The 242940-nt window shown below is 35.5% G+C and overlaps 8 protein-coding genes and 1 non-coding gene across 17 annotated transcripts; 3 read left to right on the forward strand and 6 right to left on the reverse strand.

Annotated features, from left to right (window-relative positions):
• Positions 1 to 23980: 23980 nt before the first annotated feature.
• On the reverse strand, positions 23981 to 35706 carry LOC111051732 (regucalcin-like). Of its 5 annotated transcripts, none has more exons than XM_039432879.1 (7): positions 34969 to 35706; positions 32782 to 32833; positions 28489 to 28665; positions 27656 to 27862; positions 26849 to 27073; positions 25971 to 26095; positions 23981 to 24777 (listed from the first exon to the last, which is right to left on the reverse strand). In XM_039432879.1, exons 1-7 carry the CDS (start codon positions 34972 to 34974, stop codon positions 24532 to 24534), a joined length of 1038 nt encoding a protein of 345 aa, XP_039288813.1. In that variant the 5' UTR covers positions 34975 to 35706; the 3' UTR covers positions 23981 to 24531. The 5 variants fall into 5 exon arrangements, with proteins under 5 accessions (XP_039288813.1, XP_022194005.2, XP_039288814.1 ...); XM_022338313.2 differs by lacking the exon at positions 34969 to 35706 and adding an exon at positions 33231 to 34663 and having other exon boundaries at positions 27656 to 27859; XM_039432880.1 differs by lacking the exon at positions 34969 to 35706 and adding an exon at positions 33231 to 34663.
• On the reverse strand, positions 34669 to 44038 carry LOC111051633 (kynurenine formamidase). Of its 3 annotated transcripts, XM_039432885.1 has the most exons (10): positions 43883 to 44038; positions 42423 to 42519; positions 41549 to 41653; positions 40556 to 40690; positions 39875 to 39953; positions 39027 to 39212; positions 38586 to 38727; positions 36441 to 37475; positions 35725 to 35776; positions 34669 to 34875 (listed from the first exon to the last, which is right to left on the reverse strand). In XM_039432885.1, exons 1-8 carry the CDS (start codon positions 43991 to 43993, stop codon positions 37344 to 37346), a joined length of 987 nt encoding a protein of 328 aa, XP_039288819.1. In that variant the 5' UTR covers positions 43994 to 44038; the 3' UTR covers positions 34669 to 34875; positions 35725 to 35776; positions 36441 to 37343. The 3 variants fall into 3 exon arrangements, with proteins under 3 accessions (XP_039288819.1, XP_022193902.2, XP_039288817.1); XM_022338210.2 differs by lacking the exon at positions 35725 to 35776 and having other exon boundaries at positions 34675 to 34875; XM_039432883.1 differs by having other exon boundaries at positions 34675 to 34875; positions 35725 to 37475.
• Positions 44039 to 47999: 3961 nt separating this feature from the next.
• LOC111048180 (protein purity of essence) lies at positions 48000 to 127619 on the reverse strand. The gene is made up of 44 exons (XM_039431953.1): positions 127545 to 127619; positions 119358 to 126991; positions 118296 to 118506; positions 115916 to 116084; positions 114946 to 115050; positions 113978 to 114214; positions 112890 to 113009; positions 111566 to 111759; positions 110331 to 110471; positions 108199 to 108366; positions 105022 to 105183; positions 103829 to 104003; positions 102515 to 102671; positions 101271 to 101490; positions 99441 to 99590; positions 97732 to 97986; positions 95682 to 95920; positions 95047 to 95191; positions 93665 to 93862; positions 92856 to 93030; positions 90822 to 91056; positions 88781 to 89000; positions 87403 to 87600; positions 84786 to 85058; positions 83610 to 83821; positions 82598 to 82733; positions 81338 to 81511; positions 80253 to 80459; positions 76434 to 76653; positions 74600 to 74797; positions 73472 to 73662; positions 72297 to 72473; positions 71683 to 71874; positions 65726 to 65941; positions 63523 to 63795; positions 62396 to 62509; positions 61771 to 61905; positions 60666 to 60908; positions 59025 to 59266; positions 58002 to 58163; positions 56816 to 56974; positions 56221 to 56545; positions 49409 to 49568; positions 48000 to 48259 (listed from the first exon to the last, which is right to left on the reverse strand). The coding sequence occupies exons 1-44, from the start codon at positions 127617 to 127619 to the stop codon at positions 48195 to 48197; spliced, it is 15657 nt and encodes a 5218-aa protein (XP_039287887.1). The 3' UTR covers positions 48000 to 48194.
• Positions 127620 to 131154: 3535 nt separating this feature from the next.
• LOC120352433 (protein purity of essence-like) lies at positions 131155 to 141968 on the reverse strand. The gene is made up of 3 exons (XM_039432886.1): positions 141829 to 141968; positions 134096 to 134193; positions 131155 to 132008 (listed from the first exon to the last, which is right to left on the reverse strand). The coding sequence occupies exons 1-3, from the start codon at positions 141945 to 141947 to the stop codon at positions 131953 to 131955; spliced, it is 273 nt and encodes a 90-aa protein (XP_039288820.1). The 5' UTR covers positions 141948 to 141968; the 3' UTR covers positions 131155 to 131952.
• An 8280-nt stretch (positions 141969 to 150248) lies between these two features.
• LOC111048026 (protein will die slowly) lies at positions 150249 to 163122 on the forward strand. Its single transcript, XM_039431954.1, has 8 exons — positions 150249 to 150425; positions 151384 to 151535; positions 152141 to 152237; positions 157641 to 157804; positions 159746 to 159835; positions 160635 to 160778; positions 161556 to 161643; positions 162832 to 163122. The coding sequence occupies exons 2-8, from the start codon at positions 151443 to 151445 to the stop codon at positions 162930 to 162932; spliced, it is 777 nt and encodes a 258-aa protein (XP_039287888.1). The 5' UTR covers positions 150249 to 150425; positions 151384 to 151442; the 3' UTR covers positions 162933 to 163122.
• A 906-nt stretch (positions 163123 to 164028) lies between these two features.
• On the reverse strand, positions 164029 to 184447 carry LOC111047832 (protein SON). 2 transcript variants are annotated; one of them, XR_005571838.1, is made up of 16 exons: positions 184203 to 184447; positions 181566 to 182291; positions 180611 to 180811; positions 180014 to 180095; positions 178891 to 179325; positions 176240 to 176397; positions 175147 to 175298; positions 174251 to 174359; positions 173700 to 173884; positions 172384 to 172515; positions 171310 to 171423; positions 169264 to 169357; positions 167412 to 167559; positions 166964 to 167050; positions 165248 to 165363; positions 164029 to 164586 (listed from the first exon to the last, which is right to left on the reverse strand). XR_005571838.1 is itself a non-coding variant. In XM_039432887.1 (15 exons), exons 2-15 carry the CDS (start codon positions 182233 to 182235, stop codon positions 164473 to 164475), a joined length of 2703 nt encoding a protein of 900 aa, XP_039288821.1. In that variant the 5' UTR covers positions 182236 to 182291; positions 184203 to 184447; the 3' UTR covers positions 164029 to 164472. The 2 variants fall into 2 exon arrangements, 1 of the variants encoding a protein (XP_039288821.1); XM_039432887.1 differs by lacking the exon at positions 169264 to 169357.
• An 18258-nt stretch (positions 184448 to 202705) lies between these two features.
• Positions 202706 to 209963, forward strand: LOC111059569. The gene is made up of 2 exons (XR_005571839.1): positions 202706 to 203483; positions 208789 to 209963. It is a non-coding gene; the product is annotated as an uncharacterized LOC111059569 (transcript).
• On the reverse strand, positions 209048 to 230556 carry LOC111059570 (kinesin-like protein KIF3A). The gene is made up of 12 exons (XM_039432888.1): positions 230408 to 230556; positions 226573 to 226797; positions 224924 to 225129; positions 222387 to 222577; positions 221733 to 221872; positions 220788 to 220985; positions 219930 to 220113; positions 218006 to 218123; positions 217012 to 217192; positions 212512 to 212748; positions 211476 to 211601; positions 209048 to 210360 (listed from the first exon to the last, which is right to left on the reverse strand). Exons 1-12 carry the CDS (start codon positions 230411 to 230413, stop codon positions 210235 to 210237), a joined length of 1938 nt encoding a protein of 645 aa, XP_039288822.1. The 5' UTR covers positions 230414 to 230556; the 3' UTR covers positions 209048 to 210234.
• A 910-nt stretch (positions 230557 to 231466) lies between these two features.
• On the forward strand, positions 231467 to 236695 carry LOC111051207 (RNA exonuclease 4). Of its 2 annotated transcripts, none has more exons than XM_022337663.2 (2): positions 231467 to 231751; positions 234452 to 236695. In XM_022337663.2, exon 2 carries the CDS (start codon positions 234460 to 234462, stop codon positions 235528 to 235530), a length of 1071 nt encoding a protein of 356 aa, XP_022193355.2. In that variant the 5' UTR covers positions 231467 to 231751; positions 234452 to 234459; the 3' UTR covers positions 235531 to 236695. The 2 variants fall into 2 exon arrangements, with proteins under 2 accessions (XP_022193355.2, XP_022193354.2); XM_022337662.2 differs by having other exon boundaries at positions 231517 to 231818.
• Positions 236696 to 242940: the final 6245 nt, after the last annotated feature.

The raw sequence follows: 242940 nt of genomic DNA on the forward strand, positions 1-242940 counted from the left end.
CAAGAGTGCCCGAAAATAAGAAATTTAATAAAATCCAATTCAAGATGACGGAAAAAATGGCGGATAATTACTAAAAAACCATGTTTTTCACGATTTTCTCAAAAACGGCTCTAACGATTTTCTTTAAATTTATACCATGGATAGGGCTATTCATAAGCCCTATCAACTGACATGAGTCTCATTTCTGGGAAAATAGCAGGAGCTGCGTAATATTCTCGAGAAAAATGGCGGATAATTACTAAAAAACCATGTTTTTCACGGTTTTCTCGAAAACGGCTTTAACGATTTTCTGTTTCCTGGAAATGGCACTGAATGTTGCATTTAATATAATCAGGAGTTTTCCTAAAAAACAATCTAAGTTCTTATTGACTGTGTGAGACCCATCCCAATTAACAATTTACATTTTCCAAATTACAGTTCGTTCACTTTCTCCTTGAGAAATATTTTTCCGATTGTAGAGTTTCGATAATTTTATTTTGTTCCTTAACCATCGCCTCCTGTCTCCAAAATGTTCTAATGATCATCCATCTTTTCGTGCAGGGGTGCCCACAAGGGGGGGGCATGGCGCAAATTGCGCCATCAACATTTTTGGGGGGGGCATGATTTTTTTATATTTTATGTCAACATTTTGAATCATGGCTAAAAAATCAAGGTATTTGATAGAGATATCCTAATGTAGTTAATTTTAATACTTTTTCCCACCTTTACAATGTTATATTCTGCAAAGTGTAACTCAATATAAAGCATAAAAAATACAATTGATAATAATATGTTGTATGCAGGAATTTTAGTAATTTTAAGCCTATGAGTTTGAAGGTAAGTCTTTGAAAAAAATAAATTATAACTTCATCATCCACTATTATTCTGATTTCCTTTGCTTAATTTTAATTTTTAATGGTCCTGTGTTTGAGTTTCCTTGCTATTGCAACCTAATTTTCTTAAAAGCACAATGATAAGTTAAATTGTAATGTACATTTTAATCTAATAATTATTTTAATTTCGAAGGCGTTTTATGATGATATTAATGTCTCTGAAATGGGAATGCAATTATTATAAACAACATCGCAAACTAAAAGAATCTCCTCTTTTATGTGAGATGAATGATTTTTGTAAAAATATAATCGTGAAGTAAGATACGTTTAATTCAAAAAATCAAGAAACTTTCGATATTTTTCTCATTTCTACAGTCTCGACAGTTCTTCGATATAAACAGTGATGCAAGATCAATTTATGGCAACTCAGCTTATAGAGCATGAAATTTTCTCTCATTTAAGACCAATCGCAACCTATCATGTATTGTACTCATTTCAGAGACTCTTTAATAACAGTAAAATCGCAAGAAAAATGAGAAAATAGAGATCATCATTCAATTGGTAACTTTTTAACGGCATTGAAAACAGAAGTAAAAGAGTGAAACATGGGAGTGAAAAGAGGAGAAAATTCATCACAACCTCGACTACTTTCTGGATTTTTTATCTGAAGTGTTCCACAAGATACGCAACGTTGCATATGCGAGACTGTGAAAATGGGGGAAATATCACAAATTTCTCGCACATTCAAAGTTGTGTATCTTGTGGAACATTTCAGATAAAAAATCCAAAAAGTAGTCCTGCGCGACCAGTCAATTCATTGGAAATAAAATTTTATTATCTTTAATATTATATAGAGAATGCTTTATCTCGATAAATTCAAGGTTCTCGAGATTAAATGGAAAACTTAAAAAAAGTCCAAAATTTTGGGGGTGAAGTCGCCCTCTGGCGTGTGAGCAAATTTCAGATTAGAATTTAGCGCCCCAAAATACAGATAGAACCATCGAAAAAAATTCTTTCGGGGCTGTTTCCTGAAAAACGACCATTTGACTGGACTATAAGTTGTTATCCAACTTAAGCGATATATTAAGCGTTGTTATATTAAGCGAGCAATTTCTGTATATCTGTTTGTATTTTTCTATTTTTATATCTGGCTATCTGGTTATATGGTAATTTATGTTCAACGGATATCGGAAACGGCTCCAACGATTTTCACAAAATTTGGAATATAGTAGGTTTATGATATCAAAATTCGATTGCACTAGGTCTCATCCCTGAGAAAACTCCCTGAAGGTCATGAAAAGGATAATTCATCCTTGGAAAAACAGATGATGATTTCGTCGTCTGTCGATAACAGAAGATGCGTGTGCCTGTGTGGGAGATCAGCTGTGTAATCAATTAGCTCATCGTATCTCGCGAGAAATCTAGAAATTTTAATTGACTCGATCAAAATACAGTAATCTGATTTGTTGACATGAGATGGTATATATCATAATATTGAAAGTTAATCATTATTTTACAGTGATTAGTGAGTGTTATTTTGTTATTCAATTATTTGGTATGTAAACAATCTAAATTAGAACTTTTATGTTTTCAAATATTTGGACTGAATATTTCACTTGGATTCAAGTCTATGAAACATAACCTACTTTTTGGAATATTAAATATTCCAACTATAAATTTTATAGTGAATAAATCAAAATTCGAGGAAGAAACAGTTTTGGGCTGTGCCTGTTAGTCCTTCCCCAATCATTTCAAAGAATTGAGTTCTGTTTATCAATGAATAAATAACGAGCAAAGCTTGGTGACCCGATATTTGGTATTAATAGATAGAATTTACAAAATGTACTTGTTCAGATGATATCTTTATTCCAAAAACCAAACCATTTGAAGATACATTTTGTTCGACTCGTGTTATTATTTACCTCCTGTAATGTTAAAAAGTAAATACTACCAACAACACAACATCAGTGACAACCTGTTCCAATTTATGATAAATATCGGGGCACCGAGCTCCGCTCTGGGGTACCTACCTAGAGCATATAAAAATGATTAAGAAAGAAGAAATTATAATAAATATTCATAGTTCATATAGAAAGGTTCTATCTAACCACAGTGGATTGAGATTAATTCGCAGAGGAATGCAAAAATTTCTCTCACAAAAGCATGTTAAATTAATCCTGATTAATTTCACGAGAACCAAATCACAGAAGACCATCTCAAAAAGATAGCTTATCTGATTGGTTCTACTGGAATTAATCAGGATTAAAATTTAACCGGCTTTTGTACAACGGCCACTAAGTACCTGATTGAATTAGGTACAAAATTTCAACAGCTGAGTCATAATTTTGTCTGAGTCTCACACACATGCACTCGCTCACTCACTTCCATCATCAACAGACGACGAAATTATCAGCTGTTTTTCCAAGGATGAATAAATTCTTTTAATGTCCTTCAGCGAGTTTCCCCAGGGATGAGAACTAGTGCAATCGAATTTTTATATTATAAACATACTATATGTTGTGAATTTCGTGAGAATCGTTAGAGCCGTTTTCGAGATCCGGTGAAATACAAATATATAAACATCTAAACATCAAAACATCTAAACAGAAATTTCTCGTTTAATAGTATAGGATTTAGAATACCTAAATTTGCCGACATTATATATTGTATGAATAAAATCGTTCCAAAATTGTATGAATGTTCACCAAAATTGCTATGCAATATTCTTTTGCAATAAAAGAATATCGATGATATTATTATTCAACTTTTTATAAGTAACCTTTACATTTAAAAAGCAAAGCCTCCCTTACTTATCTTTTAATATCCTATTAAAATTTTTGTCATGTAGTTTTTCCTGATGTAATGTAGTACTTTTTATTCCTCCCGAACAAGAACGGGTGCACTGCTAGTCTCAAAAATAATATCAAAAAGATTCTTTATTTCTATTTTAAAAGAGATGAGAAACGATGGTATATATTCTCACAATATTATGAAAACAGAAAGAATTCCTCACAAGAACAAAGGTAAATAATGCCCTTTGGAAGATTAAAATGTAAGATGTGAATTTTATTGTCATACACTGACTAATGCAAAAAACTAAAGGTTTGGGAATTGGGATACTTTGGGGGGGGGCATTACACTCGGATTGGGGGGGGCTTGCGCCATTGCCCTTGGGGGGGCTGGGCACCCCTGTTTTCGTGACACAATTTTCAATAAGTTACTCACGTTACTCAGTAACGATACTCGATTAGTATCTTTTTGCACTATGGCAATAATTTTGTTTACTGTTTATTGAATGAAATATAGTATTATACGTTTGCTTTATTTGCTTCTCATTGTCAAAATGTTGGAGAATATCCCTTGTTTCTGTGACAAAAGTGTTTTTAGAAGTTTAAAAGCTATTTTTATAAATGCATTCGTATTCGACTTGAAATATTCAAGAACAATTATTTTTTTTGCAGAATCTTAGAAGAACAAGCATTCCAATAAGATCCAACAACCATAATGGAAGCAATTGGAGAAAACTCGACTAATGGTTTGTCATCTTATTATTATTCTTCTGATGAATTTGAAGGATTTGAGGAAATAACTGAGCTAGATAGAATTTTTTAAAGTAAGGAATACTAATAATAATCCATTTTCCTTCGACTTGGTTCCCCCAGAAGAAGGGAGTTTATTACACAAAAATAGGACCTGAACAATGATAAGAATAATCCTACAAATATTTTGCCTCGTTGTAAAAGGATTCAGTTTCTGATAGATAACAACATTCAATCTTCTATTTCACTGATAAAGATAAACACTAGACGAATTAGCTTCTCCAAAACCTTCTATTACGGTCAAGCTTTACATCATATTGTTTTCGAAAAAATAGATATGAAATTATATATTTTTTTATTTAAATGGTAATAAAAACAATAAAATATGACATAACATGCCATATATCATATATCATCGATATGTAGTAATTGCATATACAGAATGTTCTGAAAATATGTCAGGGCGTGATTCCTCTCATCATCAAAAGAAGAAAGAGGTCTAATTAACATAGGTCCGAAAATGCTTGGTTACCAAGTTATACAGGGTGGAAGATTTCGGTTCCCCTGCCGAAACGAAGCCCTACGGGTATTTGTTAGTTGTTAATTAAGATATACAATTTAGCGTACTTTATGTATAATGAATTGAAAAAATGGATAAAACCGTTTAGCTACAGTAATTTTTAAGATGTGTGACAAAATACGCGAAACTTGGTCCCGAAAAACAAGTTCCTTTAAGGTTTGAAGCAGATTTACTATGTTAAATGTACAATAAACTCAATATATTTTTCTACAGAACTTGTAGAAATTTAATTTCGAAGAGAAAGATGTAGAATAAGTCTATAATAGACAAACGCAACCTTGAAAAAATAATCCTCATTTACATACAAAACGCGTTTTGTGTGTAATTAAGGATTATTTTTTCAAGGTTGCGTTTGTCTATTATAGACTTATTCTACATCTTCCTCTTCGAAATTAAATTTTCTACAAGTTCTGTAGAAAAATATTTCGTGTTTATTGTAAATTTAACATAGTAAATCTGCTTCAAACCTTAAAGGAACTTGTTTTTCGGGACCAAGTTTCGCGTATTCCATCAAATATCTTTAAAATTACTGTAGCTACAGGTCTGGAAACGGTTTTATTCAATTTTACAGTTCATATTACATAAAGTAAAATACCCTGTATAAAATTTGGTAACCAAGCATTTTTGGATCTTTGTTAATGAGAACTTTTTTCTTCTTTCGATGTGAGGAATCACGCCCCGACTTATGGGCACCTTTTTTCAGAACACTCTGTTTATAAGAGTATCAACAAGTGAAAGTTTCTCTTGAAAGAATCAAACTTGAAAGAAAAATGGAATCTAAAAGAAAACCAATTAATTTCATTTATTTCACAAACGATCATAATACAAAATTACAAAGAAAAAATATGAAAATTCTTCTCATTATTTTTCAGCTCATTTTTGCGAGGTCTTTCTCCCCAAAACCCCAATGACATCCTTGCGAAATAGAATTTTTCCATTTCTGTACCATGCATGTTACATATATTATTCAGGGTTGGTTTAAAATTTTGAATCAGCTGAATATTTCTTTTTAAACGGAAATTTTACAATAGATCTGATTGGGTATCATATTTGAATAGAAAAACTACTTTTCTGTCGCTTCAAAATTATTTTGGTCCAGACTTTGAATTCATCTCAATTTTTTTCATGGGAAGGTCATATGATACATGATTTCAAAACAGAGTTTCAAGAGATAATGGATGACGAAAACCGCACATCAATATCTCAAACCTATCTTTGAATGTGAATAACTCTCAAGCAGTTTGAGATATCAATGTATGGTTCTTGCCATTCATTTTCTCTTGAAATTCTCTTTCGAAACTATGTATCATATATATGATCAACTTCCCATTTAAAAAAATGAAGTTGAATTCAAAATGTTGGTTCCAAGATGGCGGACCAAAATTTTAATGTGACACTTACTATTTTACTTTTTCGTGTCCAGACATTCTCAAAGTTTTCCAGCCCAGAAGTGGGCTAGGTCTTCTGCAGGTACATTCCCCCTCCAGAGGTCGTCAGCTGTGCAGTGAACAGGGCACAGTGGGCGCTAGGTGAGGTGGCCGATATCCTGTGCCTCTCCACAGTCGAGTAAATGTCATCCTCTGCTATGTAGCCCCACCTCGCTAGGTTGGTCTCTACAGGGGCCACTCCAGTTTCTATCCGATTCAGCGCCCTCCAGGATCTCCATGGCAGACTGGTTCCAGTGGTCTCAGGTTCCCGGAGTGGGTACCAGTCTGGAGGTTCTGGCTGTGTGAACCTCATGAAACTTCTCCTGGACTTGTCGGCTGTGCGATGGCTCGAGCTGACCGTGCATCATGTGTCTCTCATCGAAAGTCTGTTTCAACCTCTCCAAGTATTCGTGGTTGGCTCTTCTGATCTTGGGAGTGTTCATTCATGCAGCCCTGTAGAGTTTGTCGATGGGAGTTGGTTTCATGCAACCAGTTGCAATGCGACATGTCTCATTAAGGGATGTATCAACCTTCTTTGCGTGGACTGATCGACACCAGACAGGACAGGTGTATTCCCTAATAGGGAAGCAGAGAGCCTCTCCTGATGTCAGGAGCACGCTGGGGTTTGCTCCCCATTGACTGCTGCATAGCATCCTGATGATGTTGTTCCTGGAGTTGACTTTTGATGATATATTCTGACAGTGCTGTTTGTATGTCAGAGTTCGGTCCAGAGTCATGCTTAAGATATTTTGGTGAGCCGGTGTGTTCCAGGTAACGTTCAGTCTTCTCCTAGTCTCCCTGGATCTTAGATGGAAGGCGCATACCTGTGTTTTCCCTGGGTTTGGTTTAAGGTGGCTCTCCTTGTAGTAGGCTTAAATTTCGTCCAATGCACGATTCAGTCTTAGTTCCGCTCCTTCAAAAGAACGATCTTTGACCAATATAGCCAGATCATCGGCATAAAGGAAGTGGTGAGCATTGGGTGTGATAAGCTGGTCATTTGTGTACACATTGAATAGCAGCGGTGCCAGAACGCTTCCTTAAGGGAGACCGTTCTTTTGAATTCTCCACCTGGACTCGATCTTTCACTACTGGATTCCATCTTGCCCTATCTCCACTTGGACTTGATCTTCCACTACCTAGATCTGTTCTTCCACAATTTTCATCTTATTTACCATTCGGATTATCCACCACTGGAACTCAACAGATCACAACATTCACATCTTATTGTGTTTAGTGATTTTACAACTAGTGTTTTTAAATAGTGAAGGGAGCCGAACTGTCAAGGCATACAGAATGCACTCGAACCAAGAGACTTTTTCATTCAGGTTTTATTAGTTTTATCACATTTTCCCCATCATGTGTCGTTCTGAGGTCGGACCAGGGTTGGTCTGCCACTTCCATGATGCCTCTCACTGACACGTCAGCTCGCTCGCCCTCAAGTAGGTATGATTATTTTAATAATAGTAATAATGACGCAGGTATGTTTCTATCAAATAAGCTCCACTCTTTCAAAAAACTTTTCAAGGCTGCTCACCTTAACGTCCAATCCCTCAGCTGTCACATTGATGAACTCAGAGCAATCTTCCATTTTCAGGACATCAATATAATTGGAATTTCCGAATCATTTTTAAAGCCTAGTATTCCATCAAATCTTGTTGCATTACCTGGATATAATCTCTTCCGAAATGATAGATTAAATAAAGACATTCGACTTGGACAGTTTGATAGAGTATAGGAGCCTTAGAAATATAGTTAAACAGGAATTACGGAACTCAAAGATTAGGTACTTGAATTCGTTCATGACAAACAATAGACAAGACTCTAAATCACTTTGGCAGGGAATATCCGATTCAGCGCCCTCCAGGATCTCCATGGCAGACTGGTTCCAGTGGTCTCAGGTTCCCGGAGTGGATACCAGTCTGGAGGTTCTGGCTGTGTGAACCTCATGAAACTTCTCCTGGACTTGTCGGCTGTGCGATGGCTCCAGCTGACCGTACATCATGTGTCTCTCATCGAAAGTTTGTTTGAACCTCTCCAAGTATTCGTGGTTGGCTCTTCTGATCTTGGGAGTGTTCATTCCTGCAGCCCTGCAGAGTTTGTCGATGGGAGTTGGTTTCATGCAACCAGTTGCAATGCGACATGTCTCATTAAGGGATGTATCAACCTTCTTTGCGTGGACTGATCGACACCAGACAGGACAGGCGTATTCCCTAAAAGGGAAGCAGAGAGCCTCTCCTGATGTCAGGAGCACGCTGGGGTTTGCTCCCCATTGACTGCTGCATAGCATCCTGATGATGTTGTTCCTGGAGTTGACTTTTGATGATGTATTCTGACAGTGCTGTTTGTATGTCAGAGTTCGGTCCAGAGTCATGCTTAAGATATTTTGGTGAGCCGGTGTGTTCCAGGTAACGTTCAGTCTTCTCCTAGTCTCCCTGGATCTTAGATGGAAGGCGCATACCTGTGTTTTCCCTGGGTTTGGTTTAAGGTGGCTCTCCTTGTAGTAGGCTTAAATTTCGTCCAATGCACGATTCAGTCTTAGTTCCACTCCTTCAAAAGAACGATCTTTGACCAATATAGCCAGATCATCGGCATAAAGGAAGTGGTGAGCATTGGGCGTGATAAGCTGGTCATTTGTGTACACATTGAATAGCAGCGGTGCCAGAACGCTCCCTTGGGAGAGACCGTTCTTTTGAATTTCCATCGGCCCTATCTCCACCTGGACTCGATGTTTCACTAGTGGATTCCATCTCGCCCTATCTCCACTTGGACTTGATCTTCCACTACCTAGATCTGTTCTTTCACAATTTTCATCTTATTTACCATTCGGATTATCCACCACTGGATCTCAACCGATCACAACATTTACATCTTATTGTGTTTAGTGATTTTACAACTAGTGTTTTTAAATAGTAAAGGGAGCCGAACTGTCAAGGCATACAGAATGCACTCGAACCAAGAGACTTTTTCATTTAGGTTTTATTAGTTTTATCACATTTTCCCCATCATGTGTCGTTCTGAGGTCGGACCAGGGTTGGTCTGCCACTCCCATGATGCCTCTCACTGACACGTCAGCTCGCTCGCCCTCAAGTAGGTATGATTATTTTAATAATAGTAATAATGACGCAGGTATGTTTCTATCAAATAAGCTCCACTCTTTCAAAAAACTTTTCAAGGCTGCTCACCTTAACGTCCAATCCCTCAGCTGTCACATTGATGAACTCAGAGCAATCTTCCATTTTCAGGACATCAATATAATTGGAATTTCCGAATCATTTTTAAAGCCTAGTATTCCATCAAATCTTGTTCCATTACCTGGATATAATCTCTTCCGAAATGATAGATTAAATAAAGACATTCGACTTGGACAGTTTGATAGAGTATAGGAGCCTTAGAAATATAGTTAAACAGGAATTACGGAACTCAAAGATTAGGTACTTGAATTCGTTCATGACAAACAATAGACAAGACTCTAAATCACTTTGGCAGGGAATAAAAGAATTCGGGCTTGGCAAACAGAAATCGAATCCCCAAATTGACTCACCATTGGACAATATAAATGACCATTTCGTTTCACACTCTAACCAACGTGACGAAGTTGTCATTGCTAATCATATCAATGATCTTGAAGAACAGGTTACAAACTTAGATATACCAATTAGGTACTGATAAGTTTCATTTCCATCCAATCTCAGAAGAAGACACTTTCAAAGCAATTCAACGTATTCATAGTAATGCTATGGGTGTAGACAAAATTCCCATTAAATTTATCAAGAAGATGTTATTTGCTGTTTCACCAACCATTACATACATTTTCAATAAGTCACTTGAAGAAGGCAATTTCCCTGAAAACTGGAAGTTATCAGTATTCTACCTGCATTGTCCAAAGTGCTAGAAAGACTTATTCATGCTCAAGTTGTACAAATTTTAGACAACAATAGAAAGCTTCATAACTTTCAATCAGGTTTTAGAAAATTCCATTCAACTGAGACAACTCTGCTTCGTGTCACTGATGATATAAGGTTAGCTATGGACCAAAGAAAATGCACCATCCTCACCCTATTTGATTTTTCTAAAGCATTCGATACTGTTGATCATACAGTCCTTTTGAATAAGTTAGCTATTCTTGGTTTCAGTCACAACTTGTTAGTTTGGTTCAAATCCTATCTGTAAGGTGGGAAACAATGTGTATCTGTCGGTGACAACAAGTTAACTTGGAAAAACGTTATGCATGGAGTACCACAAGGTTCAATCTTAGGCCCTCTCCTCTTCACTTTGTAGGTATGCTAATGACCTTTCTTCCATCATCGAATTCTCCAGTTTCCATACTTATGCAGACGACCTTCAAATTTATTTAAGCTGTCCCATAACAAAAATTAATGAAAAGTTGGAATAATGAATCAGGATATCAATTTGATATTTGAATGGACAAAGAAGAATGGCCTTAAGCTTAATCCCATCAAAACACAACCTGCATTAATCTGATATTCTCGTCTTATAAATAATATTGACCTTGAATCGATTCACAAAATTAGTGTAGATGGTAATGACATTCCTTACTGTAGCTCAGTTGAAAATTTAGGCATTATTATGAATAATACTAGTCCAGTCACTATATACATTGGTGCATGCAATTTTATATTATTGTAGTTCTAATTTTTTATATATATTCTTTGGGTACATAAGAGAAGTCAAGAACCAATTTCTTCATGAAAAATTTCCTTGTGCTAGATACAGAGTGGCCCAAAAACCTCGTATTTTCGGCTCATTTTCCAGTTTTCAGCTATTTCTGCCAAATCTCGTAATCGGACTGAAAAATTTGCTCCTGCCTTTTTTCTAGAATATAAAATTCTGAATAAAATGAGATCATTCGGAACTCTCTATCTCCAATGAGTACTGAGTTATGATTTTTCAAAAATGAGTGAAATTTGAAGAAAAAATCAATTTTGATGAATTTTAGTTTTTGATCAACAATATCTCCGGATTGTTACCATTTAGATGTATAATTCTGGGCGTATTTTTGTGCTCTACAATCTGAGATCAGGTAGAGCGCTCTATCTCATACAGATTTCCAGGTACACCTGACAACAATGCTCCTTGTATTGTGAAAATTACCTAATTTTCAGCTTCAACCATCATCACCAACTACATAGTCTTCACATTGATACTTCACACAGTGACATAAGTTCATAAGATTATGTTCTATGAGAATCACCCGTTAGATGCACTTCATTTCAGTATTTCCTAGTGGAGAGGCACGCTTAAGGACACCTCAAGGATCAAAATTTCAAACACTGACAAAATATTCAGATTTCATCGTACTACACTTCATTCTTCTTGGCCTGTCAAGGCGGTCCACAATCATGCATCATAGGTCAAATTCGGTCGATAAATGGAAAATTTAATGTTGATTGTACTTAAGCTCATATTCCAATACATAAAAAATGGCCAATTTCTATATTCAAAGCTATGTATCTCGGTAACCCCTTATTTTAAAAATCATTACTTGATCTTGAAATGTACAGTATAATTTCCTCTTTCACCTGCTGTAAACGATTTATGGAAAAATATTTTCGTAGAGTGAGATTTAATTGTTGAAAAAAATCCGGAAATTGTAGATATTTTTATCGTAATTATTAATGGTTTTGGCAGTACTATGATGAGGAAAAGTGACTCAAGGTGGATTTTAGACATCTGAGCTCGTAGAGGATGAATTTATGTATAATTTGGAATCAATCGTGAGTTTCTGTGATGTATCAGACTCGTTTTAAAAACTCTTAATCAACTCTTAATCACGGAAAAATGTAAAAACTGAAATCGCCATTTTTGAAATCTGTATCTTTCGAATGGCATTGGAATTGAAAGTATTATTTATTGGTGAGGGTAGAGGGGGACAATTTTCACATCCTCACTAGATTTGGAAATTTTATCAGAAGTATTTCAAAAGACATGCAGCTTTGAATATAGAAATTGGCCATTTTTTTTGTATTGGAATATGGGCTTAAGTACACTCAACAATAAATCTTCCTCTTTTCGACCAAATTTGACTTATGATGCATGATTTTGGACCGCCTTGACAGGCTAAGAAGAATGAAGTGTAGTACGATGAAATCTGAGCATTGTGTCAGAAGTTATAAGTGTTTGAAATTTTGATCCTTGAGGTGTCCTTAAGCGTGCCTCTCCACTAGGAAATACTGAAATGAAGTGCATCTAACAGGTGATTCTCATAGAACATAATCTTATGAACTTATGTCACTGTGTGAAGTATCAATGTGAAGACTATGTAGTTGGTGATGATGGTTGAAGCTGAAAATTAGGTAATTTTCACAATACAAGGAGCATTGTTGTCAGGTGTACCTGGAAATCTGTATGATATGGAGCGCTCTACCTGATCTCAGATGGTAGAGCACAAAAATACGCCCAGAATTATAGTCGAGGGTAATGTTGCCACATCCTCCTTACAGCCCGGATATGGCACCACCGGACTTCTTTTTGTTCCCCAAGATCAAGAGACAACTTAAGGGGACGCGTTTCGGGACTCTGGAAAACGTTCAACGTGCTACGACGAGGGCTCTAGACAGCATTGAGGTTGCGGACTTCCAGGGAGCGTTCAGGGATTTGAAAATATGTTAACAGCGTGTTATCAACTCCAATAGGGACTACTTTGAAGGTATCTAATGAAAAATTGTACCTATTTTGCCAATAAAAAATTCCTGAGGTCAGTCCGGTTACTTATTATACAGACCCTGTATATTGTAATCTACATAAATAAAGTACTCAATCAATCGGTTCTTTTTTCCATTCAAGCAGACATAGAATCGTCGGTTCTGAAGGAGGGTACAGATGGTACTTGTGAGGTGCATGTCTGCAGTCATCTTGTAAGCCCTGGAGAGCAAGAGATTATGGTTGACCGTGTCGTATGCTGCTGTTAGGTCTTTTAAAGCCATGCCTGTGACGACACTCCATGCGATCTTGTTACTATGTGTCATGTCCATGCCCTCAAGGGTCTCAATTCACTTGGCTTGTCTGGCTTCACTTGTCATCAACATGATTTGTTCTCCAAGTGCAATGGTGTCATCGTTGAATGGGTCCTCCTCATAGCGTTGCTGGTATTCTGCAAGTGCATCCTTAATTTCAGTTGCTATGCCCGGGATGTATCGTTGTCTGCATCCTCGTGGGATGTGCTTGCATGACACCTCTCTCAAGCACTGCTCAAACCTATCATAGTTTTGCGGGGTTGGTGAGATTTCAGCCACAGTCTGGTCCAGGTCTTCGGAGAAAGCATTCCAGCAAGCCTTTCTGAAATTGAAGCGCCTTCTATAAGGTATAACATGTGTCTTCACAGCCGAGTAAACCTTGATACCAATGGGTTGATGCTGGCTCCTTGGGATGGGATCATATACAACTCTTTCGCACTCAGCTGAGACTCTACTCGTGGCAAAACACTGGTTTGGATTGTAGCCACGCCTCCAGGCACGACTGTTGAAGGAGTGTGGAAGTTTATGGTCATGCAATAGAGATAGGTTGTTCGTCTCAGCCCACTCTTCTAATTTGTGTCCATTTGGGTCTGTGTTGTCGTAGCCCAAAGAGGTGGAGTGGCAGTTGAAATTTCCAACCACAAAGTGGATCTTTTGAGCATGAAAGTTGTTTGTTGGTGCAAAAAGGAGGTCCCGGTTGGGTGGTTAGTAGATGGATGACCCAGTGCAGTTGCTGAGCTCTGCTGTGGTGAATTCTATGTCGTCTGGTTGTTTTGTGTCAGTGGATGTGATGGTGATCACATGTCCACTATGTTCACTTCTGGTGAACATAGCGCTGCCGTAGGTTTTGTGTGGAATCTCAGCAACTAGAGTGATTCCCTGAATTCGAGGTCGGACACTGTCTTCGACCCTGTGTGTTTCTTGTAGGCACAGTACATCTGTTTTCTGTTCACTGCATGTTAATGCTAAACTATCCTCTTAGATCTAGATAAGCCTTCAACATCAAAAGCTTACTATTGTCAAAAATGGGCCTGATGTTCCGTTGTGCATTTGAAAAGTCCGGTGGTAGAAGGATTAGCCGTCACTATATAAGTGACGTTTTCAGGGGACGCCGGCAAAAAACTTTGGTATATAGCTTGGTAAGTCCTTTTTGCTCGCATGGAGACTCCTTCTATGTCCCCCAATCAGGGGGATGCGACAGTCAGACCTATCGTCAAATTTCCCTTTTCAAATAAATATTAAGCTGTTTCCAAACTTTCCACCAACTCTGTATATATTATACAGTACATATAATTGTATTTTTTCATAAGGACTACTCTAACATGAAAGTGAACAATTTTAAAAAAGGTTACTTGGATTTTTATTTTCTATTTCTATTATACATATATTAAGTGTATTGATTCTTAACGGCTAGCTGTTTATAAAAGCCTATTCAGTATTTGAAGTGGGCAGAAAGATTTTCAAAAATATGCAGTACTTGATCCTTCTTAGTGCAGGAGAAAATTATTTGAGATGCAAACGTTCAGAGTCCTTTAGAGCTACATTCACAATTTTTTTCTTCAAATTTCTACTCTTCAGAACATCAGTGATTATCATCTGATGATAATAATAATGATTTCTCAGGTTGAGGGTACAACACAAGCTGAGGAGTTTATTCAGAATAAATACAATCATGTTGATTACATAAAATATATATAAGCTACTATTATTTACGAAGTAGTGATACATTTTATTGATCATTATTTGCTTATTTGAAAAAGTATATGAATAAACTTCTATGTACATTTTTAGTAATACTACATCTTGCTAGTTAGAAAAAAGAGATAAAATTGCTTACTTATGTTAATATTTCAGATATTAAATTGAAAAACAAGATTTTTAGAAATATTTATACTATATACGTTTCAGAAACGTTGGTGTCATCTGTTATTGCTGGAAATGATGGAGTTTCCTATCATGAAACCAACAAAAATTAGATTGTGAAGACCCTAAAAAATGTATTGAAGTTTTTATGAATAATAATTGTTTGAATATTTCAGGGAGTGATTCGGGTGATGATTTTGAAGGATTTGATGGCTTATGTGATGCTCAAAAAACGGTGAGAAAATTCGAATGTATTCAAGAGGCAATAAGGGAGTGGAAGTGTGCCTTTACTAGAAATGACAAAGATTCATGCTTCAAAAAAGACTGTTACGTGGAAAATGAAAAATATACATGTAAGTATTGTGTAGATGGAAGTCGAGAAATGTTCCGTGAAGAAAATAACAATTACAAGAAAAATGCTTCATCTTTTGTCTTCGATAAAAAACCACCGAAGAAGAAATTTCTACAGAAGTGTCATATCGAGTCTGATACTACTAACGAAATTGGCAATTTGGAAAAAGAAAATCCTGATATAGAATCCCACTCAGATAGCCAAATATCCAATAGAATAGGGCTGCAACCAACCCTTACATTAGATAACAAAATAGCTCATCGAATAGGACTGCAACCAACTCTTTCATTGGAATACAAAAATCACTGTCCATTTTGCTCTGTTCTAATAAGTGGATATCATAAGTATTCAAAACATGTTTTAGATCATAGAACAAGAGCAGATAGTTGTAATGCGGTTAATCAACTTCCTAATGAACAAACAATACCAAACAGAGGCTGTTCAACCAATGAAAATTCGGAAAAGGACGAGGAAACTGGCCAAATGTCCAATTGGAAAAAATATATGTTGAAAAATTATTCGGAAATTCCACCTTCAGATTGTAACTCATTATCTCTAAAATGTCTAGTTCCTAAAGTACCGTCCAACGCTCCAAGTGAAGTTGTCAAGCGACTGAGATACGGCAATTACACTCGAACTAAACTAGTCAAATTAAGCTCGATTCTAGAACCCAAGTCCCAAGTAAATGATAGTCAAACCCAAGTGCATGTGATGAATTCAATCGAAAATTTTACTTCTATTGATAAGTTCTTGTCTGATGAAACTCAAAGCAAAAATACTGATTGCGGAATTTGTAATGAAAAATTCGATTCCACTAGAAAATTAATGAACCACTTACACAAATCACACCTAGCTACTTTAGGCTAGATTCTCGAACCCAAGGCTCATATAAATGATAGTCAACACCAAGTGCCTGTGATGAATTGATAATTCAACTTCTATTGATAAGTTTTTGTCTGATGAAAGCAAAAATAACTATTGCGGAGTTTTCAATGAAAAAATTGATTTCACTAGAAAATCGACGAATCACACAAATCTTACCTAGCTACGAAAGGAAAGAAACTGACGTTCCATATTCAATAGAGCTCGGCTTCACCATCTCATCGATTAAGAAATCAATCGAGTAATGTCGAAGATGTGTAGCATTTTGTATAGGTTTCAGAATACAGTACATTGATAACCAGAATGTACATACGAAGTTATAATTTTGTACTAATACTGCCATTAGATTAAATTTGCTTGAAAGATATCATACATGTATTATTCTTTTTTATATAACGGAGTTGTAGAAGTATTTTAGTCAATGACAATAATCATTACATTAGCCGATTTCCAATGAATAAGCGTTACCATTACTTTTAATTGTAGCTTATGCAAATAAAACACTCGATATTTAATTGTAATGAGAAGAGATCACTTTTGTTGATCCACGGTCTCTATATTATACAAATTCTCGTTGTTCTTGATTTAGAGTTAGAATATTACATTTTGTTAATTGTGTTCCTCAATTTTACTTGCAAATCAACTACTTATATAAGTGTATTATTGCTTTATGTTAATGTATATTTTATTACTTACAATTTACTTTCATTTTATAATGTTTAATGTTGTATTTCTTTATTCTTTTCATTGCTACCATTATTAAGCCATTATTGCTCTTATATTAAGATTGTTTTTATTATTTTGTTATATTCTCTGAGTTTATTTTCACTTTATTTTCTCATGTGATTCGTGTAGGCTACTCAATTAATTGCGGTCCCCGTATTACTTGCGGTATCAAATTAGTTTTAAGTTGTAAAGTATTGATTTTGGAAGTTGAAATGTTCAATTATTAGACTTTTTTGCTTTTATAGTGTTTTGCATATATCTCCAATGCCATTTATAAGTTTTAAGTGCAATTCATTTGTGATCTATTCAGTTATTGCAATTTATTAAAGTTGTTATCATTATTGTTACGGTACTCAATAACAGAGCGTCTGCATGTAGTGACGTGTCCTCAAATTATTATTATCTATGTCTCAGACATAGATAATAATTAATTGATGTTTCAGACTAGTGTATCTTATCGTTAGCCAAAGTTTCTCATATAATTTTGTAGTTGTTCGCTCCTCAGTTGATATATTTTCGATTTTTCAAACATTTTGTTAAGAAAGCTCCAGTTTTGTAATACCGATATCGATAAATCGTCTACTGGTTAATATTTATTTATTCATTGGACAAATAATTACAATATCGGAATTGAACAAACAGGCGCTAGCCCAAAACTTCTTTTGCTCATTATTTATTTAATAATATTGTTTTCTCTTTTCTGTATAGGGCTACTTGTATTATAAATAGAAATAAAAATCTCTGTACCCTTTTTTAAATTATTTTATCACTAAAATCACTTTCTTAATTTATCTTTTCTTATTTCTATTAAATATTGTTTTTATTCAAAATGTATCTGATTTTAGAATGTCTTCAACATTCAAATCAATTTTCATTAATATTTTTAATTTTAGTTCCTTGTCAAAATTTGGCTACAATAATGCTTATTCTATAATATACAATTAGAATACACCTTTGGTGAGAATCCAGTTTTATACAGCTTGAAATCTGAACATTAATTCGAGCTGGATTATTATGAGATATGGAATTGAACTTATTACTGTACGTTCTATAAATTTACTAGATGAGCAACTGCATAGTAGTGTCTTAGAAGAGTGAAAGAGACAAAGGTGTTTTCCTTAGCACAGTATAGTAGTCTGGAATTCTGATTATTATTCTATTTCCAAATTCTTTATATAATTCTAAATAACCTAAGTAATTTTGGTTTGAGGGAAGTCATAAGTTGTTAACAACATAGAAATAGAAATATTGAGAGTTTTTGAGACTGTATTGTTTTAGTTGTTCACCGTGAATAGTACTGTTTAATATAAAAATTAGATTTGTACAATACAGCTACTTAATTCACATTTATATTATTGAAGGTGCCTTACATTTTTTTAGTGTTTTGTGTTTTTTTGTATTACAATAAAATAATTATAATAAGTTCGTCATATTGTTATACTGAGGTTAAACTTAAATTTAACAATTATTGAGAATTGGGAAAATCTGTTTGAAATTGTCATAATTTAGGCTGTTTACACAGTAAAAACTAAATTGAATCAGCTGGTAGCTTGAACTCTTAATAAACTACAAGCAAAACTATAATAATAGATTTAATTGAATTTAAAATGAAATTTTGTTTTGTCGAACTGTGCAAACGGTTCGACACTAAAGCTGTGTTTACACCAAAATGTTAATAACTTAATCCTTAAAGATTCTATTAGATTGAACGGAACTTGAAAACCCCATTATGTTCATCATGTGTATGATAAGTTATGTTTAATCTAATAGAATCTATAAGGATCAAGTTATTAATATTTTGTTGATAAATTTGGTGTAAACGCAGCTTTAGCACTGTTTTCAAAGTGCAAACGAAATGACATTTTAAACTGAATTAAATCTATATGAAGTCTCATTTGTTATAATGTGTTTCACTTTGTGTTGAAGCCACCAGCAGAATTAATCGAGGTTAAGCTTTTACTGTGCCAACGGCCCAAAGTGTAACTTGAACTTACCCACCGTTAAATTAATCTTAATTTAATAGTATTAAGTAAACCAATAAATAAGTATGAATATTTTGAAATTTTCTTAATTTTGTTTAAGAATAAAGCCATTTTTGTAATTTTGCAATTTTTTCTCAATTGAATATCTTTTGGATAAACATTTCCCATTACTTATTAAAAGTCATTTTTGTACTTTTGGAAATGTCAGTTTATTCTTCTTAAAATGGTGGTACCTTTTCACCATTTTCTCCATAGCACACTGGGATATGGAAAAAAGATTATTCACTTGCATAAATGTAAAAATTGTTGGCTACCTTCTTTTGCAGTACCTATCTCCTTTTGACTACAAATCAAAGATTTTTTACTGGCAACATAATTTGCATTTCAAAAAAAAACCATTCTATAATTTATTTATGATACCGTATAGGTATTTTTCTAATAGGCATAGGTATTTATTTTGCATCTGAAATTGATTGTAGTTCAATGACATTATTGCATACAACGGTAGATACGTTTCTATTTGAAAACATCAAATTAAAAGCACACTCCTTGGTGTAGCCAATTTATTTATTCATTCATTGTCACATTACATCAATTTTTTGAGTTTCACTCATATGACTGGTGACATGTCAGTATTACTAAATCTAAAATATTATATAATTACTATACAGTATATTGTCAAGTGAAAATAATAATAAAAAAACTCAAATTCAATAGATGAATGCAAAAGTTGATTTAAACCTTAAAAAATTGAGAAAAAATATATGTCATTTGTACAGGCATCTCAACACATGAGATTTTAAGGCAAGGCCACACGAGTTGTCTTTTCAATCGGCATGACAGACTGGAAGCTCACGGCTGATTGGGTTGGCATATTGGATGAGGTTTCTGTCCAGCCAATCAGAGAGCTTCTTGTCTGTCGTGCTTACTGAAAAGACTGCTATTGTGGCTTGGCTCTCAGCCTTCAGCTGGGCTGAAGTGGACTAGACCATGAGACCAGCAAATACCTATATACTATAGTCTAATAGCATGCAGCACACACATTGGTAGTGGTTACTAGCTGCTACAGGAATTCAGAGTTTGAAGTTTATGAGCATGGCATTTCCAATTTCATATTCCTGCAACAAATAGTTAATACTAGTATTATCCCTGTATGCAGGCTGCTATAATATCAAATCTCATTTCACAATAGACCTACTTGAAGATTGACCTTCAGTCTGATAGCTGAAGATCACCCTCAATATCTCATGTGCTGAGGTGCCTCAAGCACAGCAAATATATTGAGTGACTTGTGGCTGGGTAGCCTCAAGAAGCTTCAAGAAATCACTGTCGCTTCTGCTACCTACTCAAAGTGAAGACATCCCATAGAGGGAATGTGTTCAGAAGCATACATAGGCCTATACATCGAGAGCTGTTAGATAGTATGTGTATGTACTACAGTAATTATATAAACATGGTTATGGCAAGTATGTCAAAACAAACTTGAAATCCTGAAATTTCTACCTTTGAAAGATCTATTGTAATTGAAATAATCAACTGGATATAGGCATAGCATATGCCTGTTCATACCATAAGCATAGATAAAAAGATAAGCTATGATATTTTTTCTTTGGCTATTGTCAGAATTAAAAAAGTTTAGTCTGACAAATAACTAGACATAACCCAACCTACTCTTAATCTATCTTTATTTGATCTTTGATACTGATAGAATCTTATTTGGGGGATCGTTTCCAGAAGGTTGTTTTTGAGGAAACTGAGTCACAGTACCTACCTGTCTCTCATGGCGTGCCTCAGGGGTCTATTTTGGGACCCATTTTGTTCATCGTGTATATAAATGATCTACCAACAATTGTAAACCCTCCAGCCAAAAGCTATTTGTTTGAGAGTCTTTTGTAAGAGAGTCTTCTTAATTAGAAAATGAGGTCATAATATGTCAGTTTGGATGTTTTAGAGGTGATTTATTATGCTCACATCCAGTCCCATTTCTCATAAGTTTGCTCACATCCAGTCCCATATTATGGCACCATACTTAGGGGTTCCAGAGCTTACAGCAGTAGACTTTTTAGAATACAGAGAAAGACTATCAGACTGATTTGTGGCTTTTCTAAGTGAGCACAGTGTGAAGAGCATTTTAAACTCCTATTCTGGGAATATTGACTCTACCTTCAATATTTGTTCAACAGAGCCTAATTCATTTTAAGGGAGAATTTGGAGAAGTTTGTGGAACAGGGGGTAGTTCATATCAATTACTCTAGAAATAGGGATAATTTGACTACTTATCGGTAGAGCCTACCTATTCTAGTACACAAAAAAAACATTTCTATTTTTTCCATAAAATTGTTTAATTCACTTTCTGAACATCTAAGAACTATTAACTTTTAAGAATCATATCAAAAATGTTTCTTAGCAGCTAACCCATTAAACAAGATTGAAGATTTTTATACATTAGCTAGGAATATTGGATTATATTGAAAATCAGGTGACATATTATAATAGGGTACATTTAGGGCCGGTTTCCGAGATCGGGATTTGGCTAAGTCCTAGACTAATAGCTGAAGTCAGAAAATTAGCTTTCCAAAACGGGGCGTAGTCGCAGTTTTTATTTTCTCATTTCTATAATTTGAAACGTTTTTCCTTGACGAAATTAAACATTTCTAAATAAATTAAAATAGCTAAAACTTTACACTATTTTCTCTTTATTTTATTTTGTGTTTAATTTTCTAGTTTTTACTTTCCTTGCCCTATTACTATAGGTAAGGAAAGTATTGCTTTCCGAAAAAAATTAAAATACCCCAATTTCTATACGTTTCAAGGTCCCCTGAGTCCAAAAAAGTGGTTTTTGGATATTGGTCTGTATATGTGTGTGTGTGTGTGTGTATGAGTGTATGTGCGTCTCTGTACACGATATCTCATCTCCCAATTAACGGAATGACTTGAAATTTGGAACTTAACGTCCTTACAATATAAGGATCCGACACGAACAATTTCGATCTAATACAATTCAAGATGGCGGCTAAAATGGTGAAAATGTTGTCAAAAACAGGTGTTTTCGCAATTTTCTCGAAAACGGCTCCAACGATTTTGATCGAATTTATACTTAAAATAGTCATTGATAAGCTCTATCAACTGTCACAAGTCACATATCTGTAAAAATTCCAGGAGCTCCGCCCCATCTATGCAAAGTTTGATTTTAGATTCCCAATTATCTGGCTTCAGATACAATTTGAACAAAAAATTCCAAATGGAAGAGATTAAGCATGAAAATCTCTACAATTTATGTTCAATAACATTATCACCTAAAATTTAAAATAAGCTCGAAATTCGAGAATATGTAATTATTTCAATTGCAAACTGTTGGCAACTGTTGATTCTATTAAATCATTCACTATGAAGAGATAGCAGACTTCGTGTGTCTCCAGCGTTATTTTCCTGTCACCAGCTGGCTTGGATCTTTGAACAGTAGACTTGAGATGCGCGGCAACACTAGCGTCAGGTGATAAATGTTCATAACGGCAAGGAAAGTTGTGTGAGTGCGCCACACCAGATTTTTTGAAATTAAATTCAAACGTGACTATGACAATGACTGCGACTACGCCCCGTTTCGGAAAGCCAATTTTCTGACTCCAGCTGTTTAAAGTTTCTAGGACTTGGCCAAATCCCGAGCTCGGAAACCGGCCCTTAGTGTAACTTATTGATGTAATAATATTTTTACTTTTTGTATCATGTTGTATACAGAGAGGTGTTTACGAACTCCCTATACTAATACTCTAGGGCATTGTTCCAGGATTAGAAACATATCTAAATAATATCATACCCCTGTCGGGGAGACAGGTTGACGGCGACCCAACTGAAGACTTCCGAACAATTTAGATACGGTAGGCTATGTTCAAATATATTTCAGTTACTCACACAGTGGCCATTTTGCTTTTTTCACTTATTTTTTTTCAAATAATGGTTAAACATACAAAATTGAAACTATGCACAATCATTTATAACAACTAGACAAAGCTACAAAAAATATAATAATTTTTCAAATTCATAAAACAAAATGGTGGCCATTTAAAATTTTGTTTCTCAACCAACTCAGAAACCGTTGGTTTCACAAAAAATTACAAGAAAAACATTTTTTTAGTAAATTTAATTACCAATCGATTGGTACCTGATTTTTTCAAGATTTGGCCAATTTTAACTGAGATATGGCAGCTTTAGTGATAGGACACCACTGGGGGTAAGTTGCAGTTGCAGTGCATGCCAAGACATGCGGCTAAAGTCTCCCTCAACAATGCAACAGTCTCAGTCTGCTTTGCATTTCTAAGCTATTTTAGATTATTCCAAACAATAATTAAAGTAATCAGTCTCAAATATAATGATTTTGTAATTTCGAAGTAAATTAATTGTAATTAAATTGAATTTATTGATAATGAACTGGTATGGTTGAGCAATAGATGAATCAGGCTTCGCACTACTAACATGTTGAAAATAATTCCTTCGTTCGTGTGAGCCTTATTACACTTACTTTTTGAATACGCTTAGTACAGAAACATTTGAAAAGGAGAATGATAGGAGGAGGAGGAGGAGCAGAAGGACGAGGAGCTTTTCTGTTAACAACTTGAAGCTATATCTAAAACAAATTATTCCAATTAAGCTTAAATTAATCTCACAATTTCAAGCAAATGAATGTATCAAACACACTCATCAAATAAACCTCTCCCAGAAAACAATCAGCCCAACTTTGTTGAATAATCAATGAAACTCCTTCAGCAAAGTGAGGTGAACTGAGAAAGTGTTTTGCTACATATTCAGGGTGGACTAAAATGGAGATAGATGAAAATAAAGTCAATGGTATTCTAAAAATTGAATAGAAATGTTTATTGGCATAGCGGAGGTATTTAGGCTATTATTGTAATTCTTCACTTATATTTATAGGTACATAGTACAGTACATACAAGCAGCAGTTACAAAAACCCTATCAAGTTTCCATCTCACAAACTTTATTGAATTTAATCTTCACTCCAACGCTTTTATTTATTTATTTATTCTTGAGAAATCTGAGAAAGTGGTTTTTCAACTTTTGAGAGTAGGCTCCATTATTACAGCTTCAGCAGTAGTTTTGGCCATTAGATTAAATTGCTTATTCAATTGCTTGTCAATTACTTATTAGGAATGTTTACAAGAAGAATCTTTTCTTGTTTCTTATTACTTAAATTACTTATTTGTCAATTACGGTACTTAATAGGAATGTTTACAAGAAGAATCTTTTCTTGATTCTTATTACCTAAATTACTTATTTGTCAATTACTTATTAGGAATGTTTACAAGAAGAATCTTGTATTGTTTCTTATTCATCTTCTCGGAAATCTACTGTTAATACCACAGTACCGGTAGTGTATAAAATTAAATTGCGACTATTCTTTGTCCAGGGTATCCAGTAACTGGTTTTCCAGAGCTCATTAATCCGGTTACAGCGAAAGTTCGTCCAGCGTTCTCATTTAGATTATTTAAATATTTTTTGTTCAATTGTGAACTGGTAACATAGAGCACATTCAGATTTTCGCCACCAAATACCAGATTCGACAACTGCGGTGTTGGAAGAGTCAATGTACGAAGAACTTTCCCAGAATCGGGCTCAATTCGTATCACCTGTAAAAAGATGTGTAGCAGTAAATGTGTGTGTGAATGTGTATCATGATAAACAATATAAGATAATAGTATAATAGTAGTATTTATAATGTTGTTATTTAGAGTTGGAAATTTTCCAAGTCCTAGTTTTATATAACAAATTAATATGTATATCTTTTTTGACAAATTTTATGTCTTAAATTTGTTTGTCGACTAATTCTAAAGGTTCAAGAACAAAAGTTTTTTTTGAAAGTGAATTTTTGATGATGAAATTTCAGAATGAGGATCACGAATATGTTCCAACCTCAAAGTGTTTATTGTGCATTGGGTGAAGAGTGGATTTTCAATTTGAAGCTCAGATTTTGCAAGCCGGACACAGCAATGTCTCAAAAACTTATAGGCAAAAACTTATTGACTCTACTTTTAATGTTTATAATTTTTTTGTTGGCCTATGATTGCATATACACATAATAGTTATCAATTACAAAATTTGGATTATGTATAATTTCAACAGTCTTTTATTACTGACAATTCTGTAGAGTTAGAAGGGCGTAATTATTGGACTCACATTGTTTTAGTTTTAATGCTGATTGGACTCACACTCTTTCAGCTCAGACGTTTTTGAAAACTATCAACTATAGGGGACTCACGTTATCATGGACTTACGATACTTTAAAGGCCAAGCCACATGAACTCGATACGGCAGGAAGCTCTCCAACTGGCTGAATATCAGCTAATTGGGTTGGCGTTCGGGAATCAGCTGATAACTAGCCAATTGGGGAGCTATTGGGCTTTCTCGTACGCCACCAGTGCAGAAAACTTCATACATAGGATTTTAAGCTCATGACAAAGCATACCGTAATTTGATAATTTAAGGCGTATTGATAATTTGGTTGCATAGTATGAGAATAATTATTAAGGGGATGAGATACACAAGGTGATGATTTATAAGGAGATGATTTCTGATAATTTCCAGTCAGAACCCTTCAAGATGGAACGCATGACATCAGTTCTTTTATAGATTAATATAATGCAGCGTGGAATCATGAGTGTGAGTTAATTGATAATGCAATAACTGTATTCATACTTATTGTAGTTCAACTTTATTATTACGGTATATGGATGAAAAATATTGCCAAGAGTAGGCCAATAATAATAACAATGTTTTCAAATTGTAAGTTAATTATTGGAAGTGAAATGTTTGTAATCTTTACCGTTCCATAATTGGAATCAGTAGTGATCATAGAAACCCATATCTTCCCCTCAGTGTCCAATGCCAAACCAGCTGGAGACCTTCCTTTGCTCTCTTTTTGTGCATCGAAAATCACTCTCATGTTAGCTGCAAAACAGTAGAAAAATATAAATGTATGCACTGAACAAATGGAGTGAGTGGAAAAGGTTAAATTGTTATTTTACAAGCTGGATTCCCACAAATATATATCAGTCGAAGTGACCGTTACATTGAGAATATTATTCGAATAAGTTCCAATCTTCCAATGGAGCTATTCATACTTGCTCAGCCTTGCTGAGTGGAAATAGTTCAATCAGAACTCATGGTAATTCTATATTTTTACTTTGCCAGTCACTTCCACTGATTGATTCTGATATCCAGCTTCATACAGTAGAAGAAACAAAGTTTTCAATAACTTACCAAACTCTTTTTCTTATAAACAATGAGAGTTTGTCATAAATTATAAGTTGCATTGCCGTATTAAATTAGTATTTTGAAAATGTTTGGTGGAGCATGTCTCCACTCTTACACTCTACGATTGTATTGAGAGAAATTTTTAGGTTCCTTATTGGGGTATTGGTAGATGCCATTTTCCATGTGATCCTGACGCTATATGATACATTTTTCAGTTTTCTGGCCTTATTACTTGTACATAAATTGAAATATTTTAATTGAAAAAAAATATTGGATTGTTTGATTCTGTTCTATATACAGTATATAAAAAATATGATCTACCTTCTTTGAAGATTTTCAAACAATATTAAAAAAAAAAATAGTTTTTATTACACTTATGCTTACTTTTATCATTACTTGTCAGTAATAATTTTAAATTTTGTAAGAGGATGTATCAATGTGACTTACATATTTCTCCAGACTCGTTATCATAATCATAGACTTGAATTTTTCCTGCTAAACAATTAGCGAAGTAGAATAAGGTGTTGGTGCTCCAAACTTGTCCCTCTGGAGCAGTAATATTCGGAATCTTTTCAATCACTTTGCCAGTAGCAGATATCATATACTCTGCTCCCTGGTTTAATGGTATATCAAGACTACCAGAAGAATTCGTGAAGAGTTGAGGAAATGTACCTGAAAGATCGTGAAAAAAGTGTTCAGACCCAATGACGGTTTTAAAGCGAAAGAAATATAAACACAGAAAGTATAGTATAGGATACCTATGGCTATATCCTATTGATTTTCTCATTCATGCAATAAAAATAGCCTACTATCTATTTCATTTACACATGCACAATTCAAAACAATGATTGAGAGAGAAACAAAAGAATTACAGGTAATCTAAAACTATTTCTCTCCCGAATTTAGATTCGGTACGGTAGTTGATTAGCCAGTCTGATATAAAAATCTGATGGATGGTGTGATTTATTGTACCGTAATGCGTGCCTTTTCCAACTAATAAATTACATGAAAAAAGATCGATTGTTAGCCGTTTTTCACAGGAAATGATAAATTAAAATGAGGGAGCAAAGGCATAGAGCCTAGATGGATCCATCATAGAAATTTGTTTAAAATAGAATTATAATATTGTGAGTACCTACCGTACAATGATTTATTATTTTTTATTTATTATTCCGAGGTTTATTCCAGTTTCCTTAACTTTGATTTCTAACTTCAATATTTATTTGGTATTTTGATATGAAGAAATATTCTTACCAATCCATAGCCTGCCCTTCGGATCAGCTTTGCCAGTGTGAGAGTACATTGTTTTGTTGTCAGTGATCTCAACAATGACAGATGGTGTGCTGGCGGTATTGCTTCTACCATCCCATGTTATATTCGCCACACTACGATTCACACCGACAACAAATTTATCATCTATTCCCTCGTATGGTATTATCAAGCTAGCTGTCGCACGAGCTGTAAAACAAAAACCATATTAATGAACACACAAACATGTATAGTTCAATATAGCGAATTTATCTAGAGAAAAACACATAAATGCTTCGATACCTATGGTGTGATAAATAGTGTCACATACCGGACCATAATTATTAGGCTAGTTCCTCAAATGTTCATCAGTGTCACATACCAAATGTCCTTCCTCATGATATTGTAAGGAAATAAACGTTATTCTATGTTCAACATTTCCAAAAGGCTTTATTGACTCTGACTCATTGGAGATCAAATAAATTTACAAAAAAATCCTACATCAAATAAGAGTTACTTGTGAAACAAATTAATGTTTTGTAAATTCGTTTTTTCCACTCAATTCAATCGTTGAATAGAAACACTTTTGAAGTGGAAACTTTTAATTTTTAGTAGTGACAACGTTTCGACCTGTCGTTGGTCACCTTCAAACTGACGAAACTAACTCTCGCTATTAGCGTCTTGAAATCTGTTTTTTGGCATTTATTTTTGCGGTACCGTGTACTTCTAAGTGACTGCTCTTGATGAGTCTAATCAAATGCTGGACATTCGTCAAACATAATCATTATATTTATGAATTTAAGTCCTTTTGCAAAACTAATGTCATCCCATATACCTACGTCCATTCACAATTTTAGCTGTGAACCGTTCCCTGGTGGATGGCTTGTAGCTGATCACTGATCCTGCATAAATATCTACAAAGTACAATGTTTGACTCTTCACATCCCAGTAAGGCGAATGTCCCAAACTGTACTGTGTTTTACTTATTGATCTCACCTTATAATCTTCATCGCTATCTGGAATTAAAATTAAAAATGTATGTATTTTTGTTCGAGTATTCGTACATATTATGGGCTAGTTCAACTTACAAACTAGTTAACTTACATTCAGCAATAGTAATCACTACCGTATAATATAATACAATTAATATAATCACTTGACTCACTCTTATTTTTTTTAAATCAAGTTTGGTAACCCCAACACAATTTTCATTACAGGGGTACCACAAATTATTGTTTTTTGTACCATACAGTATGGTAGGCTAATTAAGTAGTAATATAATTGTTTAACATACAAGTATATTACATTATGTATTGTTTCGTTTTTTTAAAGAAATATGAATTTTTACTTTCCTTGCCCTATTACCATAGGTAATTCAAATTCATTTTATTGAGCCAAAAAAGAACATACAGGCCAAGTCAAAACATAAAAATAGACAGAATAACAATGTAAAATAAAAAATTTAAGCATATAACAATGGTAAGAATACATTTATAATACAACAGCAGAGTTCAAGTGTCATCATTCAGAAATTTATCTACACTATAGTAAGCCCTATTCACTAAGTATGCATAGAGTTCTCTTTTAAAATTTATTGATGGGGCATATAAACATTTTGGTAACTTTTTAAACAGTCTCAAACCAATTACACTAGGACTTTTGTCAGAGAATCTCAATCTGTGGTGATTAACAAATGGGTCCCCATTGCCACGAGTAGAATAACCATGAACATCACAATTCTTTTTCAATGATTTAATCTTATTAGCAATGTATAATACTACTCTGTAAATGTAAATACATGGAAAAGTGAGTAATTGTAGTTCTTTGAATGCATTCCTGCACGATTGATTGTAATCCAGGTTTGCCAAGTACCTCACTGCACGTTTTTGTAAAATGAATAATTTCTGACAGTTTAAACCAGACGTACTTCCCCAAAGTTCTACGCCATATACCAGGTGAGTGTAAATGAGAGAGAAGTACACACACCTAGCAATATCTCTATTCACAAATCTTACCATATACCGTAATACAAAGAGACCCCTGCTAATCTTACCAGCTACTTAATCGGCATGCTCATTCCATGACAATCTTTCGTTTACAGTCAAACCAAGTAAATTTACTGCATTAGCATTTTTAATAGCATTATCCCCTATCATGACTACAGGCTCGAAAGAAAATATTCTCCTTAAATTAAATTGTATAGCAAGGCTCTTGTCGGGATTAACGGAGAGAGCACATTCATTATAAAACTGCACAATCTCATTTGAACACAAATTGGCTTTCAGCTCCAGCTGGTCAATACTATTGCCATGGAGTAACAGAGTTGTGTCGTCAGCATACAATGTAATATCACAATCATTTGAAACAGACGACGGTAGATCATTTATATACAAAACAAACAGTAGAGGACCGAGTATAGAGCCTTGAGGAACACCTTTTGTTACATTCAATTTCTCAGAATCTACATCTCTACCTCCATTCTTAATACTAACATACTGCATTCTCTTTGACATATACGACTCTATCAAATTATTTATAATACCCCTCATACCAAGAGAGTGCAGTTTGTTCAGTAGAATTTCTTTATCAACACTATCAAAAGCTCGTGATAAGTCGAGCAGAACCCCCATAGCAGCTTTCCCATTGTCCATAGCCTCAATTAAACTCTCAATAAATCTAGTTGCTGCCGTGATAGTGGATTTACCTTTAATGAATCCATTCTGACAATCATTTAATAAATCAAACTTTTGTAGGTAGTCAATAATTCTGTCATAAATCACCCTTTCAAAAATCTTGGATAAGACTGGCAGCACAGAAATGGGCCTATAGTTTTTCATGTTTGCTCTGTTACCCTTCTTGAATAGAGGAATTATTTTTGCAATTTTCAATGCATCAGGAAACACACCACTCTGAAAGACTCCATTCAAAATGAAAACAAGAGGATCAGCAATCTCATCACTGCATGCCTTTAAAACCTTGATGGGAATATTATCGTAACCAACACTATTCTTATTTTTCAATTTATTAATTATTTTTAGAATTTCTGTTTTGTTTGTGGGACTCAGATAAAAACTTCTTGGAATATTTCTATGTGGAATTCTTCGTGTACCGGTTTTAGCAGACTGTGTTTGAGGAGCCATGGAAATAAAATACTCATTAAAAAACTCTACAATATCTTTAGAATTTTCAACTCTCCTGTCATTCACATCAAGACATATATTCCTTACACTTGCACCGCTCTTACCTCTAAACTGATTGATTATTTTCCAGCTCGTTTTAGACTTGTTAGTGGAATTTGAGATGAGACCTCCATAAAACTCCCTCTTTGCCTCAGTAACTCTATTTACATAATGCTGTTTAACCTTCCCCAATATATCTTCATCAATTACTAGTCCATGCTCAATTCTAAATTTTGAGATATCTAAAAGAGCTCGTAGCCGCTGAATATCAGGAGTGAGCCTCTCGAACCTCTCCCTTATTTTTCTTTTCACATTCATTCATAGCACCCTTTTTTCTCTTAATTTTTATTGGTGGACACTGAATACGGAGATGATACAGAAGAGAGCTGTGAAAGCATTCAAATTGTTTATTAACATCAATTGCATTATAAACAGAGTACCAGGATTCTCTACGGAGAGCAGCTTTCAAGTTTGCTAAATTTGAAATGGATAAATTGAAAACAGGAACACCTAACTGATCCTCCTTCCCATTAACTGCTCGTCTATTAAGAACGAAAGAGGTGGAGAAAACTTGTGCAGAATGATCGGATAAAAATGTATGTAAAACCGATGACTTACAACTATCATCCTCTATATTAGTCAATACATTATCTATTGCAGTCTTGGACTCAGGCCTGACTCTTGTTGGCTCAGATATTGTATAGGAAGGAAAGTATTGCTTTCCAAAAAAAATTAAGGTACCCTAATTTCATGTTTTCTATAAGTTTAATTACTTTCCTTGCCCTATTACCATAGGTAAGGGAAGTATTGCTTCCCAAAAAAAATTAAGGTACCCTAATTTAATGTTTTCTATACGTTTCAAGGTCCCCTGAGTCCAAAAACATGATTTTTGGGTATTGGTCTGTGTGTGTGTGTGTGTGTGTGTGTGTGTGTGTGTGTGTGTGTGTGTGTGTGTGTATATATGAGTGTATGTGCGTCTGTGTACACGATATCTGATCTCCCAATTAACGGAATGACTTGAAATTCGGAACTTAAGGTCCTTACACTATAAGGATCCGACACGAACAATTTCGATCGAATGCGATTCAAGATGGCGGCTAAAATGGCGAAAACGTTGTCAAAAACAGGGGTTTTCGCGATTTTCTCTAAAATGGCTCCAACAATTTTGATCAAATTCATACCCAAAATAGTCATCGATAAGCTCTATCAACTGCCACAAGTCCCATATCTGTAAAAATTTCGGGAGCTCCGCCCCATCAATGCAGATAGATTCCCAATTATCAGGCTTCAGATACAATTGAAACAAAAAAAATCAAGCGGAGTAGATTGAGCATGAAAATCTCTACAATTAATGTTCAGTAACATTTTCACCTAAAATTGAAAATAAGCTTCAAATTCGAGAAAATGTGATTATTCAATTGCGAATTATTGTTGATTCTATTAAATCATTCACTATGAAGAGATAGCAGACCTCATGTGTGTCACCAGCGTTATTGTCTTTTGAGTAGCCTAGGCTCTATAATTATGCTGATGCTGCCGAAGCAGATTTCACCCAAACCAATAGACCTACCTTCAAGGCAACTCGTGATCGTACCGTGCGATTTTGAGTCATTAAAAAAGCTCAAAAGGTGATAATAGTAATTGATGGATCAACTAGGCCAATACTGTACCTATTATTGTTAAAAACTCAAATTTACATGTTTTTCCCAAATCGGAGCTTTAAGGCACTACTTCTTAAATGCACTATGAAAGGGGTTGCAAAAAGGTTTACAAGTCACTAGATAGTTTTCGATTATTTTTAGCATAATTCATTTTGCTATCAATTTTTCCATGATTATGGAATGGTATTATTCTGCATTAAAACATTTTTTATGAGAAATATAAGTCTGTGTTAAATATAGCATGATTTCATAAGCTATAATAAATTATGCAACTCGCATAATAAAAACTCACAAACTGTAGATGCTATGATCACAATCAAACATAGACACTTCTCCACCTGAAACTGAGAGAAATATTGAAATCGGCATGTTTAATTTCATTATGAAATGTGAATAATGAATGAATGAACGATACATGAATGAATCGAATGAAAATATATATTAAAAAACAATGGCCTAATATTGACTGGAATAATCCAACTCTTAACTGTTAAAAGAAATAGACAGTTCATCTTTAGATACTTTTGTAATAATATAGAGCCTGCAATATAATCCATATTATGTTTTTCATCGGTGAGGAAGCCGAACTGCATAAATTTTGCATTCAAATCTTTTTCAAGCGCGTTAACTCTTAACATAGGCTACCGTATTCACATCACTGATTTACACACAATATTGTATCAATGTTCGCCCAATTTACCTCATCAATATGTTCCAGTATTTAAAATGTTAATCACTCACCATGATGAAAGAATTCCCTTGTACAAAACTTTATTATACAGACTAGTCCAAGATATCAACAAGAATGAAAAACAACAGTGGCCTTTTCAAATACGGTATTTATCCCTATCAGCTCCAGTTTTCTGCGTCATCTATAATATATTTTCTACATGAACTGCATCTCCTGTCAGAAATAATAAGCAGTTATAATCATTAATATTTATCAGCAAGAAAAAAACTCGTGTCTGTGATATGATTATGTAATTACATTCGAACTTGTATGTAGTGGGCATACCAAAAATGCTGATAAGTGTTGTTATGGGAAAGTTAGAAAAATTAGAAAGTTTCATTAATGATTAAGTACATAATTTAGGTAAGTATATTCATAATGTGTATAATGGGAACTTTATAATATACAAAAATTGAAATATGAAATCTCAAACTTGAAGAAATCTTACGTTTTGAAAACCACTCTGTTGAAAGTATCATGCTGGACATGTGACCTCCAATCAAAGTGATCTTCAAAACTCTAAACAAAAATGTCCCTGGAAAAAATCATGAAAAGATGCTAGAACATTTAAATAATTTTTTTCTCAAATAAGTTAACTAGTACAGTGTGTTACAATTATTAGAATAGGAATCTATGTTATTGTATTTCAAACTACAAATTGTAGGCTATAATTATTCTACAAATAATCGGCAATTACTGTTTAGGTAGCTAGGTGTTCAAAGTATGGGCTTCAAAGTTACCAGCAGTCAAGTTTGTTACCGTACTTGTTATAATTATGGTTACAAGATATAGTTACTTGCCGAGTCTGAGATTTCATGAGAGTAAACTGTACTACTCACCTCACTCTATAGTTACATATACATCGATTTTTGGAGGTATGATTTTTTTGTCCTTATAAATTCTATTTTAGATTGAGCATAACGTAGTCCTACCTATTGCTCCAAAAGGTTAACAGCTCCATTTGATTATCTACGACATGATGATGAAAGCTTCTGGACATTTTCAGAATTGTTCTTCAAGCTTATTAGTATTGGTGACGTACAACAATTTTGATGAGGCTATTTTCATAATAAAAACATTAATATTGATTTTGGGAAGAAAATTATGAAAAATCCTATATGGCTGCATTCCATGCTTCATATGATACACTCCAGCAATTAATACATTCCACACAATCCACAGCCACCAGCCCTCGAGCCATAGGGATAATAAAATCAATTTTGCTTATACAGAAAAATATTAAAAAGGTTGGTTCCATTCGTAGCTTCTTAGTATTTTGATCTGATTGTGATTAGTTGCTCAGTAGAATTTCTCCAGTGGTCTTTCAAAAGATATGGAATATGTTTCAATTTTAATTTATAGGAAACCCCAGTTTTCGATAATTATTTTCTCATTATTAATAGCATGCCAACAAGTAGTTGAAAATGAGTGAAATATATTGAGCCGTACAACTGGTTTGTCAGAGGTCATGAATCCAGTTATAGCAAAAGTTCGCCCAGCGTACTCACTTAGGTGAATAAATCCTTTGTCCAACTGTGAACTGGTAACATAGAGTACATCCAGATTTTCGCCGCCAAATACCAAACTTGTTAACTGCTCTGCTGGAAGTTTCAATGTGCGAAGAACTTTTCCTGAATCTGGGTCAAGTCTTATCACCTGTCAAAGAGAATTTATAATTTATTACATTACATATTATTTTTCTCACTAGGAAAAGTCAATTGAGATCAGAGTAGTTTAGTATAGACTTACATCCATCCACAATTTTAGCTGTGAACCGTTCCCTAGTAGATGGCTTGTAGCTGATCACTGATCCTGCAAAGACATCTACAAAGTACAATGTTTGACTCTTATCACATCCCAGTAAGGCGAAAATCCCCAAACTGTAGGCCTACTGTGTTTTACTTATTGATCTCACCTTATAGTCATCGTCACTATCTAAAAATTTGAAATCCAAACATATTTAAGTATACCTCTGTAAACAATAAGAAATTGTAAAAAGTGTGGTTGTAACTGAAAAAACAACTAATATAGAAATCAAAGAAAAAATAATATTACTGACATAAAATCCAAATAAGTCATGCCTGGAATGTATGAAGATTCTATATTGAAGAGGTGAAATTAAGTTAACATTAACTTGAGTTCAATTGAATGTGCTTGTAGAAATTATTTGAGAAGATAAAGTATTATATACTAGCCTACTATTTAATATTTGAGATATAGCCTACTGGTCATGAAAAAGTGCTTAATTGAAGGTATTCAGGTTGAGAGTCAAGTACGTAGATTAGATACGGTAGGTTTTTAGTTTGGTAACTTATTTTGTAAATTGAGGATTGTGTGATGAAAGCAAATTTTCATTTAACAATATTCAGTGGATAGGGTGGTAAAATTCTTGAAAGAATTCAAGAAATTGAATCACTGCATTCCATTATAATTATTTTTTAAAGGGAATAACTTATATAAGTCTGAATTCTATGCAACCAAAAGAAATAGTATTTGTAAACTCACAAACAGAGGATGCTATGATTAGGATCATAAATAGACACTTCACCACCTGAAACTGGAAAAATAGTTTTCTAAAAATGTCATATGATACAATAGCCTCAATACTAGAATACTTAACTACTACTATACTTGAATTATTAAACTATAATTTTGTGATAAACAATTGAAATATTCTGACAAACATGTACTAAAATAGCATGATACGTTGTAATTTATTTGAATTATCATTCAATATTCAAACTGGAGAAAAGATTCTACATCTCTAGAATGAAATTTATTCTTTCGCTAAGGAGTTGTGTAATAGTAATTGAAAAATTATAATCTTTAGTCTAAACTTGAAACAAGTGACCTAATGTATATGAAATATCTTACACCATAATGAAACAGATAATCCAAAAGGCAAAATGGAGAGAAGGAGCTTAAGTTCTTACAGATGAATACGTTACAGTATTTGAGAGATTCCACACTAAAATAAAATGAAGAATATTCATATGAACCGTAATTTGTACTTCTACATCCAATGTATGGAGCATCAAAGGTTGATTAAGCAACAATCATAGTGATTTTTAGCGGGAAAGTATCAGAACTCAGTGAGTGGTACTTGGTACACTAATATAATCTCTATAGTGCATTATGGAATACCCTATAGATACCATAGGGGTGGGAGTACTAGGGTGATAGTAGGTGAAATTTGAAAAAAATCATTGTAGGCTACTCACCATGATAAATACAAATAGTTACAGAGCTTTGAAATGAAAACTACTAGTCTAACATATCAACCAATGAGAAACCTAAGCTTTTCCAAAATTTATACACCTGTACTATCGATATACCGCTTCCCATTCAAAAAAAATCCAAGTTTCTTCATGAATTGTTTCTCCTGTCAAGAATAATACGCTATTATAATTATGTTTTATCAGTGGGGAAAAACAACCAACTCTAGTGATATGATTGCGTCAATGTTTTTTAATTGTTTCAGTATCATGAATGCTGGAATGATAAGATTTGTTATGGAAAGTTAGCACATAGAAATAATAATTTGATTGATAAGAAAAGTATATAGGCTACTGGTGGTCACTAGTAGAATCAACCTATACTATGTCTAATTTAATACCGTAGTTAATTTTGAAATATTTTTGACCATAAATCATTATGGAAAGGATTTACCTGATAAACATTCTATTGCCATTTGAAGTATTGGTCTTTTTTAATACCTTTCCACTAGTATTGGAATTGTTGTTTTAATAAATAATTAGACCATATTTTATTGTTGGTAAAATCTAAAACTGTTCTCAGAGTCAAGATAGAGTCTGGCTCCCAAAAATAGAAATTTTCAGTTGGAATTCAAATCGCACTCGAATCCTTGAAATAGGAAATAGCCTTTCTAATTATATGGATGTTATTATAAGTCCATGATATTCATGAATACCGATAATTGAAAAGTCTCAATAAAAACAACCAGTCTACTCTACAAACTCACATATTTGGGAAGGTTGAAATGAATTAATTTTTATTATTAAAAATCATGGTCTATTTCTAAAATAAAAAAATTGTAATACTTTTAGACAATAACAAAAATCTAAAAGTATTTAATTTTCAAGTAGATGTGTCTTTTTTAGTTATTATTTTGTTATTAGCTGAATCAGTTCCTTTGTTAGTTTGTAGTCGACTTTGCTTAAATTTTCCACTATTTCGAAATGATCAACTTCTTCTACAAAAATATATTTGGATGCGATTCCTCTCCTTGATAAAACCTGAAATGAATAAAACAAACTTTGATTAACATGTAACGGTAATAGATTCTGGTGTGGTTATAAATACTCGTTTTATAAAAAACATTCTCACCTTTTTTCTATTCAACCTTTTCATATTCTTTCTGACAGACATTCCAGAGTAGATATTTTTTATTTATTTTAAATAGATGTCAATGTTTCATTACTGCTAGATCTTATCTAGATTTCTTAGGCTCGTTTGCAGAAAAGCTGGTTGAATTTTAACCGTGATTGACTTCACGAAAACCAGTAAAAAAAAGACTCTCGAAAAGAAGGCTTCTCTGATTGGTTCTCGAGAAATTAGTCACGATTAAATTTAACCAGCCTTTGTGAAACCGGTAATTCTTCAAAAAATATTAGTACATTAGATACATCATCATTTTAAGACTTGGAACATGCGGTACCATAATATTTCGTACCTATTAATGCATGTTGAAACTAATTTGAATTCAACAAAAAATAACTGTAAACGTTGTTTTTAAGCGCGAAAAAATAGGCAATTCTATTTAAATTAGTCTTCAATCTCTTTTGCATTAATATGTATAGTTTTCAAATATGCTTATGGAATGATGACTAGGGTTAAAATTGGATATTTATATGGTTTCCACTGATAAACTGATCATTACTATGAGAAACAAATGGAGAGAAATTAAGAATATGCATCTTATGTCTCTTGATATCTTACAATAATATACTAGTCTAGTTAGAAACATCAATTTTTGGACGTACGATTTTTTTCCGTCCTTATAGGTTCTATTAGATTAAACATAACTTGGCAAACAGATGATGTGTTAATGTGCTGTCCAAGTTCCGTTCAATCTGTTAAGGACGGTAGAAAAATCATAGTCCAAAAATAGATTTGTGTGTAACTGTCTTAGTAGGCCTACATGAATCTATTGGTTTGATAAAAACATGTTGAAAATCACCTTCCGATTAAAGAAAACTTCTATAGATGAATCATATACGATGCACAGATAGCCAAACAGTAGTATCAGATACAAAATTGATTCGAATGTAAGATGAGATCTACAATAGATCGATGTTTGTTATAATGCTATTATTGTAAGACAACATTATCTTGGATCGACAAACCTCATGAAAGTCTCTCGACTGCTGCTGAAATGCTGGTGAATCATTCTCTCCAACCGCAACAACCAGGTTGAAACTTTTATTCAGGTGGTTTTTTACCTGATCATCGATTGAAGACATGGGGCTTAACTTACTCAGCTCTTTCCTACAAAAAAAAACAAATACAGTCAGTAAGCATTTTGAAAAGACAATATTGGGCATACGATACGATGTTATTATATTTGTTCATAGAAGCCAAATAATATTGAAACACAATAGTAATCTTCAAGTAGGTACCCTTTATTTTATCACAACTTCAACTCAACTAGTTTCAACTCTTCAAGATGATTTGAGTTAAGATGAGTCGAATTAAGGGTTCTGAATGATTTTTATAGTGTTCCAACAATTTATTTCAGTTGCCATAACAATAAAAGTGAAAACCAAAGATTTCTCAAGAATTCTTACTCAGTCAAGTTTAAAGCGTTGTTGACAGTAGTTCTCAGAAGAGGCTTCAAGTTATACACTCCACTGATGAGAAAAAGTCCTCTGAATATGGCTTTGGAGTCGTCATCAAGCTTTGAAAGCAACTCTGTTGATAAAAGCATACTGGATAAATGAGCTCCAGCTGAGTGACCTCCAAACCAAACGTCCCTGAAAAAAATGAATGAAGATGAAATGCTGGATCTCGTCTCCAGCAATGAAACTTATACATGGACAACACGCTTCACAGTTACATTACTTCAGTTTCCATTATCAAATAATTTTGAGTAAGACTAAATATTTCATAATAATATTTTATCTTTTGATAATAAACTACATTTCCATGATTATCTTATATTTAACAATTTGAGGATGGTAGGCCAGATACTGTTTCCTCCACTTGCAAAAAAAGTACAATTTATACATACCTAAAGGAGATTAAAAGAATGCATCCACTTTGTAGTGTACAGCCGATTCGTATTTCTGAATGGAAATGAAAGAATCGCAGGCTCTCTATTCTTTATACTTAACTGTTTTATGAACTGTTGATAACTGTATGAACTTGATAACTGTTTTATGAACAAACAGTTTATTCACTAAATTAATCTCAATTAACTTGTTATTGATGAGCTAATAGTTTCATCTGGAACTAAGTTATCAATTGAGTTTAAAATGTTTATTTTTATTCCATTGTATACTGTTGTGTGCAGGAATGAAACTTTATTCTATTCTATTTCTATTTATTCCATTGTTCATCGCGCAATTTCAAATAAGGTTGTCATTGAAGAAAAATAACTCTATTTCTGTCAATCATTTTACTATAGGTGAATTACCTTACTCCGTCCTCCTTAGCCATTTTCATAATGAAGGTGGCCAGTTCAAATACCTCTTGAACAATGATACTCAAGGAAACTGAAACAGTAGAGCACAATACACAAATGAATAAATTGTTGTGATTGCAATAAAGTTACTGTAGATGAACCGATTGATGGAACGCATTGGTAAATAATTAAAACATGATTGACTAAATAATATTTCTATAGAAAATTTGATGAATTGAAACCAGATTGAATATTCATATCATGGTATTTTATCGGCTGTTTAAGTAATAAGATATTTTCAAGGAATGGAAAAAAATACAGAAATGATGTTAATATAAGAATGTGATTATATTGTTGAATTTATTGAAGCCTTAGTTTCTTGAATTCTATTTTTCAAAGTTTCAAGGTCTCTTCACACCTTGCGTAGCTAGAAATACGTCTCTGAAAGACGTAGCCGTCCTATCTTCCAATGTTAAATCCATGCTACCCTGGTTTGAAATTGATTAACATTGGGAGATATATGAATACTAAGTCTTCGGAGACATATTTCTAGCTATGCTTCACCCTTTGAAGTACAAAGCTACAGTATTACTATTGGAGTATACCAACAGTGTGTTCCGATTATTTTCGTGTAATCAACATGGAGCACACTTTCCAAAAAGGGTTTGATGGATACTTCGAATTTGCACTCACCATTTGGAGCAAGGTCGTAGTCGGGAACAACAACTCTCACTCCAGCTTCATGTAGAGGAACAACGCAGTAAGCTGATAATTCTTTTGTGAGGTATTGCCAGTATCCTCCATGTATGTACACAAACATGGGAGAATCTGAAAATAAATGTAAGATTTGCTACCGTATCACAAATAATTGAATATGAAGAAGTCTAAATTCATCTAATTTATTTCAATTAACTCATATTTTTTCATCTATTGAATTTTTAATTCAATTTACAGTCAACATCTACTCTTCAAAATAATATTATGTTTGATTCGCATAGACGTCTATATGCATACAGCAACAGACAAACGTGTATGCAGACAAACTGAGGAAAAATCACTCCTCAGGTGTTCCAATTGTTAGAATGTTACAACACACACAGACTTCCGTCTGTCTGCATATGTCTGCTAACATCTACATGCCTACGTTTGATTTTTTCTCAGTTTGTCTATCTGCTGCTGTGTGCCTTGGCCTTCAATAAAATGAAAATTGATTTCAAAATGATTGAAAAACGAAAAAAACATAATATATATTTTTTTAAATTTGAAAATTGATTCCAAAATTATCGATATTGAATATTATTCAAGACTAATGTTTCACTATAGGCCTTATAATAGATGCTTTGAAGTAGGACTGAATTTTTCGAGATGACATACAACAAGTATGGTAAATATTTTAGAAGAAATAAACATTTGAAAACATATGGAATGGATTACTATTTACAAGATTTTCTATAGATTCTTCAACTGATAAGTTACATCGTTTCAGGACCTTTAGGCCTAATGGATACAAAAAATAGATACATGTTAAATGGTGTCTTAAAAGGCTCCAAAAAATCACATACACACCTCCCTTTGAATTGTTACAGTACCTAATAAAATATAAATAAGAATATACTTCTGCAGTAGAATACTATATATAGCATAAAAATTAATGATATCCTGATTTTGGATGGCATAAGTTATTACCTTTTTTTAATGTTCCATTTCCGTAAATATCGAATGTCTGTCCCTCTCTTGTTCCATACCTTAGATTGCTTTTGAATGGAACAGTCGTTCTCGCAACATTGCTTTCTGAGAATAAATTGAGAATGATATTGTATCCATCAATGTATGAATAAATGAATACATTCTAAATTATATGTTCAAATGTTCTATTCCAATATAAAATATACTTTATTCGAATTATAAAAAGCGTATGATACAACAATGTGAGCAGCATAAATTATACGTTCTTAGTTACATAGAAACGCTGCAATGAATTTTCTGATGAATACTGAATGATATCCACACCACTGTGAATGAAAAGTGGTAATTTACAGTAACAACTGTAGTACCGGTAACTGAGTAACTAGAAGTAAGTTCTGTGCTAGTGCATGATACCAAGAATGAAGTTCTAGTAGATTCATTAGATTGTTAAATATGAGAAGAAAGAAGGCGAAATTTTCACCTCCAACTGAACTTTTAATTATTAAAAGTTAATATTTTTATTATATTAATATTTATATTAATATAATATTTATTAATATTATACTGATATTTTTATTATTTTATATTTTTCATGAAAAATATTTTGGTTGAACTTTGTACGAAATGCTATGTGTAGAATGCCATCAACGATTTTAGAGATTAAAGAAAGGTTCGTGGATTACTCTGTGAAAATTATTATTATAATAATTATTAGTTGTAGTAAAATATCTGGGAATAAATTATCATAATGTACGTTCAACTAAAAATCCATAACATTCTCTCAATGGTGATTACAACAATACCTTTGAAACAAAATTGACAACAGAGATGTATTGATTTTTCAATGGAACTTGAAAGAAAAAATTCTACTCACCATTAGTTGCTATTTTTACATGTAAAGGTACAGCTTCATCAGGCGGGCATCTTTTGGACCACCTACTGGGCTGATATTGATTTTCTGTGTCATCTTCCTGGAGGAAAAAGTGCAATAAGATCCAAACAGAGAGCAGACGTTATGTAATTGAAATACTTTTAGTTTTAGGTGATGATCGATTTGTAAATGAATATTATGTTATGATAGTGAAAAAATTATAATAAAAATATTTTAATAGGTAGTACTTGAGATCCCTTTAGAGTTTTGTGACACCCTGATTCCTAAGTAAGTTCCTAAGTAACTTCAGGTACCCAACAGGAGTACGATCGAGTAAGAAAAATAAAATAGTATTCAAACTTATAGTTTGTGTGTTAACAAATAGTTTAAAAATTCAATGGATGCAGAGCTTTAATTCTGAAATAGTTATTCAATTAAAGATTAAATTAGTCACTGTAGATTAAATTTCAAAACAAAACAATGATTTTAATAGAAAATTAGTTGCTGTAGATTAAATTCCAAAACAAAACCATCAATTTTAATACAAAATTAAGTTAGTTTCTGTAGATCAAATACCAAACATTTAGCTGCTGCATGATAACAGAATAAAATACGATAGAATTGTGTATGCTTATTGATAATTGCTTCACTTGATAACTCAAGTCGATAAAAAATCTGAATTATTGTTTGATAAACATCATTAAGCCATAAACATGAAATTCTAGTTCATATTACGTCAACGTATTGACTATGACAAAAATGACAATTATTGACACAGATAATAATGATCTCACAAAAAGTTTCAATATCAGTATGACACTACTTGATGAGTTATTATTCAACTTAAAATTGAGAATTTGTTTAACACAAAACGTGGATTAATTGTACAAAATTATTTAACTCAAAAGAAAGTAACTTCATAGTGAGGTCCATGTTATAATGACAGTGCAGAAAGATAGGAGAGCAGCGTTGCCGATTCTCTGTCTTGCCACTGTATTTAGGCTAATAAAGGATAGTTGATACCGGTACATCGGATGTAATATTAAATGTTTATTCCTGTTAAAAATATTCAATATAATTTATATTTCATTCGATAGGAAAATATATTTAACAATGATTCAATAATAAGTTTTTATAATTGAGATAGAATATTTCAATTAATTATATTTTTATTATGTTAAAAACGATGACGCAACGTTGCGGAGCTCACTATCTGCTCTGTTAGATGATAGCATAGAGAAAAATTAGAGAGAAAAAACTCATATTCAATCTAGTCATATCTAATCTCTGATTATATAAACAAGGATAGCAACACCAATATTAATAAAATACTGCCACTCTATCGTGGACCTCACTATAGTAGAAAAAAATCATTATACAAGCAATAGAATTGTTGATGAGCGCTTTTAGTAATTAATAGAAATGTTGATTAGCACTAATGAAAAATCAATAAATATACTCACAAGATCCATTCCTTTGACTTTGCGATTTGACCAACGAACCAACAATAAAAAGTAGACTAAAATAAGTAGAGTAAAAAGTAGAACTGACTTGCATAAAGTTGTTGCCAACATTACATTGATAAGGTTTCAAACAACTGTCTCGAGTTACAAGCTGAGGAGCCTCACCCACCACTCACAATAGGTTACGTAAGCTGGTAATTATTTTTATATTCTCCCTCCCTCTTCAACGCTGAAAGCATTAGGGCATCAATTATTATTATTCAACATTCAATATGTCACGTCTTTGAAAGTTATTATTATCATCGTCATATTGACATCTTCCCGTGGGAGTTGCTGGTCTCCTAGCGGGCGCCTCCCCAGGTGGCGGATAGGGGGATGCCTCCTAGATATAGGGGGTACCGAGGAAATCAAATACCCGGGGCGGACCAAAACCAGCAACAAAACTGCTGCCTTGCAGATGGAGTTCAATGGAACTTCAAAGGCTAAGGGAAGAAAACCTTAACAGGAAATTGACTGCTGCCTTGTAGTTCGGCATAGGTTTGTCAAAGGCTAGGGAAGAAATCCCGAAAAAATTACCTGGTCCTCCAGGTTGGGGGTTTGGCGAGGGGCCAACAACCCCTCCCTGGAAAAAAATCACACGTTGAGAATAACACAACACAGCCTCGGATTGGATCGGATAAAAACGGAAACAAAAGAAAAGGAAAATGCACCAAAAGGAAAAAGGATATGGATTTGATTTTAGCAACATGGAACGTTAGAACACTTGAAAGACCAGGAGCACTACATGCATTGAAACGACAGTTGGAACTTTGCAGGGTTGAAATCGCTGCAATTCAGGAGATGAGATGGCCAGGGAACGGAATTTTGGAGAGTGGAGACTGGACCGTGTTCTTTAGTGGTAGTAATGATGGAAGAGGAATGGCTGGTACTGTACTGGATTTCTGGTCAATAGGAAAAGGAAAGAAGCAGTAATCGGTTTCAAACCAGTGAATGAGAGAATCAGCACTCTAAGATTAAGATCTCAATTCTTCAACATCGCATTAGTATGCGTATATGCTCCAACAGAAGATGCGGATGAAGAGGAGAAGGAGAGATTCTATGAGAAGTTGGAGGAAGTAGTTGACGAAATAGCGCATCATGATGTGAAAATCCTCCTGGGAGACCTGAACGCAAAAATAGGTAGAGAAGAGAGATTTCAGAGTGTGATAGGGAAAGAGAGCTTACACAGTGAAAGTAATGATAACGGAAGGCGAGTGATAGATCTTGCCGTAAGAAAGAATATGATTATAAGTAGCACCCAGAAACAGCGAAAAAACATCAAAAAAGCTACCTGGTGTTCACCGGACGGGGTCACATCAAATCAAATAGATAATATTTTGATCGATAAAAGACACTGTACTGATATAATAAATGTGGAAAGCTGTAGAGGGGCTGATATAAACTCAGACCACTATATGGTCAGGATTGGTTGTAGACAGCGTATTGCAGTGACAAACAACAAGAGAGCAAAAACGCAAGCTCGTTTTGATGTGGCAAAACTGAAAGAAGAGGCGGTGTCAGACAGATATGAGGAATGCTTGAAGAACTATCTGGAACAGAAAGAGGATGCATGGAACACTGAGGGAGTAGAGGGAAAATAGAGTATTCTGAAGGAAAGTGTGATTGGAGCTGCAAGGGAAGTTGTTGGCTCTAGAAAGAAGGAAATTCGGGCTCGCTGGTTTGATGAAGAATGCATAACTGCAATTGAAAGACGAAATAGGGCCAGAATGAAAATGATCCAGAGAAAAACACGGGGAACTGTGGAAGATTATAGATCAGAAAGGAGGATAGCGGATAAGTTATGTAGAAGAAAGAAAAGAGCATATGAGAAGCAGCAGTTGGAAAGTATAGAAGAGCATTATGGCATTGGAGAGATGAGAAAGTTTTACAAAAAAATGAGAGACGATAAAAAAGGGTTTCAACCCAGGGCAGTGTACTGCAAGGATAAATTAGGAAATATGATAGGAGATGAACAAGGAATAAAGAGGAGATGGAGAGAACACTTTGATGAAGTCTTGAACCATGGCCAACAAGAAGCTGAACCTGCTTATGATGATGTGAGAACGGTACAAGAGGAAGTGGGCAGACCAATGCTTAATGAGGTGAAAGAGGCTATCAAAGATCTTGCAAACAATAAGGCCCCTGGGTTAGATCTAATAATGGCAGAACTTGTTAAAAAAGGAGGGGACATGTTTGTACAGAGGATGCATGCTCTAATCAATGAAATATGGTTAGAAGAAAAAATGCCAGAAGAATGGAGCATTAGTATAATTTGTCCAGTTCATAAAAAGGGGGACAAAATGCAGTGCCGAAACTACAGAGGAATCACCCTACTGGGTATTCTGTACAAAGTCTTTGCCAAAATTCTAGCAAAAAGGATGACGCCATTGATAGAATGTAATATTGGAAAGTATCAATGTGGTTACCGGCCAGGAAGATCAACAGTCGACCATATCTTCACAATCAGGCAAATTCTGGAAAAATGTTATGAGTTTGATGTCAACGTGCAACAGATATATATTGATTTCCAACAGGCATATGACACTATCAGTAGGGTGAAAGTGTATGAGGCACTTAGGGAGTTAAATGTCCCCACAAAGCTGATCCGTCTCATAAGTATGACGATGAAAGGAAGCAGAGCTGTGGACAAGATTGATGGAAGTGTTACAGATGATTTTGAGATAAAAAGGGGACTGAGGCAAGGAGATGTGCTGTCAACCATGTTATTCAATGCAGTGCTGGAAAATATTATCAGAAAGGTGACCACCAACAACCCCGGGGACACACTCTTCAACCGGATGTGCCAAATAATGGCTTATGCAGATGACGTGACCATACTAGCAAGAAACAGGAGGGAACTGACAGAAATCTATGAAAAGCTGGAACATGAGGCAAGAGAAGTAGGCCTGGAAATTAATATGCAGAAAACTAAAGTGATGGTTATGTCCAGGAGGCCAGTGAATGATGGAACACAGATACAGTTATCAGGTAGAACATTTGAGAAAGTGAAGTCATTCAAGTATTTGGGCACCCTAATAACGGAAGAGAATAATGTAGCGGAAGAAGTGGATGCTAGGATAATGTCCGGAAATAGGGTGTATTTCGCCCTGCAGAATATCCTGAAGTCCAAGAATGTGTCAAAAAAGGCAAAATAAAAATTTACACAACAGTTCTAAGACCAATAGTGGTGACATATGGGGCCGAAGCTTGGACATTGACTATACGAGAAGAAGGTCTGCTTCAGAGATGGGAAAGAAAGATTTTAAGAAGAATTTTTGGAGCAATCAAGGAAAATGAAATATGGAGGATAAGAACAAACGAGGAACTAGGAAGATTGTTCGAAGAGACCAGTATTTTATCTGTTGTAAAAAGTATGAGGCTGAGATGGGCTGGTCATGAATGCCGGAAGGGAGGGTGCCAAGAATGGTGCTGGAAGGCAAACCCAGAGGTAGAAGACTACAAGGAAGACCAAGAAAGCGGTGGGTTGACGATGTGGAGGAGGATTTGCGAGGATTGGGTGTAAGAAGATGGAGAAGAACAGCAGAATGTCGAGAGGGATGAAGGATGTGGTTGTGAAGGCTAAGGCTCTACATGGGCTGTAGTGCCAATAATGATGATGATGATATTGACATCTTATTTTTCAATATTTTCTTACATGTTTCAATTATCAACTTTCTATGTTGACCAAAGAATAAAAATTTATTCTGATATTACATAAGAAATTATTAAAAGTAGAAAGGAATGGAGACTTGTCTTTGGATTGATTATATCAGCAGGGGCCTGTTGCAAGGAGACATCTCGGAAAACCATCAGTTCTAAAAGATCGTTGAAAATGATAGAAGTGAAGATTTTTTCCTAACTTGGAAAACTTACAGTACCTGGAAAAATGTTAAAATTTCTTGTGAAGGCAAGAGTAACGAGTTTTTCACCACACTCCAAGTCACAGTCACTCCTCAGTGTATTAATTCTCCAATAAATCAGAGATGACTTCTAATAAAACAATGACTTCTAATGAAAAATTATTGTTGTTTTTCCATGCAAAACGGTACAGTGTGGAATGTTGACGCAATAAAACCCATTTTAAGCAGTGACAATATTCTTTATTATATTTTTAAAACCAGAATACAACAAAACTTCTTGAAAGGCAATTAGATTGAATATTTTATCAAATCCATAAATCAAGTTAGGATACAAGAGCAAAACATAATTTCAGCATAAATTCTACACACATCGTGTTTTAATAATACATCTAGAGTGGGATTTAGAATTTAGTTCAAGCAATCAAATTCAAAACTTCCGATATGAAGGTGGAAGGACTAGGAATTTCATCGAACAGTTCTGAAACAGAAAACAATAGGAAATTTAGCAGCAATCTGCAATTTACATTAAAAAACGCCAGCAACTTCAAAGCTCCAACCCAGAACAATTACACTTGAAATGTATCAACTAATTGTATTAGTTTGCAACTATTAAGTAGCAAATTCAATCATTAATACAAACTGGTAAGTAATATTCCCTTACCTAAAACTTGCTAATACTGGTTATAAATGAATATTATGTTTATCTCTAATCAACCTTGAATCTTAAATGTCATCAGAACTGATTGTCTTTGAGCACTTGTCCGAACGCATCAACCACTCACGTTGTTTATATATTCAATACAGCATTACCTTATCGCTAACACCAACAATCGGGGATTATCAACTTATGCTATCTTTTCTATATGGTAATACATACATCTATAGTCCAGTCACTATATACATTGGTGCATGCAATTTATATTGTAGTTCTTTTTTTTTTTAATATATTATTTGGGTACATAAGAGAAGTGCAGAACCAATTCCTTCATGCGAAGTTTCCTTGTGCTAGATACAGAATGGACTAAAAACCTCGTATTTTCGGCTCATTTTTTTCTTCAAATTTCACTCATTTTTGAAAAATCATAACTCAGTACTCATTGGAGATATAGAGTTCCGAATGATCTAATTTTATTCAGAATTTTATAATCTAAAAAAAGGCGAGAGCAAATTTTTCTGTCCGATTACGAGATTTGGCAGAAATAGCTGAAAACTGAAAAATGAGCCGAAAATACGAGGCTTTTGGTCCATCCTGTATCTAACACAAGGAAATTTTGCATGAAGAAATAGGTTCTGGACTTCTTTTATGTACCCAAATAATATATTAAAAAATTAGAACTGCAATATAAATTGCAAACACACCCCCTTTTTTATGTCTATTTTGACTGGACTACTAAATCACAATGCAACTTTGCTTAGTACCATGAAAAGTAATCCATATACACCACAGAGTGTACGTAGTTGTCTATTATAATTTCAGTTTAACATAATACTAAATCATGTACAGTGCTATTTTGTTTTTGTACCACTATGAGTCTCATTAGACTCAGTGGGAATTATCATATTGCATAAATAGATAAAAAATAAAGTTGATTGAATTCAATAAATATCAGAATATAGCAGTACGTACCAACGACATCACAGAATTCTTCAAACGAAGTGCTCGGTAGGAGCTCGTTGGAGTAGAAAGACATGAGCTTTTCAGAAGCCTTCATCAGTGCTTCATCATTGTGTCTTATATAATCAGCCAGAGCAGTGGTCCATTGATCTTCTGACGCCACCGGCACTTTCTGCAATTTCAATTCAACAATCTCATTATTTATTCAATGTATTGCTTACTCGTGTAGTACATACATCATATTGAATTTGAATTTATTTATTCATTTGCCAAAAACAAAATACAAAAAAGCTTTACAAAAATATTCATAATATTAGAGATAATAATTATTAAATGAAGATTAATTATCATACTAACAGTAAATATACGAAATATCGTATCTATATTATTATGCTCCTATAAGTACAGTAGGTGAGACCGGCAAAAGGAAGATTCCTTGTGCGCCAGTTATATATTGCTAGATAATAATAAAGTGATCTTGTGAGACTCGATATGCAAAACTTCATGAGATACAATTAACTATTAGAGGCATACAGAGAAATATCGTAAACAGCTTGCAATTATTGGTAATACATAACGTCGATTGCGCCATTAAACTGCTTCCAAAGTCTATACTCTATAGGATACTGTAGAGTGCAGTGTATCAACAGCTCTACAGTAGGCTACTGTATCAACTCAAGGATACTGTGGAACAACCTTCTTTAGGGCATGGCTTCCTAAAATCTGGAGCGCCACTATAATAAGCGAAATGAATAAATGAGTACATGGAATCAGTTTTGTGAAACAGGTGACAAAAATGACAATAGGCCCATTAATCACAGTGACGTCCACTAAACCTGGCCATTGTTGTAGTAGCAACTCAGGACCCCGTTGGTTCACTCTTCCTCCGTCTCAAGGCCCAGGAAGCAGGCCACTTTGAAGGTTAGGGTTATTTTAGGTTTTGGCTTTTAAAAAGCAGTATGTCTATACAATATTTGAAATAATTTGTTCAGGATATAGTATCAATCCATAATATGATTAGGTAAATATGATTAGGTTCAGTTGCTATCAGACCTCGACGAAGGACGGTCGTGTTTTTAGACTCTCTTATCGCAGTTAGATAAGTGCGGAGTGAACTGTACAGAATATTGGTTATGTTTAAGATGGTATTCTGCTAGTTGTTTTTCGTGTGTCGAAACCCGTTAATTATTTTGAAACTAAATTCTCTCAATCAATAATTTTTTGTGTTCCTGTCTCAAGATGTCCATGTGTTCGAAGTGTGAAGTGCAATTTACAACAAACGAAGGTATTAAATGTAGTAAGTGTAAACTCTGTTTTCATGCTCATTGCACTAGACTTGGTAACATAGAAAAATTCAAAAAAATGAACTCTCAAGTCAAAGCAGCCTGGAAATGTGATGATTGCGTCGGTAGTGCTGAATACGTGAATGCGGGACTTGAAGCTAAACTAAGTCAAGTACTAGAGGAAATAACTGCGCTTCGAGCTGTATTCGAGCCAAAGATTGATGCATTGAGTGCAGATGTTGAACTATTAAAGCAATCCAAATATACGTTAGAAGAAACATCCGTTAAACATGAGGATAATCTCACTAATTTGAATAAAATTTCCAGCTATTTGAGTGAAAGGAATAGCAAACTGGAAGACGAAATCAATTTCCTTCATCAACGCTCCAGATTGGATAATATTGAAATCACCGGCATTCCACTGACGGATGAGGAAGATATCTACGAAGTTTTGGAGGCTGTAGCTCGAGTGATAAAGGTTCCTCACCGACTAGAAGACATCTCGATTGCGCATAGAGTTCCTAACGTCAAGGGCACAAGCAACATTGTAGTCAAATTTGTGGCGAGAAAATCCAAGATAGCGTGGCTGGATGCAGCTAAAAAGAAACAGGGTTTGAAGTCTACGGAAATAAAGAGCACCCTCCCGGATTCCCACGTTTTTATTAACGAACATTTGGCTCCTCACAATAAAAAACTTTTAGGTTTGGCTAGAAATCTCAAAAAGCAAGGTAAATTGGCCTTCGTGTGGGTAAAAGATTGTAAAGTACTCGTTAGAAAGGACCTTTCATCTCAGGTTGAGCGTATTACAGGAGTAAATGACCTGGAGAAATATTCAACTAATGATTAAAACTATTAATAATAACTCACTTTCGATAAGACATGTCTTCTTTTAATAAGTTTTAGTAGAGCATTTACGTTTTGATTTTGATATGAATTCAGTATTTCTATTTTACAATTATATTCCATTTTTCGATTTTTTCATTTTTTTTCTGTTCGAATTGTGTTAGGAAGGATATGTCTCTAATTGTGATTAAGATCATCAACGTTATTGTATTTACCGTCAATGAACAGTAAAATTCTAGTGATAAGATAAAACTATTCCGAATATTTTATCAGTTATACTTTCTCGGTTATAGTACTGCAACAGTTACTCATTTTTACTGATAAATCAGCTTCAATGAATGAAGCTTAATCGAGTATCGATATTTCGGTCTTACTACATAGATTTTATTTTAGCTTATCTTTAAGTGAATGAATTGATTGGAGATGGTAAATCGTCTCAATTTTCTTCTTCAGAATACGGAGTTTCGACATACTTTTTTTTTCTTTTTTTTACTTTTTCAGCTTTCTTAAAAATTGAGAAAACTAGTCTCTTAGTTGAATAATAATTATTATTTTCCTTATAACTTAGTATTGATCAAAATCATACATTTCTATATTTTTCTCATTTACAAACTTTAGCATATTAGAACGTTTCTTATCAATAAATTGTTTTATTCAGTACTCTTTTTTCAACCTTGTTAACTTGTCTTAATTCAATTATATTATTTCATGGCTATCATTAATAATTTTGAAGATGAACTAGCTAATGAATGCTATGACACTTTAATAGAGGATTTATTTACTTTTGATCCCTGCAATAGTGCAAACCGAGCATGCATTAATGATATTAATATTCTCCAAATGAACATACGTAGCATAAATAAGAACTTTGATGAATTTGCATTTATGATTCAGAATAGTAAAGTTAATTTTCATGTAATTATATTGACAGAGACATGGATTAATGAGCAACATTCTTTCGATTTCTCTCTAAATGGGTATTCATCTATTAATCAGCCAGGGAATTTGAATAAATGTAATGGAATCTGCATATTCCTGAAAGATTTCTTGAGGGTAAAAAAAATTGATTATGTACTTGATGAGTCGAATTCTATCATACTTGATGTTCAATTGCCTAATCAGGCTGTTCAGCTGACTATGTTTGCCATTTATAGGTCTCCGTCTACGAATATTGATCTCTTCATCGATGGCTTAGATAAATGTTTACATAATTTTCGTGATCATAGGAATATCGTGCTACTTGGTGATCTGAATATAGATTTGATTTCCAACAGTAGAACAACCAACGAATATTTTAACACTATGTCCACATATGGTTTTAAATCGTATATAAACAAGGCTACCAGAGTACAACTCAATTCAGTATCATGCTTGGATCATATATTCTTAAAAAATACTACATTCGATTCAAATGAAATCCGTGGTATTATATTTGAAACTAATGTAAGCGATCACTACTCTACATGTCTTCAACTAAGCACGCCCAGTGCCGTGGTAACCGAAGGAGTTCCAAATCACAGAGTTATGATTGATTTTGAATCTCTGGTGGAGAGATTGAATTCCGAAAAGTGGTTTGATGTCTACTGCGGTGCTGCTGAAGAGTCCACTATTGTTTTCATTAATAAAATAAATACATACATACAAAATGCCTCTACAAAAAAATCAATACCTCACAAACTCAGACCATTAAAAAATTGGATTACTAAAGGACTTATTAACTCAATTCGCACTAGAGATAAAATGCACAAGATGCTCACTAAACAACCATTCAATACCAGGCTCAAAATAGAATATACCAAATACAGAAACTTATTAAATAATTTGATAAAACAATGTAAACTGAATTATTATAAAAATAAAATCAAAGAATCTAAGGGTAATAGTAAAAAAACGTGGAACTGCATAAATGAGATGATAGGCAGTAAACAGAACACATCTAATCCTGTAATTGACCCAGAAGTCTTGAATAATCATTTTGCTAATGTAGGTAGAATCTTTGCAGAGAGATTGAAAGCATCCAACAGCAACAATCGCACACACTCTGCACACAGAAATACTAATTCACCGCATTCTTTTTTTCTATTTCCTACCAACGAGGGAGAAATTTTACAATTCATTGCCTCACTTAAAAACAGTTCAGCTTCTGGTATAGATGGAATATCAAACATGACTCTCAAAAGAATAGCTAATTCTGTAGCTAAACCGTTAGCAGCTATTATAAATAAGTGTTTTGTGGAGGGTGTCTTCCCTAAACATTTCAAAGTAGCCTCTATCGTCTCACTGTTCAAGTCTGGTGATTCTCAAAATCCATCAAATTACCGGCCGATTAGTCTCTTAAGTGTTTTTTCCAAAATAATAGAAAAAGTTATTAAAAGCCGTCTGCTAACCTATCTAAAGAAACACAATATTATTCACGAAAATCAGTTTGGTTTTCAAGAAGGTAAATGCACAGAAGATGCTATTGTCAAACTTGTGGAGATCTTATATAATAATTTTAATAATAGGAAAAAGACATTGGGAGTCTTCCTGGACCTGAGTAAGGCATTTGACACTATCCCACATTCTATGCTTCTGGAAAACTGCAATGCCTAGGCATAAGAGGTGTACCCCTGGAACTTTTCAAGAATTATTTACAAGGTCGTTCCCAATTTCTGGCTATGGATGGTGTTACAAGTAAAGCTAATTTATCAGACTATGGGCTCCCGCAAGGTACAGTTTTATCACCAATTTTGTTCCTCATCTATATTAATGACATGCTTAACCTGGAATAGAAAATTGTGAAATTTTATCATATGCTGATGACACTACTTTACTATTCACCACTAACTCCTGGAACGACATGAAAAGAGTTAGTGAAAATGGTCTCAGTAAAATTAAGGCATACTTGGATCACCACACTTTGACATTAAACACCACAAAAGTACTTATTTAACTTTCTCTCCAAATCAAACCGGCCAACCTAATCAATTCAACAATATTAAAATTCATTCACATACCTGTCTTAGTAACAGATTGGTGAACTGTGACTGCCCGATAATAGCGAGTGCTACAAAAACTAAATTCCTTGGCATAATTCTTGACCGCCATCTTAGATGGGATATACAGATAAATAGCTTATGTCGAAGATTGAGGTATCTAATTTTTAAATTTCACAATATTGGTATGCTAAAGAATAAAGATATTTCTCGTCTAGTTTATTTTGCTTATGCCCAATCAGTACTGCAATATGGTATAATAGCCTGGGGAGGAGCCAGAAACATCCATCTCAATAAATTATTCACCATACAAAAATTTTTAATCAAATCAATTACTTCCAAACCAAGACGTTACCCCAGCATGATCTTTTCAATGAGTTCGAAGTATTAACTGTCAGACAAATATATACAAAGAGTCTTCTCTTATATATAATAAAAAACAAAAATAATTTCAGACTTCGAGAGACTATGTATGATTTGAGACCATCTAGCATTACTTTTCAGAATGATCGTACAGTGTTGGACGTGTGCTGTAGGCAGTTTGTCTTTGTAGCTAAAAGACTACTGAATCATATACCTTTTGATTTTGTCAATTTCAGATTAAACAGTAGAACTAGACATGAATTGGATAAATGTATTGTAGCATTCAAGCTCAATGAAAAACTATTTTGATACAAGTAAAATTCATTTACTATGGATCCTATACTTTCTGTATTGATCAAAGATTTTCTCCTTCCAAAGTTATAATAACCTTTAGAAATAACAAATATCAAACTTTTTTGTAACTATTGAATAATGTATTATTTTGTAGTGAATACCTTTCCCTCTTATTTTCAATGTTTTTTGAACTGATTTATGAATTAACTACGTGATTTTCAATTTCTTTTATATTGTATATAAATTTCAAATTGCTAAGCATAGTGGATACTGTTTACATAAATTATATTCTATGATTATCATCATTTTATAATCATGAGTTGTGCTGCTGTTCAATATTTGTAATTATATTTTGAACATTTCTATTTTCACGAATTATTGCAATTAACTTTAACTGTCTGTATTTTAATATTAATTTCTTTCATTTTATAGAGTAGTTTTTCAACATCCTGTTTCCCTCGATATTGTTATTATGTTATTTATAGCGACTCATTCCTGCGCTCAGGTTAAACCTTTGCAGGGATTTTTCTTCTCAATGTGTCTTGTAAATTGTCATATAAGGATTAGGTTAGACAAGTTTTGTGAAAGTGTTGTATTTTATACTGTAAATTTGTTTTTTGAAGAATAAATGATTTTGATTTTGATTTGATTTTGTATCATATGGATATAATAATATGGTACTGCATCCACAAAGCAACGGGAACCAGACACATAGCACATCTGATATACTAATGATCAGCTCATTCTCGCACATTTGAGATTTGAGGTTGACAGAATAAAAGCCAGTTTCTCCTTCCATAGTTTATAGCATGGACAGAGTGAAGAGGAGTAAGCATGCTGCGCACAATTGGATACTGATACAGGTAGTGGGAGTGATTAGTGAATGGAAGAGTATAGGACCTCTCTGACTTTGAGTGAGAGCCGTGTTAAAAGTAATATCTCACGAATTATAATGACTAGATGCTAGTCACTAGATTCTAGTTTTTATTCAATCAACCCATCATAGCGTATATTTTGAATGACACACAATCTAATCAATGATTAATATGAATGATTGCATGCTGACCTTGAAATGGTACCGATAGATGGCGTCAATCATGGCGAAGAAGACGAGACTGCTCTTGTAGACGGCATAGTCCTTGACGGCGAGGTCGGTGACCTTGCCCTGCGCAGGCGCCGGTTGCAGGTGACGCGCATGCGCGAGCACAATGAGCCGGCGCAGATGAGAGATGCGCGTGCGCGCCCAGCGCGTGGGTGCATGCAGCAGCAACGACAGTGTGGCGAAGTAGAGTGGCCCCTCTGCGTCAAAGCACGATTCCACCCACTTTTCTGGCGCAGTCACCTCCAGGAAACTGCACAGGTTCTTCTCTTCGCGTGCACCGCATCTCGTCCTGTCACAACAACAAAACAAAAACTCAAATAAATGCTACTTTGAGTACTGTTGAGGAAAACCTCTTGCACTATGGAGGATGTCCAATTATTATCACAGGCTGTTCGTAGGTTAGATAAATCTGGAGTATACGTTAATGTAAGCGTGGAACACTTTTCCACGGTGAAGGATGTCAATTATTAGCACAGCTCCCTTAAATAGGGAGTTCTCTCTAGTCAGAATCGACTTCAAGCTCAGAATTAATCAAAATAGAGAAAGTAATGTTACTTACGAGTTGATAACATAGAGAGCCATGTGAAGCAGGTAGGGAATGATGTGCATGTTGGACTGTGGACCACCACCGCCTGTGTCGTCATGGAAGCTCTTCTCATGAGAAAATCTCAGCAGCAGTAATTTCAAATCATGAACAGTCGAAGCGTAGCTGATATCCCTGAAATATGACAAAATTTACATAATATACTAAATGATATAAAACATCTGTCATGGATGATGAATTACTTTGCTAACAATTATTCAAACATGTTCAAATTAATCTAGTTGGATCTTGGGATCTGTTTACTATTACAAAAGCTATTACTATCTATAATATTGTAGACTGGCTTATACATGTACGGGATATGAAATACACGATTGACGCATTATCACTTATAAGATAATGAACTAATTAAATTACTAAGAAAATTGCTAATTTTACATAAAGATTCAGAATTAACCAAGGATGGATATAGGCTTATTTGATTGCTATTAATCAATCAATCAACTTTTCTTTTATAGTTAAAACAAATATTTATTAAATTTGTGATTCAAAGTTTACGCAACAATAAAAGCTCAACCAAACAGAGCTTTGTCCAAGTGACTCCATAACGCACTACCAATTACACCATGGAGTCACTTGAACAAAGCTCTGTTTGATTGAATCGCGCAACTCATGAATGGAAGAAAGGTTCAGGGTTTTAAGAATTTTCAACTCTGATGAACGTAATTTCGACAAAATAATGGTTAATCATTCTATTTTTTTTCTTGGACATAAGAAGTTGCAAAGTACGTAAGGTGCAAAGCACGGATAATCCGTGTACTAGTACAATATAATAATATTATATTAATAATAATTATTATATTATTTATTTTTGATGAATGTTCTATGGCTACACAGTATTCATTTAATTGTGGATCAGATGGGCAATCATTGCGGATCAGATATTTATCGCGAATCAGATATTTATTCATAGTTTATTGATTTGATTAAAGCTCATCTTGAGCTTTCAACTTGTGCGTGGGTAATGGGATGTGCGTTAGTGAATTGATGAGATGATCAAACGTCCATGCCATTTGGCGGGATTCGAACCCCCGAACAGCAGTTCTAGTAGACAGCAGTTTCTTCACGCTCCTTACCACTAGGCCAATAATAAATGTTAAATGTGAATGAATCTATTGAAGAAGATAAAATTATAAGTTACCTGTGACCAGTGCATTCTTGAAGATAGGTGTTGTGTCGGGCAAGGCACGATGCGAAGGCAGACTCGGGCACTTGAGGCCCCCACAGTGGCAGCAATCCGTTGCATTTCGTGTTGGCATTCTGCAGGGCGGCCGATTCCCATTCATCCCTAGCCCTGGCAAGCCTAAACAACAAAACATTAGTAATTAATAACATAGCACTGTCTCATTCTGAATGTAGGCATTCTACAATCACATCAATATTTACCAAGTTTCTCATCTGAGCTGCTATATACATAGATATTTTCATTTTTTAATTAGAATATTAAACTCAACCATTGATACTCGTAAGTTCAATTCAGGTCTTTTTGCTAATAATTGTTATCTCAGTTGAATATTATACTGTAATCATGTTTTCAACATTTTGAGATTTATTTCCAACAAGCCAAGTGCCAGAAACAAACTCTAGCTTGCTCAAATTGGAAGGTGGCTCCTAATGTTTTATTTTGTACTTTATGAGGAATGAATAAATAAAATAAGAAATAAAGAGACTTAATTTACATAATTCATTAATTGAGAACCTTCTTATGTTATATTTATTTATTATTTATGTAACAAACGACACTGATGTGAAAACAATGGTAGATAGACTACTAAGACAATCCATGTATCATGTTTTATTTCAAATTCAGGTGATGACACATACCAAAAAGTAGGTTATGTGTCCTTCACTTACTTCAACACATACAAACATAGAATTTATAAAGATTAACAACCAAATTGAATAACGAAGTTGCACTTGATAAGCACTAAAAACTATATAATATTGAGCTACTTTGAAATTTTTTGATACAAAAATTGAAAAAGTTGATTATCCAACTTATATTGATTGAATTTCATGAACGTCACGCTTTTAACCATTCTGTGATACTTTTGCATTTTCAGTTATATATTGAAAACGCTTACATAATTATGGTTCTGGTTTATATATTGCGTATGGTCATGAATAAAACAATTGAATTATTCAAGTCGACTAAATGACATACCTGACAGCGGACATATGACAGTCAATGTGCACGACATTGAAATGCGTGACCGTGCTGTAGCCAATGGTCTTGCGCGGCTTGGGCTCGCAGTCGTCAACGTTGCAGCGCTTGGTGAACGTGTAGATGCCGAGCACCTTGGTCGGCTGGAACTTGTAGCCTTCGCGACAGATCACACACACCAGGCCCGTCTCTTCGCCCAGCTCCTCCATCTGCTGCTGCATCATTGTGCTCTCCGCTGTCACCTGTCAATCAAATTCAAACTTTATTCTTGTCACGATACAAAATAATGTGAAATACATATATTTCGCAAAGAAAAAAGTTCATCATTACCACGAAATCATATTATTACCCACACCATCATTACCCAAGAAATAAACAATGGTGCACAATATTTCACAAACAAAAAAAAACACGGAAACGAAACGAAATCACGGAAAACCCCATCCAGCACACAATATTCCCTTGTGGTCCACTGTCGCACTTAATCAGGTAAGTGAGCAAAAATAAAATAGGGGGTGTTTAGAAAATAGTAGGATTAAAATATTAACAAGCTTATTGAAAAATAACGTAATCAACAACAGTCACTCCCACCAACAATTCAAATTGTATTTCCACAAACAAAAATACAAGAACAAGATGCAATGGAAATACAAACCAATATTAATTGAATATTTCTCTGCAGAGTACTAGTTCAAGGAAATTAAAAGTAAAAGCAACATTACAGTAAATAAATGAAGTAAATAAACTCATGTAGACATTAACTCTTCAATCTGAATTATTTTGATATTGTACCGGTATTACCTGGCCCCAACTATTTATATAGAATATAATTTTATTCGTCATTCAATATTATGACTTCGTAGGAGTGATCCGTAGCCTAGTGGATAAAGTACTTGTGTAGCAGCCTAGAAATACCGGGCTGAAACCCACTTATCATCAAAAGTCTTTATCCAGATCATTACCGAGATATCGGATGGACATGTTAACATGACGGTCACGTCTGAAATACAAGACCCAAGTCGTAAGACCCATTGACAACTTCAATTATATATTCAGGCGAGGTGAGTCCTTCCCGCAGGGACTCTCCACCAACAAAACCAGGGAAAGTACAAATTTTATTGTACAGTACGCGTCCCGTAGCTTTGCCTCCGTGACTAAGGCTTATAGGCAAGGTATGGTTCGCGAGGTAATAATATTCACGGTTTTGCAAAAACATCAGGCTTCAGAGATCCTAGATTCCTAGATGGAGGAAGCTCCCTACACACAGAAATTCTCCATGAATGAGAGAGATGCAACATATTACCAAAAATGGAAAAAGCATGTTGAACTAATATCAGCTGACAGGCTGTGTTGTGCTAAAAGGACGTAATTCCAAAAAGCTTCTGGTGTATCTTTTGAGAAGATACATAAGAGCATCTGTTGCTTATGGAAAGATACATTTTCAAAAATGTTGGATGTTTTTGAACGGGTAGTATTGTAGTCTAGTGGCTCTCCGCCGATAGGCGAAGCTACAGGACCCGGACTATATGTATGTACTTTTTTATGTATGGTGCACACTGAGACGGTTCTTGACAATATTTCTGTTCAGAACAAACCAGAAAAATGAATAATTGAAAAAATATAAACTGGGAAAGTACAGACCTGTCCCTTGTCGTTAGTGCGCATACCGAGCGCGCCCAGCTGTTTGTGGCGCATAGCCATAGCGAGCCGCTTCTTTTCGGCGCGCGTCTCCTGACGCACTTGTTCGATGCGCGCAGCGACGCCCGGGTTGTCCACACACATCGCCTCCAGCAGGTTCTCGGCCAGCGAGCCCACGTGTGAGTCGGAAGACACCTGTTCCAGTCGGTGCAGGATCATTGCCACGCTGTCGGCGCCCACTGCTTTCTACAAACACAACGAACAAAAACGTTAAACATGAATTTCAGACAAAAACTTTCAGTTACAATGTAATAGAATAGAATTTTCCTTTACCTACCACCTATAATTGCAAGGAACCATTTAGAATGGTGTATAGAAAACATAGCAAAAACAACCGCTTGGGACGTGAATTCCTTCAAGTTCTAATGATATTATTAATACTCACTCAGCCGGACTGAGTGGCAATAGTCAATTAGAACTCCTGGGAAATACATATTTACAGTTCACTGTCACTGACGTGTGCGAATACAACTTTGATCGTCATTTCTATTCATGTTGTTTCTGTAATTGCTTTACTCCACTTCGTTCCTAATGTTTGAACTTAGAAATAAGTTATGTCAGGATACTCTTCTTGAAGCGAAACACAAGTAAAGTGTTATAATTTTTAAAATAATTATTGGTGAAGATTGAGGGTAAATATATGTATCATATGACTGGAGTAGTTTTTCCTCTAGAGAAATTGACACTCCCGTCTTTGCTTGGGCGAAATATTAGAGAGGAAAATCTCCTCTTTGATTATAGTACTAAAATGAGTACATTTAGTAATCATATTAGTTATGTTTGAACAACGGGCTATGCCTGATGTTCTTTCCTGATCATATTCATATGATTTGTAATTGTATTAACAAATAAATGAATGTAAAATTAATGTTACATTACATTACTGCATTGTTATGGTAATAAACAAACTACATCATAATGATCTACTTCACTGTTGTTATCATCATTGTATAATGTCAACACACATATAATGTTCGTAACATATAAAAACTAATCTATTTTGCAACAATATGGAAGTCATTCAGTGATTGAGCTAAAGAGAACTAACCTGAGTAGGCTCGTGTTGAGTGGCTAAGCCGGTCAAGAGGCGCAGAATGTATTTCAGAGACGGCTTTGCGATGAACTCTTTCCAGTCGTCACTGTCTGTTCGCAGCAGGCTCTGTTTCACAGGTGGTGCATGTTGCTGAAAGTTGCAATTCTATTGTGAGTATTCATAATAGATATCATATTTAATCTATAATCATAAGCCTGTATTGTTAATATTGAAAAGAATACTCTACACGTTGTAGAACGGGAATTTTTTTCTCTCCTGAAGGGAGAACCATTTGACTTGTACAAAGAAAAAGACTTGTACTTGTAGGCTACTCAGAAAACAAATGTAGAAATCTAATTCAACAATGCAACAAAATGATAATGGAAAAATGAATAAAATAAACATAAATATCATTACTATACTTCTATATTTGTGAATTATTCTATATTTTCATACATATCAAGCCTCCTTGAGATTTCAATAATTATATTGGCCACATGTTGTATGTCAACTACGAAATGTATCTTAATCAAAAATAAGAAATGAATAGAAATTTTCTATTTGAAAAATGTTGAAGTAGGCTACTCAAAAAACAAGTGTAGAAATCTAATTCAACAATAAATTATAGAAATCCACTTACTCGAATATATTCAAGAGCTTGATCAACTAGACCCAGGGTCATGATGTAGTCTTTCAGAGTATTTCCAAGTGCAGTCCTGTCTATTCCAATAGCCAGGTTACAGAATAATTCCAGCTGTAAAACAACAAAAAATCATGACTTTAAATTCCGCAAGGACCAAAATACGCTCTTTCGACTACATTTCATAAGTACAATTAAACAATTAATTTCAATTATTTCTGAGCAACTTTCACGCTTTCACCACCCACTCATCTTTTGAAACAAAAATGTTTCTAGCATGTTAAAAATTTTATGTTTTCTGCTCGAAATGTCTCGACATTCACGAACATAATCATTGATTACAAAATGACTATAGGTCGAAAAAAGGATCTAGACACCTATAGAAAGGAATAGTATATTTCGCACCTAGAGCAGAAATTGAGATTTTTCCGGCTCGAAATCGGGTTTCAAGTAGAAAAGATTGAGAGCCGGAAAAACATTTTTGCCCGTGGTGCGAACGATATTTTTCGCCACACTACAGGTATTGCTGACAAAATGAATAAAGAATACAAAATAAAGAATACTTGTTATCGTACCTATCTCTTGATTTTAGTGGTAGAAGATTTGCAGTCAGGATTTCAGATTCTTTTAAAATTTCACTTGGAATATCACAGGCATCGTCATCTTCAAGCATTTTTGAAAATTCGGAATGCGCTAATCAACAATAAATAATTGAATAAAAATGGTTGCGAAGCGAATGCTGAATTAGTTTGATTAGAGATTCGAACTGAAACATGGCAACTTCAGCTGATGAAGAAAGTGAACACTCGCCCGATCTAGCGGATAACTTATTAACTACTGACTTCCAAGCGGCTGGAAAAAGGACACTTTCTGGCCTAGACCGGAAAAGAAACCTGTTTCTTACCTCAGACGAGAGTCGTCTGCAAACAAGGTCTTTCAGATCTACGTAGGGACTGGAAAACAGCTGCTTTCTGTGCAGTGTGGCGAAAACATTCTTCCCATTATATTGATTTAAAATTCTTACTTATTACGACATCCTATAATTCTGAGAGAAGTGATATTCAAAAGAAAAAGTATCGATATAAGTATCTAGTATCGATATTTAAATATGTAAATATCGATATTACCTTGTGTTCGTGGTCGGGCGAGTGCTCGCGATCGAATGTGTGGAAGTCGAGCGGCTGAAAGTGGTCGACCAGCACGGCCATCTTGGGTGGACTGGCATAGGTGAGAGCAGCCAGCACCTTGGTGAGGTGGTGCAGCAGAGTGGGCGGATGCAGCTTGGCTGCGGTCAGCTCCAGCAGAGAGCGCACATGTTCGGCGCCGCCCAATGTCGCCGAGAAACTAGCAAACTCTTCCGGAGTCTGGCTGGCCGCTTTCGAGAGAACAGTTTCCATCACCTGCAAAACAACAGTCAACATGAAATATATATTTTATAATGCAAGGATAATGGTGTGATAAAATGGTTAATTGAGCCCTCTACGGTATAAAATTCTCTGAAGGGTATGCACGCTTAGTTATGCTTTAACAAGCGTGCAGATGAGGAACTAAATCTGGAAAGAGTAATAGGAGCAATCACACTGAAAGCGAGCACTTGCTAGTTGCGTTCAGTATAAGCAGCTACATGCAAGCCACAACGTGTTTCAATGGCACTTTTCAAATTTTGTTTTTGGCTCATGCATCATTCGACGTGCTCTTGCACATATACGCTTTCAATGTGATCAAACCCAAACTCTTCTCATAGAGCCGACAAACTGACGATACCTTGACTGTTGTTTCTTTCTTTCTTTGTTATATGTTTTCCAAATAATGATTATTGTGTAATGTGAACATTCAAACCGCGCGCCACTCAATAACTTTACAAGTTAAGTGCAATGAATTGAAATAATGTAATCAATGTTATTATAATTGAATATTTATTAAAACAAATTAAAATAGGACTAAATAATATTTATAATATAACATAACCAAAAACATTAAGTATAAACTGCAACTGCACAAATATTGAGTATATATGAAATGTAACTAAATTAATTCATTCTTTATTACAAACTCAAACCTAAAAACTAATATAAAAATATTTACAATGGATTATAATATACTTTATCTTAATCAAAATTATAAGAATTAATCATTTGTCATAATATATTTTATTCAATTTTGAGGTTAGAATGTCTTTTTGGAGGGTTTTTTATGGCTCATCCTTCTTTTTGTTTGAGAGCTGGTAAATAAAACATCAATTGTTTGGGGTATGAAATCTGGGTATGAAACCTATTTTATATTATATTCATTTAGTAGTTATAAGGGCCCAGTTAGTTTTTATGAGTCACTTCTCCTTTGTAAATGTAGTATTAAGACCTTTAATGATGGGATATATACAATTTCAATGCAAAATCATTCTTGCACTTTGGGCTAAAGACGCCAGTAGAATAAATACTATTATCGGAATCAATAGTAGTTGTTTGTCTTACCGAACCTCCAACATAATTTTTATTACATTATATAACTATAAGAATCATTTTCCCGAACTGAATGGAACGTTTCAGAAGTACCTAAATGGTAAGTGTTTGGGTCAATTGTACCCGGTATTGTGAAAGAACTAGGTTCGGAAGAGCGCATTTCTCTTCAACTCTTGAAGAAAGTAGGAGAGGTGTGCTGCAATTGTTCTTTATCTAAAATTTAATAGAGGAAAGAACTGGATTATATAAGGACGGGATAGGAAATTCATGCATCATCACGTCTGAACTACTGGCCTGAAAAACTTGAAATTTTGTATATATAAATTCAATTTACCTAGGATGGTTATAGGATTTTCAGTTCTTCAAAATTTCAGTACGTCAAGTTTTCAATTGGACCCTTTTGGATCACGGATTATCTGCTACTATAATATAAATGTGACGCATTCATGTACAAGGATAACATTGTGCCTTGAATAAAGAGAATGATTGATTGGTGGTATTCATTCCCACTCCAGAAGACCACAAAAGGATCCTGTGTGCTTGATTGAAATTTTTGACGTTATTTATTCATAAGTAATGCTGGTCAAAGTTTAAGAATAACTTACTATAATACAGAGTGTTTCTGAAATAGACAGACAAAACTTCGTGAATGGCTTCCTTAGATCGATTTATAGAAAAACGGTCCAGTAAACATGGGTTTCAAAATACATTGTTACATAGATTAGCGGGAGCCGGATTATCAAGGCTGTACTGTAATGTGGAAGCAATATACCACAGGAACAATAGTATTTATCTGTAGAAAAATATTCCAAATGTAAGATGACATAAATTTAAAAAAAATAAATGCAAAAAGAATGTAAGTTATACTGACATCCAGCAGTGGCTCAGTGAGATGAGAGCTGTTGTCGGCCTGCAGACAGAGCTGCAGTGTGTTGAGCAGGGTGGAGACAGTCTTCATCTCGGGTCGCACCAACACTTCCAGGTTGCGTTGCACCTTCACGCACAGGCACAGCAGCTTCAGGATGACCTGCAGCAGTGGTCGAGAGCGCACTATTTCGCGCATCCTCTGCAGACGATCCAGCATTATCTACAACCGGAAACACAAACAGTAAGCAACAAACAAACTACCATACTATTCATTTTAAACTGTCAGCATTGATATTAGGTTATGATCACATTGAATGCGTGTATGTGCAAGTGCACGTTAGATCATGCATGAGCCGAGAAACAAAATCTGGAAAGAGCAATTGAACAACGTTGTCACTTGTCTGTAACTGCTCACACTGAACGCAACCAGCAAGTGAGTGTTCCTATTGCTCTTTCCAGATGTTGTTCATCATCTGCGTGCTTGGTCATGCATGGACACGCGTGCACTTGCACATATACGCATCCAATGTGATCATATCCTTATTAATACGAAATGCCGAAAGGATCTAATTACAGCAATTGAGAAAAATCATAAAACATCGTATGAGGATTTGAATGAGATGTGTGTGAAAAGTCAATTTATAACAAATAGTCATATAATCTAGGGCCGGTTTCCGGGATTTAGCTGAGTTCTAGACTTTAACTGGGTTTAAACTCTGGAGTCAGAAAATTGGCTTTCCGGGTCAGAGCGTTAACGTAGTCGAGGATTTAAATAGACCCTGGAGTTTGGAGATCATGTTACACTCGGGAGTTTATAGAAATTGGCCATTTTTGTGTATTGGAATATCGGCTTAGGTACACTCAAAAATAAATTTTCTATTTTTCGACCGAATTTGACTTATGATGCATGATTTTGGACCGCCTTGACGAGCCGAGAAGAATGAAGTGTAGTACGATAAAATCTGAGCATTGTGTCCAAAGTGTTTGGAGCGCGCCTCTCCATTAGGAAATACTGAAATGAAGTGCATCTAACGAGTCATTCTCATAGAACATAATATCATGAGCTTATGTCAGTGTGCGGAATATCAATGTGAGGACAATGTAGTTGGTGATGATGGTTGAAGCTAAACATTAGGTGTTTTTCACAATACAAGGAGCATTGTTGTCAGGTGTACCTGGAAATCTAAATGAGACAGAGCGCTCTACGGATCGCCCTGATCGCCCAGACGGATTTTTAATTATACATCTAAATGGTAACAATCGGAAGATATTGTTGATCAAAAACTAAAATTCATTAAAATTGATTTTTTCTTCAAATTTCTTTCATTTTTGAAAAATCATAGCTCAGTAGTCATTGGAGATAGAGAGTTCCGAATGATCTAATTTTATTCAGAATTTTATAATCTAAAAAAAGGCGAGAGCATTTTTCTGTCCGATTACGAGATTTGGCAGAAATAGCTAAAAACTGGAAAATGAGCCGAAAGTACGAGGTTTTTGGGCCACTCTGTATCTAGCACAAGGAAATTCTGCATGAAGAAATTGGTTCTGGACTTCTCTTATGTACCTAAATAAAACATTAAAAAATTAGAACTACATTATAAATTGCATGCACATCCCCTTTTTTATGTCTATATTGACTGGACTATCATTCATGCTTCAAAAGGTTAGGTTTTGCTTTGAATAGGCCTATAAAGAAATCGAAACGTATTTTCACAAATTATTTGTACAAAATAGTTTGGAGAGCATGCTCATTTGAATTAGCCGCTTCAATCAGCTGGTGCTATAATGCCAACAATACAACATAGAATATTGAGAATTTCTCACATGATTATTTCTTAAAGTCCTGGACTCAAGAACTAAAGTCCAGAACTTATAGATCCCGAGCTCGGAAACCGGCCCCTAGTGTTTCAAACAATTCATCATACTTATACAGAGTGTCCCAAAAGTTAAGTGCTAAACTTCGGGAATATATTCTATGGGTCAAAATGAAGAGAAAATGTATAATAATATTTTTTCCTAAAACGCTTCATTTACGAGATATTCGCCATTTTGTATTTTTTTTTTTAATAATTTTTATCTTCAACGTTTTCCAACCGATCGCTACAAAAATAGGTAGGTATGTTCAAATAAGAGAGTTGATTTGTAGAAAAATATTCATCTTTGCCCAATTCAAAAATTCAAAATGGCGGTTTTAAAAGTTCAATCAAAAATTGCGGGAGAACGGTGATAGAGAAATTTACCAAGAACAATTTTTTAGGAAACTTTATTCACAATCAGTCAACACCAAAAAATGAGAATCGGACAAAGCATAACAGAGCTACAATAAAATATGTGTTACGTGGCAGCAAAACATGAGTACATCACAATAAGCTATTAGAAAAAAATAATTAAAAACAAAATTGAATTCTAACACTAGACAGTTTTTCGAAAGTTACAACGAATTTTCCACATGTCCTCCATCCATTTCTATGACACTATCCATCCTCTTTCTCATCGACTCCACACATTTAATGTATGTATTTCAATAATGTCACCATCATCTGTACCACAGTACCTGTCACATAGCTTTGTGGAGGTAGGGCTGTACTGTACTGTACTGTGGATCTGAGCAAAAAGCCAGTAATGGACCTTTCAAGTGACTAGATTTTTGGGGAAATGTCACCTTGTCAGCATTTTTTCTTTCATTAAAGCCTGATTCCATGGAAAATCTCTCTCGGCCAACATCTTTCCTATTTGTTCAAGGGGTTTGTTACGGCCTCGGATCAAACTTTTCATCTTCTGAAGATAATTTTCAAAACGAAATGCTGAAATGTCATTCAAGGAAAACTCTTCTATGATGTTCATGAAATGATCAGCGTCATCAACAATATGAGTCAATCCATGGAAATTATGATTCCCATAATTGCAGCTACAGATTGAACGAAATGTGTCAAGAGTTTCCCACAATATTCACGCATGTTTTCTTGCTTGCAAAGTTTTGAGTTTAATAAAATAGTGGTTGAGACGTGTAATTCAATATAGTTCAAATACTTCTCATCGTCCATACTATTTTTCAAAACAACAGGTCCTATGTACAACAAGAAGTATCTCAATTCAGTAGCATGTTTCCAACGCATAATATGATTTAATTCCCTTGGTTTACGCACAAATTCTGAAGGCATATGTTTTCGGAGCTAAGGATTTCTCCAGATATTAAAAGCCTGCTGGTTCTCGACAGCCTTGAAGCTTTTGCCTTTTTTATTCCATTGTTCCACACAAAAATTAATGTTCTATTGACTCCAAGGCAAATTAAATGCATATAATCTAATACAAAACATGTGACAAAATTAACACCTGGGATTAATCCTAGAGGAGTATTTTCACGCTGATAGCTCTTGTCAGATTGGAGGTTGAATTCTTCATGAGTTCTCTTACTGTAGTTGTATTCTAAAAATACACGTGTCTCTTCAACAGTTACACCTTTTGATTTTACACTTGGTGCAAGAGTAAAAGCCATTATGACCAACAACACCCATTATGAAGCTTTATGCTGGAGCATCAAAACAATAGCCTTCTAGGGACACTGCACTTCTATGTTGGGCATGCTCGGATCAGTTGACAGGCCATTTTCTACAATATTTTTCATTTCTTCTATAAATGGCATTAAAAACTTAATTACATCATATGGTTTTTCTTTACCACAGTAAAGTACAATGGGAACAACTGTCCCTTTCAGTTCAGGGATATTAATAAAATTGAGACGAAGTCCATCAATATTAGCAAGGAGTTTGAGACAAGTTATCAGTGACGGTTTGGTTAAATTAAAGATTAATTTACAAAGTTGTTTCTCAACTACAATATGAAAGTATTCTCCTGGTTCTACAACTACTTTTAATAACTGGGATGGTGTTTTAAGCAATATTCTATCACAACTTGAAAGAGATGAAAAACAAGCATGCTTTTTAAGGCCCTGTAAAAGTTTGTCCATTGCATTAAAATTGATGTTCGATTCAACTTCCCACTTTTGAAGAAACGTTGACATCTCAACAAAAGAAGTTGAATGTTCCAAAACATTAGGTACTGGTACCGGTATATTATAATTCAAATTCACCACCAATAGAATCATGAGAGCTTGTAGAATCATCTGATGAGCCCCAAATTTGAAAATTTAATGCTGGAAAAAGTTCAGTGGAACTAGACGATTCACTACTTGATTCATGGAAATCCGCATTATCACCACTGGTCGTTGCTACTGTTGCCTCAGAAACATCACTTTGGTCAGGGAGGCCGTATTGGTATTGATAGGCCTACCATGGACCGGTAATACAACTCCCTCTTAATTTTGAGTTACAGTAACACCATCATCACTAATAAGAGCTAAATCATCCTCTGTGTGGAGTCGATGAGAAAGAGGATGGATAGTGTCATATAAATGGATGGAGGACATGTGGAAAATTTGTTGTAATTGTTGTAACTTTCGAAAAGCTGTCTAGTGTTAGAATTCAATTTTGTATTATTTTTTTTCTAATAGCTTACTGTGATTTACTCATTTTTTGCTGCCTCGTAACACACATTTCATTGTATCTCTGTTATGCTTTGTCCGATTCTAATTTTTTTGTGATTTTTTGGTGTTGACTGATTGTAAATAAAATTTCCTAAAATATTTGTTGTTGGTAAATTTCTCTATCTATCACCGTTCTCCCGCAATTTTGGATTGGAAGTTTAAAATGGCCGCCATTTTGAATTTTCGAATTGGACAAAGTTGAATATTTTTTCTACAGTTCATCTCTCTTATTTGAACATACCTACCAATTCGGTTTTATAGCGATCGGTCGGAAAACTTTGAAGATAAACATTATTTTGTAAAAAATACAAAATGTCGAATATCTCGTAAACGAAGCGTTTTAGGGAAAAAAATCCACATTTTCTCTTTCTTTATTTTGACCCAAAAAACCTATTCCCGAAGATTGGCACTTTACTTTTGAGATACTCTGGCACTTGGCACTTTTGGGACACCTGTACAATAAATTAATGGAGTATACTTTACAAAAAGAGTATACTTTACAAAAAGAAAACCACATTTTGGTTGAAAGCATTTTATCATCAACTTAGGCCTGTATTCTAAATAGTCCTTCGAAGTTATTTCAACTTCCTGTTTGAAATTGAACTTCTTTTGTCACTAGCGTGACATTTTATAAGGAACAATATGAACGGAAAAAATAAGTAAATGAAACTGATACTCCACCCCCCACGTGCCTCAGGATGTTTTTCTTTTATTAATATTAATTTTATTTTGTAATAGTATTTTCCTATGTTGTCAAATTTGTTTTGTTTTTATTATGTCCTTCTAAGATGTTTTTTTTTATTTCTGCTAATAAAAAATTTCAATTTTTAAATTAATTGTATCAGCGACTATTCATTACGCTTAATATTTTGTTTTTGGTTTTTGATTTGTTGTTGATCCACTAAGTCACACACTTTATTTATGAAAATTTTTGTGTACGTAGAAAAAATTTGATTTGATAAATCGATCAATTCCGAAACTCGTTTAATTGAAAGGTTATCTCAGTTGAACCGTAGAGAAAAGACAGCCTAAGAAGATATAATTATATCTCATCTTCTGAACGGTGATCTCAGTTAAACCATTGAGAGAAGATATTTCATAGATAGTTTATGTTTCAAATTTCAAGCCAATTTTTCATCAACTCAAGCGATTGTCGACTACCTTCTATTATTACTGTTTTAGCCGGTTGAGTGTAAGAACGGCGCAGTATGTGAGACTATCAGCATCACATAGCTTTACAAAATAAAATCTATTAGACTATGACTATCGGCTTCAGTTAACAGTGTAAATTTTAACATTAACGCCCTATATCATGGGATATCTTCTTATGCTATCTCTATGGTTGAACTTTTCTCAAATTTGAAATTCATTTAAAGAGAGATTGTTTACAGCGTGATTTAGCCAAAATGGCTCCATACCTGTAAGCCACCGCATTCAGCCATAACGTTAGCCATTTTGTAAACCTCCTCGTTGTTCACTTTCTGTTCAGACTTGGCATGTAAAGTCTCGACAAATTCTTCAGTTGCATCACCCAGCAGACCTCGCATTCTGTAAACTACTCTCATGGCATCCCCTTCGCCCCCTTCCTGCACCCAAATCTTCTTGTACACCTGGAACATTAAAACAGTACTCCATCATAAACAGTACTCATACTAAAGAGCAAGAGATTAAATGAATAGCTTGATGGCATCCAAAAGACCGCGAATTAAGATATATGAAACGTTTAAAAATGCAAGCAATCAAGTTCAACAACATAATATTGATTCAAATTCGAAATCTTTGTAGAATAGTCGATATAACCAATAATCGATATCAAATTGTCAGTAAAATCGATAGTCGAGCAGAGTGCTTACATAACACATACCATGCAATGTTTAGAAGTCCTGTCTGTCCTTCGTCATCACTGAAAGAGCTCAATAAACCTTGCTTAAAATGTTGTTTATTTATTGAGTATTTAGCAAAGTTATCCGTACAAGCTCAAAATCTCATGTAACTTGATTATCGTTGAATAGAATGGCCTTAGGTTACTTACCTCTTTGACAGGCAGATCGAGAGATATAATTTTGTTGTTGACAAGGAGTTCCATGCCATTGTCGTCTTCCAGCAAAGCGACCAGTTCACAGTCCTGACAGATTTTGTTCTTCACATCGCGCATCTTCGGACCGAGACCAGGCTCATTGCAGCTGTACGGGTTGCCCAACATACGACCCTGCCAACAAAATAATAATGTGTATTTTTGTTTGCTGTTTGCTGAATTGACAGAATAAAAAATAACTGTAGATTTCATTCAAGTTTCAAGTAATATAAATGGGTCAATGGGTTTCAATTAAATCTTAGGGTGTGATCGCATTGAATGCATATATTAAGTGCACGTGCAACTCGAATCATGCACGAGCCAAAAAACAAAATTTGTAAGTCCCATTAAAAAACGTTGTGACTTGCATGTAGCTGCTCACACTGAACGCACCAGCAATTTTATACGAATTGTACACGTGAAATTCTAACCTTATCTTGGGCATTGTCACCTATAAATTTGGGAGAAAAATAGCACAAGGACTATTTATTATTTTATCTTCCAATGCTATTACATTAGTGTCATTTGCATTGTGAATAAATAAATAAAGTGCATGAGTTGTAATCATTCCTATTGCTCTTTCCAGATTTTGTTTCTCATCTGCGAGCTTGGTCACGCATCCAATGTGATCACACACTAGATTAAGTGATATGAGGAGGAAAACTGTAGATTTCGTTCAAGTTTCATAAATGAGTCAATAAGTTCCAAGTAAATCCAATTTAATGATAAGGGGTTAAAAACTGTAGATATCTATCAACTTTCAATTGATTCCAAATGAGTCAATCACAAAATCATAAGTCATTGGATGAAGTTTGATGAATGACAATAATTATTGACAAAGTTAAGTGTTATTATAATAAGCTCTTATCCAATTAAAAGCATTCGGCAACCAATTTGACCATTTGAATAAAAAAAAACAACCATATAAAGAGTTTATTCTATTAAAAGAGTAATATAAATTACAGGTTTCTTATTGGAATTCTAACCGTCGTCGACACTTTCGATTATTCAAACATTAGGGTCTCTCTCGGACTGTAAAAATTCATGGAAAATAATCGGCTATCATTACAGAATGGATAAATACATACTAGGAATTGTAGATGGATGAATGGTAATTGAAATAATTAACGTACTTGTAAGAAGTCTTCTTGTTGAGAATCTTTCTCCAGAGAAAGATAGAACTCTCCGACATCATTGTCCTCCGGATAGATAATGGAGCACAAACGTTCGAATACAAATACAGGAGTTCTAACATCATCAGGACTACATTTCTCCACAGTCTCAATGCAAATTGCCATGAATTCTTTGGTTTCAGCTTCAGTACCTGCAAAATATCAAAATATGATAAATATTTTATAACTCAATGTATTAAAAAATAGTATATGTAAAATAAAATGAATAAGGGATAGGGAAAAATCTCAATTTCTACGTGTAGGACGACGTTCATTTGTGATAAAAATAATTGTGTGATAATGATCAAGTTACTCGATCAAGTGAGATGTAGACCTGCATACAGAAAGTTCAATTTAAATAGAAGATAGTCACTTTTAAGTTTTGTAAATAGAGAGATTTGAATGTTATTTGCAGGTTTTGAAATGAAAATGGGATTGGTATCAATTGTTACATTGAATAGTCTACATTAAATTTGGCTCTCAAGTAAAGTTCCTTATGAAATTCTTCTATTTAAGCGTATTCCTGGTTAATTCTCAGTACAAATCTTAACACTAAAGAAAATAAATTTAGTAATTAGACACGTTTTTCACATCAAATCACAGTTCATATTTTTAGGAGTCAATTGATAATTTAACTAAAGTATCTTAATTGGCCAATATTTCCTTAAAATATATCAATGTTACTGTGTTATTCATATTCTGAATAAATAATTATAAATAGCATGAACCATGACTATCTTAGCTTATAGTAGAATATTGTGTAAACCATAAATTCAGTGGACTGTATTTTCAACTTGACGACCTTCAACTGTGTGCTTGTGTTGAATTATAGTAAGCTGTGTTGAATGAATCAAATATTTTTCTATCGTATCCCTTTTTCAATTGAATGAACCAAATTTAATTTCGGCGACTGCTGTAGCAATTACACTACATAAAAACACACCTGAAGTAATTTCAAACTACAGATCAAGTCATAATCCATAGGCTTAAGTCTGTTGTACTTTTCTGGAAGTTATATTAAATGATTGATTAATACGGTAATACACACTTGAAGTAATTTCAAACTACAGATGAAGTCATAAAACACACCTGAAGTCATTTCTTCGAGCAGCTCGAGCAGTTTCTCCTGCGTCTCATCGATGAGTCGGGTGCGCTGGACGACCAGACGTCGCAAGGACAGATATCCATTGAGCACTGCACCCACCAGTCTGCCCTTGTACTGTTGCTTGATGCTCTCCTGCTCCAGGAATGAAGCCATCAGCTCAGTCAGCATCTTCAATGCATAGCCTGCAATATCAAAATACACATTTACTTATTTAAACATTAAATAAACTATGTTGAAATAAAACGTATCATCATACTATAGAAATGGTCTTCTGAAAACAACTTTTCCATCCTCAACCGTCAATAATTCATCAAATGATATAGGAATTGAAATTTATTACATAAAATTGTAAAGAAGAGACATGAATATAGCAATAGAAGAAAACAATTGGGAAATACAGTACAAAGAATATACTGACATTGAAAAATTCAATAGAAACCAATCATCCATAGAACTGAACATGAGAGCTAAGATGAGAATTCAATCTAGATAGAAGGATTTTGTATACTCAATTCTTTCTAGAGTAGGCCTATGGTAACTGGAAATGTAAAAAAGGTTGAGCCATTTTATGAATTATTTTACAAAACATAAACTGTAAGAAGATTTGATAAAAAGAAACTTTCAGAAATATTTACAAAACATCAACGCTGTAAGATAGAATGAATTAGATTCACAACTGAAGTTTGAGAACAAGAATCTCCAAGCTTTAAAACCTTTCCAACAAACTATACTGCAATGGATGGTTGAAGTGACCTTTCCCACAAACTATACTGTATATACTTTTATTCTATATTTTGTAATGATTTATGTGATTTTGACGTCCTAAATTTTTCAAATATTTTCAATAATAAATTATTTTGAATTTTATCAACTGTAATGGATCATTGGCCCAACAGGATGGGCCAGAATACAGAATACATTAAATGAAGAATCCAAATTTGTCTAAGCCTAGAATGGAATGATCAGAATGTTTCATGATTAAGAGTACACTCCATGATGAGTGTTCTATTTTTCGTTTAGTATACATCAATCACTCAATTTGTTATATAGGGCTACCACTTTTATTAAAATAAAATATCACAGGTACATAAGAGCACCGCTCGTAACTTGGCTTCTGAGGTCTGAGGCGTAGGGGGGAAATGAGCGAGTGGCGCAATGTTGTTGATGACTCGGTAGTGTGACTACAAACCGTGCTCACTAATAAAGCTATTCACCATTCAGCTTTCAGTTTTGTTTCCGCAGCTGACCGGAGTAAACGTCGAAATGTTGTGTTATTTTTTCATTAAGTTAGTAGCCGTTTTAAAATAGTTATAGCGATTTATTAAATTAGTTTTAAAATAGTTATAGTGATATTGTTGAATAGCCTCCGTAGAACTAGCATTTTTACAAGGTCACAGACTGGGGAAACTTCTCGCAAAAAGAACAAAGTTGTACACAGTGAAGGTAGGGAAGTGATTCGAAGTGTGAATTCTGAGTTGAAAGTTGAATTTGAATCTTAAACTCTATTATTTTATGTAACGACTAAAAACGTTAGGATGTAATTTTACTTATAGATAGCTGGTTAAATTACAAATTTGGTGGGATGGAAATTGCTCAATTACATTTGGCGAAGGCAAATAGACCACAGCGTTTGTGTACTCGCTACCTGGCTCTCCAGTGCCATATGTCACGCCTAAAACTAGATCGACTGCATTCCTTCCAGAGGCCAAGTTACGAGCGGTGGACAGTACATATGCGACCTTTAATACTATTCTATAATTTATTACAATATGAAAAGCGTACTTTGATATTTCGTCTTTATCTCAATCAATCACTGACCTTGGACCAAATCAGAAGTTAGCGATGTCTCTTCCAACACATGCAATGCCTGTATCTCGCGAGTGAGCAGGTCGGCCAAGTGGGGGAGCACACCGCGCAATGCCAAGTACTGCTTCCAGGGCGACTGCTGCACCAGGTTCTGGTAGAGCGACAGAAACTCGGCCGCACTCTCGCCAGCTTTCCCCAGCTCGCCCAGGAATCCGGTCAGCAGATCCAGCATCTGCGCAAGTCACATCACTCAATAAACACTTTCAAAATAATAGTTTACAATTTCAAATAAACACAAATTTTGAATACTTCCATGATTATTTAGAATTGAGGAATATCAGGTCGAAGTATCATGCAAACGACAGAATAAACGCAACTATTGAATAATACCATGATTAATTGAAATTTAGGGATACCAGGTACAAGCATCATGCAAAAGACAAAATCTCCTCTATAGTGTGGTCCACTTTATAATTGCAGTATTTGATTAGAAATAGTGTTGCTATCCTTGTCTATCATTCAACAAAGCAGATATCCACTATCTTGTTCCGCAAAATTGTCAGACAGTTTTTCAACAATTTAGAAATATAAATAATTGGCAAAATATGTAATCTAAATTATAAAAATGCATTGATTAATCGATGGAAATATAATGTTAATGGCGAATAAAATATATTATTGATAATTTTAAACAAGAATGAACAGATATTATATCGGTATTAGTTATATTCCATAGAAGGCAGTGGCAAGGCAGAAATTCTGCGACGCTTGTCTCCTATCTTTCTCCATTTACATTATTATAAGGTGGACCTCACTCTACACATAATTAAAGGTTCATGCCCAAAACTGCCCCCCTTCATATCAAGTGTTTGTCCACTTAGGGTGGCCACTAACGACAGGTGAAGTGTGTTGAACGTGTGTGTATTCGATCGAAAAATGCATACACACGAAAGGCTTCGAACGAAAAACAACTGAAGAATCAGCTGAAAATATGAAGAATCTTTGTATGAATGAATTTTCATACGAATGATTTTTGTAATCATTTACAAAATGCTATTTACAAAAGGCTATTTGAAATTAGGAATATCAACAGACCAAAAAATAAAAAATCAAGAAAACTTAGCCGTAAGTTTGATGATTGCAATTTGAAAATTCTTATAAGAGATTTACAGGAACGTAATTGGATAGAGGTTTACCAATCGGTAGTGAATGAGAAATATGATACTTTTATTTCTATTTTTAAATACTTTTTTGATATTAATTTCCCAAAAGGCTTCAGAGATGTGAAATGTCATAAAGGAGTGTCATGTACTGATGTTGTAGACAGAAGAGATGAACTGGTCAAACTTGAGACAGAATATAGAATTACTAAGAGCGAGGATGTTAAACTTCAAATTATTAATAAGAAAAATGCTCTGAGACACATTAACGTAAATAAACAGAGATTTTTCGATAAAAAAATCACAGAAGCCAGTAATAAAAGTAAAGTAACTTGGAGTATGATTAATGCTGAGGTTGGCAAAAACACAACTAATTTTTCTAATATTAGTAGTATTCTGAATGAAGGAGATCTTGTAACCGACCCCTACAACATATGTAATGTTTTCAATAACTTTTTTTACAAGGGCAGTTGAAACCCTTGTAGTACCAAATATTCCAAACAGCTCTAGTCTGTTAAGTACACTCAATATACAAAATAATAATCATTTCTCCTCAAGATTCAGATTCATACAGATTTCATCACATGAATTAGCAAAAATTATAATGACTTTTGAAAGTAAATTCTCTTCTGGACCTGATGACATTCCAATGGCGATAATAAAAAAAGTTCTACCCACAATTATTAAGCCGTTGACTCATGTAATTAACTCTTCACTGATATCGGGCTATTTCCCAAAGTCTTTAAAAATAGCCAGAGTCATACCGATATTTAAGAAGGGGAATGCCAAAAGTCCTGAGTGCTTTAGACCAGTTTCTGTCTTATCAGTATTTTCAAAAATATTGGAAAGGGTGGTGTATGACCAGTTGGTAAAGTATCTAGAGTCCAACAACATACTGGACAGTGAGCAGCATGGGTTTCGATCTAACAGATCGACTATCTCAGCAGGAGTAGATTTTGTTGGGTCGATTATAGATGCGGTGGATAGGGGTGATAAGGTAATGGGTACTTTTCTGGATTTGACACGTGCATTTGACAGTGTCGATCATGATGCTTTATTAGAGTCACTCAAGGGCATGGGAGTGCTGTGGAAAGAGCTGTCCTGGTTCTCATCCTACTTGAAGGGAAGACAACAATATGTGGAATTGGAGAGGATTGATGTAACCTCTTCAATTAACTATAAAATGAAGTATCGCTCTGAGCTCAATAGTCTCCATTACGGCGTCCCGCAAGGTTCAATTTTAGGCCCTTTACTGTTTCTATGTTACATTAAGGGGTTGCCTGAGGTGATCCGAGGACAGGCATCTGTTTGTCTTTATGCGGACGATGCCAACATTATTTTTACGGGTAAGACAGTACAGGATGTGGAGAAATCATCAGCCCAGGGTCTAACAGCAATCAATAAATTTCTGAACAGCCGAAATCTCCTCCTAAATCCCAATAAGTCAGTTGTAGTCCCTTTCTCAACTAGGCAGTGCAGAAGTGTTTCAAGTCCAAACATTATATTAGATGATAACATTTTAGAGCATTCATCTAGCACAAAATTCCTAGGTTGGTTATTGATGAACATTTGTCTTGGAACAAGCATGTCAATCATGTGCTGAAGAAAATATCACCAGGCCTGTTTGCTCTTAGGCGTATGACCAATGTGTGTGGGCTGAATGCTCTGAAAGCAATTTACTACGCATTGGTTCATTCCAATATAGCTTACGGCCTGTGTATCTATGGCTGCACATCGAAAAAAACTTGGACAAAATATTAGTTCAGCAGAAAAGAGAGCTGAGAATTATCATGAACATAAAAAGGAGGGACTCGGTGAAACAAATATTTTTTCAGCTAGGCATATTGACAGTCTATGGGCAATATGTTTTTGATGTAATAATGTACTTTAAAAAATTCACTGATTTAGAAAAGAGAAGTAGTATTTCACATAGATATAATACTAGATCCGAAAGAATAGTACAGAGACATAATTTAGAATTTTTCAAAATGAAGACGGCTTTCATGGGAGAGAAATATTTTAACATGCTGCCCCGAAATTTAAAATCCATAGAGGAGTTGACAATCTTTAGAGCCAAGCTGAAGAAATATCTGATAGGATTGTCCTTATATTCATTTGAAGAATTTTTACATATTTGATTGTGATGAATTTGTTATTGACTGTTTTGTTATTTTATTATGTATGACGTTATTCAATGTATCTGTACATTTGTTGAATAAAATATGATTGATTGATTGATTGATTGAATCTCTACATTGATGAATCCGTGTGTTCCCAATCGACCGAATCCCAAACGACCGAAAGTGATAGGATTCCCATCCAGTCGAAAAATTAATTTTCTCATTTGACCGAACGCTTTCGATCATTTGCGACAAACTAGAGAAATTTTCGGTCGTTTGGGAATTCTATCACTTTCGGTCAGATGGGAAACCTATTACTTTTCGGTCAGTTAGGACTATCAACACTTTCGGCTCAATGCGACAAACAACGTTTTCTGTCGATTGGGAGAATTCTTAAAAGTTTTCAGTCATTTGGGATTCGGCTGAATGAGAAAGTTCCAGTTTCAATATTTTATTAATTCTGTCGAATGGGGAAAAAGTAGTTTTCGGTCAATTGGCATGCCACCGATGGATTTTTCATGAATGGATCTTTTTAAGAGCAAATGACTGACCTCGCGTTTGCGCGCAGGCACTTGGCAGAGACTCTCGAGCATGTTGCAGGCGACTTGTCGCGCGAGTCGTGAGCTCGGATTGAAGAGCACCTGTTTGAGCCAGGCCGAGTCGACTAGACGCAGTGGCACCAGGGTGTTCTGAAGTGTGCTGCGTTCGCGCCACCGCTGCCCGTACTTCTCCATCAGGTATTTCGCGCGCACTTCCTCCTGAAAACCAACCAACAAAATGCGAATTATTGCATGGATACATTAATAATTTGAATTCAATAATTATTGTTTATTATAAAATCCAGTGCACAGAAATACATACATAACAAATGTTTTCAGACTATAAAATCACTTACATAGAGATAAGAATCAGATTATAACTAAAGTAAGGTCCACGTAATAATGACGGTGGAGAAAGACAGGGAACAGTATTGCCGATTCCCTACCTTGCCACTGCCTTCTATAGAATATAGCTGATACCCGTATATCTGGAGAAAATCTGGACTGTTCTTTCTTGTTTAAAATAACCATTTGTATTTTATTCGTCAAGAAAATACATTTTTAATTATTAAATTATAAATTTACATGATTGAAATGCAATATTTTGTTCAATTACATTTCTACATTATTAGAAAACAATCCAGCAACGTTGCGGAGCTGGAAAAGGATAGCGCTATCTGCTTTGTTGAATGATAGTCAATGTTAAATCGAATTACTCCAATGTTAATCAAATACTGCCATTATAATGCAGACCTCACTATATTGTTTAGCTGAGAAAAACATTCAATTCTACGTTCATGGGTTCATCTGGATTCTGATAATACAAGATGAACCACGAAAGGATTAATAAACGAAGACCATATATTCCACACGAAATTTGAAACAAAAAATGACCAGTAAATTTTTCTTATATCGACCTTGGTTATCAAGATATATTGATTTTGGAAAGCTTCAATAACTAGAAAACTAACAGTCAAAATCTAATTCTGAGGATAAGGTTGAAAAGTGAAAGAAATTTCTAATAAGATTAATTAACTTCTTTTATTTGACGATTTTGATTTTAGTGAGATTTTATATAATGATCAATATAAGTTTACCTTGGTAGGCTTGTTCTCGGGCTGAGCCTTAGCCGGCTCGTCAGCTGGCTTGGCGGGCATTCTGTGGCGCCAGGCGGCATAAGAGTGCGCCAAGTCACCCGCCAACCACTTACGCACGTCCACGCTCACGCCTTCTGTCGGCCGAATCGTCGCCAGCGCGTCCAAAGTTTTATCCTAAAAAAATATTCTAATGAAGAGTTTGCAAATCGTCACGTCAACCTTTACTATTTGGTGGTAAGATTCAGAAAATCAATTTTGATCAAGAGTTTGCATATTTTATTATTTGGTGGTAGATCCAGCAAATCAATAATGCAATGGACAGTTTGCAAACCGTCACTTTAAATGAAACTCAGGATTGGATTATTGGCCTAGTAATAAAAAATGTGGCAGAACAGCCAAAACTGGAATTCATAGAAAAAATTTAATGAATAATGAATTTATAGCCAAATACAGGAAATATTTTTACAAATAAAATAATCATTAAATTACAATAGCTTTTGGCGTGACTGGAAAAAGAAGCCTTGAGCTCCAGCCACGAGTTCTAAAAATAAGAAATACGTTTTTTAATCCAATAACAGCAGTACAAATGATACAATTCTGTTGATGGATGATAATCTATGCAAAGTTTGATTTTAGATTCTTAATTATCAGTCTTCATATACAATTTAAACGAAAAATTTCAAGTGGAAAAGATTGAGCATGAAAATCTCTGCAATTAATGTCCAGTAACATTTCCACCTAAAATTGAAAATAAGCTTGAAATCCGAGAAAATGTGATTATAAAATTGCAAACTGTTGGTTCTATTAATCATTCACTACGAAGAGATAGCAGACCTCGTGTGTTTCCAGCGTTATTGACCTATCACCAGCTGTCTCATATCTTTGAGTAGTAGACTTGTGATGCGCGAGTACACTAGCGTCAGGTGATCAATTTTCATAACGGCAAGGAAAGTTGTATGAGTGCAGCACACAAGATTTTTAAAATGAGTGTGATACTCTGCTCTGCTCCCCATACTTATATTATATTATAATGGAAAAGTGAATGAGCATAAACGTAGTAAATCGTTCAATGAATCAATGTTGTAATACATTCACAAATGGTCTAGCAAGACAGGATTTAGAAACTACACAACTGGTATAAGCAGCAAACGAGAAACCAACGCATGTAGCTTCCTACAAATATCTAGTCTAGATTTATGGATCTGAATATTGTATGACTACATTCAACAACAATCTATAAAATATTGCGAAGTATGTCACCTTATTCTTCTTAGATCCTGGCTGATCAGGCTTGATCAAGCTTTGCAAAATTTTCAGGCAGGGTAAAGTGATGGAATCCATAACTACTGGCGATTTGAAGTCCTTGGATGCGATAAGGAATAAATTCATGACGCATCTGAAACATAAAAACAAAAAGTTGAGAAATTTGAGTGATTATGAAAGTTTTCAGTTGATGGGGGGACAGAGAAATCTCTTCTAATGCGTATACTCTTAATAAAATTAGGAAACAAGTATTTTGGTACACTGAAAATTCAAAAAATCAAAATCATTCATTTGCCAATCATAAAGATAATGAATAAAACAAATACTTCATACTTATACAGAATAAAAATAAAATTTAAACTTAAAATTTCAATTGGCGTTGCCAATTGGAGTATCAAAAGATGTCATTTAATTTAACATAAACATAAATGATGATTGAACATTTTATTTAAATAGTAGTAATAATAAATAAATAAATAAATAATAATTGTTGTAATAATATCTGAAAAATGTAACTTGGTGAAAATAATATCAAAGAAGAAAGTAGATTCTAACTGTAGATGAGGCGAAAAACATTGTTACTTCTGATCCATTTCTCTACATTTTTAATGGCTGATTTATTATATTAAATCCATCTGAAATTAGTTGGTCTGGCAAAATATTTATCAATTTATTACTCATGTATATGAACTGCCTGCGGCATACTGTTAAATTTGTTCTAAGAATGCGGTAATGAACGGAAATTATACGACGGAATGTTAGTTTCAACGAGATTTTTATGCTTATGAACGGCTATAATTAAATTTTTCAAGTATTAGTGAAAAGAAGTGAATTAGAAGTAAATTAAAAAACAACAATTTCATTTTGTAGGTTATTGGATTTTGCTCTCTTCGACTTTGAAACACCTGAGAGGTCAAAATACGTTCTTCAGACTATCAATTCTAGTAATAATTAACTTGTATTCCAACTACTGTTCTAAAAAGAACAAACTTGTAGCATGTGTACTAACTTCAACTTCTGCTCCCAACAGGAGTCCTCCTTCTGAACGAGCGCGGCAAGCAGAGCCATCTCGGGCCGCACGGCGAATGAGAGGTCGCAACTGGCCACGTGACCGCGCAGTGTCAGCGAAATGCGCTCCATCAGCAGCGCGCAAAGGGACTCGGTCGCCTTTGAGTTGTCACGTGTTAACAGGCACAGAAGTTGTCTCACTTCATCTTGTACCTGCGAACCACAAACATATGTTGAGATCATTCTACAATAAAATAATGTGTTTCACTTCATCTTGTACCTGCACAGCACAAACATGTTCAGGCCATTCCTGAGTCACATAACTGTAGAACATTTTAAATATATTCTTACAAAAATATCAATATATTATTATTCACACCATTCCAATAACATTTGCATAACGACCCGTATACAGATACTCGGGTTCAACGGAGAAATGTCAGCTGTTCGTTTAACCCCGTATGAAACACATTATGATAAATGCAACCATATCTACAAATAGCGTTTAGCGTTAAACGTAGGTGGTGCATACTAAGGCCCTTAGTGTAGGTATAGATGTCTAATAGTAGAAAGATATCTCAGCAGGCATTTTCTTATCACTTCTTTCTCAAATTCATTTGAGAATTTCTACTATTACAATAATAAATTACATTGAAAATATACTAAATAATTACCAATTGAACAATTGAATAGTAACAGTAACTTGAAATTCATCCTTCATCTAATTAATATAACAACTTGAACTTCAACTTCACTTAATAGAGAATTACATAGTTGAGTAAGTAGTGATCGGTTCGTAAGTTGGTGAGAATTGAGTTAGTAGAGAATTATATATTGAAGTAAGTAGAGGTCAGCATCTAAACATCTCAATGTTTAGGTTAAAAACATTTCAGACATCTTCTGAATACAATATAGTTATATTAACAACTTGTTTGAAAGTACAATAGTATGAATTTTCATCACAAATTTGTTCAGAGTTGTAATTTTTCTTCAATTTATGGATATTATTCAAACGAAGAGTGATTTTATTCTTTTGATTGTTCCCTAATGTGCAATATTTGTACTTGAGAGAAGGCATTTATGTACAAAACTCTACTTCTATGGTCTGAATGTAGGTTATGTTAAATCATATTTTCCAGAATTGTTTTTTTGCATAAATTGAATGAATGAGTCTGACCTGCACAGTTCCCCTTCGCAGATTGTTCTCGACCAGTTCCTGCACGATTCCCTGGCCGCAGAGCGAGACACGCGACGTGACCGAGTGCGCGAGTGCGCGCAACAGTGTGAGACAGTGCTCGGTGGCGGACGACGCGCACCCGTAGCAGTGGCCCCCTGCCACTGGGGGCGTGCTCCTGGCCCCACCGACGGCTCCCCCTGTCCAAGTGCCCCCGCCCGCCTCCACCTGCAGCCGGTCATAGGCGACCAGTTCGCGGCGACAGGCCAGCACTTTCTACAATCACAAACAAACACATACATTCAGCATGATTCATGATTCCACTACATGTAGGTACATCAATTACGTATTCAAAATATCATGTTATTTATATCTATTATATTAATGAAAAGGCTATCAGAAGCTCATGGAAAAAACTAGTGACCCCCTGGGTTGGAGAACTCGCTCAAGAACTGTTGTATGGTAAAAATTATGGAAACTTTCAATGATGATAAAAATTTTGGAAACAGCTAAATATTTATTTTACAGAATAATTTGACAGTAAGTTTCATTGGGGATCCTATTTGAAATGAAAAATTACTCTATCACTTCAACATTTTTGTCCCTCATATGAATCCAAATTAATTTTTTTAAATGAGAAGTTGGTCATGCGATACCATGATTTCGATAAAGAGTTCCAAGAGAAAATGAATGGCGAAAACCGCACATTGATATCTGTACCCGTATCAGTTTGTTGATGTAAAAGGTTGTAAATTATCAACCACCTGAAATCATGTGTCAGCGCATGAAGGACTGTCTGTGTGATAGCTTCCAAATAGCTTCAGCTGATGATATGAATGAATGGAAAAACTGTTGTAATTGCATACAATGAATTTTTCAGCTGACTTAGGCCAGTTTTACACTCATTCGGTTCGTTTCGTTTTCGGTTTGTTTTCGGCAAATTCCGATAAGTGAGAAACAGTAATTCGGTTTGAATTTGGTACCGAATAGAAACCGCATAGAACCGAACGCCCATTTGACTCTAATAAATTCCATTAGGTTTCAATTCGTTGCTAGCGAGAGGCTACTTTCATACACTTTCGGTTCGGTTCGTTTCGTTTTCGGCAAATTCCGATAAGTGTGAACGATGATTCGGTTTGAATTCGGTACCGAATAGCAACCGTATAGCACCGAACGCCCCCTCGACACGAATAGGTTTCATCATATTCGAATTCGTTGCTAGGGAAACAGGAAAAAACAAAGTCTTTTACACACGCTTGCCTTTTTTGTTTTTATTTTGACCTGATATTGTGATTATCTGTTTCAAAATTTTCCAAGTCAAAATCAAATGGTCAATTCATTTCTGTTAGTTCACAGGAACATTTTTTTCTCAATGAATAGTTTTCTAAAAAAATATGGAAGAATATGAACTCAGGAAGAATTTTTATTTTTCCACAAATATAACATGATTTCATTAATGGAGAGAAGAAATGAAGTTTATATACCATGTGTCAAAACAAGGAACAAATTTTCAATTTAAAAAAATAATCTCTCTGAACATCCAAAATTAACATAATCAAAAAGAAACTATTCAAATAATTCACAATTTTTAATTAAATTTAAAATTTTGTTGTTCAAGAAATAACATCTTACAATTTAACACCAGCTGTTATATTTAAATATACCAACATGAACTGTGAAAATGCAAACACAGCTGTGTTTGAGAAGAAAATACCTAATTAAAACCGTACGAATTAGAACCTGACATGTATGAAAGCCTCATTCGTTTTCGGTAACGAACCGAACCGAACCGAACCGAATGAAACCGAATGCGTGTGAAGCTAGCCTAAAGGCTTCAGATAATATAATGATAGGTTGTGTTCTGCTAAAATAACTCCAAAAAGCATTTTGTGTATCTTTTCGGATGCAACACGTTGCTTTTGAGAAAATACAAAAGAGCATCTGTTGCTTATGGAAAGATACATTTTAAAAAATATTCGATGTTTTTGAATGGGTAGTATTGTAGTCTAGTGGCCCTCCGATGATAGGCAAAGCTACAGGATCCGGACTGTACACAATCTTCATCATAATTATAGAAACTGAAAACCGCTGTGCTGTCCTAAGGTCTGCAGTAGGCGTTACAAACCTTTATGATACGACTGAGTTCCTCGAAGGAGGAGGGTTACTATAGTGAGGTCCATGTTATAATGACAGTGTTTGATTAGCAATGGTATTGCTATCCTTGTCCATCATTCGACAAAGCGGATTGCGCTATCTCTCTCTCTCTCTCTCTCTCGCTTTGCGCTGTTGCCAGATCGGCTTTTAACAATGTAGAATGAATAATTAATAAATAAAATATTTCATCTTAATTATGAAAATTCGTTATAAAATTGCTGAAAAATATAATTTCTAGCTTAATAAAATATAATTGATTATTTTAAACGAGAATGGACATTAATATTACATGAATAAATCTGCATCAGCTACAGTAAAGAAGGCATTGACAAAACAGTGAGGATCGGCAACGTTCTTCTCCTATCTTTCTCCACTGCCATATAACGTGTTAGGTACACCTTGTTATTGTACCTCACTATAACCTGTATGATACAACTGAGTTCCTCGAAGGAGGGGGTTTACTAACCTGTATGATACGACTGAGTTCCTCGAAGGAGCTGCGGCAATCGGCACAGTAGCGTTGGGCGAGCAGCTGAATGGCCTTGTTGACCTGAGTGACGGCTGCACCGGTTGCACCCGAGTTGTTGCCACTTGAGCCACCTCCTCCAGCCACCTCGTCGCTCGTCCTGTCCACACGGTGTTCACTGATCTTCACCAGAAGCACCTGTTAACAAGCAAAACAAATGCTAAAATAATGGGTCGGTTTAATAAAAGCATACAGAAAATATAGCGTAAGAAGATGGTATAGGGCGTTTATGATCCTGTTAACCCGGTGCTAGCTGATCTTCACCAAAAGCACCTGTACAACACATGCAACACAAATACTGAATCAAATAATGTTCGGAATGAGCGAGGTTCTTCACCAAAAGCACTTGTTTACTTTACATTCAACACAAATATTGAAATAATGTTTGGAATGAGGGTTGTGTTGTGGAACACCCATGGTATCCTGAATAAGAATACTGATCACTGAATACGAGATACTAGGCACTGCTGATCTTCACCAGAAGCAACTGTTCACATGAAAAACAAATACTGAATGTTACTGTTGAATATTGTTTGTGTCTCTTTGTACCATGATGACTGTGACTTTGTATGGGGCGTGGCCCCGATTGCAAATAACAATATTTATTATTATTATTATTATTACTGAATGAAATAATGTTCAGAATGAGATTCAACTCTTCAAGATTTGGCTGAATGGCTCAAGTGCTCTATGGCTCTTGAAGAGCTGAAACTAGTCGTGCTGCCAACAACGCCATTGAGCCAACTCTTGAGTTGAAACTAGTTGTGTTGTGATAAAAAATGAAGGGGTACTTGATATAGCATATAGGCCCGGCTGCACAAAAGCCGGTTAAATTTCAACAGTGATCAATTAATTTAAGACTTCTCTGATTAGTTCTTGTGAAATTAATCACGGTTAAAATTTAACCGGCTTTTGTGCAACCAGCACATTTTTTTCAATACTTTCATTACCCTTGAAAACAAGAATGATTCATTTTTAGGAGATTACGTCTCAAGTACTCCAGTTGTGGAGTATAAGACAGGTAGGTCAATAATTTTACATGATCAACACTAAGTTTACATAAATAAACACTGGGGCCCGGTTGCACAAAGGCGGTTTAAATTGTAATCATAGTTAGTTTCACGAGAACAAATCAGAAGAGGTTTTTTTCGAAAATAAGGCTTTTCTGATTGGTTCTCTTAAAATTAATCGCGATTAACCGGCTTTTGTGCAAACGACACTGAGTAAATAGAATCTAGTTTGAAAATAACTCTTGTACACAATAAAATTCAATACTTTGTCAATTAAATATTTGTTCAACTGTTGAATTGAACCGCACCTCTAGCAGCGGTTTGAAGCCGATGAGCTGTTTGTAGACCCGATCGGCCTTCTCGAGGTGCGCGTTGATGGCGGCAATTGTCTTCTTGCGGTCGTCGTCGTTCTCAATCGGGTCAACTGCGCAGCATGTGCGCGCAGTAAGTGTGTAGTCGAACTTGGCGTACTTGCAGAAGCCGCACGAGTGACACAGGAACGGGTCCTTCTCGTCGTAGTTTATAGCTCTGGGGCAAAACAGAAATGGTAATCGATACAGGAACACAGTTCAAAGAGGTACAGTATAATAAAATGTATAAGTAATGTAATGTAATATAATGCACATTATAGTAGTGTAATGTAGAGACACAGAAATGGGTCATTCTCATCGTAGTTTAAAGCTCTTGGAAAATGAGAAATGGAAATTAATTCAGGAACACAGTTACATCTAACAGAATATTGTAAAGTTTGAAGAGGTTACAGAAACAGTGTTTCTTATAAATTAATATTGAGTTAACAGAGGTAAAGTGCGATCTGGAAATAACGTGTGGTCAGGTGGCGGTTTAATCTCAAAATGGATCACATTATAACGAACGAGACTTTTGATTTGATTCAGATTAAACTGAGATTCCGTTCAGACAGGCACTGTGCGAACAGTCCTTATTGTATTAATTTGTATGGAGCTGAATCTAGCGATCTAGTGCCAGTGATAATCTCAGAGAATGCAGTATTTTCATTATTAGTTACTTTCATCTTAGGTTCAGCTTCCTAGACAAATTTACTGACACCAATAAAGTTAACTCTCTTCAACAGTACTGAGCTTCGAAATTTTTCAAAATCAATGAAAGGATTCTTAACCTTATGACTTGTTGCTTTCCTTGCCCTATTACCATAGGTAAGGAAAGTATTGCTTTCCAAAAAAATTCAAGGTACCCTAATTTCATGTTTTCTATACGTTTCAAGGTCCCCTGAGTCCAAAAACATGATTTTTGGGTGTTGGTGTGTGTGTGTCTGTGAACACGATAACTCCATTCCTAGTTAACCGATTGACTTGAAATTTTAAACTTAAGGTCCTTATACCATGAGGATACGACAATAAGAAATTCAATTCAAAATGGCGGATAATGGCTAAAAAATCATATTTTTCACGGTTTTCTCGAAAACGGCTCTAACGATTTTCTTCAAATTTATACCCTAGATAGCTTTTTATAAGCCCTATCAACTGACATGAGTCTCATTTCTGGAAAAATTGCAGGAGCTCCGTAATATTCCTGAGAAGAATGAATTTTGTTAAATTTCTATCACGATTTTCTCAAAAATGACTTGACCGATTTTTTTCTAATTCATACCCTGTAAAGTTATTTATCAGCTCTATTAACTGGCATGAGTCTCCTCCCTGGGAAACTAACAGGGGGTCCACCCCATCCCTGAGAAATTTACTTTGTAAACTCCTTCTCGTGCGTGAGGTAGGTAGGTAGAGCAGTTTATTCAAAAGGACACATGTCGATATTTTATTTGTAGAACAGCTGTTTTGACAACTTTTAAAAAATCCTCAAATTTCATAATTCAAACAAAGGAAAATTTACTCTGAAAACAATAACAATAGTATAATCATAGTTTTAATTATTTAGCCGCCAATCGGCATATTGTTATTCCCCGAAATTATCCTCTTTTAAGAATGAGGCTTATAGATCAATGAGCAAGGAAAGTTGTGTGAGTGTACCACACCAGATTTTTTTTTTGTTTCTTGGCAACAAAATTTTATTCATTTAATTGAAAATACATCACAAAACAATTGTTCATGTTGTATACAATTTGATGTTGGCTTTTCAAAATTGAAATGGAACCGTTCAAATTAATGTTAATTGAGATCTATTGAGAACTATACGAGAAAGAGTATTTCTCTGGACTCTACAAATCCAAGAATCAATTACATCCCAGTGTGCTAGAATTTGTTGGCACACCTGCCAAGGCCTGGGCTAGTCACCTCATAACATCATTATTTCTATAATAATAAAACAAGTAGCCCTATGAAAATACTCTATTCGAAAATAAAAGTTTTTATCTACCTGCACTTGTGACACTGGAATACGTTTTCGCCGCAGTTGTTGCAGACGCCGGGGTTGGCTGGCACAGAGGCGCTGCAACGCGGACACTGCAGGCTCTCGGTGGAGGCCTGCAAGTTCTCGTAGAAGTCGGCGTACTCGATCATCAGGTTGCAGGCGACGATCGGCAGCGGAAAGTCCATCTTCACCTCGCCCTGACATTGCACCAGGTTCACGCGTTTTGCCTTGTGCCACATCGCTGCAACACACACATCGACATTTCAATAAACATAAATATCCATGTGCATGTTTGTAGATATGGAGGGATTATACATTAACAAATTTTCTAGATAAAAACATTAACATTTTTTAATAAGTGTAAATTTTGAAATAAGAATTTTAAATAACTAGTAGTTCTGTGAACAGTAGACCTCACGCAGTGTTCTCATCCACAAGTACCTGATGCCACTTGTTTCAAATGTTAACAAACTCAGTTCACGTTTGAATTTGTATTCCATATGATATAATTCATCCAGTTCCGTGATAATCTTTCAATCTGATGAAAATTAATTTTTACAATAAAACATGTTATAATTTCTCCAGCATTATTTAGTTCATTTGTTTATTTTTAATCACCTATTAAATTAGGTTTTTGGAAGGTGAGAATATTGATACTAATGGGCACGCATAATAATACCATGACTGCAAAACAAAATATTGAAACCATAGACCTTAGAGCTGCGATTAGACCAAAGTTATTAACAAAATGTTAATAACTCAATACTTATAGATTATATTAGATTGAACATAACTTATCAAACACATGATTAAAATGTGTGTGTCAACTTCCGTTCAATCTAATAGAATCTATAAGGATTAAGTTATTAACATAATGTTAATAACTTTGGTGTAAACCCAGCTTAAATATGCATACCTCTTTAAGGTCTTTGATTGAAACTATAGACCTTATACAAATACAGTAATAGATTGGCTTCTCCAAACATATGTGTAATCTCTTGTCAGCTTATTTATGATGAATAATTCTATAGTCTGATTTTTACTCTAATATTGGCGTATGAAAGAGGAAAAGGAACATACCTTTAAAAAGGAACATACCTGTCAAATTTCATTAAAATCTATTACCGCGTTTCGCCGTAAATGCGCAACATATAAACATTTAAACATTAAGAGAAATGCCAAACCGTCGACTTGAATCTTAGACCTCACTTCGCTCGGTCAATTAGAGAGTAAATAGAGAAATATAGAAGCTGACACAATTTCATAATCTATCGGGAGTTATTCGAATACATACTAAAAAAATGTAATGCCAAATTATAAGAAACATTTAGGAACCATTCACAATCAAATTATTGCCATCTATATCTATACTATATCTGAAGCAAGGAATGTCTTATACATGTACGGGATACGAAATACATGTTTGACGCATCATCAAGACTGAACACCTGAACTGTTCAACTTTTGCATTCTTAATTTACCGAGGATGGTTTTAGATCGGGTTATTTCCATTTTATTAATCTATTGAATATAATTTCAATAATTGAAACAAATTTATTCAATTTGTTATACAAAGTTCACTTTAGATAAATGTTCAATCAAATAGTTTTTCTTTTGCAAATTGTTACAGTTGTTAATACTTTTCAAATCACATGAAACTATAAAACTGAATTCAATCTATTTGTGCTTTGAACAGACCCTTGCCACAGAATACATACAGAATGGAAAGTATCAATCCAAATAATGCATTTTACATGACGCAAAGACTTGAGTGCACCAAGGTCACGTGACTGCGCCATCTTGTTAGAAATTGAAATTACCGCTATCCGGGTCTTTTGATTGGCTCGCGGCATTGAACGAGATCAATATTGACAGAGATCAGTAAAGTGATCCGAACCTCCCATCTATACTATTACAATGCTGAACTTTCTTTCAAGATAGCAGATTTTTGCGACAGGATACTAGCCGACTTTCCATTGTGTATCATAGTCTGTGCCCTTGCACGGGTAACACCTGCTCGTGAGATTGGGATGACTGTACCTGGTTTGTTCTTGAGTTCGATGACAGCCTGCACAGTTCTGTTGTTGTAGTAGATGTTGATGGTGCGCACCATTTTGGCCCGCTTCAGGTCACCGATGCGCAGTGTGATGCGACTGATCATGTGACTGCCCACCAGCTTCACTATCTGAGTGGTCGTTGTGAACTTCGAATCGATCTACAATGCAATTGATGAAACCATATTAAAATACAATCTTCCTCCAATGAGTTTACTATGAGATTGATTGTAAATTAACACATTATAGATTTAATTATAGAAGTTTGTGTTTCTTCCATGATTCCAAATTTTCTTTAATAACTCAATATTATATCGTTACAAGTGGTGATTGAGTGGAATATTTCTAATTAATTTGTTAATTTGAGCCCTCTAAATTGAAAATTTATAGTTTCCTTGTTTATTTTGGACTAAAATCGTATGGAAATTGTACACGTGAAATTATAACCATATTTTGGACTGTGCCATCACCTATAAATTTTGAAGAAAAATAGCACAAGGGCTATTAACACCTTATTATTTTATCAACCAATGTTATATATAGCATCAGTTTTATTTGTATTGTAAATAATAGATACATAAATTTGCCCATTAGATTTAATAAGTGTCCTGGAATCCGGGAATAATATCATAAAATAATCGATGAATTGCATAGAATCTGCATTTAATTCGGTATGATAGTCACTCAAAGTATTTACTATTCACTGTAGAAACACAATACAATTATCAGTACCCTTTTTATTTTATCAAAACACAACTAGTTTGTTCAAGAGCCATTTACAAGTGTAAGATTTACCTTGATACTAGACAGTTTGACACTGGAGTAGGGTACTTCAGGGTTGTTGCAGACCAAGCAAGGCTCACTCTCCAGGTAGAAGCCATCCAGCTCGACGAATTGAGCAAGGTTTGCATAGAGGTTGGCATTCGGGTGATGCGCCAGCAGCTGGTTTTGGGTGTGCAGAACTCCCACTGCCTGTTCTATGTATTCTGCCATCTGCAAAATTTTAAATTCATTATTGCATTAATTCAAATTCAATCATGAGGAATGTTACATCACTACTTACTTCTACACAATAAACTACAGTCAATCCCCGATATATCACAACGAACCAAGGATAACGTTTTAATAATGGTGTTTCATGTACTAGTAACTAGTACGTTCAAATTTATTGAAATGCTTCGAAAAATTACTTTTATATTCGAAAAGGTTGAAATTCATTTATAATAAATACATTATGATGAAGAATATTCGTGTTACGTTCTACTTTATTGAAATGCTTCGAAAAATTACTTTTATATTCGAATAGGTTGAAATTCATTCATAATTGACTGAGCTAAGTGAGGTCCAAGATTCAAGTCGACGGTTTGGCATTTCTCTTAATGTTTAAATGTTTATATGTTGCGCATTTACGGCGAAACGCGGTAATAGATTTTCATGAAATTTGACAGGTATGTTCCTTTTTTAATTGCGCGTCGACGTATATACAAGGTTTTTGGAAATTTTGCATTTCAAGGATAATATAAAAGGAAAAAGGTGCCTCCTTCATACGCCAATATAAGAGTAAAAATCAGACTATGGATTTATTCATCATAAATCAGCTGACAAGTGACTACACAGATGTGTGGAGAAGCCAGTCTATTGCTGTATTTCCATAAGGTCTATAGTTTCAATCAGGTACTACTTGTGGATGAGAATACTGCGTGAGGTCTACTGTTCACAGAACTACTAGTAAATACGTTATGATGAAGAATATTTGTGCTACGTTCAAATTTATTGAAATGCTTCGAAAAATCACTTTTATATACGAGTAGGTTGAAATTCATCCATAATAAAAACGTTATGATGAAGAATATTCGTTTTATCATGGTTCAAATCTACACTATACAAGCAATATATAGATAACATTTATTAGAACTATTCAAACACGGAGAACATTCTGAACAAAAATCTACAAGATTCTTGAATCTTGAGCCACTCTTTGTTATTGAATGTATTACATGGATCAATCTGAATAAATGAATCGCCAATAAAATTGTTTGCAGAAGGTCATTTTGAAGGAGAACTGTTAGAATCTCGGATTTGATGTATCAAATTCTTGAATTCCTAGATTTACTCATATTTAATTTTGGTTTCATATTTAAATTCTCTATTATAGAAAAAGTTTAATAAAATCTTACCTTTGACGATGCATCAGTGTACTTGATAGAGAAATATCCGAGCAGGTCTACAAACTGAGCAGCCTTTCGCCCGTAGGTTGGTAGTCGTGACCAGAGGCTCCACAGCATATCCAACAGAGCTCCTTGTTGAGTTGTGTCTGAGTTCCTGAAATTTGTAAAAACACATGCAATCAGTACTTGGAGCAATAGAATTAAGAAAAATATATTCATGAGAAAGTTTAACTTTATGTTCTCTATGATAATAATCAATCGACACTTTTAAAAAGCTGTCCAAAAATTGGAGAGAAAAAATATCTGCAGAAAGATAAATTGGAATATATTTTATTGAACGAAAATGTTGACAGTAAATATTGATGTTATTTCCCCATCTTTCTTTCAGTAACCTGAGTCTCTCATTCTTAGATTCACAAATACAACTATTCATTTCATTAGTTAATTGGCACTACTTGAGAATGGCATGAATGCTGAAACCAGTTACTAGTTGTATTTATGTAAAAAAATGTTTAATAGGGTACTAGCTACTTCTATAATGATTAATCAATATTCATTTATTCAATGATTTAGCAACAGAAATATTTCAAGGCAGAAGGCTGCACTACAGAGCATCCCATGATACAAATGATCAAGTAACTTACTTGTATATAGCCAGGACGAGCCCATGCGCCTGCCAGCGAATGTTAGTAGCATTTGTGTCGAGCAGAAAGGTTCGCACGAAACGAGTGAGCAGTTCGCAGTTGACAGTTTCGTTCAGCTGGCGAACAAGCGCCTTGCAGTTCGCCTCTTCCAGTTCTTTCTCTCCTTTGCTGTCTTTGCTCTCTTTGCTCGCTGTGTTACCACTTGAGCTGCTGCTCTTACTATCAGATTTCTTCACTTCCTAATAGACACAAAAGTTTATAAATTTTAGAGATATCTAGATATTATATAAATCTATTATACAAATCTGTTGGTCCTTCCCCAATCATTTTAATGATTTGTTATTTGTATCTAAATAAATATTGTGTATTAAAAGAAGGAAACATTGAACTGATAAGTAGTAGAAAATAAAAAAAAACAAGAGCAGAAGCATGTGATAAATGTTTATCTCATTAAGCAGCAAAAAAAACACGTTTTGATTGCAATTCCACTGTATTTATCCATTTGTTTAAATATGTTTACTCATCTACAAATTAATTTAAAACTTATGCATCTTTCAATATCTTCATGCGATTGTTATAATCTTGAAATGTTCAAAAGCATCTTCAATGTCTTCAACTTATGCCAACGCTACAGCTCTTATATCTTGTGGGTATCTCTTTTCTGGGCAACACCAGTACAAGTTTTCGGTTCAAGATTCTGTTACTTTCAGGAAGTGGATACAGTAACAATATTTAATTTTTAAATCATCAAAAATTCTGAACAACTACAACATATTGCCATTTAAAAACAACAAAAACCTAACCCCAAACCTGACCTTCAACTAAATTCTCGCTAAACCATGCTCACCAATCCCTAACTAGTGTGCAACGGTTTAACTGACTGTGTATCACCCTGCAACGAAAACTTGATGACGTGAAGCTTGACGAACTCAATGGCTCAACTCTCAATTTGTTTCAGTAGCTCAAAATAGGTACTTGATAGACTGAAAACTTGAAGAAACCGGAAACTATTTTTGAACGGAACCATCCCTTCGACAGGTTCTGCCTCTTGGATTCATTCCTCCGCGGTCATCACACTCTCAGCTCAACTTCCTATTTGCTTCAGTATCTCAAAATAGATACTTGATTAACCGAAAAATTGACGAAAAGAAAAACCCACCCTATAGTTAGGTGCACGTGGAGTTCCAAAATGGAGTCAAATATAGGCTTGTATAGAGATTTGGCAATCTTGTTCTCCCATCTTTCTTCACTGCCATTATAAAGTGGACCTCACTATAGAAAACCTTAGAGCTCTCCATATCTATAACTACATCTATGTGATGTTGCCATTCAAACACCTCGCTCAATTACTTTAATCGTGAGAATAGTGGAGTCATCTCTCAGGCCACTAATTTGGACTTTTGAATTGGTAGAGCTGAAAGATTGATGACCACGGATAAACTCGAGGTGCACTACACTAGAGGACAGCTGTGTTGGAGAATTTATATAAGGAATGTGATTGAAGTGTTTATTACTACGGTATGCTAAGGAGAGAAAGTATATGTGATTTATCTATTTATTTAATCATTCAGAATTACACAACTTTCATAAGAGTACCATAGGCTTACACCCATAACGGTTCCAATTCTAATTTACACAACAGTCCAAAGGTAGCTAGGTTACTAGGCCTATGTGTCATTTCACATTTTTTCAATTACAAACTTCAATTTACAATTTAAAACATTCAAAAATCATTTTAAAATTGAAAAAATACTTCTAAAATGAAACAAATCAATTATAAATAATTAGAAAATACCAAACTTTGAAAAAACTATAAAATGTTTATAAATTTTAATCTAATCAATAGAGGGTTATCGAATTTGTCAAGTTCGAGTTTTTATTCCATAAATCATTTTATCTGAAGTAAGCATAACCCTAAAAACCTGTTGGTGGCAGCGCTACTGGAGAACACTGTAATGCTCGCCACACACTCTAAAGTGACAACAATAATATTATATTTTGTTATTATTCAATGGATTGAGAATGAATGCTTGAATGAGACTGCACTAACCTGAGCGGGACATATGGCCGACTGCAGCAGCTGCAGTATTGTCTGGGCAGCAACAACTTCCTCTAGCTGACAACTGACCGACATGAGGAAGGCAAGCACCGTTTGGTCGTGCTCCAGACAGAATGTCTGCCAGTTGGCGGTGCGACCGCCGCCTGTCGAGGTCACCTCCAGGCACGCCTTCAGGTGCTCCATCAGCTCGACCAGTGCGTCGTACGACAAGTTGGCCGCACCTCCGTTGCAGCATTCTCGCACCGCCTGCACAAAAGCATTGACATTCAACAAACACATTCAACATTGAAGTTGAATACTTTGTTCACTGTAAAGCTGCATTTACACCAAACTTGTCATCTAAACAACAAAATCCTGTTCACACACAGGATCCTACAAAGGACATTCAACATTCCAAGTTGAAAACTTTGTTCATTCTGTAGAGCTGCACTAGTCTACAAAATCTTGTTCAGAAATAGTTTTCTACAAAAAGTTGCTCCTCTAAAATCATAGCAACAAATTTACTATTTTTTTTAGAAAACAAGTGCCAAATGTAGAGCAACAAGAGGACGTTTTTTTGTAAAAAAGTTGCTGTTACCAAAAGTAGAGCAGAAAGGTGGAAAAATTGTTGCAGAAAAATTGGTGTAGTTGGGCAGTTGAATGAGGCAGTAGAGTTGAGAATGTTTTCAACATTTTGTTGACAATTTTTTTTTTTATTTCAACGCGTTTACACCAGTAGTGTAGTTGGGCAATTAGGCAGTAGTGTTGAGAGTTTTCAATATTTTGTTGGCAACTTTCTCAGTGTTTCCCACACGAAACGAAAATTTTGTTGAAAACAAGTTTATTTATTCATATACAAATACAATAAGGGTAAAAACAACAAGCATTCGCCCAAAACTGTTCTAAACCTTAATTTGGAATAATTATACAGTTTAAAGGTTATGTAAATGATAACTTAATTCACACATATTTTGAGTTGACGAAACAATGTGCTGTGCTTTCCAAATAAATTGGCAACAAATTGTTGAAAACTCAGTTGACAACTATGTTGTAAACGCGGCTTTAAGCTGCACCAAAGTTGTTGTTGTTCACAAGAAGTATCCTACAAAAAAGTTGTCAATTTTGCAAGTTGCTGTTCTGAAATGTAGAGCAACAAAAGTAGTCAATTTTTTTCGCCTAGAGAGAGCAGTCTCTGTAATCTCTGTGAACATTCTGTTGGCAACTTTCTCAGTGTTTTCCACACTGAGTACGAAACAAAAATTTTGCTGAAAACAAGAATTTCCAAAAGTTGACGAAACAAAGTTGCTGTGCTTTCAAAGATATTGGTAACAAATTGCCGCATTTGGTTGAAAACTGGTGTAAACGTGGCTTTAGTAGTTGTCAGTATGTTAAACATAGCTAAATACTAATAGATTTTAGTGCATTGCACATGCACACATCCCAAATAGGTTGGTAAAACATTTCAATTACCTCAGTACAACTACATGGATAAATTGTTCATATCTGATAACATTTAGAAATAGAAGCTGAAAAAAATTGGTAGAAATAAGATACTGATTGTGATTGTAACTATTGCCACAAGATTTTCAATTATTATAAAAACTTGGGTAACCACAAAATGTATTCATTCCACAATCACAATATAAATTGAACATCATAATAACATTTGATCAAAGAATCATCTGATTCCTGGAAGACTGTAGATCAGAGGAGCGTCTCACCTTCATATGAGATGTCAGTGAGTGCAGATCTCTCAATTGCCTGTATTTGTCCTTGTCTCCACAGATGAACAAAAGTAGTTTCCTCACTTGTCTGCGTACGAACGGAGTTTGTTGAGTCATCATGTATTCGCATAAAATGTAGAACCACGTCTGAAATAGAGTAATTGTAAAATATATATATTAAAAATACTCAATCAAAAATGAATTGCTTTTATTGAAAGTTGTCCTTCAAATTAGAATGTTTATTGGGCATTTAAAAAATGTATAATAATGATACTTTTGGAATAATTCCAATTCTGGTCCTTATCCAAATTCACAAAATCAGTTCTAGGTTGTCATAAATTCAAGCTAAACACAAATCATCACCGAAACACCAATTTTCACTCTCAACCCTACCATTAGAACAAATTTATGAGATGATATGAAATTTCTCAAAAGAATCTGACAGTTGAACAGTTCTCTAGAGCGTTGAGCCTAATTGAAATGATACCCATAAATTATTCTAGTCCTAATACTGACTAGAAACTTCAATTTGAAAAGAATAACGTCTGTTAAATCCCTCGTTTGGGTGTTTCATTTCAAGAAAATTGAATTTCAATAGAGCATTTTTTTCGTGAAAAAGCGTTGGACGAAAAGAATGAAAAACTGTTATACTAGCTCCACTTCCTTAATCATTAGGTTTTAAAGCAGCTCTATAAAGTACCTGTAACGCATCAATGTTGTCAAAGAAGATAGCAATATCAATGTTGCAAGAAACATTGAAAGAATAAGACGTTGATGATGTCATTACCACTCACTATATTTGCATCAATACCACTATATTTTCCATACAAACAGATTAGTAAAAACATTATCAACAGTTTTATAGTGTATATTCACAACATGATTGTTAGTGCCATTTGACATATCATCATTAATGTGAATCATTATTATTATTATTATTATTATTATTAATGTTTCGTCGCATTATACCGCATTTAATGAGCCTAGCTCCAACGGTATACGATATGTCAAACGGTTTTCCCTTCATGAGGGGAAAAATATTTTCGTTCTACAAAGTGTATATGGAATTAATAATTAATGTTTTGATATTTGGAGACGTAAATATAAGTCGAATACTCTAATATTACAGTTGTTTTGTGTGTGATGCGGTATTTCTCCATAATGAATAGCAGAGATAGAAGTTGTCTACCAATTTTATTAGTCGAATACTCAAATGAATAATGAATTTATTGCCAAATACAAGAAATATTTTCAAAATTAAATTAAAATAATCATTAAATTAGAATAGTTTTTGGCGTGACTGGAAAATTTTTTAATCTAATAACAGCAGTAGAAATGATACAATTCTGTTGATGGATGATAATCTATGGATGTTGAATTTTATCAATAATCAAGTACTTGATAAACAAAATATAGATGCTCGGAAAAATAATATAAAAATCGTCAAGTTTTAATCATCTTTACACAATAATTGTTAAATATTAATTATTAATATTGCCAAAATTTGTGATTCAGCCAACTCAATATTCAATTTTAAAATAATAGTTTTAATTTACCCACGATTCTATTAATCTCAATTTGGTTTTGTTATTTTATCCTTAATAAAGTCTTCCTGAATTTTATGTATTAGTTTATTACTCTGATATACAAATTGGTGTTTACTAGATAAATATTACAGTTGTTGTGTGTGATGTAGTGGTATTTCTCCACAATGAAAAACAAAGATTTCAATAGTGCTTGTCAACCACCTTCATCTACTAATAGAAGTGGTTGACAATTTCTATTTGTTTTTATTTACTCAGATATTGTTGACAAGTGATTCATTACCTGTTCAAAAGTGATGGGAATGGTAGCATGCTTCTGCACTTGGTAGGGCAGCCTGAGCGCCATCTCAGTGAGGAACTGCGGGTACACTTCGAATACATCGTTGGTGTGGCCTTTCACATACTGGCGCAGGAAGAACGGAGACATGTCTGGTGGCAGCGACGATGACTGAGGCTTCAATAGAGATCCACCAATGGCGTTGGCGTTCTCTTCAAGGCTGCAACTGAAAATTTAATGTAGAGTGTTTCAAACAATAGGAAGCCAGAATGACTTCGACACTCCTCACACACAGATTCGTTTCTAGGTGAGGAGTACTATTCTATAAATTTATTGTTTCAAGTACAATTGAAATTTTTGTAACTTGTAACTAATTGATAATAAATCAATAAATATTTTTCATTCATTAATATTAATTAATATAACAGTGAATCAGCGATTAAATAAATGATCATTCAAATATAAAATTCTGGAATCACTTCACTTATATGGGCTACTTTATTCAAATTAATAAAAACTTGTAGTACCCTTTATTAAAAACTTTAAAATATTTCAAGATGATATTTTCAAGTTAATGAAAATGACCAATGGTCGAAACTAGTCCTTAAAATATTTTAAAGTTTATAATAAAGAATACTACAAGTTTTTATATTGTTTTTATTAATAAAATTATGGATATCTTCATTTCCATCAGTCAAAATTAACAATTAAATATGATCATTCAAATATGTAATTCTGGATAGCATTCCCAAATTGTTCACATTCGTCACTATTTAAACACTAGCACTGCAGTCAATGAAAACCCAGTTTGTCCTGACATCCACAATAATTGTTAATCTTCAATCTACCATTTAAATGCAAGTGAAAACAATTCGAATTGATTTGAGATCATTTCAACAGACAGATACTATTTTAAATGGTTTTTCAGTTGCAATTTTAAAATATTTGACAAAGTTGTAATTTCTATGATTGGGGGGTCAAGTTTTAACTTATTTTATACAGTCTATAGTTTTCAATTTTAAAATCACAATGCACTAATTCAATTAGAAAACCCTATGAACAAGCATTATAATTCTGCAGTGAAAGAAATAAATGAGATAATGAATACTTATCACCAATGTACCTAGAATATAGTATTAATACAATGTATTATAGGTACCTTGCTTATCACTAACAATATTGGAGAAGGGCTGTCAACAGCTTCTATCAAGTGGTGCCAAAGTAAATAAATTTCATAAACAAACACTTACTTCTTCCAATATTCAAGCAGTTCTTTGAGCAGAATGAGACAGTAGTCGATCATCTTAGCTTGCATGAGCAAAGTGGCTGTCATTTGTGAAACAAAGCTCACATTATCCATTGGCGTCTGTCCTTTCGAACTGCTCTTGGCACGTGACATCAAAACACCTTTAAAATTCAAACAAAATTGGGTACAATTGAATTTAAGTCACCACAAAGACTCTCCAATTAATCAACAAAATCGAATTGGTAGGTTTGTCTAGATACACACAGATTTTGGCAAACAGCTCAGAACTGAAACTGTAGTGAGATTAATTTGATACTTTAAGCATTCCTTATAAATTAGTTCAATCAATTACTCCTAAGGGCCGGTTGCACTAAAGTCTGTTGGATTATAATCATGATTAATTGCTACGAGAACCAATCAGAGAAGGATTTTTAGATAAGGCTTCTCTGATTGGTTCTCGTGGCATTTAATCATGATTCAAATTTATCAGGCTTCTGTGCAACCGGGAATAACAGTTTTGATTGAATCTAACCACAGCCTACTTGATTATGAATAAAAAAGGTTTCATCAAATCTTGCAAAAAAGCCTACAAGCAATTCAAAATCAATCCTATATTTGAATTTAATGACCATTGAGAGATGATGTTACTTAATATTATCACCGTCAAAATTTAAAAATCTTAGTTTTCGTTGTTTTTAAGTGAAAATGGACTAAATTTTAGTAAAGTGAAATCATAACCCTATTTTGGACTTTTAAAATGTTATCTAAATTTGGGAGAGAAATAGTACAAGGAGTATCCTTAGTTTTTCTCTCCCAATCAGTGCTTCTTTGTAAAACATATAAATTAATAAAAAAAATATCAGTATTGCATAAACTGAAGTTTGTGTGAGGTTTCTGGAAAAGTTTGTTTTCAATTTTCGGATCGAAATTTTCAAATTATTCCATATTTACATTTTTAAGTGCTTAGTAAGAATTTTTTGCTCAAGAGTAATCAATTTGGTTTTCAATCTCTCAAAATTCAAAATTAGAGGGTATTGGAGAACATTTTATTATGTTTTGTCAGGTGAAGAAAACATAACCTACTTTCTGGACTAGAATATGAATCAATATCCCGGAGAGGAACAGTTTTGGGCTTTGCCTGTTGGTCATCCCCAACTATTTAAAAAATAATTGTGTATCATTGATTCAATAAAAAATGAATTGACCAGTTTGAAACGAATTCGGATTATTATTTTTGCGGTTTCCTGTTGAATCTACTCGCATTGTAATGAAAGAATTAATACCACCGTAAACAGCAAATTTGTGTAAGATTACTTACTTAGAAGTCTCATGATAACGAGATGCACTTCACGCTGCGGATTTCGCTGGCAAATGTTGGCCGTATCTGGCTGCTGCATGTTCAACTCCTTGATAACAGCTGCTAGCAACCTCTCAAGGCACACTCTGTCTCGCTCCTCTTCACCATCCAGATCCGAGCTCAGCATTAGAACTGCCTGAAAGCATCAAACATATTTTATTATACATCTGTTTGAAGGTCTGTTCTATGTCTATTTTATAGTATGTTCGATGAGTTTGATAAATTAAATATGGATGAAACATATCAGTTATCACGACTTGTCTCCCTAAAGCGGAGTTATTTCGCATTGTCTCATCTATCTCCATACTCGAGAGCTAGGATTGAGCTATATCACCATTTTGTATACTGTAATTGTGCTGAGGGTGATGCCCAGTAGGCTGAGCTCTAGGCTTTTGCCTGGCTAATGAGGCGGATGCTGATGAAACATGGCATTATTTATAATGAGATTACAATCCATTACCAATAGTAATTAGTTACTATTACTAGTATTAAATAAAAAGACTAAGAAATTGTCAAAAACCACAGATTTTATTGATTGTTAGAAAGACCTGTTTCGGTTGTTACACCATTGTCAATCTCTGATAAACAGCAAATAGTAATCCAATATAGTTACTATTACCTAAAATATTAAATTTTTACTATTTTACAAATCAATGCTTTTTTCCTTCCTTTAACCAAGTCTCCGCGAAGGCTTCTCTAGATTTTAATGAAATTCGGTGGACAAGAAACTGATTGGAGGATGATTACCCAAGATTAAAGACCCCTAATGTGCTATGGAAGCATATAAAGAACAGGTATTCAGAGCATAATTTCATCTATTTGCAACTTTTAGAGCCAATTTGGATACATAATAAAATCAAATTTTTCATATATTTTTTAATTAGTTTATTAACTAATAAGTTATAGTATTATGCACATGAAATCTTTAACCATTAAAAAACCATGAGATTTTCAACATTTTTGTCCAAGAAATAAATGAAACTTATTCACTCTATATACTGTTTTCAAGTATTGTAAAGTCACAAAGTTCATATCAAGAAACTTGTGACGTATTGACATATGAAGAACTTGCATAACCAAGCGTGCACTTGCATCCAATATGATCACACCCTTATTCTGATACACTTGTTTCTACAAGAAACTTTCTTGATTACCTGCATGAAAGGTATGGAACGAATGCCACCAACTTCACGGAGACACTTCATGTGTTCGACCAGTTTCTCGAGCATGACCAGGCGTAGCATATGCAGTCGGTTGCCGGCCTCACTTTCAACTTCAACTTCCGCTTCCGCCTCAACTCCATCCGCCTCTTGACTCTGAAACAGAGCACGACGCAACGATGCAACGTCAGCTGCAACTATTCACTATCACAGAATGTGAGACGTCAACTATTTCGCAACAAATATTTTTGCTAAACAGATATTGGCTTCCCGCCATTTTAAATAATAAACTCAGTGATTACAGACCAAAAATCATTCTAAATTGTTTTTATTGGACATTAAATTATATAAGCATTAATAATATTCTATAGAGGTGTTTACATTAGTCAAGTTGTATTCAGGTTTTCTTGACGTTTGTGTGAAATGAAAGTATTTTGCAGACTTGAAGACAAGTTTACAAAAACAGAAACTTGAATCCACTATCTATACCAATGTATACCACCACTTTTCAAGTTTTCTTGATCAAGTAGATGTTGAACAGGTTTGATTTTTAGATTCAACTTTAATTTCGAAGAAACAATCCAACCTACCAACGGGAAAATGATAAAAAACCGTTGTCAATCAATGTAGAATGATAGAAACAACTAAATAGAAAAGTATGATGCAAGAAAAGTATGAAATGTAAGAAGAAAACGTTCATATTAATTAGATTTATAACTTTCAATATCTCTATGTATTCATAGTCAAGATGTCGCATAGCGCATACTGAGAAAGAACTTTCAAAGTGTAAAGGTGCGTATAGACTTATGCGCCACGAACACGCGCATTTCACTTTTCATCTGCTGATACTAAGCTTATTATATCTGTATTTGTACAAAACCAGTGAAATACAGATATTGAGTGTAGCATCAGCTGATGAAAAGTGAAATACGCGTGTTCGTGGCGCATAAGTCTATACCCACCTAAATATAGTATTCACTCAAGATACACAGAATCAAAAAGAGCAAACTTGTTTTATTGCTTTTAAAAAGTACAATCCAAGGCTGAAATCTATAATTAAAATTGTGAATAGTAGTAAAGTTGAACTTGAAATTCATGCATGAAACTGGTCAAAAGCAAGTGCCATTAAATAAAGAAATTATATAAAATCAATGATTTTCATTTAAAATGACAAGAATTTCAGCCAATCTACATAATAATAAAGTTTGGAACAAAATAAATTAGTGCTAAGGTTCAAACGGACACACAATTCTAAGCAGTCGTGAAAATAAAATCCTAAAACACATGATTGGTATTAGGAAACTACAGAGAAAATTGATAAGCAAGAGAATTCTTCGCACAAAAAATTTATAAGGAGCCTTCCAAGAGATATAACTTGATAGAATAGATCAAAATATTTTCAAGATCCAAGTTATCCTGAATGAAATTTCATTTAAATATGATTTCAGTCAAGTCAAACATTAACATGAATTTTAATAGTTCCTGCATTAGATCAGACTATAATTTGGCAATGGTACTACAAATATTTGCCTCCATTGATTTATTGTCTAAAATGTCTAAAAGTTAGCAGTCAAGACATGGGTTCAAGCTGTTATTACCATAATGCATACATTTGTAAAAAGAATGTTAGCAAATTCAACCTTCAAGTTAATGTACATGCCCAAACTCAACATTCAATAAAATGTCATAACATTTACTAAATAATTGAAAATTTACTAAATTTACTATCTAGATCTACTAAATAATTAAAATTAAATTGAATCGAATCAAAATATTATATTTTCACCATAAAATGAGATTATTTATAAGCTCGGCATTCACCATTATACTGTATATTCGACTCCCTAAGTCCCAACATGTAAAACATAGTTATTATGGCTTGCCAAATACTAGAAAATTCAAATTGAAAAACAGCAGTATAATAACAGAGCTTTCCAAGATTTATCGTAGACAACACCAACAAAAAAAATTAACAATAACCATTTATTAGATGTGAACTATAATAATTAGACAACATAATTAATTCGTTTAAAACGTCTAAATTAACTCCTTTGTTATCAGTCTCAGAATATTTGCTGGAATGGCTTTATCAATGCTGCTGAATTTTTTTCATAAGATAAATATGATGTGGTAAATTCATACTAGAATACCTGATTTGATAAATATTACATGAAGTATTTATTAGGGCAATAGCCTACTATTCATTTTATAGAAGACAACGGGGAAGGTTCATGTAGCCAATATCTGTGTTGAGAACAGTCTTAACCAAGTATGTTCTGGTAGCCTAACAAACAATAAGATCTACATCTATTAGCTGGTTTCTAATTGGTTCCTAAAGTTTGCTTGACTTGCACGTCTTGAAAAATGGTTCACAATCATGAACCATAGTGGAGTTTGTTTGTCGTATAATACAATTTTTGAGTTGTATTGTAGCTCTCACTACCGGACGAAACCGGACGAAAATAGTCCGATGATAATAGAACACATGAGTGCAACGCTGGCAAAAAATAAGAGTTGATCAACGTTGTCCACAGCTGATCATAAATGATAATTAATATATATTTTTATGATATACCTGACGAATTAGCAACGTCTATTGGTGCGGGGAGGTGAGAGGTAGGTACTCAGCCTTACCAATTTCCATCAGACTAATTTTCGTGCTGTTGACTATAGAATAACAACTTAGTGCGGGTTACACAAAAGCCGATTGAATTTGAATCTTGATTAATTTCACGAAAACCAATCAGAGAAGCCTTCTTTTCGAAAAAACGTTTTCTGATTGGTTATTGAGAAATGAATTACGATTAATAATATAACCGGCTTTTGTGCAACTGGGCGTGACATTAATTATTAGCAAGCATATTCTTTTCTATAGACTAAATTTTCTATCATTTGATGAAAAATTACATATTTATATCTATGATTAAGATCATGTTCAAGCAACACCTTTTTGTCAAAACATTATTTTTCCAAGACTCATCGACCCTCTTCGCTATACCTCCACTGTTAGTACCATCTACTCTAGAGCAAAATTATGTGTGAAATGTGCTAAGTTAGATACATGATGATGAGAAACCAAGTTAGTAAATGTGGTTATTGAGTTGAAGCAATTAATAAAAGTTGTACAGTGCGTTGGCCCAGCGCTGGCCGCCTAGTCTAGACTGAACGTACTTGAAAGCCAACCGGCACAAGAGAGAGAGAGCAGGTGTCACTGCGCATGCCCGGTGTCGTCAGAGCCAGTGCCTCCTGAATATTGTCGCCGTAAGCCGAGCTTCGGCCTGACACGTTGTGATCCCCTGTGATGCTGTCCACACCACTACCCCCACTCTCTGACCCACCCTGTATAAACACCACCAAACACCCCCCCTACATTGCTTACACATTCAAAACGTTATCACTACTATTCTCAACTACAGTAGTTTGAAAACGTTCCAACATGAACAGAGCTGTACTTTTAATTATTTTTCAACTATTTTGTAAATTCTGTTCATTTTTTACTACCAAACAATACGTATCAACATAACAAATTCTATTATCGAGATTTTCTATATTCTCTTACACATGTTCATAAGTGGAATAGTTGGTAATTGATTAGAACAATCTATTAGAAGGTTGTTGAATAAAGTTGTTTATATGTTTAACAGGCGTTATCAAGTCCTATCAAACATTAAAATGTAAAGAGTGATTGTCATTTTTAAATATTTTTGAAAAGAGAAGAAATAGTTTATCAAATTTCAATAAGTGGAATTCATTTTATTTGAATCAAAATGAGTACTAGAAATTCATAGAATGTATGTTTATATCGTCTATCAGGAGTCAATATTTATTTTCGATTTCCTATCAACCATGGCTATTTTTTGAGTGATCTAAGGTTTTTTCATCTTGCTACATATTTTTGAACCTTATTTCATTGCGTGGTATAGACTTTATTTGAATAAAATTTTGGATCAAGAAGTTCTTGAATAATAAGTTTAAATCGGTCAATTGAGTTTTATTTTCGTATCAATCAATTTTATTAGAGATCGAATTTTTTATTTATTTTTTTAAGAAAAGAAAACATAAATAGTGATTTGATGTTGTGAAACACCACCACACCAAAGCGCCCACGGTAGTATTACACATTGAAACAAAAACCTAATTGAGTACACATGGATAACATGCATTACAGATTCTACATACAGCTCATATCAATGGAATTGATTGCCAGGAGGTGGATAACGTAAGAATATTCAAACATACTCACACACAGGGAAAGATAAGAAGTTAATATACAAAGAACAAATAATAGAATAGGAATGAGAAGATTTCGAACAGTTATTACCAATAACATTAAACACTGTCAATCAACAAGTTAACACACTCGAAAATAGAACGGGCCTAGTTCTAGTTATTAGAACGGGCCTAAGGTTTTCCTACTTATTGTAAACAAAACTCATGTATACGAGAATAATAACATTAAACCATCCTGAGACGAAATTGGTGTGTGGATCATTCAAATAAACAAAGAACATAATATTTCAGAGCTACCTATCGCTATCGTAATCAAATAATTTTTATTATGATTGTTACTAAAGTGTTACTCTAGAAAATATTGAGTTTTAATTGATAACACTTTGAAAGGAAGTGATGGCCTTTTCTTTAAAACCTCACACATTATTATTAAACATCAAACATTATTTTAATTTCACGTAAATAGTTCTGATAAAAAGTACCTTATTGGAAGACAATTTAGAATAGTTTAGATGTACTCAAATCTAATTTGTCTTACTGAATCATGAGTGAAGATAAACTTATTTTTTCATCAAACTAGCTGTTAATCTATATTCACTAGACTTACAATATGGTCAAAAGTTTCTATGTAATTCAATGTTATAATGACTACTAAATCATAAGTGATAGAGAAACTGAAAGTTCATTTTTTCATGAAACTTGCTCTTCAGTAAATGAATCTATATAATATACTATACTCTAATCTTATGATTCACGGTGGTTACTAAATCAGATGGTTAGTAGATCATAAACTATCATCACTAAGTGTATTTATGTACGTTTTCTATAAAACTTGTGTTTCATTCATTCATATTTACTGAACTTTCAACTGAATCAAGTCTGAAAGCTGATTGTTAGATCACATCCGATCAGTTGCAGCAGGGGATTTATCTAAAAGTGTCATGTCTTCAGGAACGATAGAAGTTTATTGATTGATAGGAGTTTAGATAATTTTTGTAGTAAGAATATTGGAAGATAGCTTAATATAAAATATTTCTTGATATATTTTTGTAGTTGGAATATTTGTTGCACACCTGTTCGGCGGGCGAAGTGCGAAGGGTGCTCCCATCTGTGGCGGCTGTGGAGCCCTCGTCGTCCGAGCCACCAGCCGAGGCGGTCGTATCCGAGAAGTGACCAGCCTCTTGGTTCTGCGATTGGGCAACCTGAGCCAATCCCTGACACAAACACACATCATAAATAAATAATAATTAATTAAATAAATAATGCCTACGCAACTTTGAAACGGCATATTATAGGCAAGGTATGGTTCGCGGGGTGATATTACTACTTTTACAAAAACATACGCTCCAGAGTAACTAGATTGCTAGATGGTAGAAGCTCCCTACAGAGCTTCCTTGAAATGGTGGATGCTTTTGAACGGGTAGTATTGTAGTCTAGTAACCCTTCGCCGATAGGCAAAGCTACAGGACCCGGACTCTAAATAAAAAAATGGATAAAAAGGCCTTTATTTTGAAAAATTCACGAATAATCAGTGCTTTAAATTGATTACAAAATTAACACGGTAATCAACTTCAAAAAATGTGATAAACAGAATATTTTGAAAATATTTTTCGTTTGTTTTAATTTAATAAATAAAGCCTTTATTTTTCCAAAACATACACAAATTATCAGTGCTTCATGAATGTAGTAATGTAAAAGTCCTCTTGTGCCATCACAGATTGCAAGTTTTCAAAAATATATACAGCATTTTCTATGACTGAAATGCATTTTCTATGTATGACAAAATCAAGTTGGCTTGGAGTTTAAATATTTCTATTCTCAACTACAGTAGTTTGAAAACGTTCCAACATGAACAGAACTGTACTTTTAATGATTTTTTAACTATTCCGTAAATTCTGTTCATTTTTTACTACCAAACAATACGTATCAACATAACAAATTCTTTTATACATTTTCTATGAATAACAAAATCGAGTTGACGTAGAGTTTAAATATTTATTTATCTAATCAATTATTTATAAAAGATTGTATTCACAAATAAATTGTTAGTTCAAACTATAATCTAAAATGTTATCTAATGGCGTATTTCATTAGGGCTACTTGATTTGTTAGTTGAAAAGTAATCACATAGTACCGTTTTTTAGAGAAACATTTTATATAAAATACAAAAAGTATAGAAAATATTTTCAAAAAAAGGTACTATGGGATAATTTTTCAAATGTAAAATGTTAGTTTAAACAACACTGCAACAAATTATATCTATGGGATACATATCGGTGGAAAAAACTTAGACGAAGAGTAGACCCACCTGCAATGCTGGACCGGCCAGATTGACCAGTCCTTGTAGGTTGGCGGCTCCCTCGTGGTCTTGCAGACTGAGCGCTATTGCCAGCTCCACCATTGTCTCGTCGTCCGCATCGGGAGGAATGTCCAACAGACCCCCGGCTCCCAGCAGGGCTCCAACGTCAACGAACACTGCACTTGCCAGACCACCTGCGTTCACTGCACACAAATATCAATTAGAACGATAAAGTGCAGCAACGGATATATGAAACAATCATCAACATTTTCATGTACTCCACCTGAATATGATTTCCAATAGATGAATAAAGTTTTAGGGTGTGATCATACTGAATGCACTGAATTAGTGAAAGTGCACGTCAGATCATGCATGAGCCGAAAAACAAAATTCGAAAAGTAGCATTGAAACAGGTGGAATGTAGCTGCTCACTCTGAGCGCAACCAGCAAGTGTTCCTATTGCTCTTTCCAAAATCCGTTATGTATAACCAAGCGTGTACTTGCACATATAATGTCATCACACCCTTATTCATCTATTCGAAACTACATTTCTACTTTAATTCGTCGCAGTCACTAATTTTCGAGAAACTAGTTTTAATTTTTACACCATTATAATTTTTTAGACTTATCCTCATCAAACAATACATCTATCAGAACGACAATGTCAAGTAGAATTCAGAAGGACAATGCTAATGAAAACAGAAACTGAAAGTTATATTATAACTGGTAATTAATAATAGTATCGAGTAACTGGCTGGATCAGGTCTAGTATCAGAATTTTCAGGTCACAGCTAATCAATTTCGGAGCCTCTTACATGACTTACGGGTTAAGTCACACGGGCGTTTTTTCAGTCGGCACGACAAAACAGGAAGCTCTCAGATTTGCTGATTTGAGAGAGCCTCTTCCAACCCAATCAGCCAATCGGAGAGCTTATCGTAAGCTTATTATGGAGTATCGAGATGAAGCTCTCTCGAATCAGCCAGTCGGAGAGCTTATCGTAAGCTTATTATGGAGTATCGAGATGAAGCTCTCTCGAATCAGCCAATCGGAGAGCTTATCGTAAGCTTATTATGGAGTATCGAGATGAAGCTCTCTCGAATCAGCCAGTCGGAGAGCTTGCTGTCCTGCCGTGTCGTGCCAACTCGTCTGAAAAACGCCTCGTGTGGCTTGGCCCTTGATGACTGTTTTCAAGCAGCTAGGACCGTCAACGAGGAAATTTGTTATTGCAACAGAAAAGTGAACAAAATGTCTTCAATAAAGAGTAAGATGAAACTATCAATTGATATAGTTGTATTTGTTTTCAAAGTAGATGAGGGTGCGTTGCATACATACCAGCATCGGGTGCTAGGATAGCCATTGGTTCGACAGCTTCCTCCATTTGGACTGCCTCCGCTTCCGATGAGTCTTGAGATGGCTGAGAAACTGGTCCTTCGCGTTCTCTTTCTATTTCTCCTAGAGTGAAGTCAAAATTAAACCAATTGATTAAACGAATAAAAATTAGACAAACAATTAATCCTTAAATAATTACTGACACTGTAGTTATTATATTGAAAAAGGTCACTTTACAAGTGACTTTTACAAAAGAAAAGGCTAGATGCCCTATATGTGTATAGGTATTTGTATTTTGAAAATAGGAAATTGAACTAATAATTATTGAGTAATGAAGAATTGAAAATAGTAGCCTATCTAGTGAAGAATTGGAAATGCTAGGTCAATCGTGTTAGGGACAGAAACTCAGCATCAAAATCTATTGATTCTATTTATTCATTAATTACATCATTTACAATAACTAAGCATCGAGAAAAGCACAATAGGCTTATATCATACTGCCACTCTTCCAATTTTTGCCGATCAGTGCCGATCTTCAAATTAACATTTAACATGAATTAGACCTATCAAAACTCAGAAATATAAACAAATTTTGAGTTCAAGCAGAGAAAAAGATTAGCTGGTATTTTTTTAAATCTTTTTCACCAATCATGTTTAGATTGTAGGTCTACACTGCGACGTTGCAATATCGTAGGCCAGGGCTTGTATTAGAGGTAGCTATTGTTAGTAGTCATTCATCTATATATTTATGAAGGTAAAATGGAAGATGTTTTCGGCTCCACATAATTTATGTGAGACTTACTGTAAGTAAGTCTAACCAAAAAAGACCACTGATGATGATGCCTCAAGTGCATTAAAACTTTAGTTTGGCGCAAATTAATTATGTGTAACTGACAACATCTCTTTCGTTTCACCTTAATATGGCCAGGGCCATGCTACTAATAATAATATCGTGTGACCTGGCTGGCTCAGGTCTGGTGTCAGAGTTTTCAGGTCGCAACTGATCAATTTCAGGGCCTCTGACATGACCTAACGACTGCTTTTAGGCAGCCGGGACCGACAATTTAACGTGTTCACTAAGGAATACTAACCAGGCGTGGTGCAATGGGGAGGACTGGGTATGAAGACGCGTCGCCTTCGAGATCGCGGCCTCAGCACCCTGACAAACGCCTGCTTGGCGCTGAAGCTAACAGCCGTGTCCTCACACAGCAACAGGTCCAGGTAGAGCTTCGACGCCATCGCTATGCACGTCTCCGATTGGTCCACCAGCGTGAATGCGTGCACTATCTCCACCATCGAGTGCACTATTGCTTCCACGTGTGTCAAGCCTAAGCACAAACCATGCCAATTCTTACCAGCTTCCACATGCATGTTAGCTGCGTTCACAAAATGCTATTTGAATTTAAATACAACGAATATGAACATATAATATAAACAAACAATGACAATTCTCAACAGTTTCCACATACAAGTTTGTGAAAATAAAAAAAGTAAATAAATATTTGAATTTGAATATAACAAAGTAAATAAGATTGTTTTCAACTCTGGGTCAACATTTATCAAAGTAGCTCAATATTTTACATTTTTAGTACTTTTTGAGTGTAATTTCGTTATTCAATTTGGGTTTTAAAACATATAAATTTGACATTCTAGGTTTGCACTGAAAATTGGGCAGGTGAAGAAACTTAGCCTAACCTACTTTCTGGACTGTAAAGGCCTAAATTTGGAAGAAATAAAATAATACAAGGATGGCCTTGGTATTTTACCTACCAATGTCAGCTTCATTTGTAACATAAATAAATAGATATTTTTCACTTTAAATAGAATTGAATTGTATGAAAGTATGTTATTTTATCTAGAGTCAGGATAATGAATATTTGTACTGTATAAATGTTCATACCATACAGATTTTTTATTCATGAATGTGTAAATATAATTAATTAATATTAACACTCTGAGCAGTATACACACCATTACTATAGGCTACCATAATATCGGTCAAATTTTGTTTGAAACACATCAATGAATAATGTAAATTGGAAAAGTAGAATGAATTTACCAGGAACACAGACGGAGGCTAGAGCGATGTTTGGTGGTCGGCATTGGTGAAGTCTCCATAAGATTTCGGTTAGTTGATGAACAAAATGTTGGTAGCTCTCAGCACCTGGAAAAAAGGAACTCATTTGAACGGTTCTATTTTTTACCGAGTAATATTTATTGATATTTCTTCATTAATGGTTAGAATGATGCAACGGTAATATGACTCAAATTAATTATATGGCGGATGAAAAGACAAGAAATTGTCCAGTTCTGTAGTCCGTGTGAACCTTAGTTTACAGCACGGGGCTTCAATGCTAATGTTATTTCTTACAAAGTGAATATAACAAAGTGAAAGTTATTATTTTTAAAGTTGTTATTTCTTACAAGAATAGGAGAACTCTGTTGTCGTTTTCATGCTGATTCTATCAGTATGACCTACGCTCTCTTTTTAGCTCTTTCTCTCACACAATTAGCTCACAGACTTTCTGACTTCTGTGAAATCTGGCAACACAGTACTCCTTAAGAGTGATGCTGCGATCTAAGGTTTGCTCAGACTACAATATCCAACTAGAACCAGATAAGGTATTGTTTTTATTGAAAGTTCTAAATGTCAGGAACAGTGTTGAATTAATTCTACAAACATGAACGAGTGTTCCACCTCTCTTTCACACTTTGAAATAAGCAACTTTGTATACACTGTTCCTTACATTACACTGTTCCTTTGTATACATTTTTACCTCCGTTAAAATGTTGATTGCACTATACATTCAAGTTTTTCAATTTTGAAGATTCTAAGACAAGTCTTATTGAGACAAACTCTTTCTTAAAACCAGGTATATCAATACTCTTTCTTCAACACAGTGTACATCATACATCATTATTCATAACCAGACAAAATTGATGTTGAATCAATGTTGTTTGTACATTTCAAAAGACCGAGATGTGATTCACAAATAATTTAGTTGTAAATCAATTAAATGTCAACTTACCTGTGTTCAAATCGGATGATATTTTAGCAAGACTGTAGGGTCTTGTGACGGCAATTTGTCGAGTCATTAGCACAAGTCGATAGAATGATTCAGCATCGATATCGCATGGATCTGCCACATTCCTCAATGTTCCCAATGTGCTCATCACGTAGCTCAAAATCGACAGATCCTGTCAAAAATCCAAATTGATTACTCAACAAAAAATATTTATAAAAGTTGACAATACATCTAAGCTTTAAGAACTAGGATTCTCAATTTCTAAACCACCAAAGAGTTTTTATATTGAGAGTCATTTTGTAATGGTGAATTATACGATGTAATACAGCTACAAATACAGCTACAATATTAATGCCATGAAAAAGAGCCCTATTCGAGCTTTCTGCTGCCAACCAGCATTACTCACGCAATTTTCAAACAATAGATGGAAGCCCTCATTCATGATGAGTTGATGAGTATGTCTTCTAGTGAGAGTGAAGTTTTACAGGTTACATTGCTATAAAATAAAAATACAGCAAAAATCTTGAAAACCATTTTCATTTATACAGAGTGACACAGAATAACAGGAACTTTTAAAAACGCCATAAAAGATTAGTGGGAAGGACAAAAATGATTTTATTCAAACTAATGTAAAGTTTATTTATTTCATTGACAATTACAAATCATAATTACAATACAATATGATTGGGAGAAGAAAACAGGCACAGCCCAAAACTTTCTTCTCCCAAATTTTTACAAATAAAAGTTTCAAAAAATAATGAGGTTATAATTTCACTTTTCACTTAAAAAGTCCAATTTCTACTTCAAAACTAATGAATAAACTAAAAATTTTAAATTTTGATTTTTGAAAACTAATTAAAAACAAAAATATTTTACTCAAATCTCTACAAATTGGACAAGTGTTCAAGACTTGCCATTTCAGAATTATTAATATCATCTATCACGTTTAGACAATTACTTTTTTAAGATGGCTTCCTCCTGAACGAATACACTCTTGAAATCTGTGTTGACGATTCCTCATTGATCGCTGCAACATCAGCGTTTCCTAGTCCCATGATCTATTCACCTGCGAATTTCTGTTTGTGGAGCTATCTCAAATCAAATGTTTTCACAACTTGACCAATAACTGTGGTTGAATCATAACAGACAATTCAAAATGAAATTAACAATATCCCAGCTGTTGCAGCAATTGTTCAGGAATCCCAACACAGATTTCAAGAGTGTATTCGTGCAGGAGGAAGCCATTGTCAAAAAGTGATAGATGTTATTAATAATTCTCTCAATGTTTGCCCTTCCCACTAACTTTTTATGGCGTTTTTAAAAGTTGCCGTTATTCTGTGTCACCTGTATTACGAGATCCCTATATTTTATAGCTTTACTTCTGTTGATTTTTTTCTGGTGGTGGTTCTACATATCATAATGTGCCATTCAAGTTGTGCTATTTTTTCAAACTGATCATCAACTTATTCGAGAAAGTGAAAATGCCAATATATTTTATATAAACTGGCTGATGACAAATAATAGAGAGATAACGATCTTATTATAATAAGGCCCGGTCGCACAAAAGCCAGTTGAATTTTAATCATGATTAAATACCACGAGAACCAATCGGAGAAGGCTTTTATGAGAAGGATGCTTTTCTGATTGATTCCCGTGACACAAGCACGATTTAAATCATTCTTACAAGACTTGTGTGAGATATCTTTGTAAGAATATATGTTTGTTATATATTGTTTTAATAACTGTTTCGATGTTTCTAGATTCATTCATCATCAACAATTAGGGGATCAAGATAATATCATTTCCAGACATTGCAACGTTTTACAGATAAGTAGTGATTACAATCTCTCTTGTAAAACACCTATGAAAGATGTGTCTATTATATTGAGAAACAACATTGGTGTTGTGATAGGCTGATTGTGTAGAATTGTATCACAACATGATACTCACAGCATATTTGGTGTAGAAATTGAAATGGACATAACCTACATAATATTTGGACGATTTGAGACAAAATCAATAATTACAAGAAGTTTTGGACAATATCTTGTTCTATCGTTTCTGAATATTGTATCGTTTGCTCTATCTAATAAATAAATATTGTGGCATCAACAGTGTGACTATTTCATTGCGTAATTACTTGAAGTTGAGATAGGAGTGTTGTGACAATTGCATAGTAAACTATTGTTATATTTCCATCACAGTGTACTATTGTATAGTAACAGCATGATAATAATATTACCTTGAAATCGTAGTAGATATGTTGTGACTATTGCACAGTACATTATCTCTTCACTTCTACAATAGTGTATTATTGTAAAGTCACAACATGGTAGGTATTTTTTAGCATCAATGTAGTGACTATCAAATAGTTGGTAATTACCTTAAAATTGTGATAGGCATGACTTGACGGATGTAGGAGAGCGGCGAGTAGTGACTTGGTGTGCATTTGCAGGGGAACCGGGGTGGGAAGTGTGAGCAGAGTGGTGGCCAGCGACATGGCCGACGAGTACTGTACTTCCGAGTTGAGAGAGGCTGAGACGTGAGATGCCGAGAAACAGTTGTCAAGCACTTCCAGAATGCCGCAAACCATCCTGATATCGCAAAATACAAGTCAAATGACTCATTCTAGACTACAGATATTATTTATGAATCTATTAGCAGCTACTCTATAAAATGCGAGGCTATTTTCTAGTTGGGTAGCATCCTGTCATGGCTGTAGATTGAGAGGAGAGTGTGAATAAGCAACTCATGACTTTATTCTAGTGTTTAATTTAAACGAGTGCAGAGAAGTTTATTGTGATGAACAATTAACACTACTTGCCTCTTTTGACTTATAAGGAAAGTTCTACAATACTAGTTCTTCTACACAAATTAACACAATGTATTATGTTGAAGAAGTATTTAATTGAAGAAGAATAATAACGGATGGAAACATAAAAATATTGTTTAATATCACGAATATTGAGTTTTCATTGTGGATAAGTATCACTATGTCTCGTCTAATACACTATCAGAAGAAAAACAAATAACTAAATTATTTTCGAATTATAACGAGATAACTCATCGCATTCCATTTGAGAGATTATGCCATGGAAAAAAGATAAAATAAGGATTCCCATGGTATAGGGCGTTTTATGTTCCATATTTCACTGTTAACTTAAGCCGATAGTCCTAGAAGTTCTTTTTAGTCAAGCTATGTGACGCTGATAGTCTCTCATAATGTGGTACCGTTCTTACACTCTCACCCGGCCAAAACAGTAGTTGACAGTAATCGGCTCGAGTTAACAAAAATAGGCTTGAAATTTGAAACATAAACAGGGCCCTATTCCAGGGGGGATGTCTTCTTATGCTATCTTTTCTCTGTGGTATTACTAAAAGGGCTTATTGCAATATAATACAACTGGTCCGTTTGAAATCGGTTAAATGAAAATGAGTAACTCACTTGTCAAGCGAGGTGATTCGAGGCAGGAGTGAGGACGAGCCGTCGTTCTCAGCCGCCAACGAGTTGGAATTGGATGAGGAGCCGACAGTTGCCTGAGTGGCCACCGAGGAACTGTTTCCAGCCTCCTCGCTCTCCTCAGGCCAGCCAAACGCGTCCTTCGACTTGCCATACACCTTAATCGAGTCAATCATCATCACTGATTCGGGATCCTGAGAGGGGCCGAAAAGCACATTCAACTTCTTATCAGCCTGCAGACTCTCCTCCCTGGTCAGAGGCACATCAAACCACCGATTCCTCGACAAGGTTGTTTGAATGACCCTATCGAATACTTCAATGAATGACGGCACTCTGAGCACGTCTTGATTACCGAGCAGCACCCTAATTCCAGTAATGACGTGGGCTGAATCGTTGTTTGTGATCTCCATTGAAGCGCCAGTCACCCTGGTAGATACAATATACATTCCTGTAGTGTTCAGTCTATGTTTGATCTGTTGTGGGTTGTAAATTTGTAATAAGTCGTTCCCACCAAACTCCAAGTCATTGAGTAGTATGCTGTGTTCGAAGAAGTCAACCGGGAAGGAGACTTGTCCAGACGGTTTTCCACTCTTTGCTGCCTTCTTCTTCTTGGATGGTTTAGCGGAAGGCATGAGACTTGTTGCTTGTACACTGGATGACAGCCAGAAGCCTGTTTGTTCCATGGATGCGTTGAAAACTCTGAGACTTCCATCCTCACACAACAATATCAATGTGGTACGATGATCGGAGCTGGAAGAAGGGTGTCTTATTGCAACCATATCCATTATTTTCGCCTTCACTGATACAGCTTTCATTTCTTGAATCATGATGCAGTCTGGTTTGATCATGAGTATGACAGGGTTGTTGCTGCTTTGCATGACGCTACAAATCAATCCTGGATGATTGGACACTTCACTCCATTGACACAGCGGCTGGGGATGGTTGGCGGCTGAATTGCTAGCTTTGTTGCCACTTCCGCTACTTCCGCTGCTGCAGTTTGAGTTACTGCTGCTTCCACTACCCCCTCCGCTTTTGTTGATGTTAATCTGAAAAATCGGCGACAACTTGCTGTCCAAGTTTGTAACTGGCGCGACAAAACTCTTACCGTGAGTGTAGCTGAAAAACAACAGCTTCAGGATATGAGAATAGTATACTGATACTCCACCGCCACAAAATTGTCCGTTCACTTCTTTAATCTCAGAGTGACTAATGTCGATTGTGTTTGTCACATAGAACGGTCCATGTTTGGCTGAGCTGTCATCGTCCATCTCTTGACTGTAGATGTAGCCAGTCGATGACATCAGTAGCATCGTACTTTTTCCATCCTGTGTACAGATAAATGTGACGTCACGAATTTTCCCAGTAGGTACAAGGAAGTAGTACTGAGGAGAAAGAACATCAATTGCCAGGTCGTATATCTTGACAAAATCCGCAGTAATTAGAGCGAGTTGAGTTTGTGCTCCTGGCAACCAAATTGCTCGAATAATGAAGTTACCGGTCTCTAATTGTGGATGTAGGACTAGATGGTCGGATACCGTTCCGCTCGAGTTGAAAGTCAACACGTGGCATTCTTTCAAGCCACAAACAGCTAGGAAGTCTTCATTGCACGGATTACCAGTGAGTGAGAGCACTGTGAACGGAATTGGAGCTGAAGCGAGACGAGTCAGTGTTAATTTGCGTTTAGAGGAGTCAACTTGTTTCAACAGCGACGACAGCTGAAGAACTGTGATTTTTCCTTTCTCATGAGAAACTGCTAGATGTTGACGTTTTCCGTAAGGAGATGATAGACAGCACATTGCAACTCTACGTATCATGTGTGCTGACAGTAACTGACGAATTGTCTGTCCTTGATCGCCAGAGTAGTTCATACGAACGTTTTCGAATGCTCCTTCTTGAGAGCCGAGAGTAGCAACCATAAGTTGGTCTGTCATTTCACACTTCTTGTCCTGAGTGTGCAGTACGTCTAGTAAGGCCTTAGCACGCTGATGACATCCTACAGGTGATTGGCGGAGACAGGAAGCTTCAACTGCTGGGATGAGAGATTGCAGAACTTCTAGTAGTTTGACAACTACCTGTCCATCCTTCCATACAATGTTTGTTATTACCTCATTCAAACTTTCCAACTGTTTAGCTAGGACAGCCTGCTTGTGACGATCACGGGGTAGACTTCTAGTTTCGGAGTTCTTGTCGATAGCAACGGGGGACGAGGCCCTTCGTCTCAGAGAAGACGTCAGCTCTGTGTTCGAACTACACGCCATAGCTTGATTTGATGATCCCTGATTGTTTTGTAGATCACCAAGGTTTCCAGTTTGCGGACTTCGTTTAACTAAGGCTTGACAGGCGCCATTCTCTTTAGCTCCGCAGTCACAGAAAAAGTTTCCATACTTAGCGTAAGTGACGTCATGACCTTTGTGACACACTCTGGCACATACCGTGCAAACACCGACACCGTCGACCATTTTGCAAGTGTGACAGTGATACCAATGCTGGTTCATGAACTCCTTTTGAGTTATGGTGAATGTGCACAGCTTGTTGCACAGACTGTCTTCGTCAGAGTCGTCGCCTCCGCTCTCGTCGTCGTCCTCATGTCCTAGGTCGTCAATCCAGTCGGTGTCGGGGTCTGGCAGGGGCAGGGTCTCTCCGTCCCAGGGCGGGGAGGCCGCGCGACCTCCGTAGCTAGCGGACGGACACAGAGCCGACACTATGTCGCCCACATAGTTCACCAGGTAGCTCGTTGAATCCACCATCAAATTAGGCCCTCCATGACCCGACTCCAGCTTATCAACCACTTCTTTCCTGCACAGATACTCTTTACAAATGTCTAGCCACTTGGTGGCAGCTGTAAACAGGTTCAAGTGTCCTTTTCCTGAACCGGCATCGGCCAATGTTGCCATGACAACCATCAATTCAGGAAATCCAGCGCCTTCAAACACTGACAACAACTGGGATCCCATTGGAATCAAAGCTTCCAACAACGTAATAGCTACCGCTTCTTTGGCATGGTTGTCACTGTTGTCTTTCACAATGTACGATGTTAAGAACTGTAGAAGCTGATTGTTTTCCTGGTGCAATGTCTTCTTGGTCAGGTTGGTGTTTTCATTGGAGGCTGTCTTGTCGGCAGTCTTGTCTTCAGGTGGGGCAACAACAGCTGTACTTGCAGATGTTGCCGAGCCATTAGATGTCACTACAGCAGCTGCAGTGGTAGTAGAGGTGGTGGTGTTGGTGGTGGTGGTGGTGGTGGTGGTTGTAGCAGCAACAGGTGTACTGACAGGTGCAGCAGCTGAAGTGCTTGAAGCTTCAATCGGTGGAGCTGAGTCTTTGCTCAGAATAACGTGGTACAGCCATTTCGAAAGTTTAGCTGGTTCCACTGACGGTAGACGCAAAACCGAGCTACACAGTCTCTCAAGACATTCTTCTCCAGGATTCTTTTCAGCTGTACTAAACAGCTTATTAAAAAACTGCAACACTTTGATGCCATAAGGAATCGAAAAATATGTCCTCGGGCTTGCAATTGATAACAATATTTGCAGTAGATCTTGATTTTGAACGTTCGACTGATTAAAGAAATGATCAAGAGCTTTCCTACCAACTGGCTTCTCGACCAGTCCCTCCATCCATACTAAACATTCTTGTAAGAGTTTCTCATTCACAGATTCGCTGAATTGAGTTGTGTTAGTTGCATCCGTGTAGTAAACGACGAGGGTATAGATTTGTTTGAGAACGATTCTAAAGATTCTTTCCTGGTATTCGTCTGACTCAGGGTCACCGAGAATCTTTTCCAATGTACGCATTGATGTCTCGTAGAGGTATTCTGTACAAGCATCTAATGTCAAGGGAGCAAGTACCTGCACAGCTTGCTCTTTGAGTGTCTCGCATTTCATGATATGCTCACTGATGAATGTCACCAAGGATTGAAGCAGGTGATTCAAAGAAGGGTTAATAGTGAATGAACTCTGGCTTGAAAGGCTTGATATATGCGCATTCACAATGGCTAGTAGATAGCTTTCACTGGGGATGATATCATTCGCATAGGTATTCCAAGGGAATTCAGTAGAGGAGTTGATGTTCCACTTCTCCAGAACAGAGCGGATAGTTGTTGGCATCAAGCTATTGAGTGCGGTTGAAAGTGAATGAATTTTCGTGGCCTGAGTGGAGCAAATGGCTAAAACGCTGCGAAATGCGTAGAAATCTGATATTGATAAACTGCCTCCAGCACTTTCATTAATTTGATACATCAAACTTGATCGACTGCATGTAAGAATAACTTCAGTGAGCTTCAGAATGTGTGGCAGCAGCTCCAAAACAAGCTCATTCTGTGACCCAGTCTCCACAAGGGTTATAGTCTTGTTCAAATCTGGAGAGTTGTCAGGTGTCTGGAAAGTGGACGATTCTTCAGACATCATATTCCATGGGGACACCTTGGCAACGACAGCATCCAACAGACAGAGTTCCATCAGTGTGGGCAGTTTTCGCCTGGGCACCATCAAACTGTCAGCTTCCACTTGCGGCATCAATGCAGTGATGGTGTTCTTTGCAACTGTCACATCATGCTTCAAATTGTTCACTTTTTCAGTGACTGACTTGAGCATGTTTTCGGCATACTGTGTGTACATTCCCTGTTTCACCAGAGATTCCTTAATCCAGGTTTGAAACGTCTTGTGACCCGCACGAGGACCCCACACCATAGAGTGGAGCAGCAATGTAGATGGTGGAGTGGTTACCGAGTCGGTGCTAGCCAATGCTAGCTTGTCTAGATGGGGGGTTGACGGAGGCAACTGTAGCAGAAGTTTCCAGCAAATAGTGAAGCAGTACTGAGCAGCACACAGCAAAGTAAAGCTGGACTGACACTCTGATTTGATGTAAGGACTGGACTGATCGGTGACACTCAATATTTCAACTAATGCATCCATCAACAGGGGATATTTTACTTTTTCAGGTGAACCAAGAATGAAATTCAATGCTAGGCCATCCAATTTCGGTTGATCTTGATTATTCAGTTCAGAGTGAACTAGATTATAGAATCGTGGTTTCATTGAGAATTCATCCTGTGGGCCCAATTTTCTGTAATTATCTTCAATATCCTTCCATGGATAGAACACTCTGGACTCAATCCTTCCTTCGTTAGGATCTGTAACCATGCTTGTGGCACTGAAAAGATTCCATTGCACAAGCCTAACAAATGCGAGCGGTGCATCATACAGGTATTTCATAATGTAATCCATGAGAAGAAGGAGTCTACTCAAACACAATATTTGTGTTTCTCTCAACAAACCATGCAGGGAAGTTTCTCCAATTCGGATAATCCCCGCTGCACAAACCAATAGTACAGATTTTCTTTGCATGAGACTTAATGAATGGAAAAGAAAGAGCAGCAGTTGTGCATGCTCAACATTGAGGTCATCATTTTCAGTAGTGTCTGCTACTGGAGGTGTGCTGCAGCACACATTTTGAACCAGAGTATTTATGAGACGATTCCAGATATTGATACATGCAGTTTCTTTTTCAGGCTGAGGTTTTAGAAGTAAAACTTGAGCGAGCACAGCTAGAGTACGAGGGTAGACCTGCAATGGCCACCAGTTATTTTCCGGAGTACTTGCAGCCGGACTAACTCCCATATGAACAAGTAGAGATGTCTTCAGTGTCTCTGAGAGGAGGTTATGCGCCAGTAGGTTATGAGTGTAGCGAGTTAATGCTTGAGAAAACTCGCTGTACAAAACACCAAGTTGCGCCCCAAAGTACACAGATATAGTTCCAGTTTCAGTGCGGGCCGATTCTCTGTCTAAGTCTCGGATGATTGCTGCCAGAATAATCATCTGTTGTTCAGCTAGACCCGATTCAACGTAGTTTCTCATATACGGACTCTCACTACTAACCAAGTACTTATTCATGAACTGGAATATTCTGGTGGCAAGAGATATGTAGCCGTTGGGCTCACCTTTCTCTGGAACAACAGAGCTGGCATTATCATTATTTGATGACGCCTTAGTAGAGGGGTCTTGATTTTCTGAGCCAGATTGATTTACAAGGCCAGAGCCAGAACAATCAGGCACTGACACCGCCTCTTCGAACCAAAGATTGAGAAGAGGTTCGCTGTCATCATCTTCATCGGCAGTGCTTTCATCTGAGCAGCTGATAATATCATCATCGTAGTAAGTTGTTGACTCGGAAGTGCTGAAAGTGTCACCCTCTGGTGGATGTTTTTGTATTCTTTTCAAAGTGCACGCCTTTCTGTAGCTAATTGTGGCCAAGTAGAAGAGAAACTGATTCAAGGGAGTTGTATTCAAGACACGAGCAGCCCGCTGCAAGGCAGTAGCTTGTGTCATAATAGTCAACGGAGATGGTTCAACTTTATTGGACATTTGTGAGCTCTCCAGATGCAGATCATCGAGGAGGCTGGACATCATGGTCAGTGCTCGTTGGGCCAAGGCAACTGACAAAACTCCAAATCCCTGTTGAACTTTCATCAAGTTGATCCTGGACGAACCTTCGCGTGATTTGCTGGGAGATTTTCCAGGTTTATCTTCTTTGATTGTTTTGTCAGCTGGTATGACACTGGACTGAGTGAGCTGCAGTTGCAGTCCTGAGACAAGCAGCCACACTCCAATGGCCAGGTGATTTTGGAGAATCTGACCACCAGCTCTGGTCGAGTTCTTGATAACATTCGACACCAAATTGAAAACATCGAGAGCTTTCTCTACAACACTGATCGCTAGCCCTTCTGCGCTCCCTTCCTCCTCAGAACTGGGCTTCGCGCCGGCTGCATTGCCAGTTGCCAAGTTGTTGACATTGGTGCCAGTCTTTGGAGGAGCTGCGGATGAAACTCCAAGAATACTGAACGCAGTTGCGGTGGACAATGCTGCATACAGACAAGACATAGTGAGGGTGTTGAGTTTTTCGAGACGGGACTTGGTTAAAGGTTCGAGAACCGGGAGAGACATGGCACTCCATACCATACTAATGTCGCTCACTAACGGTTGAAGGTTGTGTCTCACAAGTACTGCTTCGGAGTGTGTAGAAGGGAGGCTGAATGTCTCTCGTGACACTGCTGTCGTGTATTTTTGTAGGTATCTGTTGAGGTGAGGGAGGTTCAAACACAAGTCAATGATGATGTCTCCAGCGTGAAGTGCATTCAAACTAGCGATATTCTTCTGGATGAAGATGTTTTCGATATCTTGAGAGTCGACGGTTGATGGTTCGGGTGGTTTCGTCTCCATGGATTCGGGGACGAGCGGCCGCTGAGCGGGGAAGTCGTGCAAGGGAGAGGTCAGTTGCTCCATAATAAGAGCCGACAACTCGCATCGGGTTCTTGGCTTCAACTCCTTGCTGGCCGTTTCCTTTTCACCGGGCAGCGATGTCTTGATGTGAGGCGGCAGCTTTGCGTTCTTCATGACAGCTGTGAGTGCTATCTGGTCGGCGCGTGGTAGCATGTTGGCGGCCGAGCACAGCGCTCTGATTGGCAGCAACAGCTGTTTAGAGGACAAAGACTGCGCATGCGTGATCGACTCCGATGAAGACTGAGAGTGGCTTTGCAAGCGTGACAGTAGTTGAACTAGTGTATGCAATAGTTGAAGTGCTGAGTTCAGTGTTTTAATTGTTGTGCGCGAGTTCAGTGCCCTGCGCTGAAAAACCAGTTTAGTGCTGAATTATCATCTAATCCGGCTGAGGAATGTGAGGAATGTCAACTCCAAAAAGATTTCCGACCTTCCTACAGCCAGAGTTCGAAGAGGAGGAGGAAACAGATGACGACACAACTATGATTCAACTAACACCGGCTAAGAGCATTGAACCAGCGTCAATGACTGTAAACGTCAACACTTCCCCGGAATCGTTTCTGAAAACGAACCAACTGAAACCTGAAACTGAGCAGTTTTTGTACAACGCATGGAAAGAAGTCACTTGCCAACAGAGTGAAGAGAGAGAAAGAATGCATAAGCTGGAAAAGGAGTTGGAGAGAGCACGGTTGGAGATTAATCAGCTGAAAGAGATGTTTTCATCAGAATCTACAACAACACAGAAGCTTCAATCATCAGCTTCAAATACAATGCAACCAGAATCTTCTAGAAGTAGCAATAAGTTATTCACCAGCGAATTGGGAGGAAGAAGAGAAAATGGTAGCATCAGAGACTGCATGGATTCTCCCTAAACAAAAGAAGAGAAAAATCCGTGACTCACCAGAAAAAAAAGGCCTGCAACTGAGTCTACAAGTATGAAATCGACAGAAAAGAAAAATAGGCCAACACCAGTCATATTAAGCAATGTTCAAGAGTATTCTAAAATTAAAGAGGCATTGAAATCGAAAAATCTCAATTTCTCAAACCCCAGCCAAATGTTTCAATTGTGCTGAGGCTCACCCAGCTAACTATAGAGGTTGTCTCATCGCTAAAGAACTTCAGAGAAGAAGAACTGAAAAATAAAACATTGTTAAAAGAAGTAGCGGAGTACCACAAACAACCCAACAGAGAAACTTCACTTCAAAAAAGTACACTGGAGGAATATCCTATTCCCAAGTAACGAAACCCACTCCAATCCTACAAAAGGAGAGTCAACCAAAGCAACAACAACCAGTTGATGTCAATAAGGTTTTGCAGGAAATTTTAAACAGTTTAAATATGCTTTCTGGACGACTTGACAGCTTGGAAGGGAAGAGTAAGAGTATCGAGAAGAAAACTGGAAAATGAATATTGCGAGCCAAAAAGATATTAGGATTGCTACCTGGAATGCCAATGGAATAAATAATATCAATAATAATAGAAAACAAGAAATAGAAATATTTCTAAAGACACGGAATATAGATGTTTGCCTCATCTCTGAAACCCATTCAACTGAGCAGACTCACTTCAAAATCAATGGATATAATGTTTACGAAACTATTCATCCCTCAAAATCAAGCAAGAGGTGGAAGTGCTGTAATAGTGAAGGAGAGTATTAAACACTATGAAGACTTCAGTATTCAAAGTGATGAAATACAGTTAACTGTAGTTGCAATAGAGTCAATCAACCAGAAAATACTTGTTGAAAATGATTATACAAATATTCTTCTTCAGCTTGGAGATAGATTCATAGTGGGTGGAGATTTTAATGCCAAGCATGAGGATTGGGGTTCAAGACTCACAACTACCAAAGGAAAAGAACTCAGAGAGGCTATCCAGGAGCTGGGCTGCGAATTCCATTCAACAGGAACACCTACTTATTGGCCAACAGATTTGAACTCCAGATCTTCTAGATTTCTTCGTAACAAAGAGAATATCCAGTAATTTTATCGACATTGAAGAGAGCTTTGACCTGGATTTTGATCATTCAGCTGTATTCATTTTTTTGATGATTTTGATCATTCAGCTGTTCACACTTGGTGAACGAATAATAAAGAAAGAAGACAGGCCAATGTTAGTCAACAGAACAGATTGGGAAGCTTTTAAAGTGGATTTAGAGAATGAAATCAACTTGAATATTCCACTTAGAACAGTTGAGCAGCTAAATGAAGCCGCAGAAAATGTCATATGGCAAATCCAGAAATCAGCCTCGAATAACACCAGACAATATACCAGGAAAACAAAAGGATGCAATTACACTCTGGAGATTCGACAACTTGTTTTAGAAAAACGAAGGGCAAGAAGAAAATGGCAACAAACTAGTGATCCTGCTGACAAAAATATCTTGAATAAAAAACACAACAATTGAGAAGAGAGATAAGGAAACTGTCTGAGGAATCCATTAATAACTACCTTCAACATTTGACAGCTGATGCCACTACAGATTATTCATTATGGAAAGCAACAAAAAGAATTAAGCGACCAATATTACAATCCCCTCCAATAAGAAAACCAGATGGCACTTGGGCAAGAAATAACAGATAAAAGGCAGATATATTTGCTAATAATCTAGAAGAAATCTTTCAAACAACATTTAATCTGAAATTGATCCTGAAGAAAATATAATAGATATGATTTAGATACAGAGATTGATCTAGTTTCTATAAATGAGGTTCAAGAAGAAATAAAATATACTCTGAATACCAAAGAAGCAACTGGATTTGATCTGATTACAGGTGAAATCTTGAAGAAACTTCCAAGGAAAGGTATTGTCATGCTAACATACTTATTCAATGCATCACTCCCATTACAGCATTTTCCTACATTTGGAAGGTGGCAGAAGTCATTATGTTGCAAAAGCCTGGGAAATATCCTCAAGAAGCAAAATCATACCGCCCAATATCTCTTCTAGTTTCAATGCTTTTTTAGAAGAGATTGACTCCCATCATAAGTAGCAGGAATCTGATACCAGCCCATCAATTTGGTTTCAGGCAGAAGCACTCAACCCTGGACCAAGTACATAGAATCACCATGTAATAGAGAATTCATTGGAGAAAAAAACGATATGCTCAGCAATCTTCCTTGATGTGGCACAGGCATTTGACGAAGTGTGGCATGAAGGACTGATCAATAAACTTCATAAAATTCTTCCCACTCAACTTGTAAAACTTTTAAAATAATACATCACCAACAGATTATTCAGAGTAAAACAGGGTGACGACGTCTCCGAATTGAAGGAAATAAGGGTGGAGTTCCACAAGGTAGTGTTCTTGGACCCAGTTCTTTAAGTGCTGTACACAAGCGATCACCCTGAATTGGATGTAGTGACAATTATTGCTACTTTTGCTGATGATACTGCAATACTGGCGAAGGGGAAACAGTACAAGAAACAGCCACAAAACTACAGAATGCTAGTAACAAATTCAGTGACTGGACCAAAAAATGGAGAATTCGATTGTATGAGATGAAGTCTATTCATATCAACTTCACAAACAAAAATATCAATGATACGATTCGAATAAATCTGAATGGGAATGTAGTTCCACACAGCAAAATATCTTGGAATGACTCTTGACGCCAAGTTGAAATGGAAAGAGCAATTCAAGATGAAAAGGAGCAAGCTAGGACTCAAATACAGTAAAATCTATTGGCTGTTGGGACGTCCATCACAACTCTCATTGGACAATAAATTATTGATATACAAACAAATTCTAAAATCTGTCTGGACGTATGGAATTCAGCTTTGGGGCTGCTCTAGAACTTCTAACATCAATCAGATTCAAACATTTCAAAACAAAGTACTGCAGAACATGGTGAATGCGCCCTGGTACATAAGGAAGGCGATTGGCAGCCCATCATGAGTCACGTCTTCATCAACACGACAACACCGAAGTCATTCAACAGCTAGACAACACAGAACTCTCAAGGAGGTTGAAGAGAACGAAGCCCTTCGAGTTGATGTAGTGCTAGTGAAGCGAAAAAAGTATATTAAATAAATGTGTAGTGAAATAATTTAAAGTAGTGAAATTATAGATTAGAACTGTAGGCTTCACTGGAAGACTTTAGCAATAAATTAATTTAGGATAAGAAATAACAGAACAAAATTAATGGTTAGTTCTAGTGACCAGTTTTAATAGAAATTATAAAAAATTAGAATGTACATGAAAATTAAAAATAAAAGTATACTTTTTAACATATTTTTATTTTTTAAAACATGTTTCAAGTTTACTTGAAGTTGAAGCATCTTGTGTAAAATTAAATCTATGTTAAATAGATTTATTTATTTTGGCATAAGTCGTGAAAAACGCATATTAGAACAAAGCCAATGATATACTGAATATATTGAAAAAAAATCCAATGGAAAATTCGAAACGGTTTATGATCTGGAAAGAAAACGGAGTTAGCACTTAACAACCCATAACTCGCTTATTAGACCACTTAAAAATTTCAGTTACCACTTTTTCTCACTCTTATAATGATCTTGACAATTAAATTGAAAAAGATTATCCAATTTGAATAAAAAAGGTATAATCGAACAGCCTTAACACAGTTAAAATTTGGAAGACATTTGTGCAAGCGTGCTATAGTGACTTAAATCAGAATCAAACAATAAAAACCAAATAATATTAAATATAATTTTTCTTCAAAGCCACAAAGCATTTGTTCAAATAGGCTACTATCAACATAGATTGAATACAAATAGTTATTAACTTTTTCTAATCAGACTTATTTTAAAAACACAGTAAGTGAAGGGTCTAAAGATTCTATTCATAATTTATTATTATCATCAACAACATGGAATACAAAAGACTAAGGCCCAGTTACATAAGAGCCGGTTGAATTTTAATCGTGATTAATTTCAGAAGAACCAATCAGAGAAGGCTTTTTTAAAAAAGGGCTTCTCTGATTGGTTCTCGTGGAAGTAATCACGTTTAAAAATGTAACCAGCTTTTATTATTACTTACTTCATACTAACTTGAAAAAAAAACTTCTCTCCTTAGTCATGACCGGAAATCTGGATAGACTGTGTCGTGTCTGGAAGTGGATCTGACTTGGTCCTTGTCTTAGTATTGACATATATGTCAGAAATAAAACACTTATTCACGTTTTTCACTTGGTCAAACATATAAAACATTAAGAAAATAAAATTTTACAAATTTTATCAAGATGGCCTTGCCCGTAAAAGCATCACATTTGTCAAAGCATCACAAGTTCAGATGGTGTTTCTGTTGGCCTCAAATATTCCTCCACAGAGTAAAATTGTGACTCCATCAGGTAACCAGTTCTTGATTCGTGCCCGGAAGCTCCTGACGTCGAGACTCCTCACCTTATCAGGTAGAGCGTTATCACAAAATAACGATCATTATAAATTGGTGACTGTTTGATTATTAAAACTAATAATCAATAAATCATCATTCTATTTGCTATTGATCAATCTCAGCCACATTTTACATTAATATAATCAATAAATCATCACTCTTTGAGCCTGTTTTTGCTCACTCACTGTCTTTTAAATACTCGTATAGTCCAGTCAATGAAAGATTATAGAGGGAAAAGTTTGAAACACAATTTTTGACCCCGCAGCTCTTTTAAGGAGAGTAAGGGGGTAAACATATCAAAAGTCCTCACTCCTACCCCCTGTGCAAAGGTGGTGGGGGTTGGTTTGAAAGTGTCATATTTTGTTTTTGTTTTATCTCGATAAATATGCGCCTTTCGGAAATTTTTGTTGAACACATAATTAAAGCTCACAATATTTAGCTTACAAGTTTCATTTCCAACATTTTTCCATATCTCTCATAGTTTTCTAGATATGAGCTCTCGAAGGTATCACATTTTGAAGAAAACCTCTTCCGGCTCAGATTTTTTTATCTTTTTGGCTTTATAACCTTTTAACGATTGATTGGAAAAATCCGTGCTAATCATGAGCTCATAGAGCTCATCTATGGTCTCATTATTTTACGCATCTCACTACGATTGTTGCAGCCGTTAAGGTGTTGAGTGTAATATCTTCAGTTCAACAACAATAGATCAATATTGACAGGGAAATTGGGATGGAATTTTTGGAACACAATATTTGACTTCGCAGCTTTGTTTGAACTAGTTAGAATGTGAACAAAAGTCCTCATCACTACCCCTTAAGCTTAAGGGATAAGGGTGGTTTAAAAGTTGCATTTTTGCTTTTCTGGCTGACACGAATGTAACTGGGAAACAATGCATTTCAGCGACATGGCTAACTAAAGCTAGAAAAATTTCCTACAAGTTTTGTACAGTAGAGTTTTGTCATATCTTATTTAGTTTTCGAGATATTCACTTTTAAAAGTGTTGAATTTTTGAAAGGACAGTTTTTCTTCCAACATTTTGCAATTTCAGGGCTTATTACTCAACAGCAATTCATAGAAAAAATAAGTACTAAACGTTGAATTGTAGAGCATTCAATTCTCTTCAATTTAATGTATTATTTCATCATTTTATGCTTTTCAATTATAGCAGCTTTAGTGTTGAGTGTGGTAGGAGTGAGGACTTTTGATATGTTTACCCCTTACTATCCTTAAATGGACTGCGAGGTCAAAAATTGGGTTCCAAACTTTTCCCTCTATACCTTTTTTGAGCATTCGCTGCCTGGACTAGTATCTTATTACAAATTAAGTGAGCCTTAATGACTCTTGAAAGGTTGTGAGCTGTGGAATTATTTTCTTTTTGATGTTGAATTAAACTGGAGTATGCTCTTGTTTCAGTTAAGCCTATTTTGCATTATTTTATAATTTCTAATTTTTGAATTTATTATCTACTCTAATCTATATTTAGCGGTTCAACTATTTTTGTGCGGAGAAATTGAATAAAATCATGCAATGAAAGTTAGATTACACTCAATACTTTGTTGACTTTGTTTACCGGTACCTGATTTACAGGCATTAGTAAGTAAAATAAGAAATTAGTATTGGTAAGTGAAAAAATCTGATTAAACTTGTAAGACATGAAAGTAGCATGATGCAATTGAATGATTTGGAAAATTTTATTGAGTGCTCATTTCTCCTTCCACCTTTCATGAAAATTATCAGTCTATGAACTTCAAATTACTGTTTTCTTTGAACCTATTACAATTTATAAGTTATTCATCTTTATATTTCTTACATAAAAATGTTGTATAACAGGTGATTGAGACCTTGTGTAATAAAAAACGTCTTTTTCGGTTATTTTAGATGGAAGAAATCATAAATTTTCTCAAGTTCTCATAAATTCCCGGGAATTTATGAATTTTGGGAATATTTCCCTTAAATTCCCTGGGAATATTTACTTGATCTTAAATTCCCGGGAATTTTACATCACTACTTGAGCATCATTTTAATAGTTTAATAAGTGATCTATTTGACAGGAGATATTGTGATAAAATCAGGATTGATTTAATGACCATACCTGATGTAGCACTGGAGCTGATGTAATCAGCTGCAAGCGCCGCGAATGAAGAATAGAAAGATTCGTAGGCTTCATCATGTTGCAGCAGGTCTTGTTCGCTGCAAAAAAACAACAAGAGTTTAGAAACCAAGCTTTACGGATGTCTAAAAAATGTATAAAAACAGGCAGAAGTTTATCAAGCAGTCACGTGTACTAGATCTGGATAACAGATAGAGAAGTGGCACAATCATTTCTGGATCAACCGTGGAAAATATTGAAAATAAATCGGAAATGGGCACCAGCATGAATATCACCGCTCAGGAGTAAATTTCTAATTAGGATTACATTTGTCACGTAAGCGCAGTTAGCTTTCTTCCATCTCCGTCTGCCACTGAATAAAACAACTAGGGATCAACTCGATGAGCAGGCTACATCAGTAACTAATCTTATACGTAGATATTACTCGATCAGAACTTTCCAAACTTCAATTAACTTACGATATTATTTCATTAGTTCAAATAGACTAAATTCAAGAGAGACTAATTTCAAGTCCATCACATATTGAAGGGACATAACATATTCAAGAGAGACTAATTTCAAGTCCATCACATATTGAAGAGGTTTTATTGTTGACAAGCAAGTCGAAAAACAGGACGCAAAAAATTCAATGATCGAATGAATTGTAGTCGTTCAATTAAATACGTCATTACTTGGAATACGTGAGTACTGTACATGAGATATATGAATCACTACTTCAATGAGTCATTCTAATCCATATATTTTTCTCTTTAGTCTCTTTGTTATCTAATTCAAGATTATTGCATAATTATTATGGTAAAATGTCATGACTAGGCTTTTACTAAAATTGTTTAATGTATTTCTGCATGTTTGTAAAGATCAAACATTAGAATATGAGCAATTAGGAGTTATTTCTAAATCATGCATGACTATGTATAAAAGTTTTTTACTTTTCCATCCATAAAATATCTGTTGATCTACTGTTTAGATCTTGTAATAAAATAATAATGGAATAGGCCTATAGCTTTCTCTTTTCAAAAAATCTGGTGTGGCGCACTCACACAACTTTCCTTGCCGTTATGAAAATTTATCACCTGACGCTAGTGTACACGCGCATCTCAAGTCTACTATTCGAAGATCTGCCAGCTGGTGACAGGACAATAACGCTGGAGACACACGAAGTCTGCTATCTCTTCATAGTGAATGAATTAATAGAATCAACAGTTGCCAACAGTTTGCATTATTGAATAAACACATTTTATCGAATTTCGAGCTTATTTCCAATTTTAGGTGAAAATGTCACTGAACATTAATTGCAAAGATTTTTATGCTCAATCTTTTCCCACTTAATTTTTTTTGTTTAAATTGTATCTGAATCCTCATAATTGGGAATCTAAAATCACACTTTGCATTGATGGGGCGGAGCTCCTGGAATTTTTACAGATATGGGACTTGTGGCAGTTGATAGAACTTATCAATGACTATTTTAGGTATAAATTTGATCGAAATCGTTGGAGCCGTTTTCGAGAAAATCGCGAAAAACCCTGTTTTTGATAACATTTTTGCCATTTTAGTCGCCATCTTGAATTGGATTTGTTCGAAATTGTTCGTGTCGGATCCTTATAGGGGAAGGACCTTAAGTTCCAAATTTCAAGTCATTTCGTTAATTGGGAGATGAGATATCGTGTACACAGAAGCACATACACTCATACACACACACACACAACACACACACACACAGACACACACACACACACACACACACACACACACACACACACACACACACACACACACACACACACACACACACACACCAATACCCAAAAACCACTTTTTTGGACTCAGGGGACCTTAAAACGTATAGAAATATTTAGAAATAGGGGTACCTTATTTTTTTCGGAAAGCAATACTTTCCTTACCTATGGTAATAGGGCAAGGAAAGTAAAAATGTCTTATAAAATCATAAACTTACCAAGTTTTTAAATTAAATTAGAATACAAAAATGAAGTGTACGCTGAATCATATGTTTTGTTAATCTATTCAAGTGAATATTGTTCATAATGTTGTTATTAGTTTTAGAAATAAAACTATAAAAGACGTTACTGTATGTCTTGTTATTGATAACTATTTCAAGTTCCAAACTTGTTAATAAAACATGAAAATTTCAATTTGTGAGAATGTTCCATAAAGGGACAAAGAATAAAGAAATATTTTTTCTATTCTCATTTGAATTATTCTAAATCTTGATAAATCGGTTATATAGATAATTATTTAGATGTGTATTTTATGCCAGTAATATTTTTTCATTTTATTTAGAATGGACACACATTGTTGATTGAAAAGACTAATCCTATCCCTTCCTTATACATTAAGGTGTGATCATATTGAATGCGTATATCTGCAAGTGCACGTTGAGTCATGCATATATGTGAACAAAATTTGAATAGTACCATTAAAATACGTTGTGACTTGCATGTAGCTTCTCATTGCTGACTGAACGCAACAAGCAAATGTAAGCGTTCAATGTGATTGTTCATATTAGCCCAGTCAATAAAGATTTTTTCGATCCGAAAATTAAATAAAAGCTGAATCTTTTACCATCGATAGAACCCTCCCAGAGGGTCATTCTCCCAAAAGTCCCAAGAAATCCCCTTGGAGCTTTCCCCCCTAGCCCCCCTCAAAGTTGAAAAATGCAGGTAATCACGGAAAATCAATTATCTCTGTACCCATTGATCGGAAACAGTTCTATTATATGCCATTCGATTCGTTACATTATGGACTACAATATTAGTTATATTCATTTCTTCAATAAAATTAACAGTTTTCTTGATAAAATAATATATATGTAAAAATTTAGGGGGCTTGCGATTTGATTTTTTTGTTTTCTTCGATTCACTTCAAAGCAAGTAGTTTTAAAGAAAAATGAGCCGAATAATTAATGTAGCCACTCTCATTGCAAATCCATTGATGTATATTGTTATGTATTTGCGATTCGATTCGACGCCGTGGAAGGGGAAACAGTCGACGCGGAACGGCGCGGCTGACTCTCTTAGCCATAGTAAACAGCAAACTGGATATCAATTATCTCTTTAACCATTAATCGGAAAAAAATCTATCATATGTCATTCGATTCGTTAAATTAAGGACTACAATATTAGTCGGATTCATTTCCTCAATAAATCGAACAGTTTACTTGATAAAATAATAAAATGTGAAAATTTAGGGGTTTTTCGATTTGATTTTTGTTTTCTCAGATTAACTTCGAAGCAAGTAATTTTAAAGAACAATGTGACGAATAATTATTGTAACCACATTCATTGCGAATCCATTGATGTATATTGTTATGTATTTGCGATTCAAGTTGACGCTATGGAAGGGGAAACAGCCGACGCGGCTGACTCCCTTCACCATAGTAAACAGAATAATACTGCTGTCTATTGTTAATTAATAATTTCGTCTATTGTTTTGACATGCTCTGTATATAGATTTTCACTTTTCAATATTCTAAAAAAACATTACAATTTTCTTGATTTAACCATGCTCATGATAAAAATCAGGATTTCGTTGTTTGCTCACAGAATTTATTATATTAATTTGAAGTGTGCCTTCTCCATACGAGTCAGAGGTAACACAATTTGATAACTCTAGTTACAGATATTGATGTTTTTCAACGAAGTTTCATGATAATTATATTATGTGTCCGACTCCTTCATCTTAAAATAAGGATTTTGTGAAAAATGAAGATTCAAAATTTCTTTTCATAGCTTTTCTTGTGTTTTATCTTGTTTCATCACTCTTTATAATTTAAACACTCGATAATGGAATGAATATCATCAGATCACGTGAACAAAAAAAATAATAATAAAAGGGTGTGCCTACCTGAGATACTATATATGATAACACTGTACTCCTGATAAGTTGAAAATTTTCAAGTTGAAAGTAGATTAATTTGTTGCATATTCGGTTCAAATATTAACAAATGTTACCAAATATTACCAATATTATCACATATAGTGAGAACGAATTACTCTGAAGCTTTCTATTCTCACGGAACATGAAGAGGCAATACCAAGCCACAATCGCAGTTCCGTTCAAATCATTATTATCAGAGCTTTCAAATTGATGCTATGTAACTATGGATGTTATCCCCATCTCACAATTTCCCTATGTATCCTTATCCTGATTCAGAATTAAGTAGTTGATCTCTATAATCACAAAAATCAATGTACAGTACCTATAAAAAATAGTAAAAATAACAAAATTTCTAGTAATAATGCAACTTTTTCCAGGTACGAATTTCAAGGCTCATAAAATGACTTTTTCTCATTCACAGGCAGAAATTCCAATGATCATCATAATAGTAATTCAATGAAAATTGTTTGTATTGTACATTGTTCGACGTAATATCAGCTACATCTTTAAGGTAATCAACGTACCTATCTAGATTATCATGTTTATGAATGAAAGCGAGACTGTGATAGAAGATTAGTCAAACTGAAATATAAACATTATATACAATGCATACTTCTGATCAACTATAATATTATTACAAAATGATAGTATCAAGCCGAAATGAATTGAGCAACTGAATTTCAAAGTTACTATCCACTGTTCAAATCGCACTGTGATTTCCTTTTACTTCCAAATGGATTGAATTGCCTCACTCTTCAACGTAACAATTTATTATTGTAAAAAAAACAGTGGAATGTGAACGTCATCCAAATAGCATTTGAATTTCAATTTTCAGATCATGAAATTCATAAAAAACTAATTCTTGAGAGAATAGTGATGAATTGCAAACAGTGCAAGTAACATTGATACAAAGCGATACAATGAAAAACATAGATTAATTTAATACTGGACTTATCAAATTTATATTATTTATAAAGCTTATAAAATGTAAACCAACATTTTAAATTTTCTCTACTGGAGCAAAACATTGATAGAAAATAAAGGAGAGCCCATTATAAGCACAATATACTTGTGTACTAGAATTCACTTGAACCAACTCATCACTTCAACCCTTCAATGATCACAATGAACTAGAATGGTATAAAAACCATGAAATTGATAATCAGGTACAATTTTCAAATAGCTTCACCCAACTGAATCTGTGAATGCTAAGTCATAAGAAATCATGTTCAATAGATTTAATTTGAATGCTTCAAATAGAAAATGATCTATTCTTTTGGTGCCCTAATCAAAATCAATTTCAATCTACATTAATCGACATAAAGAAAAGCTTCTGTCAACCTCGTGTAATGAATGACAAGATACGAGTGGAGGTGGAAAATCGATATGTTAACAAAAATAATAGAAGATGATGAATCATCTTTCAATTAATCTTATACGGTAGGGTACTTTGTGGTTAAATGTGAAACACTTTCATGATTTTCCTACCTTTTATGCATGCTTACTCTTCCTTAATTTGTATGTTTGCATGGCTTTCATCTTTAAAATCTACTGAATTTTCATTTTGGACTGTCTAAATAATGTAAATTCAACTAGTAAGAACGGAAGATAAGCTACTGTACAGAGAGAATCATAGTAAGTTTCAACTCAACAAGCCCAATGTATAATTTTTTTGTGCCTCAGCCGTCATATATATTTGGCTCAACTGAAGGTATATTATCAACCTGGCTTGGAGAATATTAACTGTAGAAAACAGCAAACACTGCACGCTATGATTTTTCAGGAAATTGCCACTGTTAACACTATTGTAATCTATGATTTATCTCAGTTTTTGACATTCATAACTTATGATAAATTTTAGCATAGAATTATGATCATACACACATATTTTAAATATGTATTATATTATGTAATAGTATGAATATTTTATCGGTTGCAAACAATATCTTTGTCTGTCATAGAATGCATGATTTAGCATATATATATATATATATATATATATATATATATATATATATATATATATAACAACAAAATGATTTTAGAGAATTTATAGAATTAAAATGTGAAAAATTAGTTTCATCACATGTCTAAACAATAGACAAAATTGATTGTTTCGAGCGCCATAGTGTGAATAAGATGCAACTTAGAAAGCAGTAGTCCTACTACTGTATTTTACTGTTTACTATGGTGAAGAGAGTCAGCCACGCCGTACCGCGTCAACTGTTTCCCCTTCCACAGCGTCAAATCGAATCGCAAATAAATAACAATATACATCAATGGATTCGCAATGAATGTGGCTACATTAATTATTTGTCTGATTTTCTTTAGATTATTTGCTTGAAAGTTAATCGGAGAAAACAAAAATCAAATCGAAAAACCCCTAAAATTCACATATATATTATCTTATCAAGGAAACTGATTTATTGAGGAAATGAATACAACTAATATTCTAGTCCATAATGTAACGAATCGAATGACATATGATAGATTTTTTCCGATTAATGGTTACAGAGATAATTGATTTCCAGTTTGCTGTTTACTATGGCTAAGAGCCGTTCCGCGTCGACTGTTTCTCCTTCCACGGCGTCAAATCGAATCGCAAATACATAACAATATACATCAATGGATTTTCAATGACAGTGGCTACATTAATTATTCGGCTCATTTTTCTTTAAAACTACTTGCTTTGAAGTGAATCGAAGAAAACAAAAAAATCAAATTACAAACCCCCTAAATTTTTACATATATATTTTTTTATCAAGAAAACTGTTAATTTTATTCGAAAAATGAATGAAACTAATATTGTAGTCCTTAATGTAACGAATCGAATGGCATATAATAGAACTGTTTCCGATCAATGGGTACAGAGATAATTGATTTCCCGTGTTTACCTGCATTTTTCATGTTTTAGGGGGCTGGGGCGGAAAGCTCCAAGGGGATTTCTTGGGACTTTTGGGAGAATTACCCTCTGGGAGGGTTCTATCGATGGTGGGAAATTCAGCTTTTATTTAATTTTCGGATCGAAACTGCTTTTTTGGACCTTCATTGGCTGTGCTATATTGCTCTTATTCAGATTTTGTTTCCCATCAGCACGCTTGGTCATGCATAACCAAGCTTGCACTTGAACATAATAAGCATTCAAGTGATTACACCCTTATTCGTTAAAAAGCATTAAAATGTTGTATGACATTTATATTAGAATAGATTAAAGTAGGTAAGCACGGTTAGGGAATGGAAGTTGAAAAATTTTTAATTTTAAGATAATGGCCTGATTTTTGGCCTACAAATTTTTGTATATAGAAAGGAACAAAATATTATACTTATAAGATTGAAGATTTAATTATACTGCCGTACTTGGAATGAAAGTTGCAACAATTTATGAAAGTCAATTGTTTTATGATGAACAATAATCTTAATTTATAAACTGACGAGCTAGTTTATTGTGTTAGTACATTGTATTAGAACAAACTGAACATTAATAGAATTCACTTAAAATTTACAATAAGACTATTAAACCAGAACGATTCCTGTTCATTTGACTGGTTTATTTTAAAGTTAAACTTATTAGCTTATTGATAAAAAATTGAAGAGCATGAACCAAATGCAATACAGTAATGTAAAATAAGCTGTACATAGAGTTGAAAGTTAACAGTAAAAAGAACTAAATAGTAAAATATGTAGGATATTAACAAATTAAATAGCTTAAATAAAAATATGATCGGCCTAGTTGAGTCAAATGTAGCCTGCATAGCATACGTCATATACATGGTGTATTGTTATGTAAATAAGAAGATTCAAGTACTTTAATTGAATCATACCTTTTTATTATTGCCTTAGCAAGTTCTATTACATCGTTTTTGTTGAATGAGCCGTAAGAAGCAGCTAGAATTGGTTTTACAATAGATCCCCATTCGACACCACTACTATCGGCAGCCATTTTTCCAACTTTTCTGTCTGAACTGAAAATGAAAACTGAAAAGTCAAGCACAAAACACAGATGATTAGAACATCATTGATAAAAAATTTATAGAGGACTCAATCATGAGTCATGGAAAAAAACAAAATGGATTACATGAATTGAATTTATTGTAGTATATTGTTGAAGAAATTACATATTTTTATATTATTCAATTTCCATATAATTTCTATTATTCTGTCAAATATCCCTAGGACTGCTTCTCAGCGCAGAATGACTTTACTCATTTTTGCAAAGTTGATTGCTCGAAACAAGAGAAGACATTTCATCAAATCTCTTAAAATAGTACTTTGAGTAATAATGTGATTACTTTGAGTAATAACTGACCGAGCGAAGTGAGGTCTAAGATTCAATTCGACGGTTTGGCATTTCTCTTAATGTTTAAATATTTAAATGTTGCGCATTTATGGCGAAACAGAGTAATAGATTTTCATGAAATTTGACAGGTATGTTCCTTTTTAAATTGCGCGTCAACGTATATACAAGGTTTTTGGAAATTTTGCATCTCAAGGATAATATAAAAGGAAAAAGGAGCCTCCAATATTAGAGTAAAAATCAGACTATAGAATTATTCATTATAAATCAGCTGACAAGTGATTTCACAGATGTGTGGAGAAGCCAGTCTATTACTGTATTTGTATAAGGTCGATAGTTTCAATCAAAGACCTTGAAGAGGTATGCATCTTTAAGCTGGGTTTACACCAAAGTTATTAACATTATGTTAATAACTCAATCCTTATAGATTCTATTAGATTGAACGGAAGTTGACAAACAAACATCTTCATCATGTGTATGATAAGTTATGTTCAATCTAATATAATCTATAAGGATTGAGTTATTGACATTTTGTTAATAACTTTGGTTTAATCGCAGCTTTAAGGTCTTTCGTTTCAATATTCTGTTTTGCAGTCATGGTATTATAATGCATGCCCATTAGTATCAATATTCTCACATTCGAAAAAACTTATTTAATAGGTGATTGAAAATAAACAAATGAACTAAATAATGCTGGAGAAATTATAATATTCTTGATTGTAAAGAAATATTTTTCATCAGATAGAAAGATTATCACGGAACTGGATGAATTATATCATATGGAATACAAATTCAAAAGTGAACTGAGTCTGTTAACATTTAAAACAAGTGACATCAGGTACTTGTGGATGAGAATACTGCGTGAGGTCTACACAGAACTACTAGTGTGATTTAAAAATAATATTTTAGCTGATTGACTATTGAATTGGATGGAATCACTTTTGAACTGTAATATCAATGTTATAACTAATGCTATAACAAATCCAATCAATGGTGAGATTCATGTTATAAAGTCAGTAGACATGATAAAATTTCAGAGTTGCCAATTTTTACATAGTTCCACTACCTTCTATGAATTATGGTCATGTTATATCTAATGTAATAATGAGATTAGATTCCTGCTATCCTTAAATATGTATATTATTGTAATAAAAACTAGTGAGCTTCTGGCTGGAGAACTCGCTTAAAATGCATCTGATACAGTTGTTTCACACTTCTAGGTATTTATCCCTTTTATAGAGATTTTTCAAGCCCAAAGGGAAAATATATCAATCATCACAAGATATCTCTCAGTCATCAAGCCACATCCAATTTTGAGCAGCACCCAGTACATGTTGTGCTCTCTCACATGACTGAGTACAACAAGGAAGTCTGGACTAGGAAAGGTGACATCCACAGGCACAATGCCACAATACTCGCCCAGCAGCTGATCTTGAGGCCTCCCATACGAGGTTGAGTAGCACTTGAATAAATGAATATTTTATTGGTCATAAATATTACAATAATACATAGACCATTGTCAGGCAACTTAAAACAATGAAAAGTTTACAACAAAACTTAAAGCTATTAGAAATAACTCCAGTCAACCTCAAAATATTCGTCTACACTCTACAGTGTACAAGCACTTAGCAAGTAATAATTCTTTCAAAACCCGCTTGAAATTATTGAGTGGCAGCTGCTTTAAAGGGTCGGGAGTATGATTATATAACTTAACTGACATATAAATTACATTTTTCTGTGTTTTTGTGTGTGAGTACTGCTGAACCTTCAGTTTATGACTGTTTATTGTATTAAAGTTGTGAAAGGTATTGTTATTAAATTACAATGTACATAACATAATAAATATGAGACATAATTATAATGATGGTACAGTTAATATCCGAAGGTTGACAAAAAGCGGCTTACAGTGTGTTTTAGATGGCATATTGGAAATTATTATTACACCTTTTTTTGGAAGATGAAGATTGATTTGGCTTTCACACTATTCCCCCAAAGAATTATACCATACATTAAAAGACTTTGGATGTGTGCAAAATAAACATTCAGTGAAACAGAAGAATTAACAGTTGCACTGATTCTTCATAACATGTACATGCCCTTGGCCAACCTGCCCAATATATAATCTAGGTGAGCATTCCATGACAAACATTGGTCTAAGTGGAGACCCAAAAAATCAAGGGGAGGCTCATTTAAATTCCTATTGAAACTGAAATTGATGTCAGTGGTTTCATTTTTATTGAGAGATAGATTGTTTGCGGCACACAAATCATTAATGACTGTGTTACTCCATTCAAGTTCTAAATCTAGATCAGGCTTGGAGGTGCAGTTAATTTTCAATCCCAAGTCATCTGCAAACAATTAGCCATCATTGTTTATGCTATCAATATTAATTGGAAGATTATTGATATAAATGTTGAAGAGTATGGGTCCCAGAATTGAGCCTTGAGGCATTCCACATTCAACTAATCAACCATTGGACAAGACACCATCCTTACAGACAAACTGGTTTCCTTCTCTCAAATAAGACAACATGAGTTGTACAGCATTTTGGGAAAAGCCATAGAAAATGAGTTTTTTTTTTTGAATGTGATGCTGCACAGTATCAAAGGCTTTCGAAAAGTCATAAGATCTAAAGCCTACAGAATCAGATGTTGAATACATCTTACAATATTAATCAGCAGCCATTTGGTTATTCAACAAGTTGCCTGAAGAAGTGACATTTACCACGTGGTTACTTAGCACAGTGAAGCAGATGATAAACTACAGGCAACTCTATTCATTTGTCAAAATTGAGGATGAGCCCCTTTTTTAAAGAAGTTCTTCTTCCACAACTAGCCAAAATGGCAAATAACCAGCATTTGTTTGTGACACTATCCATCTGGAATCTCCAGTCTTCAACAAAGAATGACAACAAGTATCAAGAATACAGAAAGCAAATGCAGGAGAGCTGGCTGCTTACCTGCTGAATATGCTGACTTCTCCAGCTGCGTTTAAAGTTCAAGACAAACCACAGCTACGCTGGATCCTGAGGGTCATTAAGTTTTTGTGACAAGCTGCAGATGATCATTTGGATTCTCATTCAGGTGGTATTGATTGGCAAAAAACCACAAAATAGTGGATTGAGGATAGGCACAGAGGAGAATTCCTTCTATTTTGTGGGATAGGGGAAGAGGAGAAACGCCGACAGCGCGCTTGTGGTAAAGATGTGTAATCCTCATGGGGAAACAAAGGCTGAGCGGATATTATTTGAAGGTAAAAATACTTCACTTGCAATGCAATTATTTTAAAAATTATTCGACTGGGAAGGAAATGAGAATACCTTGAACTTCAAAGAAGATTAAGTGATACTAGTTGCAATAAAGAATATTATAATACTGCATTTAATAAATCATAATATCCATTGATTTCCCGGATGAAGTGGATTTCTTTAGGTTTTACTGTTGAAATGATTGAGTGAATAATTCTGTTATTTTAATTACTTAGATACTTGTTGATTGACATAGCAATATTGCCAAGATTTTTTATGGAGTGTTATACATGGAATTACAAGATTTTCTATGTTTGGAACGATGTTCTATCATGTATTACCATACATTGTTTCAGACATCCTAACCTAAAACAGGTTACCCTGTTTTAGTGTTTCTCGTTGGACCGTATTTATTGATCCACATGTACCTTTGAATGAATTATATTTATGGCAATGATGATATACCATATTAAAGCAGTTTATAATATAATTATAGGCAAAATGAACCAACAGCAACATTTCATAGCAGTAGGTCCAAGATCAGGCCATAGAATTATTGTCTTCATGATATGCTATAATATACTACACCTTGTATGTTTGGATTGAATTATTTATAATATTTCATTTGAATAATCATAAAACATGTATGGAGTTGTCACTTTCTCTTTAACAGACAATTGGAATTCTATAGAGGAATAATGCTTATTAGTGGGCTATCTCACATGAAATCAAACCCGATTAATAAAACTTATCCTATAACCTTCCACCTCCTTCCTTTCAACAATATTGAATACATTACCACATTCTCAAATGTTTTTATTTCTCTGAAATGAGAGTCTCGCATTCAATAATCACATTTTGTGTGATTAAAATTAGTTTTATTCACTACTGTTCTATCTCTGCCATTGTAAACAAGGATGGGGACTCCCTAGGTGTATTTCATATTTTGACCACCAGAGACTGCATTAGTCGAATCTTCAGCCAAATCTGTTACCCTATACTCTGCAGATGCCTCAAAACCCACTCAAGTTCAGCACATAATGTCAGTGAAGATGCATTACATATAAAAATCAGAGAGGAAATGTGCTCATCAAGGTCATACACCATGACTTGGAATAGTATAGACCCCAGAAAAAATATCTGAAGAACATCAAAAGTAACCTTTGACAAATTCACGCTTTTATGGGCAAGGTCATCTTCATAAAAGTTGAAAACATTTACTTTCTGAATGTTTCATATGTTTGACCAAGTGAAAAACGTGAATAAGTGTTTTATTTCTGACATGGGCTAACTTACATGTCAATACTAAGACAAGGACCAAGTCAGGTCCACTCCCAGACACAACACAGTCAATCTAGATTTCTGGTCATGACTAAGGAGAGAAGTACAGTATAAAGTAGGTCTACATATCATCAAGGGAGACTAGCTGAGTCCTGCCTGTAAAAAATGAGCCCAAGATGGAAAGGGCTGATCCCTTAGACAATAGAAACTCTGCTTTATGAGTAGATGCCATGATCAACACAGTTGAAGGCTCCACTCAGATCACGTCACAGACACTCACAATCCTTGAGTATTACTTACCCTGTTGATCTCCCAACCCAGATGAGTTGGGAATTTTGTTTTGAAGGTAACAATAATAATAATGGTTTTGTTCATAACATAGACATGCCGTCAGGGCATGTCCATAAGGGAACCTGTCAAGAGAAATAAAACCAAAAGCAAGTCTGCAGATGGACAGTCAGGAACAGAAAAGTAAAAGTTGTACAGATATACACACAAAACCAAGATCAACCAAGCAGCAGGCAAGTGCACTATTGAGAAAAGTAGCTACCGTTATTACAGTTGCTGTGTCACATTAAAAAAATCCTTTAAGGAGTAGAAGGGATTCTCCTACGAACATCTTCAGTTTTCTCCTCAAGATTGCTTCAGGTAGACTTATGGCAGAAACAGGCAGCTTGTTGAAGATCTTGACTGGCTGGTAGGCCAAGCTGCTCTGAGTCCTTCCAAATCTACATAAGGGAGGTTCAGCTTGTGCCTGTTCCTGGAGTCATGCTGATGAAAGTCTCCTCTGATAAGCTAGGCATTCAGTCCCCGAGAAGCAGTTACACCAGACCTGAAAATGTAGAGGTTTAAGACCGTCAGAATGCGGCCCCTCACAAACAGTGGCTTACAATTCACCAGATAATCAGCCCTACACAAAATTATTATGGCTTTCTTCTGCACAAGCAGAAGAAATCCTTCTCACCTCGGTGGCACCATCCCACAGTGTGATACCATGAGCCATCACATTATGAAGAAAGCAAAGTAGCACATGAAATGATAAGCCCCCAGTACAAGTATGGTTGGGGAGGATGGAGGTTTTTGCTTTTAAATTAAAATATGTTGATATTATTCGAAATGTATTCATAATTTTATATAATAAACACAAATAGCAAAAAGTTGATTTACAGAAAAATTTGAAATACAGGACAAAATGAATGGCATCCCTTAACCAAACGCACAAACATCTCTTACGGAAAGGGTAAGTTTTCGAGTACATTCAGGTTTGGCTAAGTTTTACAACGAACAATTATTTTTTTCAACTCAACACATAGATCAGTAGGATGGGAAGAATAAGAATAATTAGGTATTTCAAATATGAACAGAGAATATCACTGATATTCATCCTATTTCATTCATATTTATTAATATTTTGAATGACTGAAGTAGTCTTGAGTTTCTGGGTACTCTTTTATCTTGTAGTTCTACTGTGTTTCTTGGCTTCCTCTTAGACCAGTTATAGAATAGACACGCTGGGAAGTCTAGCCTCTGTAGCCAAAATCTACTGCCATATCACCATATCGTGACGTCAGCATCGGATAGAAAACTTTTCTGCAGAATTTGTTAACAATGGCCCATATCTGCTCTGCATCGGTTCAGATGCTGCGGAGGCTCTTCTACATTCTCCATATAGATGAATATTTCTAGTTCTGAACACAGAATAACATTCAAATATTACACACAGTACCACGCTAATAAAGCTATATTTAGCTGCATACACATATACGCTCTTCAACCCGCACCGAGCAGGCTCCTCCCTCGTACTGCCCTCGTTCCTCCATCGAACCACAGTCGCACCGCCCACGCACCCATCATGAACGTTCTGGAAGATCTAAAGCTGCGTACACATATTCGCACTTCCAACCAGCACCGAGCACGCTCCTCCCTCGTACCACCATCGAAACACAGTCGCACCGCCCACGCACCCATCATGAACGTTATGGAAGATGTTAGATCTTCTCGCGTTCCCTGGTCGAACCACTGTTGTTCCCCGGTCGATCATCAATCGCTCTGCTGGAGTGACATTCGGTTGCGGAGCAGAGCGAAAGTCTGTATGCACTTTTACTCCCAACTCAGCCCTTTAACCGCCATCGAGCTGACACTTTCTATTTATTTATTTATTGTTTTTTTTCTATCTTCAGTTTTAAAATTTATTATCAAAATAAACTCTCTTATTATTCTTTCAAATTTATTTATTATCCATAGTTTGTAATTTATCTTATTATTGCTAGTGTTTGCCCTCTGTCTGATAATTTGCGACTCCTCCCTGCACACGGACAAATCATCCAGGCAGGGAGAATTTATTCATGTAATTTATAACACTTTTATATTTTGTTAATATGTAATATTTTATGAATAAAACAATTTGAATTTGAATATGAATAAAACCAGAGCAAATGCTCATGAGTAAGAGCATGGAGCATAAGGTTTTGCTCATGAGCAAAAGGTAGAAGCAAAAGCATTTGCTCATTTTTATATGATTAAGCTTTACCTTATGCTTCTGAGCTCTGGAGCAAATGCTCACGTATCTTAAAGATTTTTCATCAGCTGATTCGCTTTTGTAGCCTTACTTTGTTTTTAAAGCTCACGAAAGCGCTAAATATGCAAGTAGGGTGCACCGCTTGTGTTTGCGTCGTCTGTTCTGTTTTCTATTTATGAATAGAGTTTCAGGTTAGTTGAGTTTAGAATTTTGAAATAATAGCGTGAAAAAAATGTCATCTCTATAATAATCTTCAGCATATTCTTATAATATAAATAGCCTTCTTATAATCGTCTACACTCTCATCTTCTTAAATGCCTATTTCCCATTTTGTGATGGCTATCTTTATAACAGGTATCTTTTGTATTTATTCTTTTGTAGGGATAATGGTGATATATATCATGGTTGAATCTAAAAAGAGTTTTATAGTTCTCAACTATTGGTTGTGATTGTATCTGGTATAGTTTCCTCTTCCTCATACGAATTAATTGAGCCATTTTACTATGAGCAAAAGGTGATAACTGCTCTTGACTAGACTCACCTTTTTTAAAGCATTTGCTTCAAAAGTTGAGCAAATGCTCCAGTTTATTCATACAATTTTGAGCAAAAGCTTCTACTTTTGAGCAAATGCTCAAACTATTTCTATGATGAGCATGAGCAAAAGGTTTTGCTCACGTTTATTTATGGAAAATGAAGCAGATGCTCCATATTTTAGAAGTATAAGCAAATGCTCAACTTTATTCATATGGCCCAAATGTTTTCTATCTGATGCTGACGTCACGATATGGTGATATGGCAGTAGATGTTGACTTCATCGACTTTCAGTATGAATATCATTCATATTCTCTATATCAATGATGAATATACAATAGATCGTGTCTGTTCTATAACTGGTCTAAGGGCTTCCTTGTTCCTTGAACTGTTTTGCTCTTAGTTGATATAGTTTGAGGTTATGCTATTATGATGATGATCTTGTCATAAAACAACTTGTTCTAATTATAAAAGAGTCTATTTCACATAAAATAATAAACTTTAATTAATTCACCGTTTTTTATATTTCAAACCAACAGGCCAAATAGTAAGTATATTACATTGCAACTTTCAACTCTGAATCGTTTAGAAAGATGTGTTTACGTTTGAATGAAACGTGAACGTTTCAACTTTTCATAATGGCTGGTGGCTCGTACTCTACATTAATGTTCTTTGTATTTGCAACCTAATTAAATAAATGTTTCTTTGTAGCTTTTCAACTGTAGTATAGTATGTAGTAGTTGTATTTTCAAGTTCTAGGTGCCAATTTATTTAAAATGTTATTTTAAAGCTGAGTTTAACAAATTTTTGGCAATTCCTTAGAAAGCACTGCAACATTTCGTCGTCAACTTTTGAAATCATTATTTTCAACAAGATGATTATTTTCACTCAATGTGGAAAACACTGAGAATGTTGCAAACATTCAAGTCTACACCGAGTCGTCAACTAAGCTTTCTGAGCAAGAAATTGACAACTCTTGTTGATCTACATTTGAGAACAGCAACTTGTTTTCTACAAAAAATTGACAATTTTTTTTTATAGAAAACATGTTGTTGAAACGTTTGGTGTAAACGCAGTTTGCCGCTTAAACACCAGAGTTCTCAGCTGAGTTTCCAACAAATTGCGGTAGTTTGTTGCCAATTTTTAAAAAGAACAGCAACTTTTGTTCTTCAACTTGTGGGTATTCCTGTTTTCAAAAAAATAGACTTTTCACTCACTGTTGGAAACACTTTGGAAGTTGCCAAAAAAATTTTTAGAGACAACCTTAACAACTTTCTTGTAAAATAAAAATAGCTGTTCTTAAATGTAGGACAACGAAATTTGTCTATACTTTGATCAGATGACGTAGACTTGTTGAGGGGGAACATTTTTTCGACAACTTTCTCAGTGTTTCCCCACACTGGATGGGGAAAAAATGTTTGTTTAACAGCGTTACAATTACTAATAATGTTTTTATTCTCAGTGAATTGCCAATCAATATTAGAACTTAAAATGAATGTTTTCAGATTGAATGAACGTGATAATAATTGAGATTTTCAACCATAATAGATACATTTGTTGACTGATGATACCCGTTACGAATTCTTTTGCCCATCACTCTCCAAGTGCGGCCAGCAATAATAATTCTGCCTCATCCAATAGTACAAAATCAAATGCTGTAAGTACATTCAAAGTTGATTTTAATACACAAATTCAATTAGGCCTATAAACTTTGTAGGGAGATTTTTTTCTCTTGATTCTACGTTACATTCAGCTATTCTTCGTAATCAAATCTGAAAAACATGTATCATGGAACATATATTTTAAAAGTACTTTTTCTTATTTGCATTCTTCTAAATTCACTTGTATTTCACCTTTTTATATTCTCACTTTAGTATTATTGCATGTTCAAAACGTATCTGTTCTAATCACAGTAACAAAAGAGTATACTATAGCCTAGACTATTTAAAAAGTTTGAATTTTTATTAAGTCATTTTAGAAGGCTACACTTAAATTGAAAAATAAAAGCACTAAATAATGCTGTTATAGCCTACATGCTTCTCATTACTCCCCATAATTTATGTTGTAACCCTTTTCCCAATGTAATTCCTTTCATATTGAATTGATCAGTTATTACTCAGAATAGATTTTGTCAGAAATTAATAGGTACTTGACATCATATTTCTGATGAGTTTCATTTCTTTCAACTTTTATCCAGTTTTTAAAAATGTGGAAAAAATTATATTTTTTTAAACTTTATTTACTCTCACTATCTGCTTCCAGAAGCCGAACTATTCTTTGAAATTCACTCTAGCTGGACATACAAAGGCTGTTTCATCAGTGAAATTCAGTCCAAATGGAGAATGGCTGGCTAGCTCTTGTAAGTGTAAACATGTTTTATCCCCAAGAATAATTTCACATTAAATGCATGCCATTTTCAACGTCACTCATTCTTAATTGTCTTAGTCTTCTCTAGCAAAACATGGGATATTTGCGAACTAGTAAATTCTCATTAAAGGCCAAGCCATCCATATATGGTGCGTTTTCCAGTCGGCACGACGTCCTGTTGTAAACTAGGACAGCAGATTTCTGTCCTAGAAAGCTCTCAGATTGGCTGGACAGGAAGCTGACTTGATACGCCAAACCACTCAATTGGAGAGCTTCCTCCTGTCGTGCTGAATGGAAAAAACGCCTCGTTTAGAATTAGTTGTATCGCATTACTCATGCACAAATAATCATCTTATGGAAATCATAGACAGAAGAGAGAATGTATCACTTCATTATATTAATTCATTAACTTTTTTAATATCAAGCATTACTATATAAAGATCTAAAAGAGTGAGTATTCTAGGTAAAAATGTCCAAATGTAAATTCTAAGATGCAAAAAAAATATATATATATATATATATATGTAATATAATATAAATTGAAACAGGATACACACGACACGGATAGATTAAAAAACACTTTAAAAACTTACATTCAAACGAAAATTTTCGGGATAAAGTTGGGCCCACTTTGTCAATCAAACAAGAGGTGAAGTGGTGCAGATTTGAACATTCCAACGGTCGTGACCACAGAGACGCGGTAGAGATGTTGTGTAGACCATAGAGCACAGACGAATGGAGGCGTACTGATTGAAGTATTATGGGATTAGTTGGTGGGTCATTATGGGTTACAAGCGGGAGATTTCAAATTTGAGTGGGTTATGGATAAGGAAAGGTGTAGATTAAGAATTGATAGAAAAGAGGAGATTCAAAATTAGAAATCCGAAATGAAGTAGAATAAAATTAGAAAATGGAATTATAGAATTGAATTGGAATGAAATTTATATATATATAAAATATTCTTATATCTATAATTCCAATATATAAATAAATTCTTTAATATTTTAATAATTCTCACAAGGTTTATTAGCATTCACAGTTGTGAGCTTTATATATATATTTAGTACTGCATTTTCATATTATTACGTTTCGATTTATTGCATGAAAACCAAAATAAAAGCGTTCAAAAGTTTGTCACAGAAAAACAAAAATATCAACTCGTTCTAGTACTTACTTACTTCATACTTCTGTCCTTCGTCATTGACCAGCTTCCTGGATGGACGGCGTCATTTTATATTCAGACCTAATTTGGTCGTCGTTGATTGTAAAATTTTTACAAAACTTGTCAAACATTAACGTTTTTAAAGCTTAAAAATCGATCGAGATGGTCGGTCAGATTCTAAATCACTTGAATCAAATTAAAGACTTGTCGGCCTCAAAGTATTCAGCCACAGAGTAGAATGGCATCCCACGCAGCCAGGCTCTAATCCTTCCACCAAAACTTCTGTCATCCAGATCCCTCACCATGTCTGGCAGCGCGTTGAAGATCTTCTGTGCCAGTACAGGGAAACAGTCTCTTTTCTTGTTCAATCTGCAGAAGGGTATATCAATTTTAGCTTTCCCTCTGGTATTATACGAATTCTCATCGGCTCTTCTTGTCATTGAGTGATAATGACTTTTTATGTGTAGCAAGGAGAGCAGAATATACTGGTTGAACACCGTATACCCAGTCTGATGAAGATCGGCCGACAGTGATCAAGGTATCCGGCTGAGTCCAAAATTCTTAATGCCTTTTTCTGTTGAAGAAGCACATCATTACATCCGGGCGCATGTCCCCACATCTGCAGTCCGTAGATAATATGGCTGTGGATCAAGGCAAAGTAGACTTCAACAAGATGCTTCCTTGAAACAAGAGGCTTTAGACGTCTGAGTAGAAATATTACCCTGGATAGCTTCAGACAAAGTTTGTTAGTATGGCTACCCCAGGTGAGTCTTGAATCCAGCGTAAATCCTAGTAGCTTGACCTCAATGCGATTGATGAGCTGGTTTGTACTGAGGCTACAGGTAGTCTCTTGTGTCTTGTCTTCATTTAGACTCAGCTTATTATTGTTGAACCACTGTTTTGCTAGTCCAAAAATATCTGCAGCCGCCCTCTGCGCCAACACTGGTGTTCTCCCTCTGGCAAAGATTGTGGTGTCGTCAGCAAAAAGTAGGATGCCTCCCAGCAAACCAAGGTCATTGATCATAATCAGAAAAAGGAGGGGTCCAATCACTGATCCTTGTGGCACCCCATGATTAACCTGTAGAGGACCTGAGTTAACTCCCTCCAGCGAAAGGATCTGCCTTCTATCTGTTAGGTAGGATTCCAGGGTGGCAAGGACCCGACCTACAACTCCATACGCTCAAGTTTCTCCAGCAGAATATCATGCAGGACACACTCAAATGCCTTACTCAGGTCTGCCAGAGCCAACGCCACTGAGTCCCCCTCTTCAAAAGAATCTAGGATGTCACACACCAGCTTGGAAACAGCTGTGACTGTTGATTTACCGTGCCTAAAACCGTGCTGCACACTTGAAAATAGGTTATTGCTCTCAAAGTGGTCCATTAGTTGAATCTTCATAAAGGCTTCAAAGATCTTGGCCAGTGCGGGAATAATAGAAATTGGCCTGTAGCTTTTCAGGGCTGTAGGGTCACCCTTCTTGAAGATAGGCACTGTTCTAGCCAGTTTTAGGGCTGTGGGGATATATCCTTTGCTAAGGCATGCATTCAACACTACACTAAGAGGATGGGCAATGACATCAATAATAGATTTCAACAGGTCAACTGACATACCGTAGATATCTTGAGTCTTTTTATTTCTGAAGTGACTCACCATTTCAATAATGTCTTCTGGTGTTACTGGGTCCCAGTCCTCCATTTCTACAGTCCCATCTCTTGGTTGCTGAAAGAGTCTGCCAGCAGCCACCTGTGATCTGTCTGTTTCTGGTAGGGCACTGACAATTTTTTCCACCTCCTGTATCAGGAAATTATTGAGTTCATCAGGGCTTGCCCTGACTGGGCTTCAAATTTTGTTTGCTTGGTCCTGAAATACTTTTTACTAGGTCCCAAGCAGCCTTACATTTGTTATTGGCCTGATTGATTGAGCTAATGTTAGCCTCCCGTTTTGCAAGGTCCACCTCCTGCCTGTAAATCCTCTTTGCCTTAATGTATTGATTATGGATGTTCTTCCTCTCTTCCTCATCGAGACAAGATTTCCTTCTGCAATCCAGAGCCAAGACGAAACTCTGTAGGTGAAGTAACCCAGGCGTATACCAGGCATTATTTTTTTGCCAACATGAATTTATTTTCTGGGCCAGATGGCTCTTTTTGATTCTTGTCATTTTTGCAGGAAAGATTCTGTCAAACACGTTAGAGAATTCTTTAAAAAAGGAGTTCAAGAGCTCTTCTGGGTCATCCATTGGGTCAGACAGAATTTCGGTCCAGTCTAAGTTGGCCAAGGCTGCTTTAAGTTGTGGAATCCTCTCAGGGTCAATTTTTCTAGAATATTTAAAGTAATTGGAGTGCCAAGGTACAGAATCTGAAGGTTCACTCACCGACTTCAGCCACAAGTTCATTATGACAGCGTCATGATCAGCAATCATAGGATCCTGGATGTCCACCTCATAGTTCCAGGAGTCAAGAGAGGTTGCAATGGTATCCAAGCAGTTGTCACCTCTAGTTGGAGCATGACTCGTGATGTACAATCCATGACTTTGCAGCAGAAACCTGAATGTGTGATATATGCTGTTTTCTTCATTCAAGTGGATATTTACGTCTCCGCCAAGAACTATAGGCATGTTCAACTTGTTCAGGCTTGCCAAACAATTGTCCATGGCAGTGAAAAAATGCTCAACATTACCATTTGGGGAACGATAACTGCGATGACAATTACATTGTATTTTTCGAGTTTTACTCCAGATAGTTCAATTTCAAGTTCCCTACAAAACATACTCACGTCGACAGGACTAGACAATAAATCCTCTCTTAGATAGACTGCAGTTCCTCCATTCTTGTGATTTGAGCGAAAGTATCCTGCTCCAAATTTCAAATGTTCAATAGTATTGTAGAATTCAATCTCCTGGCCAAGAAGATGATGCTCACTTATACACAAAACATGTGGATATGACTTTCCAACAAAGAGAGAAACCAAATTAATTTTTGATCTTAAGAATTGCACATTTACAAATATAATTTTAAAATTGGATAGGGAATAATTATCCTCACTCTGAGCGTCCAGGTGAACTAATTCACATCTATTTGCTTCGGGCGAATGGAGTTTAAATCACCTGCTTCAGGTTGTTTCCTTCCTCTATTGAAAAACTTGGACACCAGAATGTCACTTGGCCAAAAGTCAGAATCATACACCTCACTCAACAAACTGGAAGGCACTCCTATTTTGAATGATGAATACTCCTTTGGGAATTTTGCATTCAACTTCTCAACCACATAGTCAGCTTGTTTTTTACTATTCAGATACTTTCACCTCAATTACATTTGTATCAGGCCCAAAACGAGAAACAAATAGAAAAACTTTCCTACCTGCAGTCGATAATTTATGCTCACAGTGTGAACTGCCTGTAATAAATTTCTTTTTTAGGGCCTGATGAATTGGCTGGCTTATCTCCAACAGTCACTGGTTTAGAAACTTTGCTAAGATTCTTCCTATCACTTTTTATATCTTGAAATTTGGACTTGACAGAATCAGCATAAGTAGAGCTTTGTTGAACAGCGGTTTTTGCAGTCAAATGTTCACTCAAGTTCATATTAGGTCTACCTACACTTTGCTTCTGATGCCTCTCTTTACTAGGGGATACAACATATAGGTTATGTAGTCGATTTGAACTTAGGTTAATGTTAGCTAAGTTCCCTTCAACTTTGTCTTCAAATATAGTAAAATCATCAACATTTGTAGAACTATGGTTAGTCACGTCATTATTTATAGAATTACAATCATATGTATCCGAAAAGTACCTTAAATTTTCAACATTTCCTACACGCTTGCTCAATGCAACGAAATTATCACTTAGACGACCTAATTCATCAAGAATAATAGTCAGATTTTCAGAAAATTCACTTTTTTCTTCGTTATTAGATTTGATTTTGTCAGTTCCTGCATGTTCAGATAGCACTGAAGCAACCTTAACCTTGCAAGCTACGCAATACCACACAAAACCGTCACTTAACCCATCTACTTTCTGATATTCAGTTGAAGAAATGTTCACACAAACAATATGATACCAATAATTACACATTCCATCACAAAACGTTATCGCAATTTTTAACCGTTTTTTACACACACCACACAAACTGTGTTGTCTCTTCGACGCTGCCATCTCGATACCAAGTGAATACTATTAATAATGAATACTCATTGGAACTTGTGGAAGTTGATCGAAGTCGTTTTTGTCGATTTCAGCTGCCGATAAGTTAATCAAAGTTTGGGGTGCTTACGATGGTAAATTTGAAAAGACTATCGCGGGACATAAGCTTGGAATTTCTGATGTGGCATGGTCCAGTGATAGCAGATTGCTGGTTAGTGCTTCAGACGACAAGACTTTGAAAATATGGGACCTTAGCACGGTAAGTTCTAGGATTATTTTCCTTTTCAGTAGTATTGAACTAACGAATTTTTCAACTTGAACGTTGTTTTTGTTAATTTTTTTTCAATTTATAGAGTAACTTCACAATAAGTCTCCCACTATCAGATGGTTTCTATTATAGGTGCGTACCGATTAATGCGCCATGAACACGCGAATTTCGCTTTTCATCAGTTATGCTTATTATATCTGTTTCTGTACAAACACAGTTAAGCCTAGTTTACATATCGCCAATTGGCGAGAATTGTCTTTGGAAAATTATTGTATGTATATATATTGTATGTGGACAATTATTGTCCAGAGACAACTGTCTCGCCAATTGGCGATGTGTAAACTAGCCATTATAATAAGAATAAGAATCTTTATTGACCAATAAGTACATAATAATTATTATACAATAGGCTTTGTCACTTTGTGAGGCGCAACACGCGACCTAGTCAAACATATTACAAATCAATTACCAGTCCAGTTATTGATGTCAGTAAGATTAAGATAGTCTTCAGTTGAGTAAAAAGCACTTTGCTTCAGCCAATAGGATATTTTTGGAATGCATTTTTTTGTTGGCAGAATCCTGATTGTGCGCGGCAATTTGTTAAACAATAAATATTGCTAATAAGCATAGCATCAGCTGATGAAAAGCGAAATGCAATTGTTCGAGGCGCAGAAGTCTGTACGCAGTTTATTGTGTTAAATGAAATCTTGAAATCCAGTTGACCTGTTCTGTTTTTCCTTATACAGATTTACTCTGGATTTCTATCACATGTGACTGACCACTGCATCTTTTGTGATGGTGAAGTTTGCAATCTGACGTGCATTTCTCTCTATGGTATTTTTTCTTAGTAGGCATGCAGAGAGTTGGATAAATATCCCAATTATTTTGAGCTTTCTTTCACCGTTTGAGGGCCTAGGGTTCACGACTATAGAATAGAATAAGCTTTATTGTAACCGCTTCTGAGGTCTTCAGAAGCATTACCTTCGTCATCATATACACAAATTTCACACATACAATACAATAATTGGAAAGATACTATTCTAAAAGAACTACAATATCATAAAATATTAATATCCAATTATGGAAATGTCCAAATTAATAACAAAGAGAGATAAAAAAAACATTCAAATATAAGATATTCTGGTCTTGAGATACAATGCAGTCACACAAACAAAAATAAAAAGTAGCAGTAGTTGATACAGTATGTACTTGATGATGAACCTCAACATAATATTAATAATTTTACAAAGTCCTAGTCAGTTTATAAAACTCCTGAAAAGTGTAAATGGAGTTACTAATTAGGAATATTTTTAGCCTCCGCTTGAAAACTTGATTTTGCTAACCTCTAAATTGTTCAGAGAGTGAATTAAAAAGCTTCACACCAATAAATAGAAATGTTTTTTGCGTGCTAGCATACTCGTGGCGGTTGGTGATCAAGTTGTTTCTGCCTCTAGTTTGATGTTCATGGGATATTCCCTGCTCAACAAAATTATCCAAGTTTTTCCTTCACATAGGTCAGACATCTTTACTCGCGTTTTTACTTTCACTCTTGGATGGAGCGGCGTAGGTAGCTCTAGGATTGAAAGTAATGCAGGTATTTGAATGGTGGCGCACATTGTGCTTCAGCAGCTCCATCGAATTATATGCATTGAATGTAGCACTGTCAAGCTTGAAGCTCCTTTTTCCGCTTCATCATATTTCCACCCTTCCACACTGATCATATTGAGAGTGCCCGCTAACCCCTCAGGAGAGAAGTTTGGTTGTATTATAAAGATGTGAGATTATGTTTATAGTTTGGGTGTTGTGCGTTTTCGACAATAGATTAATAATGTAACGGTTTAAGTATTCACATATACTGTAGTGATTGTAATCGGGAATATCTATGGGCTTGAATGTATCTTATAAACGTATGGTGTTTATTCTCTGTTGCAGGCGAGATGTTTGAAGACGTTAAAAGGACACAGCAATTATGTATTCTGCTGCAACTTTAATCCACAGTCTAATCTAATTGTATCTGGCTCTGTAAGTGGCACATTCATCTCTATCTTATTATGTTTCAAGACTAAAAGGGCGCGTTTACATTATTCAAGTTTATTTGAATTTGAGTTTTGTATAACATGAATGTATTTTGCGAACTTGAATCCACTATACCAATGTAGAACCTTGTTCAAGTTTTTTAGTAGATGTTGAACATGTTTGACTTTATTTTGAAGGTACAATCCAACAAATGAAAAAATGAGATAAAACAGTTGTCATTCAGAAAGCTTCGAGATTAATTAGATTTTCTAATTTATAATTAGAAAATTTTTGAGGCTATGAAAACTTGAATTTTAAGTAAACTTGACCTAAGCAAACCCTACTAAAGGACAACTGGCCAATTGGAGAGCTTTCTGCCTTGTCAACACGTCTGAAAAACGCCTTGACCCTAGATATCTTGTCCTACAAGACGATTCCTACATTTTCCTAAATTGGTTCCTTGCTCATCCCTCAAAAATTTACTAGAAAATAGTATTTTTTCACAACATATAGGTGTTTAAAAAATGGTTTTAGGTGGTATGAACCCAGCTTAATACCATGAAATAGAATAATGGATATGTATTATCCATTAATCAACCTACCAAATGTCTTCAACCATTATTTCAATAATAAGTTACTTGTAGTTGACATTTCAGCATTCCACTTGATTATTTAGGTAAATTGAATAGATTGTCAACATTCTATTTATTGTTGTATCTGCGTGGTTCTTTGGCCTTTAAATAAATCTTCCTCTTCATTCAAAAATCACAGTCTTGTGAATTATAATATTATTTGATATTTTCAGTTTGATGAAAGCGTGAGGACATGGGATGTGAGAACTGGAAAATGTCTGAAAATTCTTCCAGCTCATTCGGACCCGGTCAGTGCAGTCCACTTCAACAGAGATGGCTCATTGATTGTCTCAAGTAGCTACGATGGACTCTGGTTAGTATCATAATCAATTTAATGATCAGTAATTTTTTTACTTATGAATAAATACATGATTTTAAAATAATTTTCGGTCAAAAAGCTTCTACTCATTTCTCAATTCACACTTCAGCGTACATTATCAAAAGTCGAGTTTATAGTTTGTATAAACCATCCTAGGAAATAACAGCGAAAAATTGATAGTCGTACACAATTTGGCAACGCTGCACAATTTCTTCGGATGGAGGGCTAAATCTTAACTTATTTTGTACAAACTATAGTTATGTGTGATTCTTTTTCTGATTATCTAGTACGAAATTCAATTGAATCTTCGCATTACCTACATTTTGTTTTAGAAACAACTAAAAGCTGCTGATGGAGGGCCAAGTTTCCACTCCACAAACTAGAGATTATACTTTACACAAACTATAGTTGAGTGTTATTAATAATTCTCAAATGACAAGTCTTCAACTTTACATTAATTCAAATAAAATAATTTTTGCCCTTCACACTTTTGTTTTATGCCGTTATTCTGAGTCACCTGGTATTTTATTTGAACCAAGTGATTTTGGATGAGAATCGATGCATTTTTCTAATAATAATATTGTGTGACCTGGCCGGTTCAGGTCTGGTGTCAGAGTTTTCAGGTCGCAACTGATCAATTTCAGGGCCTCTGACATGACCTAACAACTGCTTTTTGGGACCGACTGAGGCGGTCATTTTTCTAATGATTTAAGATTATGAAAAATCATTATAAAACTATTTAATGTACAGATTTAAATTTGTCTTCTTGTTTCAGTGGATAGTATCAGGTTCAGAAGACAATTCTGTGTATATATGGAATTTACAAACAAAGGAAGTTGTTCAGAAATTACAAGGTCATACAGGTGGGTGATAACAAATAATAATTACCTTCTCTTTAGTTGATCATATTACAAACAATTTGTATTATTATTGATTCATATCACTTGAATTAAAGATCCAGAAGCAACTCCAGTTTCATGTGTACCATCCAAGGCTGAGTTGATAAATGTATTCATTTTACCTTCAATCTGCGTTGAGAAACTAATTAACATGAGGGTATATATTTGTTGAAATGATTCATAAATACAAAGTGAGATTCACTTCAAAATGTCAACATTGACTGAAAAGGAAGCATTTATATTTGTTTATAAGAAATGCTGACAGATTAAAGTTAATCGCACTGTATTTATTTATTTTTTGCTGAGGGAGATACCCACATGAGCTCTAAGCTTTTGCGTGGGTAATGAGGCGGATGATAATGAGAGATGAATGGACCTACAATTTTTGGTGGGCTCCGAACCACCGGAACTGTATTTATTTATTCTACAAAACACTATAATAATAATATATTATTATGACCATGAAAGAAAAACTAGGCTGAGCCTGTATCATTTGTCTATTTCTCTCCCAAATTTTGATGAAAAGTGTATGTTGTCCAACGTATTATACTGCTTCGCCATTCAATGTTCAGTCCAGGGATAGGTTTTTGAAAATTTTCAATGTTGACGTAAGAAATAGAATCAATGAATGTACCAAAGTAACCAATAAATTAGAAACTTGAGAAATATTGCACTTGTTGCATCAACTTTAAGTACTTGTTGACAGTAAAAAAGCGCTTCAGATATGCTGGTGCAATATCCATATCAAGTTATTAAATTATTATATTCAGTAGATCGTCATCAAATTCACATTAATTTAAATATCATCATTCTTTAGGAGCACTATTGCTTTAATACTTTATCCATCTAGTGGCTAATATGAGGTCCAAATCGAACAATTTCGTCTTAATTTTATAATAATATTATTTTGAAGTTAGTTTTATCTATTATGAATAAAAACATAAATACAGGCTACTTTCAAGAAGTAATAAGTAAACTAAAACATTTGGAATCAGAGAAATTGAGTGATTCTAAGAGCAGAAAATCAAGTTTGAATACCTATGAAAACTTTAAAACTGCTCTCCTGAATAAACGACGTTTTTGAGTTGGAACAGTCTTCCTCTCGAGGTGCGATATATAAAGATTAGATACATAAAAGTTTATTTTTTCCAGATGTTGTTCTCTGTACTGCTTGTCACCCGACTGAAAACATCATTGCTTCGGCGGCATTGGAAAAGGACAGGACTATCAAACTATGGAAAAGTGATATTTAACCAAGAGCATGAATAGAAAAACAATAGATATTACTATTTGTAAATATTATGATTTTTCGATTTTATATCATACATTCATTTTCAATAACTATGCCAATGATCTGAATCATTCAAATTTAAAAATGCTTCTCATTTATTTCACAGTATGTATTTTATTTTTCATTTATAAATACTTCTTATAGAATTGTTATTTGTTCAGTTTATATATTCCTATTACCAAACTAAAGATAATTTTGATTTTAAACATGAAATAATATTTTTCAATAAAACTTTTATCTGATTCATTCTAAGCAAATAAATTTGAAATGTCTTATAAGGAGTTGAAAAAACTCTTAGAACCAATAGCTAGTTTACAAGGAGAAGAGCTCTGGTTTTATTGAATGAAAGCTGCTCGATTTTGTCAAAATACTCATTTATAAAAACAATTTGAGTTAGTAATAGTTTTTGTTGTCATACCATTATTTATTAAAACTAGATATCTATAATGGTGTAACAATTTAAATTAGTGACTCAAATTGTTTCAATAGATGTATGGCATGGTCACATGTCATCCTTGATCGTGATGTGGAAAATTGGAGTTTTGTTTTAGCTGATCATGGAAGTAAGAAAACCATGGAACTGAAGTCCAGAATAGATTGCAGCAGAAACGGACCGGTAGGCGTGGCTACTACTCTAAAATCGGAAAACTTCCCTAACATTCGGTTGTTCCGATCAATGAGGTTGATTCTATCCCTAGTGATCTCATACCACTGGTGGGCGGGGCCTATCGTCTACTTTTGAGCTCAGTTTGCCAAGCTGCTGCAGGCTGCCACTTAAGTTCTAGGTTTTCTTACTTCCATGTAGCTGATCGAAGAAGGAGAAAAACAATCTTCATTTCTTCTTAGTTTACGGTTAACTTTGTCTTATTACATATAATTTTTGAGAATTGACCTAAGGCCCGGTCGCACAACAGCCGGTTAAATTTCAACCGTGATTAATTTCACGAGAACCAATCAGAGAAGGTGTTTTTGAAAAGATGTTGTGCAACCGGCACTAAGAGTCACAAATCTTGCAATAACAAATAGGAGGGATTCATAGAATAGAAGCTTCATGGAAATACACTTCAAAATAAATTTTATTCTAATAATGTACAAATTAAAATCCGTTGATTAATCTATTTTTAAAAACGTATGTATAAATTATCAATCCCTGTACAAAGATTCGACTTTTCAGACCGCAAAAGAATTTTCGGAACCCACCATTAGCGGGCTCTGTAGGTTGAGTTGTCGCAACTTCTGTATGCTACCGGTCATAGGTTTGTTTCACACTCAGACTGGCATTTTCCGTACCATTCGTCACTTCATTATCCACTCACAATTCACGTAATTGGATATCATCAGCGAAAAATACAATATTGGGATGAACATATTCTCAATACTGATGAGACATACGGCGTGACAAATACCACGAAATTCCCCCCCCCCCACTAATAAAACATAGTTGAAAATCCAAACTACGAGAAGTGAGGTAGTCATGTAGTCGAGTTTTTCATTCATACTTTTTATGGTTCTAGCACTCCCATTGCTTTTAAACATACTACAGCTGCCTCTACTCTGGCTTGCTTTTTATTCAGACTTGATACACTTGGTTTGTATTCTACGCCATTGACTGTTACCTGAAAAATGCAATAAATTCAAATTAGAACCCCATAGGTATAAAATAACATAAATTAATCAGTTTATTACAATCAGAGGCATTCCCAATTATTTATTGAAATAAATACAATTTTCAATACTTTAGTTACGAATTAGCAGTCTGAATTTTGTGAGTAATAGCGTATAGTAACAACTATTCACATTGTGAAGCGATTTTGGACTCTATGTCCATCTACAACACTCCAAGTTGAAGCTAATTAGCTATTACTCATAAAATTCAGACTGGAAGTTAAGTATTGAAAGGTGATCATTAAAAAGCAATTCGTAAAGGAAAGATAAATAAATACGTTGAAACATAACATTGCTCTGACAATATATTTTTTAAATGTAAATAATAATCTTTCCAGCAACCCTGATTTGTAATTAAGCTCACTTCAATAATATTGTTTTTGTTTAGCAGAAACATTGGTACAGACCGCGATTTCTGCTTTGGTATCTTTCATTAAAAAATGTCAAATATAACTTGTAATTCAGATTATTTTAATTATTCACATGGAGATGACGTTGAAAAATAATTGAAAGGACTATTGAGAATAGAGTAGAATATAATAATATTACAAGATACATAAGACAAATGTGAATTATAATAAATCTTTGGCACAGCAAGAAAAGTCTTATTACCTTGAATAAGAATGTTTTCTTGTGATCAGGCCCTCCTTCAAAGCAGAGATTAAAGGTAGGCACTCCATATCTCCTTTTAGTGCAGAATTCATTCAATAATGATACAGGATGCTTCCCTAGAAAAGACGAACAATTTTTTCAGTGTATTATCAAAAAAATAATAATACTAGACGAAATTAGGCCACTAAAATAGCTATTTATGTATTAAGAGCGTAATGAGCGACTTTATCGCTTGCGCAAAACAGTTATCACGCGAAGCGGAGCGTGATAATTTTACAAGAGCGATAAAGAAGCATTACGCGCGAATTACATACAATTTTTTTTCTACAACTACACAAACCTGTTAAATCACTTATATCTGGCGGAGTTTATAATAATTCGTCTACACTGATATCCATCATGGCTGTAGAATCGGTACAAATGCCGACTTTTTAGGTTAAGATCTGACCGAGAGTGGTTTGTCTTTTGGCGAGCTGCTTATCATCAGCTGATTAGCGAGCGTAAAGAAACTCTTCTGCGCATGCGCGAATGATTTGCGAGCGTAAAGAAAATCTACTGCGCATGCACAGATGGTTAGCGAGCGAAAAAGTAGATTCTCCTCAGAAATAAGCTGTTTTACGAGGAGAATTGAGTATGTAATAGTTATTTGTGCAACTAGTGCGCAAAGTGACAGTTTGCTGCACCGAAAGAAACGTTTACGCACGAGCCGTAGGCGAGTGCGGAATGATGGTTTCTTGAGTGCAGCAAACGAACTTTGCGCACGTATTTCACATTAAATTTTTCCTACAGTTACCATTGAATATGAAAAGTGGGTAATTATGGGTAAAATTCCCTGAAATCCATCAAATGTTTTTCTGTGTAATTTTATTATTAATAAAAACCTCAATTGAATTATAATGATTAGTAATTCAATTGAAAATTTTTGTGACTGCTTGAAGGGGGTTTTATCTTATGTAAGCATTGAAATGACTATAATCAAGGCACATAATGGCTAGGCAACGCTGTTCTCCACTGCCATTATAACGTGGGCCTCATATGAGTATTACCAACTTAATTTTTATTTTCCTGCACTGGTGCTCCATATAACCTACTAACTATTTTGTGTTGTCATGCTGCAAATCTGGAGTACGCAAAGTACTCACTTTGCGCACTAGTGCGGAAAAGTGATTCTTTGCGGCCTGCAATCAGTGCAGAAATGGTCACTTTTCAAGGTATCTGTAGGAAAATTCTTTTTTTACGCGCAGTTGTAGAAAAAGTACATTTATAGTATGATAAACATAATTTTATTAATTTCATTTAGACATCAAATTGTCATTGTCAAAACTTCAATCACCATTATCAAGAGCAATTGTTGGAGAATCTGATTAATTCAAGTCCAAGGATACTGTACAATAGGAAGAGATTTTATCATCTTTTAAGATGTTTGGAAAACATATTTTCAAATTGTATTCAATGTTTTCAGTTATTTACGTGAATGGTTAGATAGAATTGAAAAGTGCAGGTTGAACATCTACAATTTATAATATTATGAAAGAATACTTTCAAATTCTTAATATAGTAGGTGATATTAAGAAGAAATTAAGTGTTACACATACAATGAAAATTCAAAAACTTCAAATTTTCAATGCTTTACTTATTTAGTCTCGACAAAATTCTCATTGAAAAGCTGGACTACAATATTATTCAAATTTCGAAACAAATAAATTGTAAAACTACCTTCCAACGACTTTGGATTTGCTCGTTGTTGTACTTGGTTCATTCGCTTCATTCTTGTGTGTTCATTCTCTTCGTCAGCAACAAGTCCTGTAAAGAACAATTGAATCAGTTAGCATAAGTTGGAGACATTAGCGAACTGGCTTATACTTCAAGGAGCGCTGGCTCGCCTGATTCAACCGCCTGTGGTTTAGATCATTGTTATAATTCATTGGGTTACAATAATCTCCCCGAGACCTTTGATGAGTTGAGAGCAACAATAGTCACCCTGTTGCCAACATACACATTATGTGCATTTCACATTATTGAAAATTTAGGTGTACCACAGCAATACTGTAGTATTACTTTTTTATTCATTATGAAAGGATAATATCATCCCATGAAACATTCTGATAAGCACTAGTTCAAAAAACATCATGGATAGACTTGGCACTGAAAATTGCGTTGTTACCTTTCTTGTCCATCTTGACCTTGAGCAGGAGCGGCTCGAGAGCACCCTCCTTGTTCTTGCCGAGACCCTCACCCGGCCGCCAACCCATCTTCTGCAGCAGAGTCATGCCCATGCCGCTCTTCACAGGGGTCGCAGTCACCAGCTGATCCTAAACCACCCCGACAAACACCACAAACACTTACTAAACCTCACAGATGCTAGTCGTCAAACAGACAGAGCTCATGATGAAAAACAAATAGAAATTATCCAACACTTTTAATTGATCTATATTTATAACTGTTATAAATATAGAATAATTAAAATTGGTTGACAATTTCTATTTGTGTTTTTCATTATGGAAAAAGCATTCGAAATGTCAAATTGATTGTAACAGATCACTCACTACATTAGACAAACTAAATAATTGTCCAATATATTTAGAAATAGGAGAGGTTTTGGGAGGGAGGATTTGGTTGTATTTCAAGCTGATTCATCAAGTATTGAATAATCATCTAATCGTAAGCATATCAGCGCGACCGCAGAGACAAAGCTGAGTCTTTATATAGGGAGATACGGTTTAATAACTATAACAATTATTACTTTTACTACTCATTGGCTCTATGACTCTTGTAGAGCATTTACTTCCTCCACAAGTCTTCTTCAAGAATCTTCTATCCTGTGCTCACATTTCAAGTTAAGATGGACAGATAACTTGATTTCTATTATATCAGATTAAAAATTTTACTTTCATTAATAGTAATAAGATTTCATAATCAAAGGAAAGAAGTGAGAAACGAATGTAGCTTAGTATTTTAATCTAGGAAACTGTGAAACTGTTGAAGATGAGGACTTTTCTAACTCACTAAAAAGAAGTCATTTCTAAATCATGGAACCACGTACAATACTATTTTATTCATTCATTTGAGGATAGAACTTGAACATTTAGGGATTTAAAGTAAATCATCAATGAACGAAAATGAGAAATCGTTCATAATTATGAATGTAAATGAACTATCATTGGAAACAACAGCAACGCCACAAAGTGGCGTTACAATCATATTGAAATCAGGATCTATGGAAACTTGTATGAAAACCCATACTAGCCTTTAATACTAAATATTCTATAATTTTCTATACCCATAGTAAATTTCTGGAAACAAAACATGCATTCAGTTATTTCAAACGCCAATTTCTAATACCAAAATTTTATTAAATTTGGTACTCCTTGGAAATAATTATGTACACAAGTGAGATTCGGATCTTTAGACATTCAAGGTAGCATTTTAATCCATCTGTTGGATTGTTATTATCATGAATCTTTTCCGATCAACTATAACTAAAAACTAACTTTGAAATGAAATGAACCTATAAAAATTATTTGACAAAAAATAAATGATATATTTGCTGCAAATATATAGGTTCTGCCAGCGGAAACAGAAGTTTAGATAGAACAGAACATTGGTCAGATCTATCACCAGTTATTGGAGAGAGTGGACGTTACTATGTAATTTCAGATAGAGAAACAAATTTGAGATGAACAAATTTGGGTAAAATGGACACCATTCTAATAATTTTATTTTTGCATGAATAGTAAGTCAAACAGCATGCTCTAAGAAACTTATTTCTGTCAATAATAATTTAATCTTGAAGTAGAGTAGTGTCATTAATTTGTGAAACGTCTGCTTCCTTTGGCAGATCCTGTGCAGACTTTTAGAACCAACATGCATACACTTTTTCAAAGAAAGTTTTCATAGTACTGCATTAGCTTTTCTGTTATGAAAAAGCAAATACTTGTACAGTGTAATAGAATGATTGATAGAGCAACAGTTACCACCGCAATGAAAATAGTCCTTTCCTAGCTTCATCTACTCACCACTACGGCTCACACGCTGCATCAAAAATGATGAAAAATCGTTGTTGGAGATCCAAACGCGTTTTCAACATCGAAGAGCAAGTGCTAGAAGTGCCTGTAACAAGTTCTCAGGTCGCAGGGCATATCAGCATACATCAATCACATGAACACCACTCAAATTCTTATAATTTACCTGGCATCTATTAACCTTTCAAGCAGTTATAGTATTAGTTGTTCTTAGTTTAATTCTGAGGAAAATGAATCCTTCGAATCTTAAGGAATTTCCCCAAACAAATAATTAATGCGATTTGTACTCGAATATTTGAAGGCTGCTTGTTGAATGTTTGTTTGGCTCGCTAAGTTTTGCAGATGAAACATACCTAGAGGAAAATGTTAACATGGAAATTCACAATTTGTTAATAGAGTATTCAAAGAAAACTAATGATTTTTGACACCTAATTTCTTTTATTGCTTTATTCAGTGGTGTTTACATGATTGATACAGCTGAACAATAAGTATTATTTGTTCGAGCGAACAATGTAATACTTATGAAACAATAAAGCCCTGGGTACAGCCAGAGATTCCACCGCATTCACACAAAAATGAAATGGTCTCTGGCTGCATCACAAACCAAATCAACGATTTGTACCTGAAAAATTGTTACAGTCACAAAATGAATATAAAACGAACAACCTAATGTAGAAAATACTGGTCCAATTCTACAACAATGCACACAGTAGCTTTGAAATCAGTTTACACATTAACTCTCTTATTGAGAAATGGCTAGTCTTAGAAAATTAGATAAATCAATTTCAATCTGTTTTCAATAAGTTAATCTATCAATTAATCTTCGATTATCTCTTTCAATAATTTAATCAATTAATTTGTACTATGTACTCTGAATAATCGAACTAGAAGATGAAAGCATCAAGATTAAAGAAAAAAACTATTTCCTTTGGCATTTTATCAACCGGTAAAAAATTAGCAAGGAATGAGATGAATGTTAGATAATAGAAAATAGTATTGAATGAACTGAATGCAGAGGTCTGAAATTAGTTATAGCTGCTATGTGGATAGATAGTAGAATAGACCAGTAGTTAAATATAGAGAATACAGTAAAATAAATGTTCATGTTTGAAAGATACTAAATATTAAAACAAAATTAAAGATATACAATATAAAAATGAAATCACTTTAGCACTAAACAAGACAAGTATATAAAATAAGATCAATATAAACGCAATACCTATAAAAATTACCAAGTAAGAATGAAAGTGTACCCTTTCATTCAGTTACACATACGATTAAAATCATCAGAATACATATTACAGAAATCTTCAAGCAAAGAAAATAGGACTTTGAGTTTTCTATTTATAACATTTCTAATATAGCTTGTGTTATAGAATTGTTTTCAATGCTTTTCTTGGAAGAATGATCAACTCAAAAATATTATCGGTTTTATGTTCATTGCAATCAATAGAAAATAAATATTTTCAAAAATAGGGTTTTCATCATTAGGTCTTGGTATATTATTTTTGCCACTGATTTTATAAACAAAACGTAATATATTTGTTGTTCCCAACATACTATACATCAGCATCTTTGATTGAAAGTGACATCGAATTAATTGATGATTGAAATAATTTTAATGAACAATGAGATAATGTTTCAATTGTTTTATGATGAATTAGATTCATACTTGACTCACGCGTATTTTTAATTATTCACAATGATAACTCTGAAAACACATCAATATTATTTTAGCTTAAAAATAGGTCTAAATTACATAATCAAATAATATATAATAGCTGATTTCCAAACATTAAAACCCATTTAAATAATATACATTGTGCTATATAGAATATTTAATAAACGTTGTAAAAAAGCAGAGAAATTCTGCAATTGTGATACAAATCAACGAATAACTTTGTCATGGAGTAAACTTTTCATTTTTTGATCAATTGTTCGTTCTATGTATTGAAGGAAAACATTATTTAAATGTGAAAAATGTGAGATATTTGAGTGTAATCAGGCTGGACAAACGATGGGAGTGACGGGCACACTTACTGGACGAGTCCAGGCTTGGCTGCCGGGAGCAAGCTCGTAAGGAGTGAGAATTCGAGCTCCAGTTGAGCCAGTGAACTGACCTGGCTCGTATTTCGATTCGGCCCAAGCCTGCATCTGAAAGCGGACAAAGTGCAAAATTAACAAATACTTCAAGGAAAATTCCATACTAACAACAATTCTCAATTAAAAAAAGGCTTCAATAAATATACTAGGCCTACATTACTTCAAGAAAACATATAATACTAATTATTTGAAATGCTAGCTGAAAACATGTACCGGAAGTCAACTAATTTAATAAGAAGTCGAAAATAATGGGATTATTGAAAATGAGGTATTTCAATAAAAATAATGAATGATAGGCCTACATTACTTTATAAAAACCTAAGCCAGAATTGTTTCAAATAATAGGTCTAGCTAAAAAACATGTGCAAAAAGTCAACTGCTTGAATAAGAAGTAGAAAATAGTGTTACATAACTCACATTATTATGAGATAGCTCACGGTTACAGACATACACTATTCAGGTTATAAGAAAGGAATTGAGTAAGGAAATACTACATCACAAGAAATTCTGCGCTATAACATCATAATCGACAGGCTCTGCTTCTTTTAGAACGAAGTATAACTATTACAACAATATTACTAGAGACTAATCGTTAACTGAGAAATATGTGGTAAGATTGGGCAGATAACATGTTTTTTGAAAATATCATTTTTTAATAAAAACTTTCGAGTTGAATTAATTATGAATCTCATGAATTGCGATTTTATCAACAAATGGACAAGTCATAAACGTGACATAATTCAAATATCAGGAAGTGCTTCAAAAATTCTGTTTTTATGAATAATTGGAGATGAATATCCACGAATCTCATGAATCAATATTAAATAGCCTACTTACTTTTCATCATCTATTATCATCTAACAAAAGATTAATAAGTATTATGACAAATAATTACTACCCTTACCCTTTTTACCCTTAATACCTTTATAATTCTCTGTAATTAAATTCTCAAGTAGCCCTATCAAAATACGGAACTTGAACAATAAATCTAGTTTTGTATTAAAAACGTACATGTAATTCAGCCTTGTTCATTTGATTCTTAGCATGAACATCACTTGGATTCCTCTCAAGCTGCTTCATTGCTGCAAGCCTCTGAGTCATTATTGTAGAGACATCAATTCGCTGAGGGGTTGGAGCAGTAACCTGCAATAAATGAACATACAACATTGAACAACTTCAACAAGTATTTAATAATGAGAAACTGCTGTTTAATATAAGAAATTATTAAATTCAAAGATTCATTCATGTCAATAAATATCCCAACAATAACCTGATGTTTACCAGGGGTCCAAGTGGGCCATTGGTCCTCTTCCCAGAGAATTTATAATTGTTTAATAAATTTGTATTTCGTGCAACTACAAAGAAAACTTTGATCCTTCTCTTGGAATTATGGTTTTGAAAATTAACATTCCTAAGATTCGAGTTGTTTAGAATATTGAACTTTCAAACATCTACAATTTTTTTTACTGCACACAGATAAAAAAACAGTTTGAGAACTGGAAAATACGAAGGCACTTATTGTTCACACAAAGCCCTCAAACACGTTAAACTGTCGGTCCCAGTTGATATATAGAAATAATGAGGCTAATGACGGCTTAAATTATATATTCAGGCGAGGAGGACCTTCCGTTAGGGACTCACCACCAATAAAAGCCATCAAATTATTATTACTATTAAAAAGCCTTCAAAGATTTATCAAGCTACACAGCATTGTTCATCAAATTTTCATTTCTCAACCCCTGCTTCGCAACGAATTTCTGCTCTGCTATGAAGGAAGAGACTACCATTGGTTTCAATGGAACAGTTCACACTGACGATGTGTGAACACTCCAATAAAACCAACTTTATTATTTTTCTATCCAGGACAGCAGAAATTCATTGGAATGTGAGGTTTCACTTGAATCTTGATGCAAAAACGACCATATTTTCAGTTAGTAACAGAATACATTTTCATCATTTTGTTGTACACTTCTATGAATTGAAACGGTGATACTTGAATTATGAATACTTGTAACGCATGCACTTGATCATAAATAATTATGTATTCATGTATAGAAACAATCTAATCCTCATCTCATTATAAATGATTGAATGGAAAGGAACAACAGGCTCAAAACCCAAAACTGTTCATTTCCCAAATGTTTATAGAAATAGTTCAAATATAGGTTTTGGAAATGTTATATAATATGAATGTAATTAGTAATTATATAAGATAATACTTGATACTTGTAGTTCAGTATTTCTATGAATAATTGGAACGGTGTGATGTGTGATATGACTGCACAACTCATTCTATTTCCAATGGAAAGATTAAATTCATATCTCACCTCCTTAGTGACGGGGAAAATGGACTCGGGAGGCATTGGAGGCGGCTGGAGTGGAGGCAGAGGGGGCAGCAATGGGGAGGCAGTTTTGTCAGGAGGCGGTACAGGCTGAGGGAGGGCAGGGGGCAGCGCTGGAAGAGGGATATCTTCCGTGTCCTTCTTAGGGGGGACCGGAACCCAATCGCTTTCTGCAAAACAAAAACATCTCAATTAGAATAGAATTTTATTTCACAGAAATACAAATAAAATACAACAATAGTAAGTTAGATAGTACTTATCTATGAAACTTGGCATATAATAAAGTATAACAAAGGGCCAGACCATATTAAGCGTTTGAAATTTTCAAGCGTTTTAAGAGTCGGCAGAGCAGGGAGCTCTCCGATTGGCTGATTGGTTTGGCGCCTTAACAAACGCTTAATATGGGCTGGCCCTAAGTATAGACTTCCTAGCTGTATTTATTATGTACTAGCAGGTAACCCGTGCTCCGCAAGGGTCAAGTCTATATAATATACAATTTTAATACAAGTTATTTATAGAAGTTATACGTTTTTTACCTTTTTTCCTGTGAAGTTGGCCGCTAGAAACAGGAAATTGCTGACTGAGCACCTTCGATTGCTCCGCTGTCTTCTCTTGAAGCGTTTTCAAGGGCATTGGGACAGCATTCTGTAAAGAAGAATAGAACACATCAATATTCTACCACATCTTCAAATATTAGATAGAAATAGAAACTGCAAAACTTGGATTACAGCATTGCTCTTATGGAGTACAGTGCTGTCAGACATCACACAATCCAGAGAGCCTGTAATCTAATTGTGCCAGAGAAAGAGCGAAGAAGAGGCAAAGAAGCTTTTTTGATAGAACGAGCATAAAAACGGCAACAGTGTGCTCCTATTGTTATACTAATATAAAATTGGCCATAAACTTAGGTTTGCATGGACTATAATTTGCATGGATTATAGTTTGCTTTGATAATCAGAAAATTGGAAATATTTCATTGATTTTGTTATTGAGGATCAAGAAATCTGGATAGAAGATTCTGCATGAAATAACACATTGAATGTGCATTAGAAGTATAATCTGCATGATTTGAAAACTACGCTGCTTCCTAGATATATAACTTAATGTGAGTTCTCTCTCAATAAAACATTCAAATTCATTCTATTTGCCAAAAAAGTACAAAGCCAACAATTGATTTCTCTGAAAATTACTCCTCTAACTCAATATGAAACTAGTACATGACATCAAAGTATCATTTATCTTATTTGAAGGAAAACATTGAGCGTAGATGATCAAAAACAAACATTCTTCAGCAAGTGATAGATCCCAAAAATTTCAAGTGAAAGAATATAAATTTTTGATCACAGTTTATTTATATTAGTTTTGATTTGTTAGAATAATAATTTCAAACATGCTTTTTCATTCTTATAAATTAATATCAATATTGACTTACCCTTATATTCAAGACAATACTCGATGGACGGTCTTTGATTTGGAATGGATGATGGAATGGTTTTTCAGACTCGCTTGCTTCTGAGTCGGATGTATTCGAGCTGATTGATTCGTGGCCATCAGCATCTTTTTTAGAAAGAAGTTTGCAGAAATCTAAAAATAAAACGGAATAGAACACGTTTGAATAGATGTGGCTTTAGAAACAAATTTTTTGAATACTTATTGGAACAACAATAAATATAAAACATTCATTGAAAATTTATTCCTGAGATGGACAAGAAAATAATTTGAAGTAGTTTTAGGTTTAACCAGAAACCCAAAATCATAGTACATTCAATGGTACAAAAAATTGTCTTTAACCCAATTTGTCATGTGTCTTATGAATATAGCAATCAATAGCCGACTGGAGATGTGTAGATGGCTCTGACACATTACATTATTTATTTATTATTCACAATGGAGACAACGGGTTTCCCCAAATATGTCTCCTTGACAATAAAAATTGTACAGATTCAAATGAAAAGAAGAAAAATAATGATAAAAATAATATGAAATTATGCAATAATAACTAATACTAACAACAAAAATACCACCTGATTCAAAAATGAAAAATTATCACATTATTAAAGTAAGGAGCACGAAAAGCATTAACCAATTATTATATTATAGTCATTTGTTATTATAAACCATAATATTATTTTTGTATTTTGATTTCTTTTGGGTTTTTTATTAAATTAGAATTAGTTATTGATTTTTGATTATTATTGAATGTTAAATTCATTAATTTTGTCATGAAAATAAATTTTACATACATCACACATTTCCATTATTACATGGTGAGGTGAGTAGAAATAACTGATAAGTTTGGAAAAGCTTGCAAGAAGTAATCAAAGATGATTAGAATAGTTGTCTCCAAACTGTCTGTGTGGAGTTCTATTGAGAAAAGTATTATTTAATTATTATAGCTGCTGATAGTGAAAGATCTATTTCTTAAATATCACAGAGAATTATCTGATTACTTGAAATATGATACAGATCTCGAATAAAACAAAAAATGGAGTTAATGTCGAAAAACATTTTTTTCCAAAACTGACCAGTGAGTTCGTCGACAGTTTTGCCACCAGCTGCTATGGTTGCCTTTGCTGGCTCAGTTGCCCCCACCACTGGCGGAGCCTGCTTTAGCATGGACAGAGCATTCCTGCGCGCTATTTCCAACAACTTCTGCTTATCAATCTTTTCTTGCGACGAACGCCTGACAATAAACACATACATTTTACACAATGACCACATTATGTTCTATCCAATCAACGCCTCACATCAGACACATTTTTTTCACACATTGATCACAAAAATTTACTCAATCGGAACATAATTTTGGGAGAAAAATGGTACAAGGTATCCGCAGTTTTTCTCTCCCGATCTGTGCTTATTTGTAGAAATAAAATCAATATATCAAATGAATAATAAACGTTGTAGGTTATGTATAATATTTTTTTGTCTCAAATGGACTTAAGTGATGATTGGATATAGATCTCATGAACACAACCACTAGACTATTTTATATTACATTTGAAATGGTCACAGTTTTGTGCGAATGACTGCTGTCTGTAATTATTTGGATCTCTCCACATTGTGATTATATTATTTTCAATTGATGGTAGATAAATGGCATTTATGGGATATATTATTATATTTTGTACAACAGATGGAAAAACATAATTCTGATCCTGTTTCTGAATTGAAAACTTGACGTACTGAAAACCTGACGATTGTAAACTTGACAAACTAAAAACTTGATGTACTGAAAATAGGTCAATAACCATCCTCGGTAGAAAAAATCTCTCGTGGTCAAAATTTTAAGATAATCAGTTCAGTTGTTCAGAGATGAAGATGCATCAAACATGTATTTCGTATCCCGTACATCTATAAGTCAATTCTTTTTTTTATAATATTAAAGGTAGATGTCCACTCAAGCAATGTATCACAAACTGTAAACTTGACGAATTGTAAACTTGATGTATTGAATCTTTAAAAACTGAAAATAAGCCTATAACCATCCTCTATAAATTGAGAATTTTTATGCAAAATTTAAAGTTAATCAGTTCAGTAGTTGAGACGTCGTGATGATGCATCAATCATGTATTTCCTATCCCGTAAATGTATAAGCCAATTTTTTTCTTTATAATATTATAGATATACAGAGTGTCTGATAAGTCACTCTCTATTTTTATACAGCTATAATTTCTTTATTTATGAACCAATTTTGTTGGAAATACATTTGTTTGATAGAGCACTCCTTGAGGTTGTGTTTAACAACAATTTTCATTTGTTTCAGTTTGAAAATGCCCCCTCTCTTGACTGTGGAATAACGAGCCAAAATTGTAGCTCGCTATGAGGTATGGGGATCTGTGGTGCGAGTAAAAAGGTGGTGGAGGGCTGAACAAGGGATCCATGCAACACTGCATGCAAATACTGTTAAAAATTGCCTTTCCAAATTACTAACAACAGGGAGTGTCGCAGATGCAAGACGATCAGGAAGACCATCAACGTCAAGGACAGCAGAGAATGTTGACAGAGTTCGTGAAATGTTCATGAGAAGCCCTAAGAAATCACTGCGTCAAGGATCTCGTGAAAGTTGTCTTTTCACGTTACTCTGTTGCAACGATTCTTAAGAAAGATCTCAGTGTTTTTGCATCCAGTGTTGCATGGATCCCTCGTTCAGCCCTCCACCACCTTTGTACTCGCACCACTGATCCCCCCAGACTTCATAACAAGCTGCTATTTTGGCTCGTTCTTCCACAGTCAAGAGAAGGGGCATTTTTAAACGGAAACAAATGAAAATTGGTGTTAAACACAAACTCAAGGATTGCTATATCTAACAAATGTAGTTCCAACAGAATCGCTTCATATATAAAGAAATTATAGCTGTATAAAAATAGGGAGTGACTTATCAGACAACTATAGATAGATAGATAGATGGATAAAGATGAATATAGGCCTATAAAAGACTATAAATGAAGGTATGATCGCTTTATTATAATGTGTTTCAATTGAGTCAGCTGATGGTTTAAGGCGAGTCGGAAGGGCCTATACCACCAATGTTAAATTGGCCAACTTCAATGTACCTTTTTGAGATTTCCACTGGAGATAGACTAGCAATTTTTTTTAATGAAAGAATGCATCTTTATCTTCAATCTGATGTAAGGAATTTACTCTAAAATCATTTTTTCTCTGAATACATTTTTTTAGAAAAATATTTTTTTCCAATTATTTCAATGTATTTATTATCAATATCTCTGTCAATATTGAAAATATAATAGATCGCCTCCATCACTTTTTAGAGTAATGCCTATTGTAAATGTCTGCAAAATTTCAACAGAAGTCTCAATAAAGGAACATTTATATGAAAAATATAGTATTTTAGGAATCGCATGCAATTTTTCTAAAAAAAAATGTATTCAGAGAAAAATGATTTTAGAGTAAATTTCTTCCATCAGATTGAAGATGAAAATGCATTCTTTCATTTAAAAAAAAATTGTGAGTCTATCTCCAGTGGAAATCTCAAAAAGGTACATTGAAGTTGGCCAATTCAACATTGGTGGTATAGGCCCTTCCGACTCCTCTTAAACTAGAATTATAGTTCAACTTTTTTCAAGGAAATGACCCTCTGAAAATCCGTTATAACTGTCAGTGTGCAAGCGGCACTTAGGAATGTATGTGCAGAATATTATGAAAAGTGGAGTACCTTTCTTTACGCCTGGGTGAGGTGGCCTTCGATCTGCTCGGTGACCTAGATCGATGCGGCTTTTTGCGAGCAGGCGACGCGGATCTTTTGCGGCCATGTTTGCCGCCATCTTTGTGACTGCTACGATGACTGTCGTGATGATCACTCTCCTTCCGACTATGGCCACGACTGCTGTGATGATGATGATGATGATGACGATGATCACCTGAACTCCTCTCACTTGATCGTCTCCTTTTTGCACATTTTTTCGTGTCCTTTTCCTTCGAGGAATATGGGTCCTTATCTTTCGAAGAATACGGGTCCTTAGTTTTCAGACGAGACCTACTGCCAGATCGACTGCGATGGGACGATGATTTTTTGTCTCTATGTGACGATTTGTGAGACGATGAGTGGATTCCACTTGATTTGTGCTTGTGTTTATCTGGGCTTCTCGACCTGTTAAATTGACAACACACATATTTGAAAAATCTCACCATACTATAAACAAATACAATTTACTCTTATTTTAAGGGCAACTGAAATTATTAGAACACTATAAAAGTTACCAAGTACCCTCAAACTTAGAAATTGCTCTTGAAGAGTTGAAATTACTTGGTAACTTTTATTGTGTTTTAACATATACAACTGTATAATATTATTAATGACACTTTATTGATAAATCATGTGGAATTGTAAAAATGTATAAATATCATCCTATAAGACAAAATCTTCTAGGCACAAGCGAGAACTTTTTCAATTCATGAAAGTTTTGCCACTGAATTTTGAAAACTCGTCATAAGGAGAACCTTGATAAAATTCTGAAAAGAAGTCTATGATAATTTCAACTACAGTGAAAAGTTGTTTCACCACACAATCAAATCATTGTCAAGTGGAGAGTTCAATGAGAAATGGAAGTTTTTGGTTTCATCTTCACAATTTGGATAGAAATTGTGCAGGTGTTCAAGAATTATTATGTTTGATGATCTATTTAAAAATAGTAGGAATACATCAAAAGATTGAACGTATAAACAATGGCTAAATAGTATACATCAGGAATCTTAAAAATGAAAATAATAATTTTGAAACAAATTTGTGAAAACAATAGTGAATAAATTAATATGAAAGAGATAATATTATATCCTACCTTTTACGGTGCTCTTTTCTGCTTGGAGAATGCTTACTATGACTAGACTTCACAACAATTATTGTTTTCTCTACAGTCTCAACTGAAAAATAATAACAAATTTAAATCGTTCACTAATATATTAGAAGAAAATGTGAAAATTCAAAAAGAACATCGTTAGCATAATTATTATACTCACTCTCAGCATCAGCCATTACATCAATAATCTCAAGTTCAACACTAGAGGTAATGAATTAAAAATAATATTGAAACTTTGGAAAAAAAATGAAATTAGAGAAACTTGAGCTTTAGAATAGTTGAGAGCAACAAACGATCAGCTTGACTTTACATTCACTCATAAAAATGTTGAATTCGATCATGTGTGATAAGAGTTAATCGACTTACAGCTCTGAATAAACAATCATAATTAAATGCAAATAAAATTGGTTTGCTTGATTCTAGATACTCGTAACCGGCATTAACACAATCATCAGTCAACATCAAGCATACACGCTACGCTAATTAAAAAAGCTATTTATTCAGCTTGTATCACGCTAAGTACTGAAGTTATGAGATCAAACGAAACTATCTAGGAATTTGAAATGATAATTAACCTACGTTCGATTGAAGGCACAGGTGAAGACGACTTGGACTCGGATATCGCATTACTACTGCTATCTGAAATTTCTCCCTCTTCATATTTCTCTGCTTTCAGTCTCGCTTGTTCTTCCACTTGCTTTACTGTCTCTTCAAATACTGAACTGAATTTGAGATTCTTTATCATTATTTTTCCTCCAAGAGCTGGTTTTGGTTTTTCGACTGAAAAAAATAGAGGAATTTTAATGAAATGTAACACAATCTTTATAGCCAAAGAGTTAGAGAATTAGAGTACAGTTTAATCACCTATCAAGTGTTTTACAAAATGATATGAAGTTTATTACTAAAAGTTAATAGTATTATGGCTGAAAACCCAGTAAAAAATGTGCCTCAAATGATCAATAATATTTATTAATTTGTAAATTTTTTCATCATTATCACGGATAATGCCAACGTAAGCTTTTAGCTCGTGCGTGGGAAATCTGATGATGACAAACGTAAATGCCTACAGGCGTATCGGAGGGATTCAAACCCACCCATGTTTTCTTGGCTGAACTGGCCGGCATTATTCAAAACCGAACTCTAAAATGACAAGTTCAAATTCTGATATCTTAATAGTGAATGTTCAGCTCACGCTCTTAATGAAAAAAATATTGAAACTCCAAGGTCTAATTTTTCAGCATTAACCAATCAAGATGTATGAAGCCTGAGGCCTATTGCATGAGAGAAAATACAAATTTATAATATTAGTAGTCAGCTAGTTATTACAATATCGGTTTTTACAATACAAATGGTAGAATAGGAAATTAAAAGTATTGGCTTGTCTTTTCTCATGCAACAGGGCCCTGGTAGATGTTATCTTATTAGATATATTGTAAACCTACTTATAAATAGAATTTAATCAAGGAATTGAGTTCACAAGTTTATTTAAAAATAAGAATGCACCAAGGTGAAGAAAGCATTAGGTTGAACTTACTTTCGGTAAAAACATCTTCAACTTTCGATGTTGTATCAGTAGTGTCCTTTTCACTTTCTATGCTGTCCAACTTTCCTTTTTCAACACTATCACTAATAGCAGGTACTAGAGAGGCACCACTATTATCTTCTTCTTTCTTTATTGATTGCACGATGGGTTTGAGTGGCTCCCCTTTGGGAGGTTCAATGTCTGAAAGATCAACGGGCTGGATTGCCGGGGTCTCACTGGCCAGTTCATTCAGCAGTACAGGTTTCAAATCTTTTGAGACTTTCTCTTTTTTTATTTTACTGATATCAATCAGTGTTTTCAGCTTGCTGTCACTCTCTTCACTGTCAGAAGACGACGGACTACTTTTTAGATTCTCTTTAGTTTTCGATTTTTTCTTGTGATGTTTCGACTTACGCTTATGCTTCTCATCCTTTTTCTTCCGTTTCTTCTTTTTGTGATCACTGTCCGACGATCGATGAGAATGCTTTTTACTCTTCTTACTCTTATGGTGTTTGCTCTTCTTCTTCTTATCTTTGTCGCCGATTTTTGAGTCGTTGTCTGAACTGGATTTGTCGAGGGAGGCTTCGATGGGATCTGGTTCGGAGATTTCTGGTGGTTTCGCATTGAAAGCTCCGAATAGTTCCGACAGAATTTCATTTGATGATTTCACAGGACTCTGCATTGCAAAGCCGGAATCCAATCACTTTTGACAGTAGACTCGAAAACTATTTAAGACACCTAGAATTGAAAAAAATAGTCATAAAGTTGAACAGAAAATTAAAATGTGAATCATTAACTCTATTCAATTTCCAGAAAATACATGTGCAATAAAATCCAGATCTGAAAATTAACCAAAAGGAAATTAGTGATTGATAAGATAAAAATCATAGAAGACATACAAATTCATCCGTCTCATTGATGGGATATTCTCATACTGCCTCAAGGTTACAAGAGCTGTGCCCATATTTGAAAAAGCTATCATGATGATACTGACAATTTCAGGCCAGTTTCATCAGTAAAATTATAGACTGCTATGTTAACGCAAATGAGCAAGTACTTTGAAAGTAATAACCTCCTTTGTAACATGCAGCATGGTTTTAGAGGAGCCAGGTCTACTACATCAGCAGTGCCCTTTCTTGTCTAGAGGATACAAGAGGCTTTTGAAGAATATGAATCAATTTATTGAGTTGGTATTGTGTGATCTCTCGAAAGTTTTCAATTGTGTGTCTGATGTCATCTTGTTGAGAAAGCTGGCTAGATATGGGTTTCAGGGAAGGGAATGGAAGACGGCCGCTGAATACCTCAAGGATAGAGAGCAGGTAGTTTCAATAATGAGCGCCACATCAAATGTAGGAAATGCACCATATGGTGTTCCTCAAGGTTCAATACTTGGCCCGCTGCTGTTCCTAACACTTGTACCTAGATGGTTCTAGCTTGCTTTTTGCTGATGACACCACAGTCATTGATCAGGGCGGACGGCCCCATGATGCCAAATTCAATGCTTACACGTTCTTTTCTGAGACCAAGAAGTGAGACTCAGAAGATTGCATATACTTTCAGCAGAACAGATAGTCTTGATACTGAGCCTGTGGACAGTTTTCCAGTGTTGACAGTGCGAATGTTCAACTGCCTGCCAGACTCAGTTAGGGCGCACCTAGTAAATGTATTAAAAAACTCATTGTCACGGTGGCTTATTGAAAGGAGCTTATAAGTTAGAGGATACTTTAATAACAGCTTTGCTAGATTGTGACACTGCCTACAGTTTACAAATCATGTTTTCAATTACTTTACACAAACTATTCAGGGAAATCTGGCCTTGATCAAGGCATTAGATATTGGATAATTATGGTTAGATGTTTAGACAGCGCTGGCCTTTGCTCGACAAAAATCGGAGCGAAGGCCAGTGAGTGCCTGCTCTGTCAAACCACCCATCCACACTCTGAACGTCATTTGAACGCATTGGACCAACATATGGATGCGGCATAACATTTGGACACCCAGAAATCCAAACGGGTCGCGTGATTAAATTTATAGCGTTTATTACACAAGGTAATAAGCCGGGACAACAGACTAGATTAGCGGCTGGACAAGAAATTTTGGTGCACGGCTAATGTCTTTCGCCAGCTCGGCCACCTCTAGTTGTCCCAACTTGCTCTACAGACTGACACCACTGATGTCCGAATTTAAAAAAGGGTCTTGGTGTATCATTACACTGTCATCAAATATATCTGTTATATTACTTCTATGAAATATTTGATTAAGTTAACCTATCTGATAGACCGACCTTTAATGGACTATTTCAAATAATAGTTCACAACAAAAAATAAACATCAAAGATTGTTAATCATAATAAATAGTTAAAACTTGGTCATGTTTCATAAAATATATAATTGGTTAATAGAGCTCTTAAACCTATTTTCTGAAGAAGTAGCCTTGAGCCTAATTAATGACAACAACAATATTATTAGGCCTAAGCGTAGGTACTCTGAAATCGTCATCCGTATTTTCAATCTATGAAACATTTCACAGTATTGTTATAGTTATAAAGTCAATTGTGATAAACTATAGATTTGTTTCTAGAAATTTAAAAGCAAATCATAATTATTTATTGAATGTAAAAATGCAAAGATTAAAAGCGTGTCAACTAACCTGCATGGCTTTGTGTAACATGGCATTTGTGTTTCTACTCATCTAAAAATATGTGATCAGAAAAGAAACACAGGAATTTTGAAGTTGCGCTCATGTGTAATTAATAGATTTTACTCAAGTACGATAAAACTAAAGTATTCGAATAATTACTCACTATCTAAACAATATTTAGATTTCATAAACAATCACAAAATTAGAAAATTGGAATCCATTTTCTATTTCTATTAGTAGAGTAGTTAAAGTTTTTACCACAGGCTGCGTGATGTGCATTTTACATCAACAGCTGTTTTTGGTTTTTATCAGCATTTTGCTTTAACCTCAAAATTTAGATAAACAAAAACAAAGTAAGAGAATTAGAAAACCACTGTGCGGTTATTATGAAAAATATTAATATTAAGTAATTTCTAGTAATGATTTATGTTGGGTTCAAATTTAAGAACATTATTGGAAAAACATCGATATCATTTCTCAACAAACTACTACACTAATTCCAATAAGTGGTGAATATTAAGCTACTGTAAATTATGGCCTCAGCACTTAAAAATTACTCTAATATAATCAACTCTTCAATTCTAGTATTTTTGCTCCTCATGTTGTGGTATTATTCTACTATAAGCTTTAAAATATCACCCAATAAAAATGGTATGCTATTCAAGGTTAGTCTGACATTACCCTACTCTAATTTAGTGTACGGTATTTAAATTCAGGCCTGGTTTCTAGAACACAGGAGAGTGCGATTAAGTTGTCTAGACTGCTTCATTGAAATTCATGGGATATCGGCACAAAAACAAATCTTTAGGGGTGTTTGAAACAGTTCTTTAGGAAGGGGGGGGTTACAAATGACTACCTTTTCTGGCAAAGTGTCTTATTTATAGTAGGTTGGGAAGTAGTAGTATTTACAGTAAAATTTGGGGAGAAGGGTGCTTCATTGATCAATAAGATTCAATAAGTGTTCTAGAAACCGGACCTTAAACTATTATATACCGTACATATTGTCTAATAAAAATTTGCAGAATTAATCTAGTAAAAAGTTTGAATGATGTATTTTATTTAGAATTTTTGATAGCACTAATAGGTACTATAGAACTCGAATCATGTATGCTTTTGTATGAGAAATCTAAGGAAATTAAGTCTGAAGTCAATACCTTAAGCTACTGCATTCCTCAAAACTTACTTGATATCGTCGCCAAGGTCAGGTTTCCAGATCGGCAGTGTTATTTGGTAATCCAAGAGTCTTCTGGGTTGAGAAGGCGCTGGAATGCCAATGAGAAAGGCTCATCATTCAACTTCTGCAGCGGATACAGGGGGCTATCCAGCAGCCTCTTCCTCATTGTTGGGCTAAATTTTGCATTCTGCATATCTTGCACTTCTCTTAGCAGTGTTGAAGCATGTTATGGCCCAAATTGGGTCCCCGCCAGTCTGCATTGAGGCATCTCCAGTCTGGCAGCATGACGAGTGTAGTGGTTGAATATGTCAACCTACATAAAATATGCTCTTGGGTCTTCTTGACATACAACAATGAACACAGTATTTACTGTCTGTAAACTGTGAGAGTGCCAAGGCTCTTGCAAAGTGAACGGCAGTGATCACTAGTCATCAACCTTCGTGCTCTCTTCTGCATAAGCAGTATATCCTGAACGGCAGGAACAGGTCCCAAAGGAGCACTCCATACATCAAATGACACTCTTTTTAGAAGAGTGCATGGTATGCGATCACAAGGCAATTCTGGTCGACCCTCGTGTCTCAGCCGTGTCTATAGTGAAGTCCACGTTTTAATGGCAGTGGAGAAAGATAGGAGAACAGAATCACCGATTCTTTGCCTTCTCGCTGGCTTCTATACAGGATTGCTGATACCGGTTTATCTTATATAATATTAATGATTAATTTGAAATAATATAACTATTGACATCTTGAGGCACACTGGTGAATGTGGTGGTTCCAGGACAGTCTTCTATCAAGGCAGAAGCCAAGCAGTTTGACCAGTTCACCTACAGCTGTGTGTCTTTCGAATGAACAGACAATGGTGGATTATGAATGTCTTTTCCTCGTTTAAAATTCAATGAAAATTTGAATTTTGTAATACAAAACTTGCTTATTGAATATTTAAATTTCTATACTAATAGATATTTCCTGCAATCTCTAAAGTGAACAACAATTTTAAGTATATTTGAACTCGTTTTGTGACATCTCTTAGGACATCTTTGTGACATCTCTTAAAATAAAATATCTTCTCCCCCCAAACTAAACAGTATCCAATTTTACAGAAAATCAAAACCAATGTGACTGGCTTGATTTTGGCACGTTGTGGTAGCAAAGGAATTAAAATGAAAAATTTATCGAGGATCAATGGAAAATCTCTCTTGGAGAGGACAGTCAATGTTATGGTTGAATTTGGCAGTAAGTTCAACTCATAATATATCAGAACACATTGGCATGATTTTGTTGAGTAGCTCGATATTAGACAAGCTTAGACATGTAGACAACCACTGTTTTAATTTCTGATATAATTGATGACCTTCCTCAACCAACACAATAATTGCATTTTACAGTCGGTTGAAATTTGTTTAATTATGGCAGTTTATTCAAAATTCAGTCTGAACTGCTAGGTATGATTTTGTAAATAGCTCAATATTATTTATTAGTAGAATACCTTTTTCATAATTTACAATAAAATTGAGCACAAACATGTATTCTGTAACGACTTGGAGCTTTGTTATTTCAGGATTCCATGATATTTGGGTATCCACGGATTGTCAAGAAATTGCTGATGAGGTGGAAAAAGTTGGTGCTCGCGTCCATTGGAGAGATGCGGTAACAGCAACTGACCATGCGACATCCATATCAGCAGTCAAAGAATTTCTTCAGAAGCATAATGGTATGTATATCAGTTTCTTCTAAAGCTAGGTTTACACTATGTAGCAGAGCTACATGTAGCTCTGCTATATAGCACTGCTACAAGTTCAAAAAGTGACACTGGAGATAGCCCGGCTATATAGCAGTTTTAAGCCTATTTTCTCAGCTATATAGCAGAAAATGAGCTATCCAAAATTTTCCGTAAAAATCAAAGAGAATCTGAGCTATATTGTAGCTCCGCTACATATAGCTCTGCTACATGTCAATTTTTGTTGATAGCAGAGCTAGATGTAGCTGCTCTGTCCTTGAAGGAAGTCTGCCACAGCTGTTTAGTGCCTGCTGGGTTCACACCAGATATACTGTACTCATTTGTTGTCAGAGTGCTAGTAGGCTACTGCGCATTGCGAGCATTTCTTTTTGATTTATCATTTATTGTGCAATGATGGAGAGTGAATTTAACCTTGAATAGAGACAAAATTATCCAATATCTTCTTTCTCTTCTCTTGTGCTGAAAATATCACAGTAGCTGCGGCGAAAGCAGCGACTGCTGCAAGAACTGCCTTCTTCTTCGGCATCTGGCTGGGAACTGAGCAGTGAATACTGGTTTATTCCAAACTATATGTAGCTCTGCTACAAGTAATGGCATCAAAGTTAATTATAGCAGAGCTACATCTAGCGAAGCTACATATAGCTCCGCTACATAAAATTAGCGTTAAGCTACATATAGCTCTAATATAGCTCTCCAGCTACATAGTGTAAACGTAGCTTAACGAGTGTCTTCCAACTCAATTATCAACTAATTTCTCAAGTTGTAGATATTATACATTGACATTATACAAGTTATACAGAAAAATCGCAGTTTCTTATCTCAACTTCTAATTTTGCCAATGCTGTGGACTTTGGACTCTTGTGGACTCTATACAAGTTATACCGTCAGTAATTGAATTATTATTTTTATTTTATTTTTCTTTATTGTCAATACTATAGCTATCTAGTCTGGAGACTAATGAGCTAATTTTTTCTACCCTAACATACTACTTGAAAATGTTAACAGCGATTATCTCATTAGATATTCTTACTGATAATGATTGTTTAATAAGTACACTTATGACTGTACTATAGAAGCTAGATTCACTCAATCACTGCTCTGCTCTTTCACTGGACACTAATTGAACAAGCACTACACTAGCTCATACGGTTTCCTCCTTTTGAGCCTCCGCACCAACCCTCCATTGTCTAGCAGCTGGATCGCCTCAACGTTGTCGTGTTGGTGCAGTCGCCCCTCGTGCCTCTCCGCATGCCTCTGGATCTCGGTGGACACCAGGTCGACGTGCAGGTCTCTATGAAGATCGCTGTTCCTGACATAACAAGGAGCATCCACAATGTTCCTCAGCATCTTGTTCTGGAACCGTTGTATGACATTGATGTTGCTGTCTTTGGTACACCCCCAAAGTTGTATACCATAAGTCCATACTGGCTTTAGTATCTGTTTGTACAGAAGTACTTTGTTTTGGATTTGTAGGTTGGAATTTTTACCGATCAGCCAATACAGCTTCTTATATTTGATTCCAAGTTCCTCTCTCTTCTTCTTGACATGGGCCTTCCAGCGAAGCTTTGCGTCCAAGGTCATACCTAGATACTTGGCATCATTGGCATATGGTACAACTTGGTTGTTAATTGTTATTGGTATGGGCAGGTCCTTCTTATTGGTGAAGTTGATGTGAATCGACTTTGATTCATTTAGTTTCATCTTCCACTTTCTAGTCCAATCTTGAATTTTGTTGATGGATCTCTGTAGTTTTTCTGTTGCAATATGAACATTACTGTCTACTGATAATATGGCTGTATCGTCTGCAAATGTTGCTGTAGTATTCTCATCAAGGCTGGGAATATCGCTGGTATAGAGTAGGTAGAGGAATGGTCCTAGTACACTTCCTTGAGGAACTTGATACCTCCCTCGCGTTCGCTACCTTTCAGCCTGCCGCTCTGCTCTGCTCCCCATGCCACGCATCAACCAAATGAGTGGTTGACCCACCCGCCACCAGGGTGCGCCTCAGTCGCCGCCACCCGTTCCTGCGTTTCTATTGGCCGAGCACCGCCGGCCAATAGCAGCGCAGGTGAACTCGGGGACTGTGAATAAAAGGGGGCTACTCAGCTACCCTCGATAGCACTTGCTCACTAGCAGCCTTCCACTGAAGAGCCAGAAGAGACCACCAGCCGAGACCACTACCAGAGACCACTACCAGCCGAGACCACTACCGAGACCAGGAGCAGAGCAGCGAGCAGGCCAATGAGGGAACCACGGCGAGACTAACCGCAACCTGAGGTGTCTTCCTTGTCTACTACCCAGCCGATGCCTAGGAGGAACCGAGCCGGCCGCCGAATCCAGAAGAGGAGGGCCCTACGTCGGCTTCGCCAGGTGGAGGAGAGGCTGAGGCTGTACACCGCCGCGCCAGCTGCGCCCCAAGACTTAGCGCCCCAGCCTAACAACTGGCGCGCGGTTCTGGATGCGCGGGTTGGGTGCCGAACCGACATCGGAGTGTGTGCAGCGGAAGCCTACGACCCTGCCTGCCCGGGTTTGACCGAAGGCCCCTTCTAAACGAGGAAGTGGTCGAGGAGGTCCTCCCGGCGGAGATTCGGCACGACCTCTGGCTAGTAGATCACCCGGTCAGCCCTCTCCGTAGCCCGGGTAAACCAGAGTGGAGACTGCGAACCATTGACTTGAGCCCCTGCCGGCCTGCTCTCGCACCAGACGGACCTGCCCGGGACCCTCGCGCGGCGTGGTATCGCGCCAGTCGACGACTACTAAACATCTAGCCTGCCTTGGTCCCTTTTAGGGCCACCAGCAACAATCTTGGTCCCTTTTCAGGGCCACCAGCAACAAACTTGGCCCTTTTCAGGGCCACCAAAAGCCATTTTTTCAGACAGTGGTAACAAACCCCTCGCTCGACCCGACTGACTAGCCCAATTGATGAACGAGCCACACCTTCCGCCATATCAATTATTGGCGCCTGCCAACGTGGGGCCACTCACTGTATGGAGATACAGTAACCCGTTACCACTGTCAAAACTTTTTTTTCAAACAAAATGTCAACCTAAATTTTCAACTAAATGTATGTCTTAAATTTTTCATCTAAATGTATGTCTTGAATTTTTCACACAAAAAATTCAAACTTATTTTCTTTCAACAAAATGTGTCTCTGAATCTTTCAATTCAGAATACCTGTCTGGGAACAGGCAATTTCCCAGTGGCGCCCATAACACCTGAACATGGTAGCGACTAGAACCGGAGCCGGAGACAGTGGAGATACGACCACCGAAGATTCGATGCAGTCAACCAGCCAGCACACCGAGTCTACATTCGCCGGCTGGCCTGCACAGACCACCGGTCAAACCGACAGCAGCACGACGCAGCCGCCCGCTTCCACCAGCGAAACCGGGGCAACGCAGCCACCCGCCTTCACCAGCGAGCCCGCTCGACCAACCACCCTGCAACCCAGCGCGCTGACCGTCAACCTGCCTGCTCCACCGTCAACCTCTAGTCACGCCACTACCGCAACCAGCAACATGGCCAACTTACCGGCTCCAGCCGTCAGCTACACCGGCAACCTCAGCCAGCTGACCAGCATAGCGACCCTGCTACCGTTCTTCCGCGGCAAGCTCCATGAAGACCCCATCACCTTCATGCGACAGTGCACCGAGCTGCTACAGGGTCACCACATTCCCAGCTATACCTGGGTCATGCTTCTAAAAGCGCAACTACAAGACGACGCCGCCGCCTGGTGGAGAGACTACGGAGAATTCGTCACCACCTGGGAACAGTTCCGTGACCGACTTCAGGCCCGTTTCTCGGGAGCCCATAAAATCGCAGCCGCTCACACGGAATTTTATGGCACCACCCACAAACCGAACCAGCCAGTGGAGCGATTCATCCGTCAGAAGCTCCAACTACAGCAGCGCTTAGGAACCAACCTGGCTGAAGACGAGGTGATCGCCCTGCTCATCGGTCAGCTGAGTTCCGAGCTTCGCACCCTAGTTCGAGCTGCTCGTCCCACGAACTATGAAGAGCTGATCATGATCGCCAACGACCTGGAAACCGACCTCAACAGTCGACCAAAATATAAGCCGCCTCAACCTACGGCACCCGCAGGGCCACCCCATCGAGAGCCGCCGCCGAGGTTCAACTACAACCAGCTTCCTCAGTGTCATTACTGCCCGGCCAAGCATTTTCATCGCGACTGCCCAGAACTCGCGAAGAAACGGCAGGGAAACGGCGATACTGGAGAGACTCGGACTCCACCCCTCCAGCACGGAAAGTAGGAGTCCACTACACTAACGATGAGGTGCAAGACCCGCAGCGCCAGCCTCGCAGGTCACCACCCCAACTACAAGCGATAACCGTCACCGAACCGGCCAGCCAGTCATTCCTTGGTCACGCCACCGTGGATCCTGCCAGCGTCACCAAGCCTCCTTCCAACGTCACCGAAGACCCCTCGCTCTTCTCGGCTGACGGAGACTCTCCACGGTACCTAGCAGCCGCACCTCCACGGGCTATCAAGAATGACCCAGTACCAGTCGTCACCCGGGTCACCGTCTCACAACAGCAACCGCGTCCGGCACACCCTTGCGCGTCAACCACCCAGCCGTCACTCATGACCGTCTCACTCACAACGGATCGATCGCCTACCCGTCACGCCACCGTAGACCCTGCTAGCGTCGCTAAGTCTCCTTCCAATGTCACCGAAGACCCCTTGCTCTTCCCGGCTGACAGAGACTCTCCACAGCACCCAGCAGCCGCGCCTCTACTGGCCCGCGAGAGGACAGCATCACCAGCCGACGATGAGCGCGTCATCGACCACCAGCCTGGGGAGGAACATGCAACTGTGACCCACACGCACCCGCCACCTACCGGGATCGCTGTCATGGACGGAGTCACCAACACTGCCCTCGCCGCAGTCGACGACCAGGTCACCAACGCTGACCCAGCCGCATTCAGCCACCAGGTCACCAACACTGCCCCAGCCGCAGTCAGCCACCAGGTCACCAACACTGACCCAGCCGCCGTCAACCAGCCGGTCACCAACACTGCCCCAGCCGCAGTCAGCCACCAGGTCACCAACACTGCCCTGGCCGCAGTCACCGACAAGGTCACCAACACTGCCGCCCCAGTAGTCAACAACCACATCACCAGCCCTCCGCCCAGCCAAGCACCGAACCTAGCCGTGATCCAGATAGACGGACAGACTCTACCCCGGATCCCTGTCATCCTCGCGGGTAAACAACTACACGCTCTACTCGATTCAGCCGCAACGCACAACTTCGTGAGAGCTGCCCACCTCGACCACGGTACACGGATCCAACCGCTGAAGCTACCTGTACTGCTGGCCAACCGTCCCACTAGCTGCGAAACGGCCATACAAGGACATCTGGAACTCCAGATCCAACAGCACATTCAAAATATTCCCTTCCTAGGTCTACCTGACCTACGCGAAGACATCATCTTGGGACGACCATGGTTTCGGGAGAATAAGGCAGTGCTTGACTTTGAGCAAGACAGGCTAATCTACGGCAAGACGCAGCGAGATACGATCTTCTGGATAGCGCAACCACCAGTCTCAGTAGAGATGGACACTCACCTGGTTGACAAGTTACTAGAAGACACGCCCAGCGACCAGCACCGACGGTTAACAGTATTACTGCAACAACACGCAAAATTGTTCATGGAGCAGATGCCACCCTCCATCACCACGGCCGCCACCATGACAATTCAACTCAACAGCTCAGAAATACGCAGCCAGCGGCCTTACCGATACTCACGGGAGAAACTGCAAATTATCGAGTCCGAAGTTGCCGCCCTCAAGGAACGCAACCTGGTAGAAGCCAGTGATTCGCCTTACAACTCTCCAATCGTCGTTGTCCCCAAGAAGGACGGCACATCACGGTTCTGCATCGATTACCGATGGCTGAATTCCATCACCGTTCCAGCCACGGCACCGCAGATGACCCTACAGGACGTCATTCGAAGCCTGGGAACTTCAAAAATATTCAGCTCACTCGACCTACGGATGGGATACTGGCAGGTACCACTCGCACCCCAGTCTCGACCTTACACGGCCTTCACCACTCCCTACGGCGAAAAGCTACAATTTAAGGTCATGCCTTTCGGCCTACGAAATGCACCCAGCTGCTTCCAATCCATGATGAACAAGGTACTGAGTGGATACGTCGACAAGTTCTGCTACGCTTATCTCGACGACATCATTGTGTACTCGGATACCTGGGAAGAACACTTACTCCACTTAGCCAAAGTGTTTGAACGGTTAAATCTATACAATCTCTCTGTCTCAGCAGCAAAATGCCAGATCGGCCGCAAGCAACTTGAATACCTCGGTCACATAATCACCTCCGAGGGCAACCAAGCAAAACCGCAGGCTATCCTAGCTGTGACTTCTGCCCAACCACCCACCACCAGAAAGAAACTGCGAGAATTTCTCGGAGTAGTCGGCTGGCTACGAGAATTTTTACCCAACGCCGCTGACGTTTGTGCGCCTCTGTCTGAGCTACTTAGCACGAAGACGCGATGGAAATGGTCACCAACAGAAGAGACAGCTTTCCGCCGCCTACAAGCATTGACCGCCAACATCCAACCACTCTGTCGACCAGATTTCTCCAAGACCTTCATCCTACAGACAGACGCCAGCAAGGTCGGTATAGGGGCTGTCCTATACCAAGAAATCAACAATGACCGTAAGGTGATCGCATACGCCAGTGCCAAGCTGAACCACACGGAACAACAGTATCACAGTAACGAACAAGAGTGCCTTGCGGTTGTCTGGGCAATAAAGCGATATCGCCCTTACCTGGAAGGCAGGCCATTCATACTCCGTACCGACAATAAGGTGATTACCTGGTTACAAACTGCAAAGGACAGCCGCGCCAAACTCACTCGATGGGCCCTGCTCCTACAAGAATTTGACTTCACCCTAGAACACTGCCCGGGTAAAGAGAATCAGTTCGCCGACGCACTGTCACGGCAACCCGACAACGAAAAAGTTGAGGAGACCAGTCAACAACTAGAACGAACCATGCCTCCCGACATCCTGCCAGTCACCAGTGAACCCGCTACGCTAGCAAGCATCGCAACCGAAACTGAACTGTTAGAAGAGATTCGGAAAGCACAGGCCACAGACGACCAGATCAACGCGCAGGTGCAACGATGGATGGAGATCGAACCCCGACCGTTGGAGGATCAACCGGGAACTGATCAAGTATTCCTCACCAGTTACCGCCTACACAACCGACTCTGGGAGAAGAAGACACGCGACGGTTGGCGAATAGTCATACCGCCCAACTTTCGCACCCGGCTACTGTTCCGCTATCACGACGATGATCTAATGGGACATCCAGGCTACGCCGAAACCTACCGAAACATCGCTACATACTACACTTGGCCCCGTATGAAGGCGCAGATAACCGCGTACGTACAAAATTGCCTGCTGTGTAGCTGCTCAAAAGCGTACAACCGGAATCACGAACCTACGCAACGACCGCGACGGTCTACTAGACCATGGGAAACCGTATGTCTCGATCTGATGGGCCCCTACCCACTCTCCAAGCGAAGAAATCGATTCATATTGGTCATCACTGATTCTTTCTCCAGGTGGATAGAAGCCTACCCGCTGCCTCACGGCGACGCCAACACGATTGGCCGCACGATGGATACGCACCTGTTTCCCAGATGGGGATACCCAAAAATCCTACTCTCCGACAATGGCACTCAGTTTACGGGGAAACTATGGAACGAACTCTGCCTCAAATGGGGAGTCTTACACTACACCACGCCAATTTATCACCCCCGAGCCAACCCTACCGAGAGAAGGAACCAGGAACTCAAGAAGGGACTACGGATCCGCCTACAAGAACAACACCAAGAATGGGAGAACCAACTACCATCCGTGCTATTCACCCTGCGAAATCGACAGAACACGGCAACAAGATACAGCCCCAGTCAAATCCTGTTTGGCCAAACCCTTCCACGGCCAGGGGAATGGAGCCACTGGCCCGAAAATCAACTCGAACCGCACAAAGACCATATTAACCAGCGTCTACACACGCTAACCGCAATCCAACGCGAAGCCGTGTTGAACCAAGAAAATTATCTCAATAGGAAGGGAGACCCGATAGCCGAGACACAGCCTCGTTACCAGATCGGCGACCAGGTGCTCACACGGAATCATCAACTCTCAAACAAGGCTCAGAAATTCCACGCGGGCCTAGCACCCAGATGGAAGGGACCATATACGGTCGCCCACAACCAAGGAGCTGTCTACTGGATCACCCGTGACAACGAGACCATCAAGGTGTACGAGACTCAACTACGCCCGGCTCCAACCACCGACCAGCAACATCTCTTGGAATAACAACCCACCTGTTGGGGGAGACCCTTCTGGTCTTATTTCTGTAATTATTGACCACAACCCACCTGTTGGGGGAGACCCTTCTGGTCTCACTTCTGTAAAATTATCGCCCAATGGCACTTTTGTATATTTTGTAAACATTGTATCTTGTTTTTTGCAATCAATAAATTCTCGCCGTGGCTACCTCAAACGGGGGGGGGGGGAATTGATACCTCCCTCGCGTTTGCTACCTTTCAGCCTGCCGCTCTGCTCTGCTCCCCACGCCACGCATCAACCAAATGAGTGGTTGACCCACCCGCCACCAGGGTGCGCCTCAGTCGCCGCCACCCGTTCCTGCGTTTCTATTGGCCGAGCACCGCCGGCCAATAGCAGCGCAGGTGAACTCGGGGACTGTGAATAAAAGGGGGCTACTCAGCTACCCTCGATAGCACTTGCTCACTAGCAGCCTTCCACTGAAGAGCCAGAAGAGACCACCAGCCGAGACCACTACCAGAGACCACTACCAGCCGAGACCACTACCGAGACCAGGAGCAGAGCAGCGAGCAGGCCAATGAGGGAACCACGGCGAGACTAACCGCAACCTGAGGTGTCTTCCTTGTCTACTACCCAGCCGATGCCTAGGAGGAACCGAGCCGGCCGCCGAATCCAGAAGAGGAGGGCCCTACGTCGGCTTCGCCAGGTGGAGGAGAGGCTGAGGCTGTACACCGCCGCGCCAGCTGCGCCCCAAGACTTAGCGCCCCAGCCTAACAACTGGCGCGCAGTTCTGGATGCGCGGGTTGGGTGCCGAACCGACATCGGAGTGTGTGCAGCGGAAGCCTACGACCCTGCCTGCCCGGGGTTTGACCGAAGGCCCCTTCTAAACGAGGAAGTGGTCGAGGAGGTCCTCCCGGCGGAGATTCGGCACGACCTCTGGCTAGTAGATCACCCGGTCAGCCCTCTCCGTAGCCCGGGTAAACCAGAGTGGATACTGCGAACCATTGACTTGAGCCCCTGCCGGCCTGCTCTCGCACCAGATGGACCTGCCCGGGACCCTCGCGCGGCGTGGTATCGCGCCAGTCGACGACTACTAAACATCTAGCCTGCCTCGGTCCCTTTTAGGGCCACCAGCAACAATCTTGGTCCCTTTTCAGGGCCACCAGCAACAAACTTGGCCCTTTTCAGGGCCACCAAAAGCCATTTTTTGCAGACAGTGGTAACAAACCCCTCGCTCGACCCGACTGACTAGCCCAATTGATGAATGAGCCACACCTTCCGCCATATCAAACTCCTGCTTTTATTTCCTTCAAATCAGAATATGAATTTTCATGCCTGACTCTAAAGTATCTGTCAGTCAGAAAGGATTTTAATATATCTGTAAATTGCTTTGGTAGCACTTTTTTCAGTTTGAAAAGAAGACCTTCATGCCACACTTTATCAAAAGCTTGCCCTATATCAAGGAAAGCTGCTGAACAAAATTTTTTCTTTTCTAGGCTCTTCTCTATTACATTCACAATCCTATGCACTTGGTCTATTGTTGAGTGTTTCACTCTGAAGCCAAATTGGTGATTTGGAATTATGTGCTGTCTCTCAATTAATGGTGTTAGCCTACTCAGTAAAATCCTTTCAAACAACTTGGCAAGCACAGGTAGCAATGATATTGGCCTATATGATGATACTTCATGTGGCTCTTTACCTGGCTTGAGTAGCATTATAACCTCTGCTACTTTCCATATTCCTGGTAAAAATTTGAGTCTGAAAGAGGCATTCAAAATGTGTGTTAATTATACTATTGCTTTTCTTGGTAGGTGCTTAAGGACTAAGCCAGTTATCATTTCGAATCCAGGGGTCTTTTTGTTATTCAGATTTCTTATTTCTCTTTTCACCTCTTCTACTGTGACACACATTATTTCTTGATTTGGCTGTAAGATGTTCTCCTCTGCTTCTAAAGTGTCTTCTTCAGTTGTGTTGTTTGGTTGAAAAACGTTCACAAGATGATCTGCAAAAGTCTGTGCCTTTTCATCACTACTCCTTGCCCATTGTCTGTTCTGCTTCCTGAGAGGAGGAGATTGATGAATGGGTTTTTTTTATTTTTTTAGCTGCCTTCCAGAGTGAGTAGTCTGTACTGCGTTCTGCTGTTAAGTTTATCAAGTAATTATTGATTGATTCATTCTTGATACATTGAATCTCTCTCCTTAGTTCTTGAGTTAGATTGTTTAAAACTCTTTTGTCTTGAGGGGAACGTGATTGCTGCCATCTCCTTCTTGGTCTTCGTTTTTCCACAATCATTTCTCTGATTTCCGCAGGGTAATTATTTCCAGTGGTTCTTCTTCTGAATTGTGGAGTATTACACCATGCTGCCTGTTGGATATCAGTAACAAACTTCTCTAACTCCCGATCAATCTGTTCTTCGTTTCTTAATGGCAAGTTCAACTCTATTCTTTCATCCAGCATCTGTTGGAAACCATCCCAATCCGTTTGGCTGTTGACTAGCGCAGGACAAGCATTTTCATTCTGTAGAATTGAATTAATCAGAGTAAAAATGATGGGTGAGTGGTCCGAATTTAGATCGAAACTATCCTCTAAATGCAAATAATTTACCGATATATTCTTTGTCAGAAAAAAATCTATAATTTCTGGGATTTTCCTCGTATCGCTGGGCCAGTAGGTTGGTTTACCAGTTGAAAGAGCTTCGCACCTCATCTCTCTCATTGCTTCATAGAGCTGTCTTCCCTTGTGTGTTGTTAAGCGCGATCCCCAATGCACGTGCTTTGCATTGAAATCTCCACCAAGAATGAATTTGTCTCCTAACATATCAAGCAATGATAAATATTCATCTTTTCTGATGGAATATCTGGGAGGACAGTAAATAGCTGCAACAACAAAATGATAATTGACTGCTTTCACTGCTACACCTGTCAATTGTATTCTATCACTTTCGAGTTTCACTTGTTCATGATGTTGTAGATTGTCTCTGATGATGATGGCACTCCCACCCCTTGCGACATTGCTGGGATGTAAAGCATGATAGATCCTATAGCCTTTGAATTTTATAAACGACTGCTTTGTAAAATGAGTCTCAGATATAAGACATATATCCATTTTTTCTATGTTTAGAACTGCTTCCAACTCCTGTTGCCGTTGTAACAACCCATTTGCGTTCCATTCCATTATTTTTAGTGAATGAATCATTTGAATTGCAGTAGTTTACTTTGTTCTAACTTCTGGAATTTAGACTGCAGTGGGGTGATTATTTGTTCTTGTTTAACCAATTTTGCCAAGATGAGCTGCAAAATATTATTGTTATCTCCTACTTCACTTCTTGGCTCTCCCAATTTTGGTCTATTTTCTTTTGAGACAATCTGGGCGAAAGTTAATTTCTTACCCGCTTTCATTGTTTGGATTGTGAGTTTGTGTATTTTCTGTGATTTTTGGTGGAATATTCTTCACTGTGTTCTTCCGTAAATCTGGAATATTTTTTGTTTTATTGGAGTTTCTAATCTTTTGCAATTCGATTGCGACAGTGCAGCCTCGATAGCTGGCTGGATGTGATTCCCCGCAATGAATACATTTTGGTAAAGCATCACTGGGCTTTGTACAGTCTTTTGTTTGATGTTTACCTGCACACTTTACACACCTAGGCTCCTTGTTACAGTATTTTTGTGTGTGACCATATGCTTGGCATCGTTTGCATTGCGGTATCAGGTTGGCCTTCTTCAGTGCTTCCACTTCCACTTTTCAACCAAGTATATTTTTAAGTTCAAAAACTTTTTTTATATTTTCTTCCGCGCTGAATGAGACTATGAACATATCTAATGGCTCTCTTGTCTTCCACTTTAGCTTATTCACAACTTCTAGAACTTTCAATCCTCGTATCTTCAAATCTTCTAGTATCATGTCCGTACTACAAGAGTGATGAAGTTTTTTAATCATTACTCTTATTGGTCTCGACTGCTTATCTTCATAGGAATGCCAGTTAAATCCGTCATTAATCAGTTCTCTGGTAACATTCCGATAAGTTTCGGAGTCGACTGCATTTATTTTGAACGTTTCTCTACTCAAGAGTTTTATTCTAAATTTGTCAGCTGGCGACACTTTTTTCAAACTCTTAAGGAGTCCATCTAGATTCTTGATACCATCCACTATGATTGGGGGTGGTGGCATTTCTTTCTTCTCTCTCTTCTCCACATCAGTGGTTTTAGAATTTAAGTTCTGTTGAATTCTTTTTGCAGACACATTTTTGACTTCTGGCGATGGAGTACTAAGCTTCCTCTTCTTGGTAGCCCGCTTAGTACGAGTCCTTATCCATTCCGTTTCTTTGGCCAATTCTTCCTCATTTGTTGAGTAGTTCTCGGCTGCTGAGCTGGTAGGCTGTGAGCTGTGAATCTTCTTCTCAATATTCAGAAATCTTGCTTCCAAATCCTGCACTTTTTTAACAGTTCTAGGTTGCTCTTCTCCAATTCCTTCCTCTTCTCATCGGTCTCTTTCCAGGCGATGAAAAGTACCTGCTCGGTTGAAGTTTCGAGTTTATTTAATTTGATATATTTATCCGGTGAACACTGGATTTCTGATGTATTTAGCATGATGTTGGTGTCCATACTGTCATTAGTGGCTCCCTGTTCTCTTTGCTCTTCTGTAGAAATACTAGGTGGCTTCACTAAGTTAGACATATTTTGAAAAACATACCTTTCGAACAGCCCTCGTATCAACACTCACGCACACGGAAACGCGAACGCGAGCTTTAGAACGGCTGCGAAAAGCAGGTCGCTTTGCTTGCATGAATTCCGCGGTCGACGACCGATATTCGATGCAATATTTTTGTTCCACTTTTGATCGCGAACAAACTGCTGACTCAATACTTCTACACTACACTATTACTACTCCACTATACGTCCGTTCTCTACGAGTTCTAACGCAATACTGAATTATTATTTGAATTCTTAATTGTTTCAGTTTCCACATTTTATCTACAGTGCTGTACTTGGATAACAAACCCTTTGTATTGAGAAGTATCACTTATTAATACTTGAAGAAATACAGTACATCATGTAGAATTGTTTCTAATTGGATATTTTATTTGAAATAGCGATTTTACATAATATAGTATACTGTGTGGAAAGAACAAAACCACTTTCATATTTCAACTAATTTGTTTATTTCAGGTATTGAAGCTATTGCATTATTGCAATGCACTTCTCCTTTCATAAAAGTCGATTATCTAACAGAGGCATTCAATAAGATCACCTCTGGAGAATATGACTCAGTATTTTCTGTCACGAGACAATACAAATTATTTTGGACAACTCAAGAAGGTAATTAAAATTATAATTTGTTCATAATCCAGTATCATTGATTTGTTATTTTGGAATATTAAAATTTGGTTTTGGTTTACTATTGAATGAACTAGTCGCTGTCTCAAGTAGCTTTGGTATCAGAATGGGCTCTGGCTCATTTCCATTTTGATCAGTTTATTCAATAAATCATTTAAAATACATATATAACTTAATCGTGTTGCAGATGGAACAATAATGTCAGCCAATTTCGATGTAGAAAACAGACCAAGAAGACAAGACTGGAGTGGACAATTAGTTGAAACAGGAATGTTCTATTTTTTCAAAACAAGTTTGATAACTCGCAGTTTACTGCAGGGAGGGAGGTAAGTTTAAGATCAATTTTAATAATACATTTTTACTCTTTAATACTTGAGTCACGACAAAGCAGTCTGATTTTTATTTTCAAAAGTTATAAGCTTCTACACTATCTTTCAATAATAAAAATCGACAATTATGTCGTAACTCAAGTATTGAAAGCCTATTAGCCGAGTAAGTGGAGAGTTTCTTCCAGCAAAAGCCTAAAATGACTGTTTATTTCTGAATTTCCGTCTATGCAATGATGAATGAAGAAACGAAGAATAATAAATTCAAAATATACTTTTCAGTGTTGCTAAAGCTTTCAGAGCGAACGGTCGTGCTTTTCGAGTTGCCTTATCTGTATGATAACTGTGATAGTTTGTTAAGCGTGCCATCTCGTACACGATCGTCAATTATTTTTCTGTGTTATTTAATCATTTCTGAATCAATTTTTTTGTTTGCCATGGCTGATGTTTGTTACAAGTGTGAATCGGATTTCAACAACTCAAAAGATATCCTAGAATGCTGTGGATGTAGGAATTTTTCCATCCAACATGTACTAAAATTCGTACGTTAGAGAATTTTAGAAAACTCGTAGTGAAGAAATCAACTTGGAAGTGCGACAAATGTAAAGAAAAATCCACTTCAACCGACAGCAACGATCTTGAGTCCACTTTGACAAAAGCTATCGAAAACACCCTCACTAAGGTATTTAATGTTAAACTCGAAGAGTTGAGTAAAATCATTACGACTCTTAATTCAACTGTTGAAAGTTTGAAATCGTCATTGGAAACTGTACGCGCAGAAAACAAATCAGTGAAAGAACAGTATAAGAAGCTTGAATTTGAAAATATCAAACTTCGAAGAGACATTAATGAAATTCAGCAGTACACTCGTTTGGACAACTTGGAGATAGCAGGGATTCCGGAGACGAAAAATGAAAATGTGTACACAATCCTAGAATCTGTTGCTAGAGCGATTAATACTCCGTTCAAAAGAGACGATATCTGTGTTGCTCATAGGGTTCCTTGTTCTAAAAATAAGACAAAATCTATAATAGTTCGCTTCACGTCAAGAACTGCCAAAATTAATTGGAAATGTGCGGCGAAAGCAAAATGACACTTGAAAAATGGAGATTTGAACTGTAATCTTCCACCAGGTTATATCTATGTGAACGATCATCTCACTGCATACAACAAATTTCTACTGAATAAAGCTAGAGATCTTAAAAAGAACAATAAATTAGCATATGTCTGGGTGAGTGATGCAAAGATTCTCATTCGTAAACAACAAGACTCTCCGGTAAAACTATAACTAACGAAGAGGACCTCAAACCATTTGAATAAATGTATTAATACGCTGTATTTACTGGTTTCTATTATTTAAAGACTGATATATATTTAAATGTGGCGATTTGTGTCACGAGATGACCGAGCTCTGTATTTTTTTTCTTTCATTAATAGTAATAGACTTTCGTATCTCCTTTAACTTTCTCTTATTTTTTTTCTCAGAGTTAATTCTATTCCTTCTTAATTCTTTTTTAAATTTCTCCTTCATTACACGATTTTAAATAGCTTATTTTTCGGTTTCATATTAATTTTTCCTTTTATTGTATGGTTCTTATAAATGACCCTGAAGAGCATATTTCTCTTGAGACTTACAATACTATTATAATAGAGGATATTTTTCAATCTCAGATTGAGTTGTTTGGTAGTAATGATAATCAATCTTACCTGAACATTATTCACGTAAACATAAGAAGTTTGCGAAAGAATTTTGATGAGCTGTCATACATTATCAGTAATTGTTTATTAGAGTTTCATATTATTATCCTCAGTGAGACTTGGTTAGTTGAAGAGGATGATTTTGATTTTAATTTGAATGGTTATTCAGTGGTTAACAATCCATGTAAAACAAATAAATGTGATGGAATTTGTGTCTTTTTCAAATGTAATTTTATAGTAGATGAGTTGGATTACGAAATAAGAGAATCTAACTCAATTCTTTTGAATGTACAAGTGCCAGGTGCGAAGGATAAGATAACACTTATCGCTGTTTATAGGTCTCCTTCAACCAATGTAGATAATTTTCTCAATTGTTTGAATGATTGTTTGTATTCTATCAAAAATAAGCCCAATATAATTTTTTCTGGTGACTTGAATATACATCTGAATAAGTCTACGCTTGCGACTAATGAATATTTTGGAATTTTATCCTTGAATGGTTTAAAATCATACATAAACAAGCCTACTAGAGTTCAAAACGGCACTGAATCGATTATCGATCACATATTTTTAAAGAATTCCTCTTTCAATCCCGACAATGTATTAAGTTCAGTAATAAAAACAAACATCACTGATCACTTTTGTGTCAGCATCCACTTTGATCTTTCAACTGACAAAATTGTAAGTAAAAATAATTCGTTCAATAAAATGAATTTCAATAAATTAATATTATCCATTGAAACTGAAAACTGGGATAACCTATTAGATGACAATTTACATGTGAATGAAGCAATGCAAATTTTAACTGACAAAATATCAAATCAAATTGAACTTGCAACAGTTACAGTAAAGATTCCGCATAAATTACAACCCCTTAAACCTTGGATTACGCGTGGTCTTGTACATTCGATTAAAAAACGGGGACAAATTGTTTAAAACACTTTCAAATCAGCCTTTCAATGACCGTTTAAGAAATGAGTATAAAAATTACAGAAATCTTCTTAATAAATTAATAAAACAGAATAAATGTGAGTATTATAAGAATAAAATTAATCAGAATATAAACAACTCTAAGAAAATCTGGGAAACTCTAAATGAATTGTTAGGTAGAAGACATACTAAAAAAATTCCCAAAATAGAAGCTGATACACTAAATCAACATTTTGCTCGCGTAGGAAAACTTTATGCTGAGAAATTGAAGTTAAATAATCCCATTGCAACAACATGTAATCATTTCAAGGACTCATGTGTGGAGCATTACAACTCTTTCTTCTTGACACCTACCAATGAAAATGAAATTACTGCTACAATAAACTCTCTAAACAATAACTCAGCTCTAGGAATTGACAATATTAGCAATAGGATTTTAAAAACTATTTCACCACATATTATAAAACCATTGAAGGTGATAATAAATCGATGTTTTGCGGAGGGTTTTTTCCCTGATTGTTTAAAATTGGCCAATATCATACCCCTACATAAATCAGGTGATGCTTCTAATCCATCATTATCGTCCAATCAGCTTGTTGAGTACTTTTTCCAAAATTATTGAAAAGTTAATAAAATACCGTTTAGTTAGCTATCTCTTAAAGCATAATATAATTCACAAGAATCAATTTGGGTTTCAGTCTAAAAAAAGTACAGTAGATGCAATATCTCTTCTAACACAGAAAATTATAGAAAATTTCAATAACAAAAATAAAACAATAGCCATATTTTTAGACCTAGCTAAAGCTTTTGACACTATTCCTCACTCAAAACTTCTGATAAAAATGGAAAAGTTGGGTATTCGAGGAATAGCCCTTGAATTATTTAAGAGCTATTTAAAAAATTGATTCCAAATGCTCAAAGTTGTTAATAAAACCAGCCTTGAACAACTCACTGATTACGGTCTTCCACAAGGAACAGTCTTGTCGCCGATTCTCTTCCTAATCTACATTAATGATCTTCTCAAGTTAGAATTGAAAAATGGTGTTTCAATCGCTTTTGCTGATGACACTTCATTGTTATTCAGTGAAACGAGTTGGGAGGATACTAAAAAAGCAGCAGAATCCGGACTTAAAATAGTAAAATCCTGGTTTGATGAGCATATATTAACATTGAACATAAAAAAAGTAATTTCATGTCTTTCTCCCCAAATTCTATAGGCCAGCCGCAAGGTTTGGATTTCATTAAAATCCATAATGTAAATTGCAACGATCTGATTGGATGAATTGTACATGCTCAAAGCTTAATACAGAACATCATGTTAAATATTTGGGTGTAATGATTGATCAACATTTGCGTTGGGATGTTCACATCAATGATACATGTAACAAACTCAGACATTGGATAAGTAAATTTCGTAATATCAGCCAAGTTAGTAATAGAAAAATCTCAAGACTCATATATTTTGCCTACATTCAATCATTTCTGCAATATGGAACAAAAATTTGGGGTGGAACATTCTCAATCCACTTGGAAAAACTTTTTGTAATTCGAAAACACCTTATAAGAGCTATATTGGGAAAACCCAGACTCTATCCAAGTGAGTACCTGTTTAGTGAGCTAGATGTTTTAACTGTCAGGCAGCTTTACATAAAAAATTTAATCATCTACATAAATAAACATATGAATCTTTTCAACCTGCGTGTTTCACCGTATAACCTCCGTGTCTCATCTATTACTTTTCAAATTACAGATACTATTTTATCAATTTGTAGAAAACAATTTTTATATCAGGTATCAAAGCTCATCAATGTTATTCCTAACCATTTTATCACTAGTAAATTAAATAGAAAACTGCTAATTGAAATTCATACATGGATAATCTCGAACAATGTAATTTTGGCAATGTAATATTAGGATACCCTATTCCACCCTCTAGGTTACCTAATAATTGCGAAGTATTGCTACAACGCGGACTAGCTACAGTCGGATATGGGTCGGGGTCAGTAGCCGTACTGAGGTGGAGTTACCGGACCTACACTTCTCCCTCTATCCTGATTCTTTACCCTCTGCTTCTTTCGCGAGATTTTTAATTTCAGGGGAAGAGTATTTGTCCGTGCCGTTGCTGGCCGATTCGGCCCTCGGCCTTTGGAATACAGGGTGGGTGTTAAGGGAGATTAAGATAACCCTATACAAGGAGACGGATCTGACTATCAGATCCCTACAAATAATTCTATTTATAAAGGTAGTACGCAATCTGAACCAACTGCGTGTTGACGGCGAGCAAGCTGTACCTGCAAGCCCGGAAAGAGGTTTTTCTATGGGGTTTAAGGTAAGAGCTATAGGGGTAAAGGTATGATGGATCTATGGAGTTGTTAGTTGTGTTCAAGATATAATTTAAACAGAGTACGGTTTAGGGTGTAAGCTATAGAGAATAGGGTACAGGGTCTGAGGTATAGCGTGAGGGTACACGGTACAGAGAATCAATAATAAGATTATTATTCTCTACAGCAAATAAATATCTGCTCAATAATCCGCAATCTGAGAATTGCGCTCTAGCTCTCAGCAAGCTGGACCTGCTAGCTAAATACAGTATGTCAATTTCAATTATGTGGTAATTAAAATTTAGAGGATAAGGCTTGAGGTGTGGGATTTCTGAGTCGCGAGCCTGCAGCTGCGAAAGGATCTTCAGCAATTCTGAAACTGCTAAACAGGATTTCCGCGCTAATCTGGTGATTGCGCGCCGGTTATTAAGGGCTAATCTGTGACTGCCCTTAAGGGTATGGGAATCACTCTCAATCGTCCGAAACGCTTTTAAATTAATAGTCAGTATGTCGACTATTATGAGAGGATAGAAAAGATTTTTCACAGACACAGTCTGTAGAATAATATCGGGAAGACAACAGTCTGTCGTTGTCAGGGTAGGAAAGGAGTTTTCCAGGATTTTCCACAAGGAAAATATCGAGTCAGAGACTCCTAATTCAGGAAAAGGTTTCAATGGGCTTTTCCAAGCAATAACCAGTCTAAGGGCTACCACAAAATCGATCTCTAATTTGCAACTGAGATCACGGGAAAATTCGTGAATTTTCCACAGGGAAAACCAGCAAATAATATTTACTATTAAAGAAGACAGGTTTCTAAGAATTTTAGAAAGGATTCGCGGGTCTGAAAACCCGCGACTAGGACGATCTCGAATCTGAAACTGAGATCCTGGAAGGATTTTAGCACAGGAAGAATTAAGAGAAGGAAAGAGAAAGGATGTCGCAATCTAGGACTTCGACAAGGAAGTTCTCAAGCTGTACCAGAGTGCTAGAAGGATTTTAGAATCTTCCTACTAGGAATTACAGCAAGTCAGAAACTGGTAAGCAAAGTTAAAATACAGGGACACTCTATAGTATGAAAACTAAGCAAGGAAAATTTACTCAAAATGATAATAATCTCGCTACAAGGATAAAATTAATCAAGAAAACTATTCTCAAGAAGGACAGGGATTTTCCCACAAGATTAAAAATTAATTGAGAAAAACTATTCTTAAAAGGACAAGGATTTCCCTACAAGAATAAAAATTCAATTGAGAAAAATTATTCTTTAAATTGAAGGCCACCTTACTACAGAGAAGGAAAAATATACGGACTACCAGTCCTGACATACAATTACCTGAATCGACGTGGTTACTGATATGGAGAATAACGAACCGATACCCACTTCCCGTATTAAACTCAAACGTCATAAAGCGACAGAGTCGAGACTTATAAATTAAGTACTCAAAAATAACCCGCTACAAGAGCCTAGTTAAATATCCCACTCAACTGTTTGTAGCACAAACTTAAGATCCCTTACAGGTTTCAAAACCAAAGGATAACTCATTCACCCCCAGTGATACGAATTTAGGAAAAATAACCGACAAGAGATAAAATCCCCCAGGAAGTTCTATCTTTGAGTTGTCCAGAACTCGTCCTACAATATCCTATATTAACACACAAAAATAAAATAATTCCCCTAGAAATAACTAGTACCGGGGAATGTTGTAAGGAGAGGAGATTTGCGACCCGTTCACACGCTCAACCACCGAACAACTGCCTCTCTCCCAGGTCTCCTTGAAGCAGTACAGGGTCGCTGAAAATTAGGAGGCCGTGGGAAAAGAGATTGCTGACCAATGGGAGTCTCAGGAGACGATCACGCCACTGGTCATGTGACAGGGTATGAATCAGCTGATCCTGATGCTCAAGGTGCAACTATGATGACAATGCTACTAATTACTATACTAAATTAGGCCGGTAAACAATATTTCTCACCAGAAATTCGTGAAGAACGATACCGACTCAACTCGGTAGTCGCCTATCGCTTTGATGATATGGCTGCTGCTGCTGCAATACTAGCTATTAGAACGCTCAAACCAGTAAACAAAATCTGGAAATTTCTGGTTGTGATGAATCTGTTGCAGATGGAACAATAATGTCAGCCAATTTCGATGTAGAAAACAGACCAAGAAGACAAGACTGGAGTGGACAATTAGTTGAAACAGGAATGTTCTATTTTTTCAAAACAAGTTTGATAACTCGCAGTTTACTACAGGGAGGGAGGTAAGTTTAAGATCAATTTTAATAATAAATTTTTACTTATTAATACTTGAGTTACGACAAAGCAGTCTGATTTTTATTATTAAAAGTTATTAGCTTCTACACTATCTTTCAATAATAAAAATCGACAGTTATGTCGTAACTCAAGTATTGAAAGCCTATTAGCTGAGTAAGTGAAAATTTTCTTCCAGCAAAAGCCTAAAATGACTGTTTATCTCTGAATTTCCGTCTTTGTAATGATGAATGAAGAAATGAAGAATAATAAATTCAAAAGATAGATGATTGAACCTTAAAAAATCCATTTATATCACAGGATTTTTCAAGGTTCATTTTCAACTCTATATGTATAAGACATATATAAGTATGTATAACTGATTTAAATATTGAGATCCGCATAACATTATCACAATCATTATTCTTGGAAATACCTGAAATATGTTTAAAATCCATTCTGTATCTAATGGAATGTCGTTTTTCAGGATAGGATATGTTGAAGTCCCAGCGAATGATAGTCTTGAAATTGACACAGAATTCGATTTGCAAGTTGCTCGAGCTATATCTACAATCTTCGAAGGTACTTGATTAGGATGAAATGCACTGCTCGCTTACAAGTCAACTAAGTACTAGTCTAAAAGATATGAACAGTGTGCATCAATGAGATCCTTTGGCTGTTGTATTTCTATTTTACAAAATCATTTGTACTGACGAGAAAATGATTGATTTGAAAGAAATCTCCAATTCCACATTTTATAAAGATGTATATTATATCTATTGATTAAATAAGTTTTATATTGCGTAAACAAATCAATGACTCTTGTGCTTTATTCAACATTATTCAGCTAAGGTAACATTCAAAAATTTATATTGGAATGTAACAGCTATTTTGAATAGGAAGTTCAAAAAAACAAAGATCTCATAGAAAAGTGAAAAACTAGACAACTCAACAGAATCAGTTAATTAGTACAAATATTTCAAAAAAAATTGAATATAAAAACTAAAATAAATACTCTAATTTCATAGTATTTGTTGGAAATATCTAATGTGCTTCCATATCACAAAATAAATATTTTTCTTAAACATACCTTACTTCAACATAGTTTGGAACTAAAATGCCTTTTCCTAAGTATGGTATTGCACATAATATAGTTTTATTTTAATATTATCTACAAAAATGTTCAGATGATTATAGATCTCGGTTGTAGATCTATGATAGCTGGGAATAATCGTCTGAAACTTTGGGCTTTTACATAATCTCTAGAATTTATGAAAATTTAAATTTGTTTGAGAACCAATCTGGGTTTTTAAAAGACTAGAATCGTATTATTTTAACTATAAGACTCTTCTACTAATTTCATTTATAATCGAAATTCAATTTTAGTGTCATAAAATGAAACTTAGTAAAACTATTTGGAGATGAATTTCTCACATATCTTTCAAATAATTCTAGCAAGAATAATGTTATTCAATTTTTTTAAATGATAATACATCACTCTCACCACCCAGCATACAATATGAATCGAGTGAAAAGTTTGAAAGAATTAAAAATATCAAGTACTTGAATTTTTCAAAGCCTTCAATTCTTTTGATATCATTATTCAAGTTAATCGTGTGCTAATCCTACTAAACACTAACGATACAGTATAATAAAACGTAATACTGAATAGATTGTAGGTACAACCTAACTAAATTTGATTCTTTATTTCCATATGAGAGTTGTTGATCATTCTGTCTGGATCCACTTTTATTTTTCCACCCTTTCTAAGAATTATGCAAATTCTACTGTAATTCAGTGTTTTCGAATTCGTCATAATTCTAAGGCACAAAATAGCTATTATCTATGTACATCAGATAAGAATGATCATTCATGCATTTTTGTTGACTAGAATATTGCATATTTGTTGAATATCTCGAAGTGCAGAGCAGAACTACTGAAGAATCGCATTAACAGATCGATTGGAATTGCTAGATTTTGCTCGCATCTTATTTTTGGAATGACTAGTTGCGTAGTCGTCGTAAGTTAGATACACAGAGGATAGATCTGGCTGGAAAACCTGAAAATTTGATACGATTTTTATAATGAAACAAACTAGTATAGCACATGAATCAGAATTTGCATTTTAATTTCAATAAATTGATTAGAAGAAATGTGTATGAGAACAAGAATAAGGACATTACAACATTACTTTAAACATTAAAAATAAGGACATTACTTCGTAATATTCTGTATCGAATGGGCACGTTAAACTGTCGGTCCCGGCTGAAGTATGACAGTCGTAAGGCCGGCCCATTGATGACTTAAATGATTCAGGCGAGGTGGAACTTCCGTCAGGAACTCCACACCAATAAAATCCATAAGAATATTATTATTCTGTCACAGAATACAAATTAGAACATTGCTGTTTTGATCCTTTTTCATCTACATACAGTAGGTATTGTATCATAAGCAAAGTGTATTGTTGTGCATATGTCACTAGTCAAGTCATAATTCAATTGAACGAAAGAACAGTTTAATATTTTACAATAAGAAGCAAAACATATCTCAAGAGACAACATTCGTTGTATTGGGGTATCAATAACTGGGACATTAATATAATCATAACTGAGTATTAATAACGTACAATGAGATATTAATAATTAATAACGGAGTTACTTCTACATTGAGTCTCAAGGTGTAGTTCAAGGGCATTCAAAATAAATACTTTATATCAGAAGATTTGTTTGTTGAATTTTAGTTTGTAAATAGAGAATGAATGAGAAATTACTATCAAAGGAAGAGCAATAATAGCTGTTTGGCATATTATTTGATGCAAAAGTCCTCCATTATTCTGCCAAACTTAATGGATTACTGGCGTGAATTTGCCAATAAAGCACAGTTACGATCGACACTTGAATAACTCTCAACCAACGTAAATAAAGCTAATAGCAATAAAACCCAAACATCTCTTTTCCCTTTCGTTTTCTAGAATCTAAAATATAACTAGGAAGAGTAATAATGCAATTAAGTTAATACTATTTGCTGTACTTAGGTTTATATAAAACAAATCGAAAAGTTTCGGGAGTATCAGTTTTGGGCTGTGTCTGTTGTTCCTACCTCAATCATTTCAATAAATTGTATATAATTGGATCAATAAATAAATAAATAAAAATGGAACCGTGTCGAACTAACCTCTTGACTCTGAGCCGAAGTTCTCTCATTGGCTGACTTGCGCATGTTGTTTCCAGTGTAGGCCACACACTTCAGTTGCCACTCTCCAATGTCCTCATTCCAATGTGAATGTCTCTGGATAAGTTCCTGTAGATTTGGAAAAAAACAATCGGTATTCAATCAAAATAAAACAACTTAGTTGTTATGAAATGATCAATTGATAGGTAGGTTATGAACCAATCAATTAATTTACTCAGTTTAAGCTGTTAACTTAATTTTATGAATTGTGAGTGATATAGTGATGCCTCACCACTCGCTTTGGCGCCTGGTGTCTCACTGGTGAACTGTAATACGACCACAAATAAAGTAGTCTTGAATGGAAGAATAATGACAAATGTGATTTGTTTACTCATTGATAAGGTGGAGAAAGATAAACTATTTTTATAAAATTAGAGAAAGAATTTTGAGCTGAGCCAGTAGTTCCTTTTTCAATCATTCATTATAATTATAATAAATAAATAAATGTTAATTTCCCAGAAAACAACTAAAACTACTAAATCAATTACAGAAAATATTAGATAGTTTACAATTACATACAATAGTTAGTTACAATAAAAATTTATTATAATGTGTCCTCTACATTTTTAGTGTTTTCTGTGTGGAAATTGACCTACTCCACTATGGCGTACCATGTTTTAGAGTAGGTTAGATAGGCTATTAATATACACATTCATTATGTGTATATTAATATCAGTTCTTTTGAAAGTATGTAGAGAAAAGATAGCAATCCCATGGTATAGGGCGTTTATGTTCCAAATTTCACCGTTAACTCAAAGCCTATAGTCCTAGTAGTTCTTTTTTGTGAATCTATGAGACGCTGATAGTCTCTCCTACAGTGCCGTTCTTACACTCTCACCCGGCCAAAACAGTAATAATAGACAGTAGTCGGCTCAAGTTAACAGAAAATCGGCTTGAAATTTGGAACATACACGACCTACCACCTACTATCTTCTTATGCTTTTATTCTCTATGGTATAAGTCAATAAATAATACCGACCTTATACTTTTCGGGAATGTACATTTTGAGGAGGGCCTCCTGCAGACCCAACTCCTTGTTGAGCTGTCGCACGTTGTCCAGCAGACCTTCCATCTCTCTCTGGTTCTCGGCGCAGACGTCCTTCTGCTCAACCTGAGCGTCCCGGATCAAACCCTGCAGCCGCTTCAGCTTCCGCGAAATGCCCACCGCTTCCTCCTGCAGACTCGAATACTTCTCCTCGATGTCGATATGCTCTGCCTGTAACAGAACCAAACATAAAACATGTGCACAACTATTTTGGTCACATAATTATTATTTATCAAAACTTTTACACAAATATTACCATTATCTATTCTACACAACTTTTATCATTACTTTACCATACAAAAAAACATGTTTTTGGACTCAGGGGACCTTGAAACGTATAGAAAACTTGAAATTAGGGTACTGTAAAATCTGACAAAGCATTTATTGGAACGGTTTCACTTGTTATTCGTTCCGCTACTACGTAGACATCATGTCGTCATCATGTCTGTCTGTCTGCGCGCTGTGTCTTTCGTGCGTCTGCGCTGACCAGTGACGTCTCAGTCGCGGTTTTTTACCACTGCTCTATCAGCTGGTTTTCTATACTTTTATTCGTATTTTTTCGTCGGATTGTTTGCCGTTGCAATTTTAATATTTGTGCTATTCGATTTTTTAGAATTTAATCTTGTCTTTTGGCATCTTACCTTTTAGATATTTGCCACTTTTTCAACATACGTTTCCAAACGTTTTCGTACGTGGCTACATTTCCGCTTTCCCCTTTTTCTTACTAGCGTCTTTGCCTTTTTGCTGTTTGTCGTTCAATGGAGATAGTCGGGTGTGCGTACCTTACGCCCGGTCTAAACCTTTCATCTGAATTCATCGGACTTACAAAACGTTTTTAAAGTGTGAATTATTCTTCAAATTAATTCGTTTGTCCTATTCTTCAGTGTGATTCAATTATTCATCGAGTTCTTCACTCAGTTACTCTGTTAAAATTGGATAAACTTTGTCTAAAATTGCAACCTCGTGTGAGCGTTTCATCGCTATTCATTTGATCTACAGAACCTTTTTAAAGTGTGAATTATTCTTCAAATTAATTCGTTTGTTCTATTCTTCAGTGTGATTCAATTATTCATCGAGTTCTTCACTCAGTTACTCTGTTAAAATTGGATAAACTTTGTCTAAAAGTACAACCTCGTGTAAGCTTCAGTTGCCATTTTTCTACAATTGGCTTCACCTCGTGAACCTCAAACTTTCAAGTGCATCATCTCTACCGTTTGGAAATCAAGCCAAAAATTCCACAATTTGAAGATCGGATTATTCGTTTGGAATTCTACTCGCTCCAGCCTACTTTTCCATTGGGGGATTCGCCTGCTGTAGTGGACGTTTCCATGCTTGTCATAGCATGGCCAGATCACTTCATCGCTTGCTGATGTCCTGTTCCTGTTGGTATTGCGGAGTCATTGCCTGTCTGCCTGGCCGCATCTCCTCTTCAAAATTTTATTCAGGTTATGTAAATCGTTCTTTTCAATTTTTATTTACGTATGCATCATTATTGTTTTATTAATGTCTATCTTGACATTCAATTCACTAAGGCTACCGACGCCTATTAATTCATTGGATTTGACAGCTACCCTTGGCTTTACAAGTGACTCATTGAGTCCACTGACGCCTACTTATTATTTTATTAATGTCTATCTTGACATTCAACTCATTGAGGCCACTGACGCCTACTTATTATTTTATTAATGTCTATCTTGACATTCAACTCATTGAGGCCACTGACGCCTACTTATTATTTTATTAATGTCTATCTTGACATTCAACTCATTGAGGCCACTGACGCCTACTTACTATTTGATTAATGTCTATCTTGACATGCAATTCACTAAGGCCACCGACGCCTATTAATTCATTGTATTTAACAGTTACCCTTGACTTCACAAGTGATTTTCTGAGGCCACTGACGCCTATATAATTGTATTCAATTGTAGCAATTATTCTTTGGATTTGACAGCTACCCTTGGCTTTACAAGTGATTCATTGAAGGCCACTGTCACCTATTACTCGTTCTAATTGATGTCTGTCTTGACATTCAATTCATTGAAGGCCCATGTCGCCTATATTTACCTGGATAATCTTCATTATATTTATTAGCTACCCTTGGCTTTACAAGTGATTTTCTGAGGCCACTGACGCCTATATAATTGTATTCAATCGTAGCAATTATTCTTTGTATTTAACAGTTACCCTTGACTTCACAAGTGATTTTCTGAGGCCACTGACGCCTATATAATTGTATTCAATAGTAGCAACTATTAATTCTCTGGATTTGACAGCTACCCTTGGCTTTACAAGTGATTCATTGAAGGCCACTGTCGCCTATTACTCGTTCTAATTGATGTCTGTCTTGACATTCAATTCATTGAAGGCCCTGTCGCCTATATTCAACCCGGACTGTCCTCATTGTATTTATTAGCTACCCTTAGCTTTTAAGTGTTATTCTAAGGCCAATAACGCCTATTAATTGTTAGGTCGAAGTCTATTTTGACATTCAAATCACTGAAGGCCTATGCCACATATATTTTTTATGTATGCTATTTGCTGAGCATTTTTTACAGCTTATTGCCATTTTTTAATCATTATTATTGTACCTTAGTAATAACTTTCATTATTGCCCTCAAATTATATTCATTTCAGGTATCATTATTAATACCTTTGCATTATTGCAATATCATTAATACCAATATCATTAATAATTTAATATCATTAATACCCTTGCAGTTATTGTCAGACCTCAATGGTCATTAATGTCATTGACCTAATTTCTTTTAAATGTTGTAGTTCTCTACATTATTTCACATGTTGTAATTTCCCAAGATTTGACTCATTGTTTTTGTATGTGGCCATCTGCCTATTATTATTTAAGGATTCAAAGACTTAACCTACTTACAATTGCCTTTGTATGTGGCCATCTGCCTATTATTAATTTATTGATCTCAAAATATTTGATTCAATGTTTGTATGTGGCCACCTGCTTATCATTATTTTATTGATCCCAAGATACTTGATACAATTGTTTTTGTATGTGGCCATCTGCCTACTATTATCATCTTATTATTATTAAATCTTATATTGTTGATTCATTTAGTCTTTTATTGGCGTACTTACCACACTTCAAGCTATCAGTATTTTTATGTACAGAATTCAAAGATTTATTTGTAGGTATTTATACCAACTATCATCCACAGTCCACTGCCCTGCCCTTGGATTCTGTCAGTACCTTAATTTTCTTTGGAAAGCAATACTTTCCTTACCACTATGGTAATAGGGCAAGGAAAGTAATTACGATTATAGAGTAACCTACTGTATATTCAAAAACGAAGAATTTTCAAAACTAATGACAGTTACTGTGAATGTTATAGGCAACTGAAGAAAATTGATATTCAACACTGTCTGTATGCTCGAGCTGTAACAAAAACGCACTTCAAATAATAATATGCTATTACCCATCAAACTATCTTACAAAAAGTATTATCCTTATACATTTTTAAAAACTTGCAAAATTAAGGACAGTCATTGTAAACTATTGCTTGAACATAATAAAATATTTTATAAAAAATTGAAATTGCAGTCTTGTACTCAAATGAAAAATGACTGCAATAACTTGACATTACAAATCACATGCCAACAATTCATAAAATTTATAACTGTTGAAAATGTGAGTGGTGTAGCCACGAAACTTTGGTGCTCAAACATGAATTTTATATTTTATTTTTCATTTGAGTCTGCAATTTTTTGACATTACAAATCACATGTCAACATTTCATAAAATTTAGAACTGTTAAAAATGTGAGTAGTGTAGCCACGAAACTTTAGTGCTCAAACATGAATTATTATTCACCTTGCATTCATTCATGAAGTTCCACGATATTCAAAGAGATTCTATAAAGTAGTTGAACATAATATGATAAGATGTAGTTTGTACGAAAACAAAATTGGAAAGTCCAGATAGTTTAGTCACGAGAAAAAAAGGTCAACCTATTTCCGTGACTGAACCATCTATTAAATAGATCAATTTTATGTGCATGTTTTATTTGTTATTCTAGGGAAATTTATTTGGGTAAAAAATGCAATCAAGTAATTAAAGATATATCTCATGAATTCTTGACAACTGCATGGACAGCTATAGTTTGTGCAAACCTTAGTTTGCAGCACGAGGTTCTATTGCCAATGTTAAAGAGCACACTGTTGCCGTTTTCATGATTATTCTATCAAGAAAAGCCTACGCTATTTTTCGCTCTTTCTCTCACACAATTAGCTCGCAGGCTCTCTGGATTTTGTGAAATCTGGCAGCACTGTACTCCATAAGAGCAAAGCTGCAATATAAGGTTTGCACGGACTAATCATGAAGTACTGAATTGGGCTGTGGCTGCAGTAAATAGCAAATCAAGCTGCAAAGCTGCTTTATCACAATGGTGACAAGGTGACACTTACCGATTTCTGTTCCAGTCTCTGTTTCAACATTTCCTCTTCAGTTTTGCGTTTTTCCAATTCTTTGGCTGATTCTTCCAAAAGTTTCTCTTGTTCTTCAGCTTTGTCCAAGAGATTTTCCCCACCGACCAGTATTTTCTTCTCCAAACTTTCCAACTTTTCTTGCAGTTGTTTATGCTCGGTCCTGAAACAAGATGTTGCTGAAAGTTAACCCATGAACAAAGACAAACAAAAGACAGCTAGAGGGCAAATATTGAATAATATTGAGTTCCATTATTTCATTTTACATCCGGTACATCCACAATCACGTAGGAAAAATAATCTATTTCAAACCTCCTACCTGCTGTAACCAGACTAAGACTGCCCCTCCAATAATTACCACTTTCATTAACCATTCATTCTCTTTGTCATTTCCCCACCCTTTAGGCCTACAAGCTTTTAGATTCAATATGGATTCTCACACAGTAGTGACAGTGAAATATAATTTACATAAGTTCTAATGGGATAATTCATACTCGCTAGGCCGGGCTGAGTGGAAATAATCTAATTAGAACTTGTGGTGAGTATTATATTTTCACTGTTGTGTGGGAATCCAGCTTTAAAGATCTCAGATGGCTCAGTGAGAGTCAAATTTTGGCTCAACTCAACTTACGCGACTCAGGTCGAGAAGAGACTCGACTCTAGTCGAAAGCATGTGTTTCCAAATGGTGACATCGCGGAGACTAGAATCGACTTGTCTGAGTGTCACCATTTGGAAACACGTGCTCTCCACTAGAGTCGAGTCTCTTCTCGACCTGAGTCGCGTAAGTGTGAGTTGAGCCCAACTGTTGAATTCTAACATCTCAACCACTGTTTTCAAAAACTTTTTATCTTTTTATAATTTACAAAAGATTATTTCGTTTCTACCTGGGGATTGCTCCAAGAATTCAATTATGATATTTAAGTAATATTTTTCCAATTTATAATAAAACAATTCATAGAAGGAAGTCATACTTACATAGCCAAAGCCAATTCTTCCTCCTCTTTTTCACTGACATCTTCAGCTTGGTTAATCTGTAGAGCGTTCTTCAATTTAAGTTTCTCCTCAATATTTACATCATCGTCCAATTCAGCATCTTCAAATTTATGAAAAAAAGAATTAGTTTTTGAAAAAATATATAGTGAACATAGAAAATTGGAGCATAAGTATAATAAATTCAATTTATTGGTTTCTACAATATTGTGAGGAGAGGATTAACCTACATCTTCATACCTTACTTCTTAAAAATAATTGTTTCAATTATTTGAATGAATTCAAATGAATTCAATTTGAATCAATTATTGATAACAAACTGATCAATATTGTTGCAAGTTGAATAAATAAGCTTACTCAAAACATTTTTTAAAAAGTTTACTTCTAATATTACGAATGATACTTTGTAGTTAGGCCTCATGAGCTTTTTGCTTATGCCTGGGTAATGGAAGGTCCGAGGGAGATTTGATGAGATAATCAAACGTCCATGCCTACCGGCGGGATTCGAACCCACGAACAGGTAGCGCTAGCAGACTGAAGGATGCAACTCCTTTATTGTTTATTGTTTTTGAAGGGACGGGTTCAAGGATCCAAAGGTTCAAAGAACCCCACACGTCAATCGAAGCTTATTGTGTTCCCAAGTAGTATGTTAGTTAGGCAAACCAATACCTATGTCCTTTACAAGAACCAGGAGTTATACTAACATCCCATTCATCACCTGGTTGCAATCCTTGTCGCAATCCAGTGTGATAAGCTTGGCAGTCTCTTCAGACTGATTAGTCCTCGTGACCTACGTTCCACTCCTGGCCTTCTTTGTAGGTCCTTCCGCTGAGGGTCCTACCTCTAGGGCGCCCGGCCACCATTGACTCAGCCTCTTGACCCACATTTGTGCCTGGTTTTTCACCCATCACTGGTCTCTTAGGTTTTTTCTTTTTGCCCCTCCAAAACTTCGCAGGGTCGAAAGCCTCACCTCTCCCAAGAAGTTTTGCCTGAATGGCCGCCCTTCTTTGAGCAGTTGTGAGTTTTGGCCTCTCCACTCACAAACTCGTGACCTACGTGAGTTCCACTCCTGGCCTTTTTGTAGGTCCTTCCGCTGAGAGAGGGGACGCCAAACTGCCTCTAGGGCGCCTGGCGCCCGGCCACCCTCGACTCAGCTTCTTGACCCACATTTGTGCCTGGAGTTTCGCCCATCTCTGGTCTCTTGGGTTTTTCTTTTTGTCCCTCCGAAACTGCCCTGATGGGGCAGATCCCGTGGGTTTGAAGGCAAGGCAACTTCTGGTGTTGCCTTGAGGTCCAGTTTAGTTGCCTCCTACGACAAGCATGGATACTGTGGGTGAATTCTGGTTTTCAACACATTCTTGAGTACGATGATCGACTCAAAGCTCCCCCAACCCACAGGGGGCTGCAACGCCTTAGTCGTCTCGGCTATCCTGACCGACAAAGATTAATTCATCTCCAAATTTAGTGTTGAATTGGACAATAATAATATTTTTTTCGGATATTCCTTTGATTAAAACTATTCATGCAGAAAAGGCATAGTCCATTCTTCTCATCGTCATGACTGGTTTTAAATAATAGGTTTTATATGTACTTTTGTTAAATAATTATATTTGTAACCTAAAGATTTATTTTCATGAAGATCAGCAAAAACGAGTATTTTTTGGTTCGAAATAAATACAGTTTTGAAAGATTTCCAAACATTTCGTTTTGGACTTCCACAATACTTTTCTAACATGTAGCGACTAACTTGTGATGTAGTTAAATTTAATCACTTTCAATTATTCTATACAGCATCACATTGGCATATACTCCGTTATCTATCAAGCTGCATCCTTTTAGATTTCTGATAAAGTATTCTAGATTTATTTATTCCATTTTAATATAGAAAGAGAAGCCTAACTGTGCTCACCAAATACACCTTCTTCGAGCTGCTTACGTAAATGTTCAATTTCAGCTTGAAACTGACGAAGCAACGCATCTTTTGGATCTTCGTTGATGCGCGCCTTATTGCATATTTTCTTGGCTCTACTGGCATAGCGCAACGTGCTGATTGTCTCGTCGTAGTTATAGGCAGCTGGGCCCACTGTTGCACACTACAAAATAATAACAACATTGATAACGAATGAGTGGAAAGACACTACATCCCTAAAAAAATATTTGAAATGGTTGTATATATTTTCTCTTTTTTTTCGTCATACGGATCTGCAGCAAGGGAGCAGCTTTCGACTTAACAAAAGGGTCATTTCAAATATAATTTTTGTTTGGAATGTTAGACTATTAATCTTCAAACTGGATTCCCACATATCAGTGACAGTGGACAGTAAAAATGTAATTTCCACAAGATCTAATTGGACTATTCCAATTTAGCCTGGCCGAGCGAGTAATAATCCTATTAAAACTTGAGGAAATTATATTTCTCAATTTTTCCCATTTTTATATAGGAGCAATGGATTCTTGATGACTTATAATAAACGTATCAATCAGTTCTAGTTGTGGGTCTATAAAAATTCCAGGTGAAATAAAAAAATCAACAATTCATACCTAAATTCTTAGAGAAAAAATCCTAGGTCAATTATCATTTCAAAACTCCTCAATGAGGTAGTCCGATTGTAAATGAAGCATTCAACTAACTCTCATCATTAGAAGTTGTAAAATTAGAGGAAACAAAGAAAAGTTTAAAGCCCCAATTTGAAAATATATCCTGATCAAGATTTATCAAACTGATGTTGGGTAAACTTTAATAAGAGATAACGAAATTGTCACTTACCATAACTGTTTTTGAATTTCCACCGAGCGAATCTTGTAGAATTCGCGTCAACTTAGAGTTCCTGTAAGGTATATGCGTGCATTTACCATCGACCAAGGCTGAGATGACATTGCCAAGAGTGGACAGCGACAAATTGATTTTGGTGCCTTCTTTCAGCCTCTGTCCGGTGGCCTCAGTTTTACTCTGCCTTTCACAGCCCTGAAAAATTCGCCATATAAGCGTGTTGTTTGAAACAATCACATTTTCTTAACCTATAAAATGTATGATAAACTTTATTTTATATTGAAATATAAATTCCACATAAACTAAGCCTCTCATCTAGATGGTTGAATCTTAACAGATTTTTTTAGATATCTAGAATAATATAGACATTCTATTTCCATAACTATACAACAAATGATGGCAATAATTGGGAGAAATAAAACATGGTCTGTAAATTTTTAAACCAAAATCTGTTGCACCAAAATTTGTGGATTACTACAGTAGTTCAGAGTAGTAGGCTAGAGAATTTCTACTACAGTAGTCCGACAATAGGATTATATGTTAACATTATTCCACTTCAAGTTTAATTCAAAAGTTAGAATGGAGATAAAAGAATATAAATTTAGATAATTGATCTATATTACATTTTCGAGAAACAGTTATTAAAAATCTTGAGAAATAACGTGAAAATAACCTTTTTGTGAAATTAAACACATGATAGCCCTTCACTGTAAGAAGAATAACATTTTTTATACTTCTAGTGAAAGGTTACACTATTTCCATTTCTACTCAACAAATTTAACTTCAAACAAGGAGTGGAATGCGAATTTCAAGATTAAAATAAGACAAATGAATACATCAGAAACACTGTAATCAACCAAGCACAATTCTGTTATTTCTTCACAAAGTTTACAGGTGCAATATGGAAAAAATTAATTAAAATTCATGAACTTGTAATCTTACAGCTAGATCAACAAGATGCAGTCGTCCCATCTTGACATGTTCCTTCCCATCTGTATCTTTTTGAATAGTTTCAATAGTTATATTGAATATAGCATGAGATCTTGAGCTATGGGTGTTCATGGCCGTGGCACCAACAACGCCTGCAAGAAATTTAACGAAGAATTTCAAGAGACTAGATACAATACAACATAAAATCCTGCTATAATTACTGAACAAATTCAAGAGATTAGACACTAAACAGCATCAATTCAAAACTAATTAACTATAGTGAGAAATTTACTTTACAGCAAAACATCCTGCGAGAATTTGTTAAAGAATTTCAAGAGATTAGAGACTAAACTGACTATGACAATATTCTATAGCAACTTATTTTTATTGTATCAAACTTTCTTAGTAAAACTATTTGAAGTGCATTTACATCAAATCTGGTTTATCAAACAAAAAATATTTATAGTCGGTAATCTAATATATTTTTATTTAGCTTTTATTAGTTATAACATATTCTTTATACATGTGCCGCTCTTTCTAAATGAATTCTAATGAATATTGCACAATGTTGAGTTTATTTCATTCTTCATTCATCATACCGAAATAGATGTTACTATTTGTCTATCCAATCTCTGCAGCACTGCAGAAGTCCATAAGTTTACTTACGATTTTTATTGCCAAGTGTCATGATGCGGTCCATATCATCAGCATTGTTCACTACGAAAGTTGACAGGTCTTTTATATAAACACCCACATCCGGTCTCTCTTTAACGTCCAATCGTGCCGTCGGATTTTTCGACAGCAGATCTCTGATTTCCTCATTGTAAATTTCAAAATAAGATACTCTAACTAGAAATCTAGAAAAGAAAGAGAGATAACGTATTATAACATAACAGTAAAGAGGTATGTGTATAATTTTGAGAAAAAATTAAGGCATAAATCGAATTTAAATATTAAGAAAAATGATTGCGTTTGAATAAATATTTACAAGGGCATCATCCTCAGAGTAAAATGTGAAAGATAATTTAGAGCATCTAATATCTTTCAAGTCAGAAATAATATATTATGTACACAAAAAGAACAACATGTGGTTTGATTTTCCAACGAATTGACATCGAGAAGGTAATGCTATTTAGTTCACATACAATTTTTGGGCAAAAGTACCTGATTAGATCACTAGTATGACCTCGTATCTTTACAGAAGCCACGCATGTTGTTGTATAAGTACTGTTGTAAACATGTGTTGCTTCTTTAAAGATTAAACTTCAATTATTATACAACTTTAAGTATTCTTTCATTTGTTAATAAACAAGTAAAAATTACATGAGCTGAAATAAAATCAAAACAGAGCTCATCAGGCTCTAAAACTGTTTCTCTCCCAATTTTTTAAAAAATCATTCCAAAAATAGTGTTGAGTTTATCCTTCCAAAAGTTTTCAGTTTCAACACATTTCAAAGCTTCATGAATATTTCAATTGAATTTGAAAGTTTTCTTGAATATTTTTATAAACAAATTCTGAAACTTTTGATCATTACCATCTATAATAATTATGATAATATTCTTCAACTTCACTTTCCATTACGAGCTGCTATACGGACATGTCGGAAATGAGAATTGTAAAATTGAGAAAGGAGAACCAACACTCGCCTGCCAAATGCCACCATGAGAGGTCCCTAAATATTATAGAGCGTAATACCTTGCTATAACTTGTAAAAATTTAAAGTTAGATTGAATTATTAAATTTCTTATAAGACTTTGTGATGCTCTTATAAAGCAAAAGTCATTTTCATTTTTTAAATAATTTTGTAACCCCTTGGAAGAGACGACTCCGGCTACCATAGTCCAGGACCACCAGGAGTTGGATCGACATCAGCAGCTCATAAGAAAATTTCGACACGTGAGTGAGAAATATTGAAATAGTGACAGGGCGCCCTCAGTGCTTCGAAATTACATAATAATCAAAGCTAGCTCGTCGAAAGGGTTTTCTTATAAATTAAGAATTTAGTAAAAAATACTTGCGCAAGTAAATGTAGTATTAAAGGTATTTTATTAGAAGAATAACGAATAAATCCACATATCAGAAGTTCTATAAATCAAAGAAGTATAAAATCTAGGCTAGTAATACATATTCATATGATCTTTAATTTCTGCAATATAATTTGCGATAGTTTGTTGTAGCTCTGATTCACTAGATGAATTGCTCTATTTATTCCGTCAGGTGCCGAATCTTGCATCCTGAGATAAAATATATATTCATTGCAAGAAAAATCTATTAGATACTATAGAATTTAATATATATATATTTGGATTATTGGTTGCCAATTTATCAAGTTGATTTTAAGGAAACTATTTTTAATGGAATTGTCCAAGTCGACAAGTATTAGCAAGCTTATATCGCAGCTACATACAAAAGGATGCATATGATTATAAAATAAAAGCACATGGTAACGTTTCGTGCTATAAATTTAGAGAATAGTATTTAGCCTGTGATATTTTACTGATTTTGATTATGTTCTATTTTTATATTATATATTTTTTATCGCTCTTTATATTTTTTGCCCTGATCTATTTTTTGCAATATTTGTTAATATATGTATCAAATTGTTTATGGTGTGCAATTTATTTTAATTCCTCAATACTATAGGATAAATACCATATATATATATATATATATATATATATATATATATATATATATATATATATATATATTTATTTTTTTAATGAATTATCAGAATTATAGTGGAAGCTCATATCTGGGCCTATAAAGATTTTTATGAGACTATATCCTATTAAAAACCACGACCTAATTTTTATAATTATATTAAAATATTTCATGCTCTACCGACTGATGCCAAGCAGGAGGCTAATCGTTATTTAAATATAAAAAATAACGTGACACAACATGGCGTCCGAAAGCGCTCCACCATGTTAGAAGAAGATTGTGGTAGTACAACATCTAGCCTATTTATTTAGTACATATAACTACCACAATATCACTGTGGTAGTTCACACCACCACCACTTCACAACTTTCTTTTGCTGAGCGTGATGCCCACATGAGCTCTAGGCTTGTGCATGGGTAATGAGACGGATGATAATGAGAGATTAGTGGACCTACAGTTTTATGTGGGTTCCGAACAAGGTACTCAAGTTTAAATAAAATTATAATAAATTGAAAATATAGTGAAATGTTTGAGCGACCTGGTGCCTTCGTTAGATTTAGCGATATGGCCGAAAATGTGGGCGAACGAGTTGGGTATGATGCCCTTCTCCTCAGGCTCACTCCTGTTACCCTCCATGGTGTAAGTCTTTCCGGTGCCCGTCTGTCCGTAGGCGAATATGGTTCCATTATAGCCAGCAAGCACTTTCTCCACAATAGGGCGCGCTGTCACGTTGTACACATCTAGCTGAAAATTTTGCAAATAAATCAATAAATTTTTTATTGAAAAAAAGACGTTTAAAAAAATAAGACGATTAAAATATTATATTTCTAGTTCTAAGAATATTACATCTGTATTTAGACTAATAATTTTTTTGTAAGGCAATAAAAATTGTAATAATTGAATGGTATGGGAAGAGTGTTGTGCTTTTTCCCATGATTGAGAGAAAAAGACGTTGATGACTTCAATACCAATATATTTGTTCAAAATCAATTAAATTTACAGAACCAGTATCAAAATAGTGCATTTGAATCAGGTATCAAAATCTTATCTTCAATTATGGAGTGCTAGTGAAGAGTAACAAAACACAAAAATCATAATATTACTTCCAATATAAAAATAATATTATATAACATGATAGGCTAAACTATAATATAACTCATTAAACTACTGTCTATCGCTTTCTGGAGATTAGTCTAATGTCCGGTTTCTAGGACTCTTATTAAAGGAAACTAATGAACCATTAAATCTATATAAAATTAATAGGTTAACTGATCCATTAGATTTAATAAGTGTCCTAGAAACCGGGATAAGAGTTGAAGGATTCGACAATAAATTGGACGCTGACATAATGTTGTAGAATTTTGCCATAATGGAATAAAACCACAATATTTTGTTTTTTATCGTTATTAAAAATCCTTACTCTTGGTAGAAAGGCAGTATTGTGTTTTTATTTCATTATGATTTGGGAATAAATATAAACAAATGTTAGTCTTACTTATCAGAAAAATTGTAAATAATGTTAATTGCATTAGATAATTCCCACATGAAATCTAGGCTTGTGCATGGGTAATGAGACTGATGATGATAAGCGATGAGTGGACCTACAGCTTTAGGTGGATTCCGAACCAACGGGAAGAGCTTTTCAAACTCATAAATGGCATTCAGTGGAGTTCGGCTCTCAAAGTGGTCAACCTTAAAAGTGGTAGCAGGGGAATGGAGCTCAACTTATCTTATCGATAGCTTATCAGCGCAACCAAATCGTTTCCCATAACAAACTATCAATATTGAACTATTAATAATAAACTGTTGTTGTACTGTGATTAAAATTTATTTGATTTATTTATGTTCAATGAGATAATGGAGCAATTCATTACAAATTGATTATAGGGATACCTATTATTTAATAATGTAGTGTTTCTAAATTAATGTAGATTTAATAGTCTTCTGTATTAGTAAAGTAAACAAATGGAGATGAAACAAATCTATTAATAAAGTAAATGGGGAAAAAGATGAAAGCCAAGATATTACCAGCTTCTCTCCATGTTCCTGTAATAGAATATATTTGTCTAGCTTTCCAAATGCTGATGAGTTTCTCCTCATACGCAGACACTTTCTGACATTCAGAAATCACTACTATTAGTGCAGTTATCAAATTCTTGCATAGAACCGCTTAATTCATGTTCTTACCTGCTTTGAATCAATATCGAAGACTGTATCGAATACGAATGTCCTGGGTGTGTCACTTGGACCAGCCTGTGGGTTTCTTACAAAAATTTGACCACTGTAACTGTTGACAGTTGTGATATTAGCATATCCACATTCTTGCTCTTTAAAACTCAATGGTCGAACTCTTATGACAACCCTCACATTTTCTATTTCCTCGTTTTTCAGCTCAGCTAATGAGAATTTGTTCTGAAAGAAAGATTTACGGTTTGAAAAAATCAATATATTTTATTATGAAGAAAGCTTATAGTAGAGGATATAGACATAAGGTAACTAATAAATAAGAACACATAATACAATAAGCGTATATAAGTTTTGTAGATGGAACAAAAATGTGAAACATCTTGTACGGTATGCAATAGTACATCATCACAAATACATTAGACCCAAGACCCCTGTCTTATATCACGGTTCAAGATCAAAGGCTCAAGACCTCTTATCTGAGACTGAAGGTCTAATTACTAAGCGACAACTGTAGCTGCACTATATTGACGACTGCTGTACTCTTTTACTGTATATTATTGTAGGCTACAGCCGACATGTAAAGACTACAATAATATACAGTAAGCTTGATGACTTTGTAGTCTATTACTATTACTGCGCTGTAGAGTGTTGACAGTACCGTACGTTTGATTGGGTTTCCTATTCGATCAAAAAAACGACCTACTTTTCTGAGGCTTCAAAATTTTGGTGTGATTCAGCATTAATAGAACAACTTTAGAAATTTGATTTAGCATGTTCTAATAGGTATTTTGCGGTGCATTCACTTATTGTGATTTGCAACTGAGCGAAGGATTGAGGATGCACCTAATCAATGCAAGGCTGCCTGGGATGTGATTAATACCAACAGATTCATGACACGTAATAGTATATTTCGCACCTAGGGCCGAAAATGAGACTTTTCCGGCTCGAAATCGGTTTTCAAGTCCGAGGCCGTAGGCCGAGAACTAGAAAAGATTGAGAGCCGGAAAAACATTTTTTCCCGTGGTGCGAACGCTATTTTTCGCCACACAGAAAATAAACAATATATATATGAAAATAATTGTTTATTAAGCACTTCTGAAAGCAAAAGTGGAAGGTCATAGCTCTAGCAAATCTGAGGTAATCTGAATATCAAGAAATTGTCCAAGTATTTTTATTTTTTATTCTGATTTGTTTAAATAACCTAAAAGATTATGTTCAATTATGTGGGAGGTTGAGTTTATACTTTTTTATTCTTTCAAATGACAATAAGATGATATTATTATAAATGTTTTAATTATTGAATAATAAACACAAATTATGGAAAGTTTTCTTATCAGCTGTCTTAGCACACTTGAAATTTGGCCAATCTGAATGTCAATGTCAACAATGCTTGTTGTCGTCAACTTCGGAAGTTTAGGTTAGAAGTTCTATCCTACTCGAATTTCCTACCTGAAAATCGAATTTGAATAGTTTATAATATATATTTTATCTGTATTTCATTCATCCAAATAAAATGACAGTATATTATTGCAGAATACTTTATTCAATTCTAGAAGCATAAACTAATTCCGTTTCATAAACTATTTGTAAAAACGTTCAGCACCATGGATATTGCCCAAGTAGTTCCAAAATTATCCACCAGGTTTCGTGATAAACGCAGTACTATGAGGTTTGAGGTTAGATTCTATTATACTTAGAAAATTGAATTTGAATAGTTTATAATATCTTATTTGTATTTCATTCATCCAAATAAAATGATAGTATCTTATTGCAAAATACTTTATTCAATTCTAGAAGCATAAACTGATTCCGTTTAATAAACTATTTTGTAAACACGTTCACATAAAATTAGAATCAGCTGACTTCAAGGTTATTTTACAGCCCTAGGGCCGTAAAAATTTTACCGGCCTGGTCAGAAAACAATCACATTCGGCCTCCATATGACGCACGAAAAACAGCTCATTACATGCAAGTGGGGCGAAAAAGGATTGACTTTGCAAGCCCGGATGCCTTCAATGACTTCTTTGTGAGTTTGGTTCAGGACATAGTAGGTTCCCTGCCGGATGCTGTCATTGATCCGATTGTTTTGTTGGAGGGAAGAATCCAGCCGGGACAGAAGCATCTCACCTTCTTGCGCCCAACCACGCCAGCTGCCTTGAGGAAAATTATACGCTCCTTCAAGCCCTCTAAAAGCCCAGATGTGTTTAACACGTCTGTGAGCATGCTTTGAGAGGTTGTGAATGCCATTGCAATTTCTCTCTGTGGATCTGTCAAAGAGTGCTTGAGGTCTGGAAATTTTCCTGATTTCGTGAAGACTTCAAGAACTGTCCCAGTCTTAAAGAAAGGTGATCATGAGAGCCTTCGTAGCCTCAGGCCAATCTCCATAACCCCTGTCTTTGGCAAGGTGATTGAGGCAGTTGTCAAGCCTCAGCTGGAGGCTTCCTTTGAGAAGAATGGCCTGTTCTTCAACATGCAGTTTGGCTTCCGAGTTGGGAGATCAACAGTGGATGCAGTGGACCATGTTGCTGAGCGGTTTGATGCTGCCTTCGAGGATGGTGAGTCTCTTGCTCTGTGTAATCTGAGCCGAGCCTTTGACTGTGTGGACCATCGCATTTTACTTAGAAATCTGAGTTTAAGACCCTTTTCATCTTGGGATCATACCTTTCTAGAAGGACTCAGCTTGTCTCCCTCAGTGGTGCAAACTCATAGATTCTTCCGATGACGTTTGGTGTTCCTCAGGGATCAGTGCTGGGGCCTACACTGTCCCTAGTCATAATAAATCACCTGACGACTATGATAGCTTTTTGATGTTTCGGATAACACATCTCTACTGTCGTCAGATGATAAGCTTGAACGGTTTTTGGAGGCATCTGCAGAGCATCTTCGATCTGCCACCATGTGGTTACTGGCTAATCGATTCCATCTGAATGAGGACAAGACCCAAAGGACAATCTGCAGCTTGTTACGAGAAATGCATGACCCTCAGAATCTATTTAAGCTGCTGGGTTGTTTATTGTACAGTAGACTCAACTGAAACATTCATATACAGCAGGTTACCAGCCGACTCTTTCGCATTTGCTTCCTGCTGCTCAAGATGAGGGGCCTGGTGACTGAGAAGTATTTTTTAATTATGTATCACGCTCTCTTCCATTACTACATCACCTATGGATTGTTCCTGTGGGGTCACTCGGCAGGGGCTGTTGATATCCAGAGGCTGCAAAAGAGTGCTGTAAGAATCATAACAGGCAGCGACCATCTTGCCCACTGCAAACCGATCTTTGTTCACCTTGGTCCAGGCTACTGTGACGGTCATCAGCCATTAAATCCTCCTGTGCTTGGTGTACGTCAAGAGGATACAAAATACTCTGGATGCCTGTGGTGACATTCACTACTACAACAGGCGCCTTGAGCTGTTGGATGTCCAAAGGAGACGCCTCCACCGATCACAGGCAAGTTAAAGGATCACTGCCATGAAATTTTATAAGCTGCCTCCTGGTGTAAAGCAGTTGAAAAAGGCCGCCTTCATGAGAACCGTCAAGAAGCTACTTTGTAACAAGGCATAGTAGCATAATATGTGAATGGATGCATATGAATGAGTAATGATTTAAATTTTTATTAGAAGTTATCAACTGTTTGGATCTACCATATGAATAGTTGTGAGCTTAATTACGTGGATTAAATTCGAAGTCTGTTACGCCAATGATCCTACAAGTGTCGGTAATGGATGAAGCAGAATGTAAATTGTTCCTAGGTTAATGATTTAAACTAAAAAAATTCAACGATCAAATTAATACTTTTTAAGAAAAAAATCAATTTTAGTCAAAAAGATACTCACAGACATGTTATCAGCCCTGAATCCTTGTGTTTACTCTTTTAAATTTGAGCTAAAAAACAGTTGAGGTTTTTTATCACAGAGAATTATTCATTACAAATCACAGCTCACAAAACAATCGAAAAATCCTAACCCCAAATCCAACATAAGTCATACAACAAAAACCAATACAAGATCATCAAAGTGAGACGACGACAAACTGAGACAATTTTCAATTTTATACAAATGACAAACTGGAACGACCAGAGGCTGGGACAGCGACAGATTGGGTAACATTCTTGAGTTGTAGTCTCACTCTGTCGGCTACTTATAATAATAATAATCTATATAAATAAAAATCTGGTGTGGTACACTCACACAACTTTCCTTGCTCATTGAACTGTAAGCCCCATTTTCAAATGAGAATAATTTGGGGGAATAACATAATGACGATTGGCGGCAACATATTTGAAACTACGATCGGACTTCTATATAATTATGTGTATATATAATATTTGTTTTCAGAGTACTTTTTCCTTTGTGTAAATTGTGAAATTCGATGATTTTTTTTAAAAGTCGTCAAAGCAGCTGTTCTACAGATGAAATATCTCGACTATGTGTTCTTTTTATGAACTGCTCTACCTACCTAATGCACGAGAACGAGGTTACAAAGTCCATTTCTCAAGGATGGGGTAGACCCCTCATTAGTTTCCCAGAAAGGAGACTCATGCCAGTTGATAGAGCTGATAAATAACTATACAGGGTATGAATTTGAAAAAAATCGGTCAAGTCATTTTTGAGAAAATTGTGAAAAACATGTTTTTTTAGTAATTATCCGCTATTTTTCTCAAGAATATTATGGAGCTCCTGCAATTTTCCCAGAAATCGACCCAGTTTGTCAGATAGAAAAATTGTCGTTGATACACTTCTAAGGTGTCGGAATGTTGCTGATCGTAGAATCATAGCTCCAAATTAAAATTATCCTTATTAAGAATAATAAAGAAAAAATATTAAAAAAGTTAATCAGTATTTAAAAGTAAAATATTAAACATTTTCACAAAAATTCATTATCAGAAACTACAGCTGTTTCAATGAAATTCATTGGGCATTGGCACCAAATTTCTTGTCTCGTTTTGATTTGAGTCTTCGTTTTCTGTGGTCTGTGCACGTTGTCTAGAGTTTGCTGTGAAAAATATTATTTTTATTCAAGTTGGAAAATGTGTACAGTTGATTCAAATTGTGTGTTGAATCATGTGTAATTCATGCAATATCAGCTGAACGTTAACAATAATCAATTTGTTGTCAAATTTGGACATAACATTCTACTTTGGTGTGCAAGTCTTACCTAAAAGTCAACTGATTTTTGCTGTAAGTAAAATGATTTTAGAAGTAATATCAATTATTTTTTTTATAATTTACGGGTTATATATTGCAGGTAAGTTTATTCAATTTCTATTTGGAAAGTTACTAATATCTTACTTAATGTTCATGGTAGGTTGATAAATTTACAAATATTTTCTCGAAAAAATGTTTTTTTTTTGCATTGGCCAGCCACCAATAATGTTAGTTGACTTGTTCGAAAAGACTTTGGCAAAATAGTCAATTTATGTAACCAGCTTAAGGTTTTCAACAGAATATGGTAATTATTTAGGGCTAAAGTGCACATCAGGTATTTTCCTTTTTTTTAATTTTTACTATTTTCCACTTTTTTTAAACACTTGAAAAAAATCTTATGTGACAACTGTCATTTCATTGTTTAACAATCAAAACTCCAATGCAAAAGGAAAACTAATCTCACCAAACCCATCCCAACCAAACCTTAATAGTCCAAAACCTACTTAAATTTTCCTAATTTTTTTATAATTTTGATCTAGGCAACCACATGATTGTCCAATCAGTTTCCGCTATACATAACCTTAATGAGTGAAGAATGTTAATTTTAGAGTTTATATTAAAGCTGCGTTTACACCAAAGCTATTAACAAAATGTTAATAACTTAATCCTTATAGATTCTATTAGATTGAATGGAACTTGACAAACACATGTTCATCATGTGCATGATAAGTTATGTTCAATCTAATAGAATCTATAAGGATTAAGTTATTAACATTTTTTAATAACTTTGGTGTAAACGCAGCTTAATATATTTGAAATGCAGAGAAAAAAATTGTTGTTCCAAGTTGAACAAAATATCACATAATCAAATCCATAAGTTTTATAAGGAATAGAGTAAGTATATCTTTTTAAATACCTGATGCGTCCCTTCTAAACTGGTACCCAAAATATTTTGTGGTTTGGTTTTAAGTCTTAGATCTTATATTTATTTTGGCTAAAGTACACGTCCAGTGCCAACATACCTGTCATAAAATTTCTGGTTGGGATCGAATTTAGTATGTTATTTTGAGCACAAAATCACAAAAATTAAACGGCGGTCACTATTGTTTTTAAAATAAACTAAGTTCAAAGTAGCACAACTTTACTTGATGAGTAGCAACCATAAGTAGCTAAGGTTAGGAAAAGCTTTAGGTTAGGAAAGCTTAGGTTACGAAAAGCTTTGGGTTAGGAAAACTCAGATTAGGAATATTATAATTTGATGATTTCAATAATCAAAATGGCTGCTACTCATAGGATAAATGCATGTAAAATTGTGCTACTTTGAACTTGGTTTATTTTAAAAACAATAGTGACCGCCGTTTATTTTTAGTGATTTTGTGCTCAAAATAACATGCTAAATCGATCCCAACCAAAAATTTGATGATAGGTATGTTGGCACTGGACGTGCACTTACACCTTTATTTTTTTGCTGCTCTATTGAAGATGAAGTTATTTTTTATAATTTTAATTTCTAATCTTGTGTTTTACTTATTGTTACTGTTTAAAATAATTCACTTTTTTATGTTAGAAGCTGTCAAATTAGGCTAGTTAATTGTTTTTTGTTTGAAGTCTTTCGCTGATAAGATGTTCGAACAGATATGTCAGCTCAGACATGAATGTACAGACATTTTATAAATAATTGCAGTATCATTAGTGGCCGGCCGTAGGATAAAGGCTTATACGAGGCATTCAGACTAGAAGACCTACAGCTTGAGGTGGGCTGCTAACCACCGGGAAGCAATTTTTAATTTGAAAATGATATTTAGAAGAGTCAGTTCTCTAGGAGATTACCCTTACAACAAGAAATTATATTAAGACGAGTCAGTTCTTCAGAAGATTACCCTTAAAAGGCGCATAGATCTTAACTTATCTGTAGCGTATCAGCGCGACTACTAAACAAATCTTCCCACTCATGCCAGAATGATAGTCACTTATGTTTCTCTAATAACAAATACACTTCTAAGCGGGTTTTAAAGCTGGACACAACGTATCCGTGAGAGTCGCGTGGCACTATTTTTCATTGCTTTTAATACCGAACATTAGGTACACAAGATTTTGCCAGCCGGTCACCAGGTTTTTTGGATTCACAATTGCCATCTTTGAAACAGCTGGGTCATCACTGTTTCAATGATGCTCCATGGTGACCGAGCCTGGTATCTTATAATAAGGTACTTGATTTCAGATAGGTGATAATAAGTACCAATACTTTCATATAATGGTTCCTATTACAAACTCCTAACGTGTCTTTGGTTTTCCCTAAACTTTGAAGTAACTTGGATGCGAACGTACACATCAGCAGACAGACGGTGAAAAATCAAACTTCTTCATGCAGACGTAAGCATTCATATGGGGACAGCTGTGTGCCTTTCATCATTTGAACACCTGCGGAGGGATTTTTCTCCGACCTCTGTCTGCTGCTGTGTGCGTTTGCCTTAATACTCAGCTAGAATATGTTCTAGGATAGTTTGTGTCTAAACAATAAAGCTCGTTGCACACAGGCAAAATAATTGCATCTACTAGATCTGGCCATTAGTAGCATCTACTCAAAATTTGTTTATTGTCACTGTGGCAAGAGGTTTGGGCGCTAATAATTTCCCCAGATTTTTATTCTCCGAAAATGATACATGAATCTTTCATGGAGGAATGATTATGATCTATGATTGTATTTGTCAATAAATGATTTTTTTATTCCAGGTGATGAAATGAAGAAAAGGAAAGTTGCAGATTCAGCCAAAACAGATCAAATAAAGAAGCATAAGTTTGATCATTCCAATATCAAGCGGAGTCCAATTGATTTGGATGAGTCAGATCAAACAAATACTATAAAGGACCATAAGATCAAGACAGAACCCAACTCAAGTAGTAACGTAAGTAATATCAAGACAGAACCCAACCCAAGTGATAACGTATCTGGAATTTCAGACAAAAAGAAAAAGTCTCAGGCAAAACAATCAAAATCTAACACTAGCAATAATATTCGTGACATTAACCATAAACAGAGTAATGGCTGTTCCAACTGGATGAAGTTTTTAGAGAGTGAAAAGTCGAAACAAGGTGATAAAATGTTGTCAGACACGTCAAATAAACAAAACAAAGTGCCAGTTTTGAAGCAGCGTCATGATGAGAAGAAAGTCGACTTGAAGCCGTTTGTTTTCCCTGGTGAAAGATGGAAAAATCAGTCGAATTCGTACCGTGGCAAGCTGACCTCGTTGATAGCGATCGACTGCGAGATGGTAGGGATTGGTGAGGATGGACATGTGAGCATTGTAGCCAGGGTGTCGCTTGTGAATTCGCTGGGAGAGTGTGTTTACGACAAGTATGTGAAGCCCACAGATCCTGTCACCGACTACCGCACGCACGTGAGCGGCATCAGACCAGCCGACTTGGAGAACGCCACCGATTTCCACACGGTTCAATCCGAAGTGGCCACCATTCTCAAGGACCGAATACTGGTGGGACACTCGTTGAAGAACGACCTCGACGTTCTGATGCTGAAACACCCTTATCGACTGATCAGAGACACGTCGCGATTCTCCAAGTTCCAGTCGCCGACTAGGCGCTCTCTCTCGCTCAAGGCCATCACCGAGAAGTTCCTCAACGTGAAGATACAGACTGACGAGCACAACTCGGTCGAGGACGCCAGGGCCGCTATGCAGTTGTACATGACTTTCCGCAAGGAGTGGGAACAGGAGCGTCGCCAGTCCAAGTCCAACAAGCACAAGAAGAGAGACTCTCAACAGTCTCATCCTGTTACCGCTGTTTCTGAAAATTAGTTTATCGGGTTCTGCTTAGGACTATGATCGGTTGTTGATTTGAATTGTTAATATACGAGTAATATCGAGTGACCTGGCTGGGTCAGAGTTTTTTTATCAGAGAATTGTTGAAGTTTAACAATCTAATGTTGTAATATAATTCTTCAAAATGTAGTGCCTTTTAAATGGAATGCATTCCTAGAGCATGGTATCAAGAACTTATATGTTTTATAAGAATTTTGGATGAGGGCCAAGGCATAAGCTAGTCAATTCAAGTCATAAGCTACACATCGATTTTTGGACGTGACTTTTGCCGTCCTTATAAATTCTACCAGAATGAATGGAACTTGACAAACACATGATCGATCACATAATATTATGTTTGTCAAGTTATGTTCAACCTAATAGAATAATTTACAAGTCCTTATAAATTCTGCCAGATTGAATCGAACTTGACAAACAGATAATCACATCATTTTGTTTGTCAAGTTATGTTTTAATAAAATTCATAAGGACTGCAAAAAAGTTGTACGTCCAAAAATCAATGTGTATGTAACTAGACATACAGAGCAATTTTCAGACGAGTCGACAGGGCAGAAATCTCTCCGATTGGCTGATTGTCAGCTTATTCCCAAAGCCAACCCAATCAGTGAGCTTCTTGTCCTGCCGACTCGTCTGAAAACCGCTGTGTATGGCTTGGTCTTTGAAGATTGATAAAAAGCAGAATATATATTGAATTAATAACTCTCAAGCAATTTTTTTTATTGAAAATGAAATATTTGGACCACTGTCTACTAAACACCGCATGTAAAATACAACAAATATTTGATCCAATATTTCAAAAACTTTTATCAACCCTGCAGCTTTCTATACCACTGTTGGTAAGATTCCAATAAATTTTTCGTAGCGATGTTTCCTATTTTCAAATCCTGATTGATACGATTTCTTTTAATTTCCCAAGGTAGTAGTAGTAACTATTTATTTTATTTTCACTTATTTTATTTTTACAAAAAACACAGATCGGGAGAGAAAAACTAAGGTTACCTTGTACTATTTCTCTCAAATGATCTCATTATGATAACCATGAAAATTTCTTCCTAATTTGTATGAATTGAGGTAATTATAAATTAATAACAATGGACTTTTTATTTTTGATGTATACAATAAAACCCATTCTAATTATGTTGAATAATAAGAGTTTTTGGATCTGAAAAAAGAGGTTGGCATTTTTAAATTTAGTGTTCCCTTCAACACTGCAATGCTTTTGAAACTTGAGTTCAATTCAATGCTTTTGAAACTTAACAAATTTCAATTGTTATAGACCCAGTGCAAGAGACAAAACAAAATAAATAAATCTTTATCAGTGGCGAGGCGTGCAATACTCCACCGGTCATCGCAGGGGGCCCCCCAAACTCATGTGGGTCCAAGTGCCCTCTTCAAGGAAATGTTAGAAATGCTAGCAAATTGTTGACTTTTGGAGTACCTGAAAATTGTCCTCTGAAATCACATACAAAAGGCAGAAAACTGAGAATTCTCTCCAATTTCACCTCTTGTATAATTTTCAGTGTATCCTCACTACCAACTTTCCATTATTTACCAATTCTCACTACAACTGGAATTTCTTTCAAATTAATAATACTGTTTTCATCTTCCACTTCCTCCATGTTTCACACATTAAATTTGCTAATTCATGCACATGAAACACTGTAAAACAAAGATTACTAACTCACACGAATAAAAATAACCTCACTTTTAAAACAATAATACAGTATTTCAAATGCGAAAATTTTCGTTAAAGCTGTGTGTGTAGAGACTGTGGGACGTGGGGATGAGGAGAACGAAGCTACCGAAAACACCCGACACTAGCAGAGAACGTGCGAAGCCTAAATACATCGCAGTCGGTTGCGATGTATTTCAAGCATTATTCAAATGGTCTGAAACCTGTTGGCTGGGGGCTCTAGCCAAGGTCTGGAGGGGGACTGGAGTGATCCGCAAGCCTTCTGCGCTTCATATCCTATACTTTACTTTTATTTTTACCACCTATATCATTGAGATCAGGGGAACTTCAGGTAAGGTAGGAGGGTGAGTTCTGGGTATCAGCGGAAGATCCGTTGAGCGCTTAGCTCCATGAATTCATGAATTCTATCCATATTGAGCGTCATACTCATCATATTCTTATCGGTTTTTTTAATTTTGGAGTTTTTGAACATAATTTCGGGTTTTGAAGCCTACAAATGTACATTCAAGAGTTGAGATTATTTTAATATTTTTAGTCCAATTCCTCTACTCATCGCCGCATCAAACGATGACCGGACGCCTCGCCACTGATATTTATTCAATGACAAGTACATTACAGAATAACAATAATAACATTGTGTAGCGGGGAAGGTGAGTGTATCATAAAAGGTAGTTGAGAGTGTTGAAAAAAATGCATGTGTTCTAATGTAACCGAACATAGGTAGTGTTGCGGCGAAGGTAGGTAGGGTGGAATGAAGTAGATACATTCGGATAGGCCAACATGCATCATTCAAACACTGTCAGCTACCTTTCGCTGCTCCATTTAGGTTTGACCCTTATAAATAATAGATCTATATAAAAGGAATAATAATATGAAATAATGAGTTTTACAAGAAAATGTATAACTTATATTCTCTACTTCTTATAACGTACTTCATTTATAAAGTGTGTATGTTTATAGTTACTGCACTTCCAAAATAAACTGTATATTTTAGTCAATGCATAATAAATTAATAATTTATAGAGTAGTTGATAGTCAAGACATACACTCTGAATAAAACAAGTTTTATTCAAGTTGAACAAAATATAGTTTTCAAATTGTGCGAAATTTCAATCTCTTCATGCAAGCTCATTTTACATATTATGCATGAGATAAAACTGGATAAATTTAAATATACAACTCTGCTTTGACTGTGTTCTGTGTTGACAAATAGAATATAACCAGTAATGTATGAGCTTGCATGTTAAGAATAAACTTAACATGCAAGTTATTGTTGATGCAATTCTCCTTCAGGAGAACCGTCCGGCAGTTAATGTGTGCAAAGGCATATTACAGTGTAAACGAATTTATGGTTGATAATTTGAATTTTTATTGAGAGCGTGAGCACTGAATCACTGCCATCTGAACTTTTACAGTTTTTTTTATTTATTTTGTAATACGTGTTTTTTTGACGCCATCGATCCCACAATTGTGGGTAATGAATGAAGCTGAAGGTATTAAAGGTACTTTTTTACAAATTGGTAACTGTTCTCTTCACACAATAAAAAACCGATTGGCATTTGGCATAATAACGTTGACATTACACTTTTTTGCTTAGAGTAATTTAGTAATCTTCATCTATGAACAGCATTTGCTGGATAAATTACGTCAAAATGTAAAACTTGATTACAAAAAACAATAGATCAAGATGGGAGGTCAGTCATAGATCTCAGAGTGATTCCCACATTTGCTCCTGCTGTGATTGGAAATAGCAATAAACAAGAATAATATTATGTGATGGTAAGTAGTAAGTTTGTGTTTAGTCTGTTAATAGTTAGTATTCTTCAAAAAATACAGCAATTAGAAAAAGGCACCTGAAAACATATTAGATTTTAGAATGTTTTAGTTCTAATATTATCCATTTTAGTGGGTAAATTCCATTTTCTTTTTCAATTGTCTAAGGTTTTATTTCTATTTACCGTTTAATGCTGCAACTGATCTCAATAAAATAAGGTACAGTACGGATTCAGGCTAATAAAGCCTATCTGATAATGAAGTAGACCTACAATAACAAGAAATATTCTATAAAGGCAACTTAAGAGCTACTGGCTACAGTAAACGTTATAAAACTCTTGAGTTGACCATACTTCATGCCTTGCTTTATGCATTCTTAAATGAATTGCAAATGCACTTTGTATATATATATTTAAAAAAAAACCGTAATATATTATTTTTTCTGATATCCTAAATAAAATTGTTTTGCAAATGTCTTCCTAATTGCCTTATTGAGAATAGTGTTGTATGGAACACAAATATATTCCTTATTTTCTGAATTTCTATTATTTTGTGGATTAATTTGTTTATATTTTTGCTTATATATCATCTTATCAATAAATTTGGTATCATATCCATTTGTTACTGCAAAATGTTTTATAATTTTCACTTCTTTTTCATAATTTTCTTTTGACATAGGAATATTCATCAATCTATAAATCATTGATCTGAATGCTGCTGTTTTTTGCTGCCATGGATGGTTAGAGTCTTTTGGAATAAGAGTATTTGTATGCGTGGGTTTCCTGAAGATATTAAAATTATGTTTCTCATTTCTCTTACTTATTTCCAAGTCTAAAAAATTTATTTTCTCTTTTGAACTTCCATAGTAAATTTTATAGAAGGTGAAATTGAGTTTAAATATTTTTCTAAATCTTCATGTGTTTCATTATTATTATTATTGTATAAGCATATTATATCATCAACATATCTATACCAATAAATGATATTTTCTCTCAAAGGATTATTATTATCATTCATAATTTTAGACTTCTCAAAATTGTTCATATATATGTTAGCAAGGTATCCTGATAATGGTGATCCCATAGCTAAGCCTTCCTTTTGCTTATAAATTTTGTCATTGAAAGTGAAATAATTTTGATCTATGCATGTTTTTGCTAATGCTATTAAATCATCTATTTCATTACTGTTCACATCATTTTCAATCAAGTTTTGCTTGACAAATGGATATGATACCAAATTTATTGATAAGATGATATATAAGCAAAAATATAAACAAATTAATCCACAAAATAATAGAAATTCAGAAAATAAGGAATATATTTGTGTTCCATACAACACTATTCTCAATAAGGCAATTAGGAAGACATTTGCAAAACAATTTTATTTAGGATACAAAACAACAAATAATGTTTTTAATTTAATGAAGAAGATTTCTAATAAAAAAATACAACAAGAACAATTTAAAAAATCAGGCGTTTATAAACTGGAATGTAGTAATTGTGAAAAATTTTACATTGGTCAAACACGTAGATGTTTTCAAAAAAGGTTCAATGAACATATTCAGGCTTTAAATTCAAAAAATACTACTCAAAAATCAGCGTTTGCTGAACATTTAATTGAGAATAATCATAATTATATCAATATAAATTCTAATATGAAAATATTAAGCATTGGTAGTGAAAGTAATAAATTGAATGTAAAAGAAGAATTTTATATCTATAAAACTGCAAAATTGAATAGGAATAATTTAATAAATATAATCCAATTTGACTTAAATAATCCTATTTTTGATAAAATTAAAAATGAATGAATAAAATTAAAATTTTAAAATATAAATTTAATAACTTTTACCATAAATAATTAGTCATATGAATTTAAACATATGTCAGTTTTATATCAATTAGTAAACAGTTATTGAATTTTATTTATTTATTTTAGAACCTGAAGATGGTTTTAGAACCGAAACTAGTTGTTCAACTATTTTAAGTTTTTTAATAAATAAAGGGTGCTACAAGTTTTATTTTGTTTTATTAATTTAAAAGCAGCCCATTTCAATAAGTGTTTTATTCTCTACTTCTTATAACGTACTTCTTCATTTATAAAGTGTGTATGTTTATAGTTACTGCACTTCCAAAATAAACTATATTTTAGTCAATGCATAATAAATTAATAATTTATAGAGTAGTTGATAGTCAAGACATACACTCTGAATAAAACAAGTTTTATTCAAGTTGAACAAAATATAGTTTTCAAATTGTGCGAAATTTCAATCTCTTCATGCAAGCTCATTTTACATATTATGCATGAGATAAAACTGGATAAATTTAAATATACAACTCTGCTTTGACTGTGTTCTGTGTTGACAAATAGAATATAACCAGTAATGTATGAGCTTGCATGTTAAGAATAAACTTAACATGCAAGTTCTTGTTGATGCAATTCTCCTTCAGGAGAACCGTCCGGCAGTTAATGTGTGCAAAGGCATATTACAGTGTAAACGAATTTATGGTTGATAATTTGAATTTATATTGAGAGCGTGAGCACTGAATCACTGCCATCTGAACTGTTACAGTTTTTTTTCATTTATTTTGTAATACGTGTTTTTTGACGCCATCGATCCCACAATTGTGGGTAATGGATGAAGCTGAAGGTATTAAAGGTACTTTTTTACAAATTGGTAACTGTTCTCTTCACACAAGAAAAAACCTATTGGCATTTGGCATAATAACGTTGACATTACACTTTTTTACTTAGAGTAATTTAGTAATCTTCATCTATGAACAGCATTTGCTGGATAAATTACGTCAAAATGTAAAACTTGATTACAAAAACTAATAGATCAAGATGGGAGGTCAGTCATAGATCTCAGAGTGATTCCCACATTCGCTCCTGCTGTGTTTGGAAATAGCAATAAACAAGGATAATATTATGTGATGGTAAGTAGTAAGTTTGTGTTTAGTCTATTAGTAGTTAGTATTCTTCAAAAAATACAGCAATTACAAAAAAGCACCTGAAAACATGTTATTAGATTTTAGAATGTTTTATATAGTTCTAATATTATCCATTTTAGTGGGTAAATTCCATTTTCTTTTTCAATTGTCTAAGGTTTTATTTCTATTTACCGTTTAATGCTGCAACTGATCTCAATAAAATAAGGTACAGTACGGATTCAGGCTAATAAAGCCTATCTGATAATGAAGTAGACCTACAATAACAAGAAATATTCTATAAAGGCAACTTAAGAGCTACTGGCTACAGTAAACGTTATAAAACTCTTGAGTTGACCATACTTCATGCCTTGCTTTATGCATTCTTAAATGAATTGCAAATGCACTTTGTATATATATATTTAAAAAAAACCGTAATATATTATTTTTTCTGATATCTTGAAGAATGTAAGATCAAGATATTGAAAATAAGTTAAATGCTACATGGCACCATTAAATAGTCAGTACGGTATGATAATAAATTGCATTGAGATTTATTGTCTGAAGCAATTAGGATGCATCTTTGATGCGGTAAAGTTTCTTTAGAAATCTTTGTAAAAACAAGAGATAATAGTGATTACAGTAACGAGTCCTGTTGTACTCGCCTCTGGTTACTACTGTGCATGGTAAAGGTTTATAAGCTGTAGTAAATTCAAGACCGTTATGGTTGATAATGTAGCTTATTCCATTAGATTGTACGGAGTAATGGGAGTTGAGTGCCCATCTGAAAACCTCAGTCCTTGGCAACGTCTTCAAGTATTAACAAGATTGACGATGAGATATTAATGAATCTACATTGTCAGGTAGGCTTGATATAAAGATAAATTATCTAGTTGACTATTAAATTTATCATTACTGGGCAGTAAGTAGCCATCCTTTTAAGGGTAAGTGCTAATTATGAGTGATTAACACTATGTACTTACAAACTGTAAC

The sequence above is a fragment of the Nilaparvata lugens genome, chromosome 7 (genome assembly GCF_014356525.2).
Source record: "Nilaparvata lugens isolate BPH chromosome 7, ASM1435652v1, whole genome shotgun sequence".
Classification (NCBI taxonomy): Eukaryota; Metazoa; Arthropoda; class Insecta; order Hemiptera; family Delphacidae; genus Nilaparvata; species Nilaparvata lugens.

Coding starts and splice junctions, on each gene's coding strand:
- LOC111051732 (XM_039432879.1), bottom strand. Junction 27,863..28,488: donor AGCTAAAATTGTGAATGGAC/GTAGGTATATGG, acceptor GTTTTTGTTTTA/CAGCTCGTGCGACAGCTAGC. Junction 27,074..27,655: donor GAAGGGCAGGCTATGGATTG/GTAAGAATATTT, acceptor ACGATCTTTCAG/GTACATTTCCTCAACTCTTC.
- LOC111051633 (XM_039432885.1), bottom strand. CDS start 43,993: ATGTTGGCAACAACTTTATGCAAGTCAGTTCTACTTTTTACTCTACTT. Junction 41,654..42,422: donor TGTAAAAATAGCAACTAATG/GTGAGTAGAATT, acceptor ATTTATTCTCAG/AAAGCAATGTTGCGAGAACG. Junction 38,728..39,026: donor AACGCTTTAAACTTGACTGA/GTAAGAATTCTT, acceptor TTTTTTTTGTAG/GAAAGAGCTGAGTAAGTTAA.
- LOC111048180 (XM_039431953.1), bottom strand. CDS start 127,619: ATGACTGGTGTTGGCCTATTTTTCTTTTCTGTCGATTTCATACTTGTA. Junction 93,031..93,664: donor TCAAACTGTCTAGTATCAAG/GTAAATCTTACA, acceptor ATTGCATTGTAG/ATCGATTCGAAGTTCACAAC. Junction 80,460..81,337: donor CCGAGAACAAGCCTACCAAG/GTAAACTTATAT, acceptor GTTGGTTTTCAG/GAGGAAGTGCGCGCGAAATA.
- LOC120352433 (XM_039432886.1), bottom strand. CDS start 141,947: ATGGCTGCCGATAGTAGTGGTGTCGAATGGGGATCTATTGTAAAACCA. Junction 134,194..141,828: donor GCTAAGGCAATAATAAAAAG/GTATGATTCAAT, acceptor GTTTTTTTGCAG/CGAACAAGACCTGCTGCAAC. Junction 132,009..134,095: donor CAGCTCCAGTGCTACATCAG/GTATGGTCATTA, acceptor CTACCTGATAAG/GTGAGGAGTCTCGACGTCAG.
- LOC111048026 (XM_039431954.1), top strand. CDS start 151,443: ATGATACCCGTTACGAATTCTTTTGCCCATCACTCTCCAAGTGCGGCC. Junction 152,238..157,640: donor AGAATGGCTGGCTAGCTCTT/GTAAGTGTAAAC, acceptor TGTCGATTTCAG/CTGCCGATAAGTTAATCAAA. Junction 161,644..162,831: donor GAAATTACAAGGTCATACAG/GTGGGTGATAAC, acceptor TATTTTTTCCAG/ATGTTGTTCTCTGTACTGCT.
- LOC111047832 (XM_039432887.1), bottom strand. CDS start 182,235: ATGCAGAGTCCTGTGAAATCATCAAATGAAATTCTGTCGGAACTATTC. Junction 180,096..180,610: donor ACCTGTGCCTTCAATCGAAC/GTAGGTTAATTA, acceptor ATTATTTTTCAG/TTGAGACTGTAGAGAAAACA. Junction 172,516..173,699: donor TTTTCCCCGTCACTAAGGAG/GTGAGATATGAA, acceptor CATTTATTGCAG/GTTACTGCTCCAACCCCTCA.
- LOC111059570 (XM_039432888.1), bottom strand. Junction 220,114..220,787: donor GAAATTCAAAAACAGTTATG/GTAAGTGACAAT, acceptor ATTATTTTGTAG/TGTGCAACAGTGGGCCCAGC. Junction 212,749..217,011: donor AGAGACTGGAACAGAAATCG/GTAAGTGTCACC, acceptor GTTCTGTTACAG/GCAGAGCATATCGACATCGA.
- LOC111051207 (XM_022337662.2), top strand. CDS start 231,761: ATGATTTTAGAAGTAATATCAATTATTTTTTTTATAATTTACGGGTTA. Junction 231,819..234,451: donor TTACGGGTTATATATTGCAG/GTAAGTTTATTC, acceptor TTTTTATTCCAG/GTGATGAAATGAAGAAAAGG.